The sequence below is a fragment of the Struthio camelus genome, chromosome 1 (assembly GCF_040807025.1).
Source record: "Struthio camelus isolate bStrCam1 chromosome 1, bStrCam1.hap1, whole genome shotgun sequence".
NCBI classification, from domain to species: domain Eukaryota; kingdom Metazoa; phylum Chordata; class Aves; order Struthioniformes; family Struthionidae; genus Struthio; species Struthio camelus.
This window is the reverse complement of record NC_090942.1, coordinates 67,312,659-67,562,930: the sequence shown is the minus strand read 5'-3', so window position 1 is coordinate 67,562,930 and position 250,272 is coordinate 67,312,659. Positions and strand designations below refer to the sequence as shown.

Genomic DNA, 250,272 nt, shown 5'->3' with positions numbered 1-250,272 from the left:
AGACTTTTCTTCCTCAGCATATTTGTTTTGATAGCTGTATCACGAGGGTTACTGCTTGCATGAACAGTCGCACGGCAAAGTTGATATAAGAGACTTCTAACCCTTATTGCTCCTGCCCCTGCCTCTGTAGCGTCCCTTTAGCTGGTCCTGTGCAGCTCTCTGAGAGACAGTGTTGTGAGTAAGGTCACTGAAATGATCTGGGTTAAAAAAAGAAAATTCAAAAATATGTCTTCTGCTTCCAAAGAAATAGCCATGCAATACCTCCCTTGAGAAGCACTATTGTCTCTTGCTCTGGAGCAGGAGCTGTTTTCTAACAAATGAACTCTTGCTTTTTCTGTAAAAATCTGCTAGGTGATAACGGAAAAGATCCTGAAGCTAAAGTTTTTAGGTGACTATCATTGCATTGTATGTGTTCATTTCTGGGTACTTCCTTTGATAAAGCGCACAGTTACACGTAGACAAGTGCAGAGCACTCCTGGTTGTGCCCAAAGGCAGCAGGGGCCTGATTTTGATAGTCTAAACACTAAAATACTGACTGCGTGTAAAATCAGGCCAGTGACACCTCAAGTTGAGCACATAAAATTGCTGCATAGCTTTGAAAAATGTTGAAACCCAGATTTTAGGAAACTGTTAGTAGGAACAGAAGCATGAATTTTGAAGAGGGCCATGTCAGAAGGCCTGACGTCCACATCTTCTAACAGCCTGTGAATGAGAAACATAGAAGAGCAGGTTTGTATACAGGACAAAAAAGAGGGGGGGAAAAAGACCTAAAATAGGTAATAATGACATGAATTCTAGAAAAAAAAAATATTTGGAGTAAGACCAGCTCTCATCTATTTGTGTACATTAAAGGCACAAGTACAACAGCTTTCCGTTCAGTGGAAGGCTTGAGTGATTGCCTGAATGAAAGGAGAAAGCCCTACCTTTGCACAAAAATAAGGCTCAATACTATAGTTGACAGCTCAGCAGAAGCTTAATAGCCCAGTAACAACAGAATTGACCTTTGTAAGAGTGATTCCTTTTTGACAACAGCAGTAAATTAGAAAACACACATTTCACTCACTGCTATTTATAAATTCTCAATTATCATGTTGGCGGTATCTAACGCCAGGAATAAGGTTTGATGGCTAGTAGCAAGAAATAAAAATAGCTTTTAAATTACCGTTATAATAATGCCCTATTGAGAAATTGCTACTTGTGAAAAAACTTCATAGGTGGGGAGAAGAAGCCCCTTGATCTCCTATGAATGACTTACCAGGAGGCTTTGGAAAAGAATAAGCAGAGAGTTATGTCCAGTTAAATGAATTCACAAGGCTGTTAATTATTTCTGTCAGGGAAACTGACTTTTGCTGTTTAATGCCATCATATCAGTTAAGATATTAAAACTGAGGCTATGTAATCGGATTAGGAGTATAATATGGAAAACTACGTGAGTACAGGGCTTCCTTGCAGATTAACTTCCGAACGCAGAGGATGCACTCTGTATTTTGCTCCCCCCTCACAGACATGGGAAAGTGATTGTGGGAGAAAAACGGTTACTGTCTTTACAGGCATGCATCTTCTGCCTGCCTATATAGGACTAAATGACTTTCCTGTAGAGATAGACAACCTCTGTAAACTCAGATGGCTCAATACTGATTGGTACAAGGTAGCTGTTCCTATGTGATACAGCTTGTTAGTGCTCTGCTTGTCCAGGATGGAGTGACAGCTCTCCTCCATGGCAATACTGTCGGGCACCAGGACAGGGAGTTACTTTACAAACCAGGTGGGGTTTGACCCGTCTGATTCAACACAGAGTCTGATTCAAAGTTGGTTGGGAAGCTTGAGTGACCCGGCATCCAGCTCCTTCCTTCGTAATTTGCTGCAGAGAGCTGGCCAAGCTGGAGCAAAGCTCCTCTGGCCTCTGAGGGCTCCATGTGGATGCTGGCCGGTCACCTGCGCAGAGCATGTTACGGGACTGTGGGCCCAGCACTGAGTAGCTAATGCATTTTGAAGAAGTGACTGGCGAGTGCTTTCGTAACCAACTTGTGACTCAACTGCCACCATGCAAAAAGTAAAATTAGAACTTAAATAAATTCACTGCATACAAATTACCAGTAATGTAAATGAAGTCCTACATTATTGAAAAAGGGAATGTCTCTGTGAAGACACTACTGCTTTCAAAGTTTCTTGTTATCTAAGCAAAATGTAAATTAGCTTTTTTAATCTTCGGAGTACTCTGTGCATATTAATTCCGTCCTGAAACATCTCTCCAAAATGGGTACTGTTATCTCTCACCTACAGATAGACAAATTGAGACTGAGAGCCTGGCAAACGTCCTCAACTGTCACTAAAATGAGCCAAGTCTGATTGCGTGTAACCTTCTGTCTCTCCACGTACATCCACAGTGCGCACACTGGAATACCGGAGTGGTTTTAGAAGCAGTCACCAGGTGCCCTCAGGAAGGTATGTTAGTCTACCTGTGGTAAACCATGCTACAAACTCTATATGTCTCTAGTATTTGAGTGAGTTCAGAGCTAGTTCTGTATCTGCAGAGCTTGCTATTAATAGATGCTCACTATAAATAGCTGAGTTTTAGCATTCACTTTCTGATTTTAGTTTCCTTAGTCCTATGTCCTCCTTCTGACTGTGTGCCAGACCTGCCAACTTAAAAGGCAAATTGACTGATTAGCCTGAAATGGAAACATTACCCAAACGTGGGAAAATGTTTCTTCCATCAACAATTTCAGCTCAGTAAAATGCAGATGTTCTTTTCTGGTAGAGAATTTGGATTTCTTTTAAATTGACTGTGTCTCTTTAAAAAAACTCTGTCACACTCGTAAGTATAAATCTATGGCAGAGCCAAAATTAAGATTTTTGGGGTTTCTAAAGTCTCAACACATGCTCAGAGCACCCCTTTCCTATGCAGTTATGCTTGAATATTAAGGCATGGCACATTTCAGTATGGGAAAGGCATTCCTATTTGCAGTGCATAGAGTCTTGGGTATATACTGTAAAGCCAGCTTAAAGTACTGACTTCCAGAATTAGATGGCATTAGATCTATGGAGGTGAGGTCTGTTTGTGACATAGCCAAAAATACATTTTTAAAGTTATAAATACGAATGGAGTGCTATTTTTGAGATTTAGGATGCAAGAGTCTAAGTGGAACAGGAGCAGCATTTGTTTCCTTTTCATAGCCTTTGCTCCAAATAATCACATTTCAGCCCAGAAATATCCAAGCAGACTGTGGAATGTGGACTAGAATGCATGAGAACAAGAAGAGATGTAGCTAACTTAGAGGAGTCTGCAAATGCAGCAACTGCTTTGAAGTCTCTCTGTTTTAAGTCATTATAAATTATTAATAAGCACATTGAAACTCCTGTGCGTGTACCATATGCCTCATTAGAAGAAATGTGAAATACCTGACAGCTTGGTTTTTAGAGTAAGGAAATGAAATAAAGTTAAGCGAGAACTGCTAGCAGATTGTAAGAATAGAGTTACCAGCGATATTGAGACTGGCATATTCTGTTCTAGAGCAGGGACTAATAACTATGGCTTTCTTTTCACAATATGTTTATCAGCCTGTTGCTCTTTAAGTGGTGATTTGTTAAGGAGAGAACCACAAAGTTTTGCTTTGCTGTTTTAGTAAGCATTCATGGAGAGACAACAATTAATATTTAATGTATACAGGACCTGAACAATAGTACATGGCTCTTTAAAGTACCTCTTCTATGAATTTACCATCCCACAGATCACCGCACCACTGAAAGCAAGTGGGGCTAAGGCTGGGCTTTGGGAATAAATGCCCAGCGATGGCGAGGAGCACTTGTTTCATATTCACACGTTTCCATGTGGACAGAGCAGCTGCTGCCAGCTGCAGCCCTTCCTAGGGATCATCGCCTCTGGGCAGAGGCATACTGGAGTAACAGCTCAGAGCAGCCACTGGCTCCTGCCATCTTTTCTCCTGGAGCTGCTACCAGTTTTCCAGGCATGTGACCAGACGTGGGCCCCGCTGAGAAAAGGGTGGTGCTACAGGGTGCAGAAGAGCTGGCAGCGAGGAGCTGCTGGCTGCCCCCCATGGAGCAACTCTCCCACGGACAGCTCCCAGTCGTCCCCAGAAAAGCTCTCCCAGGAGCTCTCTGGCATGTATTTTCCTGGCAGACTCCAAGTAACTTGTGGGCCTAGCAGCTTTGCCTAATATAGTAAGTCACATTTTTCCAACAGTGAATTTAGCTTGATCTGACAAAATGCTAGAGTTGATTTTGAATGTGGGGTACACATTAAAAAGTGATTACTCCTTCCCTGGGAATCAGGCCCCGCTAAAATGTCTCAAATGAGGGGCTTCGACTTTGGTTTTTAACCTGGCTTTCATAGTGGCTGTCAGCTCTTGCAGCAGAAGAAGCTAAGAAACAGGAGGAGAGTATGACATTTTTCTCAAGCACAGCTTGCTTTCTCCTTTTTGCTTACATGACCCTATGGAAGCTTGTTTTCACCTACAGTTAATCTAAATCAAAGCTAAAGCACTGTCAATAATGCTATCTCAATGCCTGACACTAGTGGGACAGTGTGAAACATATTTCATTAACCTGGATAGTGATAATGAAGACTATTCTCAGACTTTTAAAGCAATTGGAGTCTTTGTTAAATGATTGCCATCCTAGAAGACTTAGCTAACAAAAGTGATTAAGTAGTAATTCCTCCTTCTAAGGCAGCATTCCTGCGGTAAAGCTAAGGGGTATGTGTGATAGCTTTATCTCGACATGATGTCAATAAATTCCAAGAATTGCTTGCAACAGACAAAATACCTCGTGCAGAAAAATAGAGGTAAGACCAAATTAGCTTCAGGACAGGATGCAGCAGGAATGCTTATTCCTTTGAACATCATGTTCTTGCAGAGCTGCATGTTAGCATTTTTCTGGTGGTCTTCTGTGTAGTGGAGAAAAAAACCCTGGCTGTAAGGGGAATAAACAGGATTCTTTATTAAGGTAACGGGAAACTGATGAAACCTACTGCGAGGTGGTTGCCAGTGGTCAGTCACCACAGAAAGTCTACTGGCTCCAGGTCATCTGTCCTGCAGCATAGACAGCCCTGTCAGCTCTGGAAGGGACAACCAGCTGAATAGCCCCACAACACATGTGACTTTGGGTAATATACAGGCTTGTACCCACCACAGTTCAAAACAAGCCACTCTGTGGTACTCATCCTTCTCGTACTCCCTCTGGCTGCACACAAGGTCAGCTGAACTGTGCAGGGTACAAATTGCATTGTTTCTCTAGGAAAATAGGGGCCAAAATGGCAACAGGAGGAACTCGAAACAAGACACTGTTCTGTCTTGTAAATACAGTAAGGTGGGATAAAATAGGAAATCTGTATTAGAAACACTATTGCCTCGTTATAAGAAATTGTCAAGGATTTTATTCTGATGGCTTTCTACCTATTATTTGTTGGTCCAGCAGTTAATACCTAGGATTTGTCTAAACACTCTGTGGAATGCTTGTCATGGGGTTTTTCCGATGTTCGACCTGTAATTCATGCTACTGACTCTGCAGCTCCTTCTCACCTGGGAGTGAAACCATTCCCAGGATCCTGAGGGTAGTGCACTTTGGGGGGGAGAGTAAGTAACAAAAGAGCTGGGTGTGTTTTTTGGTGCAAGTCAGCATAATGCTATAAATCCAGTGCCCCCCTGCCCTGTTCTGCCATACACCGTGGGTGCTGCACAGGGGAGAAGCATGAAGGAAGAAGAGGCTTGAGTCCCTCTGATCTCTGTAAACCATTCCCCAGGCTAAGAAGCTGAAATCTGCAGCCTCGGGCTGAAATTCCCATACTGTCCTTGAACGCTGGATTGTGTGTTTGCCTGCTGATTTAACTGAGGTTAAATCTCTCCCTTGCCTTTGCTTGCTTGCTCTGTGTATCTCTGTTGCGCACACTGCAGCTGCTTTGTGCATTGTGCTGTGGCTGCCATCGGAGAGACTTTTCATCTGGAATGTGCATGAGTGCCTGAGATGAGAGAGATTCTTCTCTAATTAGTATTCTACTCTATCTTTTGATGTCTTGTTCTTCATTATACTTCCCTGCTGGCAGAACTGGTTTGTGGGTTACACAATATTCTGTTCACGGAAGAGTCAAAATGTATGATGTACCCTAACTTAGGCAGGACTTGGCTGGCTATTTAGTTAAGTATGGGTTTTGTATATGGCAAGTTGCATTTTAATTTTAGATTTTTGTTTGGAATTTTGTATCTAACAGAGAATGGCATTTTTCTGTTGGACCTCAATGAAGGTACTGTCCAAGTCAGCTCTAAATAAGCTACTCTGAATCTCTTGAAACTTGCATTTGTGCTAAACACCGTCTCAGTTTCATGTATCTTCTTTCTCAGGGTCCTGTAGATTAACTCTCTAAAAAGATATGAAAAGTTACTTCATCCAAATTTACTGTGGGGTACAACACAGTGTGATACTCTGAGAAACCAAAGCTAGAGTCCATGAACTGAATCCAAGAACAGAATTATACTGTAACTGAGCTGAAAATAAAGTTAAGCCCTAGCAGAAATAAAGAAGCTTGACCAAAGGCAGCAACAGAAACAGTCTCACTCAAGCAGTTAGTCAGATTGAAGGCTTCTGAAGGCTGTTTCCATTGGGAGAAGAAATGGTTAATACCAAGAGGTTTATAGGGGGAACAATCTGTTTTACATACAGAGTGAAGTATTTGTTTTCTTACAAAGTAAACAAAGGTGGCCTGTAAAGTCTTGTTCCCCTGAATGCTTTGGGGATCCAGCAGCATGAGATGAGATGAGTGGGTTCAAGTCTGTTACTTGCCAGAGGTGTGCTTTTAATTTTTGTCTTGAGGGTCATACTTTGCTGGCTGTGCTTGACTTTCTTCCACACCTCTGCCTGCTTCCATGGGATTCCTGTTGCTCCTCCAGCACACAGACAGGTATAATTAAATCAGTTCACCACCACTGCATTTCTCACCATCCCCACAGAAAGTTTTTGAGCCAGATGGTGCAGCTATTGCCCACACTTGAATGAGGGCTACTTGTTGTTGCTCTCTGGTTACCTCAGTTATCATAAAACAAAGGGGTAAGTAACTGTTCCCTCACTTTGCTGGGCGTGGGAGATACCATGCAAGACCTTCATTTAAGTAGTGAATGTGTGTGATTTTCTGACCCTCATATTTTAAGCAGAATTGGCAGCACTGTCAATGCTTAAGCTTATTCAATATTTTCTGTTCTCAGATTCTGTTTCCAATTATTACGCTAAATTTTAATCACTTGGGGTGATGTTTTCCAAGGTAGTATCTATCTCAGATTAACTTTTTACTTAGACAAATGTTGTTGCTCTTGCTGACATTGCTGAAAGTCTATCTCTCTGTGGAAATGGAAAACAAGAAAGACTGAAAGCAGTCTATTAAAAAGAAGGAAGGGCATTACGGGAGGGGAGGCCAATTTTTACTGCGTTAAAGCAGGCAGAACGGACCTGTTGCTGGTGTACGGCAGTTCAGAGCCAGCTTGAAGCAGCTGGTCCAGCTCTGCACCGTAACTGCCTGAAAGAAAGCAAGACAATTAGCTACTCCGAGAAGCCTGCACTGCACTGAAGTGTATAAATGCTATGAAATTTGCATAAAGTCATTGACTGCGTGACTTTATTACAGAATGTCACCTCACTGCTTTAAATACATCAGCATGCTTCAGAAGGATTTTCTCAAGGAAATGAGCTTTTGTGTGCCAGTCTCCTGATGCCATAGCAGAGCTGTCACAATTCTCTTTTCTAAGGTGGCATCTATTTTTCAGAATGACATTGTAATAAGTTACCGCTCACTGCAAATCACTGCGTCATAGAAGAGAAAAGTAACATAGTTCATATCACTTGGTTAGAATCTGTAGGATGTGTGCATTTGTCCTTGCTTCCTTATTTTATCTCCAGGAGCAGAACTCCAGGTTTAAAGAGGCAAGTACAAAGTTGAAAAATAAGTGATAAATACGCCTAGCTGAAGATTTGTCGTTCAGCAGCAGCCTTCTATTTGGTTTGATCTCAGTTAAGTTATAGTATATAAGAGAAACAGGGAAAAGCCCTCTATTTGCAAGCTTACTTTTATGCTCATAAATCAACATTTTTGTATTCTATTACTGGCTCTTCCACAGGCATCTTGTGCAACTTTGAGCAAATCACTTCTTCCCCTAATACCTCATTTTCTTCCTCTCTCAAATGAGCCTGATACTTGTCTCCTTGGTAAAGTGCTCTGAGAATTATTAATGAAACATTATCTGACGCTCTTGCCCTTTCCACATTTAAATCAGTAAAATTTAAAATAACTTAGTACTATCAGGTCTTTGAAGGAGAATCAGAATGAGTCCAGATGAAGATTTAAATATGCCCCAGTGATCGGGAAGATTTTTATCTGAACAAGTTAATGATTGTTCCTGCACTGCGACCTAACCTTGGTACATTAGCTATCTGTAGCTAAGTTTACAAGAACCTGTAGCTGTCCTGTTGCAATAAAGTCAGCAGGTACTCATGCGCTTCATAACGTAAGTATATTTGTCTTCATATGCCCAAGGCAGGTCAGGTCAGCTGACTGCAGTCAGGAAATAAATATATGTCTTTTACCTCCAAGTCACAGCCCTTTTATAAGAATGCAGAAGTAAATTCTACTGTTTGAAAGAACACAAATAAAATCCAGGAGGTGATCTGAGTACTTCATTTTAAATGGGAAGTGAAAAGAAAGAGGGGTCTGTAAGATACTGACCTAGTCCTGGAAGAGAACGATATCACCGAGAGACCAAAAGATCGAGATCCTCGGCATGTGGCGGTAGATGGCCTACCCGTAACCATGTTGGCTCACTGCCAGTTCCCACTTGGCTAGCTGCTGACCTCCTTAAAGCAGGAGACCCACTCAGCTGCCTTCCACCTCATGATGCCTTGCTGCTGTGTGCACGGTACGTGCAGTACCACCACAGCCTCTCTGCCTCCATGTCTCCCACGCACCAGACCCAGCTGGTGCCTCACATAGGTGGTCCCTTGGCATCAGGAGGAGGGGTGTTACTCTGTGAGGTCCTGCACCCTAGGGAAGCCTACTGGAGATAATGCGGCAGGAGCCTCACGCCACAGCCAAATTACCACCTGATTTGACATTTTGGGGGAAGGGGATGCCCTCTCACATGATTCAACGTGCGGATGTGGCCACATCCCATGCAGGACTCTGCACACCCTGATGAAAGTTGTAAAGTAACAAGATAGTTGCAAAGTCAGCAGCTTGCCTGAGCGATCCATAAACTCATGCTACTGAAGATGTAGGAGCGTAAGAATGGCGTAGGTCAAATGGTACAGGTCACACTGAAGGTTTCTTTTGCCCACTTCCTGTCTCTGACAGTGACCACAGAAAGATAACGAGAGCAGGGCAAGCACAGAGCGATACTTCTCCAGGACAGTCTTGTTCCAGTAATTTGTGCACTTTGCTAAGGGTTGTTGTGCTGCACCATCACCAAGGGGAGGATATCCCAGAGTGTACTCCAGCTGCACTCCCTCTCTTTTATCATCAGACGGTTCAAGCTTTTGCTGGTGGCAAAGGAGGCAGCATGGTACAGAGGAGGAAACCATCTTTTAAATAAACCCTAAAACCTGCGGCTTCCAAACCCAGGGAAATTCCACTGGTGTCAGAGCACCACTTCACAAGTGGTTTACCACTGACTGCACCGCATTAGGCTTCCTGATACATTCAAAAGTTCTCACCCAGCACAGAGCAGACTGTGGTTACCAGGTCTCATGGTGGCAAAGGTGCAGATGTCCTGCCTCTAAACATCATGTCTCAATTAAGCAGGTAAATAGGTGCTTTCAGAAGCTGTTGCTATGTAAATCACCCTAACCCCAGATCCCACAGCAGCATAGCCATCTGGTTGCCTTCCTCTTTAGAGGAAGGGGCAACAGCTCTGGCCTGAAAGAATCATCTTAGCTTGGATTATTATTGATGCAAGTACTGCAGCTCCATCCCTGGCATCAAAACTCACTTTCAAGTGAGCCCTTTGAAGTGCTAGGACTCAGGTGCCTTTGTGAATGTTCTCGTTGGAAGAGGGGCAACAAGTTACATCCAATTTCTTTTACATCGGCAGATAAACCTTGGAGGCACTGGGGCCTCCTTCCAGGCAAGGCGTTCCAAGAGGTGAGTGATGCTAGGAGGCAGCACACCGCCAGGAGAAACGCACACATTCAACGTGGGGGGAAGCCGCTGCTAAGGACGGGGAAGGTGCAGGGGGGTGAGGCACAGCGGGGCTCCCTCCTCGCCGGGCCGCGCTCTGCCCCGCTGTGAGCTCGGCAGCCGCCGCCGCCGCCTCTTCCTCCTCCTCCTCACCCGGCCCCAGGGGCCGGCGCGGCGGGGAGACGGCGGCGCCGCGAGGTGCCGGTGGGTGGGGGAAGGAAGGGGCGGGCAGGGCCGGGCAGGTGAGGGGCCGGGCGGGAGGCGGCCGGAGCCGCAGCGCGGGCCGGGCACAGAGGCAGCGTCGAGCTGCGCCGCGCCGCCACTGCCCCGGCGCTGCCCTCGGGGCTGCGTCGGCCCCAGGCGCGGGGGGGCGCTGACGGGCGGCGGGGCCCCCAGCGGCTCGGCGCCGACACCCGTCTCGCTCCGCCGCCCCGAGGATGAGCGCAGGCGAGGGCATCCCCTTCAGGCGGGCGGCCATCCGCAGGAAGTCCAGCCCCGGCCTGCCCGGCGCTGCCGCCGCCGTGGCCCATGGAGCGGCGCGTCCCCGCCCCGCGGGCCCCCCGCCGACCCCCGCAGGTAACGGCCGCCGCCCCGCCAGCAGGCGCAGGTTAACGGCCGCCCCCCCCCCTCCCCCCAACCAGCGCCGGCACGCGCAGGTAACGGCCGCCCCGCGGAACCCCGCAGGTAACGGCCGCCGCCCCCGGGGGCGCCGCCAAGAAGTTGCCGCCGCCGTCGTGGGGGAGGCTGGCTGCTCTCTCAGCGCCGGCGGCGGGGGCGCCCCGCTGCCGAGGGAGCCGCGGGAGACGGAGACCGGGCCTGCGGCGGGCAGAGCTGGGGCCGGGGCCCTTCTCCGGGGCCGTTGGTCACGAGCGAAAGGGGCCGGCGGTGACGTTTTTCCTTTTCAAAGTCCGCCAGGGCGCTTACTTCCACACTTCGGCCGGGCTTGCCGGTGCCGTGGAGCCTGGGGCTTGCCCCCGCGCTGGGCCGTGGCGGCTGCTCTTGGTGGGGCAGGCGCGGGGGCAGAGGGCACCTGCCTGGCCGGGGGGCGTCAGGCTGGACGCACTTGGTGTGTACGCCGAGTCGCTGCTCCGATAAACCTGATTATCCGTGTTTATTAAGTAATACTCTGAACGGCTCTTAGACTTGCAGGAAGGCTCTCCCTACTGTGGCAGGCCTGCCCATGCCCTGTGCCTGTCCCTCCCCTCTGCCTCTTTCCTTGCCTCTTTCTGCAACAAACCGTTGCTGGACTTGTTTGACATGTCATGCTTCAGGAGCCAGCTGCCATAAAGTTGAAGCATTGCTATTAAAAGGCGCAGTCAAGTTAGACTGGTTACATGTGTTACCTTGGCCACCCTGAAAAAGAAGCTATCATAAATTCCTGGCTTGCTGTGGTGCCTGGGAGTTTCAGAAAGTTGTTGCCTGTGAACAAGTAAACCCCCATCCCCTTATATACACCTATAAAAATATGTATTCAAAAAAAGACCTATATAAACCCCCATGATTCTGTGGTATGACAGCAGTGAAAAGTATGACGTGCTGTGCTTATGCTCGTCAGCAGCTTGGTTTGGTGGATGGGGAAGGTGAAAATGGTAAAGATAAAGCTTGAAATCTCTGAGGTATTCCTGTTATTGTTGGGAATGACTACCTGCTAAATGAAAGGGAGGGGATGTTTTGCTCTGGGACTGTCTTTTCATGAATTTCCAAGCAAGAGGTGTGCTTAATTTTAAAATGAGTACGCACAGAAAAGAATGCAACTTCATGATACTGTCCACAGTGTGCTTTATTTTAGTGTTAAAATGTAGTGACTTTGGTTCTGTGCATGAATCCACAATTTTTTATTAATGTGGTTTTTTTCCCCAGGGCTTCACTTGCATATATTCATCTGGAAAGAGGAATGTGCAGCTGTTTTTGTAGCATGTAGGCTTAATGGATGTCATCCTTGCCTACCAGAGGAGCAGTTAGAACAGGGACCCTATGTTCGCTGCTGCTACTTTTCTCTCATTAGGCTTCTGCAGCCACTCTCCATTACCCTATACTCCTGGGTAACAGTTTCACGCTCATCCACTATTCTCTGTTGTAGCCTCCTTTTCTTTGTGCAAAAAGCACACGCTAAACCTGCAAGGTGATTAATATTTACGACTTGTGTATGTAATGGATAGCTTTTCTGTGTGAATGTTCGTGCAGCGTTCTGGTGGCTTTTTGTAGTTGAAAGATCATGAGGACCATGACAAGAGCAATGCGCTGCTTATCAGATGTCTCCATGCTGCAGTAGCCAACTTCATAGCTAGCGCTTTCTTGCATTGTGATTGCTAAATATGATTGCAATACGAGAAACTCGCACGCCGAAGATGAAGAAGTGAAGTCAAGAGATGTGTGAAATAAAAGGGAGACTCGAAGATTAGTTTTTAGCTTTTCTCTTGTAGGTACCTAAATTAATTCTTCTCTTTTTTCATTCATAATCCTTCTCTTATAGAAAATGATGTGAAGAGATCTTATGTGTAGAAACAATGTATTTTCTATTAGTAGGGCTTTAGCTCCCTTTCTGCTCCTCCTGTTGGCAGAGGCTGCTATGGCATGTGCTTCTGTATTCCATAATATGAAGATAGCTTTGTAGCCTTGCTCTCTCTCCTGTGTAGTCAGCACTTGCTTCTGTGGCTGATAAAAAGTGATTTATGATTCAAGCTGCCTTGATTCTGCAAGTATAAATTTAATCCCCAGGTGCAAAGTTGGGTTTGCTGTTTCTCCTGTCATGCAAAAAAAAACCAAACCAAACCAAACCAAACCAAACTATTTTTCCAGGTGGTTTGTGTTTCCTTTTTCAGCTAATAAAATGCTCACTTGGTCTTCTGTCTAATGATGGAGTATGCCTTGGACATGTATGAATTTATTTCTGGGGGAAGGGGGACGGCATTAACATAGCCCACACATCTACAGTACTTGTCTCTGCCAAGTGTGGTGAAATATGCTAGTTATCTACATTATTGCCTGAGGACAGAACAGCTCTTATGATTGTCTCAGATCTATATCTGGCAAGCAACTGAAGAAACTAGACATCATATGTGAGTTATTTTTCCTTAAATATACATTAGAAAAAATTCTGGATTTTATATATGACAGGTATATCAGAACTCTTAGACTAGTAAATTATGTGTTACTTGTAAGAAAACTTAATAAGACCTACTGTAATTTCTGTACATTCAGTAGTTCCCTTATAACCTTTGACATTAGCCTGTTGAATTAGGGAATACGACAGATTTTGTCTGTGTTGGCAGACATAACATAAGATTCTGTTCTTAAACGTACTATAGTCCAAATCATCATTTTCATGTGCAAAATTGCAATCAAATTCTGTTAATGTTTAAGCATGAAAGTGTGCTGTGTTTAACTACCTACAGGAACAAGCAGAAATAACTTCCTGTTAGAAGTTGACATTAATTTGAAGGCTTGGACAAAGAGTACTTGAATCTTCAGAGATACTTTGAAATAGCTGGAAAATGTCAGAGCTTGAGACAATTTAGAGAAGAGATTTCAGTGGAGCAGCATGATTAATCTGCTTTCATGAAGGGAATAACTAATGGGCACTTGTTTTTCCTACTGTTGAGTTAGAATTCAGCGTTGATACCAACTCAAGCCCTGTCTGCACATGCAAATCCTTAATTCAAATGCAAATATGCTTTTTAACTCAAAATTACCTTGTCTGCCAAGATGTAGGTGTAGGCTACTTTTTGTTCTGCACCTTTCACAAGCCTTTGCAAAGTGTGAGCGCTGGTGGTGCTGTGATTCTGCACCAGGTTAAGTTATCTAAAAGGCTGTGCCCTCCAACTAGTTAACTTGGTTTAGCTGTGTAGTGAAGGCATTGTTCGGGACACACGGGCACCGTAGCTTGCTTTCATAGCAATCAATAAATAGCTTATTTCTGCTATTAATATGTTCAGCTCCCTCCTTGCTGCACATAGACTAGATTAACCTTTTGTGAAAAATTCAAACCTTGCAGAGTTTCCTTGGCTTTGTTCTTTTAAAAGCAAGTTACACGCTTTCCAAACTGTTTTCCCCTACTTCCTTTTCCCCAAATAAATGTCTTCTGCTCTTTTACTATATATTGGCAGTCTCAGACATCGCAGTGTGGCTCATAGAGAGCTGAGGTAATTTGCATTCAAGACAGCATTCACTGCAGCAAGGTATCTGCAAACACTAACATGGAGAAAAAAAAAATTCCCGTCTGCTTCTGCTGTATCTCTGCCTGTTTAATGAATATGGTTTTGTGGCTTTATGCAAGCAGTAGTTCTTTGGGGTTGCTTCTTGCAGTGGGAGATAAACTAGATTAGACTCTAATAGCACGCCACTGTGGTCTTTGAAAAACATCTTTATTGTCCAGGGTTTTTCTTATTTTTTTAAAACTTTGAACAAGAACTATATCCTGCCTGATAGTTTTGCTTTGTTGGTGGTAATTTTTTTTTCTGGTTTACTTCTGGAAATCAGTAAAGTAATTCACTTCAGGTTATAGCTTTGCTAGCTCCTGGCTTTGTGTCACCAGCTGCTTTTTGCTGACTGGACCATGGTGACTGAATATCTGAATGCTATATAGTGTGTCAGGGTGACACCTATATGACCATTAGGGTTAATCTAGACAGCAGCTGGAACCTCTAGATGCAATAGAGATCACTGCGAAAGAAAACTGGTTACCTTGTTGACTTTCCTAGTGAATGCAGTGTTTTTGAAATGTTTCTGAAGTTGCAGTTCATCTAGGAGAGCTGATACTTGAAAATATTGAGGGAGGAGGGAGCATATAGGAAATTACTTCTAAATATTCATCTCACTTCAGAAATAAGGGAATGTAAGGTATGAACAGTTCCTTTTTGAGGCTCTCACATGGAAATATATTAGCTGTTAAATTTTCCTGTCTGTTATTGTTGGACAATTTACTCTTTCTGTGGGCCAAATTAATCCCATGTGCCTTCTATTGAAGCAAATGTGTTGTGTGAAAAATGCCAGGAAATGAAACTTAGCTTCCTGAATATAATTTTACTATTTCTTTATTCCTTTTCCCCCCACTTCTTCTCCAAATTAGGATCAAAACACTACCCTTGAAGCCAGTAAAAGGGTGGTGGGTGCTACTCTTAGATTATCTAGGAATGCCCCTTGTTTATTTATATCTGGGTTAGCTTGGCTATTTAGCCCTTGTCATATAACATCTGCTTTGCCCAATAATTGTCGTTGGTCTTGGAACATGGGCTTCGTGGAGATCAGGATGGTAATTGCCTTAAAGAAATCAGAATTTGTGTTCATAACTGCTTGTCTTGCTAACGATAATACACAAAGAGTTACAAAGAAAGGTTATAATTGGTCACAGATGTGCTAAAATGGTATAAATATGCTCCTTGCTGGAGAGGCTCCTTTAGAAGGTACTATGAGAAAGCAAAAATGTGGAGGTGCTGGTAACTGCCGTTCCTGAAGTGCTTTTAGGCATAGCTGAATTTGGACTGCGTGTGCAAATTATTATTTTCCTAATTAATTTTTATGCAAAATTACAGGAGTAGGTTGTTTTTGCAGATAAATAGGCTTGAGAGATTTTTGGATTGGAGGGAAAGAACCTGCTCAGGGAATGTGTCGCTTTTGGCAACTAAAACACAAATATTGAAAAAGCAAGCTGTTCATACAAAAAAGCAGTGATTTTTCCCTTGAGCTGTTATTTTGTCCTTTGTCTCATGTCCATCATTTCTGTATTTATTAAAACTGTAGTTCTCAGACTTCACCCACTTCTTAAGTCATGGCGATGGACTACCTCATCTCCCACCGTTTCAGTCAAAATCCTGTTTATAGCTGGGCAATGTTTTTATCTGATGCTATTTGTCAGTGTTTCTTGAGTACAGTATGATCTCTGATAAAATATTTTAACTGCTGTATTTTGAATTGTTAAGTCTTTAAGTAGTGGTATGTATTTGGTGTATAAGGCAAATTATCTTCCCAAGAGGAAAGATTTGTCAAAGGGAAGGCAAAAGCATAAAGCAGATTTTAAAATGAGATGTTTGGGTTTTGTTCTCTGTTAACTCTGCATTGGTTTTGTTCTAGTCTTTGATGTAAGAGAAAAACAGTATTGTCATAGTATTGTCAAATAATTTGATTTGATTAATCAAATTATTGACTGCAAATCTTGCATGTGACATTTCTTTTCTATGAGGAAAAAACAGACATCCTATTCCATTTTTGCATACTGTATGTAATATCTCACAGAATCACAGAACGGCCAAGGTTGGAAGGGACCTCTGGAGACCATCTAGTCCAATGCCCCTGCTCAAGCAAGGTCATCTAGAGCACATTGCCCAGGATTGCATCCAGGCAGGTTCAAACTATCTGCAGGGAAGGAGACGCCACGACCTCTCTGGGCAACCTGTGCCAGTGCTCTGTCACCCTCACAGGAAAGCAGTTTTCCCTCATGTTCAGACGGAGCTTCCCGTGGTTCAGTTTTGCCCGTTGCCTCCCGTCCTATCACAGGGCACCACGGAGAAGAGTCTGGCCCCATCCTCTTGACACCCTCCCTTCAGACACTTATACGCATTGATCAGATCCCCCCTCAGTCTTCTCGTCTGCAGACTGAACAGTCCTAGCTCTCTCAGCCTTTCTTCACAGGACAGATGCTCCAGTCCCTTCGTCGTTTTCATAGCCCTTCGCTGGACTCGCTCCAGGAGCTCCGTGTCTCTCTCGTGTTGGGGAGCTCAGAACTGGACACAGTGCTCCAGGGGAGGCCTCCCCAGGGCTGAGGAGAGGGGGAAGATTACCTCCCTTGATGTACTGGCAACACTCTTCCTAAAGCACCCCAGGATACCATTGGCCCCGTTGCTGGCTCATGGTCAACTTGTTGTCCACCAGCACTCCCAGGTCCTTCTCCGTGGAGTTGCTTTCCAGCAGGTCAGCCCCCAGCCTGGACTGGTGCATGGGGTTATTCCTCCCCAGGTGCAGGACCCTGCCCTTGCCTTTGGTGAACTTCAGGAGGTTCCTCTCCGCCCAGCTCTCCAGCCTGTCCAGGTCCCTCTGAATGGCAGCACAGCCTTCTGGTGTGTCAGCCACTCCGCCCAGTTTAGTATCATCAGCAGACTTGCTGAGGGTGCACTCTGTCCCTTCCTCCAGGTCACTGATGACTATATTGAACAAGACTGGACCCAGGACTGACCCCTGGGGGACACCGCTAGCTGCAGGCCTCCAACTAGACTCTGCAGCACTGACCACAACCCCCTGAGCTCGGCCATCCAGCCAGTTCTCAGTCCACCTCACTGTCCACTCATCTAACCCACACTTCCTGAGCTTATCTATAATGATTTGATGGGGGACAGTATCAAAGCCTTACTGAAGTCCAGGTTGACCACATCCACTGCTCTCTCTTTGTCTACCCAGCCAGTCATCCCATCAGAGAAGGCTAAAGTCTTTCCTGACTATAAGTCGATCCGGGGTGCATAGTTACACTTACATGATCATAATGATCCCTTTCCTCATGTAAAATCTATGAATAAACTTTTGCCTCCAGCTCTTGATGATATAAACCTTTTAATCATCTGTGTGGCTGTGCACATCTCTATGTATTCAACAAACTTAGGTACTTCAGAAAACTGGAGACAAGAATTTTGTTTTGAGAGGGCACCTCCAGAGCTATAGTTTTGTCAATAACCCAAGCAAGTGGAGGGAATTAAAAGAGGAAATTTTAATGGTTTCTTGAACTAGCTGCCTTAGAAGTGGTATTTTTTTAGAAATGACTTTAGCAGAAGAAACTACTTCTCAAATTAAAGTGGAAGGGGGAGGATGAGACTATGCTTAGATGTTGATGAACCAAATAAGTAAACCTTAAAATCGGAGGTGTCTTCTCTGACACAAATATACAACAGTTAAGTCAATATCAGAAGATATGGACAAATCTGTAAAAGCAGAAAAGGGAAAAAAACTAAAATTATACAGTAGTTTGCAAAGTGAAACCTATAAAGAAAGATTTTTTTTTTTTAAATGAGCTTCAAAGCAATTTGGCTGATGTCTTTGCACTGAACACAATAAAATGGAGCATAAAATGGATTAAAATTGGAGGCAAGAGTAGAGCAATGAAATGATGTTAGTTACTAAGTATTAATGCTAAGTGTGTCACAGATGTTAATGTAAAATATGTTAAATAGCCTGGGAAGGAGGAAAAATGGGGCAGAACTCAAAATTTCATCTGAGATGTGAAATCCTGGGATTTATTATTGACTTCTGAGCAGAATAGATATTAATGCATCAGACTTACAGATCTAGCCTTCCTCTCATGAATAATTGCAGGCGCATGCCTCCCTTTCAAATTGATGCCAGTATGCCCAGATATAGATGAGTATTGGGGAGAGAAAATGTTGGCTGTTGCTAAAGTAAAACTGACTGGATCAGAGGCTGGATTTTCTCTGGCCTCTTTGGAGATTTTACTTTTTGTTAGTTGGACATGTGATGTTTTGATGCTAGGCTATTTGATTCTGTTAGTTATAGTTGTGATCAAGTTCGACTTTAAGCTGTTGTAACTAATACCTAGCCTTGTAACTGTAATTATGTTGTGACTATATTCCTGCATACTTCAGACTTGCAGGATTTGAGCTGCCTCTGAGGGCTACTCCTCATGCTGCAATATCAGGCCTGTCTCAGGGTTGCTGGTAGCCTAGATGCAGGCGGTTGTCCTAGGCCTGATACTAGCAGTGAAATCTCCCCTTTTTAATCCGTGCTTTAGCTTTGTTTGCTTTCTCTGGACCAACCAAATTTTTGTTTGAGCTTCTGTGCAATCATTTTGGGGACCTTGCAGCACTTGAAGCAAGAATCAACAAAGAGTTGTCTAAAGAAATCTTTGGTGCACATATCCTCTGTTTCTATGAAGCATGAGAGGTATAGATTTAGACAAGTCTGCAAACCTGTGATTAGTTTTGCACTCCTGCCTGCACCCCAGTGACTACTGGAGGTGGAGGGAGGGAGAAGGTGTAACGCTCTGCCACTTCTCCTGGTCCTGACTGCAGGTCCTGGTTGGTCAGGCCTGTTCCTGCTGGGGGCTATCTGCTTGTTAAGCTCCAGCTAGTATGGTGGGGGAAGGGTGCTTTTTTATTCGTTTACTTAAGTTAATGGTTATATAGGTAGCCTTTATTCCTCCACTAGGCAGAGGTGGTAGTTAACACTTTCAGATTCCTAGGCTTGCTTCTGCCATAAAACAGGTATTTTAAATCTGAAACCAAAGTTATAGAGTGTAAAATAGACTTAAAAAACCTCTATAAATGACCCAAATTGTCACATTGTTAAAGCAGATAATATTATTTTAAGAAAAATTTCCTTTTAAATGCTTTCTCTTGTATCACAATGTCTTGATGGTATCTTCTTGTAATGAGTAATCAGAATGTTTTTCTTCTGTGCCCTACGTTTTTCAGTTCGCTGTCTTGTCTTTGGTGCTTCAGTTTATTAATTGAATATTAAGATACTCATTATCTGTATTAATGTATGTAAATGATTAGGAAATACAACTAGTTGGCTACATTCATCTTCAGAGTCTGAGAATCAAAACAAAGCCACTGATACAGGAAAGTAAATTATTTTGGATTGAATTGAAACCTTTTTGTAATTTTATGAAGTTACCCTTTTAGACTTTACTCAGCTGAGTCTTGCCAAAACATCCCTATCTTCATATAAACATACTTTACATTCCCCTTTTTCAGTCTGACATCCCATCACTAAGAAATTACATTTCTGACTGTAAGGGCATAATCCTTCCTTACCTGAGCCCTTCTCCTGTGGACATGGCGTTCAAGAAAGCTATGTAGGACGGCTGGTACCTGAGAATTGTTTTCAAGATTTGCTGGGGATCCTTTTTATTTGCCCTTTGAATATCTATAACTTTTTAATTCTAAAAAATAAGGCATTTTTCTATTCAAAAAAGAGGTCACAAATTCTCAGGTAAAGATATGATTCTAAGAGAGGCTTTGTGAAACACCAGATTTTGTGGTATATACAATAAAAGGAGAGTTGTTATCATTGTGTGAGGTCATTCAACATTTATGTTTCAGTTTAAACTTCTAAATATAGAACTATATGAATTTTATTAAATGTGGATAAGTTGCATCCATTTAGCAATGAAAATAATTGTCCCTACTAGAAAATAAAGTGGTCATTAATACAGAAGGTTTTTAAGTTGACTTTCATAAGGTTCTCTTGGTAATCTGAGTCAACCATTGCTCTGTAATTACCTTTGCACTCTCTTGAGTAATGAACGATAATGCAGTAAACAGTGTTCTTTATATTTTATTAATCTATATCTGATCCAGTGAACAAATATGCTCACTGTGCTTACAAATGAAGGGCATACTAACGACTGAGCTCCCTGTTAACATGCTGTTTAGAGTTAGGTTGGGTAGCAGAAGCTAGCTACAGTAGAACTCTGTAGTGGTTTTGTGGTCAGGTTGTATGAAGTCATGTAGGCAAGTCAAAACACAACAGTCTGAGTTGAGTGGTTGGCTGTGCAGGTAATCTGTTTCTGAATTTCCTTAAATCCTGTTCCGTGTTAAGTATAGAAGCTACCTTCACAATAACATTGCAAATGTCAAGTCGGGGGAGGGAGGAAGTCATTGCATCTGCTGCACATAGCTAGCAAGAGACCTAGCTAGTATTGGTATGAGCTATTCCTCATAGTCAACTTCAGTGCTGAGAATTGCCCCTTTAAGTGCTTATCTTATGTTAGTTTCTGTATAAGGACGTTACTGCTGGTTTGCAGGAGATATTAAAAGCCTTCTTTCGTGGAAGTGAGAACAATATTCGCGTTGTGCATATTAATAAGGAATTTAAAGGAACTTCAGAACCCAAATGAGCTAGTTACCTTTTCCAAGGATTTTTTATATAGCTTAAATAAACACTTTATCTTGTTCGAATGTCTGTTCATCTTAATTGTGGAGAATTACAACTTCCTGGTTTTAACAATTGATAACTTTTAACAATAACTGTATAATCTCTGCTTTTCGTATGTGGCTAATGCCAAGCTGTGTAGTTAGCTAGTATTATGTGCTTTTCTGTTTTCTGCAAATGTAGATGAGTTGCAACAGAAAAACAGTTTACCTTTTTGAAACTCCAATTCTCAGCTATATGCTGAAATGTGATAAATAACATGTGAATGTTACCATCTTGAATATTTTATCCTCTTCATTGTATCCTAAATATCATTCAGCAATTGTGTTGGACTGAATCCTGACTGAAGTTAATTATTATTTCTTTTAAATGGCTGGCGTAATTTACAGAAAATTGTTACTTTGAGATAGGAAGATTTTTAGGTCCTAAATGAAAAGTAATGTCTTCAGTTTTCTAAATGAGGTAGATATTTAAATCTGTAAGTCATAGCACCTCTACAATGACACCACTTAAGCCCTTTTCCTAAATGCATCTCATGTGTCTCACATTGTCAGATTATTTTTTTGTTCTCGTGCAGTTAAACAGTGATGTTAAAAGACGTTTGCCAAGCTCTTATTCATTGCTTCTGTTGGTTTGGGTAAAGGCGTATGCATTCAGTATTCATATGGAGTAGTATGCAGTTTATGCTGAGAGCAGGACCATGATCCTCTTTATATGAGACATGAGAAAGCCATCTTAGTCTTCTAGAATTTCTTTAATACAAATAATTCAGACTTTCGTTTTGTGAAACTCAGAGCTTTCACTGTTGCTTCGTGGAAGAATATTGAAGTAGTCCTTTCAAAAAGGCAAATGGCTTTAAAGCTGACACTGAGAAAAATCACTAGTGTCAGCGTGATTGGTCTAGTAATGCTGCTGAAGTATCTGCAGGGGAAAGGGATCTGGGGTCCAGCAGTTTAATGGAACTCTTTTCCCAGTTAATATGTCTAGGCATAATATCGTGAATAGCCAAGCATGGTGAAAATGACAGAATCCAAACCCTCGTAGAGAAGTGGATATACACTGCTGCAAATGAAAACTCAGGTTAAGTTGCTCATGTCTAGTAAGTGCCACTTTACAGCCATCACTGCCTGGTTTTCTGATTGTTTTCTTTTACCTGGAGGTGCTTAGGAGATGGACTACAGATTGGTAAAAATATAAGAATTTTCCATGACAAGTGACGTTTCGGAGAGAGTTTGCTGCAGAAGAGAATTCAGCTTCTCTGTGCTGTCCTGTGGTGTAGAGTGCTTTTGCTTGCATCAATACTGACCTAAAAAAAAAAAAACACAAAAAACCAAAAACTGTTTCACTCTTTCCTTCCTTTGGTCCTAAGGAAGGAGATTAGGAACTGAGCAGAAGTGGATGACTTGTGCTCTTTGTAGGCTATCAAAGTACATGTCTTTAATAGTCTTCTACCTTGCACGCTGCTCTATTCACTTCTGCTAGTTAAAAGTACACCTCAGAAGGAAAAAACATGCCTGCCCCTTCTCTGCTTCCCATATGTTCACTTTTAGGCACACTTTCATGGCATAGTATTTGGACTGCCTTTGTGCCCACCTACTACCCTGAATCTATAGCTTGGGATGGAAAGGGAGGAGTCCCATTGCACTTGTCTAAGCACCTTTCTTCCTCAAGAAACCAAGCAAGGTAGGTATTCACTGGCAAATGTTACCCTCAGCATAGAGGAGGGAAAAATGCTTCTTAAATATCAGAAGTGCAAGCATGCCATGGTTGCTCAGATTGACTAGTACCGTATACTTCCTCTTACAGTCAGTGAGATCGCTGAAGTTCATCAGCCATCGCTAAATGTGGGTAAGACTAGCAGAATTGGACATGGGAGTACACAGAACTGAAACATCTGAAGTATTAAGCTGGAAAAGTTTTTTTTTTTTTTTGTAAATGTGGAAAAGCAGCTTGTTTGAAGTTAAAATGTAACATTGTTTACAGTGGCTATGGGTGTAGAAGCAGGATCAGCTTTCTGATAAGGGGATTTTTCCAGGTATGCTGTACAAGGGGTTAGAAAGCAGGAACAATTTAGTGACTAGAAGTAAGGGGAAGCCTGCTAGCTGACTGCATGGTGCTGAAAGAACTCTTTATACTGAGAATTTTTTCTTTTTTATTTTTATTGGTGTGTGGGTTCACATTTGAAGATCTTTCTGAGGGGGAGGCAGGAGAATTCTGGTAACGGGTAAGCATGTTAAACTTTAAATGTAAACTGTTGAACAGGTTTACAGCGGCTGCGAACAAGCCACATCAAATTAAACTAGGTAATCCAGTGCTAGTGAAGAGGAATCTCGTTTTTACCATAAACTTTTGAATGATGCATATTCAAGTGCATATGAGGAAATGATCCATGTTTCTATGGGGATATATACTTGAAAATCTTTGTACTAACTTTTAAGCATCTTAACCCCCGATCTTGTTCCTTTATATGGATGTTAGAACACCAAACGATCTGCTGTTTAAATTATATTTGAGTGTGATCTTTAACTGTAGCATGGTTCCTGTTAGTGTAAAAAGAATAATTATTCCTGTTATGTAAAACAATTTTTTTTTAAGTTAAAATCTTTTAGCAAATGGACCTTGCAGTGCCAGAAAATGTGCAGTGTAGATTTAGGTAGTACTTTAGCATTTTGAGAGAGAACATATATATACACATATATGTATATACATATATATATTACATATATATATATAAAATACACTGTTCCGTAAATGTATGCCATGGATATGACTATATAGGTCGAAAAGAAAGCTTATGTTTTAGTTATTCTTGTGTTAGGTGAAATGAAAGCTCCTGCTTTTATTACAATATATTGCTGAACATCTTCAATGTTATATGAAATAAGGTGGTATGATATGTGTATTTTCCCTCAAAAGACTGGAAGTGACTTCCTGCAGACACGAAACTACTATAGAAAAAAAATTGGTGGATATGTGTGTGTGTGTGTTGTTTTTTTTTTAATTATTCATTCATTTATTTTAAACAGCATTGAGTCAGTGTTTAACCATTTGGGACATAAAAGCAATGAACACGGATGTTACCTAATAACCCTTTCCAGACCAAAAAGAGCACCTTTAAAACTTACAGTAGAAAATAAGGAACTAAAAACTCTGAATAAGAAAATGTAAACATCTCTGGGAAGAATGTTTCCAATGCTAGGTGTTGGCCAGCGCTCGGTGCTCTTATCACTTAGGCTGCTTCCGTGAGCTGCTGTGCTGCCTTGTTGTAGCAAAGGGAGTGATTTCTCAGTGCACTGGCTTTGTCAAAGGCATTGCAGTTCAGGCAGTTCTAAGCAGCTTTTGTTGGTAATCTGAAAAAATGCCCAGTGTTTAAAACAACAGTGGGCCAGTCTAATCCCTGCTGTAATTTGATAGACTAAACTTGACCTAAGCATTTGGATGTGGTTGGATATGGATACAGTTTGGATTTATGCATTTGGGTATGGTTAATACCTTCCAGTATTAACCTTCAAGTATATAGCATGCAATTTTCATACATTAATCATGGCTTATTCTTCTTCATATTAACAAGTAAAGGTCAGGAGCAATGCCTCTTAGCCACATTAACTTGATTTTAGCTTTGGATCATTCAGAGGCTTTCAGTGAATGCTTCTTTGTCTTGTAGTGGTTTCTAAAATTAATGTTAAATATGATCATGTCTGCCATATGTTTACAGAGTAACAGGGAAAAGGGCTACACCAACCGATTGATTTTTAGGATCTGCCTTCATGTATGTTTAAGTAATGTTGCCTACCCGCCCTGCTGGCAATGCAACTTTTCTAAGCGTTAGGCCAAAAATAGCAAACGATGTCACAATTAAATGAATTCTGTTCTAATTCACTCATCAGTTTTTTAGGATAAGCTTTCAAGTATTTTCTGTTGATGATAATGTGAAAGATGGACCAATTTTTCTTTTAGATACCATATTGAATTTGACTAGAAAATGTGTGCGCTTGTCTGTGAAATGTAAACAGAATGAATGTTGAAGTTAATAGATTATACATATCTGATATTGTAAGATAACTTAATAGATTATAGAAAAGATCCTGACAGTGAGATTTTTCATGTCCATTTTGTGGGGTGTGTTTTTTCCATGCACTTTATTAAAAATCTTTGTCATAACTCAGCAGAGAGACTTGCATTTATTTACAACTGCAGAAATCAAATGTAGGAATATTTCTGGAGCCTTTAATGTTGTCTTAAGTTGAAGTTTTCCCGTTTTCAAATGATAATTTTAACAGCACTTTTATCAGAGTATTGCAGTACATAGCATATACTCTTTGGCAGATTTTCTTTAGGCGTCCTGAACAGCAGTATCTGCAGGATCTGTTGCCTTCTCCAGGGTCTCAAGGAAGCAGCACGTGAGGCAGCTGTTCTTGTTGCACTGGAGCGTTGTCCATTGACATTGTCTTTCTGCTCCTTTTTTCTGCTCTCCTTGGCGCTATGTAGAAAGAAAACAAGTTCTTTCTGTTCTCAACAAATGGAGTGAATAATGAAAACACAATACTCTCTGCAGAGTCATCACCTTTTACTTTGTTTATATATTGTATAGCATGATGAGATCCAAATCCATCTGGGTGCAATAGGAAAATGATCAAAGAATTCACTACTAAGAATTTACTTTAGTAGCAAACTACTATAGGCTGCCTTTGTTGCTTTTGATATTGTTGTTCCTACAATGATTATTGTGTAAAAGAAATATGTTGAAGATCTGTACAGCGTATCAAGTCAGTGAGAGATTTTTCTTGATGTTACCTTAGACCTGTTTGCCTGTTCCTTTAACTGATCACTCCCTGTGGTTACTTCTCCTTAGCAAAACCACCCTGTGAAGAGTAAAGCCAACTCTTCTACTGTTCACGCCTTAGTAATTTGGAAAGTGTTTTTTTCCCCCCCCTCTTATCCTATTCCCTAGTTAAGACTTATCAGGGACACTTAGTAATGCACAGACAAAATAACTTTCTGAAAAGATGCATAATGTTTGTTTCCAGATTAGTGGATTTTGGAGAATGTATGCATGTCCTTGCAGATTCGCTTATCTGATGCTAAATAGGAGATGGGCATGTACTTGTTGTATTTATTTCAATTTAGGTGTTCATAAAAACTAAAACTGTGTTTTGTGAATTCTCAGAGCCTAAAATGAAGGTAAATTTATATTCTAATGTTATACTTGTGACAAAAATCTGATTTTGAAATCTGAAGTTGAGTTTTATTCAATTTAAGATCGTCGGTTTCTTTCAAAACTTTAATCATTTTGATTACATGTAGAACTCTACATTGCCACGTTGAAAATTTGAAAATTCCATGTTAGTACATAATACATATGGAGACTTAAAATATGAACAGCTGCATATCGTTCTTTATTGATAAACATCAATATAATATTGTATGAGGTCCAGTAATGTGTGAGCAGATTTTGAAAGATAAATATTTAGCTCAGATCCAGTACATGGGCTTAGGTGGGGATCCTGCACTATTAGACTCAAAACAGGCAGGAAAAGCTGATACAGTAGTTTCCTTGACTTCATATTTGGATTTAAAACACCTTTATTTCCCTCACAGCAGCTTATTGAATTCTTTACTAACTTCTGTAAAAAATTGCTTCCTTATGGAAACTAGAATGCAGAGGCGGTAATGTCTTTTTCTTAATCTTTTCAGTATTTTCACCATAGTGCTTATATACACATGAGAAACAGGAAGATGAAATCTAAAAGTCATACTGTTCATATTCTTTAACTCCATAGAATTACAGGCAGTGGTCCACTCCCATCACTAGGAGACCTGGGAGGGTAGTGCTAAATATTGCCGCTAGGGGCTACTGCCGTATTTGTAGCTAGCTGTGATTTAACAAAGTTGATTTATTTGTTTTTCTTCTGCTAGCCATTATGTTTCTCGACTACAAATTGCATTTTGTGTAGTACTGATTTAGCAGTTTCTAGGGGTGTAACTTTAGAAGCCAGAAAAGCACCTTTGAGGTTATAAGCTTTTCATATCCCTTGAAAAAGGTATACTGATGATAGTACTGGTCATATGAAAAGTGTTTGTGACTGTACTGAGGAACATAAGGACCCACAGTAATGCATTATGGAATATGTCTCTGAGCGCTGTGATCATCCCATCTGTTTGCTATCAAAGGAAACTCTTTTGTACATCTTCCCCATATCTTCTGACCATGAGATGGTGGAGTTCAGGATCCTGCAAGGAGGAAGCAGGGCAATAAGTAGGATCGCAACCCTGGACTTCAGGAGAGCTAACTTTGGCCTCTTCAGGGGCCTACTTAGGGGAATCTCATGGGGTAGGGCCCTAGCAGGAAGGGGGGGTCCAGGAGAAGTGGTTAATATTCAAGCATCATTTCCTCTAGGCTCAAGAGCAGTGCATCCCTCTGAGTAAGAAGTCCAGCAAAGTGGGTAGGAAACCTGCATAGATGAGCAAGGAACTCCTGGCAAAACTCCAACAGAAGAAAGAAGTCTACAGAATGTGGAAAATGGGACAGGCCACTTGGGAGGAATATAGGGACATTGTCAGAGTATGCAGGGATGCGATGAGGAAGGCTAAGGCCCAGCTGAAATTAAATCTGGCAAGGGATGTCAAGGGTAACAAGAAGGGCTTCTTCAAATACATCAGTAGCAAAAGGAAGACTAGGGAAAACATGGGCCTGCTGCTGAATGGAGTGAGTGCCCTGGTGACAAAGGACACAGAGAAGGCAGAGTTGCTGAATGCCTTCTCTGCTTCAGTCTTCACTGCTAAGGCCAGTCCTCAAGAATTCTAGACCCTGGGGACAAGAGAGGAAGGCTGGAGAAAGGAAGACTCTCCCTTGGTGGAGGAGAATTGGGTTAGGAATCATTTGGGCAAACCTGACATCCACAAATCCACGGGCCTTGATGGGCTGCACCCACGAGTGCTGAGGGAGCTGGCGGATGTTATCGCTAGGCCACTCTCCATCCTCTTGGAAAGGTCCTGGAGAACAGGAGAGGTGCCTGAGGACTGGAAGAAAGCCAGTGTCACCCCAGTCTTCAAAAAGGGCAAGAAGGAGGAGCCAGGAAACTCCAGGCCTGTCAGCCTCACCCGCATCCCTAGAAAGGTGATGGAACAGCTCCTCCTGGAGGTCCCCACTAAGCATCTGGAGGACAAGAAGGTGATCAGGAGTAGTCAGCGTGGATTCACCAAAGGGAAATCATGCTTGACCAATCTGATAGCCTTCTCGGATGGGATGACTGGCTGGGTAGATGAGGGGAGAGCAGTGGATGTTGTCTCCCTGGACTTCAGCAAGGCTTTGATACTGTCCCCCATCAAATCATTATAGATAAGCTCAGGAAGTGTGGGTTAGATGAGTGGACAGTGAGGTGGACTGAGAACTGGCTGGATGGCCGAGCTCAGGGGGTTGTGGTCAGTGCTGCAGAGTCTAGTTGGAGGCCTGCAGCTAGCGGTGTCCCCCAGGGGTCAGTCCTGGGTCCAGTCTTGTTCAATATAGTCATCAGTGACCTGGAGGAAGGGACAGAGTGCACCCTCAGCAAGTCTGCTGATGATACTAAACTGGGCGGAGTGGCTGACACACCAGAAGGCTGTGCTGCCATTCAGAGGGACCTGGACAGGCTGGAGAGCTGGGCGGAGAGGAACCTCCTGAAGTTCACCAAAGGCAAGGGCAGGGTCCTGCACCTGGGGAGGAATTAACCCCATGCACCAGTCCAGGCTGGGGACTGACCTGCTGGAAAGGAGAAGGACCTGGGAGTGCTGGTGGACAACAAGTTGACCATGAGCCAGCAACGGGGCCAATGGTATCCTGGGGTGCTTTAGGAAGAGTGTTGCCAGTACGTCAAGGGAGGTAATCTTCCCCCTCTCCTCAGCCCTGGGGAGGCCTCCCCTGGAGCACTGTGTCCAGTTCTGAGCTCCCCAACACGAGAGAGACACGGAGCTCCTGGAGCGAGTCCAGCGAAGGGCTATGAAAACGACGAAGGGACTGGAGCATCTGTCCTGTGAAGAAAGGCTGAGAGAGCTAGGACTGTTCAGTCTGCAGACGAGAAGACTGAGGGGGGATCTGATCAATGCGTATAAGTGTCTGAAGGGAGGGTGTCAAGAGGATGGGGCCAGACTCTTCTCCGTGGTGCCCTGTGATAGGACGGGAGGCAACGGGCAAAACTGAACCACGGGAAGCTCCGTCTGAACATGAGGGAAAACTGCTTTCCTGTGAGGGTGACAGAGCACTGGCACAGGTTGCCCAGAGAGGTCGTGGCGTCTCCTTCCCTGCAGATAGTTTGAACCTGCCTGGATGCAATCCTGGGCAATGTGCTCTAGATGACCTTGCTTGAGCAGGGGCATTGGACTAGATGGTCTCCAGAGGTCCCTTCCAACCTTGGCCGTTCTGTGATTCGGTGATTTTTTTTTTTTTTCCATGTGTTCCCGCCAAATTCCTTGATCAGTGCAGTTTTAGCAGAACAGAAAATTGACTAGCATAGACAAGAGCTATATCTAAGACCAATGTTCATACTTTATACTGTTTTTGAACTTTGAAGCTTTTGAATAAGGATCCACAATGATTAAATTACGTTTATTTTCTTTGCAGTTTAGTTCAACCATGACTCGCTTGCAAATATTCTGTGCCTGGTAGTGCTGTGATTCAATAGAAATGATTGTGTTGAGTACATTGGCCATGTGATATAAAAAGTAAGGAGATTGCTGGTTCATCTGTTCTATATGTATATCTAATCAAACCTGGTCCTTTTTGTGTTCAAAATGAAAGAAGTATGAACAAGATGGAACATGGGTTTGTTTCCTAAAGGCTTCATTTTTCTTTTCAAAAGACCTCCCTTTATAGAGGAATCTGTTTGGGCTGCACTTTTGTTAAAGATCATAGTTGTACTAAGCAGTTGCTTAGTATGAAGTTTTTTGCTCTTATTTCAAGGGATGGGACAACAACAGAAATTTGGAAGTAAGAATGAACTTTCCATGGACCTGGATAAAGATAATTACATGCTTCTAAAAGAACCTTAACCTCTTAATGTTCAGCATTCCTGTACTGTCCTTTTCATGTATGGATTGCAGTTACCAATGCCAGAACAATCAAACCTTTCAAAAACTTAATTTTGCTTCCTATTTCCATGGTAGTAGATAACTTTACACAGAGCTAGTGAGAATGCAACTTTCCTCTCACGTTTCCTGATTTTAAGTAACTTAGAACTTCCGTATATTTGTTGAAAGTTTTAGTGAACCCTGCTCTGAACTGCTGATGATTGGCAGAGTACATTTTTTCACACGATCTCAGCAACTCTCTCTCCTGTCCTTTCGTCTTCCTGGTGAGGAGCATCAAAAGGAATAAAAGACATGAGGCGATATTTTCGACTTAAGAAGCAGATGTTGTATTTGTCAGTGTACTTTCCTCTAAATATTTAAAGAATGAATGGTCCATAGGGCTGTTTTGCCAGCCAAAATATTGGATCCTTTACTATAACATGTCCACTCTTAGTAAAAACATCTAATGACCTGTGATTTTGAATTAGTTGTTACCTATGCCACCATACTAAAGCTTCTTGAAAGTAATATTTCATCTCTCCCAACTGTATCTTGTTGCTTACTTCAAATCATTGACCTGACTGGGAAAGTCAATCCTAATTTTACTAAATTATGACACTGAGTGATCAGCAGTAGCCCTCCATGCAGTGACCATGATTCTCAAGGTGACATGGAGCTCTTTGAGACATGGTATCACACAGTACTGTAAGATGGAGGATGTTTTGGGATTGGCCATTTCAGAAGACTGAAATCTGACATTTGTCTACAGAACAAAGATGCAGCTTGAGGTTGTCAGGCTACTTTTAAATTTCTGGGATTTAAAGTGAACACTATTGGGTACTTTTCAAGTGAAATGCTTTCATGGAAAATTGTAATTTTTTAAGCCTCATTAAAGTAAAAGTCTTAATTTTTCCAGCAGAAAATTATTCATGTTTTAAGCTTTTTTTCCCTTTCTTCAAAACAAAACCTATTATACACATTCAGGATTTTGACCAGATATTAGGTCTGTTTTAAACACTTGAAACTTAATAATATAACTTCTAAGCTTTGAATGTATTTTCAAGCAGCTCTGTATAGCAGATATACAGTTTTGAAAAGATTGAGATTCTTTTGAGTATCTTCAAAAATAGGATCATTTCCATTTTGAATGTTCTCGTTTGTTTGTGTATTTTTCATCTCATAGCAAATCATCAATCTTCAAAGGTTTTGCAAATATTTCTTTTTATAAAATACTTTGACCTGTTTACTGTAGTCTGTATGAAGGGTATTGTTTACCTCCAGAGCTATCTTCCAAGTAAATGGTACTTGAAAAGATCAGTGGAGGCAAGGGTTCTTGCTGAAAGAAAAAACTAACCTTCCCTCTACTCTCAAAAAAACAGAAATAGGTTACTATGTTTCATTTAATTGATACACTCATTTAACTGGACAAGTAGGTGCTGAAGCTGCATGTTGCCGCATAAACCACTCCGAGAGTATGATGCATTAGATTAAAGGTGGTATTTTTATATACATACTTAGGTTGCCTATTTTCACACTACAGACTACAAGTTAGAAAAAAAATAGAACAACCTAGCTGGTTACTCCGTTGAGACTGCTGCTGGTGTTCAGAAGCTTGGGCAGCACCCTGGTGAAGACTTCCTTAAAAAGCAGAGACATTGTATAACATAAATACAAGATGTTCCAGGTGTAGGGCTATGCCAGCATGGTTGGATATGATCCTCTAACGTTTGTGAAACTGAGCAGGAACTGCTGAAAGCTGTGATGTCCTTTATTATGGATCTCCTGCAAAAATGATTTCTCCCTCCTGCCAAACAATGTAAGCATATTTACCGCAATCCTGTATGTGTTTTCAGTGTAGATGCCTTGTTTTAAAGGTAAACTGGCTACATATGTTAGTAGTTTAGCATAGTGGCTTGCATTTCCCTCATCAGTACTAATTTTATATATATGTAAGCGTGTCACCATTTCAGAGGTGTCTTTTTAAGACCCGTGATGGCCCTGAGGCCTGGGTGATAAAAATCTACCATTGCTATTGATGTTTAGTCAGGCTTTCCTATAGAAACAATAGGCAATGCTTAGTAGGCAACCACATTCCTTACTCTGTAAGGAATGAGGTGCACTCTAACAGCGTGTTCTTCTGGTAGCTGCAATAGCACGCTTTCCATTCATCTAGACAGACTTTTAACATTCACTTATGTGAATATTACTAAATAAGTACTTTCTTAACTGCAAGTTAAACATGCAGTGTGCAACAGCAGGGATGCAGGAGAAGCAGTCTGATCTCGTGTTAAATCTTACCATCCTGGTACTTGTCCCTGGATAGGAGCAAATTAGTCTGAGAGCGCTGAGAGCCTAGATCTCCGGAGAATACCAGCTGAGATTCAACATATAAAGTTCCTGTGTTCATTCAGATCTGACAAAGTCTCTTTTGCTCTGTAGGCTGTTAGTCATCTGTTAATCACATGGTTAACTGTCAGTCAGCTTAACTGTTAACTGAAAGTTAGCAAATAGTTGTTCCCTATTTGTATTTGGCAATGCAGTGCACTTCAGAGCAGAGGACTGTTGTACTTTTCTTCCTGAAGAGTAAATGTGTTCTTTAAAATTAGATGGCCACTTTACTGTTAAAGATACCAGAAGGTAGAAAAGAAACTCTGACTTTACTTGGTTTTAGTGCAAATGTGGTTTGGTCAGTTATTTTATAAATGTGCTAGCTTTTTATAGCAGTGGTATTCTGGTGAGCAACAGCTCTTTTTTTTTGGTTTTGAAAGCCTCAAAAGGAAGTGAAAGAGAGCTAGCCCTTCAGAACGTAGCCTGCGCAGCATTCTTGGGTATCAATATTGAGGAGGTGAACAGGAAGTGAGCTTGGCAATGAAATACATACATTTTGACTTTAAGCAGAAGAAATGAATCCATACATTTCTTAACAAATGCTTAAGATGTCTTCCCTGGTAAGTTAATAAATTACTCAAAATAGACAAAAATGCTTCAGAATAATAAGGGAATGGAGGGCCACAATTTTTTCAGAGCTTTCTTTTTAAGGCAGATATTTAATGTGGTAAAAATTTAAGTGAAACAGTAGTCAGGGATTTGTCTACCTGGGAACCTCAATGGGGGAAAAAAGGAAAAAAAAATAATTTAAACTGTGTTCTATCCAGCTGACAGTGTTATTCAGAGTTAAAAACGTTTTGAATTCCCGCCTATAGTTAATTAGGATTGAGTGTCTGTTTCTAAATAAGTCATGCAGAAAGAAAGCAAAAGTATTACTTAGTGTGATTAATTAGAGAGTTGTGGGAACAAATTTGAAAATGTTCACTTCAAATAGAAGCCAGGATTTTCTATACCGCTTTAATGGCTAAATAGTCTGGTTTTCCAAGGTACTGAGTTTATGTGCTCTTCTGAAAACTTGTTCACTAATTTGCAGGTGTAAGTATTGGATTTGCATCTTCTAACTTTAGATATGCAAACCTGCAGATTCTGGGAACTTCATTTGATGGATATCAGTAACTATATTCCTTGGTCTTACGGCTATTTTTGGAAATCCAACAATTACTTATCTTCTAGAAAAGAAGTTTGCCTGTTCCTTTTTGGAGTGTTAAATTGTCAGTAAGAGCAAAATCTAACCTGGGCAAGTGGTGTCTGCAGACTGCTGAGTTTCATGGTCCGGTAAAATTGTGAGATCTGGAATGCAGTAATTAGAGAAGGGAGTCAATACTTGTTAACAAAGCCAGTGCTTGTGATCTGTCTTTAAAGGAAGCAAAGCAACACTGTCCTTCCTGTGGTGCCCTTACTGACCACTCCAGCAGCTTCTGTCTGCGTGCATGGCTCATCCACAGAAGCATTGGCATGCTTCCTTTAAGAATAAATAATCTGTTTTCCAAGAAAGCTGGAAGTAATTCAAGAAAAAATGGAAGATTTTTGTGACTGCATGGGGTACGTCAGGTATTAGTGTGTGTTCACAGCGATGAGAATTTTTACAGACTGCAATGGCTGTCTTTTAAGAATAATTTTTACCTTTTTTTTGATGTAGCTTTTTTTTTTTATTCAATAGATCAGTTTAACACAGGGTTTTATATCTCGTGACTTTAAAGAGGGACACTTAGTCTGTGAACCGCTTGCTGCTGCTGAACGAAAAATGAGGTCTTTGTCAGACAAACATTAGAGTTTCTTCTTTGAATGATTTAACCACCCTCCCCAGTGCTGGAAGACCCCATTATTGCCTTAACTGTATGAGATGTCCCCATAACAGCCAGGCATGTTATTGCACTTTAATTTGCGTTGTATCCACTCCTAACTTGTGCATTTCCCATGAGTTATTTTACTGCTTTTTCCTGGGATGCCAGCTTCTAGGAGGTGATCGGAATAGATGGATGATGGAAGTAACCTCTTCATTACTACAGTTGTCAGAGCAAGTTTGCCAGAATCAAAGCTGGTGAATAGTTTCTATTAGAAAATGAGTCTTTGCATAGTGTTTCTAAATCTGGCTTAAAATGAAGAACATGTCATTGAGGTCTCTGTTATCCTATTTAATTCCACAATTACAAAAGAAAGTACTGAAGATGAATAGCCGTTCCTTTTTTCTAGGAGGAAATCTATTACTTTTTCCTTTTGGAGCAAGGTGATGAAATAAAGGAATTCCCCAAAGTTATCTTTCTATGAAAACTAATAGCTCATTTAAATCAGTTTTATTCAAGGTAGGTGCACTGCCATGAGCAAGAAAAACTAGTTCAAAAAACTAATTCTGCTTCTTCAGTTTATTATGCTTGTTATGCCTATTAACATGACTTGGAAATCCTGAAGGCTGTTCTCAGAAACTCTTGTGACAGTCTATCAGCATGCTGGTAAGCTCATCGTGTACTGCTGGCTACACAGGAAGAAAAATGTTTCTTGCCTCTGTCTCCTGGGCTTACAGTGTTCTTGATTCCTAAATCTATCGTTTGCAAGCCTACATTGACCAATATGCCTTCACTTCTTTCATTCTTGATAAAAGCTTTAGATATTTAAAATACTTTCTTTCTCAGTTCACATTGAAAACAGTGATCTTTTAAAAGCTTACTAATATTTTAATGGAAAAGACTTTTTGGATATAACTGCTATCAGGATTGCTCTAGGTTAATAGTTGCAAGATAATAAAGTGGTAGCCCACCAATGCTAGTGGAGGTCTTTAGATTGTCAACTTAATGCTACAGACATTTAAAACTGCTTTGCTGTGGTGTTTACAAGATGCCTACATAAACTTCCTAGTGGGTTGAGCTGCTGGGAAGTTGAAATCAGTTTTAGATCTGTATTTATCAATTGCTTTCTTTGTAGACGGTTTGTGTTCTAGAGTTTCTCTAGCGCTCTTTCTGTGCTAAGCTTAGTGCAGTGTGATGTTGACCTTTAGATGGAGGCTATTGCCAGTAATGTTTCTATGTTCATAAACACAGGTTTATACATTGAGCCAGACTTGTTCATAGGAGAGGTAGTAATATCTTTTACACTGCTAGCACTGGGGAAAGAAGAGAAGGCAGGAAGTATGCCTGACTCCACTGAGAGAGGCCAAACTGAAATTGCATGTTGCTGCTTAGGCCTGTCATTCCCTCTTTAAATCCTTCTCTCCCTGGTAAAACCTCTTGCAGTATGTGACTTGAAATGAAGCTGAGGCCTTGTTTGGAAAAGTTGAATGCCTAAAGCATGAGTTTTGTATGCCTAAAGAATGAGCTATATTGGATCTGTCTATACTGTGTCTGACAGATGAAAGACGTTGTTTAGATTTAGGTTCCTCTTCTGTGCTGCACTGATGGAACCATCAAGTCTTTCTCTGCAGAATAGATTGTGTAGGCTTTGAAGTAAGGAGAGAAGAAAATGATGCTTTAAACAAGGTGTTTGTGTTCTTGTAAGAGTTCTGGGAACACAGCAGAAAGAACTGATGTTCTGAGTAGGAAATATTCATGCATTTTTCAAGGGAAAATGTTTGCTTAGAAGAAAATATGCTAAAATTATATTGCTAATTCCAGTTCTATATATCTTATGGGACCCAGGCACAGGGAGAGGAGAGAGAGTTCAGTTTTACCATGTTAAAATCCAAAGAACAAAGCTGACTGATATATTTATCATCTTTTCTAGATGAAGTGTTGTCTGTTACCCAAAAAAATCTTCCCATCTTCCTAAGCTACTTCTCATGTGTCTAATGTAACCAGGATAAACCAAACCATCCGTGTTCAGAAAACTGCAAAAATGTTCTTTTGTGCCAATCCTCTACTCCCTTCTTTCATAAGCTTTATCAAGTGGGAATTTGAAAATTCCTAATAAAAAGCACCCCTTATCTATGTATTAATTTTGAGAGATAACTTAGAAATGTTCGATTTTGGTATTGTGGTTATATGACCCCCTGGGTCTGTAATGGCCTCAGGTAAAACTGTAAACACCACAGTTGTCAACTGTAATTTGCAGCCATTTTATGCCTTAAGGAGGAAGGGGAAAAATGCAAGTTTTTTGCAAAGGCAGATTGCAGGTTTTAAGAAACTTGTAAATTATAGATCCTGCACTGGATTTGGGGGTGGTGCTATTTGTAATCTGCTGAGCAAGGTCTTCCGGAGAGGCTTAAGTGTTGCTTTTTGTCATACTCCCACCCTTTCTTTCATTGAACTGCTGAGTGTAGAGTAGAAGGGGTATGAGGGATCCTATAGTGCAAGTTGGATATAGTGGGCATGTGTCCATATGCATGTATTTGTAGGAGACTGACACTCATACAGGCCCATAGTAAGGGTTGTTGAGGTAGAGTGGGTGGAAAGAAAAGATGAAAGAGGACAGAAAAGGTTGTGAGGGGTGATAGGGTAAGCAAAATGGATAAGAAGGTGGAGAGTATGTCGGAGAAAAGAGTGGGGAAATACCTTTACTTTACAGGAGGAGAACAGAAAGAAGAGAAGACATTGCAAAAGTCAAGGAAGAAAAGACACATTTGTGAAAATCTTCTTTGTTTTGAATTGTCTGTTCTTTATAGAACAAATTTTCTCCTTTGAAGTTGTGTGGATGTGAACATATGTCTATTCTATTTTCACTGAATTCAGCAGCTAAATGTTTTTGCACAGCACTACCAGAACCCAAATGACTGTCATGTGGAATTTAAAAATTCTTATATTTCCAGATAAAAATTCTTATATTTCCACACAGTGCTCAACATGCCAAGTTTATCTGGCAGTATGAAGTACTGAAGACTTTTGTTCCTAGACTTGCTTACAGCACAAAGTCTTTTCAGTTTCCATATCTCCCTCAGCTTTCACTAAGCTTTACCCCAAACTGTAGCAGAATGCATTAAAGCAGCTTGATTATTTTTCTGTGCATCTGAGTCACCTGTATAAAGATGGGCCTGGTATCCTATAGGTCACATCCTTTTCTGAAGGATTATATCAACTTACAGTCAGTTTACTAAGGTGAAGAGCTTTAGGCCTAAAATATTAGTGATTCCTCAGTATGAAAAGACATGAAAAATCAGCACTCTTGAATAGACTCTGACTTGACTAGAAAATCTTCTAGATATTTTTTCTTTTGATTTCTTTAACAATCTGGTTCAGGGCTGACCAGACATTGCTTTGTGCAGAGCCCTAGCTCGCTTAAGGTTACTGTTCTCTCCTGGCTTCCTGGGGCTACTGGAGGTCCTTTTACCCAAGTTGCCTGCCACGGTTTGAAAAGTCCCGTCCCTCTCATCTTGTGCCCGTTCCTATGTTACATGAGCCTCCTGTGTATTTTCTTCCTTGCTCTTAGGATCCTGTTTGCCTTGAAATAGCTCATGGTGTGTGGGTTTTTGGTGGTGGTGGTGTTTTTTTTTTTTTTTGCATCAGACTGCACTGTAACAGTGAAATTTGTGGAGCAGAGAGACTACAACACTATATCTGTAATGCAAAACAGTTCTGATGAAACACAGCCTTTATGAAGTGTAGCTTCCCAGTAACCATCTATGTATCTAAGAGAACAACTTAATCCTTTATTAAGCTTAAGTTGTATCTAGAGAGAAAAAAAAAAAAAGTAAATGCTCCTCAATAATACTTTATCTCCCTGTAATAGTCAAAGTGAAACTGGTGAGCCAATGACACTGTGTGCAGCTAGGTTTATTTTTGAAACTTCCTTTTTTTTTTTTTTTTTCTTAAATATATTCCTGATGCATATTCTTGTCTTCATACCTCAGTAAGATACTGTGTTTACTAGATACCTTTAAACTTGATAAAACTTTCTTTGAGCTTTTACTCATCTTGAGACCTGATCTTTAAATATCATCACTGTGTATGTATGTATACCAAAGGACAGGATTGGCTTAGAAACATTTCTTTTGTTGATGAGGCAATTTTGTACTGATTTGTACAATGTGAATGAGAAGACTTTTAAAACTGCTGTTGAATTCAGTTCAATGACTCTACACTTTTCAAAATCCTTGTGACAAACCTCTTTGGTCTCTTGTTCATCTTAAGTTTTCCTCCCTCCTACTAAATGTACTGTGTCCCTAGATGTGATTCTTGAGACTCAAGTAGGCTTTTGGGGTTCCTATTTTGTTGGCCAGTTTGTTCTGTAAGCACAAAAATAAATGTCTGGCTGGCTGCTTTTTCAGCAGGAAGTGTGTGCAATATAAGAGTTTTGTCTGATTCCATTGCTGGAAGTATCAACCACGCTGATCAGTCTGGAAAGGCAGTGAAATCCAATAACCATGGTTTAATTGCTTCTATTGTGGTAATGGTTGAGAGGAATCCTTTAAAATAATGAAAAGTTAGGTAGCAGTAGATTTCTTCTGCCTTCTTCTTTTAGATAAGGTCTTGTGGTTCCAAGTGTCTTCTACCCATTAAATATCTATGTAACACTTATTACAAGCTTTTATAACAATGACCGATGCTAGCCATATGGTCTTCCTGACACATAATTACCTAGTGTGAAATAAGATTTCCCCGCCCCCTTTTAATTCCTAAACATGCAGAGCGCTATGTTCATCCCCAGTGCTTCCCTAAAATTCTCAAGGATGCATTGCAGTGAGCCCTGACCTAGTATCATTAATGGAAGATTTTGCCACTTCTAAAATGGCATGAAATGTCTTAACAAGCCAATTACAGCACCTGTCTGAAAAATCAGTCATTGCTATTAATTTACTGAAAAGGAAACAGAAATGAATAATATCAAAATATCAATATATCGAGGGAAAAATTAATATCTGTCGTCTTTCCAGCAGCACCATGCATTTCCCAGTAAAAATAGATATGTGCTGACATAGTTGTAGCCACATTCTCAGTCTAGAAGTTGTTTCCTTTGGAGTGGAATGTGCAGAAGTGAATTTAGATGGGCATGTGGGAGACTGGCATCCCTATCAGTAGGGATATGAGCAAAAAAAAGCAACATTGTTTGGATTTTTGGAGTAGCTGTTCTGATGTTGAACCTGGGAAATCTCAAGATGACTCTTAACCAAATTCCCAGTATCCTGGAAATTAACTGTCTTCTCCATGGAACTTTTCCTTACAAGGTCAGTACATAACTCTCTAGTGGCATCTCTCTAATATACTTTTAGAACAGCTAACTCTATAAACTTGGCAGAGACAAGCAGCTGTGACCCGAAAGTGATCCTTGGCAGATGATTACTGCTTTCCCCAGCTGGCAAGTTTTCCTGTTGTTTTTCTTTTCCCTTTTGTGTCAGCTCCTTGATGATATTTGTTTGTTCTGTAATGGGGAAGTGGTTTCCTCCATCCCATATTAGAACAAAGTCTAATTTTATTTTGATTTCTGGGTCTCTTTTTTTTTTTTTCTCATGTAGCTACTTATAATACTGTGGATGCTGTCCTGAACTGCTTGCTTGTTTTTCTTCATTTGTATTCCCTGCTTTAAAATATCTGCACAGCCTCAAGTAGTTAGTGAATGTTACCTCTTAGTACCTTCATAGTCAGTGAGATTATTAACTCTGTCTGTGGTTAACTTTGCAGGAGTCTGCCTGGAGAATTAAAAAAAGAGTTGAGACTAAAACATCCATTGTAAAGTCAGTGAATTTGAACTGAAGTTTCTTAAAGTGATTCAATAGCATACTACCCTTCTCCCTCGCCATGCAGTTTTGGTGTGTTAAATTTGCCATTTAGGAGATAACTTAGTAATTCCTTTAGTACTTCCTGTTTCATTAGCGCGTTATCTTGTTTCTTTAAGGATAGCTTTCTGTTTTCTCTAACATCTCTAGCATGTCTAACACAAATGCAGATAGGCCTAAGCTGCTTGTGCTCTTGAATAGGAGGAGGATACAGTGTCCTGGTGAGCTTTCTTCTTAAGGATTGAGGTGTCCTTTGTTCCACTTCAGTTTTTAATGGAGCTCACTTAGAGAAAATGAAGCCACCTTTTTGAATTCATCAAGCTGACTTTTTTTTTATGTGTGGTATGGTCTTGATCTTCTGTGATTTCTTGTTTAGGCTTTAGCTCTTTTGCCCTGTTACTCCTATAAGTTATTTCTCTCTACCCAAAATAAACTATCTAATCATTGATAGTTAGACATAGGTAACAATTCTAGACCAGTGAAGAAAGGTACAAAAGTAGTTTTCGTTTATTTTATTTTATTTTTTTTTTACCTGAGGTATGAACTACTTTGTTCTGTGGGATATTTTAGCAGATACAGGTGTTGTGAGTTTCTGCACTGATGTCACTTGTGGTATCCCAGGGAATTTGCTATTGATGTTAGCTATGGTCCAAGGTTGTGGTGTATTTAATCCATGGAACTTGTTTGCAAACTCATTTTCTGTGAATAACGATAAATTGGTATTGTTAAATTTATTCTTTCCTGCTTCTTCCTGTTTTCTCCTTTTCCCACCCCATGAATGAACAAAGCCAAAGATCCCAAAACTAAAATGTCAGTCTGACCTTTAGCATGTCCATTTACTTGTCTTACAAATAGTTGTTGTGTCATGCCTTCATGCATTAAACATGTAAAACATCCTTGCCCTTCTATAACGTTACTGACCTCTAAAACTCTTCAAATGACCTTTTGGGAAATAAAACCACCACAACAGTTTTGTAAGGTTCTTCTTGACTCTTTCTTGTTTATGTTTTTCTTCCTGTTATATACACAGAGAGTTCAGGGTAGGGAAAGACTTAGAATCCTTGAAACTCAGCAGATGAGGGAAGATAACGTTTAACAGTGTTAGATGACATCTAGCAGTTACAGATAACATTCCTGTGATACTTCAGATTATGCTCAGGGTAAAGCAGTTCACACAGTGTTAGTGGTATTCGAATTTGGAGGAGAAGTCACCTTATCCTGCTATATTTATGTTTTTGAAATGTTGTTTGGGTAGGGAGAAAATGGTCAGCCAGTGATTTCTGGGGATGGTTCTGGCCTCCAAAGCAATTTTATTAATCCTCTGGAGAACAGTGGTCAATTGACAGGCCAGCTAAATTATGGTTACTACCTAGGAGACGGGAGGAGGGGAGGAACCCCATTTTCCTGGGTAGTATTGGGGTTGATGCTGTTTATTGTCATTAATTACCAGGACAATAGAATGGAGTGCACCCGTAGCAAGTTTGTGGATAATACCAATGGGGAGGAGCAGTTGATATAGGTACAGCAGGGATGCTATTCAGAAGGACCTTGTCAGGCTGGAAAAATGGATTGACAGAAACTTCATTAAATTCAACACGAGCAAATCAGCATTTAGCATCTGAGCTGGAACATCTCCATGCAATGGTACAGGCTGGTGGCTAGAAAGCAAAACAGTAGAGGACGTTAGGAGATAATGGACAATGCAAGTCAACAGTGTGCCCTTGTGGTGAAGCAGAACAAGCTGCATATTGGGCTATATTAGCAAAAGTTTAGCCAGCAGATCAAGGGGAGTGATTATTCTCTCTGTTCGGCACAGAGAGATCTGGGTTACTGAGTCCAGTGCTGGCCTCCCTGGTACAGGGAAGACTGACAAACTGGAGGGTCCAGCGGAGGGCCCCCAAGAAGACTGGGGACTGGAGCATATCACATAAGAGCCCGAGAGACCTGGGTTTCTCCAGAAGGGAAGTCTAAGGGAGACTTCTCCTAAGACCAGCAGGAGAAGTCTTACTACTATTTTCTGTTATCTAATGGGAGGGTTTGGAGGAGACAGAGCCAGAAGAGATACACAGTGATAGCACAACAGGCAACAGACATGACTCGCCACAAGAGAAATTTCCACTATGAGGAAGAAAATTTTCACCATGAGAGTGATCAAATGCTGGCAGAGGTGCCCAGAAAGGCTGGGGAGCCTCCATCCTTGGGGGTACTGAGAACTCAATTGGACGAGTCCCTGAGCAGCTTCACCTAAACTGACCCTACTGCATGGGGGCTGGACCACATGACCTCCAGAGGGCGCTTCATACCTAAATTACTCTAGGAAATGAGAGGTTGGGGGTGGGGGGATTGAAACAGATGGAGTCTGACTGGAGTTATTAATCAGCTGATTTGCAACTATTCTGGTAACAGTATAGATGCCTGGATGATTAGGTGGAAATATAAGTGGCCCTAGGCATCCAGGAAGTTTCCCTCTCTTTCCCTTTCCTTACTGTATACATTATGTAGTAACACTTCCAGCAGTCACTGTCTTATAGGAGTAAGAGAGTAAGCATATGCAGTACAATAGGGGCTGGACTGAAATAAAGCTAATCCTGAGATGGTCTTTATCATTCGCGTGCTCTTTTAGGTAAGACAGCAAAATTTGCTCTATTCATCTCCTACCAGCAGGAAAGAAGCAAAAACTCCTATGTCTTGGATTGCAAAGAAATCATAGAAAAGGATGTGGTCATGGACCAAGGTCCCTTTGATCCAACACCTTAGCTGCAAGAACTTTTCTCCTGTGGATGGTTTGTTTTGTTTTTTTTTGTTTTTTTTTCCCCTCCCACATCTTCATTTTAAAGAAAGGCATTCAGTGATTATATTTTAAGAATTATTCCTTGACTTTTTAGTTGATGTGGTCATCCCTCCTGAATGGAACCACAGACTTTTCTTCTTGAAAAGTCATTTTTCGTTTTGCCTCCTAGATGTCCAGGTACACAGTAGAATGCTAGACAAGATGATAGCGAGCTCTTCTATGAGCCAAAATTTGCAAAAGAGGATTCCTCAACAGGGAGCCGCAAATACTCATGTCTGCTAAAATCCTCCTGCTGATTGCCTAGCTATGACTTGCTTGCCCAACTTCAAGCATCTGCTTTAGAAATCTTTTGCAAGTACCGTCATACAGGCAAATAATAGAAGTTCTAGAAGAGCTTAAAAGTAATCATAATTTTTTCCTGTCAACTCTGATCAGTCATAGTAGTTTATAGAAAAGAAAAACAGAAAAGATCTATTCTGACAAGTGCCTAGGACATATTGCGTTACCATAAACATATTCGAGTTCCATACAGAAAAGATTAAAGAAATTCTTGAAGAGGGGTAAAGGTGACCTGTTTTTTGTCCTTTTCTTTTTTTTTCTTTTTTTTTTTTTTTTGCATTAGCATAGAAAGTGGAGCTCTTCTAGGCTGCAGTATTTCTTTGTACATGTAACTGGTTCAAAGTCGTGATGAGATATCCTAACCATAAAGACATGGTAGGAAGCAGCTAAAGAATAAGTAGTAATGTTAGTCGGAGTGAGTCAGAGTCATGGGTGTATGTGGCTTAGGGCTTGGCAAAAGTCAGGGCATCTGTTCAGGCTTTGGAGTGAAGAGAGAGGCACCCAAATGAAGGTGTATGGGTTGGGTTTTTTTGTTGTCATTTTGGGGCTTTTTATGGTATTGATCACCTAGACACTTCTATATTTAAAAACAAATTTTAAAAAAACTTCCCAGTATGTATTTGCTAAATAGTAATGTGGATAGTGTGATGGTTTTGGCAACAAATAAACTGTGACAGAGTAAAGCACTTTTGTGCTTGTTCAGCTCTGCAAGCTATTTTCCAGTTTACTTAGCTCTTGTCACATGAAGAAATTGTCTTGTGTGGTGCCACTGCTGATTAATATACTTCACTATTTTAATTCAGATGAGCATTTATAGGAAGTAAAAGTCTAAGGACAGATGTTGCCAACCTGATGCGATTTGAACATGATTAGTAATACCGTGCAGGGCCTGGCTTGTTTTCAGATTTTGGGGGGGGGGGGGGGGGGGGGGGGGAGAGGAGGGGAAAAAAAGATCGTCCTCTGAAACAAAAAACAGCTTGTGTGTCTACGAGCATGTCAGGGTACCTATACCAGCTGCTCATTTCCTTTAGCTCTCTTACTTACGAATCTGTTAGCCAAATAATAGACTGGGTGAACATCAGTTTTTATATTACCAAAATTTTCTGTTTCACAGAGTTCGTGTTTTCTTCTGATGACTATTCCACTTAAATTGGATGTTGGGGAGATGAGTCTAAAATTCTGCAAAGCCACTGTTTCCAGAATACCTGATGCTTTATCTTTTGGCTGCGGGGTGGTAGTGTGTAAGCAGCAGAAGCTAAAAAAGGGAATACTCATTCTTTCTGTTGTTTTTTCCAGAAAATGTTTATTGAATATAATCAAATATGGCTTTTGTTTTGTTAATCACTGGAAATGGGAGAGTCTGTGGTGTGAACAGGGAAAAATTGTGCTGAACGTTCATAACTTCTTCGTTTGTTTTATGTTAGAGGTCGGTAGTCTTCGTAAAATCTAGTTCCTTGGCACACTGCAGTTTCAATGCTCAGTGAAGATATATGCTATCAAAGGGGGAGGAGAAAATAGCAAAGATGTTTACCATCATGTACTGTACTTCTGTAGGCTTCTTGCATATCCCAAGAGAACTTCTCAGATCTTTCTGCTCCTAAATCTAAACAGTATAATCCCTCAAATCTCCTGAGAGATTGCTGAGGAAGACAGTAAGGCTTCTTGTGGTTTACAGTGTCTTCGTAGTCTAAATAACTAGGACTAGAGTTCCTTTCAACTATTTCTTTAATGTTTTCTGGGTTCTTGGTGAAAACAAAATAATTGCATTTTCCTCTTTAAAAGAAAATATTGAGCAATCTCTTTCTCTGTTCAACAAGCAACGGAGGCATTGCCAGCTGCTTGTTTATACAGATGTGGTAAACGTATAGGATGCATATTGTGTTCAGAGAAATAAACTGGTGGTCAGTTTGGCAGTACCGCCCACTGCTTTTACATTGTGTCGAGTGAAATGAAGTGTTTATGTCCCTTTTTAGCATTACTTTTGACCAATCTCAGATGTAGATGTCTTGGGTTTTACAACTGAGGGTCTTAAATTTTGGTGTGCTACATCCTCTTTGAGTTGAGGAGTGAATGCATTTTGGAGATTAGTTTCTTTTGCATCATTAAAAACGTAGGTGGGGTGCTCTGCCTCGATTTTCTACCTTTCAGGTATGAACGTCACAACTTTATTTAAGTCTCTACTTGTTACAGAATGGACTCTGATTAATAGCTCCATCTGAAACCTCTAGGACTAGAATTAAAGATTTTGCTACATTGTATTTGCATCATAGCATGAGAATGCCTTAAAATTGGATTATTGCTTATTGAAGCAATAAAAATGGTTTACTTGAGGAGACAGAAAAGTCACTGTCTTACAGTGCAGCCTTGATTATTTAAATGTCATAGAAGGCTTAATATAAGTTTAAATAAAGTGTACTGGCAGTGTAATATATGATGTATTGCTACTCTATTCTACTTAATTGTGGTCCAGATGAATGAGTGCTCAGTAGATTGTCAGATACACTCATTCTTCCTGTTATTGATTACAGCAATCGTTCCTAGTGGTTACAGTGCTGAAATCAAATATAGCTCTGCAGAATGAAAAGCAGAATTTTTGTGGTGGTTTCGTTCATATCTCTTCAGATATCACTTCTTTCTATAACTTGAAATTGTAGGAAGCAGTACAGTATAAAAATGTACTGTCTCTGCTCTATAAGGGGCAGGAGGTTGGCAGAACTGACATGTCCAAAATGGTAGTTATAATTCCTACAGAGCTTTCAAATACTAGCCTTAGGGTTTCAAGGAGGGTTTCCAAGAGTCGGGAGTGTTTCTGGGTAAGAAAGTGGACAGCAATAGGCAAAATGGTGTTTAAACTCCATTTTTCTAGGAGTGCCGTGGATCTTAGCCCAACTAGTAGTAAAAAAAGTAATTGGGTGACTTACGTTAGCAGCATCAAAAAGCTTTCTTGGTGAGGAAGCATTAAAAGACAATCTGCAAATTCATCAGCTGAACTGTGTGGTTGCGCTATACTGTTTTTCTTTTTTCTTAGTCTGAGATAAGAATAGTTCGTGTATGCAGATGTCATCTTGCCATGGCCATCTTCCCAGGATGGATTAGGTATACTGATTATGTTTCAGAACTGACTATTAGATTATGCAATCTCCTATGTTCTCTTGCAGTTATTTATTTCTATAACGGTTGCCATGTTGATCATGAAATGACAGTTTTCTGAGAGCTAAATTTTCACACTTAAGAGAGCAATAGTTCAGTAGACACACGCTTAGCTTTTTATTTTCGCTTATGGTGCTTCCTGTTCTCAGAAATCCATTTGAGGAGGAGGTAATGACAGTGGGAATCACTGGAGTCTTCCTAGTTCAGCTTTTCCTCAAGTACACTGTTTTACAGAGACCCTTAGCATGTATGGGGCAATTCACCTTGAGTTCGCAAGTATTTTTCCATTTGGTTTTCTGCTTTGCACTTTGGGTGTATCTTACTGTTGCTAAACTCAAGGGAACGTTCAATGGTTTCTTAAAAAAAAAAAAAAAGTAAAACATTTCTTCATATTTACTGTATTTTGTCACCTTTTTATGATTTCAAACTTTGCCCAGTTGTGATGGATGAGAAACTGTTGTTTTATGTGGAACCTGAGATTTGTTGTAATTATCCTTCTGCTGCCAGGAATTAGGCCTTCTGAAAATACTGTTTTTTTGTTTGTTTTTTGTTTTCCAAGTAGTTCTTTAATACCGCTGTTGCTTTTAAGTTGTGCTCATAAAGAGATTCGCACATTACAATTTCAAGGGAAGAAGATTGTCTGAAAGAGGCAGTTAGTTACACGCAGTGGTTTATATGACATACCTTACTCCTTATTTATTAAGGAATCTATTGAAATAGACTTTTCTTTCTGTATGTAATGTACCTAAAAACAGCTACAGAGTATTTAATAGACTTCTAAAGAAGCTGTATATAATAGATAGTATGACAAATGACTACCTGGCTGCCTAGAACAATTTCTAAGGAAAGCTGCTGGCATCATCTCTGCCTACTTCTATAGGATCTTATAAGGATTTGCTCTTTGAGCGTGTCACAGATACGTCAAGTCATTCAGTCTACTTGAAAATTTTCTAGTACAACTTTAGTAATGTAATAGTTTACAAGGAAAAGAGTCAGAAGGTCTTGGCAGACACTGCTTGCTTGTTTATATGCTGAGTTTTGTATGATTGAAACATAGCAGTAGAGGGTTCGGATGGCTTCTGCTGCAGCTGGGTACGGATATCATACAAATGAAAAGCAAGAATGGAGGAGCACAAAATGCAGATTATACGATTGTCGTTTCTACAAGTTTCTTGGTATTGAAAGACAACTATTGTCTTACTACCACGCAGTTTAATGCTAAGAAAGAGTAGTAAAACTACAAGGGGAAACAACTTCACAACTGTTTTCTCTGAATTCATTCAGATGTTTCACGTTCTTCACAAACTAAAACACAGAACCGCTCATCTATGCTGAGTGACAGTCATTCTACATTGCCCGAGTTGCCTATCATTTTTCTTAAGAAATAGAGGCTCTTAAAGGGCTCTTAAAGATACAACTGGAATTATAATGTGGAATGGAACATGGCTATTGAATTCTGATTATTGGTGGTACTGAGTCCAGTTAATCTTATCCTGTAAGGATTTATTTTCTTTTTAAAGAAACATTTACTTCAATTTATATGTCTACCCTTGCTATCTTCTGTTAATATGTGTTGAAATATTTCTTGCTGCGTATTTCCTGAGATACATCAGTGAGTTGTGAAATTCAGAACTTCCTTTTTTATACGGTGAGTCGATAATGCTCACTCTATGCCCAGTTGAAGGACTACCTCCTGGATGTGTAGAGTTAATTCCCTGAAAACATTGGTATGTAAGGAGTTCTGCTCACAGTAATGGCATTCCGATATGAGGCATGGGTGGCTGTAAGTAGACCTCTTTTTTTTTTGTCTGTGTTTTTTTAAGTAGTTCACTATTTTTGAAATAAGTTAATGACGTGGAAGAGTCTCCTAAAGATTTGAAAATAAAGATAAAAATAGTTTTCTAATCCTGGTCTGTAGCTGATATGCTTATACATCTCTCTTAAAGAATTAGAAGAAAGCAAAAGTCAAATAAGTTCTTTATTACCCTGTGGTCAAACTTGTTTATGCAGGAGTGCATTCTGTAGTCTAGATTTAGTTCTTCTGCTATATCTGCAAGAAAAAAATGTTTCTTACTGTAGTTGAGGAAGCAGAAGTTATTTGTCAGCCCCCAAGGGCTTTGAATATCAAGGCAGTTGCACTGAATTGCTTCTTACCGCTTGGATGACCAGCGGAAGAAGTAGGATGTGGGTGCGTTGATCAAAGACAGCTAGCCCTACAAAGAGAAGTAGAATCTTAAGACCTTCCTCACAGCGCACTGGGGATTAGTGTTCAAATTTGAGCCAATTCTCTCACACTTTCCTAACTTTTCCTTCCTATTTTTCTGTCATATGCAGTCTGAGAATAGACTTAAGACTATGGATGGTGGGAGTGGTGCATATTACTAGAGCACACATCATAAGCTAGCAGTGCATCCTCAAATATTCTGTATTTCTTGAAAGTGAAGCTTAGACAACACTTGTATCTACTAGGAAGCCTATATTCTGGCTGTTTAAAATGTAAGTATAGACGGACTGGATGGAGAGTATAACACTACAGTGTATATGGTGTACATGCTCAACACTTGCACTATATTATATTACCTGAAGGTCATAGAAATGCTGTTAAATATACATCCCTCTTTGTACTACACGGTCTTTTGATTCAGTGAGCTCATCAGTGATAGAGCAAAGAAAATTAACACTCCAAAAATGTTTCCAAAACTATTTTTAGTAACTGAGGTCAGTTTTTTAGTTCTGCTCTGTATACATCCATATCAGTCACTACCTAGTTTCTTTGAATGTATAGGTGGTTTGGGGATTGGAGTCTTTCTTTGCAGGTACTTCTTGATTCATGTTGGTTTTTTATACATATATATGTATGTATATAAAAATAGATATATATATATTTTATTTATTTGTTTGTTTATTTTCCTTATCCTTATGTGCAGTAGATACTTTTGCTATGAAAGGCAAGCTATAAAATATCTAGCTCATACGCAATATTGGAATGGCCCATGTGCTAATATCTGGTTTGGGTTTTTTTTTGTCATTTTCTGGCAAAAGAATAAAATCATTGAAAGCCCTGACTCCCTTTTTGTTGCACTTGCATGTTAATAGTAATACAAATCTGCATGATATCCTTTCAAGTAAGCAAAATGCTGTGCTGTAATAGGCTGTACTGAGCCTATTGCTCATGTTGAAAATAATTTGAAAAAGAGATGAGCTGTGTTTTAATGCTGTATGCCTTTAATGCTGTATATCTGTCACGGTCCTCCTGAAAGCCCCAGCTGTGATCAAGACCCCAAGACTTGCCTAAACAGTCTTTGCCAAAACCTTGATTTTTGCAGCTGTGGAATTGGTTCCTCATCCTTTTGGGAGGAGGTACACTGCAAAGGGAAATTTGAGCCATTGAAATAAATACAAATTAAAAACATGGAAGTATTTTGCGTGAGTCCAGTGTAGCACATAGTTACAGTGTGTATAAACAATACCCTAAAGTGGAGTTTTAAAAACGTTAACTCACTTGCGCAAGCTGGCAGAGGATGTAGGTGGAGTTTTGAACATTCATTCATGGATGTGGCCTTGGCAGCTACCAGTAAATCCTCTGATACTGCTTTTCCTTCTGCACAGCAGTAGAGGTAATCTATGGCCATGGATGGGGCATGCTCCACAACTGCATGATCAAATACCAGAACCTAATTTCTTATACAGCTTCCTTCTAGCTGATCTATTGACCTGTTGAAGGAGCTTGAGGCCAGGGAAGAAGGAAGATGTTTGCAAAATTTATCTGTCAGTTTGTCAGAGAACTGTTGTAGACTGGCTCAGAAAAGTGTTTGTGTTGGATGTAACACAACTGTTTATAAGTCTTAGAAATCTGCAGCAACGTGGTGCCTGCTGAGCTTGGAGAGGAATGTAAATTGAATCAGTATATAATGAGAGTGGGTCTGCAAAATGCATTTTAAGTATTTTTCTGGGTTCTCTGCCACTAATACGTTAGCCACCTGTAATGGCCTAAGCACAAGGATGCTGAGGTAATGTTTAATGCAACTCAAAACCCACCACTTCTGCTGTACCTTAGATTACCTCTGTGAAGTATCAGCTAAAGTTCTTGAATTAAAACAATCTTTTTCTTCCCAAGTTTAAGTTTTAAAGAACAAGAACTTCCTGTAAATGCACTGAGGCAACTAGCACACTTAATATTCTTAACATCTTGACTTATTTTGTAGTGGCATGGTTTCTCTAGGGTTTCTTGCTCTTTTATGATTCTTGTTTTTTATCAAAGGATTATAGAGGGAGACTGCACTTCTTCCAGCATATCTTTCCGTTTGCATCTTTGCCTACAAATTTTGACTGGAGTTCTCAAAGCCAGAGTAGAATAGCAGTCCTCTGGTTGCCTTCCAGACTTCTCAATCTCTTTCGTGAAGCCTAAAGAGAGAGGAAAGCCCCATGGCCACAGTTCCCACCCATGGGCTACTCTGATATCTGTTCTGCTTTCATTGGGATTTCAACTGGTAAATAAATAAACAGTATGGGGCAGAGCCCCTGGGGTTCTTCCCTGCTGCAGACCTTGTTTTCCTCTTGCATTGTTCGGAACAATGTCCAAAGAGCTGTCTGTGATCTCTGTTTGAGCCCTTTGCTGCTGAGCGCTGGCTGGATCAGCTGTCAGACGTTGAATCTTTTGAACCTAGAAGGCTACTTCCTTTCCATGGAAACACTCTGTGCAATTGCAGAAATAATTGAGTGTGTCTGGTGGTTGCTGTGCCCTGTTGTTGGATGCTTCAAGGTACTGAATTGAATTGTCTTACTTTCATAAGCAGAGGTTTCAACTAAAATCCAACTCTGCTTTTGTCATCCCTCTTGCTTTTTTTGAATGTAAATGGGTTAACAAATCTATTACTGTCGCAGTTTACGCTGCTATTGGAATGTAAACCCCTTGATGTTTACTGTCCCTTTCTCTATGTTCATGTACATCTTGCAAAGGCAGCTCCAGGCATCTTACTTCTCGATGCTACCAATATGTGCTGTCTCACACCTTATAGTCTCGTTGTGCAAGGCCTGAACTTTGGTGTCCACTTCAGGGAACCTATGCTGTCACTCATCCTCCTTCACACCTCTACCTTCCACCACTTTTTTGCTGATGTAAAAATAATGTAGTGTTTAAAAATATATATCCTATTAAAGTAACTGTTTCTTTGTGCCCAGTATTTCCAAGAGGTTTTTCTTTGCCATGGAAAGAAGTTGTGATCTAGAGTGTTGAACTGATGAATTTTCTTATAATTAAATTTTACTTAATCCACTTTCCATAATATTTTAAAATAGCATTATCAGTATGGTTGGCCGACTCTGTAGATGTGCTCTGCTGTTGATTTTAAACAGAAAGCACTGTTCCTCCGAACAGGCATTACTAACTTCATGATACTGCTGATATAGCTCAATAGGAGAGGTGCAAGAAATTATTTGGAAACTGAACTAATTCCAGTTTATGAAATAAAAGTTTTAGGGTATTGGGCTGGTGCTGCTCCTAATTTGAAAATGACTCTTTTTGGAGACATAACAGTGGAAGTCTTGTTTTTCTTCTTCTGCAAGGTATTTAATTCCACTTGAAAGTGATTCTGGAGGACGGCCTAAGAAAGAAGAATAACTTTCAGACTTCCTTACCAAATGTTTGTAGGTCTCTAAGACACCTTAGTATGAAATCTGTCCATATTTCTTTGGCAACTATCAATAAAGGACAACAAAAATGGACATCCACGCAGACAGCTGTTGTAGTCATTGGAAGAAAGATTTGCTGCACAGAAGAGAGAGTGTCTGTGTCATTGAACTGGTGAGAAGGAGATAGCTCATCTTCATGTTGTGAATCCTGCTTTTACAAGCAGTCAGACTTTGGAAGGGCTTTTGCTCATAACATTCATATCGTTTAATCAAACAGTGGCCTTAAGAACAACAATAAAACAGTTACTCTGCCCCTTCTCCTACACCCAGTACGCACATGCTCCCAGCCTACAGGAGCATAGTGTGAAAGAAGTAGTAACTCAGTCTTGTTTCTTGTGAAGGAGGCGTCCTCCTTTGAGCCAGTGTTGGCTAGTTGAAAGTCACTGGCTGTAAAAACATGTGGGAAGTGAGAGGAGGGCAGATCTCCAAGATGTAAGTGTCCCTCATGTCCACCTGCTTCATGCTGGCAGAGGTGCTGCTGAGGAAGTTCTTCCTGGTTGCAAATTTAATTCATGGCTCTCCCTCTGCAAAGTACAGTGTCCTTTAATTTGGGAATTGGGAAATTGGATAGGACTGGAAGAGCACATCTATCATACAAATGGATCTTTAAGGATGAATGTGGAGGCCTTAACCCCTCTATGGTGATCATGGAGAACTTAAGTTCTTGGGAGTTTTTATGTTCTAGACAAGTACGAGGAAATATGGTGAGTTTCAGCCCTTGCAGTTGCCTACAGAATATTTTTTATGCTCTTAAAAAATTAGACATCCTGTTTCCCTTGAAGTGAACTTCCTCATTACCAGTCGATGTCAAGTTAAGAGAAATACGCACATATTATACTGAAACTGTCACACACATTATATTGAAACTGTTACTGATAGTCAATTATAGTTTCACCTTGTTTCTGAAGCTCTGAAGAAATATTCATCCCCTTTTGAAACAAGCATCCGAATTTAAGGTATCCTTATGTCTTGTAAAGTCATATGTCATGTTATGGTATCTTTTTTTTGTTGTTTTTTTTTTTTTATGGGGGGTTTTTTGGGGGGGGGAGGAGGGGGGTCCAGTGATACACATGTTAGTGAGAAGTACAGCTTTTACACCTGATTAGAAACTTTAACTAAAAGCATAGGTTCATGTTGAAGAGTTAATGATGCTCTTCCTTTAGACCTTTAGAGAAACAAAGATGATATCATAATAGAACAAATCAATGGTATATTTTATTGCTATATCTCTGACAGTAACATATACTTGATATAACTTTCAGGAATTACTAGGCTGTTCTAGGAAAACTATAAAAACAGATATGAGAAACTGGCAAAAGTTCAAAACCTTGCATATGTGAGGCTTGTTGCTGGTTCTGTTAGATTCTGTCACTACCTTTGTAAATGAAGCTTTTAAATCTTGCACAGAAAATGGAGACTAACTTCCCTTTTTATTTTTCACAGACTAATAATATAGATTATTCTAAACTGATGTGACTGCTTTTGGATGAATAGATTTTAAAGAGTCACCACTAAAAAGATTAATTTAAAAGTCATACTCTGAAGTCCAGTTTGAGAGTATCCATAAACTTGAGTAAAATGCCAAAGTCTTAGCTTATCACGTAGTAGTTGAGACTAGTAAAAGCTGCAGTATATAGTGTCATCATTTAAAAAAAGACAATCCCTTTACACTTACAAGGGAATCAAGTCAGGAGACAAGATGTCAATGTGTTGTTTATTTTTCGTTAATACCTTCCAACTAAAACCACTTTATTACTACATTCCCATCTGGGTCAGATTGGGCCAAAGAATAAGGGGGAAATGGTTAAGTTTTCTTTCCCTTTAGCATCCCTCTTCAAAAGCACTGTTTTACTTCTCCCCTTCAAGTAGTTCTAATAAAACATTTGTGTCTAACATTACATAGGATTCTTTATTATAGTATTGCTCCATGCGACTTATCTATTATTTCTGCCAAAATTTGTAGTGCATCCTGTTCCCATTTTGTGTAATGGGTGCTGCATGTAGTTTATTAAAAAGTATATGCATGTATGTATATATGTAAAAAATGTATGTAAAATCAGACTTGAAAATTAAGGAAATTACGCCGAGTAAGAGGTTGAAATGAATGCTAACTGCCATTGCCCTTTATTCTGCTAGCAGTCTTTCTGTTATGAGCACAACTAGTATATGTAGAAAAACAAGTCTAAGGATTTTTATCAGTGTTTGGAACAGGTTTTCTGGTGCCAAAATGATTTATAATATTTCATTAAAGTGCATCTTTGTATAAAAAGCTAGAATTAACGTAAATCTAGAAAATTCCTCTGTAGGTGGTCTCTTTCATGAAAGAAGACTAAAACTGAACTTGAATCCCTGTAATTTTGAAGTCAGTTTATTTACCAAAAATTATAATTGCTACAGGCAGTTTGTTCCAGAAATGCATAAATATATAAGTTATATATAAAACTCACTTCTTGCCGTGGTCTTTATCTTTAAGAGACAGAAAATGCTATTTGTGTATCTTTCATAATGCTTAAATGCTGAACAGTATTTTTTTAATTATTATTATTATAAACATCTGGCAAGTTGAATAGGAAATGGGCTTCCCTCCTTACATTATTTTACCTTTATTGTTGATGGATGGTTAAGTTCGGTGTGTGTGGTTGTTTAAGAAATTCTCAGTGATGTAAAGATCACTTATTTGGAGAAAGAAAATATTTTGAGGGTTTTTTTTGTTCTTTCCTAGGAATGTGAAACTAAATGAAAAATTGCTCGTACAGCACTTTGTGTATGCACAAACACGCTAGGAGAACATGGAAGGTAGTGCTCCTTGGTGAGCACTGGGATTGAAGTTAGCGGCGTGAGGCAGGATGATCCAAATGCCATAGAGTTGAAGCCAGAAGATCGGGGTTTTTGTCACACCTCTGTCGCTGGTGTGCCCCAGTGCCCCGTGCAAGCTGCGTCCTTTCCCACGTCCGTATCCTCTTTAGCTGGCAAGCTCTCGGTGGCAGGGGCTGTCTCATACAATTTACAGGTGCAGAGTGCCTCAAGCCTTAGGGTGCTGTCAGTGATGATCCAAGGGGCTCCCAGTGCTTAGGGGCCATCATTTTAATACAGATCTCTCTTACCAATGTAAGATAAACTTAACTGCGCTTACTGTGAAACAAAACTAACTGGCTAAAGTAGTGAGGATAAGGGAAGCTGAAAATTCAGGAGGGAAGAAAGTCATTGAACTCCACCCACAAATCACCCATGGGAAAAGATGGGTGTTTTTGTGTAGGTGGGTTCCACTACAGGGTTTTTAATTCTTTTACAGAAACAGATGCTGTCTCGCAGGACCAGCTACAAGGACATTGAAGGTGTCATTAAGGGAGAAAGGAAAATGTTTTCCCTCCCTCAAAAACATACTTCCTCAGACCTGAGTTAGCATGTAGGAACTTGAGCTCCAAATGTGGCTCAACTTTAAATAAAATTACCCACAATTTTTTGATAAACTGTTAGAAAGAACGATACATGGTTGTGAGAGGGAGAGGGAGAGAGGCTGAATGTGTCAATATGAAATACTATGCTGTGTGATTTCCCCCCCCCGCCCCTTCCCCCCCACCCCTCCATTTAGTAGATAGAACCTTAAAGATTTTGAGAATTAGACCTGTGCATTAGTCTCATTAGCATTTAAATCCCGAATATATTCTTTCAAAGCTATTTTGCCAATGAGACCATAAGCAATAGGGGTTGAACACCCCTCCTTCTCATCTCCAGCTGATGCCTGTGGGAATTTCACTTTGTGCTCGGCTGGGCTGGTGTGCTCCAGCAGCGACGGTGCAGCACGACATGGGATCTGGGCTGGTGAGAGCTGTGGGTTCGGGCACAGCATCCAGGTGAAAAAGCGTTTCCCAACACGTCTCCCCCTGGCAGCTGCTGCCTACGGCAGAGAGAAACAGCACTCCTTGCCTGCTGATTCAGCAGTAGTCTCAGCAGATGCAGGAACAGATATGCCTAACAAGCTCTAAGAGCAAAAGCAAAGAATTGCAAGGTTCTTGTTGACTAAAACCCTAGATTAGGAGATTATAGTATTCCAGGGGAGGGCAGTTTGAGGGTACAGGAGCCAGGGAACGGGCAACAAATGTTCTAGGAGTGCTGCAGCGAAGCCCGGGCAGGAGGGATAAGCCTGCCTTCAGAAAATCATTTTGTCAGGGAAAAAAAGCGCTCAGCTAATTTCCTTGCACCCTTTCATTTTGTATGAGTAAATGAAAATTCCTAATATCTTCACCTCCATTTTAGCCGGGTATTTTAAACCTCTTTCTCCCCTCCGTGACACCGGAGCAGGCAACGTCAAGGTTAAACCTGGCTGCGAGCTTTTGTGAAGGTGCTCTGCCTGCTGGCGCTGGCAAAGCACCTGCTAGGCATGCCCAGTGAGTGCTAGGGGCTGCCTGTCCCCGCAGCAAGGATTTGCGAGGCCGAAGCACAAAGAGCGCTTGTTGCCCGGTCCCGAGTAGCGTCCCAGTGCTGCCAGTAGCTGGGGAGGACTGGTTACCATGGAGCCTGCCATCTGTTCGCTCCCCGCGGGAATGTGATTATCCTGGCGGGGTTGGGAGCCAGCGAAAGCCGGGGAGCGGGTGCTGCCTGCAGGCGTCTGCAATGGAGGGTGGTAATGGAAGGCTGGAAGTAGCTGGCTGGAGGAGCACATAAAAGGATTTCGCCCAAACTATTAATGATTTCTAGCCAAGAGGAGCAAACGCGGCTTTTGTAAGGTCAGTACAAAATGCGTGATGCTTGCAGAATGATTTTTAATTGGGGCGGCGTATTCGTGGTTGATTTAAAGACGGTAGTGCTGCGGTGATAATGCTTATTGTTAAGAGTCGGGGGGGAAATTGCATTTTAGAGATTTTGTTTCAGTTCAAGCAGTTTAATTTGGGCGCATTAAAGTAGTAAGTCAGAACAATAACTGGCCAAGCTGACACAAATGGAGCAATTCAAATCTCTTGTCTCTGTGAAATACCGTTCACTGCCAAATCTGTTTGATTTACGTGCCTTTTTATGTTGATTGCTTTTTATCTGAGTGGGTTTTGGATGTGATGCATGTTTGTTTTTCGTACTGGAATGAAAGCTGAGATGAGAGGATAATGTTCAAACACAGCTAGTGATACAATAGGTGTATAAGGTTTTTTTTATGCAGTTTGTTCAGAGAAAGCAATATATGGTAGAGAGAATGCAGTATCGGGTTTTTCACTCTTTTTTCCCCACCGTCTGCCCCTGTTCCCAACTCGCCCACTGATTTTGGAATCATTCTCCGATACAGCTTAATTGTATAGAGACTTTGCACAAGTTTTCAGGATGCTCTGCAAATATTGTGACTGTTTTGATGGCAGGATTTTATTCAAAGGGAAGAAGAAAATTAGGACTATATACTTGCAAGGCTTTTATGTCCTATAAAAGATATTTTTGTTGTGCTATTTGAGGTAGGATTGTTTAAAAAAAAATTCATTACCAATGCAGGATGAATGTTTGTGTGCGGTTCAAGTTACAGCTGACTTAAATGAGGGGCACTAAAATTCATTTCTTAAAGCGCTGTTGTACCCCAAATAGTAAGCTAAAATGTTACTTCTGCAGGTATTTTTAGTCATGTATGGGCTTTCCCTTTCAAATAAAGCTCTTATGCTGCATCTCGCTTGCCAGGACTGCCATTTTTATTTAGTATAGGGGAGGACACTACTAGAGGCTTTTAATTAAAGCTATCTCAGTCCTAATTTCACCAGTCTGCCTTCTGCTTTTATGCCCTTAAAATGTCAGTGCATAGGAGTCTGGGAGGAAAGTTCACAAATGTGGTTAATAGGTCACTATTGCAACATATTTGACTATGATAAATTTTTAATCTACAAGATGCTTTGTAAGTCTTAGTGCCTAACGAAAACATGCATGTGGGTTGAGGTGGTTTTATTCCCTTGAGTGCTTAAACTGTCAGTGGTATATGAGCTTTTCTTATGCCTGTGGGAGCGCTCTGTATATGCCTGAAGTCCTTTCAGATGTTGTGTCACACTCGCACATTGGTGCAACTGGGCCAGTATTCTTAATGGAAGCTTGTATCCTCTTTGTAATTAAATAATTTTTTTTAACCCCTTCCTTCTCCAAAATGTAATTATTCTGTTGGTGTTGAAATGGGTGAATTATGTGGAGCTTGTATTTAATGGACTGCAGTGGACTTGTTCACACATGCAAGCTGCTTGTCTGTAGTCATGCTGTTAAGGTGCGGGAGACAGATTGGCTTTTATCCGTGGAAAACAATCAGATATTCTCCCTTCAGATACCGCCCTGAACCTAACTGAAGGCCATAGCAAGGGAAGGGTGGCTACACCGAGGTGGTTCTGTAGCTGATGTGGGATGTGTTGCTGCTCTCTGACTTGTTCCAGGTAAGGTAGCTGTTGACTACAGAATTCCCAGTCACTGTGGGTGTGAGTGACTGTCTCATTGGCAAGTCTTGACACAAGGCAACAATCATATTGACATATAGGTAATGTCTTGTGTACTCCTCCTTCCAGAGGTGATTTCTGCAGGTTGCATTGTGTTAGGAAGCTTTCTTTTCCACTGTCTCTGCTGAACATGTTTCAAGGATAAATAGGGGACTCCACATTTGGCACTATCCAGCTCTTCTTTTGTCCCCCTGATGAGCACTATTTATATGTCCAAACAGTCTTTGAATAAACAATTTTTACTGCTTTTTTTGAGTGATCTATGTGTGACTGCTAAGCACTTATTTATTATTAAATTTTACTTTGGGTCACTAGGTCAGTCTTGATTTACAGATGCAGGATTTAAAGACTACACACTGCTTAATCCATTGGAACATCTGCCATTCATGTTAGACTTTTCATTACCATATAACAGAGGGGCTGTTAAACGTCTGTTCGAAAGTAATGATTTTTTTAAAGATATTTTTTATCTATGATAGATTATTACAAGTGGCCACAAGCTTTATGCTTAATGCAGACAAATGAGGGTTAGTGTAATCTCCTACATGATCTCATGAAGGAGATTTATTCTAGAATATTATTTCTGGAGGCCGGCAGAGGTGGTGGGTTGTACTGGCTGTTTTTTTTTTTGGAATTATTTTATTTTTTTAAGAAGGTAAGATCAATTTGGGTACCTCATCTCCCAGAAGAGATGCTTTGAATGAACTCCCACCTAAACAGTGTCTAGAAATAAAACCTAGTGTACAGTGGGCTTTTTATGGTCTTGTTTGTGATATCTGTACTTATCAAGCTTGCAGGGAAACTTGTCATTAAATGGTAAAATTCTGAGTTAATGTATAGGAAACTGGCTTCCATATAAATGAACACAATTGTTTTCTTCAGACAGACAAGTCTTTCTGCTTTTCATTTGACACATTACTGTGGAATGCTGTTTGACATGACTTAGATTTATTTATACATTGTGTTCTGGCTGCTAGCTTGCAGAGCTTATAAATGTGCTAAGTTTTAGATACGCTTTTTGCCTGCAGTCTACTAATGTATTTTGAATTAAAAATACCAAATAAAAACAAAAGCAAGCCCAGCTTCTGTACTGTCTCCTTAGAGACGCGTGGCTGTTTTGAGGTTAAAATCTGCAGTTTCCCCTGAGTGGCTAACTGTTTTGGAAAGTCCGGCTGCCTGTTTACAAACTGTTCTGCTTGCAACTCACATGAAAAAATGGAGTCCTCGGGACACTGGATGTGGGAGGATAAACCTGCTGACACAGGCACTGCTACTGTTGGACTGTTCGCAAGGCCTTGGTAATGTGAAATTGCTTGTGTCTTTTATGCTTTGTATAGGTGGGGACAAATGCAGGCATTAACACTTTTTGCCGGCATTAACACTGTTTAAAATGATGCTGGAAATTGCTGTACCAGATTTTAGAAAACGTGAAATTGTTTAATGTATTTTAAAGCAGATCACCGTATTAAACCGGCACAGTGAGATTGTGCATAATTAAATGTGAGAAAGTGGCAATATAAAGATTAATGACAGGTTTTTTTAGTCATTTCCAGAGGAGGTTACGTTCAGTAGAGAAGTACTTTTGCCCTTCATTATTACAATGTCTAGCTGAGGAGTCCGAAGACTCAGAGCTGTTCTGCAAATGAATTCAGAAAACATTCCTCCAAGGAAATCATTGTTCAGACTTCAGTTAGGAGAAGAATAGGGTGGGGGTAAATGACTTAGAGGAACTCGCAACAGAATATCTTAAAGTGGAGTTATTTTTAAGAAGTTTTTCATTTCCTCCAGTTGCTCTTATTGTACACAATAATTAGCTGGTAATTTAAGAGTAGGAGTACTGCTTGGACTGGTAGAGACATGGCAATTGTTTTCTTCATTGTGAATATCTGAGTAATGCAAGAACTTGAGTGTATTTGGGAATGTGGAACTCAGGACTGGAAGGAGCTGTTTGGTCACTGAGTTTCCTTCTCCTCCATCACAGCAAAGACAGTTATGTCTCATTTAGATGTTCAGGGTACTTTTCTTTTGGCACACTGAGAAACACAGATTGTTGCAGGCTATTGGAAACAAACTTTAAACTGTAGTAAGTGACGAAAAGCCAGTGCTACAATGCGCTCCAGAAACTGAGCAAGAGAGGCCGAAGTTGTTGCCTGTGTCACGAGCTTGCTGTTAGCAGGATATTTAAGCAGGCACTGGAGAAGTTAATTCCAATAGCAGGATGATGCTTACCTGAAGTCAGTATCCATGGCCAGTCTCCAATGCCTCAGAGGAGAGGGAACCCAAACCAGACAAATTTTGGATCAGAGGGAAGGAAAGTCCTCAAGTCCTGACAGACGGCTAGTAGAAGCCCTGAGGCGCAGGCTCTTCAGATTTTTGCCAGCACCTGTGCAAAGTGTTCACTGCATGGTCCCGCTACTGTTGGGAAGGAGGGAAGCGTATGTTTGCAGGCCAAGGACGCTACTTAATGTGTTTGTATCAAGTTTGAAAAATGCCTTTATAAACCACCTGCACTGCAAATACTGTTTGTGAGGTGATTGCTTTCCTATTGATCAAGTGCCATATGGTATGAACAACTGAGTTCTTGTCTTTTGGTTGGATCTGGTAAACTTGTAACAAGAGAACTGAAAATACAAATAAATTCAGTAAAGAAATTCACAGTCTCATTAGTGTCATTGTTAAATATTTGAGACACATTTAGGTAAGTTGCTTATGAATATTTCTGTTTGCGATATACAGTTCTCTGTGGGTATTGCTGCTGATTGACTAGTTGGCCGAAGTCTATTGTTAAACTGAAGAGAGTCCGGGAGAGTTACTTCAGTGGTTTGAGGGGCCAGGTCGTATGGTGTCCTCAAAGAGAGACTGAGAACTGAGGTTGTTTAGCCTGGAGAAGAGAAGGCTACAGGGGGTATGTAATCACAATCTTCAATTATCTATTGGGGGCTGTAAAGAAGACAAAGTTGGAGTCTTCTCGGAGTCGCACAGAAGAAGGACAAGAAGCAACAGGAACAAGTTGCAACTGGGAAAATTTCATTTGGACAAAAGGAAATGAATTCTTCCCTCTAAAATTGGTGCAGCATGGGAAGAGGTGCCTGGAGAGGCTAGGAGATCTCCATCCGTGGAGATATTTAACACTTGACAAGATCCAGATCTAACTTTGAAGTTAGGTCTGCTTTGAGTAAGAGGTTCAAGTAGATAACCTTTAGAGGTCCCAAACTAAATTTTTATATGTGTGGTTTTTTTTTTTTTAATCAGTGGGGTTTATCTATCTGACACAATACTGGATTGTAAAAAAATGAGGGGCTTGAGACTGTTTCTGTGAAGTCTTGGTATTTATCTTAATATTTTTGAATAATTAATACTCTAACTCCTCACACAGCAGGAAATATAATTGAAATTAGTTCACAAATGTAAATGTGTCCATTATTGGACATGCATACTTCATGGATGTTTTGCTAGAGGGCAAGTAGTTTTATTAACGAGAGTGGTAAAGTGCAAGACAATTTTTTTCATTCCAGATTTGATTAAAGCTACCATCTTGTGCGTTACCAGTTAATAACCAGGAGGAAAGGACTAGTTCTTTATATTAGGCATCCACTTCCATAAAGGAATTCTTTTGGAACTTTTCTGCAGGACATGTCTGTGTTTTCAGGCAAGAAATTTGTACTTAAACTGTAAATGCTTTTCCAGCTATTGATCTTCTGAGAATCCTTTACTGCAATTTTTTATGCTTGTTGTTGTTGTTTATGCTTTCACTGACATCTGTTGGCTTGTGACTGGCGCTTGAACTGGTGCTTTGATTTTGTGGCGTTCTAGGAGGCAGCCCTCACCTTCACGAAGACTTCATATAGATGCAGCTAACCATGGTGTAAAAGTATTCCACCTTGTCGGTTCCATTTGTACTTGTAATAACACTTTTTTTAAAAAAATCCATATTCAGCTGCCCAAATAAGTAGGAGTCATGGTTGTAGCTCTGAATATCATCTGCTCTACTTGGACTTTATAGATTTGGTGGCTGAGATGGAAAACAAAATGCCTGAGCAGATCTTTTCAACAAAGAAAATCTATCTGAATTAGGGATGGGGCTTCAGAAGACCTGAATTCCAGTCTCTTCTATAGTTAGGGTTTTTGTTTTGCATACTTAAGGTTGTGTGATGTGCTGTTGATCTCCACTGCTGTTTGAGTAGTAAAGCAAATAGGTTCAAGACCTTCTAATATTCCTTCAAAGAACAAGTTGATTCTGTAATGAGGTATTCCTGCAGAGCAAGACTTGAACTTCTAACTTGAATTTTTCCTTCCCAGTGTTTACTCCTCAGTCCCTCCATCTCTTTTGTGCTTCTGTCCCATCCCCTACAGATGAGTTAGTGTTTTTGTCTTTGTCATCTTAAAGAAGTCACTGGTGCTACGGAAGATGAGTGAAAGCACTCTTCTCTATGATTAAACATAGTTGGTGAAGGCCTCCTATCTCATGCTTGCAGCAATTACATTGAGACTGAGACAGATATATTACCTGGAAGAAACATTTTGATGCTGTTCTTACCTGCATTCAACATGGTGAACAATTGTGTAGCTGTTGTTAAGGCAGCTAAAATATCAGAAGGGTTCACAGGTTAGATGAGGTTACCTTTTTCCTCTTTTAAAGATCCTGTGCCACTTTTCTTTACAGCTCTAATAGTCCTCTGGCAGCTATAGGTGCCAAATCAGTTTCCATGAGTATTTTCCATGAGTATTTTTTTTATGTCAGTTCTCTTCAGTAACTCTTACTCATGCTCGAGCCATATTTTGCTGTTATGACTTAGACACCCACTGTAAGGCAGCTGGCAGGTCTTTTTGTCCTTTGGCCTGTCAAGATTTCTGTGTGACTCAGTTTTTAACTGTGGAAGCTGCTACAAACAAGCTCTTACAGATAAAGATAGCTACCAAGTCAATATGAAATAGAAGACTTTGTAGTGGAGCTTTATCTAAGAATTGAAACCCAACAGTTAAATTCTAATAAGGGTGAAGTATTCACATTTAGCAGTGTGAGCATTGTCTGCACTCATTAATGAAGTTGGCAATACTGCACTGCTCTGTTGTTCATTAGCATTTGTTGCTTTTCATAAATCATCTTTTTTGAAAACCTGATCCAGGACACTATAGTTAAAACCCCTTGCACACCAATTTTTCCCCATTTACCTGCTTGTTCTGCAAACTATGGCCTGGCTTCTGGCAAAGCAGGATGATTACTTGAGTTTTGATTTTTGTATGTGTGTCTATAATGCTGCTTTTATCAAGTATAAAATCTAGTCCTTCTAGATAATGGACTTAGATTTTTCCAGACTTGTCTTATTGTTGGTGTTATTTTGGCATGATTGAGAATGTTCCAAAATTTTCCTGTTGGAAAATTCTGAAAAACATAGAATGCTTCTGCCTTGCTATTTAAAACAAGAATAAAACTCCCATTGGTAGCTGAGATTTTTGGGTGTATATGTGTCTTCTATTTAATGACCTCTGCTTGTGTGAATCATCCATGAAGCTAACAGAAATGTGATATTACTGCATTTTAGAGCTCTTTCAGTGCAAATTTTAATGTTGGAACTAAGCAGCCAGGAACCAATACTGAATAACACAAAAAAAATGCACAGGACATAGTCCTTATGAAAAGGAAAAGCTGCTCAATGCAACATTTTTTACCTATGGACTAAAGTACAGTTTATTCATCATGTTTCAGTGTATTAAAATTCTTTTCTTTGTAGGTCACTGAAACTGCTTTAGTCCAGCTTGTCTCAAAATCAAATGGAATTTTAAAAACCTTTTCCGTAAGACAGACAACAGTGAAATTTAACTGCATGCATGTGTTTTCTAGCTGGTACCTCTTCTGATTCTGAGTTTTCAGAGTTCATAAATAGCCGTAAAATAACGGTAGGCAAAAGTTTATTGATCACTTTCGTGTTAAAATAAATGACGAAAAACTATTACTGGCTGGCTGATGAGGGCTGGGGTGTGGATAGCAGTAATTTAAAGGAAATTATCATTTCATTCGTGCTGCTGTGGTCTCTGTGAAGGCTGTTTTTAACCATCAGTGTAACTTTACTGTGTAAAAGTAAACAGTCACAACTCTCTGGTCTTGCACCTTCATTGCACCAGGAACTGAAATATGCTTCTAAAAATTCTGTTATTTGTTAGCACTCTCTGTATTATCCTTCCCTTTCTGAAAGGATTTGACCTGGGGAGTTCCTTTTGATCATTTTTCTCTAGACCCTTGAGTTTAGCAAGGTTAGGTGGACTGGAGAAAAAGCAGTGCTGCCTATTACTGGCAGGGGCTAAAAGACTCTGTAAAGAAGGTCCCAGTGTGCTGACTAGCTTGGAAACACTGGACTGCGTTGGCCCTCCTTATAAAGTGATGGGGAGAGTGGAGAAAGGTTGAAGGGGAAGGGCAACAGCATTGCGCCATCAAGTTTCTCTTCCCCAGAAAGCATACAATCAGAGTTCAGGTAGAATTGGTTTAGAAAATGCTTATGTTGTCACATATTATGTGCTAGAAATATAATTGGGATTCAGGAAGAGATTAAACAAATTCATGGAGAATATGTCAGCAGCTGCTAGACACAGTGATACAAATGTATTTGGTGACTCAGGTGGTCCCTAAATAACTGATGCTGGAAGCTATGGGACTGAGGGAAGGATGATCATGTATTTGCTGCCTTCTACTGTACGTTATCTAAGCATTTGCTTCTGGTTCTTTGCAGAATATTTGATTGGATGGTCATTTTTCTAACCCTGCTCAATAGTTGGTGTGCTCTGGAACTGTACTCTGGAAATGTACTGAGGTGTCCCATTAGTGTTTCTTCTTTCATGCTATTTTTTTTTATTAACTCAAAGCAAGAATAATTTGCACCTTATTTTTAATATCTGTCACTGCACAAACTTGCTTTTTCATTAATATTTGTATATGGAAGCAAAATCATGGTCACTATTTTTTGACCTATTTTACTCTAGAGTCTTTGTGTTGTCTTTGATTTCTAGCATGGTACTGGTAATTTTTAAGTTGTGGGTGCAGTCATTTGCTAAACTGCTAAATTTAAGAAAAATCCTAATTCTTTTTGATGACCAAAAGCTAAATTAACTGGGAAGTGGCAGTCTGTATTCTTCAGCTGTTTTGTGAAGAAGTTACATGAGCAATATTTTTAGTCTGTGAAGGTGAATAAAGATGGGTGGCACAACACTATTAGAGGAGGTCATAGCTTTCCTTTTTTTCCTCTCTGTTTTGTTTTTTCTTTTATCTTCTGATCTTCTATTTCTTCATTTTTTTCCCCACCCTTCTTTAAAATGTGTAGATCCTTTTGTGGTGGCAGCTGGAACCTTGTTCCCAACTGGGAAGGACCAGGGCTGCTCTACTGGCCCAACTCCACTGGGCTTTATTAGTTTAGTCTTATATCCTGGTTGGCAGGAGAGCGCAGTGTCAAGTGGGAGCATCGCTGTTGGTAATACTGTAATATGGCAATACTGCTGCCTGGGAGGAGGCAGCAGCTGTGGAGGAGGCAGGAGGGCAGCCTGAAGAAGCAGCTGTCTTGAGGGGGAAGGAATGCGGGGGAGAAAGCGGTAAAGACAACATGAGATGAGGCAGAGCTGCTGGGTCATGGGGTCTTCTCTGTGGATTTATTTGCTAAATGTGTGTTAGTGCGATAGAATGGACAGCACTATAAATAGTAATTTCCCTTTTGGTAAATCATGACAGCGTGAAGCTTTTCTCTCAATTCTGTGAACACTAGAAAAATATGACTTTAAAAAAAAAAAAAAGAAGGGGAAGCATAAGAAATGTTGAACTGTTAAAACTTTTTTTTAGCAGGGGAAATTGGCAAGTCAGGCCCAGGCTGATAAAGGCAAAGCCTGTGACCACATCCCACATTAAAAATAAAAATCCTTAAACAATTTCTGGTCTTTCATTGTTAGAGAAGATTAGTTAACAAATGAACTACAGGCTCCTGGGTATATTTTTTTAGAGCATTGGAAATAGTTTAAGCTACAAAAAAAGCTTCATAAATTTAGACTAAGTCATTTAGTTCTAATTGCAAGTGCCCCTCTTGTGTAGATGCTAATAGTTTAGATGTTAGTGACTTGGCACTCGTAGGTGTGTGGTATAGTTCTTTGATTTTATAGAACTATGACCACTGATTTATTTGTTTGGAGGGTTTTTTAATTTGCTTATATTGCTATAATGGTTGGACCAAATTACAGACCGAGATTCTACAGTGACGAGTGCTGTACAAACCCAGGACAAGAAGGCAGACTTTTCCCCAGAGATCTTTCATTACATACACTTTGGGTTTTTGCACCGCCAGTGTGGTTTTTTTCTTTAGGGCACTCGACGCAGTCTTTAACAGCTGAGCTGGAAAGAAACAAACGAAAAAAACATGATGCAAAAATACTGCTATTTGCTTTGTAATTATGGCACAGTAATTGTACATCACACCTGCCTGGAGACTGCTTGTCTTAAATCCTTGCATGTAAACCAGGAGAGCTGGGGGAGGGACTGAAGGAAAAGCTCTTGATTTCAGAACTGAGAGGGAAATGTCCTTATAACAAACTTGTTTCTGTTTGGGCTCCAGATCTGGGATCTCTCCTGTGTTTTTCACCTTGATGGGGACAAGTAACCCTTCTTTTTAAGACTCTATTGTAACCCTGCCTTTTATTGTTGTACTAGTACCTGAATTCCCATTCCTAAACCTTTTTTTTCCCCCTCTTGTTATTCTGTCTGGTTGTTGTATCTTGAGTTGTTGTACCACTGCTTCTTCTTTCTTCTCTTACCTGCCAGTGTGGCAAAGCTTGAAGGATGGAGCTTAATGAGACAGCCAATAACTCATTTTCCTATTGGAAAGGATCCTTCTCTCCCCCTTTCTCCCTCTACTGACACTGATCCTGGTCTGAGCTCATGGGTCAGTTCAGCTTGCTAGATTAACAGAATAATCTAAAAGAAAATGGGTATGTTTCTGGCAGGTTAGTGAGCGGAACTGGCTTGCTGCACTGCTAGACAAGACTCAAGACAAGGAGGGAGGAGCAGGGTGTTCCTGCTTTGGCAGCCAGCCAGCAGCTTGGCCAGACTGTCCTGTTGAGCTGCACGCCGCCGCCGATTCTCACGCCTTACTTCTCTTTAGGATATTGGGCAACAAAGCGTGACTGTCATCCTTTATGTACCCGTGCAAGGGTACCCTTGCCAGCGCTTTGCAGCTATCCTGGTCGATCATCATTAACCTCTGCTGTCGTCGGGGTGTGCCTCGTTGCCGTCCCTGGATGTGGTGTCAGAGCCGAGTTGATGTGATGGTCTGGCACTGGGGAAGGGTGATTGTGCTCTGAGCTGCGCAGCCCTCCTGTGCCCACCTGGAACGCACCTGGAACTTGTTGCATTGTACAAAACACTGGCACAACTTGCTAGCCCAGAAGAAAACTGTTGACTTTGCCTGGGGGGGGGCGGGGGAGGGCTCCTGCTGGGCCAGCAGCTTGCATTAGCTTATTATCATGGGCTGGACGTTTTTGTAAGGGAGACTATGACTGTAGCTGGAAGGGGAAAAGGATGGAAGTGAGATCTGATGCATTTTTGTAGTGGAGGCATTAAACTGACATGCAACTGTAACATTAACATCCTTGGTGGTGTCATCTCCTTCCCTTTCTTGGGGGAAAGGGAAACTACTAACTACTCATGTGGTTTTCTTCATTTGTAGTCCTTGGTGGTTGGCTGCTATTTTTTTTCTTCAGCCATTTGCTTTGTTGCCATATTTAGGCTCTGCAGTTTTACTCTCTGTGTTTGGTGATCGAAGGCAGGAAGCCTCCATCATGTCCTCTGTTTCACAGAATCACAGAATGGTTGAGTTTGGAAGGGACCTTTAAAGATCATCTAGTCCAATGCCCCCTGCTCAAGCTGGGTCACCGAGAGCACACTGCACAGGATCGTGTCCAGGTGGCTTTCAAATATCTCCAAAGATGGAGATGCCACAACCTCTCTGGGCAACCTGTGCCAGTGCTCTGTCACCTTCACAGGAAAGAAGTTTTCCCTCATGTTCAGATGGAACTGCCTGTGTTTCAGTTTCTGCCCGTTGCCTCTTGTCTTATCGCTGGGCACCAATGAGAAGAGTCTGGCCCCATCCTCTTGACACCCTCCCTTCAGACACTTATACACATTGATCAGATCCCCCCTCAGTCTTCTCTTCTCCAGACCTAGCTCTCTCAGCCTTTCCTCTTCCTTTACAATCAAAGAAACCACAAAGTACCATCAATAAGACTTGCTTGGGCTCTTACACATAACTGAGGCCTCAGTATTCTCAGCAGCGCTCTAAAACCAAATAGAAGATAAGTCACCGCTTTAATTCAGCCAGAAGATGCAAGCAGGAGGGACGGTAACAGCAAAGCCTCTTTGTTCAGCAGGCCTGGGGCAGTGCGGTGTTCTCCCAAATTTTGATCTAGGCCAGAGTATGCTTCTGCCTATTTGCAGTGCCGAAGGTGTCCTTTGGTGTGTGTCTGTGCACGCCTGGCTGCCTTCCCCAGGGGGATTTGCAGATTTTATTTTGCCTTTTTGTGGAAGTGTCTTGTTCAAAACTACAGTGAAAAATATTTAGTGGTGGTAGTTGTTTTTTTAAGATACGGGTCATATTCAGCCTTCTGCAGAAAATCACTTGTTACTGATTTTAGACTATCCCAAAATCAAGAAAAGGACCGGATGCAAAAGGTCCTACAGAACAGGGGCTAACAGGGGGTTGGAGTGGGACAAGGGTGTGTGGTGTCTCACTAATTAATCCCATTACTCCAAGAACAGTTGGGAGCCAAACTGAACCCCTCTGCACACTAGTATGGGGCTTCTGAGGAAGGCTTGTAACAGCACCTTGAAAGCTATTTGGGCATAGGGACAAAGCATCTTTTCATTTCTGCCCAGGACCAAACTACTGTGTTTTTGAAGTACTGGGGTGTAAAGGAAAAGACAGAGGGGTTAGACAGCAGTGTGAGCCAGCCGCACTTACCTTATAGGAGCCCTGTGAAAGGTGACTTTTAGTTGTTGCTTTTTGCCTGTTTTGGACTAATAGAGCTGCTTAAACGTCTGTCACTGGGGGGAAAAGGGGGCAGGGGGGAATACTTTCAATGCAGAGCAGTGACATGTTGAAGTTCGTAAGTGCTCCTGCTGCGTTCCATCTGCCGGAGTGACATTTGGGGTTACCAAGCCTTTGGATGGCACAAAAATCACTGTTTCACTGTCACTGTGTTGCAGAAACTTCATATCGTGTCCTGATAAAAAACAAACCTATTCAAGCACTCTGTGCTACGCTTTCTTTCAAAGTAGCCTGCAATAAACAGGCCAGTTGAAGACAGACATACTGAATGTCAGTTTGTGATTCACTGTCACATGAGGGTGTGTATGTCAGTATAGAAAATTGTCCAAGTAGCTCTTGAATACTTTGTTCAATTTTTTAGATTTCATAACAGCACTCATAGTCACGTGACCTGCTTCTCAACTCCAGCTTCATCAGGGATAAGAACATGCAAAAGATTCAAGTAAATAATTTGTGTTTCCTTGTCTGCAAAATGGGGAAAATAGAGAGAGGCCTCGTGAAATTTAGTTTGAAGAGTGCTTGGAGGTGGAAAGCAGAGTAAGTGCTGTATATTTATTGTGACACGCTTGTGTAAACTCTTAATTACTGGAATAATGGAGTTATACAATGAACCAATAACTTCAATTTGGGGTGAATTAGTTTCGTAGAATTTAACTAGTCTATTATGCATGTCTCTGGACCAAGAACGTGCTGCTTTTAGTTTGAACAGTCATTTTGTTCATCCTATGTACCAGCAATGGTACATTGCTCAATAGCGTGATATTAATTGCCCATGAATAAGAAGATTTTATTTTAAATACTTACTCTCTATATCTATTTATCTGCTTGTAGAGAAGTTTAATAAAAGTAATTTTATTCTTTAATCAACTTTTCTTTAAAGTTTGCAGGTATGTTGTAATGGCAGGTAAGACAAATAGCTGCCAATTAGGATAGAACTAATATTTGACAATATAGCATTGTTGTGCAGTTTGTTTTGTGTACTGTTTGTGTTTTTACTCAGAGTAAGCAAAGCTGGATATAAAACTCACGTGTGACCAGGGGAATAGGTTAATGGGATGTCCCCCATTGTATCTTTTCTAATCTCCCCCAAATCCCCTTATCTGCTAGCTAATCAAATAGAGATAAAGAATTAATGTTTTTTACCTTTTTTTGAAAAGGAGTTAAATATGTATTTCACAGTTGGGATTTGGGAGCTTCTTTGTACCTGTTTTAATGTTGGTGCTTTTGAAAGTGAAATGAAATTCCCAGTTTCCTTCATGTTTGCAAAATTCCCTGGAATTTCTTACCTTGAGCAGCACAGGAGCCAAGGTTGCTCTCCATGTGCTGTTGCAGGTTATGGCAGTGCCTGAGAAGTAGGAAAACATGGGTATGTAGGGGCCGGCCAGAGCGCTGATTTGTGGCTTGTTCTCTTCCTCTTGCCTGTCATGAATGTCATTGACTGAGGAGAGCAGTGCTCCCATAGCTCAAGTGTCATCCATCCCACACATACCATGTTAACAGTGTTTGCAACAGTTTGTTATGTATGTTTCCCAAAAAGGGAGACTGGGTAGGTTGTTTTCATTTCCTTCCCCCAACCCCATTCTCTACTTCGGTTTGTGTGACCCTTTATCCTCTCTCCACTTGTGATGGTTGGTAGCTAGTATTTACATGACTGCTTATCTGAATTGATTTTTTTTTTAAATTTTGCAGCCATTTCTGCTACATTTCAGTAGCCTACTGCGATGCTCATCGGAAAATTGAAAACTTTATTGCTGATCCCATCTGAATGTAAAATCTGTCATGTGCTTCCTATAACTTGCATCGTCTGCGTGAACTCTGTGTGAGCCTTTAAGTTCCTGTCTTGTTCAGATATGATAGTGGTATACGGTGAGAGTAATAATGTGTCTGCAGCTGTCAACAAAGTAATTGCTGTATGGGTGTGAAGCTGTGCTAGTAGGACTATACTGTTACTCTGATCTGACCCAGCACCATGCTGCTGTGCAGGTATATTGGCTTGCTCGCATGCAGCTCAGGTGTCTGTGCTCTGCCTTGGCTCAGGATCCCATGTGAGATTGCCTGGAAAGCTCCTGGCAGTGTGGGATGGCAGCTGTCCGTCTTCCAGCTCACGATGCTGTCCGCTCCTAAAGGCGGCATATGGTATAGTAAAGGTTAGTGGTGCAGTTTTGGGGTTGAGTCGAGCTTATTTGGTTCTTTAGGATGAAAAAACAGATCATTTCATCTCCCTTCCTCCCCATTTCTTATGTATGGACTTTGGAGAGGGCATGCGGCAAGGAACTCAGTTTATTTTAGGGGGTACTTTTTTTCCCCTCCTCTGTCTGTGTAGAGGGGTGACCAGGACTTAGAAAACTGAAGCTATATTTTTTTTTTTTCTGGATTGTGAGTAGTAGTGCATCAGACTGAACGAAGACTAACAAAATTTCACTGGCAGGTGGACAAAGCAGACTGCTGGGAAAGCAGTTTGTCTGAAAAAAGGGAAACTGAGAAGAAAATTTGTCTTCGCTGCAGAGGCTTCTTAGGAGAGCGAAGGTGTTCTGCTGTGGATCTCCTTGGTCTAGAAGCCCAAGTGAGAGGCAATCTTTGAATTCTTGGAGATGAACTTCAAAATGGAAATGTGACCTGTGTATTGGAGCTCTCTTAGTCTGGCTATAAAATATACTCAATCGAGTCATTTACTCAATTACTGTTACTTTTTGTCTTAATTGCCAGTGTTGATCATCTGGGTGAATGGGGTTTGTATGTGCCTTTAAGAAGAGGGAGGTTACTTGCTAAGAGTATTAAGGATGGGGAATTGCAACCTCCTGTGGTAGCAGTGTAAAAATAAAAACCTAAAGCAAAAACAACAAACACAAATCTGGGTCGTAAATGCTAAAAGTGGGTTCCGTTTAGATTTCAAATCCGTATGTATGGAACTTGCATCTGTTCATCTCAAGAAGAAACATGCACCAAATTTTTAAAATAACAGGAGGATAATAGTTGTTTTTACTGTTTTTGGCAAAAACCCCTTTGTTCAACATCTGTAATAGAAAGGAAATAATTAGCGGCCCTATTCCAGAGAGCTGTCTCCTCAGTGAAAAATTGTAAACAAATATTCATAACAATGGATTGTTTTGCAATTCCTTGTAACCCTTGGTACTTGTCCTTCAAAGCAGTCAGGCAGAGGCATACTTGTGCATAGCCTTGGACGTGAGGTTTACGAGTTCGGTCCTGGGTGGAAGGGGCTGTAGAGAGATGTGGTTTGGAACAGTGGTTGAAGATGACTTCAGCTGCAGTGAATTAAAAGCTGCCTGTTGTGTTCTGATTCATATCATCCAAATTGACAGGGCTGATTCAAATCCTGCTTTCTCCTGTTGACATAAACGTATGTAGCAGCGGGATCTTTGAGTGTTCACACGTGAATAGAAAAAAATCATACTTGCAGTAACTTCTCTTTTCAGTTATGCCTTTCACTTTTTTTAAATCTACCTTTTCACAGTTCAGAATTTGCTCTGATTAATGTCTTTGTATTCTGCCTTTGAGCGCAATATCTAACTTGTGCTATTTTAAAATGAAATTAAAATGTTTCAAATGAATTTAATGTGAATTCTGTGCCAGATAAGCTAGTATTTTCAGGACAATTTCTTAATGTAGTCTTTTTCAGTCACTGCTCTGGTATCCTCCTATCATGTTTCCTTCATTCTAAGAACTTTAAATACACATTTTACAATGAAAAAGATTATTAGAAATGAGCATCATGTAATATAAATGGAGAACTAAGTAGCAACGAGAGAAATGGACTAATCTGTCATTTAACCTTGATACTGCTTTATTTCCAAAGAGCGATGCAATCAGTAGTGACAAAACTTTCAGAGTAGCTAAGGCATTAGACAAAACAATTTACGATATTCACTCCTCCTCCTCCTCCTCCTCCTCCTCCTCCTCCTCTCTCCAGCAGTTTGTAGGTTACGTAAGCTGATTTCTTTGTTTTTCCTCTTTAATAGTGAACAGACTTTACTCCTCTCTCCAAGCTGATTGGTTTGCGTGCTTACATTTTTCCTCTCTAAACAGGCTAGCCTTCAAAGAGGAGGAGATATTATAATTGAAAGACCCAGCATGTAAACTCTCGGCATATATTGCACATCTGGTGAGGAGTCGTTTCTGGCAGTTTATAGATCTTGTAAATAGGATATATGCGAGTCTGTCATGGGGTTATTACCGTTGTGAAATCGATTCCTCGTGCGGTGGGATATATTTAAAAATGTCTTCTGGACCAGGTAAGATCGAATAGGATGCTTCTGTTAAATCTTAATCTCTTTAAGACTTGGGGGTATTTGTGTCCAGAGATGCACAGAGTTAAACTTCATAGTGCAGTGCCTTGAAGCAAATAAACATATGAAAAATTCAGCTGCTTCCTGATGTCATAGAGTAGGAATGTTGTGGTGTCTCTTCGCTCCTGTTCTAAGTAAATTAGCTTGCAGTTTCTTGAACTGCTTGCCTAATAAATCTACCACACAAAGAACTGTGCTAGTTTTGGCTCGGTTTGCTGCTGCTTTCACCAGCTCAAGAGTTTCTAAAGCAAATCAATTTTGTGATATTTTTAAGTGTTTTCTATTTCTGGCTTATTTGCCATGTTCATAGAGCTCGGTTTATAGCTGCAGGGTTTCTGTATTACAGTTCTATAAATCAGCCCTGGCTCTGAGAACTGTATCTCTTACTGTTTTAGGAAATAGATGTATATTACTGACTTCTGCTGAGCTTTTCTTTCATAGTCTTGTAATAATCCATTTAGCTTGAGCTTATACTACCTTTAAGGTACAGAACTGTCTTTCACAATAAAGGAGTGTCTTCTTACTTTTCTTCTATTCGTTGAAAGGTTTGTATTTTTGGCATTGCAAGTGTGTTTCTAACTTAATTTTTAGAAATACTGCTGAAAATACTACTTTACTGATGAGTGACTGTGTTTTTCAGTTTTGAGAGAAGCTCAACTTAAAGTAAGTTAAATTAAAAGGCTTACCTGGCCCTAACAGCTTAATATAAGAAAATAAATATTTTGAATTACATTTTTTCCATAGGGCTGGAGAAAGGTTTGGGTTCAGAAGGCTTGTCTCTTCTTGGGAAGCCCACTGAGACTAAATAGAGTAAAGGGACTTATTGTATGAGTGAGTTTGAGAAATCTGCCAGAGAATCTTGGAGCAGATGCATGCAAGTGTGTGTACCCAGTTCTTCTGTTTTTAGTATTTGTGGGCATCTACTTTCTCCTGAGTAGAAAGAATACTTGTTTTGAAATCGTTCCGTTGTCTTCCTATCCATTTTATGAGCTAGTTTGAAGTTGCTCTTCTTCTAGATTTTGTTAATCAGCCTGTAGAATGGGATGCTCGCCCTTTTTCCAACTCTTTACGTATCGTTTTTCTGTATCCTGAGAAAATCTACATATGGATGTAGGAAACTTTCCTCCATCTATCTTGCTCTTTGAAGCTGTTTTCTAGGATCTATAATGCATCTCTTCTTCCTACAAATGTATAAAGCCCTCATGGATTTTCAGGAAGCTCAGTGTGATGCTGTAACTACTATTTCCACATTACAGCTCATCTTCCCTCTTGCCCTTTGGCTTCCTTTTGGTTATTTCTGTTCACAGAGGCCTGCAGTGCATACTTGCAGAACAGTGGCAGTCTGAACCTAACATGTATTGTGCAGCTGTGAGCTCTGATTTTGAGAGATCAAACATGAAATACAAATGTATTTGTAGGTGCCATAAGGTGGTATAGGTTATACTATTAAGGTGTTTTTCAGGCAGTCAGTTTGCTCAGGCTCCAGTTAGAAGCTGTATGAATGCAGTTAGTGCAATAGTGGACTATCTAGCAAACGGCTGGTTAAAAGGGAAAAAAAACCCTGAGCTTCTGTCTACCTGCAGAGTAGCATGTAGATGTCTCACTGTGACCTTTTCACAGTGGTATCAGGAGACCCTAGTATAGAGACAGTATGCATAGAAAAGATGGCAACGAGTAGTTCCGGTTTGTGCAGGTTTGAAATTGAGTGGGCAGATATCCCTTGACACTCCTAAATAGGAGCTGAAAGAAACTCCGAGTTACTGCTTTCCCTATCACTTGTCGAAGTGCTGGCTGCTTATAGTCAGAAATAGGAAGAATGCCCTTCAGTATTGTCGCCTGGAATTGTGCATCTGAAGGAACAGATATAGGGTACCTATACAAAGATATAAATTCACATGGCAGTTTATTCGTTGTTCAGCCATGCAATTGAGACTATGTCCAGGTACCTGAGCAAAGCAGTTTTTTGAGTATCAAAGGCTCATAACAAATAAGAAAAACATTTGAAGCATGTACTTTTTCTGCAGCTTTACTCATTTTTGAAAACAGGAACTTTACAGATTTTTTTTTTGATTCCCGATAAAAAGCATCCCTGAGAAACAGATTTCAAGCAATGCAGTTTTAAAAGTGTCAATGATACCGTGGCCCAGAAGTCAGCAGAGAGCTAGTTGCTCTCATTCGTACTGTCAGTACGCTTGGCTGTATGACTGCAGCACTCAAGAGTCTTCCATTAGAGTTTAGTCTTTTCAGTGATAGGTGCTATACTGACAGAGGTAGACAGTCTAATAGCTTAGGCCAGTGCTTGTAGACGTAGAGAAGTTGTTGAGTCTTTAAGCAAAATTCAAAGCACTTACGGCATGCTCGTTTTTCACTTCTCCCCTCCTGGTTTATGTTTGTTGTAAAAGAAAGGGTTAAATCCCTTAATATTATGGGCTGGGAGATTTAGTGCCTGTGTGTGCCTTACAGTTTGACGGGCGATACTTGACCTTGAGAAGGACAGGAAGGGTAGGTAGTGAGGAAATATAATCTTTGCCTTAGATTGTCATAAAATATTCAACATATTATAGCTGCTCCTGCTTGCTTGCAAAGAAGCTCTTACAATCAGGACCTGCTCACTTAAAAAAACAAACCCAAAACCCAAACCAAAAACCAAAGAAAATACGCCTCAGTTAGGTTGTACCAGGTGGAGAGGGATCAGAGTACTCCCAAACCTTGCCTCAAACAAATGGTAGGGTTTGTTTTGTTTGTTTTGTTTTGTTTTAGAATAATTTCACAGCTTTTATTTGCTCTCTGTGTTGGAAGACTTTTCTCCCCATTATGAAAGCTGTTAGCTTTTTTATGAATGTTTTGAAATACTTTCTTCTATTGCCAGAAACAGAGGCTTTAAGAACAGCAGTAAATATTGCACAGGAATCAGCAACGTTGTACTGGGCTGTAGTTCCATGAAGAGCTCAAATGATCTAATGGATAACTGCTGCCAGAAGGCTGCCCGGGCCCTCCCTTGGACTATCCCAGACTTTTGATCTCTTCCGCAAGCCGATGCAGCTCACTCACACAGCAGAAAAATACTGTGATAAAAATGGTTTTCTGCTGTGTGCGAGGGTAGCATTGGCCTAGAGACAAATCCAGCAAGCTTTAGAGCTGCTAAGAAGTGAGTGATGGGAACTAAAGGGGTGCTGAGGGGAGGAGGGAATGAAGCTTCCTCTTGGTGGAGGGCTGTCTCACTGTCTTGTGTCACTGCATTTTGATTTTGAGTGGACTTTTTTCTCTGCCAGAGAGCCTTAAACATTTTCATTTTCAAAGTGGAAGGACAGTGTTTGCAAAATGAAAGGTTGAAAATGTTGAAAGTCTCCTTCAGATATTGGACAAGAGTTGAGCTATTATAAAATTATTTTTCTTCATGAAATATTAGTGATGTTAATGTATTTTTACATTGTGACCTTTTAAAAGAATTTCCTATCCATTTACACGCTCAAAGATAGGGAAGCTTTTGAAACGTTCACATGACTGTTCAGCTTCTTGGAACAGTGTGGCAAATATCCATTCAAGTCTAACATCAAGAATTATTTCAGTTCCCCAAATTAGGAGGTTGTATGAAATGACATTTTAAATTCATCATGCAGATTTTTTCTTTTTTTTTTTTTAAGAGTATATTTTAAATAGTTTTTGGGAAAAGAGAGAAGAAGACTTTATAAAACTGTTCCGAATTTGTGTATCTCAGTCAGTTTATAGCATGAAATGTAAAGATCTGTCAATTTGTATAGTCTTCAAGGGTTGAATGTACTGATGTGCAACTCTGTAATTCTGAAGTGAATTCTGTAAATAGCACAAAGAGTAATCTGTGGCAATTTAGGGCTAGGGTATTTTTCCTCCTTTTGACTCCAGGGCAACGTGCATTTGACTTACTGTCATAAGGCTGGTTATAAGCTGATGAGCAGCATGAAATAGTGGTCTCTCTCTTGTTTTTTATAAGCAAGAGAGCCCATAAAAACTGGCGTAGTAACAGTAGGTTTTGAAGCGACTGGATAAGGATGGTCCTTCTTGAGTAATTTCACAGGAAGGCCCGTAATGTACTTAAACCAGGCTTTTTGTGGCCATTTTTTTTTTTTTTTTTTTTTTTCCCTCAACCAGGTCAAAAGCAGGAAGCACTTGAATTCTTGTGAAGGGTCCAGCTTTGGGTTCTTTATACTTCTGTTTTGGTGCAGTAAGCATTCCCAAGGAGCCACTTGTTTTCCTGTGTTTTGTAGATGATGGTGGTTAATTACTTGGCAGAGGGAACGAAGTGCTCGGGGAGCCTGACAACAGGCTGCGCGCCCCCAACTTGGGGAGGAAAAGCGTTGGGAACTGTGCAGCTGGGGTGCTGCACAGCTGCACTGCTCGTACTTATTTAAGGGCCTAGTAACCATGTGCTTCTCTCCACCCTCTCTTTGTTCTTTATCAAATACTTCTAAATTTACTTTTAATCTTTTAAATAGCACAAGCAGTGCATATCCTGTTGTGATGTTGCGCAGCGAAGGCCCTGCGGCCTATTTTTTAATTAGGGCATATTATTTTAAATCTTGGTTCATGTTTTTTAAAGAAGAGGGATTTTTTCCAACTGTTTGCACCAACCCTTCCTGCTAAGGGTTATGTGATAAAATTTACGTGATCTAGTGGCTACTTGCTTCTGAAAAGGCAGTTGTGCTCTCCCTCCTGCCCATACATTTGCACCTTTGTCTGAGCTCTGGTATATCTGACCTACAGTAAAACGAAAGAATGAGTGAAATTGGGAGAGAGCTGCTTTGTCGCTTTTTTTTTTTTTTGGTAGGGTTATGTTTCTGGTGGCTGAACTTCCCCAGCCTGGATAAGTGCTGGCACCAGTGCACAAAAAGAGGTGGGAGCAGGCAGCCGGGAAGATGGAGGGGAGCAGGTGAACTGCCTGTGCCTCTGCCCGTGCCGTGCCGGCTGGCTCTTGGATGGGCTCGGGCTGCTGAGCCGTGCCTGCCCTCGGTGCTGGCCGAGCACGTGTACCTGCTGCAGCAGCTGGACGTGGGAAGCAGTTTCCATCTCTCAGTGATAATTGTATTGGCTTGTGTTGGACACTTCTGTTCAGATCTTTGGCTGTTCTACATGTTGGTTATGTTAAAAATGTATTCGTGTCTTTAAATTTCTTGGATACTTTCAGTATGTGTGTGTGTGTATATATGTGTGTGTGTGTGTGTGTATTTATATATATAAAGCTTGTGTTCAGATCTTCTGAAATAATAGATATGAGTTACCGTTTGAGCCTTCTGTAATTAGATAATTTTTTTCCTTGGGCCTGTGCTATTTCTTTTTTTTTTTCCTCAGGATCCTGTTTCTAAACGTGTTTTCTCTTAGCAATCAGTCTTCTATCAATAGAAGCAGCTGAATTCAAAGTAGCTGTAGTAACTGCCTCAAAGCACATGTATATTTCCAAAATAGCTGTAAGGTGAGATGAGAGAAATCTGAAATTATTGCATAGATAACTGGTCACAATGGAAAATGAAAATGTCAGCGATCAACCTGTTAGAGAAATCTTCTTATGTAGTTGCAGTGCGTAGTGAGCAAAAGGGTAAACTTCATATTTATCAAAGTGTTTTGAAAACCTGTTACTCAGTACTTGTCTAAAATTGAAATACAGTATTGTTTCATAACAGGTTCTAAATTATAGAAGGGGAAGACTTCTTTCGTTCTCTGAATTATCACTGCACTTGCATAGTAGTTATATTTGGATATGTCAACTTGAATAATCACATTTTTTTGGACTGGACGTGAGACAATTATCAGCACCTTTTCCTTGGCGTGACCCTAGTACTGCAGGTGCTCACCTTAATGTGAGATGTTAGACTGTGTTGGTGAGTACAGTGTCATGCTGGTTATCTTGTATATGATATCATGGAAAAGAAATGAATCCTCTTAAGTGAAAGAAACAGCGCTGAGTGCCACAACCTTTGTTCAGGCAAGTGATTCTTCTGCGATCAGTGAGTCTGCTGATATGAATGGGGTGTCTTGTTTCCAAATAGGAGCTCAGGATATTTAGAAAGTGATGATTGGCATCTGTGCAAAATATGCTGAAGTCAGTTGAAAACTTGGTGAGCTCAGTGAAAAATTTTCAGCGCTAAGTAAAATAATAGTGGAGGTGCCATTTCTTACCTTACACAGCTCTACCAAGAAGACTAAAATGAGAAATTACTTTAGGGAAAGCTCTGCAGCACAGGTGCTTCCAGTTAATCTTTTCTCATGGTGCTGGGGTTCATAATCAAAATAGCTATTAATGCGGTAGGAACATAAGAAAGCCACATAAACCCCTTCCTTGGTCAAATGTGCAAGAAGCCGTAAAAAGCTCACAAGGACAGGGAGGAAGGAAACGACCCTCAGAAGCAGTTCTCGCCAAATTTACCACGACTGCTATAGGAGAGCAGCCTGAAATATGTGGTCGGTACTCCTCCATGATGTTGTAAAACACGGTCATGTGAGAAGCAGATCTTGGGGACAAGGTGGCTGTCGTGTTATGGGTCTGGCAAGAAGCTGTGTAGATAGAGCTAAATTACCTGGATCTCTGGCTGGGGTAGAAAAGAGACGTTAAGAGCAAGGTAGCTGACTTTGTTAGGTTTCAGTGCCAACTTTATGGCAAGTTCAGTCTTACTCTGCAGTGAGGAAAGTGTTGCTACTTCCTATACAGTACCTAGACAGGTATTGATATTGTTTATGGTAAACAAGCTATGAAAAGTTTCCACAGGTAAAAGAACACTGTTGCATATTTTCTCTTTAAATCTTGGGCTTGTTAGTAATTGTTCAGAGACCAAAGAGAAAACAAGAGTTTGAGGGAATGTTTTGTAATACAGGAACTAAGTATATGAAAGAATAGTTCTTGATTCCTGTCAACAGAATTTGTTTTACTTGGAGCTCTGTCTTTAACTGTATGTTTTCTGGAGATGTGGCTTGAAAGCTGCTTGTCCCTCTTCTCATAAGAAACCGCCACTCTTCTAAAATAGTTCATTAACCTCTGTCATCAGCAAATCCATTGTCCCAGTGTATATGAGCGTAGGTGACTCAGGAGAGCCTGCATGTGATAGAGTGTATGTTTCTGGCTGACGACTTCAGCCATAAGCTGCTACTTGCAAACCAGAAACTGAGCATTAGCAGCTGATTCAATATCAGTGGCTCCCAGTCAAGGGAAAGGCAGGCGTGCTTCAGCTGAGCTATTGCTGCCTGTTCCCTCTGACTCCCCAGCTCTACTGTGGAGGCGAGATCAGCAATGACACGTGTTTGGAGGTCCTGCTGTCTCCAGCAGTGGCTCAGGCAGTAGCAAGGCCCAGAGGCTTGCTGCCTCCCCTTGCTGTATTGTGTTGCATACAGTGAGGGAAGAAGGTAGCAAACCAAAAACCAAAAGCAGCAGTGGTCACGAGTAAGGTTGTTGTGTGTCATCTCAGTGGCTCGTGGCCTCTGCAACCCAGCTAGTGCTCTTCACCCTGCTGTAAGTCTATCCCTGTGGCCATCAGTATCACCCAACTCTCACCAGGAATGATCCTGGCTGGTTGTCCTCCACCCCTTTGGTCCCCAGCATCATCTTCATCTCCTATATCCTCTAAAAACTGGGTGACTAGATGGCTGTAGCACTGCTAGACTCCGGAGGCGATGACAAAAGTAGTGATTGGGGAGGGGGGGGCTATAGAAGATGGTAACAGCAGGGAAGCTTGTTCCTCGAAGGCCTAAAAAACTGTGGCTTTAATCCAGTTTTAAAAGCTGTTTACTCTTCCCTTTTCTGTTTGATTTTCATATGACTAGTTAGCGTTGATCGCATATGCTACTTGGACTTCTGTTTCTTATCAAATTGACTTTGAATTTAAAAACTCTGCATGTTTAAGATGTTGGTTTTCAACGTACTTTGCATTCTCTTCCCTCTTGTTGCATTTCCATGTTTCTGAATGCAGAATGTGTCCCTTCTGGTGAGGAATGTATTGTAACCAATTTATATTGCATGGAGAAACTGTAATTTCTGCTAAGGAAATCGTTTTTTGATCAGTCTGGCAAAGAGCCATTTGAAGTCTTGTACAGTGCTTTTCTTTTGTTGAAATAGGACCAGTAGTGCGTGTTATGTTATTGTGCTAATCCAAAATTTAGACAAATGTTGGAAGATAAGCCCGTTAATTGCTGACTTACTCATTTTGCCAAGCGTAAGAGCAGACACAGAGTTTTGCCTGCATGGAAAAGGCTGTTAAATGAGAGGCAAAAGAACAAAGATCATAGGGAAATGGACTGAGATGCACTGAGTCTTCTGCTGCATATGAGTTAGCCAGTGTTGGGAGGACATTTGTAGTGAATCTGAAATTCAGAATTCAGTCCTTAACTTTGCATGATGTACAGTATACTGAGGCTGAGATCAGAAGATTAGTGTTAAATCTTACTTTGCTAATATTTCAGTGTTTCCTTTTGAAGTTCAGACTTGATGATCCTGATAGCCTGGTAACCTATTTAAATGTGGTGGCATCAATAGCTGGTAACTTGGCAAATTGTAGCTCTTTCGTAGCAGCTACAGTAAGCACTGTTTCAGTTTAACAGTGAAAATTGCTGTGGGAAAAGATGCACAGTTTCTTCCAGCCAGAGCAACAATAAAGCTTTACAATACAGAGGACCGGCAACGTTGACTGCTGAAGTCTCATGAATAGCCACAAACCAAACCAATGCAACAGGGTCTCTTCAGATGCCAAGCAGACAACGGCGGTGTGCATACTTTGAATTCAGTTCTACCACTAACACTCTGCACAACCCGCCTTAGCTTATTAAAAGTGAAATTGTTTCAAAAGTCAAAGCTGTTTCTCTTTTGTATGTCTTGCTTGCGTAGTTAAACTTGCTAAACTTTGTTTTAGTTCTGCTTTTGTGTTGTTGCTCTGTATATTGTCAGAAGTGGCTGGTGTGCTCAGTGTTAGGCATACCACAGTTTGGGAACCTCTGTTCTGCGTTACTGTGTGAACCAACTTACCTACCCAGGAGTTGGGTTATTTTTTTTTTCTCTTGTTCCCAGGAAGCATTGGGCGGCAAGTAGTTGGCCTTCCATTCCGATTTTAGCTTCAGTAGTGTTCCATCCATTTCACTTCACTATCAAATGTTTTTGTGACCCCATCAAAGTGGGGTCATTGAACAAAGAGTAGTATTAATATACTTTTTGCTGTCTACAATTAGTATGTACCATATCTACTTGAAGATTGGTTTACTGCTTACAATAAATCCTATAAAAGGAAGGATGAGATTTGTTTGGTAATCCTAGGAACGTTACGGTACAGTGATGTTAGAGATAATCGCTTTGTATATGTTGCACCCACATTATTCCCAGTAGGTGGTCTATCTCCTTCTGTTAAACTTTAAAATATATGTTTTTGCTTGTGTCTGGCGAACAGCTTTGCAAGAGAAAACCTACATTTTTGCATTTTGCTTGCACGTGTATCTGAACTAATCTCTTACCAGAACTTGATCTGTATCCCAAGTTTTGCCAAGATTCCACTCTTCAAACATAATTTTAAACCTTTGTATATCTGCCTTTATTTTTTTAGATGGCAGCTTCTTGTCCAGAAACAAAACAAGTTTCTTCTTCAGCAAGGCATCCCTCCTGACTTCAGCAAGAGTTATTTTTTCTCTTTTTACAGCATTGCTTTATCAGCTGTTCACAGTATTTCAGCAGTGGCTCACCACAGTAAACAGTGGCCTGACATTTAATCTTTAGAGCTCATCTGCACAGAGCAGAATAGCGGTATGACATTTTTGTACTATTTTGATGCTCCAGAGCATTCACAACTTTATCGTCACCAAAATGGTAAAGGGGGAAAATATGCCAAAACACAAATGTGTAATTAGCTTGAGAGGATAGACTTTAACAGTGGGGGAAGGTTTTTTTTCATGTGAGAAACTTGGACCTCCATCCAAACTTGCCACTCTCTTCCACCATGCCCCTAATTTCTAAGATAGTTTTGGCTTAGTCCAGAAAGTTATTCTTGAAACATGTTTGATTTTGCATTAGTAGCATGAGCCTCATAGTATCATATGGTTTCCTCACAAAAACAGGACAATCCTGTGAACAGTACTAAATTACTGGAAACTTTGTTGTGAGGGCAGGTTTGGACACAGGTATGGACAAAGTCAATGACCTAATTTACTAGGTCTCTTGCTCAGGCCTCAGCAGATCTGTATTGTAACTGCCTAAGAGTCCCCTGGCTGCTTTCTTGTTTGTGCTGAGGAAACTGCTCGGTTTCATCCTGGCCTTGCTACAGTTCCTGGAGCGTCTAGGGCAGGTGTGGATGGGTTTAATTAATCTCTTTACATGTCAGTGCTGCTTTGTGCTGGTTTGAACCGATCAGGACATTGTATTGCTAGATTACTGTGACTAAACTAATGCTTTAGTTACAGGCTTTGATAGATGGGAAACCAGCTGAACTTCCATGTAGGTTCAGGGGTAAGTAGGAAGGGTGAACTTTGTGCTGATGAGAGTTATATGCAATGGCCTAGCAATGTAACAGTGAGACCACAGTCATTATGGCAGATGTTCTTGGGACTTAACACACTGGGTAGATCTAGTTATGTAGTTTTAAGATAAGTAAAGCTGATTTTAAGATGTAAATTTTGCTTCCTGGAGTCACAAGAGAACAAGCCTTTCCCCTTAGGCTGTGGTTACATCCCGAAATTCTACATTTCTTTCTTTCAGAACATATGATCAAGAGTAGGGTTACCGTAGCAGTAGAAATTAAACACTCTTGGAACAGCATAGATACACTATGTACTATAAGCAGGACTAAAAAAATAAATATGACAGAAAACCTAATGATGAGAACGTCTTCCTCAAGCTCGTGGTGGTGCTGCTGATAGAGGATGTCTCCCATACTTAAAAATCAGTTTTACCTTTTGTGAATATAAATAAGCCACTTTTTAATGTTATTGACATTTCAGTCTGGCTGATTGTCTCAACCTTCATGGCTCCGATTTAATTTTTCCTAATTAAAATGTTCTGAAAAATTAGATAATGCATCTCTTACTTCAAGCATCTGCTAGCTTCAGACATCTCCTAATTTTCTTGCAGATGATAAGCAAAATAAATGCTTATCAAATCTACAGTGTTTATTTTTCTCTTCTGTTAGTTATTTATTATCTGCTCTCTGTTACATTCTTACATGCCCCAGTTTAAATTTTTTAAAACTTTCCCTTCCTTTCTATCCCCTTCAATGCGTGTAATCATCCCCAATTATAAGAGGTGGTATTAATCGTATGCTGGTGAACACAGTAGCTGGCTAATAGTATTTTGTAGCTCACTGCAGTTCTGCGTTAAAGTAAAATCAGTTTTAGAATGCATAAGAAAAGAATTGCAGTAATAACAAATGTTTCTTTTCCTTTAATTAGATGAGAAACAATTACAATGGGAATCTATTTCAGCCCAGTAAAAGCTGCAGGTTTTTGCAGCCTGTCTGGCTTTTTTGCATCTGTAAAAGATTTCAAGTAGTACTTGCTGGGCAACGTTTGAATTTCTAAAAAGTAGACTGCATTACTGATTACTTAAATGGATAGCATTAAGCAACCCTATTGAAATGCATGCCACTGAGCATGGAGTAAGTATTTAGCTTTTTGTAATGTGCTGAAAATGATGAGTATTGGGCTCTTCTCATAATACAGTTGCAAGTTGTAGTGTTACTAGATACAAATCTGTAGTGAAAACTCTTGTATTACTGCCACAGTTTTCTTGTCTACATCATCTGGGAGGTAGTATCTTTCACTGGCTGGAAATCAAGGCTTACATTTCCAGGGATGTTAATATATGCTTTTTATTCAGAGAACTTGACTACTCAGTATTGTATAATGGTATGGTATGACTAGATTGCCTTTGCCTCTTTCCGTGCCAGCTTTACGTCTGATGAAAGCTGAACATAACTTGTTTGTCTTGATGTGCCTCTGTTACACTTCATAACAGGTAGCTTGAGGATGTAGCTTGATTAATGGAATTACCAGTTTGAAATATAGATTAAGTGTCTGTAACATTTCAATCTCCAGCCAATGTGGCTTCCAGATAGGATGAATGATTTGTATAATGGCTTGTACGACAATCATAAATTTGAAAGCCACTCTTCCCCCCTCTTCGATTGAATTGCTATGCGTGTTAAACTCCGAGTACATGTTAGGTCAGAACACCTCTTGGAGCTGCTGTTTTATGTAAGCAGTTGCAAAAGATCCCACTGCGAAGAAACAATTTTTTTTGTTGCTTGTATTACAGTGGAGACACTTACAACGTGGCTTTTGCCCACTGAGTGCAGCTGGCGCTCAGTCCATCTAGTAGAGGGGGAACACAGAAAACAAAATCCATTCTTAAAGCATTAAATATTTGCTTGCAGGTGTTCTTGTCCTTGCCAGCCTGTGAATTAAAGCTGAATTTTTTGTGTGTATTAACGAGGTACCCACGTTTGAATACTTGAGGGACCAGGCTTGTATTTAAATGATTGCTTTAAGCTGATCTGAGTAAGGGCTGCTCCTGAGAGGAGCTGGCTTGCTCCCTCCCAGCTGTACTCCTGATTCTTCCCTTGTGCTGGCGGTAGTGCTGGAGCAGCCGCGAGCTCAGAGGGTTCATTGGACTGATCTGGTTAAAATCTAATCTGGCTGGAAAACTGGATTTTCAGCGGTATCGTTTCTGCTGCTCAGCTCACCGTGTGTTTGAACAAATGCTAGCGTTAGCGTAAGGAAAAGAGCAGCGGGAAGATGAAGCTGGAATAGACAGGGGCAAGGAGGGAGGAGAAGCGGCAGGCGATAGACCTGCCCTGTTCAGCAGCAGCCCCAAATCTGTGTTGGCTTGAAGCAATCATGCATCATAACCTTAAACAGGAGAAAGTGTGTTGATCAAGTTGTGTGTGCAAAATGCATTCCTATGTCAACCTCGACTGTACCTTATTTTCTTAGGGAATCCTTTTAATAGAGAAAAACCTATCATTCTGATAGAGATTTCCAGGCTTGGTCTGAACAGTAGGCAGTAGGGACACCCCTTACTGGGCTGCAGTTGTAGAGTTGGAGATCTTTAAGATGTGTGTTAACTATCAAATCTGCAGTTAAAATAGTTTTCAGAAGGCTCTTATGCAAGACCATGCTTTCATGCCTTTGCAATGGGAGTGAAAATGTGGTCTCAGTGTCGTTTTCTGATCTGTGTTTAAATACCTGCTTGACTTGTGTGACCTACTGATCCCATCAGGAGTTGCTGTTTCTTAAAATTGCTTCTGAATCGGAAATTCTCGAACTGAGATAGAAACTGTTAGAGTAGAGCATGGGGGAGAGGGAAATTCAGCCGGTCAGCGCTTTGAGGGAGACAGGGACAATTTGCTAGGGCAACCCTCCGTGCCATTGCCTTGGCCTGCCCAGGAGCTTTCCATACTCCCATCTTTGCAGGAAAGGTAAGAGATGACGTTTCAGGCTCATTCTTATGGCTGCGGGAAAGGTCTAGGACAGCGTTCCCACTGCTGTGGTACAATCCAGCTTTTTGTGTATGGGGTGACACGCAAGCAAATTAAGCTGAAGAATTTCTGCTTAAGATCCCAAATGTCTGAGAAGCTTCTTTACATGGCCAGCCTCACTAAATTAGTGGCATCACTCTGGGCCCCACCACCTTTACGTTCTTGGAAGCTAGCCTGTTAACGGACTGAGAAGGAAGAGAGGTGGATGGGGTCCTGCAGCCTCGGGGGTCCTCTGTGCACTGTACTCTGGGTGCGAGCACTGTGGGAGGGTGGTGTTGACTGTGGCGTGGAACAGTGCAAGGCTTCGTGTTTGCAGGGCTACTTCAGTGTTTGAAAGAAAAAAACAACTCATAAGAAATAAAGCATAAATACTTGAAAAAATTGTTGGAATCCACAAAACGTTTGAGGTTTTAAACAGTGTTAAGTAATAGCTTTCTCTCTCTCTCTCTCTCTCTCTCTCTCTCTCCCCCCGCTTCTGTTCTAGGAATAAGCTAGGCTGCTGTTAGGAATGGCTTGCTAGAATGGATTTTGCCTTGGGATAGGAAGATGGATTAGATTAGAGTTTCCAAGCTGTGCTGACCAGTTGTTGTTCAGAGGACATTAGGGGATCATCCTATGAAACGGCTGACTAGGTTTTGGATTTGCTTTTTTGAAAACAACGCTCTACTCGAGCTTGCATTTCTACCGATGGAAGCAAACAACCGTAAAATGATGGGAAATAAAAATAACAAATTTAAGTGTTTAAACTCTACCCTAAATTTTTTTTAGTTAAGAATATAAATCATTATGACAACACTGCAATAAATGATAAATGGATGTTCTTTCCTCCCCTTGCTCCTTTCTTCAAAAAAAAAAAAAAGTTACAGGAATTTTTGATTCAGAGATGGATAAATCCTGACATAACTGAGACTTCAGGGTCCTTCATATCATTATTTTCTTTAACTCTTTGATTATGTTCACAGAACCAATCACTTCTACATCCCCAAAGCAGTTGCACACGGATTAGATTTTTGTGACTACTTTCTAATGATAGATGCTTTTAAAGCAGTTTCTTTTTTGGGGGGTATATTTTGCCTTGTTTTTGCATCAAGAGCTTCTTAAGGAAAAAACAGCGTATTGGTCTCTTAATGAGAATAAATTACATTTTACTAGGAAGAAATGTAGTAATATTAGCTTACTTTGTGCTTTTCTCTCTGTTTTTTTAAATACTTTATTATACGAGCTCTTTCCACGAAGATTGAAATATATTTAGCTAATTTTTGAATACTACTTTCCATAATAAAAGAAACATTTTTGAATGTATGATGTTTTGGTAAACACTTGGGATACACAAATAGAATAGCTGAACAAGAACTCTCTTTTTTCTATAGTTTTGTTGAACGAGCGCATTGACAATTCAGATAGGAAAACGTCTAGTAAGGATTGTGATCTTTCTGTGGGAGAGCCTAGGCTAATCACAGTGGAAATATTTCTTTATTTATATCCAGCTCTTCACGATTTAAGCAATATAATAAATTCTAGTGAAGGGGAAAGCATGTTTTAGGGTGAGACGCTGTTCAGGGTGAAGACAAGCATTCTAATTTTCTCTGAAATGTTAGCACTTAACAGGTATATTTATAATCATTCTGCCTTGTATTAAATCCTGTTTCTAACTCTTGGTTTTTTTGTACATATTTGTTTTTCAGGCAGCAGCGTCTGTCCAAAGTTATTAATATCGTCTCAGTCTTGTCCAGCGAGTGCCACAACCAGGCTAATTGAGCAGAATGTACACAGTGAAGCGGCTCAGGGAATAAATGGAAGTGTGCCAGTTAAACCTTCCCCACGTTCAGCTTCAAATCCAAAGCCACAAGGTAAATAGTCTCAAATACATTGGTTAGGTAAGTTGCTTTTCAGCTCATGCTTCAAGGGAATTGCTAAAATGAAAGAGAGCACCTTGAAAGAACTGTGCTTCTCAGAAAATAGTGGGGTAAAAGCTTGATACTGAAATACTAATATTCTATAAATTGCTTTATGAAGCTGTCATTTTTGTTAAATTAATATTTTGCTGACATAGGTTCTCAGGAAGGAAGGTTAGACTCATTAACATGTTAAGAAGTGTACATAGGCCTATGTACTTGCATCTCAAGTGTCTGGTGTTTTGCTCTGCACTTACTGCCAGGCAGTTGGTGTTCAATTCCTCCTCTGCCCAAGCAGTGGCTAGTAGGTAGAGATGGGAGAACAGCTGCCAGCCCCTCTTGTTTGTAATTTAACTCTTGTCAGTGCTTGTTTTTCATAAGGATTACGGTATTTGAGCTGGAAGGTTGTGAGGCTGTAATACTATTTTTGAGTGAAAGATCAAGGGTTTAGCAGGCTGGCTTGGTGGGGGGCTTGTGAGGAGAGTAGGGGCCTTGGGGCTCTAGCTGAGCTCAAGTGGAGCCTTCCTGTAGCAGTGATGTGGGGGAAAAGGGGAACTTCTTATTTGTGCAGTAAAAGCTGTCAAATGTGTCTGAAGAGTAGACTTCTGTCTTTCCTGTCCATTATCTGTTTTGGAAGATAAATAGGTTTCTCACCTACAGGTTGAGATTATGTATCTAAACCTCAAACCATCTTTTTGCATGGCCTTCTCAGTAATGTTGGTGATCCTGCTGAGGTTGGACAGAAGCAAAGGTCAGTGTGTTCTGGAAATCTTGAATTCAAAGAGAACCTGGGCTTGGTGTCTGTCCATCCAAGAAACTGCTGTTAGGAATGACATAAAACAGCAATTTCGTTCATCTCAAAAGAAAAAAGAGTGAATTTTGAAGACTAATATCTTCATCCTGTTCAGTGAATTAGACTGTGAAACATACTGGCAATATGATAGAAACTAGAATCACAGTTGCCTGTAGTGAGTTTAGTGATCTATGTATCCATCCATGGAAAGTTGCATCATGAAGAATTTTTCTTCAGTGCTGAATTCATTTTAGAATTAAGTGGGAAAGAAAATTGTTGGGTGCCGAGAAAGCTTAGTTTATTTAGGGAGTCTAAGAGCAAAATAAAGCTGTATTTTTTGTATTGTTTGTTTTTCTAGAACTTCTGGTAAAACACTGTAGTTTAGTGAACAATACTGGCAGCCATATGTAAACATCGCTCATCTGAGTGGCCCTTCAACATCAGTTCCTGGGGCTCTGAAAAACATTCTCTGAAGCTAAATTAACAAGGGAACAGATGTTGTTCCCAAGAAAAATATTTTAGAAATCTGTTAATGAATAAAGAGAAATGGGCAATCAATAAAAAGATTTAAACCTTTCAAAAGCAGAACTAGCCCACTTACTGTAATTATAGCTGTTAGATAAATTAGCAGTTGGATAACATAGGACCACATTCATTCAAACAGTTATGCAGCTGTTGTTGCTCTTTCCTAGCTATGACTTCTGTGTTTATCTCAAAAGTGCTTGCTCCAAGAAGTGGCATAGCCAGCAATAATGTTGTAGTCTAAGAAATGCAGTGGTGCATATTACAGGCAATAACACCATCGTAAATAGTATTTTGTGCATGCTCTGCTCATGGGCCTGCCTCTGTCTTTCTCCATCTGTTTCTCTTAAATATATGTGTCATATCAAAGTTATAAAGCATTTTCTTTTGGTTTTCTTTATTCGGAAGAAACAAAGCAAAATAGAATGAATGAGATGAGTATTTGGGAGTCCAAATGATCCCGGCAAAATAAATTGCTTCAGTTTATTGGTTTAAATGTGGTTGCTAAACTTTTTTAGCAGTTTTTAGTGTACATGTATAGAACAATTTTTTTTAATCATAGCAGGATTGTATTCTTTCAAATTGTTGCTCTAGTCATGCAAATACTAAACATCCTTTTGTAATGAAAGGAAGTAAGATCACAAACCTGATTTGTAACGCCAGTGTGTTTGGTTGTTGATGAATTAACTACAAAATGACCTTCATCTAACTAACCAAAATGTATGTAGTTGAAATTGAGAGATATGAACTGGAGTAAGTCTATTTTTAGTAAGCTTAGCTTTAAAATACAGTAAAAATGTCCAAAATCTTACACTTGAAGTGAACCAGGGACTCTAAACCTGTTTTGTTCTGTACTTAGTCTCTGAGAAGTAGTTTATATTTTTGGAAACTAATCCCTTAGGGCAGCCAGCCTGACTGAATAAATTTCTGCGCAGCATCCAATATAAAATTCTCTCCCTTCGATTTCATTTTTTTCCTGGCATTTCAAGGAGAAAACAAACTAGCTATCTGATATACTGAAAGTGAAAGAGCAGTTTTTGTTCCCCAATAATTCTTTTCATCAGCAATTTAGCAATTCATATGTCAGAATTCTGTGTCAAGTGTAGTTTGATTCATGGAAGTCTTTGCAGTTTTGGAACAAAGCCTAAAACTGACTGCAAGCCAGCAAGGGAGTTAAGCAGGGCAATCTGGCCTGCAGAGAAAGCAGACAGTCACAGTCTGTACCAGCTGTGAGGGACAGTGTTTTGCCTTTGTGTTAATACAGTGTGTGCTCTAACAAAGTGGGAGTAATCCAGATTGGAGGCACTGGGTGGAAATAGCAAAATTCGCTAATGAGTTGCAAATCAAATACGACGCTCAAGAGATGGAGCAAATTGTTAGGTAATTTGGAATTTGCTCTTACCTACAAATATGTGGGCAGTGATCTGGGCCTGGTGCTAACAGAGTTCATGCAGAGTGACATGAAAAAATTGACTGGTTTTTTTTTTGTTTTTTAAAGTTCTGCTACTCCCTGTTCTTTGAAGAGAGTTAAGTGTTGCATAAGTTTTATGTGATGCCTGATTACTGAATACCAGGCAATTAAATTCGTAGAGTACTGAACAGTGGACTAGGTCTCCTGGTGCACATATAGAACATTGGCCTGGACTGTGTTTGACTTCAATGAGATTCTGGAGTCTGTAGGCTATTTTGGTAGGGAGAGCTCTTTCTGAAGAAGACTTCAAAAGATTTCCATAGCACTATTTTTGTAGGAGCATAAAAATGTTGAAATGTTAAAGCTTCCTGAGAACAGCCAAGTTCCTTGTCAGTGCATCAGTCTTGGCTGTACATCCGTTGCTCATGTAGGTTTTCCTAATGAGTGCTTAGGACTGCTTGTGAATCTCCTGCTGAGGCGAGAGAGGCATCCTTGATTGGGCTGGAGATGACATTCCACTCTGGAAGATGGCTTGGCTTCAGTTTGTGCTGCTGTGAGCTGGCACAGACGCAAAGCTTTCGACACTCGCTCAACTACAACTGATTGCTCGAGTAGCATCAGGCCTATTCTCCCTTTTCTGTTAACTGTAGTTTAGTTGATGACTTTGCAGGTATTCAGTGGCTTGGGCCCAGAGCAGCTGAAAGACTTCTTTAAAGATCTGGGATGCTGGCTGCGCTTCTCCAGTGAAATGAGATTTTTACCGTTAAAGTTGAAATGAACTAAAAGTGAGGGCTACTTTAGCTACTTTTTTTCTCCAGCTGTATGGTACTTTAAGAAACCCGTAGCAATGTCTCTTTTATCAACAAAACTGCTAAAGCCCAGACGTTATCTTCAGAAAGGAGAGGGATGAGAGAACAAAGCACACTTGATAATTATTGGTGTTATCTCTTAATGTATTATTGAAAGACACTTGTTCTGATGTGATGTAAAAACATGGAAATAGTCATTTTTTAAAAAGAGATTACTTTTTCTCCTTTTACTGAGTCCCGGTTACTTGTTACTTTGTACTATTCTTGCTACCGTAAATCTTTTGTATCTAGCCAGCTGTGCTCGTTTGATCTTTCTGAAGGTGCTGGAGCATGCAAGGAGATGATGAAGGATGACTCAGCCAAGGGAGCTTTAGTTGCTGACTGCAGGAACTTTTATATTTTCATTGAATTAAAGTGTAGCAGAATTTTTTACCAGCAGGACTTAAATGGGTGGAGGGGGAAGCAATTCATTGAACTTCTAGAGCGGTGATAAAAGACCTTTGCCTTGGACTCATTAGTGGTTGTTGTACCTATTTTATCCATTTGTAACATTATCTCCCACTTCCTTTTGCTTGTAAAAAGTTGAATGCACAGCCGTAGGCTGCAGATAAAATGCTGATTGCATGTTTTGGCTAGCAATATACAATAACAGTTTTCCAGTTTCCCGAGTATTTTGAAGGATTTTCTTTGGGCAGAATATGCAGTTCATATCTTCTAATATGTTCACAATTCTACAGTATAGAAAGAAGAGCATTTATAGAGTTGAGCAGAGCTTTGTATTAACAGTATGTAACAATGGGCCAGTCTTCCCATTTTTTCTTTAAGAACCTTGCTGTGTGCACATCAAAAATAATCTGATTAAAATGAAAGACTTCAGAAGTACACTGAGGGAAGAATTAATGGAATTTGTTTTCCATAATCCCTATTAACAAGGCTGACCTTACAGGAAGGTTTGCAGGCTGTTTTATCCTGCTGATTCTTTCCTTTTCATTGATCTTGTGACTGTCCTTTTCCCACTGTGTTGTTTCTAAAACGTCCGGTAGCCAGGAGCACCTGATTAGGGGAAACGCTGCCTCTTAAATGCTAATTAAAATAATTTGTGTTAGTGAATTGGTGTAGCTGTTTGCTTTCTGGTTCTCCTCTGAAAACATTGCAGGGATTTTCAACAGACTGGGATTGTCTAATTTAACAGGAGGCGCCCAGTGCTGGTGTTTGCCCTACTGAAATGCTGTTATGTTGCCTTTTTTTTTTCCTTTTTTCTTTCTTTTTTTTTTTTTTTAAACCACTGCAAAAGTGTGACAACGCTGCAGAGTGTCCTAGAATTTGATTTTTGTCCCAGAAGGCTCCAGTATAAATAGCTTCCAGCTAACTATTTTGCTTTATCAGCAGACATTAACTCCCTCAAGTTTAGTAGTTTTAATATCTCCTTGTGCGGATTATTAACTTTTCATGAAATGTACAAAAGAACTCGCAGAGCCATAAGTTGTACAACGTGTGTTGCAAGAGCAAGAAGCGTTTCTACAAACTAGCTTAACGCTTGGGCAGTAAATCCACGCAGTGTCCGCTTTCCTTTCTGTCTCCTCCCCTAGGGAAATTGCAGTGCCCACGCTCAATTATGTGTCCTGCTTTTTCCCAGACCGCTTGTCTCACATTTTTCAGCTGTTTCGTTGCCTTTGTCGGTGCGATAAGCTATTCAGCTCTTTGACAGTTATCTGATGCTCGTTGGCCTAAATCTGCCAGGCCTTCTCGAAACTCACTGAGAAGAGAGAAAATAGGAAAACTGCTCCACAGCACTACAAATGTGAATGACCAAATGCATGCAGCTTCTCAAGAAGGACTTCAGTTAGTACACATACGCAAATAGTTACACAGTTTGCCTTCTGCTTGTTTCAGGCTTGAGTTGTAACCATTTGAAAATGATGGTGTTTTAAGTTATCCTTTCTGCACTGTATCCTTCTACAAACTTCCTTTTTTGCTTAGTCTGTCCCTAATCGGAGCTATGGTAGTAAATATAAATAAAGCTTGAAAGGACTAAAGATGTACGTATGCACAGTAAAAGTCTCTGATTCACCTTAGTTCTCTTCTTTCTCCCTGTGTTTTTTATTTCATTTGTCTTCATTTGTCATCACTTGTCAGTGATGGGATTGAAGTCTTAAGCTTTTTTTGGTAAATTCATATCTTCATAGTGTCCCTCAGGTACTTTTTGAGGACTGCAACTCACCCTGCAGTCCCTTTTACATGTAATTTTATTATTGGAAGCAAAGTTAAATATTACTTCCTGTAACTTAATACAAGGTAGAGATGAAAAGTTATCGTAAAGTCCTCCTTCAAATCTATTATACTCTAGGGTAGTATATTTGCGAGAATTTTTCAACGTGACATTCAAATGTAGGTTAACAGGATTTCAGCTGTTTCTGTGGTGCACGGGTTTTCCAGGTTAAGTCCGTAAACTGTTCTAGAATCAATGTTGCTAGGAATACGGCTTTTCCATGTCCAGGTATTGTAAATCCTATGCTAGTGCTTGTTCTTCTGCCATATGAGCTGCACATGTGGCATACTTCTTAATGCCAACTCCTGTCCTTTTTCGTTAATGATTGTTCCCTAGGGAGTCTTGCATACTTGATTAAGGGCCAGTAGCCGTGGTCCACCCAAAAATAGTGCCTGTGGGGCAGTGACCTGGGTCATGAAGGGGTTGGTTTCAGTGGTAGGGAATTCTGTACTCCTGACAATTTATTCATTCCTTTTATTAAAGAACAAATACAGTCTCTGTTTTTTCACTTCTACATCAAATTTTTTTACTTCTCCCCACAACATTTTTTGGGAGCGTGGCAGAGACTGAGAAGGGTTGTGTACTGGGACTTGAGGACTTTTCCTGTCTCTCCTTTTAATGTGGCAGGGGGTGCGCTGCTCGGGCGGGAGAGTGGAACACGTTTGGGCCCAGGCTGAAACGATGTTACTTCGCAAAAATGCTGTAAAGTAGTTTCTTAAAGGGATAGAAGTTAATTAAAAAATCATCAACACCTGTGACTTTAGTGGCTTTATGTTTCACCTTGTCTTTTGGCTTCTGATCATTGCTGCATTAAACACAGGCTAATCATTGACAATCTACTAAGAAAGGCCTATGGTAGGTAGGGATGGGGAATAAAAATACAAAATATTTTTGGGGCCAGATTTTCAGCAGTATGTATAGACGCAGGTTCAGTGAGTAAAAAAAGCTCAAAACTGAAGCCAAATATCTTTTCCAATGACTGCTGTTTTTGAAGTAGTTGGGAAGGAGGGGAAATGAGAGCACCAGAGTTTTGGGTGAGCCCTTTAAGTCTCCCTTGGGGAAAGGCAGCTGAAAGGTTCTTGAGCTCCACAGCTAGATCCTCTGATTACTTGAATTCTTATTCAGGATAAAACCTGCAGTTACGGAGGCCACAAATGGTGTTTACTATGGTACGCTGCATAAAACTACTTTTCTAGCTCGTTAAAGTAGCACTTGATTTGGCTTATGTCCAAAAATATAATAGGATAGCTGATACCCTGCAGTAAATAGGAGACTATAGGAAATCCTTATATTAATAAAGCAAATTTAAGGTTAAGTAAACCAAAGAACCTCCTATTTTTAATTTCGGTAATAAGTTCTTATGCGAAAAATCTCATATGTGGTCTGGCAGTTAGAAGCAGTTCATGAGTGACTGATTGTTTTTGTTGTTTGCAGTGCCTCCAAAGCCAATACATCTGCAGAATTTATCACCTGTTACATACCAAACCCCTAGGCATAAAGCTTTATCAAATCAGAAACCAAGGATGGAGGAAGATATACCTACCCCTGCTTCTAGTGTCACAAAGGAGAAGTCCAGTAAAGTGTCAGATCTCATCAATCGTTTTGAAGGAGGCAGGTATGTAATATACTATCCTTTCAAAGAAATGGTGAACAGGGAAAGATTTTAATTGTTTTATAATTCTGTTGTATGCAGATTAACAGAAGTTGCACATGTAAGGGGGAATGCTGATATTGTGGCAATGCTCAAACCTACCCCTGCCTGAGCAGGTGATGACAAAATGGCACATTTTGAAATGGAGGAAGCTAATAGTATATTGGCCTGTACAATGTGTGCTTTTCTTATAAGGTGCTAGTCTTAATTTTCCTTGTAAAAACCTGTAGCATTTTTAAAACATCCTGAGAAATGTCAGCCATTTGAAATGAGTGCTGTATTTAGAATGAAACCTTGGAGCTGATTTTAAATTCTTTTGTTATTACAGGCAAAGCTTTTGACTTTTTATAAACAAATGGAAAAAACTGAAACCTGCTTTTCTTTTTCTGTTGACTTAATCTCTTCAGATCATTCACGTGAAGTGGGTGAACTGTATGAGTTATTTGTATTGATATGGCATACGTTCACTTAACTATTTGCTTTCTAGTTCTTGGTGATTTTCGTGAAATATATTGATGCTTTTGAGTTTTGATACTGCATTTTATAAGAAACATTTAGAACCTCGAGAAGCATGAGCCATGGTAAAGTCTGTTTTCACAAACCAGTGCTTCTTTTGTGTCTTTTAATTAGATGTATACGACAGGCATATAGGCTCTGAAAGTGTTGGAGGTTTGCTTTGTATAAAGCGAGTGACCTTCTGGAAAGCCCAGGAGCAGCTCAAGAAACAGTCAAATGACAGTTGAGTGTTACAAGTTTTGGATATGGCTTTCTGCTATTTCCTGAGGGAACTGATATTCGGAAGGAGTGCTACCTACAGGAATGAATATGTGATGTACAACAGAGTATATCCTTCAAAGGAGCCAGTATATCAAAGACCTTCGGTGAAAGAATTTTGCCCTCAAGATGAGGGAAAATTAATCCTTACGCAGAAACAGCCAAGCGTTACGAAAGTAGGTTTTTCTAGTGGAACAGAAATCATTTCAGAGCTTCATCTGCAAGAAACTGCCATCATTTGAGGGACACTTATTTGCACCTCTGTCATGACAGCTGTCAAGAAAGGGGGAAAAAGAAACCAGTGCAGCGCTAGAGGTCTTGTGAATTCTTCTATTTCAGGTCTCCCATCCCGATATCCCTTCATTTCCCTGTCTTCCTCCAAAGCATTATTCCAAATCTTTTTAACTTTTAATAGTATCCCTAGAAAAACAATTTCACCTCTTTCATAGTTCTTCCTAGTGGTTGTGAACTATTAAAAAGTTCTAGAATAAGATATAACACTACGCGTGTGGTTTTTTTTAACTCATCTTTAAAACCGAGCATTTACATTTTGACTGTATTCGTGGAGGTGGAAAATAAGAGAAACATAAAAGAGTTTCCATAGAATTCTGCCGTCAAGCCTTGTAAAGTAATCTTCTGAAGGATCTAAGCTGCTTTTAGGCATCTTCCTATCCTTAAAAAAGCTTCACAAGGCTATTTGAGTACCCTTTGATATCATTATTTTTTCTAAATGGGAACTCCTCAAGCATCAGCAAGTCCTACCATTTCTTCCTGCTAGTTATGGCTGCTGGATTTTGCAGAAACTCTTTCTGTATTATACGAATGAAGGAAGTTATAAATGAAGCAGTGAAAACTTCCTTATTTGCTGCCTTAAAAAAAAAAGGAGGGGGGGGGGGGGCTAGGGGAAGTTGTCCAGCTTTTTAGTCAAAGTTATTCATTACAGTCAGTAATATCTGTCCAGTGATAAATTCTCTTCAAATCTCTGATCTCTGCTATGACAAATTCCATGTCTGCATAAAAATAAGAGACTTTCCTAGTCAGTATGCCCAGTTCTGGAATGTCCTCCTGTGGCTGTGGAAGCTCAGCTCATAACATGTCTTCTGTGAAGGTGATTTTCGCTTGTTATTATTGGTCTTCAAGTAACTGAGTAGGATGTTCGTCAACTGCAAATTGTGGTTGTCAATTATGATAACATTTTCATTAGCCTGTGTCAACCAAAAACACATAAATATGGTAAAAAGTTGAATAAAGCTCTGCACGGCATGCAACAATGGGAAAAGATAAATGCGTTTCAGAGTTAAATTTCTCAGCGTTTGAGAGTTTTTTTAAAAAGTCATAATCTTCACACATCACAATCACACAAAAAATAATTTAGCTTTTCGTTGCATGATAGAAGCAAACAGAAGGTAGTGTAAGATGTTTTTCAAGCTACATGTACTGCAGTTCAGAATATGGTTACAATATTTATGTAAACTGTCCTGTAAATAAGGAGTATACATACAGGTGATAACCATTCTTCATCTTTCAGTAAGATTAATGTTCAGCATTAGGAACAATATGGTGAAGGACAGTAATGGTATCTTTTTGCAGGTTGAATATGGTTTAAAAGACGTACTTCAAACAAAATTGAACTGTATATGTTTTATTTTGGTTGTAATGATTTTTACAGTAATGAAGCCAAAATTTATTTTTACAGAATATGCTAATGTTTATATTATCCTAAAATTCAAGCTCTCAGAATATAACAGAGAAAGAGATAGCAAAAGGTATGAACGAGGGATAAAATGTCTTTAAAGCTGAGATAAAATATGGAGGAACAGAATTTTCAGAAAAGACTCAGCGTCATGGAAGGATAGGGCTGAACAAGGAAATGGGGGTAAGAAAGGGGAAAAGCAAGGTTAAGAATCTAAAGCTCCACCTGCAATGTGTTGAATTAAGAAAGGGGATAAAAAATTGTCTTGGCTATTTCATTCATTTTATGTAATTAGAGTGCAATTAGGGAAAAAGTGGCCTGTTGGTTTAAGCATTGAACTGGGACTTGGGAGACCCAGATTTTTCTCCCCATTTCTGCTAATAATCTTCTGGGAGACTTTGGGCAAGGCGCTTCATTTATCAGTGCCTCAGTTTCCTTATCTTTATATGTTGCTAATGATCCTGCCTACCATTTACAAGAATGAGATTCAAGAGAGATGAGGATGTAATGAACAGATACGGACATTGCTCTAGGTTTCCAGTAAGAGATGCATGTTTGCACGTGTTCAAATGAAATAATGCAGTTTAAGTCTTGATGGCCTTGGGAGAAATCAGCTATGTAGCGTAACTGCCCTACTCTTAATGACAGGGTTCTTCTTTAATGCCATGTTTAACTTCTCTCATCTGTTGTGTGTGTTTGTTTTTTAGCCCCTTGAATCATAGTGAATTGAAGAAAGAGTCCTCCGTTCTCAACATTTCTAAATCTCAAGGAAGATATGGGTCAACACCATCACCTCAGCCAAAACTCCCCTCCCAGCACCCACTACAGAAACAGGGAAATAGTAATACCGACAAAACTCAGGTTGCACAGATACACACGGCCAACGGAGTAGTAGCACAAGACCAGGTGGAACGTGAGGAGAGGAGATTGCCTGATTATAGCTCCACTGTGTCCACCCTGGTTCCAGATAATTCAGTCAGCAGTAGCTTGGTAAATGGGGAAAGAGAAAGCACTACCAGAGAGTCATTGCAGACTACAACTGCTTGTGAAGGACAGATGCTTAATAGCTGCTACAGGACTCCAAGCAGTGATACACTGCTCCCACCTGAAAAAGAAACTCTAGAAATTAATGCTAATGTGAAGGAAGAACCAGATGAGGAAATCACTAAGCAAGATCAACCTGTAGAAACAAAGGTAAAAAGAGAAGTTGTATCTTTCTTGCTGTATTGCTACTCTGGATATTTTCTGTAGGCTTTTGTATAAAAGAATAAGCTTCTTAATGCTGGTCAGAAAGCAAAAAATCTTCTTTTTTTTTTCCTAGAATTTGAAAATCTGTTCTCGTTTGCCCCACTATTAAAAAAGATCCTTTAAAAGAAATCAGCAAATTTGTCTTAAAAAACAAAATGGAGCCAAAAGCTTGACCATCCAGTGGCAATTCCATGACATGCTTCTGAAACTAGCAAGCAAAATATTAGAAATTGGCTTTTGGAAATCTTTTTGACATTGATAATTTTATACTATAAAATGACAGATTCTAGAGCAGGTGCTGTGCCGTTGTGCCACTGCAAGGGATATCGATATGTTTCTAGCGTATTCTCAGAGTTTAAACAACAACAGAAAAACTTGGTCATACCTTATCTTTTCCTTCTCCCTTCACCGAGTTAGGTATCTGAGGGTTTAATAAAAAAAAAAAAAAAGAGAAAAAATCTGAAATGTTTATGTTTAGCAGTATGCTTTTGCTGTGACAAACTACAAGAAACATGCATATAAGATAAAATTCCACGTGTAGTAAACTGCAGCAACAGGGCTGAAGGCAGAACTATCACGTGAATCCTTAACCTTGATGTAGGCAGTTGTCAAGGCAAAGCTGGAAAGGCAGTAGCCATCTGCTAGCTATCAGCTAGACGCAAGTATCAGAGTATACTAAATATATGCCTTGTTAGCAAGAACTATATGATGACGAATTTGAGCTTCCTAGTAAGGAGGGCTTTAAATAATTAAAGGAAATGAGTGGGTGGAAGAAAATCTGTCTTGGAAAAATGAATTGCAGAAAAAATGTGCACATTTCCCCTGTTAAAAGTTTGATCATGTTGTTTGCCTCCTCATACTGAAACATTTATGGCCAGTGAATTTATTAATAGTTCTAGTCCTACTGTGCTATGTATGAGCCATTGCAGAGAGGGCTGGGCTAGGCCATCTGAGCTCTCCTCTTCACATCTGAGGCAAAGGGCGGCTGCGTATAGCTGAGCACTCCTAAAGCTGTTCACTAGTTGTCAGAAGCACTTACGTCACTTAACTGCAAAGCTTCAGGGTGGTTCTGGAGTTTGAAATAGAGGATTCCATCGCTCTGGTCTGCGTTTTTGAGTCTTGTTCTTATACAGCTAACTCTGGGTTTTCACGCCCAAAGCAATGGCATCTCTGCAAGCCCTTGTTTGGATAGCTAGGGATCTCATATGTGCACACATGAGGATAAATTCTGTATATGTGAAAGGTGGGTCACAATGTTCGCACAGTACAGGATTAAAATATCCTAGCTAATGACCAGAAGGTGTTTTTTTTCCTTTTTTTTCTTCTTCTTCTTTTTTCCTTTTTCCTCTTCCTCTTTAACCTTTCACACCTCTTTCATTATGTTTCCGCCTCCTGTTCGGTAATGCCTGTTTCCCCTCTCTGTGTCAATAAAACACGTTGAATGCTCTATGGGCAATGTTAAGCTTGAATCCAGATAACACAGTAAGGTGCTGGCAGCATTTTCAGGAAAAGGGAGAAATGGGAGGCTGTTGTGTTGTAAAAACCAGGAAGGAACTCGGCAAATGCTTGCAGAAAATGCTAATAGGAGCAATCTCATTGAAGTCTGTCTTTGGCCAGCTGGGTGACCAGCTGTTTTCTGGCTTGTATCAATCAAGAGTTAAAGTGTGAGGTCCGATACAACTGCGATTAGATGTATTATTTGCTGGCGCTAGAAAGGTTAAAAAAAGCATGCAGAATGACTCTTAAGAGCATCAGTGGAAGACTGAATGTGTAAAATGAATTGGATCACATCAGCCCTTCCTGAGATACTAGCTCACTTGCCATACCAGAATGTTGCCTTTAGTCTAGTGAGATTAAGAAGCATATATACCTAGGCTGATCTAAGTGCCACTCTTTACAAGTGGCACTGATTTAGATGAGTTTGATGCTACATATAGACTGAAATCAGCCCTGTGGAGCTCTCAGTTGCTGTTGCCCTGCTGGAATAGGAGGAGAGGGTGCCGAGGAGCAAGAAAGGCCTGACAGAGCTTAAGCTATCACTGTGTGCAAGTAGGCATTGGCATGAAGCAAGAGCATTTAGACAGTCTATGGTTTTGCTATGCCCCCATATAGTTGGTAGAAGATCTTAAAACTCGGATGTTGCCCAGTTAAAGTTACAAAGAATTGAACAACAGCACTCTTATGTCTTTTTTAATTAAGCAAGTGTAGGCACGATTGAGGAATAGAAATAGGAGCAGATGCCTGTGAGTCATAGACAAACTTTAAATTATGCATCTGATTATATAATTTGATAGTGATGCAACATATCTTCTTTGTCTCCTGCATGCCATACTTTTTAATTCAGGGAAGAGGAAAAGGTGGTGCTATTGCATCGTAAATATGTGCCTGTACAGCAGAAGTAAATTGAATCCATTGCTGGAAAGCTGGGTGAATCAAACTGGGAGGTAGTGCAAAACCAAAGCATAAATTGCTTTTAGACTTGGAAAAGAAACTTCACTTTGAAATAAGTCTGCTCTTTGTTTTTCTTTTCTCTTTTCTTCCCCTGTCATCACTGTAGATCTGACTCAAGTCAGATTCTTACAGGTTCTGGAAGGATTTAGGCAAAACTTGGTAAATTTGGCAGTGTTGTTCTGAAATGTTTTCCCCAAAAGAGCAAAGAGGAGCATGCTTTGTTTCTTTTATTGACTGTATTAGACCACAAACCACATTAAACCACAAATATCACAAGGAAAAAGACAAAAGTTAAGAAATTTCTGCCATGCTGCAGAAGCACCTTCTGTCATAAGATTTGGTTTCCTAAAATGTGGAGGCTGAATAGTACAAGAACATCCTGATCAATTAACTTCCTGAAGAACATGATGTGAGAAATCTGCCACAAGAGTTAACTGAAGACAAGGAGACAAATCCTTCTGTATTTGTTTGGAGCTTGGTAGGAAAGATGGATAGCAACTGCATGCATTCCACTGATGGACAAGACTGCATTGTGCATCTTTATTAAAGTCGTTACTTGATGTGTTCTTTTAATGGCGGTGCTGGGGGATTCAGTGCTACAGATGCAAAGCTCCCTGACGATTTCGTATTTCTCAGTGTGATGTGGAGATGTTTAAAAATAGGAAGACATTTTCTTGCTAAATTAACTTCTTACCAAGAAATTATTTGCTTTTGCAACACTTGAGAAACAGAGAGGAAGTAAAATCCTGATTCTATGCATTCATGTTCTTCCTCAGCAGTAAATCATGGATAAAAGCGCTATGTCTTCAGCATCGTATATAAATATGTGTAAATCGTCATGAGAAGAATCACCTCTTTAGGGATACCAAAATCTTACTGTTTTGGTTACTGTGCAAGAAACTTGCCAGTCATGAGTTTAATGGACATATAGTTAATATATAGTGCATGTATAGTTAACATATAGTGCATATTAACTACATATAGTCCTTGGACTATACAATCCATGTATTAACTATGTGTTTAATACCTGAGAAGGTGGTGGTAGTACTCAGGATTTTCATTGCAGGTTTTGCAAGATGCAGTGCTTTGCTTGATTTCAGAAACTAGGAGTTGTTCAAGTGATTAATGGAAGTCTTAGGTTTTCATGAAAATTTACATTTCTATTCCTAATGCTTACAGAAGAAAGGTTTGGATCACAAAGCATTTGTGACATGAGCAGCTTAAAAGAAAAACAGCTAAACCCAATCTATTACTTTAGACCAAACTCAGCATTAAAACAAAACAAAACATATACTGAATGCTATTTGTTTGTATTCTACATCTCTTATCCTGTCTGTGTTGCTTGATACGTTACTGCAAAGTCCTTGGAGGAAGGACTGCACCTAAAGGGAAGTGAATCATATATCCATTGCTATTATGGGAATAGCAATGGGAAATGTAGATGTTTTGTTGGTGGGAGATGGCTCTTGTCTGGTTGGAGTAATGAGTTATGACAGAAACTGGTGTAGTGTATTGGAACATAGGTTTATTTAAGGTCTACTTTAAATTACTGTAATTTATGAAAGTTTAGGACTATGGAAAAGAATATGAATCCAGAAGCAAAAGGTTCATATCCTCACCAGCAGTTTTCATACCTCATCTTAACTTCAGAGTTCAGGAACAATTTAAAAATTATTTACTTTAATTTCTTAAGCATGCATAATAATGACATGATTCTAAGGGCGTGCAACTTTGTACTAAGTACAGTGTAATAAAGCCCAAGTGAAATATTTACTTGTAGGCCTCTGATATAGAGATACATGACTGCAGTCCTGCCTGCATAACCTTTGCCAAATGTTTGGATAGAATGGAAAGTATGGTCAAGATTTATTAAATTTTGAAATACTTTAGCTGATAAATGATTGAACCAAAATATCTATTTCAGTTCTTTAGAGACTAGTTTCTTAGCTCACGACTGCGCTCGGTTACTTTCATAGCTTGTCTTCACTGAGCAGTAAATGTGTTTATTGCTCATGTTCTCATGCTTAGCATAAGAATGTTCATGAACGTGAAGAATGTTTTTGTTCATGAAAAGAAATAAGAAGTTATAGCATTTGGAATAGTTAGTCACCTTGTTGAAATGTATATGCTTATAGTTAAAAAAAAAAAAAAGTGCTGAATGTCTAAAATGGCAGTTTTTGACAGTCACTTTCCACAAGACAATTAAAATTGAGAGTTCGGTTCTGCTGCAGCCATGGAATGAGTAGCAGTATTTTATTCAACACTCTTTTTTGTAAAAGAGTAGAGGTACATTTTTCAAATTCCTTAAGTGTTTAAAAAATCACTTAGGCATTTTTTACATGGTGGCATTCTGTTTTGAAGTGGAGCCTAGGCACTTAAGAAATGTTACCTCACACTTCTGATATTTTGATCAGCAGTTGAAATCCTAAACTTTTAATGTCAAAGTACACTTTCTATGTATATCAAAGTAATCATTCCTGATGGTTTTTATGTTTGGAGTCATGCTGTCTTATGGACTGTCACATTAGTTGGAGAAGTTCCCTGAAATCAATGAAAACTTGTGCTTAAAATCCAGGTATATCTTACAGTAAAATTTGTCTCAATATTTTTATTAACTGCAAAGAATGCAATATAAATACTGATTTACTACATAAAGAAATCCTAGGCTATAAATATAAAACTTTCAGAAAAATGTTCCTATTTCTTTAATTTCTATTGTCTTATTGTACTACTTCTGAAGGAGATGTGCATTTATGTGTGTATATATATTGAAAATCTCAGTATAGCTCCATAATAAAGCTTGACTTGTATCTTTAAACAGACTTAATAGTCCCTTTCGCTGTTTTGATTTGATTTATTCATCAGAACAGTAGTTTGTTAGGGAAGCATTGAGGTTTTCAGAAGCTGAATGCTATCCTCATGTTTTTAAATATCTCTTAAAAATTTTCCCTGTGACCTCTAAACGATTTTTCAAGGGCGTTTTGTTGAACAGTTGTAATAACGAATGGCTCCATGTCATTTTCACTGTTACAAAATATTCTTCAGCATTTATTTCTGAATTATGTTGTAAGAGTTGTTTCCCACTACTTCGGAACAGCCAAATGCAGGTGTGCGGGCACCTGAGCCCCTTGCCCTGTTGCACCCACCCCGAGCCTGGGGCTGGCGGCTGCCTGCCTGCCCGTTCCCGGAGGGCCACCTGGGCGGCTCAGGGTGCTCGGTGCCACCAGAGGGCTGCCACGGGCCCTGGGAGCACGCAACTTCCCAGCAAAGGTGCCTTGAGGCGTACTGCAGGCTACCAGGGTGTATACATATATATGTGCCTTCGGTAGCCTCTTTCACCCTCGATGCTCAGAACAGGTGAAGGAGTGACATTGAGGGACCTCTTCTGACTTTGTACTTCTCACTCTACTCTACAGTCTACTGAGACTGTAGAAAGGAAACTGAGGTTCAAGAATAAGGAAGAGGCATGAAGGAGATACTGAGCTGGGGGCTAGAGTATAGTGAGAGAGCAAGAGGGATGTGCCCTGACTCAGGAGAGAGGTTTAAATATTTCTTTCAACTGGTAGTTGTGTGTGATGTTTTTAAGTCTGCCGTGTGTGGTTGTTCCCTCTCTTAATTCGTTCAAATAACGTTCAGATAATTGTAGCTTGGCTTCTATAGAGCATTATTTGAGGGGAAAACGCATGCTTTAGCAACCAAAAAATTTGCAGAGGAACCGGTGGTGCACACAGTTCTGTGCCTGAAGTCTACACGTGAGGTTCCTTGTAAATGACCGCACTGAGGAGCGTGCTGTCGCTGCAGTAGCTAATCCTGCAAATCTCTGCAATGTCTCTTGACAGCACTTAGAATGCTGTTCTGCAGGTTACCGTGGTTGCTATGCTTGTGTCAGCAGATTCGATGAACAGCTTTGAAGTCACTGTTTAAAACCTGTATTTAGAGAGGAGGCTAATGTTGAAGATCAGGACTGAAGCGTGTTCGAATTTGGAATACTTAGTGAATGAACACTGAAAGGAGGAAAGAGCCACTGAGGTCCTTTAAATGGAAGCTCTGTACTTCAGCCTTCTGCAAACAGTCTTTATAAATGTACCTGCAGATGTTTGTCTTATTCTTGTGGAAAATGGTGTGTGGATTATAATGAGAAATAACTCTTTGAAGCGCTCTCTGTTTTTTAAGGAAGGGTATCTGCCGTTTGTCTAGACAATTATCACCTTCCTATAAGCTCAGTGATAAGATTGCCATTTACTCAGGAAGGGCTCAGATGTCTTTAAATGTGAACGTATTTCAGCGCTCGCAGTAAACATGGGAAAAAATCTTGTAATGGAAGTGTCATTTTGTTGAATTTGACATTTGGGAAAATGAGACATTTGCCAAATGTTGTAACCTTTTAGAATGGAGTGCTTTCATTTTCCTGTTTTGAAGTTACTTCTCCCAGTAACTCATATTTTCATATTCTAATATATATTTGATCCAATACTGAAATTCAAATGAACATTTTCAGTTTCAGTTTTAGGAGAAGAACTAAGAAGGTATTTTGTGGAGTGAAAGACTTCAATGTGAAAGTTTCCCTTAAGGACAAATAACTTGTGTAAAGGCCTAATGAAAGAGTAACCTAATTGCAGTCAACAAATTATCATCAATGAGTATATTCATGAATATAAAATGTTTTGTACAGTATTATTTAATAATTCTGTTATGCAAAGAGCAGTCAGTCCAAGTAACTTTCAAAACGGGAGTGGTGGGGGGGAACACCAACAAATTCCATCTGTTACATTGTACTCCACAAATTAGTTCCTGCAGCTCTGAAACGCTGGTGGTCCTTGATTGCCAGGATGTGAGGGAGTTTGGTGCTTTGACAAAGATTCCTATGCAAACTGAAAAATATTTAATATTTTAGGCTGTGAGTTTTGCTCTGCAGTGTTGCTGATTCTTATCCACCTTCTGAATTGTTGAATAAACTGCTGAAAAGCTCATGTTTTAAGAAATAGAGTGAATATTGCTCAATGTGGAACTTGGACATCAGTTATTTTTTGGAATGTAAGGTAATCATGTGCCTCCAATTTTTTTTTTTTTTTAAGTGTTAAATGATGTTCCCTCCAGTGTTATAAGAGCTCTTATTTTTCTCCAGGAGACAGATGAAGAGAAACGTCACAAAATTGCCAATGAACTTCTGCATACAGAAAAAGCCTATGTTAGCCGACTTGACCTCCTAGATCAGGTAAATTTTCCTTGAATTTGTTTTGATTTTCTTACTTTGAGTTCACTTGAACATCTATGCATGTATGTGTGGATATAAATTACATAAAAGGGGTGGTGTGATTTGCACGTTTTGCTGACACTGCCAGCCACTTGTTTGCAGTTGCCACATAAACTTGCTTATTTTTTTATTTTAAGAACACTAAATTCTAAAAAGTGTATTAGCATTTTATGGGTAGTAACAGAGTATCGTTTGTGAGTGTGTGTGTGTGTGTAAATTTTACCATGAGCAGCAGTAGTGCAAACTTTATACACGTGCGGCTACAATTCCCTTCTCTAACGTAGTGGCCCTTCCAGCAAAGGGGATGGATAATGCTATGCTCACTCCTTTCTTGACTTCACAAGGAAGGTATCATATTTTATAATTTTGAAATCATCTGTCCACTAGGGATTTACTAAATCGTTCACATTTGAGCCACCTGCACAGAATTTTTTCATTAGTGTCAAAGAACCTGGAAGGTGCACATTTGAAACGGCATATGCCCTATTTTCTCACTGTCCATTTAGTAGGACTAAATCCTACTAAAGCGAGCAGAAATTACTCTTCCTGCAAGTCAAGGGTTGAATTCTGGTGCTCTGAAGAATCAAACTGCTGTTTCTGAAATGTAAAACAGTCTGTAGTTCTTGAATATCCTTTCAAGACTTCATCACTTTCTCACATAATACCTATCCATTTTACTTAGATACCTAGGATACATTGCCTTCCTCCGTGACAGTTTTCTCAGGCATCACTGTTTATTTTAGAGTTTCTCAGGTCTAAAAGTTTGTACACAGGAGTTGAGAAAGAAATAAAAAGTCTCAGCCAATTGTTACATTAATTGTTGAGACTGCTTGCAGACCTCAGTAATAGTCCTTATGAAAGTGGATTTACCTAGCTGACCCACATTAGTAAGGACATGTGTGTTTTAGAAGGCCAAGTATTGCAAACAGTAGCTTTGCTTTAGAGACATAAAAATAAATAAATTATGATGGAAAATGTTTACTTCATTTATAAGTTTTTTCTAATAGGCTACATGGAAGTCTTTTCCTTGATTCAATCGTAAGTGCATTTGTGTATGCCTGGTTTTCAAATATTACCTGGACAGAGTTCTGAGAAATCAGTCTGAAGCACAGCTGCTCAGTTGCTGATAATGAGAGGAAAGGAGAAGATTGGGAATGGACAGTTATGTTTCTAAACTGGGTTAAAAAGCTGTATAACCTTTCTAGTCTTCAGAGTAATTTGTCAAAATTAGCTAATAATCCTCTTAGAGTCACAGCAAAGGAAACGTATCTTAAAGTATGTGTGAAGGTGGTAGCTTTTTTTTCTTCTAAAAGGAGTTTGCTCTCTCAGCTGGAATTATCAAAGCTCTTGACTTGGGCTTCTTTTCTTTTTTTTTTCCAAACCCTTACCGGAGATGCAGTCTGTTGCCCATTAAAGCATGAGAGAGGGAGATAGAGGGGCTATAGCTCCCCATTAGCACTGTTTTATGACATGCATATTAACAGCTGCACAGGTCTCCAGTCATTTTGTAGTTGCATATATGTATGTATGTATATGTGTGTGTGTGTGTGTGTGTGTGTGTATATTTTTTTAAGAGACTGCAGTAATACTAAAGAGCCCAATCAGATCTGGAACCCTTTTGTCTTTTGAATGGGGACTGATCATAAACTTTACTTTTGAAAGGATAAGGGAGTACCGCATACTTTTGAAAGGATAAGGGAGTACCGCATACAAGCCAAATAGTCAGGCGAATGGTGATCAGATATCATGCTAATTGAGGAGAAAGCAAGAGTGGAAAATGTGACTGGGAGACTGTAAAAACTGAGATCTAGCTGTTAAAACAGATAACATCCCTGGAGTTAAACCAAAATGGCACTGCTTTAGTTTGGCTTGCTTCAGTCTGCTCATCCTGTAGCACTTTTCTGACTCAAAAAAGAAAAAAAAGTTGGGTGTGAGGGGAGGAGAAGGCAGCCTTTTGCTTCAGGTGAGAGAAAAATAATAAAAAAATTGTCATTATCTGCCTTTACTATTGGAGTATTAATTATGCCCCAGTTGAAGTAGAAGGGGAGGATAAGTCTTAATCTGTTGATGAAAGATAGGAGGCTGATAGGCTTTGGGTTCTTTTTCTGTATTGCAGGTATTCTATTCCAGACTCCTAGAAGAAGCTAACAGAGGCTCATTTCCAGCTGAAGTGGTTAACAAAATCTTTTCTAATATTTCATCAATAAATGCCTTCCACAGTAAATTCTTACTTCCAGAACTTGAGAAAAGAATGCAAGAATGGTAAGGGGTGCTTTACTGGTTAATAATACTAATGAAGTAGTGTCTGTAGAAATTCTGTTACAGGGCTCAGGTAGGGAAGATAACTTCATAATTAAGTGCTCCAGTCCCAGGAAGTACTGTGGGTAGAAGAACATCTGCTCTTTTACCATTCATCAGGATCTGATTCAGTAGAGGACTTGGCATCGTATGCTTAAAATAAAGGACATCTATCTCACTGAAGCCAATGAGATTACTCATGATTAAATACTTTGCTGAATTAAGGGCTCCAAGTAGAATTATGTGCTACTTGATGATTTTTTTGGACAGAATACAAAAATTGAGGTAAATAGCATGTATGTGTTAGTTTGTCTCAGTCTTGTAGGACATAACTTTTGTCATTACTGCTTTCGTGTCTGTGATAAAGTGGGATTCTTTTTTTTTTTTCTGTGTTTTAATTTTACCAGTTTGAAACTAAAATCCATGCTTCGGTCATTTTTTTCTTCTAGCTTTTCTTGATAAGACCTCCATTTGGGGCAGGCAAGAAGGATAGTTTAGGTGTAAATATGCTGTGTAATGGTCGTGTATTATTGTAGTGTCTTTGTTCTTCCTTGATGTACGTGATTACAAATATCTTTGAGCTCTGAAAAGTCTGGAGGTATTTAAATTTCTCTTATGGAATTGTCAAAACAAAAAAAAAACCAAAAAAGTCCTAAACCATTGCTGCTTCCCTAGTTCATTTGAGAAAAGAGAACACCTTACAAAAAAAAAAAAAAGGAGAGCATGTTTTTAGGGTAACTTGGTCCGGTCATGTCATCTCTGCAGCTGTTTGGCTCCTGGCCTTCCATGTAATCTAGTGCTTATCCAGATATCATTTCCAGACATACATTCATAGAACACCTTAGATGTCAAAAATCACAATAAAAAATTAAAGAATAATGTATTCTTGTGATATAGATGAACACTCTTAGATGATACAGTATTATTTTAGACCACAAGCTATATGTATACAGATTCTGTAAGATGGAAGTCCCAGTAGTATTTAAAATAGAAGAATGGATATCATATGCAAAAGTAGGGTATCCTCAAATTTTCTGTAATGCACAAAAGTAAATAAAACCTAAGCAGCATGAAATATAGCAAAGCTTAAACTTTTAGCTTGCATTCCTTGCACCATGACAGTGTAAGGTACCTTAATCCTCTTGTATTAATTTATTTTTAAAAATGATGGTAAATATGAACCTAAGCATTAGAATAGAGTGCATATTTATGAGAAGTGGAGTATAACTTATTATAACGATGCTTAAAAAGTTGCTTGGACTGCATTATGTCAGTGCTTTGTATATTTGAACTGAAATTTACAGTATGCACTCACAGAAGACAGGTTGCAATATCTTGTCTATTTGCAGAATGCCAGTTGCGCACTGTAAATGTGTGTAAAATTACACAGTTTTAGAGGCTGAAAAGTGCTTCTTTAGGTGAGATTTGACTACGGGTGCAAAGCTAATAGATTATATCCTAAGGATGTGACCTTTCCCACATTGCTTGGAATAACCCCTCTGCTTTATCCTAGACAGCTTGTTAAATGTCCTTGAAAGAGTGTGCTTTTGGAAGGAGTTGGATGAAAGGATGCAGAGGAGGGGAACAGTTCCTGATTACTGCTGAAGGACAGAACAGGGATAATTTCACCACTCCACCCCCAGTATCTGAAATGTGTCTGGCACAACAGCCTCTGCCAGAGTTCACTTTCCTCACCAGTTCCCGTAATTAGACATAGAAAATACTTGAATGTGTTCTATTGGTAGTTCTGTAGACTTTTTCTGTTATTTTTTAGGTAAAAATTGCTGGATAAAGGTTTCTCTGAGACTCTCCCTGAGTTGTGATTGGTTTTCAACAATAGATTTTGAAACTGGGAAAGCAGCAATTGTCCTCATTTTGCCTTGTTTCATTGTTGTTGAAATAACCTGAAATGGAGTTTTCACATCTAGCATCTTTCATCTGTTGTCTCACTTATAGATGGTGCTCAGTAAGTTCCACCCATAATACCACTGCCACACATGAATTTGATCTGAGCTGTTGGCTTAAGCTGGCATTCTCAATTGCCCCGTGTTCTTTAAATGTTCCGTAAAATCTTTGGTAAATATCTTGATAACTATTGGTAAACGATCAGCCTTTTTTAGAAGAAAAGGCAGTGGGTACCTAAATTTAGCAGGTGAAAATGAAATTCTGACTGGTAATTGCATCCTGAATGAGTTGAGCAACAGCTGGAGCTGAATATCTCTTGTACAATGGGTGGCTTGAAAACAGTAGAAAATACCTCGCTGCAATGTTTTTCCCATGGAAAGCAGAGCATAGCAGATGACCCAAATCAAACAAGATATCCATCTAGCTCAGTCTTTTGTACCCAGGTATGACCAATACCAGGTGCCTGGGGAAGAATATAAGAACAAAGAGTCATAGCATCTTTTTTTTTCTTTTTTTTGAGCAAATTAGGCTGTTTCACTCTGAACACAAAGTTTTAGAATCCATAGTATCCTGTAGCAATTTTGGAGCTGACCTACTCTTTATGATTCCTTTTATTTTGAGTCTACAACTTAACATTTTGTTTGATGCCTGCTGGCTCTTACACTGGAAGAGGGAGCAAACAGTTGTTCTGCAGTCACCTTTGCTGTGCCGTGATTTCATAGACCTTTGCTTCAGCTGTTTTGTTGCTACCATGGCAGACTTAAATGAGATATTACACATCATGATTAGTAGCTCTGCTGTTTTATCCTTGAGGTTTTTGAAGTGCTATGGTGAATACCGTCTTGGTCAGGTAACAAAGAAATATGAAGTGTTTCTGTACACACAGAACAATGTGAGGTCCTATTCCTTGAGCCATATAATGATGCTGTCCTTGTTGCCAGGCAGCAATGCAGCACTAATTTGGTTCTATAGTAGTAGTTCTCTTTCCAGCCTTTCGAGCCAAGAAAACAATAACTGTCCTGGAGTAATGGCAATTAGTAGAATTTCAGGTTTTGGTTCATAGTGCATACTGTTTCCATAAGAAATGGACTAGTTATCTCTAGTCATAAGTCCATCAAGGGAAGAGTATATGATGATCTCGGAAGACTCTGACTTCCCCTGTCCTTCGTATTCTTCCAGAGCTCTTTGTGCTCTATGGACCTTGTTCTGCTTATCTGAAATGGTAATGGATTTCTGTTTTTCCAGCCTCAGAGTGTTTGGACACACAAACTCCTTGCACTAAAGGTAATTGTGAAAATGTAGCATCTCCATAAAGGGTAAAATCGCAGTGTTCTGTGTTAATTAGCTGCCATGGGTATCCAAGCAGCAGGCACAGCAAACTGTTCCTGCTTCCTGGTGTGTGACATTTTTGACATTTCCTTTAACATCTGTCTAGTAATAGTTGTGAAACGATTAAGCAGAAGCATTTATTTTTTATTCCAGTTTCTTTAGATACAAGGCAATGCTGCAGTCTTCTCTACTTCAAGCTTTTCAATTGCAAAAACCTTACAATGATTTAACCATGAAATGTATTTGAAAACTTTAATATCTGTTTTTATTTCTGGTGACCTTTAAAAAAGGATTCACACTTTCTTCGGTTCTGTTGGCATGATTTATATTTTATTTTAAGTTCAAAAATATGCTGCTACTTTGCAATAAAATGGCAACCCAGAGGAATAGTATTCAGTGGATGAAAGTAATGAATTTTTTGTTTTAAACTGCTAGCTTGCCTTTGAAAGTGTTTGTGTGTGTTTCCATGTCCAGGCTGGTTTAGCAAATACCTGAACCTAATTAAGGGTGGTGAACCTTGGTGACTGCAGAGGCACCTTCCCATCCTGCCTGCTCCCCTTGCCTCCTCGCCAGGCACAGCAGGAGCTCACACCTCAGCCAGGTCTCACGTATGCACCACCAGCCCCCCTCGGGCAGCCGGATGGGGACCAGTCTTTTGCAGCCCTGGGCTGAGACCCTCAGGTCTTTGGGCAGTACTCGCTCTTCAAATAACTTTTCCCTTCTGCCCAGCTTTTCTCTCGGAGAAATAGTGTATTGGAGTGGACTGCTGAAGTAATTGCAGTCGCTTGCTTCACTTTTCCTTCAATGATTTAAAAAAAAAAAAAAAGCTGTGTATATAAGGTATATATGGTATATATGCTATATGGTATGTTAAACTACAATTAGGCCACTACCTCAATGCTGATGTTAGACTTCCAAAAATTCAGCAGTACAGAGTTTCAGCATATGTTCTTGAATATGAAACGTGAACCGTGTATTTCACATTGTTGTTCTAAGAGATGCATATTTGCCATTTTTACTTTTCTTCTGTGCATCAGGAGGTACAGCTTCTCCACATGTCCTCACCCCTCCATCAGTTAGCTCATCTTTTCTATTCTGTTTTATGGGAAGATGCTGCCACTAATTGGGAAGGCTGTGGGACAGTCAGCACAAAAGGCTGGAATCCAAGGGATTCTCACTACTTCATAGGTTTTCTCAAATAAATAATAATTGTAAAAGGCTGTAAATACCTGAACTCATATGAGGCATGGAAGGGAAGCTCTTTATACTATGGATTTAGACCTCAGACAAAACCACAGGTTAGATACTTATAGGATAGAGTGAGGACAAAAGAAGATAATGTAGTTTAAGGAACTGTAAATGAAGTAAATGGGGGTGTGTTTTGTAAACAAAGCCTGTCATGTTTTTCGTATATAGGTAACTTTTCTTTCTTTAGTGCTCTACATGATCTGTAAGCATTATAGATCATCAAGAAGGATACAAACAATCTTTCTGTGGTCATTTCGCTCATTTTTAATCACTTCATTAGAACTCTATATGAGGTGATCCCAAATGGAAAGGACTCTCTATTAAACTCTAAAAGCTATTCTCTGACATGTTTTATAACCATGTGTGACTCTTTTTCTTTCCTATTTTTTGCTCTGAGATTCCGCCCTCTTATTTTGCAGGACTACCACCCCCAGAATTGGAGATATTCTGCAAAAGTTAGCTCCTTTCCTCAAGATGTACGGAGAGTACGTGAAGAACTTTGATAATGCGATGGAATTGGTGAAAATGTGGACTGAACGGTCACCTTTATTCAAATTCATTATTCAAGACATTCAGGTAACGGAGAGAGTAATGTAGTGCTCCAAGTGATATGAGCATGTGTAAAAGTGTATATGTTTGTGGGGGGAACAAAAGGATTAAAGAGAAATTAAATACCAAATCTCTTAGAATTAACGGTTGGTTTTTTCCACTTCGTACTGTATTCTATTTCTTCTCCGTCTCCCTTCATATGTGCACAAGCACGCATGCACATCCAGGCTTTCCATTGCAACCTAGAGGATCAAAGTATAAAGGTTGAAACAGAAGATTGAAAAATACTGCATTTTGTCAGAGATACCAAAAGTAAACACTATTTCAGTAAAAAAATTATATATCAGTGCAGAACTGTAGATCCTTGCTCTAAATTAGTAAATATTGTGTTGACTTATGCCAGTGCAGTTATCCAGAACAATAAGCTTTGAAAGTAAGTGTACAATCCTAAATGCTGAGCCAAAAAGATAAAGCTTAACAGCTGTGACAATGCATCATTCTTTTCAAAAGTGCTTTTTATTCCCTCTAGTGCTCCCTGTAGGTTTCTCTGGGAACTGGTTGGTATGTATCTTCTGACTGCAGACTTAGCAGATAGAAAAGGAGTAAGATCTTTCTGCTTAAATTTTACTGCACTATAGGTTATTGTGATTCTAAATGAAGGATGCTGACTATATGTATTTTAATGGAATCTTGTGATTACTTCTAAGAGTGTGGAAGTGAATATGCATCTTAAAATGCTTCTGGGGAGTTTTACATTATGAATAAAAGTGAAAGAAACCGTCCCCTCGTCAGATGGATAGATAAAAAAAAAATATACCTTATAGCCCCTTGAAAAGTGACTTTCTTCTAACACGTGGTCAGGAGCTGTTCCTATTAATTCAGTTGTTAGTTCTCCTGTTTTCTAGCTATTACAAAGCTACGTTCAAATACATTGGAGTTTGGGAGGTTTCTTTTGATGGGACTTCTATTTATGAATTCTACTAGATACCTAGATAATTTTTTTTAACAATTTTTAGGAAAGAATTTCTGATTATTTGGTTTGCTAAAGTAGTTTTCTTTCAGAAGGGCTATAATGCATGTTTTAAACTACGTTATTTATGCTTTATCAATCACAATTTTTATTTTATTGTATCCTGGAAAAATAATATTTGTTACTTACTACATTTAAATGTGTTTATAATTTCTTAGAAAGAAAAAGTGTGTGGAAATTTGACATTGCAACATCACATGCTAGAACCAGTACAACGCATTCCACGCTATGAGATGCTTCTAAAGGACTACCTAAGGAAATTGCCTCAGGATTCCCTTGACTGGAAAGATGCTGAAAGTAACTATTTTCTAGATTTTAAAATAGCCATAATAAGGCATTAGTAAGAGGATACTGTAGATTAAAGCTATCTTCAGGAAATACAAGGTGAAAAAGCAAAGCTATTGTGAAAAGTATGGTAGAATTTCTTCAGTGAAGTTGTAAGATTTAGGAAAAGAACCCTTTGGATAATGGATGAAGTTAGTATAAAAACAGCCTTTGGTATTTTCCTCTTGGAGTACATAAGTTTGCTTTAGTTTTGAAATTGTGTGAGGGTTTGGATTATTTTGTTTGCTTTGGGTAAAATTGGGGTTTTCTTTTTCTTTGGCATTCTGTTTTGTTTTATCCACATATGAAATGTATGCCTCTTTTTTTTTTTTTTTTGAAATGGAGTATAGTGTGATTTTCTTTATAGGGGACTCATCTTTGCTTTAAAAAAAATTAAAAAAAAGTGGAGCTAGGCTCAGTATTGTATTTTTTTAGCTCCTGCAGGGAAAAAAAGCAGCCCATTTTAAAATATTTTCCTCTCTATATTTACACAACAACAATTAACAGTTAATTCCACACGCCATTCAGAATTACTTGCCAGGTAATTTTTGGAAATAATTGGTTGCTGAAAGCCTTTTCTTAAATATTTGTAATATGAGCTGTTTGGACAATAAACATAGTTTGGCGTTTCAGACTACTTTCTGAAAAGAGAGGAGAGAATCATGACTGTCCACATCACAAAAAAGTGGTTCTAAGTATTGAAGCTCACTTTAAAGTAATCTGCAATAATTCCCATGTGACCTTTCCAGATTATTATTTCAGTTTGACCCTGTGCTTTACACTTTACTTTGGTTACTTTTGACTGATGATTTAAGAAATATATTGAGTGTATAGTTTACGTAAAAGTTAAAAATGTCATTTTGTAGAATGATCCATTGGTCTATGTAATACACAAATATGTGAAAATGCAGAGTTTTGTTTTTGATATTTTTTTTCTTTGTCTTCCATCTAGAATCCCTGGAAATTATATCTACTGCAGCAAGTCACTCTAATAGTGCAATAAGAAAAATGGTAAACAATTCTTGTTTCTTTGTTCATTTTTTAATATAGTATTCAAGTATTTAGTAAAGCTAAGAAATTCTGTCAGTTGAATTTTGCCAGGAGTGGGAACTGCAGATCTTCCCTAAAATGGCAAAAATTGTTTTCCTGGGTCCAAACGATTGCTGCTACTTACTGTATTTTTACAGCTCCTGGGAATGATAAAATTTGGCATTGCACCTAAGTCTCTCAAGTGGAAACCAGGCAAACTAAGTTCCTTTCCTGGCTTAAAATAGCTGACAACATATAGCACTCTTGACCTTGTTGCATCTGTTCCTGTAAATGGAAAGATAATGTTCGTAAAAAGTTGTCAATGTTTCTCTACTCTATACAGTTGGTATGATTGGTGTTTCATTAAGTATGTGAGATGTTTTGGACAAGAAATAATGCATGTTGTATGTATATACGCATTTTTAAATATTATCATGGAGATTACATTTGTAGAATTATTCGTTAACATATCAACTATGTATGTATTTTCAAAGCTAACATTCTCCAGACTTACACAAGGTCCAGACGTTTCATTTGCACATGGGTAAAGATCTCTATGTTGTTAAGTTTTCTAACTGTATTTTCACTGAAAAGGAGAATCTAAAGAAATTGTTGGAGATATATGAGATGCTGGGAGAAGAGGAAGACATTGTCAACCCTTCAAACGAGCTGATAAAAGAAGGACAGATCCTTAAACTTGCTGCTCGCAATACATCCGCTCAAGAACGTTATCTTTTCTTAGTAAGTATGGTGGCCTTTATTTGCATGAGTGGCTTTATACTTTTCTAGACTTCAAAGAACTACCGAAGAGAGAGGCGATATCCTCTTCTGGTTGATGTCAATGAGCAGCCTTTCCACTGATAATCCTAGAGCTCAAGCAAACCCTCTGCTGCTTGTAGAAAGACTTCAGAACACCACTTTGAACAGAATACATGGTTTTAAATACGTGGAACCAGTGTCCAGCAACTTGCTTTTAAATGATGGACTGCTGCCTTTAAATGCTGATCTGGAGCGTGAGAACTGGGCCTTTCTCATGAAACTGAAATGTAAAAGCTTAGGATTTTAGTCCTGATAGATTGTGTGTGTTGGGGTCCAAGTGAGCCTCGTGGCCCTGTATACTGGCCTCAGTATTACAGTAAATCATCCTCATTTCAGATGCCCATGTCTTGTCTTAGAACTAACAGACTACAGCAGTGCATTGATTTTTTGTATGTGTTATTTTTGTTTGTTTGTTTTTATTTCCAGCTCCCTTACAAAAGGCTTGATATAGTTCATTGCTTCCCATACTAAAAAACTGCTAGTATCAAGTTTGGGTTTTTGCTTATGAGCCTTCAGCATTGCATGTCTTCTGGTTAATAGAGGCCTGCTGAGTTCTTTACTAATAATGAATTGTGGAGGCAGAATTTGTGATTATTTGTGCTTCAGACAACATAATAAATGGTTGAATAGTCAGACTTTGAATGGAGCTAGATAGCTGATTAAAATGCCATGCACTTTATATGACAGGTGACAAGTTCAAGTGTGGTGTATCTGTGATACAGACTAGACAATAGGCTAGACAGTATTTCTATCACATATGATTTAAATGAAGTTAATTTCTCTTTTTAATAGTTAATTATGAGAAAAAGTGTTAACCTCTATAGAGCTGATTTTATAATTGCTTCTAGGCTGAGGCTGTAGACATTTAAACATTATCTTAAAACTAATTTTAATAAAGAAATATATCTATGTCCTGCTTTTGTAATTTTCCTTTAATTTTGAGGGATTCAATAAAAATAAAACATAAGATAAGTTGTTTTTTGAATAAATATATTGAAGATAATCCCCTTCAAATAATAGTGGTTACAGTTTCTACAAAACTAAGTGCTTTTGGTGCAGGATAAATATCAATGTATACACTGAAAAAAAAGGGTTTTTATTCTGCAGTTCCAAATAGTTTCTGCAGAATTGAGACATGAGAATGTTTTAACAAGAGATTTACAGTGTTATAAAATATCCACTCTAATTATCAACTCTAATATCTAAATATCCACTAAAACCTCCACTCTGCAGTTGATAATAAACATTAGGAAGACTGCTGTATATATAGAATATATATATGCATTGAGACTGACCTTTAATTTTATTTCTAAAACCCAAGAACAAATAAGAAAAATCAGTTCTCCCGCGTTTGAGCTTTGGTTTTCTTGTCTATCAGCTGAGCAGAACAGAACCTGCTTTCTCACCCACCAAGTTTACCTTTGCGATATTGTCCAGCTCAGTAGAAACTGTGGCTGTATCTGTGTTTTTGTTAATGGAAAGCCATATGTTTTTTTTTTTCCCCCCTTCCCCAGTTTAACAACATGTTGCTCTACTGCGTACCTAAATTCAGCTTGGTAGGATCAAAGTTCTCAGTTCGAACCCGAGTTGGCATAGATGGTATGAAGATTATAGAGACTCATAATGAAGAATATCCACACACTTTTCAAGTGTCTGGAAAAGAGCGAACACTGGAGTTGCAGGCCAGGTAAGGGAAGTCTGTTACCTAGTTTTTGGAGGATTAAATACATACACACACAAGATTGGACTAACAGACTTTGAGAAAGATAGAATGGGTTTCATCTTAATATCAATGCTTTGAAAATAGCCTAGGCTGCTATTTTCAAAGGATAAATTATCACTGTTTTTGTATTTATTTATTTATGTGTTAGTGACATAGAATCTCTTGAAATGTAAGATACAGCTACAATGTGTAGCACGTTGCCTTGCAGAAACACCTAAGATGGCTGTGAGTGGAGCTGGCTGGAAAACTGCAAGCCGTGTACCTAGCTGCTGCCAAGGCAATCTGGCCGAAATCAAGTGCTTTTAATCAAGTGCTCTGGGAAGCTAAGTGTGTTAGTTTGGGCAGTGCTGCTGCCTGTAGGACCCGAGCTACCATGGTACAAATGGCTTTGTTCACCTGAGGGCACCTCCACACAAAAAAAGCTCTTCCTCCTACTCCAGCGGGGTTAAGTCCACAGAACGTAGCTGTCTACAGTGGTAGGAGGGCACTGGCTTTCCTCTGTCCCTCAGGCCTCCTTCTAGTCTGCTTTTCTCCCCTGGTGCTGGGTATCACCCTCGCCTTGGAAGGAAGTTCTTCTTTTAGTTCTTGAATCCTTTTCCTGCATTTGCACTCTTCTGAATGGTACTTTTCTGCTGTACTTATTAATCCTGTTATCCTCTTGCCACTGCTGGGTTATCCTCCTGTTGTTCTTTTTGGGTTGTCTAGATTCAACTTTTCCTGTCAAGACCAGCCCACTTCAAATAAAAGTAGGGTGCATTTTTACCTCCACCTGTGCTGCTGGAGCTTCTTAAAGACCCTGTTCTTAGCAGTCAAGATTTCATTGCAGAGAGGCAAGGATTAAATAAGCAGGAGGATGTCTGTTCTGTGGTGAAAGCATGTATTTGGGGATAAACTAGGGCTTGCAAGCTATTTTCCTTTATGGGGAAAAAGTTTACAATATTTAATGAAAGTAACAGCAGTGACTATAGAAACATAACCGCATATAGAAATTTAGCTATGCTATGATTGAATTTGAAATTATATATAACAATAAATATATACTTTGGAACATGGCAGAAAACGCTTTCCATTAAGGTCTGAAAAACACACAAAAAAGTTTATTTTGTAAACTTTCCAGAATTATCAGTACTTTAAAGGGTATTGCATTAGTTCATTTAAGTGTGAGAAGAACATGTTTTCAGATTTTGTTTTATGAACTTTTTTGGAATGCATTAAGTCTATTCAAAATTTTGAAGGCGTAAGTACCAAGCTAAATCGTATTCAATTGGACTAGAATAATCTTGGTTAATGCATGAGTATTTAATGCAACCTATACCTTAATGGTCTTAATTCATGAGCTTGTATTCACTTTGTTGTAATGTTTAGTTTCCCCTTGATGTTTTCTTTACTAGGATACTTCTATTTATTTATTTTTCGGAACATATTTTGAGAGCATTTTCAGCTAATGGTTTTAAATAGCTGGTAGATAAGTCCTTTAAGAGACTGCTGATTTTGTATGACGTTTAACAACTCAGCTATTTTTTACGTAAGTTGGTAGGGAGAAGTATTTCACAAGCTTTTCCTGCCTCTTATACAGATGGGAAGGGGAAACACAGGTATTTAAGATTATAATTTTACTGCAAGTTGCTGTAATATTGCAAAAGAACATTTGAGGAGGCGTTTTTATTGAAATAGTGTGAGAGCTTGCTTTCACATCCTTCCTAGCAATCCGCAGAGAAATAAAATTTTGCATGTCAAATTTTTTCCACATCATTGTAAGTGTCCCTATTTGAATAAAGAGCCAGATATACTGTGGTGCTAGTTTGCATATTCCTGATTTAAAGTTTACAGATAAACTGTATTTGTTACCAGCATTGGCTAGTAGAGTGAAATAGCACTGTTACTTGTGGTATAATCCTGAAGATTTGAATGTTGAAGTCCTAGTGATATATTCTAAAGATAAATCTGTCATACAAGATCAGAATAGAAAATGCTTGCCCTGTCTTCTCTATCTTATCTGTAAATACCTCAACTGTACTTATTGATCCATTGATCCATCCATATCTGCCCAATGCATAAAACGGAAAATCCTGCTTTTTAGTTTATAGTAAATACTAAAGCAGAGTTTTCCTTGTTTTGGTTGGATACTCTTCTTGCCACTATAGGCAAATTTAAACAGCTAAAAACAGCAATAAGGAAATAATTTCTGTTGAGGAAGGGGGAAGTTTTAAGAGATGCATGGGAGAAATGGGTGTCAATATGTGAACTTAGTATATGAAATGAGGGAAGAAGAAAGCACCGGTGCCTAAATTATAGATGTCCTTCTTTCCTTTCTAACCTATGCTCCAAAAATCACTGTCTCAACAGTGTCTCAACAGTGAAAATATTATTACTACTCTTAAGTGCATTTACATTTATCTTTCAACTTGAATTCAGTGCTTAGTGGTTGCACACTTGTGAAACCTGAAGTAATGCTTTTTATTTATTTATTTTTATTTCCAAGTTGGACAGTTAATGTGCACTATTGTTTTACCTTATATACATGAGAATTGCTTCAGAACCTTGGCTTTTGCAACAAGTTGTTGATAGTGAGATAAAAGTTTCCTGAACTAGCTTTGGACTAACGTGTCAAATGTTTCTTTTAGTTCTGAACAAGATAAGGAAGAATGGATAAAGGTAAACTTATCTATATTCTATATTCTTAACTCTATTTTTAAATGCCTTTTCGCTGAAGCAATCCAAAAGTAATACTGATATTTTCTGGCTGTAGCTTCCCTTTGTTAATCACTAAATGGTCAGAATGTAGTCAGTCTATTGTAAACGTAGTATGTTTGAGGAATTTCTCCCTTGTTTCCTTAGGCGCTTCAGAACACTATAGAAGCTTTTCAGCAGAGGAATGAAACCTTCAGAAATGCTATTGCTAAAGAATATGAAGACATGCCTACTGAAGTTTCTGTAAGTTGTTGTTGTACCTTTGTAAGCTTCTTAGTACCCATTTTGTTTTTGTATAACTGGAAAGAGCATATTGCAAAAGTTTGGCAGGAGCTTCGCTTTCAAGCTCATCATTCTCGTAGCAGAGGAATTGCACAGTAGTCATCTTGTTAGTAAGTATTTTTCTTCATAATGTCAAATCTTATAAACAAGCCTCTTTTTCCTGAAATGCATAATAGAGTACCCTTTCAGTGGTGCGTAGTGGTTTCTGACTGGGTTCTTTGTTATTTCTTGCATAGAATTCAAAATGCATCTTGAGTTGCATTTTGCCATTTCCTTTCCAGAGGAAGAGAATAATTATTTTCTCTATTAAAAGTACTGCACAACTGGCTCTTTTTCTTATCCTCTCCCTCCTTCCCCCAGAACGCTGAGCTTGGGAAGAGAGCACCAAGGTGGATACGCGACAACGAAGTAACCATGTGCATGAAGTGCAAAGAGCCCTTCAATGCACTGACAAGGAGAAGGCACCACTGTCGAGCATGTGGACATGTAAGTGCAAAACCCCTGCTGCTGTAGCTGGTGAGCAGGTCCTAGACAGGTCTAAGCACCTAGTTGCCTTCCGGTGGCTGCTTGTTATGCTGCAATTTATTGCTGAGCTTATGGCTGAAAGTAGGAGCTGTGTATAGCAAACCACAATGGGGTCCTCTGTCTGGTTTGGTTGGCAAAACCTATGGTAAATCAGGAAGTAACCTGCAGCAGAGGAAGATGCACATTTGTGCTGAGGGTCCCAAACATCTGGACAGATTACACAGTTTTCAGACTGGCTTTACTGATCATCACAGTTTCAAGACCATGTCAAACTAGCATAAGCCAGTGTTATCCATGACTGCACTGGCTGCTCCGTGATCCCGTTCGGTCACTCCCTCTCTCCTCTTTGCAAGGAGTCCATGAAGCCATGTGGTTCACACCTTTGTCTTGGGTTAACCTGGATCTGGGCTCAGTGTGCAGCTGTGTCAACAAATGTGAAGCATCAGGGAAAGAGCTGGGATGGGGTGAGAGCGTGACTGCTGCTTTCAGCGTGTGATGGTACAAAAATGTATGCCACTTTTAAGTGACCATGAAATAGTGATCTCACTTGCAAGTTTTCAGAAGTTAATGGAAATAGAGAAAACGTGCTTCCTTTTCTTGCCACCAAGCAGCTATGCCTTTCTCCACTAGATGGTAGTGCAGCCCAGCTTTAACTTTTATCCCATGGGTTACCTGGTATGATTTCTTTCTAATGAAATGTGATATATGGTCTGAAGACTTATTTCCTTACTGCATTCACAACTCTGCTTTTGTGCTTTGCACAACACTAGAGACTTTTTCAGAAGTTCTGAATTATTGCTAATTCAGTTGTCATCTGTTTTTTTCAGATTTTCTGTCTTAAAAATTCCTCCATTATTCTTAAGAACTTACCTTTCCCTTTTTTATCTTCTGGCCATTTGAATTCCTGACTACTTCCCTCTATTGAGTTCCATGACATTTTCTTCCATTTTAATTTTAAAAGATTGTTTCATGGGAACTAATTTGGGTCAGTTATAGGTCAGCTTTCCAGAAGCTAATAATTGGAGATACTTAACTCGTATTCTCTAGGGATACTGTTTGAAGGTAGTGATTTAAATTAGTACTACAAATCCCTGGTCCACAACAAAATTTTGTTTAGGTGTTCAAGTGGTTCAAGTCCACTTGTCTACCTCTCTTTCCTGAAATAGCTACGCTTATGTTTTTCATCCAGGGCATCTCTTTCACCTGAAATAATGTTCCTGTGGAAAAAGAATTCTAACGGAAGAACTCTCTGACTTTTTAGCAATTCAGCTTTCTTGCATATTTTGTGAAAAGAAAAATCAGTGATCTGACACTGGCTTAATTATTCTGTGTACTAATCAACAGGTTCTGAAGCTGTAAATTTAGTTTTTATTATCAGGTTAAAAAGTTGGACGTTTCTGAGGAAATTAAAATTTTATCTGTCAATCGTACATTTCTAGGATTATGTAGGAAACACAAAGGGAAGTATACCTTTTGAGGCTAGCATCTAGAGAAACTGGAAAATTTTTTTCCTGCATCATGGCATACGCTATGTTCTAATTCTTTTCCTAACTTTAACCTACAGATATATTTGAAAGCCTAATGTGATTTTCTGTAAGATACAAAATTTCCACCAGTTTAAATAGTAAAAAGCACTTATAATTAAGAAACAGTGGCACAAATTTGAGAAAATCATGATTTTCATTTAAGTCATTATTGACATAATAGTGTCATAAAGCAGTTATCTCTCTTGGTCTGTATATTTAAAGAATATATTATTAATAAATATCCAGAATTAAATTCTTCTTTATAAACTTGCTTACCTTTTTTGTTTCTAAGGTGGTTTGCTGGAAATGTTCTGATTATAAGGCTTCTCTCGAATATGACAGCAATAAATTGAACAAAGTCTGTAAGGACTGCTATCATGTTATAACAGGTTGTACAGACAGTGAAGAAAAGAAGAAAAAAGGCATCTTGGAGGTACGTTACTTTAAAAACACTGAATGTGCATTGTTGCAAATAGTCTTGGCTCATCAATAGATGAAAAATGGTAGGATTTTTCCGTTCTAGAAGTAAATAGGAATGATAAATGGACCAAGGTCAGCCCATGCAATGGATTCTGCTTTTTACCATTCCTCTTTCATAATACTACTTTATTTCTCCAATCTTCTTTTAAAGTGGGAATTATAAGCCTTAGAACTAGTTTGCTTTTCTTCCAATTACATTAGCCAATGTGATTAAAATATTACCGTTCCTTATAAATCCCCTTTTTTTCCTTCTACACTTAAGCCAGCATAGCAACAAAACCCACTGCTACTATGATCAATTATTCTTGCAAACGTGTACTAAAACCTAAAGACTTGGGGACTGGAGAGAGGGCATTGGGAGAGAATTTCACTATGCAGGGTCTAAGCAGGATACTGTTTTGATCAGTGTATACAACTGTACCCCTTTAAGTCATCAAGTCATCAAGCTTTTAACACCTAAAAACTTGAGGGACCAATCTGAGCTGGGACACCCATGTTTCTCTTATGATCGGGGGAAAAATAGGCCTCTCTAAATTGCAATCAACCTTGACTTTTCTTAAATCTCCCTTGTTAGGCCCTTTTAAGATGCCTTAAATCTGTGAACACGTACACCTATGTTTATCTTGGAGGTACGGTAAAGACAGATTGACCCTTGAGGTGAATACTGACAGAAAGAGCCAGAAAAAATAAGATACAGATTGTAATTTCATATACAGTTCATAATCCATCTTGGCTTGACTCCATCAAAAAGTTTAAACAATGACACCAAGAATCACCATATGAAACACTTGCTTCTCTGAAACGCAAGCTTTCCTTCAAACTTGTGATAAAGGCTTAATATATTAGATGCAAAAGAGTAAAGAGTGCAGGATTCAACCAGCATATCTTACAGTCAAAAAGTTGTTTCTTGGCATGGCATCTTTATTAAGGTAGCTGAAGGAGCAAGCAACGGAGCCTCTTAGAAACATCCATCTGCATGACGGATGTCATGACCACAGAGTGGTTGGCTGTCATGTGGCAGCATCCAGTCAGCACCACTGCTTAAAAAAAATTCATGCCAAGGAAATCTTAACACAGAACCATCTTGTGTTCTTTCTGTTCTTCTCGAGATCGCTATTTAATCTGAGTAGCATGTCATTCTATCGTCCAATTTTAAGCAATTCACCTAATATTTTCTCTAGAATTAGTAATTGCGTTCTTATTTTATCCTTAGAAATGTATTTGCATTGCATTCTGTCATAATATTTTGACTGATGAAATAGAGTAGTTGTCATGTTGGATAGATAGTAGCACTTGAATGCCTAACATCAGGTTACCTTAGAAATAAGACATTGTTATAGATGCTAAGCTATGGAAAATGACTGTTCATCTGTGGTGGCAGAATGAGATCTAGAGTGATCTAGAAGCATATGACCTAAAAATACCGGTGTAAGAAGGAGCAGATTGCACATATGTTAAGACCATATATGTACGACTGAATGTATGTAATACATAAATATTCTGCCAAAATCCAGTCCTTCATCTTCTTAATTGCTCTTATGCAGATGTTAACCAAGGTTTCATAAGAGTGCTGTTGCATTTCAGCTTTGCTGTTTTATGCATTTTTCGTCTTTATTTGAGGAATGTTTATTGTCTTTTTCATGCGTTATACTGTCTCCTAGATTGAATCTGCTGAAGTCTCTGGAAACAGTGTAATATGTAGCTTTCTTCAATATATGGAAAAATCAAAGCCCTGGCAGAAAGCATGGTGTGTTATACCTAAACAGGAAGCCCTAGTGCTGTACATGTATGGTGCTCCACAGGTATGTGAAGTGGAAATTGAAAAGATTTTAATAATTACTTTTCATTGACACCTGAGGAAGAGAAGTCAAACAGCTTGGAAATGGAGGAAAAAAACCAGAAGTTTTTACAAACCTATACAGTAAAGCAAAGGTAGCGGGCAGATTGGTTTGTTTGTTCTTTTTTTTAATTGGGCACTATCCCTTCTTTTTAGGATGTTAAAGCTCTGGCTACAATTCCACTTCTGGGCTATACAGTAGATGACACTCCAAGAAGTGCTGACCTCCCACACAGCTTCAAACTGACCCAGTCAAAGTCTGTACATAGCTTTGCTGCAGACAATGAGGAACTGAAACAGAAATGGCTAAAAGTTATCCATTTAGCTGTCAAAGGTGAGACACCAGAATGTCAAAATGAACTGCAAGTGAATTTAGAAGAGCAGCCTGAATCTTCTAAAAAATCTGAATGCTGAAGCTCAAGAGCACATGGTATTTTAAAAGATTTCAATTGAATTCGTGGTTAACCTTCCTTGTGTTAACCTTCCTTTGCTCAATCAAAAAAAAAAAAAAAAAAGAAAAAAAAAGAAAGAAACAAACTTCTAACTACCATACACATCTTAGCACTTTATGTTTGGGAAATGTTTGGGAAAAATTCTGGTCTTTTTAGAGATCTTTTTCTTATATTTATGTTCTGTCAATAAAGGTGATATACAGGTCCATTTGAGAGACTTTTTAAAAAATGTGAATGCTATTAAAAATACCTTCTAACCGTAGCGTACTACTTGTTTGTCGTGATGCAAATTTTTTTTTGAAAATTCCAATTGCTATTTGATTAAAGTTTGCTGTTTTCATGAAGAATGCAAACACTGATGCTTCCTACTTACATGTTAGGACTGGCAACAGGATAAAAGATATACCTCCACATTGCCAAAATAGATCTGTAGTTAAATATACAGGGACAGTTTGGTTTAATGTATGTAGCTTATAGATCTAATTCCAGAGCTGTACATATGTTGTATTCATTTTTTTTTTTTAATTAAAGTATTGCAAATTACTTTTACAGGTATATTGGCTTTTAAAGTTTCAATTGATCAAGAACACAGTCTAATGATTTTCAGTCTAGAATATCTAAAATATGAGAAAATGATATATAATATATGTACAGTATTAAAAATATAGAATTCTTGATTTTTGCTTTGATTTCATGATACTAGGTTCCTCTTAGTGAATAATTTATTTAAAAAGCATGTTTTCTATTTGAAATTAAACAGAGTCCTAAATTAACAAATACTATTCAGTGATTTGTTTTAATAGCTGACAGGTAATGATCTTAATATTTTTATGCATTAAAAAAATAGCAGTAACTTAAGTGGCATGCAATGGACAAGTAAGTTCCAGTTGTATTTAAAAGAGTAGTTGCTTTTCTTCAGTGTCTTATCACTGTTATCTTTTAAGAGTGTAGTAGTCCATTACTAAAAAGCAGTATGTGGTTTGAGAAAATGAACAGATTCTAGTAATCTTCTGGGTTCATATATTTTTGCTTTAATGATTATTGGAACATTTTGAACTTTCAAAAATATTTTAGCTTTTGCAGAAGGCTAGATATTGGAGTACTTAGTTATGACAAAAATTTTCCAAGGATTACTGTTGTAGTATGGAGCCTGTTTTATATGAATCCTGGTATGAAGTCTGAGCCTGCAAATCTCAAGTTGCATTAATAGACCTTATTTGCATTCTACTTCTGGGAATAAGGACTTGTGGGCCTTATGGTATAAGTCCACTGTGAACTTTCATTCCTATTAGGCTTTTTATATGTAGAGGCAAATGACCTCCCCAGTTGAGAATTTTCACTGTAACATCCTTGGATGAAATACAGTAAATACAGAGGTAGTGATTGACTATCAGATAGATCATTGAAATTGTTTCCATCTTTTCTTTTCTGACTCCTCAAAGGAAGGAAAATATTTAACTTCTACAATCAACTCTTCATGAGAATATTCAGCAATCTTACTTCTCAAATATAAATATAACTGATTTTAGAACATCTCAAGCTAAACAGCTTAGGTGAAGTCCAGTTTTGTGAGTAACACTAGGGCAGACTTAGACTGGACCCTTTTTATAACGAGATTTCAAAACAAAGTATTGACTAAACTCCCACTTTACCCTGTGACGCTTGTAAAGTTATTCCTTTTATTGAGCAGTCACCTCCATTTTATTGAGCAGTCACCTCCATTTTTAGTGTTGTACATACATGAGTGTAAAGAGTCTACCATTCTCTCCTACAGATTCCATGCAACTTAATGTTAGCGGGCTGAGTTTTGCTCTCACTCAGCACAAATTCAAAATCTGCCATGGCCTTTAGACTTCAAAGCTTTACACTAGTGTTGGTAATATCAGAGCATGGCCCTGTAGAGTAGGAACTCTACAGCTGACATTGTGCACGTCAGTTCTGAATTCTTCCCTGGGAATTCCATGTGTCTAGATTATTCTGCAGGTATCCCAGTTTGGTATTATTTTAATGTTATCTGATGTGCAAGCTCTTCTGTAATTCTCTGAGTATAAATTACTTCTACAGCAAGTTATATTTACCTTTAGTTATAGATTCGTGCTGCTGGGTGCAAACAAATCTTCATCCGGGTCTCCCCAGCTGTTTTGGCATGTCTTGTGTACGCTTTGGTTAGGGATGGGGTAACATTCAGGTAAGCAAGAATGTTACGTCTATGGCTGTATTATCTTTCCATGGCTATCTCCTGAAAGTGGGTATGTCTTAAATACACTTGTGGGCTCTGCAGGGCCTTCTTACTACATCCTAACATATTATAACTTTGCTTCCCACATTCAAGTTGTTCAGTGTAAGGGGATAAGTTGCCTTAAGGAAGACCTTAAATAAGATGGATTGAGCTACACTCAAAATAATATGATGGAGTGATTGCAATCATGTAGCACATTATGTTTTCTAAGATCCTGCAAACTTCCTTCCGAGCCAAGTAGGAAGACTTATTCCAGCTAAATGATTAAGGAAAACTAAAAAGCAGCAACTTTTGGGCTGCCTTATTGCTGTAGTGGTACTGAGCAGAATCTGAGGCTGCTTGAATGGTTTCAACACCTCCCAAGTGAAGCCCTGTAGGTGGGCATAAACAGTTTGGAATAAAGCTAGCATTAGGAGTTACTTTTTTGGACGTTAGCCTCATGTTTGCTTTGAGCCGTTGAAGTTTATATAGTGGGGTATTTTATCTACCCTAGTGAGACTTATTTCATGTTCTCATAATTGATTGTACGCTCAGAATTGTTTTCCTCTGAGTCAGAATGTAACGACACTCAAATGTACGGTTCTTGTGTATTTTGGTGTACCACCAATTTTAAAGGAAATACAGAAGATGGAGAAGTTGCTTCTAGATTTAACCACTCCTCTAAATGTTTTACTCCGTTCTCCACGGACTAACCCACATACAGGATCCAAAACTTTTAAATTTTAAATTATGACTGCAGAGGGATAAGTTCAAAGCAATAGCTGCTGTGGCTTAATTATCATTACTAAAGTGGTGGATGAAAATCATAGTTCTAACATGGTATATGATGTTGTTCCCATTTCAGCTGTTAAACTGTAAAGAAAGCATTAATTTAACTAGCATAAGGATGGGTGTGTAGGGAATGAACTATAACTGAGCATTCATTCATAATATACGAACGTACGTGAATAGCTCTGCTGTATTATTAAAGCCTCATGATTCCTGCGTTCAAGAAATGCTTGTTTCTCACTTTAAAAAATGATCACTGTCTTTTGTGCAATTTAAAGCTGATCAAACTTAATTTTGTGCGTTTTTGTACATGTTCAAACAGGACAACGGCTTAATTTTACCATGACATTTGTTTGAAACATATTAATATATATTTCAATATGACTTAATATTTTTTTCTTATAGTAGAAAAATAGTATAACATGACATCAGCATGTCTGTACCATTCTTCCACATCTTCTAAAAATTCTTTTCTCATATCATGTACTCCTGCTTGGCTTGAGAAACTGCTGTAAAATCTCTAGCCTCTAGTAGTTTCAAACCACTTTACTTTGAGTAGTTCTGCTTATTCCAAAAGATATTTCATTTTTTGGTGTGCAAAATAAATATTGAGAACAGAAAATACTCTCTTCTGTTTGGAGTAAATATTAAACTACTTTAAAAACATGTAAAACATAGTGGCCCCATTTTATACAGAAACATCTCAACGTGCTTTATATATCTCTTTGAAGATTCTAAATTCCTTTTATAGGACAGGGGATTTTTTCTTTTTGTATTGTTTCTAAAAAAATGCATGAAAGTGATGCACTCATTAAATGTAGGACAAACCACCACCACATGCATAAGCTTTAGAAGAGGTTATAGAATAGATATGGTCTAAAGAGTTCCAAGTGGAGTCAGGAAAAAAAAATATATGCATACATATATACATACACACATATCTATATATGCACATGTATATATATGTTTATATCAGTGGAAAAGATGCAGAAACGTTTGACAGGTTCTTGGAGTGTTGTTGTTTTTCTAGTTGCAACCACATAGCTGGTATGAAAGCTGGTCAGCTTTTCATTTCAAGACCAGGATAAATGAGATGAACAAAGAGAGAATTTCAGAGGCAATAGCCCAGTTTTTTCTTTGAGACTTCAGTTTTGGGAGTTTCTTGTATTAAAGGAAAAACTTTCAAGAAAAACAAACATTCCATGTATAAGTAATTCCAAGCAATAAAAAGGAGTTTTCTCCATAAAAAAAATATTTAAGAGGTCTTGAGCTGGTGTAAATTGGCATAGCCCTGTTAGAGCTACTATAGCTGCATGAATTTGTGATTTAAATTCATGTAGGGTCTGCCTTATATTATGTAAAGACATTTGCAGAAAATCAAGATTTCTCTAAATTAAGAGCAGCTGACTTACCGTGTCTCATCTGGAATCACAGTGCTCAGCTGAACTTTGGACAAGTTTCAGTTGGACATAAGGGATGAAGGAGTGAGTGAGTGTAAACAGCTGGAAATACACCATCTGAAAACAAATGACTGGAGGAGAGAAATAATTTGTTGACTGTCCTTCAAATAAATCTACTAGGGATACGAGGTCAGTCTTCGCCTGTAGTGTACTGTTGTATCTGAAAACTAAAAAATGTATGGAGTTGTTTTTTCCTCCAGTCTGTGCCCTACTGATATGAGGAATTTACCTAGCTGGTTCTGACCCATAGGACTGTAGCGAAGTATATTCTTTGGATAGGACTTTCAGTCTGCTAGTCAAATTGTTCCCTAAATCTTTCTCCTGTAATAGAACATAATGGTAACTTAATGCACACGTATCTATTTTTTAAACTACTATAATATGCAGATGACCTGTTTTGGGCAGTATGGCAGTATTTTACAATCAAAAATACACTGTGATGCATTTAAAATGTAATCTGTATTGACAATGTCGAGTATACTTTTCAGGAGTAAAAAAAATCAAGCAAAGCGGACTTACTTTTCTAGTATGTTTACTATTTCCAACTAATTTAAAAAATAAGCTAAAATTCAGTAAGGCATTCAATCTGCTTTCTGTAAAACCTCTTGATTAAATTTATCCCCAAACTTATGCATGGCAGTTCGCTTTCATCCCTTCCTTTTCCTAGCACAAGTGAATGTAGACTGTGGTTTTTCTCTATTAAAACCTTCAAGCAGATTTCTATGAATAAAACATGTTTTCAGCCAGTGAGTAACACCAACCTACTTCAGTTTATAGTTCATCCTTGTAGATTCATTAACTATTTATGGTGAATATATACAGAAAAGGGGGGAACTGTGTCAAAGCATTTTTGCATGGATGTGCCCTAGTAGTATTAAGAAAGGCAAATTTATTACATACAGGGAATTTGCAATAGAAATTTCGTATTTTCTACTCGTATATTCTCCATTCGGCAGCCCTCAAGGAAGATTAATACTTTAATTGTAGTGGGAGCTGGATCAGATATAGTTTGTGACATCAGAATTGTAGGCTATGCACTGTAATTCCCCTTCATTATGAAAGCATTATTTCTGGTTTTAATTTGAGGAAACATTTTTTGCTTGTAAAAAAAACCTGATATTTTGAAGAGGTGTAAATTTGTTCTGTTTTTTCAATAAACTGAAGAATATTAAAAGCGTGAAATTTAAATGCCATTGTAAGTTGTGCAAATGTAAGTGGTAATTTTTATGGTCAAAAAATATATGAATGTAAAATATTTGCAGATATTGTATATATTTTCTGTAATATATGTATATTTGGTCATAAGGTGGGAGTTGGAGAACTGTAAAAATTAAGCACTTTAATTTCTGTTGAGTACTTAAAACAAACAAACAAAAAATTTGTATCCTGTAAAATAAAAGCATCATTAAATAAGTATTGCTGGCTAACTTTTTTGTCTGTTATTTACTTTCCACACTGATGAACTCTTTAACATGTATTTTTTAATTGTGTAAGTGACTGTAAGGACCTATTTGTCTTGGAACTCTGTTATTGAATTTGCTGAAGTGCTGGCTACTCACAGGTACCACTAAATCAGTGGAGGATATATTCTGAATATACGAAGGCCTATATGAAATGCCATGAGCTATATGTAATGCTGTATACCCTGAAGATTAAGGTTTGGGGCATCTCAAATTGGGAAGACAAAACACAGAGTTACTGTAATCCTTCACAATTTAGAACCAAATTTCTCTAATGGGAATAATAATGTTCTGTCACCTGACCAGGGTGTTACGAAAGTATTTTTGAAACAGATTGGCTTCCACATTGCAAGCACCGTAGAAAAGCCCACGAAGAAATCAATGTTTTTTCAGTGTAGCCCCATATCTTTACTGTTACTCAAGCACTTCTCTGAACAAAAGGATAAAACAACACATTGAGCAGTTGCTCTGTCTAAGCAAGTTCTTGTATACTAAACTAAAGTGGTGCTGTGAGGCAAAAATGATCCAGTATTTAACTGGATCATAACCATAGAGACATTCAACTTTGATTCTTTAAATGTGTTCACTAGCAAAACACACATCCTGTCTGTGGGAGTACCATTTAAACTGCAGCTACTCCTTTTATAAGTATCGTTCAACAGACAGAACCATCTGCAGAACCATCATCCTACGTACACAGTAAACCTGTTTTGTATCTGATTTATTCTTTGTATTCTTCTGCAGGAAGGGACAATGTTACAAAAACGACTTCTGAACAAAATGGAAAAATTAATCTATTATTAATTAATACCTCTCTGGAAGGAGCTGAGTGCAAGAAGTTTTTTGGTTTCTACTTTTTACTCCCTTTGCAAACACAGTAAATGAATTAGTTTTTGAAATACTTACAAACCACAGAAGGTAATGCTTCCTCCTCCATTTACACAAATTTCTACTAATTTTTGTGGGGGTTTTTTCCCCCCTCCTGTGATTAACTCTGTGCCCAAGCCATTTTCCTGAGGTGAAATACATGCAAAGCCTTCTACATGGACATGAAAAAGAACAGAATTTTCCCTAAAATGCGCTTTATTATAAAGAAAACACAGTTCTAAAACTCAGACTCTGCTGGAAGTCCATCATCACCATGCCTACCTAATTCCTTTATATCAGCAGGTTTAATAAGCACAGACATTTCTACTTGGTAGTGAATTGTTCAGAAATTATCAAATAAAAGAATAGGTAAGTAAGCGCTAGGCATAGTATCCTCTAGTCTGGATCTCCCCAAGAGCCTGATTCGCACTGCCTTGTTACCACAGAATTGTTCTTGGCCTTGTGTGAGCTTCCTGACATGAGAGGAATTTCGTGCCTGCCTTTGGTAAATAGAATACTTTGAACTTGTCTTTGCTTTAAAAAAAGAAAAAAAGAAAAAAAATATTGCAGGGAGCTTTGGTGTCTCTAATGAACAACAGGAAGGGTCCTTACGATTGTGACTGTTTCGTCCCGCACACTCTCGCCCTCTGCCTCCTTGGCTCGATGCACCAAGTAACTGAGATGACGGTAAGCCCCATCAGGCCTGGCTGATGTGATAAACCAGGATGCATTTGGTGTCTGCCCCTGTGCCTGTGTTGCTGTTTGCTGTTTCTATCTCAAAAACATAACACTCCGGTGTCATAAGCAGGATACGCATGAATATTTTTATCTACCTCAAACTGTTGCACTTTGTGTTACAGTGTATTTTTCAAATGACCTTCTGTCCTGATTTAAAGTCTTAAAATTATGAAGGAGCCATCATGTGCCCTGGTAAGTCTTCTAATTGGTAGTTACCCTTACTGTTTAGGCTGGGTTGGTTGGTTGGTTTGTTGGTTTGTTTGTTTGCTTTAATGATTGTCTCATCACTATCAAGATCTCATCAAGAGAATTCACCACGAATTTCAATATCAGATCACAGCATATCTGTGTTTGCTCAGTGTAGGAGATCTCCACTATCAAAAGCATCGTTATGTATGGAATAGAGCATTCGCTAAGAAGCTAGTGGTTTGTAGATGGATGTCTGGATCCCAAACTCCTGCCATTAGTCTGCTAGATACCATACTACTAAATGTGAAGATTCTGTAGGGGTCTAGGCTTTGGTTTATGCATTTGTAATATTAAATCAGCCAAGGAACAGAAATCATCTTGGGAGCAGAATCCAGGATTCCCCTCCCTCCTTTCTCTAGCCTCTTCTGGCATTATGTTCCTTTCTGCCCCCTCCTGATTTTGTCTTAGAACTGGGCAGTCTCAGCACACTCCTCTGTGGGGGACATAACGGATACGAACTCTGTCTTAGGCCTGCTGGGTATCAAACTCGTCTCTCTGACTTCATCAGCTAGTTTTCTGAAGTAAGGCTATACGTTTGTGGTTTCTTCTGGGCATATTTTAAAATAGTACACTCAACTCATTCTTCCCAATTCTAGATATAGGTCCCTGCTTGAGGAAAATGGGTTTGGACTCTGATTTCTACCAGATGGAGGAGCCTTCCCACAGTATGAAGTTAAACGACCCAGGGATGGAGGAAGATGAGATTTCAACCACAATTCTGTTTAGAGCTACTGCCTAGCTATGTAGAGCTACCTACTTAGCCTGTTCTGCAGGACTGAAGTGTTTCTCTGCTTGTAAAAGGAACCCAAGGAACCCAAATCTTTTAACTCAAGGCTCTGGGAAATAGGCATTTAGAGAAGGCCTACCTGACCTATGTTGTATTTTGGAATTTTATTTCAGACTAGCACTAGTCCTAATGCTCCTTAGTGGCTGAAGTGCCTCTTGCACTTCAGTTTCACATGAGAAGACTGTAGTCCATGCATTTCATGACATCTTCGTGATGCTAACCAAAGCATGGTACATAAGACAATCAGAGGTTCACTTCAAAAGTGCAATCTCGACCTTAACTAAAATGCTAATGTAGACATATTTGAAGTATCCATTAGTTTTATACACAGTCTGTGATGTTGTAAATCACATTTACTCTTCTGTTGTTTCCAATTTAAACTTAAAATAGTACTGATCATAATGCAAAAAGCAACGTGCACAAGAAAATATGTGTCATAAAAAGAAGTACTACTTTGGTATACTATTTTACCTTAAAATATGCTCAAAAGAGACCACAAGTAGATGACCTTAATTAGAACACTAGATCCAGAAGTAGGATATAAAAGTTCAATTGCTCTTGAAATGATAGTGAGTTCACTGCTTCTTCCTTCCCAGGTGGAGAAAATATATATTTTTTTTGTTTCTAGTTATATTGCCTTGGTTGAATGCTAACTGTGTTTTGTTTTCTAAAAAAAAGAGTTTGCCTTGATAACAGACGGGCATGTTGTTGCCTTTATTCCCCAAACCCTGGTCCTTTAAAGTAAAAGGTCTTCACCTTAAAATTGAGCTGCAGATCATCCTTTAGGCAAGCAGCAATTACTTGGTATTTTCTTTCAAATTTACTGTTACTGATTGGCAGTGCTTTAAGAATACATCTGACTGACTCCATGAGAAAATTTCCCCAGTGCATGCTTCCATACTTAAAATTACTTGTTAAGGTCTATTAGGCAATACGTGACCCATGAGATTGCTTGAGGTAAGTCATAAATCTTCCAGGGCACACGATAGATACAAGGAACGAAAGATACAGCTTGAGCATCTACAACAATGTGGAGAAATATCAAGGGAAATTTTCTAAATTTAAATTTTCTACATTTGGCTGTCTAATCAGGCTGAGAAAGGGTTTATTTGTAATATCTTTCCTTTGACTAATGAAGCCCTGTAACAGGTTCAGGTCGATTGTTGGCGAGTTCAACAAAATGCATAAGGAAAACAGAAATCTGCTGCCTAGAAATTAAGAGGTGATGAACTAACTACTACGCTTCAAACTTTGTACCTCCAACCAGAGCTCAGGCTGATTCAGACAATCTGAGTAATACACCTTCCCTGGAGACAAAGTGAACTGCCCAGCTGAGAGGCACCTAGCTGTTCTGTTGCCACTGGAGGTGCAAAAATCAGACGCTGAAGCAACTATTACTATTCTCTGCTATTCCAAGAAGTCTGGCCACCCCAAATGAGGGGAGAGGGGGAAGCATTGTTGCACAGCAGTACAGGCTGATACAGAGATTATTTTCATTTCCAAGGAAAACTTTTACCTCTTGGCCTTATCAGAATTGCTGATGTCTTACAAAAGCCTTCCAGAAGGCTCCGGCCGTGTTACTGATTGATGAACGCGGAACGCTCTGTTTGCCCTGCAGCTGTTACCGTCTATGCCCTGCCCCTGCATTATCCTGAAATCTGCCCTCAGTTCTGCATACGTGCTTTAGGAGAGGCTGTCTGACATCCCAAATACTCAATGAATTTAGTTGCCTAACTTCCCAGTGGATACTGGGAAGTAGTATCCACTGGGATAGTAGTTTAGTACTACAATTAGTCTAGCAAAGTTGAATCCCTGCCCCAGCACGAATTTGTTTTGCCAGAGATTGCGTCTCAGTACAGGTAACGCATAACCCAGGATTACTATTAGCACTGTGACCTTCTTAACAGCCAGCTGATACATGTAGCAGAGGTCACTCAGGCCCCCCAGAGTATGGGTTTGAAACCTCCGATTTCTGTCTCTTCTGGAATAAGACCAACATTTAAAATCTGGCAGCTTGGATAATCTATGTAGAACATCCAAACTAACGGTCATTCTGTTACGGGATTTGAGGCATGTATTTATCTCAGCTTCTAACGATGTTTACAGATGTCTGATGGATGTGCTATGAGAGAGTGTCGTAGTTACATCTGTGATGATGTTGCTCTAGAGGATACAAAAACACCATTCAGTTTGGCCTCACATAAAAATCAGGCTCTGCCAGACCCATATAATGTCTGTGTTACATGGTTCCAAAAGGTGAGAAGTATTTTGCCAGTACTGTTTGTGCAATATGTAGGATTTGTATGCAGTGCAAATGTTAAGTATGTTACGTACTGGATAAATTGAAGTGTGTCGGTCAAATCTTTCTTTCTTTAGACAAATATGACGACAGCACAGAAATTTCCCTACTGAGGTCGTGGCTTGTGGTCTCATTGTCTAGCATGAATTCATTACACTGCAAGTGACTTTCCTACTGTGATCGGTGCATCAATATAAGAGATTCCAGCTGTCTAAGTAAATGGAATATCAGGATGACATAAAACTACGTAAGTTCATACCATGGAGAAGAAAGACTGGAAATTTTGTTCTCCTGACTTCAGACTTGTTTTCCTTCAAAGGAGAGGTTATAATGAAATTAAAAGATGACAAATTCAAAACTGACACTAACTTGTTTGAACTGTGTGTAATTAGATCATGAAACCTGTTAGCACAGGAAGTCGTTACAGCCAAGAATTTAGCTTGATGGATCAAAAACTATTATAAGGTGTCTAAAGCAATCTAGTTTCAAGTAATGTTGATAAAACGGAAGGAATATTGAATTGTCTACTTCAGAGCTTTTGGCAATATCAAAATTACTTACTACATAGTATTGGGATCATAAGATCTTATTATTGCATTTTTGTATTTTCCCTGGAGCATTGGTGCTGGACATCTTTAGAGGTGAGATTCTGAGACAGATGGATACCAGGTCAGATTCAGTGTGGCAGTTGCTGTTTTCTTGCTGTTGTCAATTGCTTTTAGTAAATAACCAGCCTGACTACTACTATTTTATCACATCGAGTTTCTTGCTCAGTACAGTATGAGTCTGAGATAGAAAGCAGACAGATAAAGCCACATATGATCCTTGCTTGTTAAAACGATTATTACTTTGGCACAGAACTCTAACTGGGATAAGATAATTGCTTCATTTCATAAGCTGATAAAGGATATGATGCTTCATAGCAAAGGTATTTCCAGCTTCCACTTTTTAGCCAGAAATGTACAATGTTAAACTTTGCATCCTGATGTTTCCTAGTCTTGTATTTTCTTTAGTCCTTTCCTCACATTTTCCTTCTCTTCCTTAATTCACACTGGGTTGCCTTTTCTTGATAGTCTTTTTGACATCTCTGCTCAACTCAGTTCAGCAACTGATGTTTTCCATGTATGTTTCTTGAAATGTTATACAGATCAAATTCCAAGAATGGCCATACTGGGATAGACTAAAGGGCAGGCGTACACAGTATTTCTGCTTGATGCTCTCTCAGCCTCCAAACATTGCAGCTCAGAAATTTCCAGAGCTAGATGCAAATTCTACCTAGGTATTTATTTACACGCAATGCATTTCTCTTCATTAAACTTGTTCGGTCTCCATCTCAATTCATGTAAAATTTTACTGTCCACAGCGTCCTTTGGCAAGGACTTCAATAGGTCATCAACCCACCCATGAGGGTCTACTATCTTTGCTCTGTTCTGAGCTGGCTTCTTCTTGCTTCATTAGATGCTCCAATAATTCTTGTATTGAAAGGGAGAATAAACAAATTGATCGTCTTCCTACCACTCCAGGCCACTAGATTATACAGACCTCAAATCCTTCCTCCTCCCTTCTTTCTTTTGTAGAGTGGCAACTCCTAGCTTGCTTAGTTGCTCCTCATTATCAATGCAGTTTCACACCTTTCATCATTCTGGCTGTCCTCCTCTGAACCTTTTCAGTTGTATATCCTTTCTGAGATGTACCACTTTTAGTTTAAATTAATATGTGAAACAGACTGTACTTGCTGACCCATTTCACAGTGCTGTCCACTAGGTTACACGGAAAACGAAAGCAGTAGGAGAAAAGACAGTGGCATAGAGAAATAAGTTTCTCCTCTACCCACTTTAGATGCCAACAGTTTCCATTCCGATGCAACAAGGATGTGTCTCCTTCTTTTTTTCCTTTTTTTTTCCTTCTCCTTCTAGGAGCTCGAGGAAGGAGATAAGATGAGGTTCCGTGATAGACCTCGTCAGGGAACTGCAAACCCTTTAGAAAGTGTTATGGCTGTGTCAGTGTATGCAACACAGGAAATATGCACTATTGTTCTGGCAGCAGGAGAGGCAGATCCTGAATGGCATCCTGGTATTAATGATCTTAATGTCTCTTAGACCCGCCAGTTTCAGCACACTTGAAAACCAATGGGTGAAACCATTGGAAAATCATGGCAGGTCATTGTATCACTATGATAAGAAGTCCTCCTGCTTTCTTCCTCATCAACAAGTTATTTAGGCACTTCTTCATTTATTTTTCCAAGTGTTAACCAGTTGTTTCTCTCTATGCTGCAAACAATCATTTCTGACCGTTTCAGTTCGCTTAACTATCTTTTTGCTTTTGTCAATAAAATATCAGTTCTCTAAGAAGCCGTGTGAAATTTACTGGGTAAGAATGAGAAGCTGTGTTGAAAAGATATGTAGGCAAGAACATATTGCCCTTGTGTATTCTCCCTTTCATCATTCGATAATTTCAAGAAATGAAGAGCAGAAAAGACTTGACTAATTTGGACTGAATAAGAATACAAAGTCTTATGTCAACCAGAACTTTAAAGTTTCAGAAGCAGTTGCATTCAGGAAGGGACAATGCCAGAATTCAGTTCAGAACTATTACATATTCATAATTTATCTTTGAGAAAATGCATTCAAGGGAAAGATATTTAAAGATCAGATAGCTTTTTTGTTATCTTTTATCACAAGTCATTCTCAGGCTTTAGTCTATCTTTTTCTAAGATACAGCTGAATACTAGATCTTCCACAGTTTTCCGCTTCCCAAGCCTCACCAGACACCTCATCCAACCCTACTATTATGCATCTGAGCCGGAAAATTTCAGATGAAGAGGTCAGGTAAAAGACTGGCACCTAAAGCAAAGCCATCAACAAGAAAGCAAATAGAATAAATATAATGGAATGATGATTACTCAGTAAGAAAGATCTTGAAAGAGATAGGATGCTTTACTTCTGTTTCAGTATCTGATTCTTATCTGGAGACATTTTGAACATCCTCCCAGGCCAGAATATTGAGTAAGATGGGTCAGTGCATCTAAGTAGTCAGAGAGAGATCTATGTTTGCAGATAATTGCAAATGGACTCTTTTCTGTACATAGCTGAGCATGTATGTAGCTGTGTCATCTACACGGAGAGGTTTTTAAAATGCTGCTGGCAGGGAGAAGGCTTCTTGGGGTGCATGTAAATGACTGAGGCGAAACACGAAAATACTTGAGGAGGGGCCACAGCAACTGCTAAAACTTTTTAGAAAATATAAAAGGCAAAGGCTGTGTCTGCTTTTCTTACCCCCAGTTTTACCCAGCGGTTTTAAATCTAGGCTCCTGCTGCCCTGTCAACTGTAACTGTCTGTTTGTATGTGTACCAGTATGGGAGAATGTTCTTTTTGCTGCATATTTTGTATGACTGGATCTTCTCTGGCTCTTTTCTCTCCCTTAATGAACCCCCATGATGCTTTCCTCCCTTTTTTTTCCCTCCAAGCAGTTTTATCTTCCCATCCTGTCGGCTTGGTGGGACCAGCCTGTTGACAAGTTAACAATTTGCCGTCTAGCACCCTTGCCGGGCCAAGTGGCGGCGAGGCAGTTACCGGGCAGCGGGCGGGCGTGTTGCCACCTCTGGGTTGTTTCCCCTGGCGCTGGGGCAGTGCTGCTTCCTGAGGGGTTTCAAGCCGCTCGCTGCTACCCGCGCCTCGAAGGAAAGCGGCCTCTCGGCCCTGCCGGCTCCAGAGGGCCGCCAGCACCAGCCACGGGCCGTGGCTCCGGCCTGCCAACCCCTGGCGCAGGGGGCCCGCGTCGCCTCTGAGGCGCCCCTGACTGCAGGAAAGCAGTAACCCTGCCTTCCCTAGCTGGGAGGGGGCCGCGCCCGCTGCCGTTTCCCGAGTCCACGCGTCCGTTTACGGCCCGCGACGAGCCGTTGCCAGCCGCCCAACGGCACTACAGCTCCCGTGGTGCCGCGCGGCGGCGGCGCCCCGCCCCGCCCCGCGGGCGCGCACAGCCTGCTGGGGGCCGGGGCCGTGCGCGGGGGCCGGCGCCAATGGCGGCAGGCGGTGGGGGCGGCTGACGGGAGCCGTTGCCCGTCGCGCCCATTCATTGCCGGCACCTGCGGCCCGCGGCCGGGTTCCGCGCCGCTATGGAGGCGCTGATCCCCGTGATTAACAAGCTGCAGGACGTGTTCAACACGGTGGGGGCCGACATCATCCAGCTGCCGCAGATCGTCGTGGTGGGCACGCAGGTGAGGCGGGGGCGGCCCGGCCCGGCCCGGGCGGGGCGGTGGCAGCGGCGGCGGGAGCGGCCGTCGGTGCCGAGCGGCGGGAGGCGGCAGCCCGGCCGCTGGGGGCAAAGTCGAGGCACCCTCCCCCGCGCCTCGGCTCGGGCGGCTCCGGTGCTGCCTCTATCAAGGGCACGGGGGGACGCGGCGGGGCGGGCCGCCTCCCCGCCGCCTGCGGCCGCGGCGCCTCTTCCCCTTCCGCCGCCCGCCCGCTCCCCGCCTCCCCCGCGCCGCCGGCGGCTGTGGCCGGTGGCGAGTGCGAGGGGCGCAGCAGCGCGCTGGAGAAGCCGCCTCTCGCCGGCGTGCACCCTTTTTTTTTTTTTAACCCCCTCCCGCGAGGTCGCTTGACAGTTCCTTGCGCTGTTGGGACCTGTTTGGCTCGGGCAGCGGTTTGGAGCGAAAGGAGGAAGCGGCACAGAGCAAACCTGGAACAGTTGCGGCGTGCGCATCCCAGCCTGGTAGCGCTGGAGGGTTATAAATTGTTTCGGAGCCTTTCGGAGGGACGCAAGCGCGCTGTAGTTGCTCGACAGAACTCTCCGCGACGAAATGTGCCCAGCCAGAGCTGTCGGAGTTGTAGGCTGAAAATGAAGCATTTTAGCACAGCTAGAACTGCCTGGGAGGGGAGTGCTTTTTCATTTTTAACTTGGAGTTAATGGGTCTCTTTGTTTCTGTGAAATTAACCGTGCTTATGAATATTTGATGTTACTTGACAATAGCCTGGCTACATAAGAGACAGCAGTATCAACTGTTCTGCGGTCAGTTTGAGATGTCATTATGTGGCTTAAAACAGATGCTGCGTGTTTAAGGCTTACACAGTGCTGAAGCACGGACTAGGTTTGCCCATAGCTAATTACACTCTTGAAATGGTTGTAAGGCAACCAGCTGTCAGTCTCTTTTACTGATATAAATCAGGTAGATTCATGGACTTTATATCAATTACTTTATAAAATAGATCTGAAATACTTGCATTGTGTGGGAGAGACTTTGCATTCACAGGTTATGTTAGGTTCTTGCTGTTTTTGTAGCTAAAAGGAGTCCATCACCTTCTGAAGACATTTAATCTCTTACACTAAAAATCATGCAAGCAGGCTGTATTTTTTTTTAATTTCTATAGCAGAAATAGGTGCAAGGCAGAGATATGGCATTTTTCTGTGTAATGTTAATGGAAGTATTATTTTCTGTTTCACTTTATGAAACACATTGAAGTGACACTTTATTTTTTGGATTATTGTTGCTTTATAGCAACTTGATCCTAGTTAACTGCTCATAAATACATAGAGTAGGTGATGCGTGTTACGATTATACTGACATGCATTTGACTTGAACAGTCTACCCTTGGGTAGTAACATCCATTCAATTTCAAATTTGGTAAACTCATGAAAAGACATAGAATAAGGTAAAATAGTGTGATGCCTCTTAGCACACCAAGGCCAAGAGCTTTATAGACTCCAGAAAAAATACAGCAAAATGTCTGTGAAATTATAATTACATTATATAATTGTATTATAATTTCACAGACATATATAAAGCCCTTGGTCCGTGATTTTTTTTTTTGTTTGCAAAACACTATTTTTAGTCAGAGTTATTGGAAGAAATAATTGTTCTCACTGAAATGCTAATTCTTTAGATAGTTATTTTACCCAATTCATTCATTTTAAAAAACACTTTATTTTATTCATTTGAAGTTAGCTTATTGGCTACTAGATTTCTGGATTTGCCTCAAATATGGCCCTATAGCCGATCCTATTACTACTGGTGCTTTGCTTCCGTGATTTGTTTGTTTGTTTGAGAAGACACATTTAAAAAAAAAACCAATATCCTTTGGTCGGTTTCTTGAGGTATTTTTGGTTAAGTGATATGTGACCGCTAAATTTGTTCAGATGATTAATTTCTTTGTAGCCCACTGGCTTTTGCAGTCTCTTGTTTTTTCTTTTTTGTATAATATTAACAACTTTCTGAATTTCGCACCTTCATTTTACTATGTGGAAAAACAAATGTTATTAACATTTCTGTAACCCTCCATTAATTTTTTTTGTCTATTTTGTCTGTTGCTTTTCTAAAATGGCCTTTTTTTATATTTAGCATGGAGAAAAAAAAACCTTTTTTAACAGTTTCACTATTCATTTGTTTTCATTTACCTTCTGTATCTGTTCTGTACCCTTTTACTATTTGTTTTGTACTTATGTCTTTCTTCAGTTCTCATTTATTTCTACTTCTATATGCCAAATTGATTTCTTCTTTTTTAGAGTATGTAGAGTTAGCAAGTACTTAAAATCTTTAAGTTATCTTTGGATGTTTTCTGTTTCTCCATGTGCCTCTTTCCCCCTCTCTCTTGTTTGGAAACTCATTTCCTATCTTCCTTGAAAACTCTGAGCAACTGAGGTGTCCTAATTTTTTGATTTTTGTAGATGGATTTTGATACTAATTACAAAATACTTCTTAGTAGATTTTAAACATTTAGATGGCCTCTTGCTCTTTTTCTAGTCTCATTCTTGTGACTTTGTCATATGAGAATTGCTTCTCATTTTCTACTTAAATACTGTGTAGGTTATTTCTGTATCCTCCTAGAGTGTATTAAGAAAACCGAAGACTCCATTTCCTACTGCGGGAACTCGGAGAATGCCCTTGGAATGCTAACTCTGTGTTGCTATTTTAGGGTTTTTCTGTCATTCTACAGTGGGTTTTCTTTTTATTTATCTTTTCCTGAATCTGTGTTTCAGTTCCCTTTTTACAACTATTTCATTAAAGTGCAAAAGAACGTACAGGCTGGAAATACTATATAAGCAATACAGGTGTGATAAAGCTGTAATACCCAACCTTCTGAAGCTTTTTCTATACATGCTTTGTTTTGTAATCAGTACTTGTAAGGGATAACACGATGGGATTGAATTGCCTCAACCAAGCCACATAACACACTGCAATAAAAGGAAGGGAGGGGAAGAAAATAGGTGTGATTAGTTATGGCCTTAACATTTTCAGGGTTCCCCGGGTATTGTCACAACAATGAAATGCTCACACCACGAAAGTGTGCATGAGTTTGAGACTAAGCTAAAAAAGCTGCAACAAAATCTTTGTGTCTAGAGAAGTTATATAGAAATGAATTAGCTGTATTTTCCGAGGTTGTTAATATTTGGAATCTGTTTTGGGTTTTTAGAAATGGTTAACCTAGGTAAGTACAAACTTTAGGGTTTTGTTTGTAGCAAAAGAGTTCTTCTGGTACTGTCATTCTAAAAACAAGTTATGGGCTTTATTTGCACTTTGTATTGCTGATTCTTGCAGAGACCTTATGATGAAGTTGATTTAGCAATGAATGAAATTCAGGAAGAGATTTTAAATTACCTTTCAGACGTACATCTGCGTACTAGTTCGTTCAGTCTTCAGTTGCTGCTATTTTGGGACTTAAAATGGGGAGGTATGCAAGCATAGTTTACAGTTGTTAACATAGAGTGTTAAAAATGTCTCTGTCTGGAAGAGCTGCCTTATAAGTAAGTATTTGTAGTTGACTCACATATTTGCATTACGTTTATTTCTTTTTCCGTTCTTTGGAGTAAGTATCCTGTTGAATATCTCAACACTAAACCTACTTTTGTTGTCAAGGAGGAAGGTTTCTAGATCTGAGGTAACAGGTAGGCTGAGCATTTGAATATGTATGCCTATGTTTACAGTTAGATAAAACAGTTAGGATGGTAATCTTCACATTAAGAAGCTGAAACAATAGAAGCTAATATATGGTCCTGGCTAATGGGGAAAAAGTTAGTGGATACTGTAACAAGCCATCTGGTTAGGCAGACCAGGGTTGGTGTCTTAAACTTGAGATGCTCCGCAAAGCTCCTGTGAGCTTCATTGTGCAAATGGAAATTTAAGCCGCTTCAGCTCTGACTTACTCACCGGTGTGCCCACACTGGTCGAAAGCCAGTTTTAGGTGAGGGGAGACTTCAGTTTGTACCAGGCAACTAGGAAAGCTGCATGCCAAGGTCACCTCAGGATTGCCCTTCCTCCTTGCTCACTTATCCAGTGGTGTTTCCTGGGATGTCAAGCAGATGTAAAAATACATTTGTGATTACTCCTGCTGTCATGCTTGTATTAGCAGTTTGCCCTTGCCCAGGTAAAGGAATGGATAGCAAAAATGGGGTGAAACTGGAGCATACCTTCAGTGCAGGTGATGCTTGCAGGGGCGAGTGTGTTTTCCTTCCTACCTGTTTAACAAACTTCTTGTTTTTTTATTTTGATACCTGATATTCAGTGTATGTGGTTTTAGGCATAATTGTTTTCCTTTTTGCCATCCCTTCCTCCTGTCAAATCATGCCCAACTGTTCTGCTGTCTGTTTTGAACAAGAGCAGCAAAACGAGGCTGACGTTAATTAGCTGTCTACATTTACCAGGCATAATATAAGCTTTGCTGCAAAAGTCAAAATATGCAGACAGCATTTGGTGTGTTGTTCCTCTGTAGCTCTGATGGGCCCTGTCAGTTTCTGAACAGTATAACTTTTAGGTCTTGAAGGCTTCCGTGACTGGAAAGAGCCTTTTTGCTGTGTCTGTTTACAGACTTAATATGGGTTAAAATAAAGTCATAGGTCTAATAACAGTGTGACCTCCTCATTCTACCTTTAATCCCTACAGATTTTTAATATAAAAGCGACCATTTAAATGAATATCTCTTATTGTTTGCTGTTTGAGCAAACACCTAGCTAGTTTGGAAGTGAAGACACAATTGTAGAATGATCTGAATGAAGTAGTGCCCCCCCCCCCCCCCCCCGCACCCGAGTTCTCTATGCTTGCTGCTGGGGTTCTTCTCTTCTTGTGATGGGAAATTATTTTTCTCTATAAATCTGTATTTTAATTAAAACAGTTGCGTCCTGTAGATCAGTCTTGACCACAGCAGGTAGTACAAGGGAAACGTGTTTTCAGGAGGTTTAAAGGGAAGAATCATTAAAACAAAGAACCCTGGCAAATGTGTTTCAAAATACAGAGTGAAAACTGCAGTGCAGTTCTTAGGGAAGATGTGTTCATATAATAGCCATAAGGTTCACTGGCTTTCCCTTATCAAGGTATCTTTGTTATGTAGAACATTTTGAATTTGAAGATACAGGTTGGTTAAATTTTGCTTCATTTCACTGAAAAAGTAATGAATATAGTAGATACTGCTTTGAAACATGGATCTTCAAATATCACAGTTCCAGGAAATAACTTGGAGGAGTTCAGTGCTGGTTGTTTCTAGTTACATGAGGTATTTGTGTCTCAGGTGAAGTATTGGAGGACACTGAGAATCGATATATTGAGGGGAAAAAAGCCACCTACAAATCTTTTATCTATTTGCTATTATTTGGCATATGATTAAATTCAGAGCTGATGTAAATAAGGGATTCCTAAAGTATTTTGGCTGAACTGTGTAAATTCTGCCTTTCTGCATAAGCTATCTTTTGTGGAGAGAGATGTGTGGATTCAGGTTTCTTCCTAATGATTCAGGAAAGCTCTGTATTTGAGTGGATGAGGAGTAGCCTGCAGGAACAACAGAGCTATAATAAAGACAAGATCCTTCACAGAAGAAGTCTGTTTTGGAACAACCAGTAATGCAATTTGTTGATGGCACTGCTTTCTCATACTGGGATCAGTCTGTTAGCTTCTGAATCTTTCTTCAGCATAATTTCATTCCAAAGAATGTCTTACAATAACTCATCGGGCCTGCTAACAACTTCAGAATTCTCTTCTGGTTAGTAAATACATTTTTAAATTTGTTGGCTGTTTCGATCCAGCCTAGCTTGGGGCTAGTTCTCAAAGGAAACTTCTCCCACAATAGCTATTCCAGCCAAAACTGTTCTGTTGTCATTGCTCTGGAGCTACATCTGTGCTGACCTGAGCTATCTTGCTCCTAGATAGTTACTGCACGCTGAACGCTTCCAGGACAGCTACTGCAGAATGCTTCTGTTCAAAGTACTTATCTGGGTAATATCCTTATGGGTGAGGCCTCAGCAAAGATGCATTAGCTTATGTTTCCCAATAATAGAATTGGAATTTAGTAAGTCATGTACGTAAGTCTTGCTAAGAGCATAGTATAGCCAGCAGGACCTTCATTACTGATCTCTTGTATTAGAGAGTTTGCAGAATGGCTGCTGTTCCGTCTCAGATCTGCAAAGGAGAAGCATTGCTTTTCTTGAGAGAATTCTTCAGGAGTTATTACATCTTATTGTGAACTCTCTCCTACCTCACAGTTGCTTACTGTCATCCTCAAATGTTCATGTTGTGCCACTGGAAAAGTCATCAGGAACCCTGGCATTGTTGCCTTCATCTTGTCATGTGCTGTCCTGCTGCACATTTGTACTATGTTCCAGCTCTTTGCTGTTTTTTCCACTTTGAGCAGATAATGAGAAATGTATCAGTTAGTGCTATCAAAAGCAATGAATGAAGATTGCAGCCATTTCAACCGATATTCTTCTTGTGTTGGAAGTTCCCCGGTAGTTTATTGGACGTTTCCTTATAATGGATTTTGTTCCAGACTTTTTTTGTGTTGGCTCCACAGAATGATTATAAAAACTAAAGATAGACGTGAGAAATGGCAACAGATTCTTATAAAATTACTTGAAATTTGTTGCAGCCAGTACAACTCTGTTATCATTTTAATAACGCATGAAACAAAACAATTGCAGTGATCTGAACAAATGACTATAAAATCTTATGGCTCTTTTGCATCAGTAAGTCTTTAATGGAGTCTTTGTGTATTCTCCCTTGCTGCATGGACTTTGTGAGAGCAGACTCTGGCTCATTCGTTGAATTGGCTGGTGGGATCCTTTGAGAGGCACGGCAGAGACCTGGCATGTCTATAATGACGACCTCCTCTAAGCACAAAAGAGTCCATACAAATAAATACACAGGAAAATGAGTAGACGTGTAAGGAGAGTGATGTGGCTAAGCAGGGAACTCGTGACTGAGCATCAATGCAGTGAGTGTCAGTGCAGAAGACATACAGGACAGGGAAGTGAGGACAGGTTTCAAAGGAAGGATGTAAAAATACTGCCTGCGTATGCAGGGATCGTATTAAGAGAGCAAAGGTTCAGCTAGAATTGAAACCGGCAATGGACATCGAAAGGCAGCAAGAGGAGCTTTACTACTGTATTAGCTGTAAAAGAAGAAAGAACAGAAACAAGGGAAATGTGGGCCTGCTGCTGAACAGGGCACGTGATTTAGTGACAGTGGATATGGACAGGGCTGAGTTGCTCAACACTTTCTTTGCCTTAGTCTTCACCAACAGGTTCTCCTAGGCCTTGCACCTACGGACGGGGCTCAAAGAGGAGGGGAACAATCAGTAGTGGAAGAGGATTGAGTTGCAGTCTCTTTTTGGATCTGGAGAACATAAATGGAGAAGGCATCTTTGCACAGTATTGCGTATAAGTCACTTGTCTTCTAAAACTAGGAATGCTAATGAGGTATTATGGACTTGGAAATTGAATAAGAAAGCCAATTTGGGATGAATATGAAGTAACTAGTTGTTACTAGTACTACTAAAGAATTTTCAATATGGAGTTTTTTCCATTTGGCTTGTAAACAACCCTAAAGTGTTCTTAAAAACAATATCCTCCGTTTTTAACGAGGCTAACAGTCGTAAAGCCATACCCTGCTATCTGCTGCTGCTGAATTTCTGAAAAGTCTGGCTACAGGTCATGAAGCAAATTTTCCTGTAAGAATTAATGTAATGGGTGGGAGCAGTTTTTTGGAGTGGATCACAATTTTGATAGCTCTTGGGTGCTTAATTTGTGAAACTAATCGCTCAATCATTTCCCTCTTTTCTGTCCTTCATCCTTGGTTGTTCTAGATTTCTCTGAAGAAGAAGATAACAATGATGAAAATGTATCTCTTTAGGAGGCAGCAAGAAAGCTGTTAAGGTTCACATCATACATACTGGCGAGATATATTTAAATATTGTATTTCCTAATCCCGGTGTGCTTCCCCCCATAGTATTTCTGGGAAAAATTACTTTGCTATCAAACTCAGGTGCTCATCTGAGAGATTGATTATGGTTAATAGAGCAGAGCAATGGAAGTTTGAAACAGTGGCTGAAGAAGCAACAGATAGCATGCCGTTGCTGTATTTGCCCTTATCTGTGAGCTATCTATATAAAGTTCTTCTAGTCAGCACAGCTTATTGACATTTCAAATTAGGATTAGGTCAAGTTCCAGAGGAAAACCTGACTGACGTGCCATGAAAGATCAGAATTTATTGATACTTTTCTGAACTCATCGTGGAATGACTTTATGCGTTTCAGTCCTTGCTTAAAGCTGTGACAGTAGTTCCAGTGTGATGACAAAACGAGCATGATGCTGCAGTAAGCTTATTGCTAAGAATCCTGTAGCACGTGAAGTCTTTGGTGTTAGTCCCTGCCTACGTATGTTGTATGCAAGAGTGGCTGAACTGAACTTTTATTCTGAACAAACCCCATATAAATATATCCCTCCCTCTCCTCAGTGGCCAGAAAAGATCAGCTTTGTGTTTACTGCTTTTCATATTGTGTTCCATATAATTCTTGGTTATGGGTGTGCGTGTGGTCTAGATTAAGGAGTGCATCATTAAGATGTTGTATTGTATTCCAGGGACAGATTGCTTTAATAAGAAAATATAATGCAATCTGAAATAATTTTCCTGATGTGCAGAGTATTGTAATGTCTAATCTAATGAACGATGGTTGACTTTACAATTGTCATTCATTAAACCACTGCAAAGGATCCAGATAACTCCTCCTACATCTGAAAGTAACTGGGCTGTGGGGAGCTGCATAGGACATAGTGTTTTGGTCCCATAGTTTGGTAGGTACCAATCTTGGCTTCCTGCGTTTCCGCTATTTTAGAAAGACGAAACAATCAGCGGTAATGAGCAGCAACTTGTCCAATGGTTCTTTGGTTTTCAGTCCTGATGAGATTCTTGGTAAGGACTTGATCTTTTTATTGCTATCCCTTCTCTTCTACTTGGATCATGTTCAAGAGGAGGCACTTCATCTCAGCCTTGTCTCTGACCCTTCTAGATTGAATGGTTGTTTTACCAATTTGTAAGAAATCTTGCTCAGAAGCCTTCAAAATATTTTTAATGAAGGAAACCCTGTTTTTCAGTGTAGCTTATGAACTTTTATCACGTTCATTTTTCTGGGTAGGCATTCCATTTGTTTTAAATCATGAAGTTTGTCAAAATGGTCTATTGCTTGTTTGTTTATGTATTTTTCACAGTCTCTGATATGTAGACTTCAAAAGTGTGCTACTGCAGCCCTCTGTAAGGGAGGCTTCCAGAGCTCATTTATACTTTGACCAAATGGTTCTTCAGTTATTACTTGATAAGATTTCAGTGCTCCATCTCCTGTCCTAAGTTGCTTGCATCTAACTCAAAGTCAATTAAAGAAGATCAATTGTAAAATGAAATTAATTACTACTTAGAGCCTTTTGAAGCAAAAATCTGCCTGTGGCTATCTTGATTTCCTCTGCTCTTCTCCTAGTCCCCACTCTTTCTGTACAGTGCATCTCACTGCCACAGAATTTGACTTTGTATGTATGTTTTTCAACATAAATCTATCCGTATTGCTTTGCTGTTCATGTATTGAGACAAGTGACATTTTAGATAAATTGGTATTCTTCTGTGCCGTGAAGCATAGCTTTAGTAAAGTGTTAGAAGAAAAGAAGGCTTTCATCAGCTCAAGCTTTCTAGGGTTTGGGCCTTGTTTTTTAACATTATTTCATGCTTCTGCATACAAGTCCCGTTTTAACAGTTTCCAATGTGCTCATGTAACATGCTCCTGTCTTGTCCTACTGCAGTAGTAGAAATGGGCTGCCTGATTGTGCTGTGTTACTTGATACCTACTGATTTATTTTTCATTTTCAGAAAAGCCATATAAGTTGTCACTACGTGGGTGATAAAATAAGCGTGAATACCTTGAGTTTTGTGTTATGCTAGGTTATGTACTCATTTTATGGTTTATGTGAAATCTCTGATCTCTATGTGACCACTTTGTGGTCCCATGTTAATACTAACCAAACAGTTAAATCCCATAATGTACGCTTTGAAATGTTACTGCAAGATGTTAGAAAATGGCAGAAGACAAAAAAAATCTGCTTCTGAGCATTGAAAAGAGAAATCAGTTTTTCAGTTCTTTCCAGAAGTGTTTCTGGGGAGATAAACACTTAGGGTAGAAAATGCTAAATAGGATATTAATTTTTCTGAAACACGTTAGATTTTTACTTTTTATTTTAGCCTTAAGAAATAGAAAATACATGTGTCTCCATGCCCTTTAAATGTCAAGGTTTGGACAGTTACTGGATTATAGCCAAATTGTGTCCTATGTTGTAGTGGTTATGTGGTGCGATGTCAGTATGTTAGACGCAGTCGGTGTTTGTCAGACGCTCTGTAGGAAACTATATAGCAGGAGGTGGACCAGAGCACTGTTTACAGGAATGATGAAAGAAAGCTGAAACTAAAATATTACAGCATTATGATGTTTAAGAAAATCATGTGGCTGTATTCCAATTTTCAGAGCAGTGGAAAGAGTTCTGTATTGGAAAGTCTTGTGGGGAGGGATCTGCTCCCACGAGGTACTGGAGTTGTCACCCGGAGACCCCTTATTCTGCAGCTGGTGCATGTTTCCCCAGAGGATGGTCGAAAAACAGCTGGAGATGAAAATGGTAAGTGTAATCCAACACTTGGTGTGTTTTGCCTAGTAGGAAAGACTTTTAATCTTGTACATTTAAGATGAGTGAAAAGCCAGTTATCATAATCTTAAAATGCAAGTATGTTTTTTTTCATTTGCTTTGAAAAAACCCCAGCCATTCTCACAGCTGTTCTGTCCATATAGCAGATGTCATGAATTCAAAAGCTTTTGGTTATTTGAAATATCCTTAATATTTTAAACTTTCCTATTTGTTCTTGGTAAACACTTTTGAGAAAAGCAGGCCAGTGAAAACATTTCAGTTATGATAATGATTATCTGGGGAGTTGAGAGCAGGGTTTTCTTGCATGTATTTTTCCTTCCTGTTCTCCCCCCCCCCCCCCCCACACACACACACACTTTTCTGATTAAATAAGACCTTTCCTTGAGAGAATGAGAACGTGACTTTAGAAGGGGGTTAAGAAATAGATAAGCTCTGGACAAAGTGCAAGGCGGAGAGATGAAACCAAGTGCAGAACCCTGTAGTAGGTGCAAAAAGAATCTTTGGAGCATGTTCTGTAGCTTACAGCACTGAGAGATTTGAAGCACACAAAATACAACAGGTTAGATGTTCTGAAGCTCTCTGGTTTGAAGCTTTCGCCTTCTGTAATGTTTCTGTGTTATCCTTGAGCAGAACCAAGTTACCTCATTTGTCCTTTGGGAGTCTAAACACTCGTTTTATGCTAAGTAACGGTCTTGATCTTATGAAAGAGCAGCAGGTGCATATCTACTTCCTGATAATAAGGTCAATCTTTTTGTTTAGACAGTAAAAGTACACAGGCTTTTGATGGCATGATAAACACGAGACTATAATTATTAATTCACACTGTGTTTAAATGGTTCAGAATTTATTTCTAGAAATAGTACGTCAAAGTTCTGGAAGTTCTTTACAGTACTTCATGTAATATTTGTAGCTTTTGGTTACTGAAGAACAGCCATTAGTTGTGCAGTATGAAAGGTTAAAGCTCCGAATATCGTTATTGCTGCAAGCAGAAAACATAATTCCATTTCATAACAATTAAAAGCTTTTAGTATGCAGTGCACAGTCTACAATCCAGGCTGTGCTGCATTGTGAGAGATCATGGGGTAGATGATGCAGGTTGAAAATGACCTCACAAGGTCTCTAGTCCAACCTCCCCCTCAAAGCAGGGTCAGCTCTGAGATCAGACGAGGTTGCTCAGGGCTTTATTCAGTTGAGTCTTAAGGATGGAGAATGCACAGCTTCTGTGGGCTACTTGTTACGACGGAGACACTTGATTTTTTTTTTTTTATGTGGTTTCATGTTATTTGCATTATACTGTGCGTAATTTTTGGTGCTCTTCAGAATGCTTTGATTCTGAGTTTTCAGATAAAATATGTTTTTATTTTAATCTGCAGCTTTACAGATATAAACTTGTAAGTTGAGTGTTGAGTCTTAAGATGGAGGCTTTCCGTCCTTGGTTGCATTTGATCTGTGAATTCAGTTTAACTCTGAAATGGGACAATGATACCTATTGCATAAGGGTGTTGGGCAAAATTAACATTTATAATATTTCTCCACTTAAATTTTTGGAGAAAAAAATCAATATATAAGGTCTACATGTTACAATCTCTTTTATCTTGCTTTAAGAGAAGGATGGGCTTTTTTTTTTTAAGTAAAAACAGACAAGCTTTTATGGCTTTTATCAGTTGTGTTGGAAATTCCTCTCTCCTCTCTCCAAAATTAAGATAAATGAGTCTAAAAGATTTTCACTGACCTGATTCAGCACATAACTGTATGTACAGATTGTGTTGTTTCAGCTGAGATGATGGGATCAAGTGGCTTGGAAAGAAAAGAGGTGGGAACCTCTTACCTTGGCTTTGCTGTCTGAAATTGTAATAGGGCACTGTGCTGTTCCTGTCATGTTTTTGTTAGGAGTTGAGTGCTGGGGTAGGGTTGAATGTGTGTTTGGGATTTCCCAAATGGAAAGGCGATATGCATAGTCTTGCATAAAAGTGTGTTCTCCAGATGAAGGATTTTGTCTATGCAAATTGGATCTTAGACAAAAGAACATGAGTTTCTGCACCCATAGAGCATGCTGCTTTTCAAATGTGCTGGTAATGAAATCTTTGTGTGCCAGATACTTTTATGAATAGAAGTATCTCCTTGTTTTGTGATTCTGTTGACATAACACTTTATTACCTTTATCCATCCTGATGTTTGCTGTAGATGTGCACTAGAATCACCTGAATACATCCATTTAAAAGGAGTACTAGTCTATATTTTTATAAGCTCTAGTTTTAGTTCAGCTTGAGTGTTTGCCTCCAGAAAGCTTCGTTGTTTTTAACATAAGGCACTCTGGATTGCTGTGGTGTTTGTTTAAATGTAGAAAATAGCCATGTCTTTATGACTGTGAAGGAAAAAAATCTTTCCAGTAGTTTCACTCGGACATAATCTGATGCATGTCTGTGAGATCTGCCAAGGACCATTAATTCTTACCAGTTCAGGGGTGTGTGTGTGTTTTTTTCCCTCTTTTTTTGATTCTTGGGAGCACATTGGGAAGGAACATGTGGTTTTTGTAGCCAGATGTTTGAACTAACTTCTGATTTCCTAACATGCAACATTAAAGATCTTCCTCGCTGCTCCTTAGTCACCGATGAGCTATCCACTATGGGATCCCCTTGTTCAGTGGTCACTGAAATAAATCAAAATATTCAGAGAACACCAAAGAGAGACAGAGATTCGTTTTCTATTAAATATGGAAAAGTGCTGTGTTTTCATAACACCATTATTTCAAGCTGATATGTATAATGTTCAGAGATGTGTGTGCTTTGGTATGAAGGAAATGTTCTTGTTATGCCTTTGCTGTTTATTGTTAGCCTCCGGTGATTTGGCACATAGTATGTTTGATGCAGTGGCACCACACTGTGGTGTCCTTTTATCAAATTACAGGAGAAGCAGTGTTTAAGCGAGCTGTACCTGGTCTCATTAATAATTAAAATTGATCTTGTAGCTAAGACTTTATTCTGATAGCCTATCCATTTATTAGGAAATGGAAAAGAGGAGGGAGCATGAATGACCAAATTGTAAATGTTTAGACGTCTCTTCTTAAACTGAGATAGGAAGCTGAACATTGTTTAGATCCTGAACAGATAAAATTGGTATGGAAGACAGGAATGGCTCATGCAGATCTGTTGCTTGCTGTAACATCACCATTTTGTGAGTTTTTTGCTCCATACTTCAGATATAGGTCTGTTACCCCTGGCTCCCAAGCAGTGAGGGCTGCTTTGTTGTACTTAACTTGTACAAGCAGAAGAGAAAAGAGTTTTCACCCAAAAGAGTTTGTCTTCTGGTTAGGATCAAGGATGGAAAAAATGGGACAACATACAGAAGGAACTGGAAGAAGTGAGCATGTATTTATTTTTATTTAGAGGCAGCTAGGAAAGGATGCAGTCATGAAAAAACAGGGTTCAGATGGTAGTCCGCTGAATGTAAGCGCGGTGAAGGTGTGGGAAGTAGGAAAGCTATGAAAACAGGTAAGGGATTTTGTCCCTTTGAGTATTTGGGAAGTTCTTGTTGCCTTGCTGCAAGAAATACTCTATGACGGTGACCTTTTATGACTCTGAACAACTTTTTTTGTCCTCCCATAGTGTATGAAGAACACTTCTGATGCTTAGATACAAGAATAACAAGTGAATTAGCATTGTTCAGTATTTGAGATTTTTAAAGAAGCATTGCAGGAGCAGCATAGGTGACACAAAGTAACAATTTGGTAGAGGTCTTGAGAAAAATATCACAAGCAGGTCCAGTTATTCAGTACGTTAATTAAAGTTTTCAGAGAAAAACCAGAAAAGCAAGGAGATAGTTGCTTTATCTGAGAAGTCTTTTTTTGAAAGACGGGATCTGTTTGTTCTTAACAGCTGTTATTTTAATGATTTCTTTTCATCCTCTCTAAGAATGAGTTTTATAGTGACTGAAATGCCACTTCTGGGCACTTCTCTCTAACATTGGACCTGGAATGTAATCAAATGATTAATTCATCGGAAAGTTTTGCCTGAGAAGCTTCTCAGGCAAAGTAATAGAACTGGGGGAAGACTGATTTTACAAGTGAAACTATTGATGTAAAAATGTTCTAGATGTAAACCAGAAAGTACTAGGTTATTGAAAATGTAGATTAATTACAATATTATTTTCTCCCTGCCTTGAGCATCCTTGCATTCTGAATAATGACGCAAATCCTTTTTCCTTTCCTAAGAACCTCTTTGCATTAAAGGAGAGCTATTGGGAATTTTTCTTATCAAATGTTAAATGACTGTCAGTATTGACTTCCTCAGAAGACTGGGGGAAGAGTTTCCTGCTTTATAAAAATAATCCTGAAGGGTGGAGGGGGGGGAAACATGGAATTTTTTAAGACTTGGAACTAAGCCTAGTACCTACCTGCAGCTTCCTATACTGCACAATCCCAGTAACTTAAGACTAAACCAGTGTGTCTGAGGAGGACATCACCTTTCTAGGTAGGAGCGTATTTAGTCTATGTCTTTTAAACATACCGTTGCAAGTACTTTAGTCTATCTTCTTCCTCCAGGCTTTATGCCAGTCTCCTGCCTCAGTTCGATTTCTGAAAAGAAGAGATGAGTAATACGATTTTGCAGATACTGTTGTTTCTTCCTGATGAATTTGCACTTTGCTTTATTTCTTCTGTACTGTAAACAAACTAAATCTCTTAATAACCTGGCATTAACGAACTCTTTCATTTTGCACCTTTTTGAGACTGGTATGTAATTTTGCCTGTTTATCAACTGATAAAGACAACAGCTGCCTTCTAATAATACTTTCTTCACAGCTGGTGTGCCTGTAGTTGCCTGTGCATTCTCAGAGAACAGTAAGGATCAAGTCATTGGGTTTTTTTCTTAATGGATCCAATCCATATTTCCACTGAGGATAAAGCTTTGTCTTATCGCCTGAGCAGGATATTAACATTAACTGTCCAGATGTATTAGGCTTTTCAGACTGATGAATTGATTCTTGCTATGTTGCTTCCACTTTGTGCCGAATAAGTAAGTACAGCAAAAAAAAAAAAAAAAAAAAAACTTTTTACGAATTTGTTTGGATTCTTGCCCCTCCGTGGTGCCGTACTGCATCACGGAAGAATATGGAGTTCCAAGCTTGTGGACCTTTAATAAAATATTTTCGTTTTTTGTAATGGGATTTGCATAAGCTTTTTTGAGAAAATCAAAAGGTGAGAGTGGTGTTAGTTGATGTTGTCTCTTCTTAAATCTGTCTCAGAACTATTGTGATAGTTTTTCCATGTGTGCAAATTTTTTGTCAGCGTTAGAAAGATTGATACAGAAGCTTAGATTTCTTTTCCAGTGCACTAATGTTACCTCTGGTGATATTAAAAATGCGTTTGGTTTAAAGTCTTGTTCTTGCCATAAATAAACTATGAGAAACATATTTCGCCAAGGAAGTTCAGCTGTGCAGAACCTAAGAGTGCTATTTTATATGCTCAAGTAAAAATATTGTGAGCTGATGGAATGAGATGAACGGCAATGATAGTCATCGAGTAAACTTTGTAGTATAGAATATCCAATTAATATGCTTCATTGTTTATCGGTGGTTAGTTAAGATTTTATTGCTTTGTATATTGTTAGTATGTTACGCGTTCTCATTAATAGCCGAACAGCATGCGCATCTGTCTGCATGCGTTTGTGGTCTTTGTAATACAATCTGGTACTGAAGGGTAATATGCTTTGTTAAATATGATAATGAATTTTAAACATCATTCAATGCTGTTTCTCTTTGACTGCAGACCCTGCTACATGGAAAAATCCAAGACACCTTTCTAAAGGTTGCCTTTATCCACTTGCTTTTTCTCCCTACACATAAAGTGCATGTTTATATACACTAACTACATACATTTCATACCACTTTGTCGTTGATTATACTTTTACACATCAGCTACTGTGTTGACTGATTATTTTGCTGAGTCTTGTGGCCATGTTGATTTTTAGTTTTCTGACTTTGTTGCTTTAGAATGAGATGATTTTTGCTTTTCTTCTGTGCTGTTGCTGCTTCATATAACTTTCAGAATTTTTAATTCCCAAATCCTTTAACAGTCTGTAGTGATAAGTATATTTTGGAAACTCGGTGATAGTGGAAAAAAGTTTTGAATGATGACTTAATTTCAGGTAAACAATGTCACACTTCGTGTAGCCACACTTTTTGTAGACTATTCTTTTAGAGTGAATTGCTGTGTTGGGCAGTGGAGGGGAAAACGATCACAGACTAAAAATTTGAAAGTCACTGTATCAGTAAATGCTTGGAAACCTAGTTGTGGAAGTGTGAATATCTTGCAGCCTGACTCAAACTGTTGTCTGCTCTATGAAGCAGGAATTGACAAAATCTCCTTTGCTGTTTCTGGGTCTGCTCAAGTAGTCCCAAGTACTTCCAGACATCAGTGCTGACTGACAACAGTTAAGATGTTTGGTCCGTGACAGATTTGGGAAGAGACATCTTTTCCTAAGACTTCACTGTTAAGTAGAATACTTACGTATTTTTCTGTTTGCTTGTTTTTGGTTTTACAGGTTTTTCTAACTTTTTCTTTCAGCTGCATTTTGATCTTACTTGCATGAAGAAAGAAAAGATGCTAAAAACTGATCTATTTTTGCAGTTTTTTTTCTAAGCTATTGCTAGTAATTCTTTTATTTTCTGTTGCAAGCTGATATTTAAATGGACTAGGCAGTTTCTGAAGAATGGTAGGATAGCTGATTGGCTCAGTTCACGATTCAGATGGAGGGCACTGTGTAACAGATGGACAAATTAAAGGAGTAATGAGATCCATATGTTTAATGATAAATATGAATGGTAAATATAGCTGTACTGAACTACTAAACATCTAACAGCAGAAAGCAGACTAGTTTTTTTTCTCTTACTGCTTGAGAAAAACATCCTATAGTTTTCAACAAACAGGCTCTTGAGAAAGTGTCATTGAAACATCTGTTTTCTCTTCCTCATGTATCAATCCTTTGTTTTCAGAGATCGATGCTGAAGAGTGGGGTAAATTTCTTCACACCAAAAATAAGGTATGTTTATCCTCATGGTGGAGTAGCAGTGTCATAAATACTTTATCATACGTACGTAATTCCAAATCTCTCTTCTACACAGTGCTAGAAATTGAAGGCAGTCTAGAGAGGAAGGTGGAGGGAACCTGTGGAAGGGTAGCTCTGTGCTAACTTATTTTGACTTGGTGGAAGGAGAACAGACTAGACAAGAATGGAAGAAATTTGAAAGAGGATATTGTCCAAGTTCGTTGCCCTCTCCCTGATGAGAAAGGGTTCAGGCTACATGTTTTGTATGTTAACTTCAAAGCGTTTCAACTTGATTAGAACCGGAATTAAATGTTTGAAATTCTCTGAAGGTGAATGTTTTTCTTTCTACCTTGTCTGACTTTGAGACGATTACAAGCACTAATAAGTGCCATCCCCCTGCAACGGATTAAATAGCAAGATTTACCTTTCTTTAATTTATTGCACTAATGTCATCTGTTAGCGTTAGTTTCAGTGTTATCAGTCATTCTTACTTTTTTTCAGCTTCTATATATGTAGTAAAAGAATTTCTCACTGTCTCTTGGAGAAAAGGACATTATTTTGCCAATTAAGTAAGTATATGCTGTCCTTGATTTTTAATTTTTTTTTCTGTACTTCAGGTCTATACAGATTTTGATGAAATTCGTCAGGAAATAGAAAATGAAACGGAGAGAATTTCAGGAAATAATAAGGTAAATGTTGAACTATCTGACTTGTAGATTCTCTTGTTGCTTAAAACTTTCTTACACAGTGTTGGCAACTAGAAATGAAAAGCATTGAACAATCCTGTTGAAGAATGTAGTGGAGCTGCTTGTCGTATTGAGATTTTTATACTGTTATCTCAAGAACACAGTGAAGCTTAAGCAAGAAGAAAGTGCAGAGATTTGGTGTTGCTCTACTCCAAAATTTCTATAATAATCCTGCAGGAAGTGAACTCTTGAGTTAAACCTGCATTTTTTTCCACATACATGACTTTTTTGTGTAAATTAGAAAATCAAGTATTGTATTCTTGCATGTTAGTGTGACTGCTGAAATGTAAAAGCTTTTGTGCGTTATATTGAGGGGAAGGCAGGGCTGCTTCCAAAGACACATCTGACAGATGTGGTTGGCTTTGTTTCCTGTGAAGCGAGTGTAAGGGCATATGATGGAAGAAGGGTGTGGTTTTTTTTTTTTTTGTTTTAGTATAAAACTTCAGATTTTGGCTTTCTAGAGGGTGCATTTAACTAATCCAATACTGTAATTAATTTTTGTTATTAACATATTCCTAGGGGATCAGTCCTGAACCTATTCACCTTAAGATTTTTTCATCTAATGTTGTAAATCTGACTCTTGTGGATTTACCAGGAATGACAAAGGTAAGATTTGGAATGGTTCTCTTCTGATTTGTTGCAGAGTGATTTGAAACAAGAAGTGTATGTTCACTCTTTGACATTGTTAGATGAACAGCCTTTAAGAAATACAATACATTGTTCCTTAGGATGAATAGCTGGTTATGTAAATTTGAGATGTCACCATCTTCTGATACGAGGTTTGGGTTTGTGGTGCTATTCACTGCTATGAGAGTTAGATTTGTTTAAGGTCTTCCTCTTTCTGCACACAACTGAGGGATGAGAACCATTGAGGAAACAGCATTTGCTTTAATAAAAGAGGTAATACTCAAAGTTTCACAGCAGTATATACAAATGGATAGTCACTAACAAGTTTGAAAATCCTTTTCCCGTTGCTTCTCTTAACAGCGCTTGCTATGCATATTTTGCCTGAGAGATTGTATAAATTGAGGATACAGTAGAAGAAATGTTCAGATTCTGTTTGTTCAGGTTTTATACTGAATAACTTTGTGGCAAGAAGATGACAAGATGACTTCTTCCACCCTATTGCCTGCCCTTATACAAATGCACGTGCGTGTGTACATACGCGCCCTGCTCTGCCCGTTAAACAGGTGACTTTCAGATGCTCAGTCTTTCTGATGACAGTATCAAACCAAATTTGACTTGATTCTCACTTTGCAAGAATGTTTTTAGCTTTGATACCTTTCAAGATCTTCCTTAATTCTATGTCATGCTTATTTGCAAAGCGGGGACAGAAAGACTAGAAACCTTTTATCTTGCGCTGTGGTATAATGCATAAACCTTCAATGAGTGGTCTCTCACCAGGAGAAATGCATGATTTTGAACTGTTCTGCACTATTTTTTGGTAGGTGCCTGTTGGTGATCAGCCTAAGGACATTGAACTTCAAATTAGAGAACTAATCCTTCAATTCATCAGTAACCCAAATTCAATTATTCTGGCAGTCACGGCAGCTAACACAGACATGGCTACTTCAGAAGCACTTAAAATTGCACGGGAGGTGGATCCAGATGGTAAGCGGACAGAAACACTGGAACCTGTAATTCAGGTTGTTGAGATTTTCTTTCCAAAATTAAATCCTAAAATAAAGCTAAAGTTGTCTGGGGGAAAAGTAGTGGGGGAAAAGGAGAGAAGGAAAAAAAAAAAAAAAAAACAAATGTCATTGCATTTCCTAGAAAACACAGTTGTTATATTTTGGTAAAGATTTCCTGCTGCAGTCTGCAACTCAGAAGCTATTGAGAATGCTGTGGTGAATTAATATCTAAGGACTTTCTGGCTTACAAGTGGACCAGATAACTATTTTAATAGTCATGTGAGCCACTTCTTTTTTCAGAGCAGCAAAATGGAGTTACAGAATGCTGGAAGTGGTTTGGTGGGAGGGTGGGTGTGTTTTTTTGGTTTGTTTGTTTGTTTTTAAGATTTTTAGATAGTCTACAGTAGTCTGTTAGGATGACTTCATGCTTTACTTCTATAGTGTTGCTTTTAGTAGAGAAAATATGTAGCCCTGCAACTAGTAATTGACTGTTTAGCTGTTAGCTTAGCTGTTAGTTTAGTGACTTTTAGTAAGAGAAAGTAGAATTAAGGTATTCAGTCAGGATCTGTTGTGGTTATGCTGCATTTGTTTGGCAGAGTTTACTGATTTAATTTAATCCTAAAAGAGGATTATCATTTTATATTTACCTAATGACTTTGAAACAGATCCTAAGCTACTGGATATCTGCTTCTTGCCTGTGAACAGTATTATCAGTGCCATTTACTAATAAATAGCACTGTATGATTTGAAAGAATATCGACTTGTATACTCTGAACATAGTTATACTGAAATTAGGCTAAAATGTGGTGTTAGTATGCTATGCCCTCAAATTCTTCTCTGTATGGAGTGTAACTTCTTTTTTTTTGCCTGTTTTCAAACTCGCAGTCTCTGGCTAAGCCTTTAGGGGCTCCAGAGCCCTGTAGCCTCGAGGGAGAGCTTCTCTTGGCAGACTCTTTGGTCAGATTGTTCTGGTTCAAGGCAGCAGACCTCCTCCTGTGACTTTTGGATCATTTCCCAAAGTTCTGAACCGTAAAGGTCTAGAGTCACGTGTTATATTTTGAAGGAAAGGTTCTTGCCTCCTTCCCCCGACCTAAGAGCCTGGGAACTATTAAGGTCCCAGACAAATCTTGTGCATGTTAATTTACCTGTTTAGACCCCTAGTATTCACCTGTTTAATGAATTTTTGAGTCTCCTTTTCCTCTGCAGTGTCTGATACAAAACTTTTATTTTCATTTGGAAAACATCATGTATTCAGGAAAAATCACACCTCATTAGCAAAATGAATCCCTTGCTGCTGCTACAGTGGATGGATTTCAAGCTGTTCAGTCTCTTGGAACTGTTTTCAGCTTTGTGCATCAAATACATAACTGAAATGGTCTGATTGACTCCTCTGGCAGCTTCTTTTGTACTGATGATATTTCAAATATACTTCCAAACACGTTGCTGTTCGCTCAGTCCTACGTATATCCTATGGATATGTTCAATCTGTTCACACTTAAGGGTCCCCTGCTTGCCTTACTTAGTCTTCTCCATGAGTACTTTGCAACTCCTGTAACCTCATGTAATGTGCTGACATGGTTGTTGCAATCAGTAATGACTGTAATTTTGAACTGAATGGTAGCTAAACTTTTTTTATTGAACCAAATCTGTGTGGAGGACAGTACCTGCCACATGTCTTATACTTTTGTTAATCAGTGGCTCCATATAATACCACATATTCTTGCACTGTTCTTTGCTGATTTACACTGTTGCACTTGGTGCAGTTATCCGAGGAACTTTTTGAAAGATGAGCTTTAGCTATGCTGATCAGGGCAAAACATCGCCGTGTGTGAGTTTTCCTTTTGTTCTGATAGGTCGAAGAACCCTTGCTGTTATCACAAAGCTGGATCTCATGGATGCTGGCACTGATGCTATGGATGTGCTCATGGGAAGAGTGATTCCAGTAAAACTTGGTATCATTGGAGTAGTGAATAGGTTTGTCTGGGCATGTTAATCCTATTTTTAAGACTGTATATTAGTATGAAATAAGGTTTTGGGCTCTTCTAACCAGGGATATGGATTTAAGAATAAAGTGGCTTGATATTGAAATAAACTTCTGAAATAAGCAAGCAAGAAACTTGCTGCTCGCTTTGGAAAAGCTTGATTATTCTTCTTCCAGTCAGCTAACTGCTGATTTAGAAAGGAATAGGGACAGTTGAGAGGTAAAAACTGTAGTGTCATTTTATCTTTCCATTATCATTTTTTGGTTTGGATGCTTCCGGTCAGCTGTTCACATTAGCCCTGATCCAGTAGAGACCTGGTACATGAGCGCTAATCTAGCGCTAACTGCCTATGACTCCAGTGCTGTTCATTTGTTTCTTGCATCACATGGGTCAAATCTCATGCAGTTTTGATGAAGTGTTTGCTTAGTCTTTGGATGGCGGCTGCCCATACTGCTTTGTTGGGTATAGTCCATGGAACAACAAGCAATACCCTTCTTCGTTGTCTAATAGAGAAGAGTTATGTGTGTAAAGCAAAAACCAGCTGTTCACGTATCTTGTCAGGAAAAACAGAAATGTAGATTATTTTTACTTTGCATCTATTAACTAGTGTATAACTCTATTTTTTAACATCAGGAGTCAGTTGGATATTAACAATAAGAAGAGCGTAGCTGATTCTATCCGTGATGAGTATGGTTTTCTTCAAAAGAAGTATCCTTCCCTAGCCAATCGAAATGGAACCAAGTATCTTGCTAGAACACTGAACAGGTATTATATGTTTTGTAAAACAAAATAAAGTATCTTTAAAAAGCATGCATTTAAGATATAAATTCACGTGTTAGAAACATGTGTGAACACTTATTTTTTACCTTCCCTTTTTCTTTTGGTGCTGTGTAGTGAAACATAAGGAAAGCACTGTTTAGTTCCAAATTTAATTTCTGAGTCTATGGTAATTTTCCTGAGTAAACGTTTTCCTTTTGTGATTATTTTGTGTTTCATCTCTGTTTCGATGGAGATGTTAAAGCTGAAGGTTTTCCTTCCATCTCACAAAGGACTGTTTTCTCTCTATTTTTAGACTTCTTATGCATCATATCAGAGATTGCTTGCCAGAACTGAAAACTAGAATAAATGTTTTAGCTGCTCAGTATCAGTCTCTACTAAACAGCTATGGGGAACCTGTTGAGGACAAAAGTGCCACTTTATTACAGCTTATTACCAAATTTGCCACAGAATATTGCAACACTATTGAAGGAACAGCAAAATACATTGAGACCTCAGAGCTGTAAGTACCAAATGGTTTTCTAGAATGTCGTCTGTGCAGTTACGTGCACCCGGTGGCTCTTGCTGGCTTACACTACAGCAGAGAATAAGGTGTTCCAAAAGTCCCGCTTTACTGAAGAATATCTGAATCAAGTGACTGTAAAAGTGTTTGCAGTGAGGGTTTGTTTCTTGTTTCCTATTCAGTTGCTATTCGTATTCTTTCAGATGTGGTGGAGCCAGAATCTGTTATATTTTTCATGAGACCTTTGGACGAACCTTGGAATCTGTTGACCCACTAGGTGGCCTTAACACTATTGATATTCTGACTGCCATTAGAAATGCTACTGTGAGTCTTACTCTGTATGTCTAAGTGTTGCTCCTGTATGTTGGATGTGAAATGAGGTTTCAACAGATTTGTGCTGCTTCAGGCCTGTTATACTATGAGTTAATGACTTCAGCTGAATGAATAACAAATAGGCAGAAACCTGCTTTTCAGTGTTTTAAGCGAGGGGAAAAAAAGCAAACTCCAAATTTGCAGCCATTTGCATCCATCAGATGTGGAATGATTTTAAGGTGAACACTTATACCTAATTACTAGTATTATAGGCTGAAATGAAGCTCAGGCCCAGCTCTGACACCCTGTTCTGGAGCTATTATACATTAGAGAAAATATTAAAGAAAAACTGTCTCTGCATTTATTTTGCATTAAATGCTTCTGTTAGTTACAAAGATTTGGTCTCCTATGGATAGGCTAGGACACATTCAGATATTTTCATTCTATATAACAGATGCACCTCTTCAAAGGTTCGGTGTTTCAATGACAGATGGGACTACTTGTGAATCTGAGAACTGGTATATTTAAGTTTATATTTAAGTTAACAGCAAATTTTCTTTTAAAATTTGTAGTATATGGAGTGTTCATTTGTTGGAGTCTGGCCTTGGACATCAAACATGCAAGTCTGCTTTTTGTACCACGTTCCACTGGGTACAGACAGACAAACAGGTTCTGCATGGTAGCTACTGTATTATGATTATATTTAACAGAAAAACAGATACCTTGCAGTAAGAAATGAAGGCCCAGTGCTGCCAGATGATGATAACTTTTCTCCATGTGAAGTTAGGAAGAGAATGTCTTTGTCTTTATAATAAAATCTACAAATCTAAAAAATTTAAATTTTAAGCTTGGATTGACATTAGTCCCTAGAAATTTTAAAGATTCTACAAGCGCACTGTTAATCGTTACTTAACATAATTTAAGAGTAATAACCTCTGAGTTTTAGTCTATAAAGCTTTGTGTTTTTAAATATTCCTGTAACATGTTTTAATCTTAACTCAGAACAGGTCTTGTCTATTTTTCTTTTGTCTGCAAACACTATGAGCTGATTTACTGTGGACTCCATCAGCTACTGTTTCTTAAATATGTATGTTGTTTTAATACAGGCTATGACAGCCTTTTCCCTCCTTTTGGACTAGGGTCCCCGTCCTGCCTTGTTTGTTCCTGAAGTTTCATTCGAATTGCTGGTAAAAAGGCAAATCAAACGTTTAGAAGAGCCTAGCTTGCGCTGTGTGGAGTTGGTTCATGAAGAAATGCAGAGGATTATCCAGCATTGTAGCAATTACAGTACGCAGGTAAAAAAAAAAAAAAAAAAAAAAGGATGCTCAAGAATGATGCAGGGATTTTTTAATATTTATTTTTTAATAGTAAGTTTGAATTTACTGAAAGCTGAACTAAAGAAATCTGACTGCTGCTTGTCAGGTTCTACTTGGTAATTTCACTTAACTTTCCTCATAACTTCTGGAAGTCTCATTAGTAAATGTTTGCTTTGTTTTAGGAATTATTGAGGTTTCCTAAATTACACGATGCCATAGTTGAAGTAGTAACCTGTCTTCTACGCAGAAGACTTCCGGTCACAAATGAAATGGTAATTTTCCATTTGCTGTAATTTTGCTGGAAAAGGTTTATGTGTTTTCTGTAGTCTTCCTTGATGCTTCTGTTTGCTGTGTAATGTGAGGAACCCAAAATATTAAAGGAATCTTAATGCATATTCTTTAAATAGCTAGCTATTTAAAGTTCTACTGTAGATATTAGAAGCTTCAAATACTGTATTAGAAGATAGGTACTTAAAAAAAAAAAAAAAAAAAAACACACCACACAAAGGAGTTGGGAAGAACCATCTTCAGCTTGTTATTCCTTATGCTTCAAATTCTAAAGAAGGTTTTACTAACAACTTGGATTTAAAACTTGCTAGTCTCCTGCTATATAGGTATATTTCCCTCCCCCTGTACTTGAAGCTATGCGTTTCCTATAGAGTTAGGGATGCAATGAAGAAAATTAAATTACAGTCCTCACTCTGTGTGTTTCAGAGATACTACCTTATGTAAAATGTTGATTTCACTTGTAATGCCTTTCAGCTGATGGGAACAAAAAATTCAGCTTGCTAGCTTTGTACAAAAATGTTTTAATGTAAAAGACTGGTGTCTGCTTTGGGCTGCTAATTGGGGAGAGAGCAGAGTGTTTGAGTCATTGAGTCTGTACATGTCTGTGTCTCTGATGTGAAAAGTAAGCAAAAATTGATCTGTATGCTCGCCATTCCAGATGTCTTCACTGATGAAGGCATCTCTCATTAGTTCAAATGTGGCCAGTGGCTTGTGACTAAGGTTGATTATATACCTTGCTTCATGTGGAAGACCCATCAAATTGCTGAATTTTGTTCATTCTTTGCTGGAGGATGGTTAGTTTGATAAAGCTAAAAAGTTAAATTGATATAACAGCCAAGAGAACTGAAATTTTGAATGCATCACAATGAATGAATTGCTGTCTTGCCTCCAGAGGTCTCCTGGATCAGACATTTAATGTCTTTGAGGCAGTAAGAACAGAGACTTTTGCTGTGGATATTTATATTATGCTTTCTAGCTTTGTCAGTTTATTGTTTTTCGCTAGCATTAAGTTTACTCACTGAATTTTTGAACTGTGAATGGCATTGCATTGCAGGTTCATAATTTGGTTGCCATTGAGTTAGCCTATATCAATACGAAACATCCAGACTTTGCTGATGCCTGTGGGTTAATGAATAACAACATAGAGGTAAGAAAATACTTCCTCTTAAAAGTGAACTCCATATGCATAGCTGAAATGCAGATAAGTGGAAAGGTTTTCCATGATTATGGATCAAATCTTTGTTATGTCTGTCTTGTCTGTTGATTAATTCAAGTGAGAGCCTAAATAATTGGTAAAAGAATAAATGTGTCACTCTTTAAAGCGTAGTTCTACATTCAGAAATATAAAAATGTGATACACTGCAAATACGGTATATACTCTTAGCAGTCTATTTGTTAGATTAAAACTCGCCTATTATGTTCAGGGGTAGTGGTAGATAGTTCACTGAAAACAATTCTGCTTGTATTTCTCTCTGGAAAATAAGATGGGTGCATAAGTGAGAACTGGCTATTAAATGAAGTTTTTGGAGGAGAAACTGTAGATAGTCGTGAAATACTGTTTGATGTTTAATTTACTGCATGTTGTCTCTGGCAGAATGTATTAATGACTATAGTGTTCTTCTCCTTCACAAAATGATAATATGATTTGTTTTTCCTCTGTTTAGCTTGTAATGTCTGCTTCTGCCTGGTACTGTTGTTAAAGCTCTGTATTGCCATGCCTCAGTCTCCCCAAATCCATTTTCTCTATCCTCTCCCATTAGCCTTTTACAATTTTAATAGTCTATTTTTCAAGCCCAGCTTTGAATAGTTAATCGCTATTGCTGTCATCATCCTATGGAGGCAGTTGTTCCGGAACTGCACTGCTCAGTTTTTCCTCTCAACCTGATTTTTGTTGCAGTACTTAATCTGGCTAAGAGCTTGGTAATACTCTCGTGTTCCTTTGCTCATCCAATGTGTTTTTTCATAGTAGCATTCTTTTTTTTTAAATGTGTACGTTCTTATTACTGCTCTTTAGCTCTATCCTCTTACTTTCTTCATATAAAAATTTTGTATAGCCTGGTTACGTGATTGAATTTGCCTTGGTAGGCCGTTTGGGAACGACGTCTACCGAAGTTGTTATGAGTGCAAAAATTAGGGCTTTGTGAAGTTGAACATATGAAATTCCTGTATTATCATGTATTAACTAAATTAGTTCTTTCCCAACATCTTCCTGAACAGGACACTGGAATGCTTGAAGAAGCAAAGCATGTAGAACATTTTATTCTTATTCAGTGAGCAATCAGTTTTTAATTTCAAGAAAAAAATCCCATCTTTGTTTATCCTGATTGCTTCAAATTCTTGTTTGTTACACAGTGAATGCTGCCTCCTCCTTCTGCCTTTTGGGCTAATCGTAGTTAACCTGGCAGCATATGGAATCAAATCCTGACCGATTACTTCATAAATGTAACGCTATATGAGAGCTGTAGGGAATCTACCCTCAGCCAAGCTGTGTAGCTTTTATCTTGTCCCTTAAATGCTCTAGTTTGATTCTGGAGAGGGTTACAAAAAGTTTTGCAGAAGGTTTTATATTGCAAACTTAATTTTAACCGGATAATCCTTCAGCGTAGGTTTATCCAAGTAATTGAGTTTTTCATAGCATCGTAGTAGGGCTACGTGATGCTGGATGAGATGAGATTATTAGTTTTGGCTCTAAAATGCAAATCATCCATAAAATATGAATCTTGCATGTGTGCTGATGGAGAATAATATATAACTGAGGTCTTATTGGCTTGTTTTTAAAGGAACAAAGGCGTAACAGGTTAGCCCGGGAGTTACCTTCAGCTGTGCCACGAGACAAGGTGAGTGCATGCTAATTTCTATTTATTTATTCATTTTAAGTTTAATGCGTGGGGTGGTTTGTTTTTTTTGTTTTGTTTTGTTCTTTTTGATCTTGTCTAAATATTGGGAGCTATGCTGCCCTAGTAACTGTCTTGGGAGCTTCCAGGCATTGACTCTTTTCTTTCAATTTCATAAGATAGAAATGGAATGTTATTTTTCTTCCTCTAAAGATGCAGGTTCTGGCAGGTTTTAAATCAAGAATTTTTGAAGACCTCCCTATAAAGTTATTTTAATATTATACTAATTACTTAAATATCATCTCAGGTGAGACTTGAAATGCTTGCAGGTGTTAAAGATGGAGTTAGAACTTAAGTTACTCTCAAGACTGCAGTTTAGTGCAGTCTTGGTTTCTTTGGGAGAAGATCGTGGCGCTGAAATTTTTAAATCAAGTTGTGCATTTTGTCTCTTGAGCTTGGTTTGATTTACAAGGTTTCGGGGATTAGTTCAGTGACTAGTAAATACATGGGCGCGGAAGAATTAACTGTAATAAAATGTTTCCTCATTGTGAAAAAGAACAGTCTGACAATCTGTTGGAATTTTAGAGTTAGGTATTTGATATTCTCTGATGTATTTAGAATCTAAATGTACAGACTATAGTTTTAAGCTCATCACAGGTTGTAACAGGAGTTATTACAGCTGATAAAATCAGTTTATTGAGTTTGAGCTTAAAAAGTGAGACCAAGTGCCAGAATGGATCTAATATTATTGCCTTTAATTGGTAGAAGCCAGTTGATGGATGAACTGGGAACGTACGGTAGCTATCCAGAGATTTTCTGTGCTATCTTATCCTTTTTTTTTTTTTTTTTTTTTTTTACTGACTTTTGTGGGAAGAAAAGTTTAAATCATCAGCATAGGAGCTGAAATGAAACTGAAAGCCAGATAAGCCAAAAGTCTTTTAACTAACTTTGAAATGCTTTTTTTTTTTTTTTCCTGCTCATATTGCTGTGTTGCTTGCAAATCTAAAATCTTTTTTTAACGGTAGGCAAAAGTGCATGTAATTGCTAGGTAGATTTGGTGGTCTTCAGTTGATTTTTTTTTTTTTTTTCCCCCCCCTCCCCCACCCCCCTTGCATTTTTACCTTCTTTAGTCTACTAAAGCTCCAGGTGCATTGACACCTGCCTCCCAGGAGACTGTTACTGCTGCTTCTGCAGAGGCTGATGGCAAGGTCTGTTTTGATTTTTTTTCTCCTCTGAGCACGGAATGCACGTTTATGTTGTGGTGCACCTTAGATACTCTAGTTTGTATTTAGTGCTGTGTCAGTGACACAGCATGTTCTGTGTCCTTTGGATTATATGCCATGTAAGGTATAGACTACCTGGCATTATTCTTCTTAAGATATACAGTGGCAGGTAAAGATCTATGTACCCTTTGGTGGCAAAGTCACTGCTTTGTGTTTGAACTCTTGGTTGCAATATGTTATTGTGCAAGCATGCAGAGGCATAATTTGCTTCAAATTGTAGTAAATAGGTTATCTGGTAAAACAGTATTGTAATCACAAAATTTCAGCATGGTTGTTAAACTGCGTATTTTTAATGTGTTGACAGTTAAAGAAGGAGAACAGAAGATAAACTAAAAATGTGAGTTTCCTGCTTCCTGCAGGGAATCTTTACAGGCTTTGTTCAAACTGAACCTCCCTTCTTTTGTCTTGCATAATCCCTGCAATCCTTGGTTTACTTATATTTGTGTAATGTGTCCTGCAGTGGCTTTTTACACTTCAGGTGTACTGTCTCATGTTAAAATCACAGCTTATCAGTGTAAAGGCTTTTTTTTCTTCCTTTTTGCTAATTGCTTTTATTAGAAGACAGAAAAGATGGGTAATTACAAATTAGTGTAGTAGAAATATCGAGAGGACTCGGACTTTCTGCCTCATTGCATATGCACATTCAGCTTCTAGTACAAAGCTGCCATTTCTGTCTTGAACAAAGTGGTTAAAGTCAAAATCTAGTCACTAGTAGAATTTCGATTATTATTTTGATCAATGTTTTGGAGGTACTGATATGCTGCAAACATCTAAGAAGAAACCAAGAACATGTGACCTGGTCTTGACTTCCTCACTACTGTGAGAGGACACTGTTGTGACAGCAGAAGTTGCAGGAAACTGCTGAATTTGGTTTAATTCATGTCCTACAAAACTTGTCTTTTATTAGATGGTACATACGCAATGCTCTGGGTTTCTCGTGAAAGAACATAGCTTTGTTTCTGAAACGGCTTTGGAAATGCAGCAGACTCCACAGTAGCGTTGAATGAGGGGCACAGGACAGTTTTAAAGATTTCTGCCATTTTGCATAGCAGTCTTGCAATCAGAAAATGTGACGGAGCTTTCCTCATCAGTCTCTACTGGTTAAGAGACAACCACTGATTTGTCGCCGTATATTTTGTACGGTGTCCTTGAACAATTGTGCAATTTTTAATGAAGTTTTTGATGTGCACAGTTCAGCTGAGTTTCCTCCTTATATGCAACCAATGGTATTCTGTTTGCCATGTTTTATTTCTCACTCTTTTTAGATCCAAGATCAGTTTATAGTGATCGTTTAATTGCAAGCACAACAGATAAGTTTGGCTTCCTTCCCCTTTTCCTGAAACAAGATGTAAGTGGTAGTAATTCAGAGCCTTTAATAACCAGCAGTGCGTTTACACTTTTTTTTTCCAACAGCAATAGGTTTTAAAGTACAGTAATAAATAGAATGGGTACTAGGTTTATTGAGAAGTAGAAAAGTAAAAAATACTGAGGTTCCACATCAAAATAAACAGTCCCTTTATACTAATATGGCGTATGTTGGATACCACTTACTAATGTTTCTTTTGTCCTGTGATTCTTAACGTGGAAGAGTCGGGTGTTATGTCCTCTTCTCAGGAGAACAGTTGAGTCCTTCTTTCCTTGCAATGGAAAATTGCACTTTTCAGAAACTCTATTTTAATTCTTCACTTCCAGAGGATGGAGATTTTTGTTTTCTTTTGATTCGATACAAAAAAGCCTTCTTTAATTTGGGGGTTGGCAGCACAAATGTGTCCATAGCTTTGGTACCTGGAAACATAAATGTGCATAATTTTTAGCTGTTATTTAAACAGAAACCAAAGTTTCTTATAAGCAAGTACCAAAGAATTTAAGTAAATTCAAGTTTTCCAAGAGCTGTGGTGCTCTTTTAAAGTATGCTGCAGAACAATCCTGATTGTATAGGTTGCACTGCTCTAAGAACATACGGTAAAAGTAGTAAAAGCCAAATGATTTAGAACGCCATTCTGTATTTCAGAAGTGATCTAGACCCTTAAAAAACCAGGGAGCTTGTCTATATGAGGAATTTCATACCATTATTAGGAAGAATGTGAGTTTAAAAAGCTTTCATTTTACTGGTACTTTCTCTCTGCTCTTGTTTATGTATACAGATTCCTTTTACTGGATTAGCTTATATCGTTTTGGAAACAGGATAAGCAGAGGCCAAAAAGAAGAATGGCGCTCTAATGGAATTATAGCGTTTGAACTCCACGAGTATTATATGATTTTGATGAGATTTGTTCTGTGAAATATGAAGTTTGTTCTTGAGAATTAGAACAAAAAAAAGTCTGTAAGTTTATACTGTTTAATGGATGATTGAAGGTGTCTCTTTAAGCTGTTTTCCAAAGGGAGAACAAAGGTAGGGAACGCGAAGAATAGAATGAAGAGAGGGAATGTATGTATGAAAATCTGTGGGTTTTTTTTTTTTTGTTAGTTGAGTCTTGCTTACCTATAGCTCAGGAATGGTAGATTTGATCAGAGACTTCTTCGCCGTGCCTCAGTTCTAACTCTCCAATGTCTCTTCATTGTGCTGTTTGTGCAGGCTGCCCCTGGTGTGGGAGATGCGTCTCAAGAGCCTGGAACAGGTAACTGGAGAGGAATGCTGAAACCCTCAAAAGCAGAAGAGATATCAGCAGAGGAAAAATCCAAATCAGCTGCAGCCCTACCTGCTAGTCCTCAAAAAGGACATGCTGTAAACCTATTAGATGTGGTGAGTCATGAAAGACAGATACCTCCTGTTTGGCGTTTAGGCTGAGGGAAAAAAAAATTTGCAATTCCAGATCTTGTGACTTTGCTACTAATATTTGATATCTCTGTAAATAATTAGCATTATAAGGACAAAGAGTCCCTCTCTTCTTCTTCCTTCCTGCTACCCAGTCCTTCCTTTTTTTCCCCTCTAGTTTTAGCCTATGACATGCTACCTGGCTTCCTTTCACAAATGCCTATGCAAGTGAACTCCTTGTCTAGATTGCTCTTTTTACACTAGAAAATCTCAGCTTATGCCTCAACTCAGATGCCTGCTTGTTTTGCTGAAGTTGGCCTTTTTGATGTTAAAGGAAAAGAATAATTAAAAACAAAAGCCTATTAATTAACAAGAATTTTTTTAAACTCTTTGGAGACCTTATTTCCTTTAAAAACAATTGTGACAGTGCTCTCCGACCTCCTAATTTCTAAGCTCTGGATTTTGATATGTTCTTGTCTCTAATTTGATTTCTGAAGACTAGACATTTGCTGCAATAGAGGTTACATCAGTTGAATGATTAGGCTAAAAGAGCAATAGACTACTTTAGTCTCTACAGTTTGTTTCATTTACCTATGTAAATGAGCAGGAACTGCTAAACTGAAGTTTTTATTCTTTACATAGCCTGTACCTGTTGCGCGCAAGCTTTCTGCCCGTGAACAACGAGATTGTGAAGTGATTGAACGACTTATTAAATCTTACTTCCTTATAGTCAGGAAGAACATTCAGGACAGGTAATATAAAACTTCCTAGACCATATAAATGCTGTGGTAAGCATATTTTTCCTCCAATACCTTGAATGCTGTGTGATATTGAAGTAAGAGCTTAGGACGTGCCTGCTTTTCAGAAGGATACCATAATTCAGATGATTTGGGCCAAATGACTGCACCTAGAGCTTATTCCAGTTTAGCACTCGAAGAGCCGCCCTGTTCTTTCAAATGGGGGGTTGAACAGGGACTCCTATAGCTATGTTTCCACTCCTTAGCTATAAGGATGGGAATAGCAATATAAAAGTGGCGTTTCTGCTGTATGCAACTATGGAAAATGCCTTCAACCTTCTACTTTAAAAATTGTCATATTTTTTTTGCCATGAGGACTGGTGCAAAACTTTGGTTGCCTTAGGTTATGTTTGTCCCCAAAGACTTACATAAAAAAGTAAGGAAAATTTGGGGGAATAGGGAAATCTGAAAACCAGAGCTTAGAGCAGATTAGCTAGTATATACTGTGGTCATAGTTTACTGGGTAGAATAAAACTTCTATCTAATGTGCTTCACAATAAAATTTCTATTATTTCGTGGCAGGGAATTTCTTTATTGCTTTGTTTACCTGAATTTTACTGCAGTGTTAGCATTTTATTTTTTGAATTACATGCGTATGTTTCCTGCAAAGAGCATCAAGGAGCTGTTTAGAGTACACAAGGAGGTAACACTACTAGTGCTATCTCAAGCATTGTAATTTTGATGTGTAAGATCATCTTCAACTTAATTCAGAAATAATTTGGGAAATACATTTTGAAGATGGTACTGTGCGTGCCCTTTCATACTTGCAGATATAACTTGGACTCTTACTTGAATGGTTCTTCTGTCCTTATCTGTCCCCACACTGCTTTGATTCTGAGTTTTAGGTTGCTTTCACTCTTAGCCAGGAGGCTTCCAAAGTATTCTAGACTTTATTCTGAGTTCTTCTTTCAACAGAACTTGCAATGTATTGGCTTAGAAAGAGGACAACAATTAAAATTACTTGAATGCTAATAGACCAATACTGTTTTACCGTGACTTCTCGGAAGTCTTCGCGTAATCCTCCATTAAAGAACCAGAAGCAGCAGAATGTAGTGGAGAATTCCCAACCCAAAGTTCAGATATGTTGATGGGTCTGAGTTGACTGTGGGTCTGACTGTTTTTAGACTTGCATGCACCTTGTCAAATTAATGCTGCAGTGATAACTGCAGCACTCTGAAAGAAGTGCGTTCTTTTGAGCAAAAACTCTAGATCTGCCCAGGATACTGATTCTGATCTAGAATTAGGGCTGTGTGGGCCCTAATGTGAGAAGAGTGATGTGGTCCCTGCTTAATGATTTAGTTCTGATTATGTCAGCTCAGTCCGCTCTAGTGGCAAAATACTACTGTTGAGAATTAAGTCAACAAGGTGGTTTTTAACTAATGCATTTTATTTTGCAGTTGGGAAAGGTTGTCAGTATTTCCATGGTCAGTTACTGCCACTCTGATGAAATAACCGGAGGGGCAGTAATTTGATTGTTGATGCTTCCTGTGTTTACATCCTTCAGGCTTTGGTACTGCGATAGTATAGTACTTTGATTTTGTCAGTACTCATGTTTTCTCCACACTTTTTCAGAAGAGGAGAGCTACACGTCTCAGATCTCCTAAGAAAATCAGGTTCAGATTGATTCAGAACTTGGAATTTTTTTCAGAAACTGTAGTGGTACAGAAATCGGAACTAAACCAGTTCTTTGGGGTGTTTTAGCCTGGCATAAAAAAATGATCTGCAGAGTCTGTGCTCTTTTTCTGATGGATTGTTCTTGATCCTCATTGATTCCTGCCTGCTTTCATTGTAGACTTTAAATGTGCAAAGTAGAGAAATATATTTGCAGTTTTAAGTTGCCCTCATCTTACACTCTCTGTTGTTAGAGGTAACGTGGCCGAGGGTTTGGTCAGTGATCCTGTTTTCAGTGCTGTTAAGTAAGACTGGATAAATCAGTTTTCTTTGCCTCTCTCCCTCCTCACCTACCTGTGAAAAGAGATTCTAGGCTGAAATATTTAGCTTTTTTTGTCATGCTTAGCACAGTGGAGATGCAGGTTCTGGCCTGTAGTAAAAAAGTGATTTATTCTTGGTGCGTTTTGTACACTGTATATATTCGCTTCCTTTACAATGTAGCCATCCCACCTGCAAGAAATTCAACAGTAAATCGCTTGATTTACTTGAGCTAGAAAGTTGCAAATCATAGTAGTGGTAGATTCCTGGTAGTCTGAATTTGGTTCCATGTAGCTGCATGGTCACACAGTACATTTTTCAGTCTGGAGCAGCCCTGCTTTTTAGCTGTTTTTAAGGGAACAATCTTTGTGCTTGCAGTGTGCCAAAGGCAGTGATGCATTTTCTGGTGAACCACGTGAAAGACACTCTCCAGAGCGAGCTGGTAGGGCAGCTATATAAATCTCTGTTGTTGGATGACCTTCTGACTGAATCTGAGGACATGGCACAGCGCAGAAAAGAGGCAGCTGACATGCTAAAGGTATTAAAAAATCAAGAGCTCATACGAACAGTTAATTACATTGCTAAAATCCAACATTTATATCATGGTTTCAGACTTGCATTCCTTTGTTCTTTGCGCTGTGTGTGTGTGTGTGGTTGGTGGTGGTGGTTTTTCCTCTTTTTAAGAGGATGCTCGTATATTATTCCTCTATACTGGAGGAATTAGAAACAATATGTGAGCAGAAAGTATTAGGCAGGTTGAGCACTGTGCATTTGTGTCAGGAAGAGGAGGGTTAACTATATTCTGGGAGTAAAGCAGAAGCTCTAATCTGGTATTCTTTTCACTAACACATTCGGTTTTAATCATTAGCTCTTATTTAACTTTCCTTTAAGTGTTCTGCAGTTCTCTTTTGGGGGAGTCAGATGTTTTAACTGCAGTTCAAGAGCCAGCTGGCCTATAGCTGGTGTTTCTGGTCAGTACCATATTCCGAATATTGGCAATTTTGGGACTGAGTTATGTTGACTGCTGTGAACATCTGTATAGTTACGTGGTGTGTCAGAACCTGATGCAGTTGCAGGAGAAATATGCTTTTTATATTGGACTGCAAAGAAAAGACTGCCTCTGAAAGGGCAGTTCAGCTCACTGAAGAAGTAGCAGCAAGAGGTGCTGCTTGCATGCAGTGTGGTTGGACAGTGTGTGTTTGAGGTTAGATAGATCCCCTAATATACCACTTGTCCAAAACCACCTGTAGCAAGTTTAATCTTTGTTCTTACACGACCAGCATATTTGAGTTTAAAAGACTCTTTCCTTCACTGTAAACTTTATCAGCGCCAAACTTATTGCTCTGATTTCTCCAGACTGGAATAATGCCTCAAATAATGCTCGTTCGTGTTAGTTGTTTCTCTGACCTTAAAAACAACAGATTTTAAATTTGCAAGGGTTAGTCGGCTAGACTCTGCAGTGAATGCATCAGAATGCAAACAGTGATACAAAATAGGGGCATCTTCTCTTTTTTGGAGAAAGAAAGTTTGAAGTATTAAAACTGTGTGATGAAAAGCTCTGCCCTTCCTGAATATAGTTATGGATACAGAACATTAAGACAAACGTACAGGTCATTGGAAACACCGAGTATGTAAAAATTGCTGAAAATGAGTTGAGCTTTTTGCTTCTAACCAGAGGTTCAGTTTTCAATTGATTTCTAATTCCTTTCTCTCTAGAGAAATGATTTGCTGACACGTATGCTAGTTTTACCACCACCTTTCACTTTGTAGTATTTTAATTTGCATAGTCTTCTGCAGAGGAAAGATTTCGGAGTTGTTTATCAGTGTTGTTGCAAGTTGTAACCATTCACTTCACAATGAAAAAGATTAGCTTTGCTTTAAATTTTAACGTCGCATTTCCTGGAGTGCTGTTCTTATGTCTTGAGAAATCTCTTTGGAAAGGTCAAATAACCTTTTCTGTCTTTCTGTGCACAGGCCCTGCAGCGAGCCAGTCAGATCATTGCAGAGATTCGTGAGACACATCTTTGGTGAAGACTGTACCGGTCACCCTATTTATATGGATTGGAGGATACCTTGACTTGAAAATTGCTAGGCATGGTATACGGAGTAGAATCTTTATTTATGAACTCTTATCTGTGTACTGCAACTGTGTAAATCTGCTCATGTAAAGACAGTTGGTTTGATTTGCAAACAGAAAAATATGCTGTATTTTGCAAAGTAAGTCATATTTAATCCATATAATAAATGGCTCTAAATGTTCCTTACCAGCTTTCTGGTGCAAATTAAAGCAGACCAAGTCTACTGTCTCATTGACAGTCGCATTTCAACTTGGGGAGAAACCATTGAAGTTCCAGTGCCTGACTTGCTAAACAGGTTGCCTGTGGTTAAGATGGACAGTGTAGTCTTGTGGCATAGTTTTAAGCTGCTTTTACAATAGAAGTTTCAATACTGTGAAGAGGAGAGAGCACCATGTATTTTCTTTCCTGAATATATTGCATGCACTGTGGCAGACGGAGATCTCAATTTTCTAGCACAGTAGAGATGTCTATCGTATTACTATGTATTTGTGTCCCCGTATTTTTCAGAATGTTAAAACTGTGGACAAAACTTTGAACTTCATTTAATGAGGTTTCAGTTAGGATAAAATAGCCTGGAGTTTGCAGAGAAGTAACAGCCTGCCAAAAAGTGGGTGCAAAGTTGTTAATGTGCACTGGAGCTTGTGTATAAATGTCGGGGAAGATAATCAGGTACAAGAACACCTTCCCCTCCCTCTCTTCCGGGACCAAGCCCCTGGACAATCCACTAGTAAACTTGTTCTGGCAGAATTGGAAAATAAAAATGAATTTCAAAACTGTTATGGGATAGTAAGTGTTTCTTTTAAAAACAGATTAAGTTGGCCTGGCAGAAGGGGATCCCCATAACTTTTTTCAGATTTTGAAATGTATGAAAGAAAGTCCATGAGACTGTAATCTTACCAGTGATTACAGTTACTTTTGAGGAAATTTCACAGTGCTGTAAGTAGCGTTTTTTTTTTTCTTCTTTGAGGACAATCTATTTTGTTTAGAATTAGGAAGTGTTAGGTTGGAAATTAAGTTGATGAATTCATTTTTTTCTTATGATTTTAATTCATACAGGTAAATATTGATCACCCCAACCTTTAAAGGATAAACATTTAAATTTTTTATGAATAAAAGTGTATTCAGATTCCAGCACACTTGCATGTACTTTTCAAACACATTAATTTTTTTGTGTGAAGAAAACATGTTTGTTACGGTGTTGCTGTTTTATCTTTAACACAACTTGCATGAAAAGTAAGACACTGCTGTTAACATCCATGGCTTGCTCTTAGTAAATCAGGCCAGTATAGTGAGGTTTTTATTCCCACATTCAATTCCTTCCCCATTTCATCAATTAACAGAAATGGAATTCCTTTTCTAAGCTGCTAAAGACTGAAAATTTAAAAACTGTTAAGGCCCCAGTTTCCAAGAATGTCTGATAAAAATTTGTTTTTGTCATGGTAATCTTCAATTTGGCACCAGTATATGCACAGGGAGTTAAGTTTCACAGGTGCAATTTTTGGCTGGTTTATGCGTTATTTCAAATAATGCATGCAGAACAGAAATATAGTCTGTATTTTTTTTTAAAGAATCTAAAAACTCATGGGATATGAATCGTATATAATCATTATAAAGGAAATAATTTTAAGTTCTCACATCTTGTCCAGGGCTATTTCCTTCTCAGATTCAGGAAATGTGACTGTAGCAAAGTCAGAACTGCATGTTTTCAAATCAATTTTGAACAACAGTGAAAGTTTTAGTATTTTGTCAAAAACATTAAATTTCTACTTGGAATCCACCTAACATTTGCCTTGCACTTTTGACATCTAAGATGTTTTCGACAAGGCAGAACCTTCAGTAAGCAAACTGCTCCCTAAGCTTTTAACTCCCAAAATTCAATCAACGGTCTATTGTCAAGGAACGTGCTGACTTGTGAAGTTACAAAATGCTTCTTCATACAGCAAAGGCGTTCTATTTATCTAAGAAACTTTTGCAAGTGATAACCAGCTGTGTAATGTCATGTGAAATTTCCGAAGTGTTGTTTCTTGAAATGTTTTTTGCTTCACCAAAATTTTAAATTTGATAATGTGTAAGTGCTATGAAATGAATTTGTTGTCCTCAATGCAAGTCTTTAAAAATCCATGCTGTAACAACCCTTTAATTAAATAAACATATAAAACACAAAATTAATTATCCCAGAAATGAAGTTTTGAGCTGACTTGTAGTTCAGGTAGCAGGAATATATGCTTTTACAAGTTTATAGACTGATTAACCATATTTTTACAGCCTTGCGTTTGTTTGCACTTGCCCTTTCTGCGATTCTACGCTGTTAGTTCTTGTATGACAGTGTAAGTAATAGTGCAGACAGGCCCCTGGTGCCTATTAATGGTTTTTAAACAATGTGTTGTCTGGAATTGGACTGAAACACCTAAAATGCTACTGTTGCTGCCATCCTTAGAAGAAATGATGGGGAAACTATGGAAAAAAACAAATGGAGGACAGTAATTGAGTAATTCCCAGTAGATCAGCTTGTTCCCTTACAAATCTCTTCTAGTCTACCTTCATTAACTTAAACCTGGTATTTTTGTCATCAATAAGCAACTTCCAGCTAACTTGAAGAAATAACTTGCTATCCAGTGAAATACACAACCTTGGAGGAGAATAAGCACAGTAGCCAAAAAGTTTAGATCAGTAAATGTTTGATGGTACCTGCAGTATGTGTGGTACTATTGTAAATAAAACATAACATTGTGTGCTTGAACATAGCTTGTCAATAAATTACTTGGGTTTTTTTAGCGGTGAGTTTCAAATTTCACTCTTGCAATGGAATAGATGGGCTTTGGGGAGTGTCTGTGCTTCAAGAGTGTATTCTCAAACAGATTTCTAAAGGAGACGTAACAAAACGTAGGCAAAACTAGCCTTTACCTTATGTATTGTGGAAGACTGGCTTTGAGAGGATATATTGCAAGTTCAAGTTCCTGCTTTATTGAATACAGCAGGGGAAACAACTTACCTGTCTGCTGTGACCCTGTTGCTAACTTTAAATTAACTTCTCCTCAGTAATTTTTTTCCTCACTGTTAACATCCTAGCTATGAGAGCAGACTGCAAGCTAGTGTTTTCAGTAGACAATAAAGTTCTCAAATGCATATGCTTTTGTAACGTGTAGCCTGTCAAACTCTCTGCTCTAAGGGGACAGAGTGAGATCATTAGTACTCCAAAGCTTAACAGCAAAAGAGAGTAGGCCACCTGAATATGGTTTTATGCCCGAGCAGCTACACTTAAACTAGTGAAGGTGTTTTTAATGCTTGGATAGCTTCCTTTTATACTTGCTGCATGCTCATTTACCTTTTACCTCTTCAGTGTGAGTTTTATGAAGTGAAGCACTGCTTGAAAGCAGCCACTACTACTGCTAACCACCACAACAATGGTGTTCATATTCAAGTCCTTGAGTTTGCACTTTCCCCAGATACTGTACAAATTTTTTTAAAACCTCTGGCCCCAAATAATTGTTTTTTGCACTTCTAAACTGCACAGTTGTAGCCACATTAAATACTGAAATAGTAATATTAATTTCTGCTTGTTTATGTTTTAATGGATTGTCTTTCATTGATCACTTGACCATACCTGTTTTTGGGGGTACCTGAGGACTAAAACTAGTCTAAGAAAGAATACTAGATGTTTAGTCATCCTTGATTCTGGGCAAACTGGTCTACCACCCAAACATGCCACCCTGTAGCGACAGGTAATAGACTGTCCAGGGAAAGTAGTGGCTGTGTTCAGCTTTTTCCTTAGAAAGAGTAATGAAAAGGCTTGGACTGCTGAGCAGTGGTCAGAAGGAAGGACAGAATAAATTTATTGGAGTTGAATCGTATTAAAAAGCCTTGTATACAAACAATTCCCTTTTTTTTTTATTTTGTGTGTATTTGTAAAAAAAAAAAAAAAAAAGATAAAATAAAATCCTTTTAATACTCTATTGAAATGGGTACTAATGCTTTAACAAAACACGTTTCTTGTGGATGTTTTGTTGGTATATGTTAGCATGCGTCATTTGGAGATGAAAAAGGTAGGAGAAATCAGACATGAGAAATAATAAGACTTCTACTCATAGGTGTGTACTTCCTGCAAAAAAGAAAGTACCTGTCAAATCTGATTTGTTGTATTTCTTTAGTGGTTAATATGTTTGTGTGGTGGTACATTTTGTTCCTCCTACTTGGCATGTTTCTGTATTGTTCTAATGCTGCTACCGTTTAAGGTGCTAGGTGACTAAAATATTTGAAGTGGATGAACTTCTGGGAAAACAGCTTTCTTGAATTAGTTTAACTTCCACCCTTCTCCCATCAAGATTGTGATTTTTCTCTGTATGCTTCCTCTAGGCTAACTCTGATGCAGCAGCTTCAGGCACGTAACAAGTAACAATAACAAGTAACGCAAACTGGTTTTAAGAACTGACAAGATACGTAAGGCCCTTTTTTTTTTTTTTAAAAAGGTAAGAATTACTGAAGTACTTATATGAAAAAAAATAAAAATAGGGAACAAGATTGAGATATCTCTCTCTATTTCTGTCAAACAGATAAGTGATTCTTACCTGACTGAAATTAATACTATGAGCTCCATGTAGTGAGCTACTGCACATACTGTCATATAACAGTTTAATAATCTGAAGAAACTGATACATAAGCTGCTATAGCTTATTACCACTGAAATCCTCAAGGACAGTGCAGATAAAGCCAACATCAAGTTATCCTAAGTAAAAAGACAAGAACCAATAAACGCCCAAAGAAATGCCCTCAAAATTTAGAATAGCTGGATTCTTGAGAGGTGTTAATTATTTGTTTTTTTTTTTTTCATAGTTAGGGAGTTTTTAAACCAGCTGAAATGCGATGACTACTTCTAACATCATGAGATTAGGGTTTCTCCCTCTGCAGTTGCTGTGGAATAGTATTGTCTTTGAGTTTCACATTCTCCTCAGCTGATGAAGAGCAAGGATTACCTTAATCTTTCAAAATAGCACTGTAGCCAAGGTCCAAAGCAGTTCCCTCATAAATCAGACAGAGTGTTTCATACCTGTTTGCACAGGGACAGAGAGGGACCCACAAAAAAAAAAACACATTCTGAGCCAGCCCTGCCACTGCTACATTGATTGTACTATTACTGTAGCAGCCCTCTAACAAGCCCTGCCTGTTAAGAGTAATTTGTACTCCCAAAACAAGTTTTGGTAACCACAGGGAGGGGAACTTTTTGTTGTTCAGGTGACCTGGCCGTAAGTACCTTGGCACCCTGTATTGTGTAAGCAACTCAACCCCAGCTTAAGCTTTATCATGGGAAGGGAGAAGTTTGAATCTGACAGTGTGCTACATATACACTGCCTGCTCACTTGGTTTCAGGGGTGTAAGCAGCTCCACAGGTTAGTAATGAAGGGTGTTTCAGAGCAATAAAATAAAGCAACACTGTCTTTAAACATGGACGTTATTATTCTACCAGCTCTTGTAGTACCACCCCTTTCTCTGTTTCACGTTCTTTATGAGAAAAATCAGGACAATATGATTAAATGCTGGACGGGCCATAAGCACTAGGAACATTTTTCTCTCGTCTTGCCAGAAGATACGGCTTTTACATGTTGTCCTATCTGAAGGGGCTGACTCTGTAGTTGCAAGAACACTGTAGCTCTTCTCATGTGGTTTCTGGTCCAGATACCCTTCAATTGCTTTTACACCCATAACATACATGAAAGCTTTTTTGATTTTTGATGCCTAGCAGTAAGATGTGCTTCAAATCTTCAGGTGTAACAAACACATTAGCTTGCAACTTACTGTAGAGCCCACACAGCCAATGCCAGGATACACCTTTCCAAAAGGATTCCAGATAGTACAGATGCATCCCTATAACTCACAGGACTGAATAAGCAGAACAAATGCCCCCCTCCCCACTGTAAATCACAGTAAACACACAGAAGGCATGAAAGTCACAAGGCTGAGGAAAGCTTTGGAAGTCTCAGCAGCCTTGATGTGAACTTACTTACACTCACATTTTTCTCTTACATTTCAAAAAGTGGTTTTGTCCTGTACTACTCTACTAAGGCTGGAAAGCCTTTATGCACCATGTTGCATACATACATAACCAATAAGAAACTCAGATATCAGGGCTTAACCCATCTACTCATATATTGTGAATCTTTCACAGCTTGCTTTAAGCCCAACCTGTTCAGATGATGTTGATTGTAGGGTGTATGCTCTTACCTACTTAAGCAGGTTTCTCTGTTAGGATGAAGTCAAAGTGGACAGCAGCATATATCCTCTGTAAGAAACAGAGGTTTCCAGTATGCTTTTGCTCAGCTTGCTGTGGATTATTAGCGTCAGGTCACTTCTCTTCTTCTCTCAACACAGGAATTTTTTAAGGAGGGGAAGAAAGTCTCCATCTTTGACTTTGAAATTAAGCTTTTTTGTTTTCTAGTGCATATCTTATGGACGGTGCTTTGAGTAACACAGCGTCTACAGTCTCTTCAGTGGCATAACTTCTATGCGAGATTAAAAGATCCAAGAGCTGCACAGGACAACATTCCAGTTCTGCATTTTAGCTGTGCCTGTTCCCCTGGCAATCCCAGCTGCTCCTTTTTTGGTGTTTTAGGTAGTTCTGTATCTTACTATTTCCTGGTGGACAGAACAAAACTGTCACTCGAGACTGGCTACTCTTCATAAGTAACAGCTGACGTTCACAGCCACTGGATTAACTTTAAATGTTGTCAATTAAAAACAAATTGTTGCAAATAATAACAATTCTAATGGAGTTCAAAAATCCAAACGCAGATGCAACTTTTGTGCAGCTTTTCATGATGTTTGCAGTGTGAGGGCCACATGAATGAAGCGTGCTCCACCCTGAAGGAATCTAAGGTGCAGCAGCCGGAAAAAGCTGCTAAGAATTTGTAATTATTACTTTTCTGATTCCGTGTTTAACAAGTCTGATTGAGAACTTACTATCACAATTAAAACATGAAATCATACACCTTCAGGATCTTAGCTGCCTTTATTTGAACCCCTTCAGTCTATTTTCGTTCTTGCATTTTGAGAAGAACTGCACTATGGTACTAGGCAGTTTGTGAGCTGTACAGTAATACACTGTATAGAAACAAATGCAAGTACGTCTTCGTGCAAGAAGCTGAGGCGTTTCAGCTTCTTTCAGAGCTGAAATAATACCTCATTTTAAGGAGATATCCTGTTGTCACAACTGCAGCCATTTTATAATGTAGTAATTTTTCTTTCCAATCCTAAGTAATGATACTCCATTCTTGAGAATATGCTGTCCAAGAACAAGAACAGTCTCAGGATTAGTTTCTCGAATCCCATTTATTGAAACTCCACCATCTGTAATTTTCTGGTACCTAAAAGAAAACCAACACACCACATACACAACATTAACTGCAAGAGGAAACTAATTATTGCTGCATGCAAAAAGTGACTGGAATGAACCTTAGCCTCTGCCACTCCCATTCTTTCGGAGGAGTACATAAGGAAGCTTACGCTGTTACTATTACCTAGTAGATTTTACAACAAAAGCGAAAGAGACCCCCATATCCTACACTTCCACTTCAAAATGGAACGAGGCCTACTGCCCCCTCTTTTTTAACACTGGTATGCAGATGGGTAACAAGTTACTAATTGATTTGGGCGTTCTGGTTTTTTGTTTAACTTCTGAAAGCACACCGCTACAGCGTGCCTAAGTGAAGTGTGAGTAAAAAGCACAAATGATAACATACCCACTAGGTCCATTTGGAATGGCATTTGCCTTGCGACACAAGTCGAGCACATTCATTCCAGGTTCCAGCATCAGTTCAGCAAAATGAGCTTGTCTAAAAAGTTCCTGTAACTCTTGGTCAGACATAGCTTCTAATGCCTCCACACTGCTGTAATAAAGGGCTTTAGTACACCTGTGAAAACAAAAAGTAGTATGATCATTCAAAATACAGTTCTGGTCTCATATTCGCGCAAAATGCAGTTCAACGAATCCGATGAAATAAAGGATTTTCCTCCCCAACTTCTTTGGAGGGTCCACGCAGTGCCAATGGTACTTAAGAATTAACACAAATCCCAGTGAACATTTTATTATATGCAAATTTTACTCATTAATATATTTTCCTTTAAACCTATGGAATTATTACATTTTTCCTCTTGTAACAGCCGAGTACCAACTAACTCCATGAAAACACTCTCAGAAAAGCTGTGGATAAATACCACTGAACAAACTTGAAAGAGAAGTGCTCAACAAATCAAACCTCAACAAATCACCTCTTAGCAGATTCCAGCCCCTCTCTACCGTGAACAAGCTTAGTTACTTCTGCAGCAAGTCGTTTCTGAGGGCCCCATTTTTCCGGTTCCTTAGCATGCATTTCCATGATGTGGTCAATCTCCTCAAGAGGAAGGAAGGTGAAGAGTTTCAGGTATCTACAAGCAGGGAAGAAATTATTTTGTCTATACAGCGGTCATACCTGTCTATACAGCCGTATACCTTAGATTTAATTACCTGTCATTCCAACTTCATTAACTACGCTAAAATAATTCTTAATCACTTCATGAAATTTGTACTACAGATATTCTATCCTTTCAGACAAGTCTTTGCTCCTACCCGTGTACTTCAGCTTAACATGGTAACTTGTGTTTTGTTTAATATTCCCTCGAGCATAACGTCTTGAAAATAACGTAGAAGAGCCAAATGCTTTCATGAAGCCACTTACATTGCAATCGAGAGCTACTGAGGATTTTGTCTTTATATGTGTTGCAACATGTCCTAAAAACTAACCACAGTCCTGCTACAGCTGGACATCCTTCAAGTTTTGCTGCACTTCAGTCTCATGATATTTGTTTTGCAGATCAGTCCACTTGCTATTATAATAGCAAGCAGCAGATAAGAATGTGAAAAAAGTCTTTGCTTCCATGTTCTGAGATTAGGAAGATGTACATATCACTTTAATAAAGCCCTCAAACATCAAGTATAGTCAAAATGGTGCAAATCATCCCCATCTGCAATTTTCGAAAAGGTCCACTAAAATTTCCACGAGGTGCTTGAAAAGGATGTACATAGCCCTAAGGTTTTGCTATGTTAGTACTTTTGGACATTTACATAACAAGCACTCCCATCATCTAAAATTGTTTATTAATACTTGTGTGAGTTATGTTATTATCTGAGTAAAGAAAAAAATTAGAAATAGGTGGTATGTTTGTCTAGAAGAGAGTTGGGCAAAATTTCTAAAGAAGTTGTTTTCATATGCAAATATTAGTTAGTTACACTACTAAACTGTAGCCCAGGGTACTGATTAATACTACCTTTGAAGAGGTGTAAGTAGTTACTGATTTGACCAGCTATGTGGATTTTGTCAGTTCCGTTTCGCTCCTTTGCCTTAGTTGTTTCAACAATTTCAACAATAACTTAAAACTGACCCCTGAAAACTCTCTACCTCAAAAACATATTTACGCTGTCTGCCATGAGCTTAAAATGGTATCATTTTTTCCCTTTGGAACTGGGCTACTACTATAATGTACTTGTCTCCCTGGTATGTTTTTATCTAGACACTGTAAAGTATGACCACCTTAGCTTTTTCCAACCAAAACACTCTTAAATTGTTTACGGATATATTCACTATTTCATGAGACTGTTCGGGTGTAATAGTGTAGTATTTAATGTGAAACAGTTCTAGATGCTGAACTGTGTGTGTTTATTTACTACTAGTTAAGAAACTTCTTGCGATTAGAACGTGATGTTTCTGGATACCTCATACTATGTAAAAACTTTTAGTAGTTAGTATCTATTAAAACTGCAGTTGCTTTTTACTTAGATATTTAATTCAATACCATGATGTTATTGTAATGAAACTGACATACATCATAAAAGATGAATTTCAGTCACTCTACTGGCAGACTGGAATGTATTATGCTTTACTCATACTTCAATACTAATTTATGATGCACATGCTAGCATGGAAACAGGTTCTATCCTGTATATTTATGAATCAGTCATGCTTGTTTATTTAACAAGAATGCTAAATATAGTTAACGTTTACTTCTGCATGGTGCTGTTGGAAATGATACTAGTTACATGACCTCACCCTGCACATACTTGCATGGAACAGTTACGAGCAGGTTTTATAAACAATGACAAAAGGCAAGATGAAAAGCAACTACTTACTTTTCAACTATGTTATCCTGTTGTCTGACAAAAAACTGATATAGCTCAAATGGAGAAGTCTTATCCCTGTTCAGCCAAACTGCATTACCAGCAGTCTTTCCCAGTTTATCTCCAGTGGTACTGGTAATAAGAGGTACCGTAATTCCAAACACATCTTCTCCTGTCACCCTGAGAAAAAAAAAAATCACACATAAAAAAAAAAAGAAAGAAAAAAATCAGATCTTGGTAAGCTTAAATAAAACTTAAGCATTCTGTAAGATTCTTCTATTCTTTATGCAAAGCAGTAAAATAATATACCAGCAAGAAAAATAAGAGAAGCCAAAGCACAGTCCCAAGAAGGGTGCTTTAGGAAAAAATCTTCAACTTAAAAGTTTAAGTTCTTTTTCTGTGTAAGGAAGAGGCATGAATATTTTAAATAATTAGTTTCAAAGCACTAGCAAAGCGTCCCGTATCTTTTTTTTTTTTTTTGTGCTCTGAGCACTAACTGAAGCTGCTTGTTTGGTTGGGACACTTGTAACGTTTTTCTTCCATGTTGATTCTCTAATATCTTGCAAGAGCCAAGTGAAATAAAAGCATTCCCATGTACTCTCTCCTCTGCTTGTTTCCTTCTGTGAACTCTGTAAGACTCGTACCAAATTTGGGCAAAAGCTCATCATCAACGGGTTCTGTTTTCGCTCTGAGAGAGGAAACACAAGTATCTTTACAAATACGCCACAACTGCCTCTACTTAGATGTGATTACACTAGATCGTTTTTACCAATAGAAAATACGGTGTTTGGTCAAAAAAATAAATTGTTGACTCCTAATGGAGAAAAGCATGGCCAAGATGCATGCGTAAAGTTCACAGGCAAAACAACAAACTATTCTTTTTCTTCTCAAGTCCCGCAATTTAAGCTAATATTAACTCTCCGAAGGAGAGCTTCCACTCTTGGCACGTGAAGGCCTGTCAACACAAGGTCCCGCAGAGTTAGGAACTCTGATGTCCGGGCCCCGTTTCGTTTTCAGAGCGCGGTCAGCACGCTCTGTCCCTGGGACAGGCGCAGGAAGCCCTGAGCCCCCTCCGGTGACGCGTCTCCACCTGAACCCAGCAGCCAGCCGCGGCGCGACTCCGCAGCACGTCGACGACACCCGCCACGTGCCCGAGAGCTGCCCGTACCCGTTACGGCAACGCCAGCAGCTACGCTGGCCACCGCTCCGTTCGCCCCCGGCCTGTCTCCGCAGGGCCAGGGATGGGTACGCTCCCTGGTGCGGCAGGGCCTCGCTCTGCAGGAGTGCTGTGGGGTGAGTATACACTTAATTCGACTTAATTCGACTTAATTCGACTTAATTCGACTTAATTCGACTTAATTCGACTTAATTCGACTTAATTCGACTTAATTCGACTTAATTCGACTTAATTCGACTTAATTCGACTTAATTCGACTTAATTCGACTTAATTCGACTTAATTCGACGCGGGTTAGCTGCGGGGCGTCCCTCCCAGGGGGGCCAGCCCGCCGGACACGGCCGCCGTGCGGCAGGACAACCGCTCCCCGTCGCCAGCCCGCCGGGGCGGCCCGGCAGCCTCCCCCTCCCGCGGGCCCGCCCGCCCTCCCCGCCGGCCGGCCGTACTTGGTGACGAGCTCGTAGCCGGACATGATGTTGCCCATCTGGTCGGCGCCGCCGAGCTGGACGCGGCAGCCGTGGTGGCGGTGGAGGTGGAGGAAGTCGTAGGCCTGCAGCGCCGGGTAGAGGAACTCGGCCAGGCTCATGCCCTCGGCGCTGCGCAGCCGCGCCTGGCAGCCCTGCCGGCTCAGCAGCGTGCCCATGCGGAGCCGCCCGCCGGCGCCGCAGGCGAAGTCGAGCAGCGGCTGCCGGCCCAGCCACCGGGCGTTGTCGAGCAGCTCGGCGCGGCCCAGCGGCGCGCCGCCCGCCCAGAAGAGCTGCCGGTGGTTGTCGAAGAGGCGTTGGAGGCCGGCGCGCAGGCCCCGCGCGTGCGCCCGCACCCGCTCGGCCGGCAGCGGCTCGCGCGCCTTGGCGCGGCCGCTCGGGTCGCCCAGCCGCGCCGTGGCCCCGCCCACCACGGCGATGACGTGGTGGCCGGCGCGCTGGAAGTGCAGCAGCGCCATGACGGCCAGCAGGTGGCCCACGTGCAGCGAGTCGGCCGTGGGGTCGAAGCCGCAGTAGGCCGTCAGCGGCGGCCGGCCCGGCGCCAGCAGGCCCGGCAGCTGCTCCTCCGCGCTCTGCGCCGGGAACACGTCCTGGAAGAGGCCGCGCTCGCACTGCGCCGCCAGCAGCCCCTTGGCGCTCCTGGCCCGCTGCGGCTGCTGGTGGACCCGGCGCAAGCCGCGCCACAGCCCCGCCGCCCGGCCGCAGCGCCAGCGCAGCGTGGGCGCCGCCATCTTGGCTGAGCCGCCCCGCGCGCGGGGGGCGCTGGGATAGCGGCGGGCGGGGCCGGGGGCGTCGCGGGGAGCCGTTACGTGGCGGCGGAGCCGTTACGGGCCCGCGGGGCGGGGCGAGACGAAGGGGCGGGGACACGCTCCGCGTAGCGGCCGCGGGTGTCTGTGGCGGGGGGAGACAGGCATGGTGCCGCCCGGCCTGGGCCGGCCCGGTGGCCTCGGGAACTGGTCTGGCCGCCGCGGCCGGAGCGGGAGGCAGTCGGCCCCGGGGCGGGGGGGGGGGGGGAAGCCTCGACGGAGCCCGGCTCGGGGCCGCCCTCCTCTCTTCAGCCCTCCGCTCCTTCAGTGGATTTCGTTTGCTTTGAAACGCGAGGGCTGAAGTTCCGATAAGCAGCTTTGCCGAGTAGAGCTTGTGTCGTTAGGAAATGAGACTGTAAAGAACCTTGTGCTGTAGAAGAGTTTCGTGTGTGTGTGCGCGCCTCTGTGTGGCGGGGTTTTAGGGGTTTTGGTGTGTGTGTGTGTGTGTGTGTTGGGGTTTTTTGTTTGCTTTTATTGATACAGTAAAGTCAGCGGAGCGCTGGGTGAAGATGCCGTGGGTATGACTGCCAATTTAAAAGAAAGTCTGGGAAGACTTCTGTCGCAGGTTCACGTACTGGATGATTCTTATTAGACCTTTCAGGAAATGAAAACAAACGCAAGTTGAAATATGACATGTTGGCTCCTCTTTCCTTTTTTTCTGACTTGTCAACCCAAAATACTAGGCTTTCGAAATACTTTCAGCCACCAAAACTTGCACTGGAAGTCGGACCGCCACCTTTCAGTAGTTCGTGTGGCAGAACTGATATGAAATAGTTAAATTTGAAATTAGTAAAAGTGCAGTTCCACAACTCTTAGCAATTTACCAGTCTGAGCCTGCTTAAAAAAAATGCTATCTTTAGCACGAATTAATAGGAAATTGGACGCAGTATCTTTCAATGTGTTCTACTTGCCTTTTAAGTTCCTTGTTCTTCCTTGTTTTGCTGTTTGTTGAAACAGACACTTCTGCCTGCCAGTATGATGTTACAAAGAAAGAGGTTTGCCTGGGTCACATGTTACATCAAGGAAGTGCTAAACAAAAAAAAAACAGTGTTCCTCTTTTTCTGGCATTTTCTAGACCTGCTCACTCTTCCTTTTGAGTGACTTCCGAGTTCAGTTGAAGCAAAATGTGCCTAATTTGGTGAGCCTAGTAAAAGATACTGGAAACATTCTGGAAATGCCATATGCTTGGTATAGTTTGATAAGAAAGCAACGCAAAGCACAGTAGTAGGGAGAAGTTAGTAGTCAAAAATGGTGTGAACAGCATAATAAAGTATGGAAAAATATCATTAGTACTTTCGGAGAACTTATGTAATTGTTATAGCAAGCCCTTCCAGTCTTGGACAGTCCTGCTTTATATATTGATTACATAGATCAGTATTAGCAGGTTACGTATTTGAAAAGAAGATAGGAGGTATTTAGATTGTTCAGTTGCTCCTGAGTTGACAGAACCTGGAGATATTCTATTAAAGGTTGGTACAGTACTAATTAAAGATCCTGACACAAATCTTCTGATCCATTATTTCACTATGGGGGGAGAGTATTTACCTGTATATAGTAGTGATGGCCTGGTCAAATTCCTTCCACAAAACTGACCTCTGCACAGCACGCAGATATTGACAGGGTGTGGAGTAAAGGTAGTGTCAAGGGGAAAAAAATAGCAGATATGACTCACTGGTTTCATTTTATATGCCCTTTAAAAGCATCATTTGTCATTTAAAAACCATTATCATTTGAAGACTTCTTGCTAACAGACCTGCGGGTAAGCGCATACAGATTTATTCTATGGTTTCACATTGGGGATACACACGATGGAAAAAAAAAATCAGGTTTGGGTGAAAAATAATGCAAAAAGAGAAGTAGTCCATTTAACATCAGTGAGTTAATGAATGTAGTAAACTGATGAAGTACCTGTGAAATATTTAATGGTTGTGCTAATGGTATTTTATGGGAAAAGGTGCCATGAAGAACTTAGTTCTATGTCTTCAAATTGATACTTACATACTTCACAGGTTTGCAAAGTGTTTTTGTTTTGATGAAGATTTATTGTGCTGGCAAAGAGAAACTGGTCTGGCAATATAACATACCAGATTTTCCTTTACATTTTGTTTGCATTGATATGGGGTGAAGGGCTTACAGTATTTTTAAAATGTGAATAAATACAGCTAAATTATATGTTTATATATATATGCATTCTCTTCACTACAGTGTTTTGCTTGAAAAGCAATTTGAAAGCAAGAATTTTAAAAATTAAAAATTCTCACAAGAGGAGACCTGCCGGAGTCTAGGACATGGAGGATGGTTTGTATCTCTCTACTGAGTTAAATGTCTCTATGTAGTAAACTTGAGACTGGCGTATCTCTAGCTTCAGGAAATAACATAAAAACAAGACATTAACTGAAGTTTGACCATTTAATTGTAGATACAGTGACAAGCAAGAGGTTAATCACAGTACAGATCTTTTATTTCAGTGTTTATTTGAGGGTTTATTACTTTATTGTTTTTAAAGTGGTATTGCATTATGACTGTTTACTGTTTCTAAGCAGTGTTGCTTAGAAGTAAGTTGCGCTCCTTAGCGAACACCAGCACTAACTTCTCCACCACACTTCAGTGTATTTTCTGGCAGTTAATCTGTATGTGCGCTATATAAACACATACATGTGTGTCTATTTCTGTTTTTCCTTTACCCGGATAGTCTGCCCTCACTCCCCATTATACCTAAATTACAGTAATCGACAGAGTCTTTTCCGTAGCATGGTCCTATTTGAATATGCCTACTAATTATGACCTCTTTATTTGGACCTGTTCAGATCCATCCATACGCTTAGAAAAGAAAAGAGATTTGTATATGTTTCTAGCTCTTCATATGGAAAACTCACCAGACTGTGCTGCCCCATCTGTCAAGGTATGTGATATCATTGCTAGGAAAAGTTTTTGCCGTTTAAAGAGAATTATCCTTTAAAGTATCTAATGGCATCCACCTCCCTCGACCCACTGGCAAGGCGCTGCCTACGCAGCCCGGGATACCACTGGCCGCCTTTGCTTCAAGGGCACGTTGCTGGCTCATGGTCAACTTGTTGTCCACCAGGACCCCCAGGCCTTCTCTGCAAAGCTGCTTGTCAAGTAGAAATCCTGTCTCCTTTCCTCACAGAATGAGAGTAGTAGGCTTTGCAGTTTGGGCTTGAAATTTGCCATGGGCACTTTCGTGGTGGCTGAATCCGTCTCAAGTGCTCCAAGGGCCATTGTGCTTTTTTGAAAGAAGCAACTTAAACTTCCATTTTATCATTTATTTATGTTCTTGTTTCCATGGTTAAAATACATCCTGCCTTAATTTTAGCTGTGATTTTGAAAACCTTGTTTTCCTCACTTCTCTTAAAAATTCTTAAGCTCCATACATTATTTTGCTTTTGAAGAAAGCCTTTCATACTCCAGATTATCTGAGAATGTTTTATAAAGCTATAGATTAAATACTTCACGGTGATCTGAAGTTAGCAGATAAGAGTACCTGTGATGATTACACTTTTAAAAACTTTAATAATTACTTCTTAAATATTATTGGATTTATGAACAGTTGACCTGATATAAAACCTAATAATAACAAACAGCTTTAAATATGAGATGACAGAATCGTACAAATGGGCTGAACGAAAAAAAAAATCTGACTGTTGTCCTTCATGGAAGCAGGATTAAATCTAACTAGGCCATCCTTGACTAATCTACTTTTCAAAATATTTGAAATATTTCATGCTTCAGCCTTTCTCCTAGATCTTCGTTTTTAAACCTCCTATTGTTTCTTCTCCAGATTCTCCAGTTTGCTTGTATTCTTCTTAAAGTAGTATGAAAACCTGAAATGATGCTCCTTCAAATGGAGTAACTGCAGCCTTTAGCATGCATAATTCCCGCAGTACAAATCCTACGCATAGCAAAAGGCCAATAGCACCATTGTGGTGTTAAACTGTAATTCTCAATAGTCTACTGATTTTTTTTTTTTTTATCGCTAGCCCATGTTTCTGTTTTGTATTTTTGCTCATTTAGTTTCCTTTTCCAAAGTAGGATCTTGTTTTGCTTGTTTTGGGTTTCATCTTGTCGGTGTGCCACCTATGCAGTATTTTTGTTTGCTCTCCTTTCCTGTTATGTAATGTAACTGTGCTTTGTTTGATTTTCTTTCTGCAGTTTTATATATAACCGTTTTTTTTTTTTTTTTTGCCTTTTGTATCCCTTGCTAGTGGAAACATCAATGTTATTTCAGTAAAGTAGCCTTTCTAAATTAATTGTCACATGTTATACTATTCCTTTATGCTTATCTTCAAGATTGCCTTTAGTTCCTTTCTTTTGCCTGATTTTGGTTCTGATTTTTGGACTAATAAAGATCAGTTGTTACAACCAAAAGAGTCTCATGATGCTACTGACTTTTCCGTTACATCTGGAGAGATTATTTCTGTAGTCTGTTCCAGTAAATCAGACTCTCTTACTCCTTGGGTTATTTTCCCAAGCAACTTCCTACCAATTCCTTAAATTTTCTGAAATATGCCTTTCTTACGTCATTATCGCTATTCTGTTCTTATAAGATCTTTTCTTATGTATGATATCATAATTATTTTTACTGGAATTACTTTCCATTTTTAGGTTCCTAGTGATTTCTTCTGCGTTAGTCAGAATCAAGTCTAAAATATCTGTTTCTACTTGCCAAAATGAAAATTGGCTACAGTATATTTCCAGAGCTTCAGATGTATCCTGAGTGTATTGTTTTTCTAATGCCTATCTGCAATAGTTAGTCTAGTGTTATCGTATGGTCCTTGGACACATCTGGTAGTTGCTTAAAGGAGAAAAAAAGAGACAAGTACTTCATCCTTGGACTTTCTGGTCAGATGGTCTGTAATATATCTCTCTGCTGAGATCACCAGTGTTACTTTCTTCCCACTTTCTTTGCTTAATACTATTATTTCAAGAAAGCTGCAGAAATATGAATTTTCATATTTTTTTGAAAGTTTATCTCAAAGCTGTTGTTCTTTTCTGTAAAATGGAAGGAGGTATTTAATAACCGTACTGAGATCCGTCAGGGACAGGCAGAGTGGACCTGTATTTAGTAACTGCTAATCAAAATATTTCACTTAACTTTAGAACAGCTGAACTGATAGATGATCATCTAAAATAGATTATTCCAAGTACTAAAATAGATTATTCCAAGTAGTACTTTGACAGAGAGGACAAAAATTGTTTGCTAAGGAGGAACTGAATAATCTAATCTAATTTTGAAGTTGGCCTTGCTTTGAGTAGGGAATTGGATTAGGTAACCACCAGATTTCCATTTCAACATAAATTACTCTATGATTCTTACTTGTTACAGTGCAATCCATCCACCAGTTTTGTAGGAAAGCTATATCCAATTATACTATAATTTACTGTTTGTGCTACTGTGCCAGCATTGGGTATCCTAACACTAGGCAATGCATGGATGTACAGAAGACAGAAATGAAATCAACCAGAAAGATCAAGCTATAGATTTGTAAAACACTTTCAGAAGAACTTATGTAAGACGAGGAAGTCACACTTCTTTGAGGAAAGTACTCCAAGAATGTTATATCTGGATGATTATTATCAACATTATATTAGCTGTGGTGGATAAAATAAGACAGTGGCATTAATGATTACTGTGCAAGCTTTATGAAAAGGTACAAAACAGATTTTATTTCTGTCTTCTGTACATTCATGCATTGCCTGGTGTTAGGTTTGACGTGTCACTGCAAAAGGAAGAGCAATGGATTTCTAGAGAACTAATGTACACAAAAATATAAAGCAATACTAAATTTACACTAAATTTGCATGAAGAGAAATTGAGATCTAAAGATTCTGGAACTAAAGGACAATCATCTGTAATATCATGTAGCAAAACCTATAATGTATTTTTGCACCTATGTAAAACATACATGCTTGTCAAATAAAAACTGCTGTCAGAAAATAAACCGTTTTTATTTTCTTTTCAGTTCAATAAAACTGGGATTGTGGTATGTGAGTCAGACAGTGTACACAAAGTGATAGCTATGAGTTGCTCCAGAGCTGGCTTTCATGCTGTACAACAAATGATTCTGGATCCTCCTTTTTCTTTAAATAACTGCGCTGTATATCTCTCCAGGAAACCGTGCACAACTTGTACCACACTCCTGATTCAAGGTGTATATAAGACACTTTTAATCTATTTATGCTAACTGCAGTTCTGTTTGAATAAGAAGCTCATAAATTACCCTGCTAAGTATCACGTGTAGGAAAACATTGTGGCATGTGGCTCAGTCCAGGAAATCCTTCCTTACACAAATAATCCTTTTTTCTGCATATAGTCTCTTAGAAATAAGTGAGTCCACTTGCCTGGGCAAGGATTGGCAAGGTATGGGAGGTCGTTTATGAAAATGTAATGATGGAGCAGTTGTTAAAATAATTCTGTATTCACTGCAGATCCCAATGCAATGTGAGTAGATCTCTGCGGATAACAACACTGGGTTTTGGACTCTAATGAGTCTGCAGAATTGCAATACAACAGAAAATTGGTCCACTATTTTAATGCAAAAAAAATGCGTGAACTGAATGTCCCGCCCAAGTATATTGTACTCTAAGTCACTTTCAGCGTTTGTCTCTAGGTTCAATTTCTTCAGTCTATTACTGGCCAATGGCTCCGGAAAGAAAGGGAGATGATTCCGAAGTTGAGAAAGATATTCAGCAAGCTGACCGTATGTTTCTTAGGAGCCATATAAGTAGCAGTGTGCTCTTACCCGTGACAACCTTTGAAATGGTGGAAAAGATTGCAAAAAAAATACGAAGCCAGGTGCCCCCCAACAGGAGTATTGAGAAACCCAGCATACCCAAAAAATTTGGAAAATGTTGCTCGTGGTTTAACATGAGTGACTGCGAAGATGCATGTCGTGAACGAATGGAAAATGCTTTACGTTGCTATAATTTTTTACTGGAAGCTCCTCAACTTACAGAAGAAGAAGAAGAAAAGAAAAGTCATACTGGAAATACGCATCGACATGCATTGCAGCTTTGTTATTTTCTAGCAGCAAGATCTGGTAAGTTATACTGAGAGTATATAAAGAATGGCAACAAAATATGAGGATGTATATTTGTTTTTTATTATTGCCATTGATTCATTTAGCTCGAACAAAGAGCACATACTTCACAATAGACATGGATATCAAAGGAATTGGTGTGCTTTCCTAACGTAAGTGCTAAAATATTTTTAATTAGTATATTTATTACGTTGTTGAATGTTATCGTTCATAATGTTTTTTGCAATGCTGGACTTAGCCCTAAAGCAAAAGTTGGAAACACAAATCTTTGAGGGTAGTAATTGAAAAATACTTTTTGAAGTACACTGATATGTTTCAAGCTCAAAATGTTACTTAAAGACAACAAAATTATATATATATATATATATTTATATATATATATAAAATATATTTTTGTATTTTACATATATAGTGTTTGTATATATTATATGTACAAAATAAAACAGCACGAAGTGACAGATCTGTTTACATTGTGATGTTTATGAAACTGAAACAACTGAAGGAAATGGAAGTGCATAGCTTTATATTTATTTGTGGGGACATGGACAGCATTAAACCGCCTTTTCGTTTTCTGCCTTAATGGTTTACGTTTATAAATTGATATGAATTCTATGTAAGTAAAATATTATCTGTAAGTAAAATATTATCTATATACAATTTTAATCACTTAATACGTTGGAGAGCGAAGGGAGCAACATTATATATGTAATTTAAACATTATCAGTATATAAGTGATGTAGATAGTGTGTTTATAGTGAATCCCATCAACAGAAGATCTTGATGTTTGCATAACTTTCTACAGTCTGTTATCAGGAATTTGTATCAAGTTAATACTCTGCAATTACTAAGCACTCTACAATTACTAATTACTAAAGTAATTACTAATTTCCTTGTGCTACTGTTTAAGTTGTGTTCTTAAGAAATCTGACTTTTGCTGTACTTGACGGTAGTTTTGGCTCTTTGTGATAGCCTGTACAGGTATCTGTCTATAATTCAGTAGTGATATGCATAGAGAGATGTTCTTTCAACGTATAAGCAGTCTACTTACGCGTTCTGTTTCTACAGCATTAAAACACTACATGTTAATCTGTAAAATATGTTTTTTAAGTATTAAAAAGTAAGGTTTTAAGTGAAACGAAAATTTTTCTCTCTTCTAAAGATGACCCAAACCGAGGTGTGGGGTGTGTACTGTACAGTCAGAATGGATATTTTGTAAGTAGATCAACTTCTCCGATGCTTGCAAGATTTCTATTCAGTGCCCCCAGAGGTGTGGTTGACCTAATGTAGACATCTGCAGTGTAGATGCCTACCTCTGAGCTATTGATCCTGGCTCCCTTTTATAGTCAGTGATGCTGTAATATGCTGACAGTAATGGTAATATTTTGTTATTTAACTTTACAAAAACACTCAGTGAGGCTCACTAAAGAAGGAGGATCCTAAGTTTCTTGCCAAGCTAGTGAGACAAAGAGTTAATGACGACAATGATGGAGAGCAATGACCTCACTGGATGCAAAAGGAAAAGTAACTTTTGACTATATTAAAAAGGATAGCAATGGTAAGATGCTCTTTGGCAACTGGTAAAGTTGATTCAAAAGTCTGGAAAGTATGTCAAAATATGCACAAAATTCTGGGCATGATGTTGTTTTCAGAGCTCTCTGATGTGAGAATATAAGTAATGGCTGTTTTTGATTAAAAATGTGATATAAATATTTATAAAGACGTCTTAGACACAGAAGTTGCATGTATTTGGAAATATATGGGCTGCATGTATTGGTTTTGAAGTGGTATTAGTATGTGGCTAAAATGTTACTATGTTTAGAAGGATCTGTTAGATTTTGATTCTTTATTTTATTTGTTTTTTGACAGTTTGGGGCAGGCTATAATGGATACCCCATTGGCATATTATATGGAAACTTGCCCTGGCAAGGGAGAAAACAGCGGAAGGCTGGATTTGCAAAACGGGAGTTTGTTGTCCATGCTGAAACAAATGCTCTCCTGTACAGGTTATTATTACAAATGCAATAATAGAATGACTTCACAGACATTCTTTATGGCAATTGATGTTAGTAGAGTGCGACTATCTCAGTGACTAATTGTGGAGCTGTTTCATCTACATTTTTGACCTTTTCATCTGTTTTTACTGATTAATCCATTTTCAGAAACTTAACATTTTACACCTCTGAGCTTACAGTCAATATTTTAATATATGCATTTCCTCCCCTCCACCCCCTGAAAAGACATGATAACACCTTACATTTCCACACTTCCAAAAAAATTCCCTGATCTCATTGTAGCGTGATGCTCTAAACAATTTTTGAAAGACCTCTTTAGCTGGTCCTTAGGCTAGCAGGATTGGCATCAACTCACCTGGATCACTTCGGATTATAGCTGGCAAGAGCTGGAGAATCATCAGTCTGTGAAACTGGGTGGCTCGTAACGGTAGAAATTTTGCATACATGTAAATAGAGAGGACTACCAGTACCGGAGTGAGAAGGCTATACTTCCACCACTTAGGTACAGGCAAATGTTATGGCTAGGCACTTAGCTTTACAAAAGGCAGACAGATGATGTATTAGTGGGCGTCACTGGCACCTAACCAAAAGGCAGACGGATGATGTATTAGTGGGAGTCACTGGTGCCTAACCAACAGCAAAAGAGCCATGCTCGGCTTGGATCAAGGCCAGCTGGTGAGATTCAGTAACGCTGGTGGTGTACAGCTGAGCGGCAATGGCAAGTCCAGGGTTAAAAACTTCTTCCGTATGTAGAAGGTGTGTGTGTGTGTGTGTATATAAAGACATATATTAGATATATATATTAGATATATAGAGTGTATGTGTGTGTATAAAGCGTATAGGTGTATATATGTATAGGTATATAGAGAGAGACATATTATGACAGGGCGTGCATCAAATTTGGAACAGCCTGTGCAACAAGTTTGAGACAGTCTGGGGCAAATGCGTAAAGAAGGTCTCTGCTTTCCCTTTTACCTCATGGCATCCAAGCAGAGCTTTCAACCCAGCACCAGTACTGCAACCTCAAAACTAAAAACTATAGGACTTTCCTGTTCTCCAAAACCAGGTTTCAGATGGTGTTTTGACTCTAAGGTACTGTTTTTCCCTCTTCAATCCATTTCGCTCCCTGACTAGGTTTAAAATAATTGCTGTGGAAAGACTACAAAATTTAGAATCTAAATTCTTTGTCTGAGCTATGTCCTTGATGTTAAACTGACCTATTTTACACATTATTATAATAGTTATTGCTGCCATGAAAATGCTCACATTATTTGTAATTTAGTTGTTCCATTACCTTTAAAAATATGTTATGAACATAGATGTGACTTGCAAGAGAGGGGTTAGTACTGAGACTGATTCCTGGACCACCAAAAGTTGTAGCTCTCCAATGTAGTTTGGACTGATGCTGGAGCAGACTCATGCTGAGATTAGGCTTATCTTCTGTTTGCCTTAGCGTGTATAGTGGTATTTGTAAGCAGTGTGGTACTTGTGGAAAAGAAGGAGCACTTGAGTTAAGCAAATACTGTTCTAAGTAACGCAGTGAAAGGCTTAAGCAAAAGGGATCATATATTTAAGAGGAAAATCAGGATGAAGTAAGAGATCTGAAAAAGGAAGGAGGAGATAGAGAACAGTCTAATTAGGAATAATAGCCTTCAATGAAAATGCTAAATTTATTTTAAAGAAATGTAAATACTATGTTTAGTTTTAGCTTTGCAGAAAGTGAATTGTGCAAATATACGTTTTTTTCAGATCAAAACCCAAAATAGAAGAGACTGATATTCTTTACTGTACCAAACCTCCCTGTCCTGTCTGTCACAGCCTTATAAAGGAGGTGGGAATAAGGAAAATTTGTTATGTACAAGAATCATCAACAGAGGATGAAAAAGTATGTTTACATAATATTATTTGTTTATTATCATAATGTAATTACATGTTCATTAGGGGTTTAGTTTATTTATAGTTGACTTAGAGGCAAAAACATCTGTTCTCGCCCTCCTATGTAGGAGAAGTACCATATCTGACAATCGCCTGTAGCCTGTAAGATGGTTTATTCTTCATACTCAGATACTGCTAACATTTTATGGCTTGCTGTGTTCCTTGAAAATGTTTACCTTCAGATACTCCTAGAGTAAGGAAAGGAACAAGTTGCATATTTTAGGATCTTGCACTGGGAAAGTCCAGCCTCATGTTTAGCTATACATGTATGGTAGAGCCTTGGAGTACTGCCTGATTTTGGATCTAAATGCTTATTCTGGCCATGTCTCAACTCTGATGATGGTGAGACCTGGATATATGCTGCCTCCCTTGTGCCTTGGTTACTACATGGAGGAAACCTGGGCATGGGTGCTGAGGGAAGCTGTGTGGCACGCTCCACTGAGTCTCCTGTCTGAAGAAGTGCCTCTGTCCTGCATTGTACACACTTAACTTTTAAAACCTGGGACCCAGGTAAACCAAACTGTCTTCTTCCTAAATCCCACATTTTCAAACATTCACTGCACACAGATCAGTCGGATGATTTCAGCTGTGACTTTTTAGCCTAGAAAAGAGAAGGCTCAGGTAGGTCTCATGTATAAATACTTGATGGGGGAAGTAGAGAAGATGGAGCCAGACTCTTCTCAGTGGCGCCCAGTGAAAGGATGAGAAGCAGTAGGCGCAAATTGAAGTAGAGGAAATTCCACTTGAGCGTAAGAAAAAGCTTTTTTACTGTGAGGGTGATCGAACACTGGAACAGTTTGCCCAGAGAGGTAGTAGAGGCTTCAACCTTGGAAGTATTCAGAACCCGACTGAACATGGTTCTGAACGATCCGCTCTAGCTGAACTTGCCTTGAGTAGGGGGGTAAGACTAGAGACCTCCAGTTGTCCCTTCCCACCTCAGTGATTTTGTGAGTACCTGGTTTATTTGTTTGATTTTAAGTTTTTTTTTTCTTTCAGAATCGCTCAGATGATTTAAAGAAAGACTTTGACTGCTTTGAGGTAGGTTTGGGTATTAAAGATTAGATTCAGGGTTATATTACTAGGAAGTATTTTTGGACGTCCATTTAATAGACTTGTAGAATAGTTTGCCTTGATACATGTCATCCTTTTAGTTTGCTTTGTTTCATGGAGTAGGATTTTTTTGAAAATGTTTTCACTAGCTGGAGAATTCACTAAATACATCAAGCGTTCAGGAGCCATTTGATGAATGTGTATATGTTCACCTGAATATACACATCAGAGCTATTTGGTTATTATTTTGAAAGCCATCAGTAGGTTTGCTGTGGAATAAAGGCATGGAATAAAGGCATGGACTAGAAATAATTCACCAGCTAAAAGATGTAGAAAAGTATTACTTCTGAGGTACAGCAATCTGAGTTGGAAAAAGGAAGGGAAATGGGACACACAAGACTACAGATGAATTGGATAAATGCTTACAGGAAAGTAGCTTATGTAATTGACTGTTATCTTGCTCTGTAGAATAAGAGCTTTAGAACTGGAATAGACAAGAATGGTTTCAAGGACCCTTGCTTGTCTAATGGTCCAAGAAGTCCTCACGATAAACAGATGAACAAGCTGTAAGACATAATAGCAAAACTGAGCAAAACAGTTATAGAAAGTATTAAATAAATGTTCACTTATGCTTTAAATTTATTTCTCTTTTTTTCCTTTCTTTTTCCTTCCTCTGTAACAGTGGAATATTGAAAGTATGACAGGTATGGTTGCGATGTATTTCCTTGTGCTTTTATACTGTTAAGTTTGGTTCCTATTGGTATTACTGTTTAGATTTAAAAACAAGAATGTTTCAGAATAGAAACTTTCTCACTTAGATGCTTTTTGCTTGGCTTAAACAAAAATAAGTTAAAACATGGTTAAAATTTTGAAATTTTAATGGCTTAAAAGTTGAAGCCCCATTGCCTTTTTTGAGGGCGGATAGGGATTTGAAATCAAATCAAGAATTGTAATCAGACCGTAATTAGAAGATAGAAACTCCAGAAATAATTGCCAACGACATCTTGCTGGAGTCTCAAGGTACAGTGAACAAATGGGTTGGGGAAAACAGCGTAGGTGAGAGAGACTATTTTAAGATTTAGGAGACTGGTGTATATTTGCACTAGAAAGAAAACAAACTGATGAGGAGAGTGAAAACAGGGATGGTGAAGGTCAGAATACCTAAAGGGTTTGGTTAATGAGGACCACAGAATGGCAGAAATGAGTAAGTAGAAACTCACTATCAAAGACAAAAAGAGGTGGTTCCAACTGTGAAAATGGAGAGGAGAAAGAGCAGGTATTGGCCGCTCTAGGCATGAAGAAAGCAATATGGATTTGGAGGTTAAAGAACTGGAATTCAAATTTAAAAAAAAGATCACTATTGGAGAGCCATTTTTATTTTTACATGATATTCAGTTAATTATTTTTAATTGGGCAATTACGATCGAGTTTAATACAGTTCCTTTCTGAATAAGGTATCAGGGCCTGGACCTTAATGTTCTGATGGTCAAGTATTGTCCTTAACCAGTCTTGGCTTCTGAGAGACCCAACTTACAGTGGACAGTCTGCTACTGTTGGTAATGACAACAGGAGACCTGATACACTGTTATACAGCATTAATGAACATGTCTCGTATGTAATATTCCCAATCACACTTTTTTTTTTGTCTTCCAGACTCCAGTGAGCAAAACAATGATTTGAAAGACAAAAAAACAGAAGGAAGAACTAATGAAGGCAAAATGGAATTAATTTAGTAAACTTTTCTCTAACTATCATGGCTTTTGGTTTTCCTAGTTCATTTCCTTAAAGATGATTGAATAAATATAATTGTCCTGAAAGCAATGAGCTTGATATTGCACAGTATGGATAGCTGGTATACAAACTTCTGACATGTCTTTCTGGCAGCCTAACTTTCTTCTATTTAATTTTACAAACAGTTTCAACCTTGGTCCTTATTCCCTTAGTATAAGAATAGTAACAAAGCTATTGTTATAATGATTTTTTAAAACATATGTAGCTTTGTTATGACTTCATGATCTGTTAGGTCTAAAACACACAAATATACTAAATAGTAGCAACAGATTATATCAGGCCAGATCAAGTTGGGTCAGGAGTAGCAACAAAACTAACCTGATGGGATAAGCATATAGCTTTTGGGAGTGCTGTTTCGGGGAAAAAATAATTGTATCAATTTTTTCAGTCTTACCTAATGTTATACGCGTATTAAGAGAAAATATTCTGGGATAGATGAAAGATATAATTTTTGAAGAGGCGTATGACCTGGGAGAGTAGAGCTGACTGTTCCAGATACTAGATATCACTTAGTGAATTCAGTAGAAGTCAATAGAAATCATTCTCTATGCCAGCAGAAATGAGTGGATGGCATAAAAATTGGCAAAAACAAGATATCTTTGCACAGTGTCAGGCAAAAACTCCTAGCAAAGTCATTAAAGTTTGCATCATAGGACTGGCAGGCATAAATGGATGTGATGATGAGTAAAGTGCAAAGATAAGACTCTATACAGAAGAACTGGCCCATCAAGTTCTGATACACTTTTAAGAAACAGTTCTTTAGTTCAGCATACATAAAAATTATATCTTCTTTTCCATTTTTCAACAAGGACTATATGGCTAGATTGTTATCCTTTCTATCGCATTACCGTCAATCACTTACCAATTTTATGACATTACCTGCATTTTCTTCCAGACTGTTCTGAGTAACTTTTCTTTCTGCTGTTTTCCTCTAGGTCTTCTTGCTACTCTCCTGGAGAAAGAAGAGTTGTGCATGTTCTTAGCATTACATATGGAAAATTTACCAAGTGAATTGGATAAATCTGTGAGTCGACTCAGGTGTATTTATTGTTATCAAGTCCAAGAAAGCCATTTTGTCAAATAGGAGCTGAGCTTAAAAATCACTGACTTCATATCATGGCAAAACAATCTTGACTTGGGGAATTTTTACTTAATATAATTTATTGATAATTAGTAAAAACTTCTAATTACTGATTTGAGTATTGAGAAAAAAGAAAACATAAGCAGTTAAACAAACACTTAAATAAACACCTTTCTTCTCCCTTTCCCAGGCTCAACTTAAGCCAAACACCTTTTTCCCCCCTTTCTAGTCTCAATTCCCCCTGTTTAGACAACGAGTTACATTCAATTCCTCCCATTCCTTCAGTGAGGCCATAGGTGCTGCAGGAGGTTGGGTTTGGGAGCATAAAGGTTTCTGTCTGCTGCTCCTATCTGCTTTCTTACTGGTTTCCTTCGCTCCTCTCTTCTTCCTGCCATCACTGCCCTGGCATGGGTCCCACTCATCGGCAGTCTCTACAGGTGCCCCTGGCCCAGCGCAGGTGCCCCACAGCTGTGGTCCCTCGGGGTGTCCTTGCCCTGGCATGGATCCCCCACAGCTGCAGTCCCTTTTGTGTGTCCCTGCCCTGGCATACGTCCCCTGTGGCCACAGTCCCTCAGGGGTGTCCTTGCGCTGGTGTGGGTCCCCTGTGGCCACAGTTCCTTGAGGGTATCCATGTCCCAGCGTGGGTCACCCGCAGTCTCTCAGAAGCATACCCCTTTGGCACGGAGCTCCTCCTTCCAAGAGTGCGTCTCCAGCTCTTGTCTCCTCAGCAGCCTCTCCCTCCGCATGTCTCCTCAAGTATCTCCCCATGTGCCTCCTTATATATCTCTTCACATCTCCCCCTGCTGCTCCTTCCTAAATATGTTTGAGCAGAGGTGCCATGTGCTCCTCTGACTGAATGGAGTTTTGGGGTGCGATGGGTTGCTCATGCTGGTGTCAGAGCTGGCTGGACCCATGGCTGCGACTGGCATGGGGCAGTTCCTGATCTCCCTCACACAGGCGCCTGCTCCCAAAACCCTGCTGTTTATGTCCAACACAGTGTTCATGCATGAGCTAACAGGGGGCTCGTGGGTGAGCTGCCTGGGTGCTTGCGCATGAATTTATTGGTCATTCATGCAGGAGCATCCAATTTACCTGGATTTTGGCTTGTTAACATTTTAATCTTTGTATATATATGAATTAAAGCTGTTTTACGTTTCCAAACTAGATAAAAGTCTGGTTCCTACCATGAGAATCCTTTGAATAGTGTTGCTGTTCATCTGAAACCATATCTTGTCTCCTTGTCTCTATATTCTTTTCTCCCAGCTTGGTAATCTGTAATAGACCGACTATCAGGATATTCATTTCCCTATTATTTTCATTATTTTACAGACTTGCTTTCCAGAGGTCTACCTCTTAGCTCTTTCTGGACTCCAGTCAAAGTATTTGCACTGTTGATCAAAATACAGCAATTGAATTATGCGCTGTAGACATATCTAGAGTTCTGACTGAAAATCCGTAGGAATCAGCATGATTCGACTGCTTGATCCTTATCCCTTTCCCCAGAAATGCCATACATTTTCTGTGGGATCATTTGATTGCTGATTTCTGCTCCCAAAAATTAGTATCACTTCACATACATATAACCTAGATGGACTGTTCTTCACTGAGTGATTGTACGTTTTTGTACGTATACATGCAGCATTGCAAAACTGGAATTGTCATCTGTGAAGCAAGCAAGCCAAAAAGGATTATTGCAGTGGACTGCTCTGCAGAGGACCTCCATGCTGTGCCCAAAGTACTGTTAAGGTTTCCTAATGCTCTGAGAGGTTGTGAAGTGTATTTATCTCGAATGCCTTGCAACTATTGTGCAAAATTGCTGGTTCAAGGTCAGTATCAGAACTGAAATATCTCCTAGACTACCTAACATTGCACATGTGGAATACTCACAGGCTGGTAAACTGTTCATGTCATACACTCCTCCTCCGCTGTAATTTCTTCCACTCTACATTTTAACTCAGTTGTTTCTGTGTGAATCGTTCATATCATGAAGAATATTCATCATCAGAAGCTGATTTAGCTAAATATTTTATACAATAGATGTCTTTGATTATTAGAGAATATTAAGATGCAATCCGTAATGTTGTCATACAAATCATTGGTATTTGTTACCACATGACAATAAATAGTGTAAATCATCAGATTCAAAGGAGAGCCACCAGAGTTTTTAGACATGCTTGTTAAAAGGAATGGTCCTAAAAGATGTGGGAATCTTGCAAAAAAAAAAAAAAAAAGTGTAGCTTATTTACTTGAAAAATAGAAGACAAGTACAGGCATTCCAATTTAAGTTATTTATCATACCAGAAATATATTAATATTCAGGATAACAAGGAAAGTAAGGCAGACTTTTTGAAGACAAGTTCACTTAGAGTACTTAATAAATGATAGCACACTGACAACATATTCATTTTCCTTCTTTCATTGGATACCTAATTAATAGACATATTTTTCCATGACAATAACTTCCTGTATCTTTTTAAAACAATCTCCTTGTTTTGGACATCTTTAGCATTTGAGGAACATTCATAAATTGGTAAATGTAAGCAGAGACAAGAGTTTTAGTCACCAGAAAACAAGCAAGACAAGAATTCCTGAATGATACATAAAATTTCCCTTTGGACTCTGAAAATAATGGGGTAATAAATAAAAGTATTATATTGGTGAAACACTGGAGAACAAGACTGACATGGGAAAAGTTTCAGCTTGCTTAAATAATTTTTGTGTCATTTTACATTTATTATTGGAGAAAATGTGATCACTAGTGTATTTCCCATTTAGTATTAATCTTCCATATGTTTTTTCTTTATTCAGCACAAGTCTCACAAGTGTACTACTGGCCTAATTTTGAATATAACCTGACAGACAAGACCTTGAAGGATGATCTGGTAAAGCATACTAATGCCATCTTTTCGGAAAGCTGTGTCATTGCAGCAGTCTTTGTACCAGCAATAAATAATCAAAGAAAGCAGCGAATACTTGTTTCAAATAAAAGAGCATCTTCTGATGGTGATTGCATTGCGATTCAATCTATATTTGATAAGAAATATGACGCGAATATAAAACAGCTTCTTAAATTAGAACACCTGACAGACAACCAACTGGAAAAGTATAAGGAAAATCTTACTACCGCAAAGGATTGTTTTAAAACTCTGGCAGGTACCAAAGATGAAAAAATAACAATATTAGAAAAGGAGGAACCTAAAGATGAAATGAATACTCCCAAATATACCCATGCGTTACAGCTCTGTGATTTATTGGCATCCAGAAGTGGTAAGTAAATTAATATTACTAAATTTATCTCAGTAACTTGCACAGTGTAGAAAAATCCTACATAACCGTTAAATGTATTCCTGAAGATGTAATGTATTAAAAACACCTTTAATTGATTACCTTGAATTCTATTAGCTAATTCATGAAACTCTGCATGTTTAGCCAATTTTAGTAGCACAATGGTATTTCCCATTTTATAAAATTAATTCATGTTGCATTGTTATATTTTACAAACCATATTCACGTCATCTGAAGAAGACAGTTAGTGTAAACTGTGCAAAAATAACCCTAAGAAAAAATGGAGTGTATTATTGGTACCAAATCAAGATTTCTTTGCTGAAGGGGGAGTTGGCCCAGTGAGATCTCCAGGGATGATTAAGATCCAAAGAAATGCGGTGCAGAAGTCTTTAGTGAACAAGAGTTTGGGCTCATACTTTCATTATAGCTAGCCAAATGGAGGAAAAGCACACACGTTCCTCCTGTCTTTCCCACTGGTGGGAGATTTCTAACTGCTTCGGCTAATTGCAAGAGTCTTTAGTTTCTGTGGGAGCCAGTTTCTCCCACATCTGCCTGAACAGAGCCCACCAATATGAAAAGAGTTTGATTTTTTTTTTCTCTCCCAAGTTAATTTTTGAGAATATCGAAAGAGTTTATTTTTACTTTGACCAATAGCATCTATGGAAATAAGTTTATTAAAGATCAGTATTTCTCCACTTTTCTAGTTTTTTTTTTCCCTTTCCCACAGAAGACAATTTGGGAAGGGGGTTGTTACCTTGAGGGGAGGGTGGCAGAAGAGATCCTGTGAAATAGATGTCATTGTATGTGCCTGTGCCTTGAGGTAGGCCTAACTGAACTTACTGTTCAGGAGAAGAAAGTATTTTTAGACCGTTTCTGAGCTGCGAGAATATAAAACATTGTAGTCTCAGCAGCAGGGAAGGTTAAAGGTGTTGGCACTTCCACTCAAACCACTGGATAGAGATGGACTACAGAAGACAGAGAGCTATGAGGACTGGAGGTAAGTGCATTGATACCGCACATCTGGTTAGCCTTTCTTGTTAGCAGATTACCTGAGTCAATATTTTTTGAAAGGCAGCCTGATAAGAAACACATCCTTTTGTGCTGAAAAATGTGTTTTGCAACTCTTTGGACCGGTAGGCATGAGTAAGATCTTTGAACTAGCAAGTTTGTTTTAATATCAGTGTGTTATATGAATTGTGATTATTTGATTGTTTCTCCCTAGACAATAATAATGGAGTGGGGACTTTGATCTTCAGTGGAGACAAAATTGTAAGTACAGGTTTATGTGGTCTGTGAACGACTCATGATTTTTCAAATATGAAGACAAACGGCTCAGAATCTCAATCTGTATTCATCTTTACTCTTCTTATAAAAATATCTAGTCATAATTTATTATTATATTAAAAAAATACTTGTGGAATTGTTATGAAATAAGTTAACAGGCACAGAAATGTTTTAAAAAACCCATATCTGCCATAAGAAGATAAGGCAATTTAAGTGTACAAGGCTTGCGTTTATGTACGTAAAGAAGCAAGTTAATTTTCCTCATTTAAGTAATTGTTCATATGGACTCTCTTAAAATATATGTTAGTGGAGTTGCAGTAGTATAAAACAACTTTTTGTGAAAGCAAAATTACTCCCCTAGAAGCTTCTTCATCTGAAAACCCCAGATAAATATATATTCCTTAAATCTGTCCAGGAAAATTAGGATGATGAATTTTTTAATACCTACTCAGCAGTTGGAAGAAGCAAAGTCCAATGTTTGATAAACTTTAAAGTAATGAGCTGACTTTCCTGCATGGCATTGCAAGCATTATCGTATCAAAATGCCCAGCTTATTTTTCTTATTTTTGTTTTGCATAATTCCAAAATATGGAACACAATACACTAACTCATGTAAGAAAATACAGCTAACATTTTTCAATTTTTTTCAGTGACTTTGTATTCAGCAGCCTCCTTTGCATATTTTTTTCCTGTTAATCAACTTTTCCTGTGATGATTGCAGTGATTGTTTATGGGCACTTTATCTGATGTTCATAGGAAAATGTATGTCTGGAAATAAAGACAATTTACCCTGTGGGGGAAAAAAGACTTAACGAGTGTCTGAAACTTCTGTTCAGGGTCCACAATCAATCCTCTGGAAGTGGAAATCTGCATAATTAAAGCCATATATCAGTCAAACTTTAGAATCTTATAAGGACTCACACTGAAGTTATTAACAGCTTTTAGGAGCTGGATTAGGCTGTCAATAAATAAAGGTCCCAGCAAACCATTTTGTTTTTTTCTGTGTGTTGTCTCAGGTTGCCCTGGGCTACAGTGGATATCCAAAAGGGGCAATGAATAGTTTATTTGGCAAGAAGGCAGATGCTGATTTTGACAAGCATGCAGTTGTATGTGCAGAAGCTAATGCAATTATTATGAGGTGGGAACTCTTTAAATATTTTAAAAGAGTTAAAAAAGCTTGCTGTTGGATGCTTCAATAATGAAGAAATAACTTTCTAACTAAACGACCATGGGGATTTCCAGAGTGTAGATGGGAGAAGTAATGTTAGATAGCATAGAAAGGTGTTCCTTAGTCTTACAAGACCCTGAGTACAATTGTTTTTTACAGAGATCTGGGTCAATGTGTTCTAATATACTCAGCAAACTTACGTGACAGAGCCTCAGAGGTTCCTGCTAGTCCCCATCCTCTGACCCATGTAAGCCCAGTTCCCGTGTGCAGTCATGGGTAAGGGGCTTCACAGGTTCTGGAGACAGGAGTAGCACATAGCAGAGCGATTGCTCCTATGTATGGGCACTGAAATTACTTAGCCATTGGAAATGCAGGGCATCACAGCTGGGTAGAGTCAACTTAGATATGCCTTTTCTGACACACATAGACTGAGTCTGAAGAAGTTTCCTGCCAGTGGAAAATTTTCTCGAAAACTGACAGTGCTGTTACAAGTATCTGTGCTGGTGTCCCTGACTGATGTTCCCTCTCCTGACAGCTGCTCAGTGGGCAGAATGTTGATCTAGTGCTCTGCTGTCACCTACTTCCATATTCAGGTGGTTTGGCAGTGAAATTATTCCTGGATACACATTTGGTAATCCCAAGTATTTATCTTTATAGTGCTATCAGAATACAAACAGGAAGTAGATCTATTTCCCAAGCCTATAACCTGGTAGTACATACTGCAGGTGTTTGTCAGAGGCTGGAGATCCCTTACTCAGTTCCCTTGACCAGTGGTAGAAGAGGAAAAAAAGAGAGGAACCCACTCTAGACTCCAAGAGAAATACCCCCCCACCACTCATTTGTAACTGTGGCAGTACTGTATTTTCCAGTTCTGAGAGAGATCTGAGTAACACTGAACTTATCACTACAAGTAAACCCTGCAGTGACTGTATGAAGCTGATCCGAGCAAAGAAGATAGCAAAAATCATTTGGCCTTTGCGAGACAGAAAGGTAGGTGATATCAATGGCACAGTTAAAAGCCATGCATCATGGGTTCAGAGCCTGCTGTCCAGATGACATCTTCCTAAACTCTTGCACCTTGCCTTCCTATGGGTGGAGCTGCACACTATTCACCCTTTCAGGCTGCGCCGTGTTCTGTGTTATCGCCTTTGAGCTTGTTTGCACTGAGGAGGTGGGTTAAGTGCCAAGGAAATGAGCTTTCTCACATGGGTATAATATAGTATAGACAGCTGCTCCCACACAGAAGGGGAAGGGGACAATGATGAAGGGTAGTGCTCCTTATGCTATCCTTCATCTAGGTCAGCAAGCAGGGTAGGTCCTGCCTACTGAGGCATATAGTCTTTACATAGAGCTTTGTTTCACCCCTCTCCAATACGGGGTACAATTTCTAGGAAACAAATGGGGCCCACCTTTTCCTCCTACCTTCCAGATCAGTCTCTGCTCTCCTGTCCAGCTACAGAGAGAAGAGGTTGGCTGTGGCAGTTCCTCCCTCTTTTTGAAGCCAAATACTCTTTCTAAATAGCTTGTGCTCTGCCAAAGGCATGCATATGGCTCCCTATAAATGCAGGGTCTACATGCTTGTCTATCTTACAGTCTAAACATCCTAGAAGGGGCAGCCCTTTCCTCGGAGACAGTTGCAAAAATTTCATGAAAATCTTAAAATCTTAAAATCTTTGTAATTCTGTCTTAAAAGTAGTGCATAGAGGTGACACAATGCAATGTGGAGAACAATAAGAGAACAATACTTTACAAAATGAGAACAATTTACATTATTCACTATGAGAAGAATACTAACAAGAAGAGAGTATTTAGTTGCTATATACTTGAAAACAGAAAAAATGGTCATTATCCTGTAAAGGACTAAATGGCCAAAGTTGCTATTCTGGAGCACGTTTAAGTGTTAGTAAAAGCGACAACTGTGGAAAGTTTTACATGCTGTAGTTCCATGTAAATGTCTGGTTAAAGACAGAGGATCCTGTTACATTGGTAGAATTCGCTAACTTCAGATAATCTTGGCTCTCTGTGAACCCTCTCTCTGGGTTCACATTGCCTCTGCCTGAATTAACTTCCTGAAGTCAGTCTAGTTTGCAACAATGTTAAAAACATAGGACTATTCATTGGCAATTACAAGCAGTTCCCGATTCATCACTGAATCTAAATTGAGAAAAAGTTTTATTTTTGGCCAATGAAGACATTTTTTAATACTTTTCTGAGTATGTCAAGACCAAAACAGGATTAAATGTAAAAAGCCTAACGTGACACATACATCGTCACCACAGAAGAAGACTTTAAGGTGTGGTGGTCCAAGAATGGTGATGCTAAACAACCACTGCAAGGTAGGTAATGTCACAATTTGTGCTCTTCTGAGTTCTCCGTTTCCTAAAGCTGTGAAACTCTCATTAACAGCACAGAAAACAAGATAGTCCGTGAGCCAGACAACATGAGAACTTCTTCTCAATGTGGCATTCAGCATTAAAAACACGCACATGAATTGCATTCGAGGGCTTTCTTTTACAGGAAGGAAATGGTGTTCTCTCTCAATAGGCAAATAGAATTACTGTAGGAAATTTATGTTTGGATTTGTTTATATCACTGGCCACAAAGTGTTTCATAGCTTTGATGCTACATTAGCACTGTTGTATTTAAAATAGATAGAGTATGTTACGTTTATCGCTGGCGTTCATAGACTCTTGAGAAAAATTATCTCAGTGGATATCTGCATGCAAATCTCTGTAGAACTGAGACCATATAGCTGGTTCCTGTGCATACTTTATTGATATGAGTATTCCTACAGTTAGTGAAGTAGAATTATTTTTTCCCTTACCAAAATGTAACTCACTAGAACAAAATATTTTTCTGAGCAGGATTTTCTAGGGGCATTTTAATGTGGAATTAATGTACATCCTAGATGAGTAAATTAAGAAAAATGTTTTCCAGATAATATAAAAACCTGAAGTATGAAATCAGAAAATTATTTTTAAAAGTCTTCCAAACAATTTAATATAGTAGAGTATGTTATACATTTATCACTCACTGTATTGTTTTCTTTTCTTATCAGCAATCCTGAGGATTGACGGAAGAACCTTCAGGTAGGTGTCCAAATAAGAGCAAATATCAGAGGGGCAAGTCATATTAATTTTTAGCTACAGTTTTGAGTGGTCCTGACATATGACTACCTCAGAGCAGGAGTGGAAGAGACTGAACTGTGTGGGCTAAACAGAGCCCACCTCCCATTGACCTTGAAGGAGAAAAGATAAACTGATTGCTTCAAATTACTGCTTTGAAATCTCTGAGATGCTTCTCCTTATTATCCTCCCTCTCTTCACAACGAACTTGTTAATTCAGTTGCAGAACTCGTCTTATCAGTTGCTCCTTATTCACTCTCCTGTATTTTTGAATTAATTTCAGAGGAGCAGTTTGCGGCTGCTGCAGATTATGAACCAGCATAAAGCTCTACGTCATCATCAAGAGCATTAGGATCCAGAAAGATATATCCTGTGGTGTTGGGATAATCACCTCATTTTGTTTCTTATTCATGGGCCTCTGGTATCTCTTTATATGTCCTCTGGTGGGCACATACCTGTTTTTAATTGGTCTTTGTGTCATGCTGATCATGTTTTGGACATAAATTTGATTTGCCGGTCCTTAAAACATCAGACAAATTCATGTGGAATATGCTTTCATATTTTTCCAGGAAAAATCATTTGGCTCCAAAAGTCTGGAGTCTGGAGATCATAGTGTTGACACCTATTTTTTCCTTGTTTTTTGATTTCTCAACTGCAGCTTCAGTACTGAGATTTTCTAGGATGGCTTCAAACCCAGAATCATCTACATAAACCTTCTCAATTGTTTTATATCATTGTGAGAAAGCTATTATTTGTGGCTTGGTAGCTTTCAGCAATTATTACTTCACATATGCTCTTTTGAATGAGGAGATTGCAATGTTTTGCCTGGGACTAAATTAAAAAGGTTGTATCACTTAAAAAAAAAATAAATTTCTTAGCTCTTGTCAACGTACGTCATCTGACTGTGTACCCTTTGGAAATGCTCTTAGCTCCAAAATCCCCAAGCTTTCTCCCTCTACCCATTCATGTCCTCAAGTACCACTAAGCTCTCCTGGTTCTGAGGTAGGCACAAGGGTGCCTCAGGCCCAGCTGAGAGCATCTAACACACAGTGACTCACTGCTATTGATACTGTATCGTCAGTATTAGGTGTTACCAGCTATACACAGTGGTGAGTCAGGACCAGTAGTGGCATGAAAATGATCGCGTAAACTTGTGGGGAGTACATCTGTCCACTGTGCCATAACCTAGCGACTATTCTGGGTAAGAGCAGGCCATCACCAACCAAATGGTAAGGTCCATGCTATGCTTGTGCCCGGTGCTCATGTTGGAGTGGATGATGTTATGACTGCCCCTATGACAGGCCATGTTTTTGCCCCCTCACACAAAGTAAATGCGAGATTTGGACAAACCTCCTCCTTTCTTCATCTCACCCTTTCCATCAGTTATCTGATATGAAAGCATGCATGGGATTTCTGTTCACTGTAGAGGCTGAGGAGGCAACAGCAGAAAGAACATTTTGATAGAGGGTAGCATGGAGAGATTCCTGTGTGTGTGTATGCAGCGAGGGCTTACAGGGTGGCGGTCATCTCCGAGGACATGCCACTCATTATACAGTGTGGATATGGCTAGGCCGTGCTACAGGCATCCTAAAAGAGGACCTCAACAGAACTAAAGATTGTATGTAGAAATAACATGATAGTATCGAAGCTAAATCTCTCCAGACTCCACAAACACTCAGGAAAAGGCTTCATTTTAAAACAAGGTGAAGAAAGTCTGGGAGAGAAAGTTTTACATTTCCTGTTTTAACAGAAGCACCTTCCCAGCATCATGCTCATGAAAGTGGCAGAAACGCAATCCAGATTGTAACCACATCCTGGTCTAGTGTTTTAAGCATATGCCCACCATTCATGGCAAGGATGAAATAGGAACTTGTGTAGGCAGAAGCTTCCAAAGAATGCGGGACGGCTAAAGAGACTTTTCTTTCAGTCAACATTATGTAAGACTGCAGCTAACCCACTGCAGAGTACTACAACTTTCCTAGCAGTGACTAAGTTTTTAAGTGTAAGACACGGACCTTTTAATGTGTGTGTGTGTGTGTGTGTGTGTGTGTGTGTGTATATGTGTGTATATATATATATGTATGTATGTATGTAAATGTGTGTGTATATATATATATAAAAATATAATATATAATAAAAATAAAGTATCATAGTATATTAATAGTCATTTAAATTTAAATAATTATACATTGTGTGTATGCACATAGCATTTTTCCCCCAAAGCTTGCAGGTTGGCATTATATGCTAACAAAATATTTGCTTGTGGTATTAGAGATAAAATTTTGGTGACTGTTTCATTCCCCTCTACTGTAACTGTCAAATTATTTGTTCTAAGAACCGTTCAAATAACAGAGCAAGGCAAAGCCTAGGGTGATATCCCTTGACTCTATCATGGCTTACCACTAATGTAGCCAGGGAAAGTAAAAAGTGTTTAGGACTGAATCCTATTAGAAGACAAGCTTAGCCTAAGTAGAAGAAATGTGGATATGCTCAGATAGAGATGATTAAGGTGCTTAGCCATTTTGTTATAAATCACTGCGTGTGATCCTCTTCCTATAAATCATAAAGCCATTTATCTTAGCCTCATAAGCAAACGCAGCGTTTTTGCATGTATCTTGCAAGCACCCGTTCCAAAAGTGCAGAACTGACAGCCAGGGTGTTGCCTGCCTTGTGATAAATAACATAGCCACAAAAGGATAACTATTTTCACAGCAATACGCTTAGATAAATAGCACAGGTTAAAATGAGAACTAATCAGAGCCAGTAATGATTTGCTTATGTACTCTGGTATGTATTGGTGAACCAAATCACTAGTGGCTCTTCTTAATTCTTACATAATGTTGGGAATGCTGGTTCAAATATAATATAAGAAATGTAGATCATATGCATGAGATATAGCAGAAGAATTAAGTGAGAGAGGATGTTTGTTGGAGAAGCTCTTCTGCTGTGTTGATTATCTGTTATCATAGCCTGTCATTTATATTAAAAAGCAGATAGGTATTCTTCAACTTGGCAGCTGAGTTTTATACTTAGAATATTATTTTTTCCAATAGATTTGTTTAATTGGGAATCCTTTATCCCAGCTATCTGATTCTGGATTCTGGATGGTGCTGACACTGAAGGAAAGAAGGAAATGGTCTTGCTTTCAGACGAGTGCTATGAATACGTAAGTGATAGCTGATGCTACCTCTGCTTGCCAATGTGTGTATATAAGTACATTGATGATTTGCAGGAATTTATTTAGAAAATCCAGGGAACTACTACGTGAAATAAAAGTAACGACAACAGGCTGGTATGAAAGGGCGCTGTGGAGACTGGTGGACTTATTGACTATCGTGGACACTGCACAGTAATCAATAATATCTGTCGCTGACAGTCATATGCACTCCCGACTTATGTTTTTCTCTTCTTTCTTCACTGGATACATGCATCCTTTGCCTTTTCTCAGTCTCAGGTAGACATGGACATAGTCAAATTCAGCCATTGTACTATTGTGGGACCTAATTCTTGAAAGAAGGTACAGTTTGCCATGAAACACAATTGTCTCTGTTTCAGCTGGATTTGAAATCACTCAGTGGCCTTGGAAATTATTACAGTAATTTCCTAGTAGGATGACCTAATTCGAGTAATTTTGGAGCTTTGTTATGCATCAATGGCAAAACTGTCTTTTTAGGCTACATCTCTCGTGTGCCACCAACAAGAATGCCAGGCTAACTGAGGGCTACATAAATGACAGATCACCATGGGAGATACCTAAGTTTCCACTTATCACCTGATTCGTGGTCTTCTTGCAAAGAGTCTTATTCCATTGAAAAGTGTCATTATTAATAATTATTAAATAATAATAACAGTTATATTAAATATATATATAATATTTAAAAATCTAGTTTGAATTATGCCAGAATTTATTAGGTTATTACTCAGTACAAGGAATTCCTAATCTCCAGTACTCCTCACAAATGAAATTAACTGTGCACAGAAATTAACTGTCTTCAAAGGAGATAAAATTGTCTCATCCAAACACATGAAAAGACTATTATGAGGTTTTGGCTGTTACTTCACTCTGTGTGAGTTTGACTAACCCTGTTAATGACATGGAGCCTTACCAATAACTACACTTCACAGTCTCAGGAAAATTTGTAATTTTATGTGTAGCATCCTGTATCAATTAAGAGGAGTACTAACAAGGAGTAAATTTAACCTTATACTTAGTTCTTCATAGGTCTGAGGGCTAATCTAGCATCCAGCCTCTCTCTTTAAAGCTTTACTGAGGTTTAGAGGAATACTCTGGTGGAGAAAGCTTTCTAGAGTGATTCCATTCTGCTTCTCTTGTCCTGCAGTTGGCTCAATAGATGTGGTAGAATTGTAGTCTAGGAGGCTATCAGGAAATTCCTGTATTTTAATGTTGGAAAATTGGTTGATTGATAACAACCAGTAGCCAAGTAAAGGACAGAGCAGTCAAAGTAGGAGCTCAGGTGTTTATGACAAAAAGAATTTTTACTTTGTGGCAAAAGAGACAATACTTTTTGGTGGCTGAAACTCTGGAATTGGTACAGCATCCTCAATCTCATAGTAATTTACAGTGCACAGCCTAGATCCGTAATAATTATCTTTAGACGCATATGTACCGATGTAACACAAAAGTCATGATGCACGAAGTTCCTCTGTTGATGTCCAGCACGGATGCTGTAACGCAAAACAGCGGTCATAGGGCACTTCCTGCAGATGCCTCAAAATCAAGACACCTACTAAAACAAAGTGAACTTATATGCAAGCTAGCCACTAGGTGGCAATACAAGAGCTTGATAGACTAAATTTTGTTTGCAACCTTCTATTAGCTTTACAGTATTATCTAAGAAAACATAAGTACAGTGTTACTGCAGAATTTGACTCTGTTTGCTGATATGTAATATGTGCTCCACATCTGTATAATTAACTTCATGCAGAAGCCAAGAAAGACTGAGTTGATTTTTAGGCCTGCTATGTACCTATATATATAGGTTCCTATATATATATATAATTGATACGTGTATTTAAGAGGCTCAGTAGTCAATGAGAGATGTTGAGCTAGGAACTCAGCTGCTGTTAAAAGTAAAATATCTCTGAAAAAGGGATGCACTGTGGACATATAGCCGTCCTGCTGTGAGTAAAGATAGTTGGAGTCCTCTCTTGTCCTTAACTTCTGGCCTTCCTGAGGTCCAAAGGGTCCTGGACACCCTGTATTTGTGGGTTTCTCGGAAAACTGATTGCCTCACTCCCTTAAATTCTGCTTCTGTCATTCAGGTTTTTAGTTCACTTTTCAGCATGACTGAGTCTTGTTTCCCTGCATTGTAAGTACATTAAATAGTGTTTTAAAAATGGTGGCAGATGGAAGCAGTTCATTTTCATCCTTTCTTGCAGTTAAAAGTGTTTGTGTCATTTCTGGGCTTGGGAAAATAGTATTTCTATCTTCTACACTGACTTTCAAGGACTGGTTTTCCTTCCATTGTAATGGAAAAAGTGTTTTCATGCATTTTTTTATTTCAGCATTGCGCCTTTCAGTAGAAGTCAAAGCTAAAGTTTTGCAGAAGTTTTTTTTTTTTCCTTATTCAAATGCAACAGACTAAAAAAAAGCCCCTTATACCACAAAGAATGGAATGTGATCTTGACCTCTGTCTCGTATCACTATATTAACCATACTATTTATTTGGACATGGGGAAATTGTTACGGATGAGCATTTTGTTATTTTGTACAATAGAGATAACAGCCTGTTGCTGTCTTCCCTTGATGTAGTATGAAATTTTTCTGTGAGGCCATCTGGGCATCTCATCAGTGCACTTCATGGGAAATCCTATTGTCAAACAGGTGATATGTTGTGAGGTCAATGTATAAATCTTTCAAATACATGCAGGTTTGTGCATTAGTAAATAAATGGCACTATAAAGGAAGGGGACACAACTAGGAGCCTTTAAAAAGTAAATAACTTTTGAGACGTGAATTTCTATCTGAAGCATTTGAGACAAAATTCGGTGCGAGAAGTAGGTGTTCAAGCTCTCCAATGTGCTGTGGGCACCGTTGCTGTGGCTGTCATGTACTTCAGATAACATATAAGTACTGCTACAAGCCCATTTTCCGCCTGCCTCATTTCAAACACGTTACTGTATGAGAGGCATGGACGCAGAAGTTCCCTTGTCCTCTCAAAATTCAAGTTTTGCAGTTCCTAAAGCTTGAAGGAAATAGCTCTCTGTTCTGTCCTCTCCGTAATACTGACCACTGAGTTTAACAAGTAACTTTGTACTGCACTCTGGGACTTGTATTTGTTGGGGGAACATACTTTTGAAAGGCACCTGGGCTGTGATATCTCTCTAACCCATCTGTAAACTTGGAGCTGCCTGCTGAGACTGTTGCGAAACTTTTGTCTTCAAAGCTGGTAACAGTAACAGCAGCTTTCTTCTGGGAGAACGCATATGATCCCTCAAGCCGCTTCTGCTTCTGGAGGTTATCTGTGCACATGTATCAGCTTTCTTGTTTACATGTTGTGTAGCCTGCAGCCACACAAACCTCAGGCCATGCTCCTGGCAAGTTCCATAAAATAAGCTTTAAAAGGCTGGCTGCTGTTCAGAAAAATTAAAGTGAGCTTTGAGAGGTGAAGTTTGAGGAACTGGGTGGCAGATGTTCTTCCCTTGGAGCTTTCTCCTAGTACCTTTGCCAGGTCTAGGGTGAGGTGTTAGATATACACCTGCCCTGAGCCATTCCTCAGACATCACATGCAGTTGATTTTATGGGCAGAAGGCTAACTGTCACGGTCAAAAGATTCTTCAGATAATATTTCTGTCTGCCTAAATTTTTCTGTAGTGTCAAATGAAGAAGAAGATCTCCCTTTTATTAGGCCGTGTTTCTTGGCTGTGACCCTGACAGTGGTGACAGTGTAGATTGCCCAGCAGCGTTCCCCCTGGAAAGGGAGAATGGAAAAAAAGAAGGAAAAGCTGACAGAAAAAAAAAAAAAAACCCTGACAGTCTGGAAGTGTAGTGCTAAAGAGAGAGGCTCCACGCTACATGCCTTTCTTCCGGAAAGAGAAACGCCCTTCTTGGAAATGCCCTGTATTCTGTATGGTAAATTCTCCTCTGTGGATGCACATTTTTAGTATATTTCTTCTTGTAGCAATCACTTTTTTTCCTTCCTGAATTTTGGTGCTCATTAAGGTAGAATTTACTGAAGGATATGAGAAAGGCAGAGAGCAGGAAAGGTTCTAAAGCATTCAGATGCATCCATGGAAAGCTGGTTCCTTGTTATTACAGAAATATTTTTGCTAATCTTACCAGGAGGCTGAACGACCCACAGGATCTTCCTGGAATCACTTCCAAATCTGCCTGGACTGTATCAAGGTTTTTCACTGGGGTGTGGGATGGCTTGCAGCAGTGGTGATGAAGTACTTTCCGTGCTCTGTTCAGAGCAGCAAATTTAATTCTGCCTCTGTTCTGCCAGTCTTCTGTCTATCTGTTCTGCATTTGTTAGGCTAGGAATCAGCTTTCTTGAAGTCAGTGGATATGTTTTAATCGACCTTAAATAGAAACATTCAAATGAATCCAGCTAAAATTTGATTTGTGTTTCTCTGATACTAGAAGATGTCATGGTGCTTTGACTTGTCACATTAAAACACTCAGTGAGAAGGGAGAGTATAATTTTTTTAAGATACAGTATAGATAATAAAATATTCCTTACTCCCCCAACCCCTTTTCCCTTTCTGTTTTTCGCACCTCAAAATGTGTTTTTCAAACTCTAAGCAGTTATGTCCAGTAAACTTTAACGAGCATTATTATCTCTCTGTATTTCCGATGAGACCCCCTAAAACATTTTGCAGTGCTTGGTGTTTCCATATAGCATGATGATGCTCTGTCTTTTCTTACTATGCAGTTTGTTTTTCTTGTGTGCATCTGGACAGGAATACTGCACATCTGTTTCTTGTGTTAAACTTTTATATTTCTGATTTAAGGTAATCAATATATATTTAAATCAAAGAGCAGGGATCTGATGAACATTTCAACAAGTGATGAGATATGTTGTTCCCTCATATAGACAACAGTGGCAGCTTTCATTCCAGGCTGGTGGCAGGTAATTCTACTTACGCTGCATCAAGCATATAAATAGGTGTCTTTGACATCCACAGAGGACTGATATGATGAGTTTGTGGTCTGAAAGCTCCGCTCCTGGAAGGAGCTTTGCTTCTTTCTTCCGAAGAATCCCAAGCTAATGCAGTTTGTTCAAGCTGTTCATTCCCTGTGCCTCTCTATTGCTACATGAAAAGGGACAAATTATATAGTAGGGTTCTACCTAAAATCTTTTAGGCCTATGGCAGTTCCCTGAACAGATCATAGACTTCTCCAGATAAGAAGCAGATAGCAAAAGCTGCAAATACAGTAAAAGATAGGAAAAATGTTCATTTTCACAATGGAGGTATGTTACCAACTTGAACCCCTTAAGGATCTACATTAAGCTCTGTGCTGTTTGAAATATTTCATCTGGCTTGTCAGATATCACAGAGACGTCAGAATGAGGGCTCTCACCTTAAAATCAGGAAGAGGAGAAACCTTAAAATTACTGTGTCTGCTAAGTGTGCAAAAAATATTTGTGTCGAAAGCAGGATTCACTAAAAGGAAAACAGTTTTTCCATCTGTTACCAGAACTGCCTTATTAGAAGGTCCAGTTAGGAACATGGAATCTAAAGATAATCTGTGCCCAAATGCATTTGTAATTTAAGTACAAAATGAATCAATAGTTGCTACAAACAGGCTGGGAATATGAAGAGACTGGGAAATGAGGGACAGCCGTACTCTAAATTGCAGCGTGGCAGAAGATGTATTTAGGCTAATGGATATTAGTATATCTTTGCAGTACCAGATAAAGGTTAGCTTTATCGTAACTGGTGTTATTAATGCTGTAAAGACATTTCATCACTCTTGAGTGATACTGGTAAAAATCAGTGGTCCGGAGTTATGAGGTGTTTAAGGATGCAGTGAGTTTTGTTGGCTGTGAGTTGCAGCGAGTTTCTAAGCCAAACATCTGTCAGCCTGGAAGTCCTCTTTTAGCTGTTGTTTTGCCATATTGGCCAGACCAATTTAGCAGAGACTGAGAAGCAGCCAGAAATACCACTACTCACCGGTGATTCAGTCCCAGTACTAATATCTCTCCAGTCGATGCTAGAAGTAAGCTACTGCATGCCTTGGCTGCTGAGGAGTGTTCGGTCAGCCTAACGCTTGCTCTCATTATCAGCCAAACTTATGGCCATGTTCCCACATGTTCCCAGAGCTGTAACGTTGTGCTTTTTGGCCCGTTACTCACATTCCCTTTCCAATCCTATATGATATAGCAACTGCAAGCTGGGAGACATCCACGGAAATCAAAGTTGCTTGGTCATGATTTGTGTAACGAAAATTTAAAGATTTCCTTAAACTGTTGAAAAATAGCTCATGGCAATGGACAATCCTCTTTCGGTCTGTGGGACTCCAGTGACGTGAAAGCCAGGCAAACAACGGCCTTTTACTTCTCCTTCTGCAATTGCTGAATTTTCTTTGCAAGTGAGTAGAGATACAATTCCTCAGTATCACGTACATCTTAGAATTACTGCCTACTACAGGGAACTGTTAGCTGTTTACATTGCTTAGCTTTAATGTTAAATGGGACAAGCTGTTTCAGAACCCAAGATAACTCCTGACTGCCAAACAGAAGGGAAGAAGTCTAGGTGCAGCTGTGTAAACACTTGGATTTTTGTGTGAACCTCAAATAACTCTACTCGAGGAGCTCATTATTCAACACTTTACCATGAGCACACTAACAAACATGCTTTCTATAAACAGGAATTTCATTAACAGTGGTAGGTAAAGGAGCCTCTTGCCTATCTTGCTTTGATATTGTGGTCACGCACTATCAGCAGGTCATCTTTAACATTTATTAGCAATAACCACAATTACTATATAGCCTTTTAGGTTATATCTGTGAAAGTTAAAAAAAAAAAAGTGTGTGTGTGTGTGTGTGTATCTATGTATGTGTGTATAAATATATATTTAGCTCTGTAGCTCTTTTAGAATACACTGCAGTTTCTGGCCCTGGCATGAAGAAAAAACGAACAAGAAAGGAAAGCTCAGGGAGATTTACTCCACTGCGGGAGACTTTCTCAGCTGACTAAAGCCAATGCAGCTGGCTATCTGCCTTCTGTCTTCCAAAGAAATTGGATTATGGCCTGCTGACAGTTGTTAGGCCAGATGCAGTTGAGCAAAGAAGAAGAGCACAGGTAACTTCAGAAAGTAACCGTTAACAAAACAAAACAAAACAAAAGTGTGGGGCCCACATTTGGCACGGCCAGCTTTTGTTGGTTGATAGAAGAGTCCCTCAAGCACTACTACTAACCTCTGTAATTCAGAACAACACTTAGTTAGCTCTAAAAAATGCTGAGGAATTTATCATGGACGGACAAATGTTTTAAGCCTCACTTCTCTCTTACAGATGACATTTTGTTTCTTTTGGTTCTTTGCAGTTCTCCATCCCGGCTCTTAAGTAGGAGATGGACATCATGCTCACAACAGCCTTGGCAGAGCCCTCTGGTCTTGCCTTCCTTTCCCAACTCCAAGAACTCAGAGATGTTAAGTGCTGTGTTCCCTCAATAAAGTGTTTTTTCAGCTTAAATTGAGGGCTACTACTGGGAACCAAAAAGATCAAAACTGAGGAATGGGAAGAGTGCAGATGAGATAAGTGAGGTGGGGGGAAAACATCAGTTGAGAAAAAGATCCTTCAGAGAAACTTTCATTACTGAAGAGATTTAACAAAAGTCATCTTGTCTGACTAGGAGCTCTTTGGCCTTTTGTCACAGCTGTCCGTCTTTTGTGTGCTTACTGTCCTACAGTAAAAAATACTGAGAAAGAAAGGGAAACCTTTCTGTTCTCTGATATCTCTTGACTAGCTGCCTAGTTAAGGTAAGGTTTATGTCTCAGACTAAATAAAGATGACCCCCTGCTTTGCTCTTGAAATCAAATTGTACTGTTGGTTTGAATGATGGATAGCAAAGCAGAATCAAAGAATGCATTGATAAATGATCAGAATAAAAAGGATTCAAACACAGCCACTCAAAAGTAGATGTAAATCTTCTCATTAAATGTAATCATAATTATTGAACTATAAATCAATTGTGAAAGCTTCAGTGAGACACCAGCTTAAGATATTATGCAGCAGCTACTGGGACAAAATATGTACTTAGAAATGTAGACAGTCATTAGCTAATAATTGTTCCTGATTTCCCTGTGCTACATGATAGAAAAGAGTTTTCTCATAGTGACATTTCTGCTTCGTTTATTTTCTTTGAAGCGGGTAAGTTACCGTATTTTGCAGGCTGCATTTTTTCGTGGCAGTGCACTTTAACATAGTTGAAAGCCTTTCTGCTTTCATTTGTATTGCAGTTGCTCTTTCCAGATTACAAAGAGATTTCCATGTCAATACCTTCTCTTCAGATTATTTATTAGTTTTGTTTACTAATTGATACACAGTAGCATAATCCTTGTATCTTTAACTGCTTACCTAAAGAATCATTGCTGCAATGTGCAAATGTTCTGAAAAAAACAATGATGACCTGCCAGTGAAAACACAGTTACAAATCAAACACATAAATAGCTTTAGTCAATGGCATTTATTAGCATGACATGAGATTACCTTTGATTTTGACTCTGCAGTCATTTATCTTCAGTATTGCGGGGTGGAAATAGGCTTAAGGATCAGAGGGTTTTCCTAGTGAAATGAAGACTTTGTTTATTCTAGCTAGCATAGGTAACAATAATATATGAAAAGCAAGAGCTGTATAGATCTGGAGAGATCCTACTCTGCTTGCTGGTGCTCAGGTGTTGACTGTAGCCCAAGTATGTCTAGCTGATTCAGCTGAAAGTCCCTCAGGGCTTGTTGTAGGCACCCACAGCTGGGGGCAGCTGTGCTCTGCCGTGGTGGGATGTGGCTACCCTAATCCTCTCCAGTCACGGTCTGTCATGTGCGACCTGCTAACAGTGTCGTGGGCTGCGATCTGTCCTTCCAGCCAGTCTATCTTTTCATCTCCATTTGTCCTGCTGTCCAGCTGTGCAGCTAAGGGGTGAGGGTGTGTGTATGCGTGTGCACGTGTGTGTGTGCACACTAGCTGTGGCTGTGGTCCTTCCTGTGGGTTAAAGGAGGGTGGGAAGGATGAAGATACGGTGCAAACTAGCCATCTCGCTCTCCTGCCTAGTGTCTTAGAGAAGGATGGGGGCTTTAGGGGTCAGAAATAGCATTGTTAATTTTGTCTTACCTTTGGAAAGTGATGTGGAAAAAGAAGCAGGTGCTGTGAGGAAGCAGGATGGTGCCTCCTGCCCTTGTCCTCCCTTCTGTAGGAGGTCTCCAGCCCCTCTCGGTGACACTGTAGTCACACCGATAAGTGGTCCTTGCCACCCAGTGTGTGGCAATTGCTGATGAGGTGGAAGCAGGAGCTCAGGAACCTCCTGAGCAGCAGCTGGTTCAGCCAGAGGATGCCTGAGGTCTGCCGGGGAACCAGCACGCTTGTCCCTACCCCTCACATGTGCCGGTGCTTGGCTGCCTCGCTGGAGGAGCGCTGCAGGAGGTATCTGCGGAGGCAGAGAGTGGACTGAGGGAAGAAAGAAGCAACACAGCATCAAATAGGGAAAATGCAGTGAGCCCTCGCTGAGTTCATGCTTCTCCCTGTGCCCCCAAGGCTGCGGTCTCTCACCTCCCCTATCCCTCCTGCAAGTGACCCCGGGCCCCAAACACCTCTTCCCCTGCTGACGGATAACCCAAAATCTGTTTTATGTTAGTAAATACTGCTCTTCCCTCCCCCTACACACATATATGCAGATTTTCACTCTCAGGGTGCTTGGTGCCCTTCTCTTGCAGAGCGTCAGCCTCCTGCCAGAGGGTGTCTCACTGCACCCAGGCAAGTCTTCCACCTCTGAGAAATGCCAACCACTTCTCTGCAGGCTGCTGGCTTAACAGCAGGCAGCAGCACCTCATGGTTTGGGTGCTTCCAGGGCAAATGAAACTCTGGCTTAAGATTAATGTTAAACACAAGCAGCTTGCGTCCATGAAAAGTGGCCTGGAAAGCAACACACAGCAGCGCGGCAGCAAGCTCGTCCCCGATGCTGGCCCTGGCTCCTGCCCTCCCCTTCCTCAGAGGTCCCTGCCACATCTTTTCCCTCTCAGTTCTGCCGGCCTATCCTTAAAAAGACTGCAGAAATAGAGAACCAAATATATTTTTGATGTTTTTCCTTTTTTCCCTCCTAGTAGTGGATTTGTATCAGGGATTAATTTAGTTTCAGCACATCTGATTTCCGCTGTGTTTATAATGGGTTTCCTTTGTGCTGAGCAGCATGACTTTTGTCTGGTTGTTTAATATTACTTCATCTGTTGCTCTGTGATAGATGATTAATCTTTACCAATCGTGTTATTAAGCAGTTCCTACAAAGTCTTAATTCATAAGCCTGTAATTCCCATTCTCCCTAGATAGGAAGCCTGGGCAGATGTTACATTTCAGTTCTAATTACACACGTTAGGATGAATTACTTGCTGTTACTCAAAATAAATTGGTCTTTCTTATGAGTTCAGCATATAAATGGATGGCTACAGTTTTACCAAGCTGAAACAATTGTGCCTAATCCATATTAATTGTATGTTTTCTAATAGAATCAAATCAGCAACTTTCTATAGTTTTTCGGTTCAGTATGACCATTGTGAGAAAATTTTGCCCTTTGAAGACTTGAGCTAAAAATTCAAGTGGTATGTGAATGCCATTGGCAGAGGTGGAGGAAAGGTGCTCCTTTCTTGTTTGCTGTCTCTGATTTCCATATCCCTTCAAAGGGAGCAGCCAACGGGTAATTCACTGCGCTGTTGCTTCAGTTCATCTTACGCTTCTGAACGTGCTGCGTTCCCAGCGTATGGGCTTGTATTTATCATCAGAAGACTGCAGTCTGGTGACTTAGCTGTTCTGTGGAGTTGTCTACTATATGGGGGAGGTAGAGGGAGGAGGAGGGCACGCGTGCTATCTTCAGTCTTTTAAAAATCCCCTGGGTGTTCCTGAGATTGGTCTGGTGATAAATATTGGTCTTCTGCCACCTTGGAATGCATGGGCAGGGTTCCTCGGGAATAAATCAGGCAGCTTCTCTTAGTGCAGACGTAGGAATTTTAGTGCAGACATAGGAATTTTTGTTAAATGAGAGGACTGAACACATTCCTGATGTCAGACCTTAACTTCCAGGGGTCTGGTTAGTTTGGTTAATCTGCAGCCAGTACACATATTTTGCTGAGTGGATTTTGTTATCAGCTGTAGCTACATGCAGCTCTAAGGCTGCATTTAGCATTCACAGTTTTGCTGTTCAGAAGATTGCCTTTTTTATGAGATCACGTCTGTGTTTGCTCCATTTTGGTTTTAATTATTGGTGGTAAATCTACTTAAGGAGTGAAATATATTCTCTGGAACTCTGGAACTCTGGAAGAGCTTTCTCAGGAGAAAAATAATTAGAAAGGTTAATGCAATCCACTCTGTAGAAAATTTTAAGCTCATTTGCTTTGAGAAGTGAAGCAGATGCTTTGTTCAAAAAACTGTATTAAATTAGCCCTAGAGGGGTCCCATTACTATTTCTCAAGTATAGGAAAAATGGCAAATTAAATACACATCCATTTTAAATATTGAAGACAAGGTCTATTTTCTAATGTGTACAACGCCACATGCAAACTAGATTTGCTTTACTGTGTACTTTGTTTTACATAAACCCTAGGAGAGTAAAATTGGAATAGTGACTTTTCTGGACTAAAGCTATAGAAACTGTAGATCTCCTTGGATAGGCTGTGTAGAAATGTGATTTTAATGTGATGACGGAATTAACACTGAAAGCCCCGATATGCATGTCGGTTTTCTGCAATAAACTGAGACCAAAGACGGGATCGATTTGCTACTGAGGTTAAAAAAAAAAAAAAAAAGGTTCAATGGGCTGCACCTCTCTGAGAAGGGCTTGCTCATTTGGAGAGAGATTTTTTCCAGACAGTTTCTATGTTCATATAGAATTGTAAAAGGGCCTCATTCAACCATCTGGGGCTTTCCAACTACCTGTGCTGCTCAGCAAGAAGCTGAAGGGTGCTGGGAGTGTGACCCAGAAGTAATTACTTTGTTGTTTGATACTGTGAGGGCAACACATCAGCTTCCAGCGAGTTTGTTCTTGTACAGCGACAGTAACAGTCACCCGACACAAATCACACCCGTGACTCTCACTCAGTGCCTGCTAGTGCTTATATGGCTAGAAGTTGGGCTGCAGTTCTGGCATGCAGACTTTCCCTGGGGACTTTATAACCCAGATGTTTCAATCAGAACAGACCGAGGCTAGTCCTTAGTTGAAAAACTAACGAAGAAAGCACTTTTCAATTAAATATTCCAAAGCTAGAGGAACCTGTGTTCGTGCTGCCTATAAAAGCAGCCTTAGTCTACCATTAGAATTAGAAACATTGACTTCATAGATATTATTTCCTCTTGTAGTCCAGAGACAAAAGAAATAGTAAAGCACAAGAAAAGATCGTTCAGGTAGTGACGTCAGCACGACCCTAATCTGTCGTGACCCCCAATGTCAGTGCTGGCGTGGGACGAACTGCCACAGTGAGAGATGCACAAAAGTGATTCAAACGGGAAATTTAGAGTTCTGAGATTTTCCTTCCTTTCCAGCTGTCATTGCAATTGCAATAGGTTTGTTATCTCTGCAAATAATTCTTCAGTGACAAAAGCATAGCCATCCCTCTGTTGGGATTAAGGCAGTTATTTGCATAGAACGGAGCTAACTTTGGGACTGAAACAAGAAAAGCTGTTTCTCAAAAAAACGCATGAGAGGAACTAATGCTGCTCAGTGTGTTTCTTGATAGATATTTGAGCCAAGATCCTACATGTTTTTTCAGTGTGATGGGACAACAGTTCAAACCTTCAGCATTTTTTTTCCATTGTTCTGTACTCTCAGATTTACTACTTCCCCTTTGGATAAACCCAAAGATATATGGTAGTGCAGGAAAAACTACTTGGCATAAATACAGAAATGCAGTTCAATCTGAGGCACAGTGAGAACAACTGCAGAGGCAGATTTCTTAACTGAGTGCGTAGCTTTCATGTTATCACTTCACTTCTTCCCATATCTCCCCTGTACATAACTCATCGGTCTGGGTGACCTTGATGAGCAATATTCTTTAAGTACAACTAATGACTTCTCCTCAGGTATGCTGGAAAAGGTCTTCACTTCTGGCTCTTCTCTTACATCTATGAGTAGCTAATAAGGCAACTGCCTATTAGCCTTTTCCTGGCATCCCTCATCTCCCGCTTCTGTTTTTTTGTACAGTGCTCCTGGCATCTGAAATGTGATTTATTCATCTGTTGTCTCTATCCAGCTGAAGAGATTACAACTCTTGTACTGAACAGTGATGCCCTTGCCAGTATCCCTCTGGATGATTACTCCCTTCCATGGTTTGAGCCCAGGCTAACTTGCCTCAGTTTAAGAAAGAGGACTCTCACACCCTCCCCCCCGCCCCCAGCTCTTCTGTATGGGAAATGGGAATCTTCCTTTCCAGTCTCAGTGTGGACCCTGCCATGGTCCCCTGCTGTGGGGCCTTCTGCCCAGCTCACACTGGTTGTTGTTAATTTCTTTCCTTTCACTGGCATATTGGGATAACAGGGTTTTACTCTCCTCAGAATCAAAATGTATACACAGTTAACCAAAATACTCCCAAATTCTGCATAACTGAAATAAAAATGTGACCTGAGCTATTCCTTTGTTATCTTCTTGCTTACCAAGAAGCCCTGGGGAAGGGAGTTTTGCCCTAAAGGGTTGTTCTCTATCTGAAGCTCATCGAAAGGCTTCAGAAGCCAGGTTCTTACTTTCTTGTTCACGGGGGCACCTGGCTTGTTTTTAGGGGCTCGATCTACATTGCCAAAAGCAATGCATCCAGCTCAGCCTGTTCAGATACAATTGGCCACAAAAATAATGAACGATGGAGCCAACAGCTGGCTTGAGCCAGACTATCAAATTTGGAATCATTTGGAACATTTTCCAGACACCTGCAATAAGAGAAAACCAACCAACTAAAACCTCTAGGAAAAAGAGGAAATTATGAGAGTTCAGCCCGCTGAAGTGCTTTTGACCAGGGGACCTCAGTAAGCATTGTGGGACCATGAGTTACTCTTCAGCTGGGGAGGTGCTAAGGCGACCAGGGCTGCTAGACCACTGTCTCCTGCCTCTTTGAGCTCCCCACACCACTGCTGGATTGCCATAAACCTAAACTAAAAGGCACCTTCACTGGCCCACTTGCTTCACCTGACTCACTTAATTTTTTGCTTCATATTAGTTTATTTGACAAATACAACCCTTACAAAATTGCTGTGAAGCACTAAAATGACTCCTTTAAAAGTCTTTTTGCTGGTATGAGAGAGGGAAGTTTTAGTTAAACTGTTTTTTCATTTCCTCAGCAGTAATGTTGCAAGTTAAACAAAGTGGCAGGGTCAAAAGCGTCTTTTTCTAGCTTAGTTCATTTTTCTCCTCATTTGTATGTGTTTGTTTTGTAGGAAACAGCAGAATGTTCCAACAACAACAGCTTTCGCCCAACTAACTTTTTCTTACTCCCCACAAAGTCTCAGGTATTCAACACCATCGAAAGGGACTGTAAAGCTATCACAGAGGAGTTTCAACTTTAAAAGGTGTTGTACAACTAAAAGAAACAAGAGTAATTATTCAATTAAAAGTATGTTTACCCAATTAGGCTGAACGCATTTTTTCTTTTTGGATTTTTTTAATGCTAGTTTTCACAATTGGAATAGGCGTACTTTCACATGAAACTGCAAACAATATTTAACTTCTTAATATTAGAGCAGTAAACAATGGTTTTATTGTCATAATTCCTCTTGTTTTACTTGGATACCTTCTTATCAGAATCAGAAGCCCTATGAGATCCCAAAGCAATACTTACACTTTGTTTGTGTGATAGCCTGACAGTTTTTGTTTCCTAAATTTGTTTCAAGTTAAATCTCCACCCTAAATGCCTTTAATGGTAGTCTTGACATAGCAGAATCAAGCTGACATTGATGTCAACATGCTCTTGGGTCCAGATGATATTCAATAAAATTGCCTTATGGAGCTATATGTCCTGGAATCCAAAATTCCAGGAAAAGAGATAACTATGTTGGTAGTTAGGAAAGCACACATAAGTCCACCCTACCGAAGAAACTGTGGCTAGTTCAAGGAAGGGTGGGGTCTGTGGGACTTTGTTGACCAAAGGATATCGTGAGAAGAAAGCTGTTACCTTCAGAAGCCTGGTAGCACAGGAATGCAAGTTAATTGTTGCTGGCAGGGTTATGTTACAGCTTCATGCGAAAGGCTCACTGGAAGAGGACCAGGACTACCAGTGTCCCAGCTACCATGGCTCTGGAGGCATTCTGCCCTTTTTGTTACCTTGGGCCTAAACATTTGTAGTGGCATCAGTGAAAGAGAGATTGGCTTCTCCTGTTATGCTACACAGTGGAACGGGACGCTGGTGTGAGCTTGGTGGGTTTGAGGCTACTCAGGTAGAGGAGAATCTTCACTGTGGCTCTCCTATGCCTGCAGTGTGTTACTTCTGAAAGTACTGGGGACTTCTGTGCACCACCTCTGGCCCTTTTTGCTTTTTTGTGCTCCACTTCATTTGCTTTTGGTAATACAAAAAAGAAAAAGCTAGAATTAGGAAAGTATTTTATTCAGCCCAAAATATAACTTCTTTTCACCCCCAAATTAGGTTTTTATTTCTTGTAAATCTCAATTGAAACCTTTTTCGGGATTTCTGCAAGTGTGTTTTTTTACCTACTGAGATTTGGGCTTTATGAGAAATCTTTATGAAAAATCTTTTTCCTTTCCAGGGCAAACAAGAAAGCACAAAAAACAGGGCTAAAAACTCTTTGCTCACTCCCCATCTGCTTCGCTGTAGCAATGTCATTGCTGTGGTTGCCGCAACAAGAAAGGTGGAAAGAGAAAAAAGGTCCCAGCAGGGAAGCAGTATGCTTTAATCAGTGCCCCTAATAAAATATATTACCCCTTCTCATAAACCCTATGCCCGCTAGGTGTGGCCAAGGATGCAGAGCCAGGTGAGTCAGTGCAAGCTGTGCGGTGGCCCTTGCCAGGCGGGAGCCGCCGCGGCAGGAAACGAGCGCCCTGCCTGCCTTTGCTGCTCTGCGCGAGCGGACTGAGCAGGCTGGGCTCAGTGACGCTAAAGGGCAGTGCCAAGCCTGGGCTGGGCTGATGTAGGGGGAGACAACGCTCTCCTCTTGCAATGGTGGTGGTGGGGGTTCCTTTAAGGTGCGCAAACTCAAAGGGAGAAGCTAATTTCTCATGTGTAGATAAATAAAGCCAGGCAGAGCCGGTTCGTGGAAATTAAACTGTAAAATCAGAGTAATCCATTTTAAATCGAAGTTGAGGATGGGTGCGGCTTTTCCGTCTAGAGTTCAGCTGGCTAGTAGTAAATGAAATAGCTCTAATAGCCTTCTGTTCATATGAGTAATCAGATATTGCTCATCGAGTGTAGATATGCTGTAGTTTGCAGTACTAAATCCTGGCTATAGACAAATGACTCAGTGGAGTGAAAATGTATTAGGCAATTCCCCTCTCAGCACATACAGCACAGTACAAACGTGTAAATGTAGCTGCACCCCAAGCTTTCAGCTCCCCTATGCTCAGGCAGCCACAGTGAGGAGAGCGCCTTCTGAGCAGCAGCACCTAGAGACCGGCATCCCATGTTCCCATTCCACATCTGGAATGACCATAATCTGCACAGCTGGAGCATGCTCCCTTTGTGCGCTTTTTCTATTTTCTTCCTCTAAGGCTTGTTCAAGAAGAGTGAGTGCAGTGGTACTAGTTACTGTTACTGAGGGCACGAGAACCACAGCTTTTCTCCTGACTGACAGGTATATGTGAGGGAAAAGAGCACAAACTTGATATCCAACCCTTTCTTTCAACAAAAAATCCAAAGGTTGTTTCCTTTTTCTCCACAGAAGCTGTCCTAATGATTTCTGGCAGTAGCTAGTAAGATCCCTTCTTGACAAGTTCAGCTTTTGACTTGGACCTCCATTCTGCGCAAAACTCATTTTGGGGGCAAAGGTGCTTAATTAGCTCCTTCCCTAAATCTCATCGGCTCTTGTGGGATGACTGGCCTGAGTAGGAACTAGCAGTGCTTGGCTTGTTCATGGCTGAGGTGCTGTACCTTCTTGGGGGGTTGTGACCCACCAGTCAAACCCTACAGTGGAGGAAGGCTCAGAGGAGATAGGCAAAGGTGATGTGCCCACGAAACTCAGGGAATAATGATGTGGGGTGTGACTGACCACAGCTGTTACAAAGAGAGCTGACTTTATCTCAACACAAAGGGGACTGGCCTGGAGAGTGGCCTTTTGTTTGGATAAGTGGCTATGTCAGCTGAGTGGATCAACTGGTTCTGTAAATGTTTCTACCTCAGTTCATCAAAAGAGTGTGAATGTCTCCCTGAGTTAGCCAGACCAGCGGGGGGGGGGGGGGGGGGGGGGTGGTGGGTGGGAGGGGATGGGGGGGAGTGTATATGTAGCTCAGCCCAGCATGGAGTATAAAAACTGAACAACTAACACAAGAATTTCAAAGAGAGCAATGGGCTTGAGCTAGTTTCAACCCATGTTTTCCCTCCCAGTGACTGTGGATGCCTAGCATTGTGATGGTGAATGTATTATTGAGATCTGTAATGGGGATCACATTGCTATTGTGATTGAACAGTATATTGCAATTGCTATATTCTGGTAAGTGTACCTTACACTTGTGATTTCACTATATTGCCGTATCACTCTGCTAAATCAAAAATCCTGTGTAGCATCAGGTATCTTCACATAAGCATATCTGATATAAAACATTACACCCTCTATGCATGGAGTGTCTAAAAGGACCCGGTCAGAGAGGGCTGGACTCTGACAGGGGTCTGATGCTGCGACACACAACCATGCAAATCCTCAGCAATGCCTAGTGAATAAGAGACTCTTGCTTTGGCCAAGGCCAAGAATGAAGATCTCACTTACTGGGTAATATTCCAATGGCTTATGCTCGTGGGCTGCATGCAATGCGTGCTACTGCAGCTCTTGGTAAGTTACTGTAATCAAGAGCTACGGTGTGTATCTTTATGGCTTAGTGGTTAGTGGTTGTCCTCCTGACTCAGTGGGCAATCTAAGAAGAAGCTTTGTGAAATCAAGACAAAGTAAATAACAAGGCTTCTGTTTTTTCTTATCTCCCTAGGGAGGAAGTACAGGTCTGGAACCTGAGTCACATAGCTTCAAGCACAAAGACACCTGAAATGTTATGGTTCCTCTGATCCTCTAAATGAGAAGGGATGGGAGAAGCTCTTTCCAAACACTAACATATAAGATTATGACCCACTTTCCTGGCTTGCTATGTGAAAAGATTATGATGTCCTGATTAGATAGGCATGCGTACGAACATTAAGATAACCTCTTTCTGGAGGGCTTGGCTTCTGACTAGCTAGCCCTGTGCTTGATGAGAGCTGGCTCACTCTGCTGGCCTTTGAAAGTCCAGACCTGCAGGTGCGGCACTGGGAACTGGTCAGCGATAAGACTGGCTGCAGACCTGTGATGGGGCTCAGGGACCTCACTGAAAGGTGCATATAATTCAGTTACAAAAAATAATCCAGAAAAAAAGATAGCTAAGGTTACTGTTACTGTGGTCTGGATTTCTCTGAAAAGCTGCAGCAAGAGTCTTCCCCCTCCAGTGATTGGGATGCCAGCCAGGAAGTACGTGTCAAAGCTATAGCCAAGGATGCTGACATGCCAAACTCTGCTGGGGCGCCTGCAGGCCAGGCCTCAGCCTGCCCTTGGCCATGTGTGCCTGCCCTGGCCTTGGAAAGCTAGACTGGCTGAAAACAGCCACAGCAAAGAAGGTGGAAAACCGGGGAGGAGGCATCAAATAAATGCCAGAAATGAAGCAGGAGAAGGTCTAGGGAACGCCTAGTCATGGGGGAGGAAACAGTAGCCATTTACGTTTGTTTAAATTATTGTGAAACTGCACTGCGAGCCAGCAATGACATCCAGATGAAAACATAAGATTTCCCCGAACTGTATGATGCTGTCAGGGCTCCTTGCCTTTACATTATTGTCCATACCAAATTCCATCCTGAACGAGCGCTGGGCTTTTAAGCGCTCTGAATGCTCGTGTGTGTCCACTGATCTCGCTGAGGAAGTGTTGCAAATAGTTGCAATTTGCAACTATTGAAAACTAGTTAGCAACCAGATCAGCTTGTAGAGGTATTCTTTCTAAAGGGACTGAAACTACAATTAGCTGGTGGATCCTTACATAATACCTTGAGGCAACCTCTGTTTGGTTTCTTCCTTTTTTTTTTCCCCCCTTTCACTTCAAAGTCAATTAAGTCTCATCTTAAATCACAAAATGTCTCTTTGCTTAATGCTAGTCTTCTTTCTTTGAGCTTATTTGAAAAACCTGCTCGTTTCAGATTGGGAGCCTATTCCCCTGTTATTGCTCTGGCTTAAGTTCAATGGGAGATGCATTTTTCCATCGGGTGACAGGTGGAAAGAAAGCCATCATAAGATCACCTAGTAAATCCTTAGCAAGCAGCTCATCAAGCACCGTCAGTTTCCATCCTTATTTATTGCTAAAATGCACTTTCTTATATCTTGCTAGAGACTAGGATCAGTTTGACTGCTCTGTAAATTCCTTGTCTGCCTTTTACCCTTTCTAATGATAAGTATTATGTTTATCTTTCTCTGGTCCTTTTGAACCTCACCACTTGTGTTGGAGATAATCACTTATCTTTAGAGATTGTTTCAGTTTAAGCATTCCAGGATAGATTTTACTAGACCCTGACAACTGCAATATATGTAATTCACCAAATTAGTGATTAACTTGTTTTTGGTCTATTCTGGCCTATGTTCCAATCTCCTTGTTGTTAATCTTAGCAAGATTTTGCATGTAGCTCAGGGGTCCTAGCCTCTTAGAGCACTGTCTGGTCTACTCAAAAAATTGAAAATGAGCTTAGGCATTTGACTTGGCCAATTTTAAAATCGTACTGAGGCTTGACAAGAGTGCGGTTAGGCTACTGAGACTTAGTACCATTCAAGCTTCGTAGATGGCTGTGTACCTGGACATCCTACATGGCTTGCTGTCTCACCTCAGGTTTTTTTCATTAACCTCTTTTCAGTTCAGATCTGGAAAAGAAAGGACTATAAAGTGATATGAAACTGTGAGGATTGCTTCTATTAGCACAAACACCAAGGCGAAATGAAATTTCCATGTGAAATGAAACATATTTTCCTGGGAAGAAATCTGAGCAGATCTCAGCTTCTTGAAAGTATTTTTTTGCAGCGCTATAGAAATACAGAGCTGAAATACAAAGTATCTTGCACTCTCTGAAAAGCTGATCATTTCAATTACGCTATCTTCTTTCATTCTAGCCACGCAAGAAATAGAATTGTTCTCAGGCTTAGAATACAGTTTTTAGTATTGTTCTTAAAGGAGCTAGATCGGCTTGTATTTGGTAAAGACCATAGAGCCTTATCTGTTCTGAGCGTGAGCTGTGAAGAGTTTTCAGCCGAGATCTCCATACGGTTCTTTAAAGCAGCTGGACGCTGTCTTCCTTAGCATACAGATCCTGATTTTGTGCTCCCTAGGGATGGCGGCCTGACAGCGGTGCAGACGGGGTTCTCACAGTTGTGGGTGGGGAAATCTGACACTGATACTTCAGCGACAGCCTGACTTCCTACCCTGGCATTTCGATATTAAAGCAGCCTACAAAGAAAGGGTTGCTCTGGGTTGCAACCTCCTCCCTCCGCCCCGCCGCCACACACACACATCTTGTGGGGGAAGTGCTCTTAGGTGTCTGCAGAGCTTGAGGGTTGTTCTGACATGCTGACACACCTCAGCTACATCCCGGGTAAAATTTTTTTCTCTGGAAATGTTCAAATCTGGCCTAGATAAGCATTAACTTCTTTAACATTTCACACATTAAAGATGCAATTTTCTTGTGTGGTTATTCTGATTCTGGCAGAAATATGTTTCAAAAGGCTATATTTTAAGTATTATTTTTATTATTGTCAGGCCAGTAGTCTAAAACAAAGAGTTTGTTTCTAACAAGAAATTCCTAGCCCAAACCAAGCTAGAAAAACCAGCTGTTCGAGTTTGCCTGAATTGTTTACTGTTCTAACTCTCACTCTTCTTTGCAGGTTTCGAGCAACCTGAGTTTGCACAAACACATGTGTGTGCATTTTTTTTTTAGGTGCCAGTTCAATTTGCAGAGTTGGTAGTTAGATAAGTCATTACTTCTCTTGCCTGTGCAAACTGGATTTAAAAGTGATTGCGTAAATATGTCACGTTCTCACGTTTCCACTGTTAAGTTTCAGCCTAGGACCTCACTTTATAGCCATAAAATATGCTGCATAAATGCTTTAATGGCAACACTCAAAATGTAGCAAAAGCTTCTATCTAAATTTGGCACCTAAACATCTCCTTCCAGGATTATGGGGATGGTAGCCAATGTATGTTCTCTTAAGCATTTATCTATACATCTGGCCCTCTCTTGGCATGGGATGGGCCTGTGCCATGTGAGACGTTGAAGCTGCAACTTCAGCATAACGCTGAAATGCAATATATTAAAGCCTCTAGCCAAATGAAACTTGTAGTTGGTATGTCACATGCAAATGAGAGAATGGTTCAGGCAGGTTCGGCGTTCTACCTGAACTGCTTAGCCAGCCTTAATTGTCCTGTCTGGTTTTTAATATTGCTGAGAAAGATTAAACTCTTCCTCTCCTTTTCCATTCATGGCATATGCTGGAAACATGAAAGGAGAGACTGAAAAATGTAATTTTACATCTGGTCTTTCCTACCTTCCGAATACTTGACTTTTTCCCCCCAATACTGAGGACATTCTTTTTATCACCTATGTACATAAACATGTATAAGCACACACATGTATGTATACATGAGACAGGCAGACACTGTAATTTCAAAGTGTCTGAATAGATTTCACACCTCTCTAGAAACAACCCTGGTGAGGTAAAAGCTTTCTTGGCAAAAGAGTGCCCTTGAGCTAACATAGTGAATGAGGAAGCTCCTACGATAGATGTGTGTGGGAGTTGCTAAATATATTTCATCTACAGTTGTCTGTCAGAGGCAATAAATCTTAAAAAGTAGTAGGTAGTTATTTGACCTTGAAGGTGGAGTGAAGCCCAGCCAACCAACAAAACTCCCGAACCAGCTATGCTTATAAGCACTCAGAATGCTTATGAACACAGTGCTGCTTGGTCTGTTGATGCTTTTAAATATCATATTTGTTTAATAACTGTTGAAAATAACTTATGAGGAATGAGCAAAAGAAAGCACCTTACCTGAAGCAGGTGTTTTCAGCTTATGTCACAATATATTATATAAACAGCATTTCTAAAAAATAAACTGAACTAGCGCACTGTGCTTCTGCCCGCTGAAGCTTTTGAAAGGTGGCACAGCACGTCTAAGCTTCACCCTCTTGGAAATGTCTTCAAGTATTCAGTGGCCAAAGTCAGTCAGAGAGCTATAAACCACCAAATCCATCCAAACTGCAAAAAAAAAAAAAAAAAAAAAAGTCAAGTGGAGGCGGGGGGTTCATCTGAATCCTTGTGCCCCATCTGGTCTCTTGAAAGTATTTCTCCAGGTCATTGGTCTCATGGCTGAGATGGAATTGTGTAATTTTCCTAGTCTTAGTCTGGGGTTGTATCTGGACTTCTGGACTGTCTGCATCAACTCTGCTTATCCAGCAAAGTTCACGCATATTGAATTGGATTGCTTATCTATGTTTTGAAAACTCAGTACAGATTTTTTTAAGAGTTAGAGCAAACTATTTATTTTAAAAAATATTAAAACAATGCATGCTTCTCTGCCCACTCTGTAGCTGTAACTAACACAGACCTTCCCCTTCTCAGGCCTGTTTTTCTAATTCGTTCAGCAAGAACGGGAAGCTGATATATGGCCTCGCAGCTACATATGCTTTACACTCAGGAGTCTTCTGCGGTATCCATTGCTGCTACAGGACATCAATAAAGAATAAATCCCTTCCAAACTGATAAATCTACTGAAATCAGAGATGACTTAAAAAAAAAAAACAACCTAAACTAGCAGATTTTCAGGTTTCCATATGGTCATATAAGAATGCACTTTTTAATGAAAAGATTTGATTGATACTACTATTACTGCCTACAGCTCCACAGGGATAAGTGGCTATTGTCAGGACAGGAAATTGTTTTATTTCTAATGTACTGCTCTGAAACACCGAGCTGCTATGGATATTCTGATTGCCAAAACGAACAATTTGGTAAAATCTATGACCTTTTTTTGCTTGATGTAGAATATAGCCCTAAACACTCATTTCAGGGGTGTGAGGGTTCCTAGCAGACACCAAGTAAATTCCACTTCATGCAGCAATACCGCTTTCAGTATGCTTTTTCGAAGTATTAAAAAGCAGTTACAGCAACAACAAACTACCACATCACATCAGTACGTTGCTGAGGAATTGATACGATTGTCACTGGAGGTGACGTGACATGGATATTTGAGATGGTTTTGGCTAGGTCAGTTGACCCACTGATCTTCTAGTTGATGCCAGGGAAGACTGGTTGTTTTGAATGGCACCAAATTCATAGCAAGTTTTCCTGATGCCAAGAGCTTTTCATTGATTTGACAGGTGAGCTACTGTAAATCAGTTATCTTTGGATATGGGACTCCAGTGCTCTTCAAGCACAGGTAAAGCCTGTTGGCCTTTTTCTACAGGGCGTTCTGAAGCATAACATAACATTTGGAGAATGAGATTTCAGCACAGTGTTCAGGTTGCAATTTCCTCTGTACTTTTGTGTGTGCTGAGACAATACTAAAGTGTACTTCTGTCCCCAAAAGGTGCTTGATGATTTTTTTAAGTGCCTATGTGCTTCAGAAATAAAAATTCTAATTTTTAAACAAGATTTACAATGGGAACTAGGCTTCTAAAGACCTCAAACATCTTGAAAGGGAGACTCCAGGATAAAATTTTTCTAAGAGATGTGGTCTTTGATAATTCCTAAAACACTTACTTCCATTTGCTGGATTACCCTATATTCCGACTCTGTCTTTGGGCACTGCAAGGCTGCAAAAATCTCAATTAGTGCTAATTAGTTCATATATTTTCACAGAACCAGAACTGAGATTAATCACTACCATGTAATCTCTGAGACATGGGGCTTTTGGCAGATATTCCTTAAATGTTACAGAAACTAAGAAAGAAATTAGGAGTTATCTTGTGAACAAACTACCTCTAAGTTCATTATTGCACTTAGCATAGCAGCTTACTGTGGTATTCAGCCTTAGAGGTGAAAAAAAGAAAATTATTTTTGTATAAAGTTCTTATATATGATTTCTCAGAATGTGGCTGTTCCCTTCTGAGCTGTGATGTGTCCCTTCCTTTTGCTTAGTTCAGCATTTTCTAAATGATAGCTGCAATATAAACTTTAGCCAACTATTAACTACTACCCATAGGCCCAGATCTCTTTCCATCCCCTTTCCTAGGTAGGAATTATACTTCTAAATATTTTTAAAAATGTAGTCTCTGTTCCCAGGGGTACTTCTTAACCTAGAAGTCAGAAGTCAGTTATACCTAGGTTCCCAGGTGAACTAGCATTTCTAACTTATAGCTGTTGGAAAAAAGACGAGTGAAACAGGTCTCCAAGTTATCATATCAGTTATGAGAGATGTTCCAAAATTTTAAATATGGCAGACTTCTACAGCACGTTATTATCACTCTGCTGTTTCCTCCATCATTTTAATATCTTTCTTTAAGAAAATATAACAACAGGAAGAATGAAGGCTTTGACTAATGGTAAAGCTGTAGTGTATTTGCCTACTAAACACCATAATTTGCATCTACTGTAACCCTAGTGAGAAAGGCAAGGGTCACATTATACTATTATTTGCACTGAGGGCTCCAAGATTTGAATCTGTCTGGAAGCCGTCTGTTGATTATAGCTGGTGAGAATGGCTAATGAGTGAGGTTAGGTTTCCTCCTTATCTGAGACCTTGTTCACAATTGACAGTGTTGTTCATTCATCAGCTATGCAAGACTGACTAATTCATTTAACAGATCTGGCTACTTTTTGATGTGAGTCTTACGTACAAGCCCCTGATTAGTGAGCTGATTAAAGGAATTTTCACAGCTGGTGCAGTGTGACTGATGGCGGCTACTACAGCTGTAATATGAGAGTTACACTGAAAAGAGAAGACAAAAGGATGAAAGTGTGGTAAGGGAAGCTGTCAGCATTGTGAAAAATCAAGGCTCAAGCAAAACCACAATAGATTCTGAAAATAGATGTGGGGGAGCTCTTATGTAGCACTGATTTTAAGAATTGCTTCAGAAAAGTCTGTAAGTTAGTTTTGTTCTCAATATGTAATTTCTCTTTCATGTAAGTGTTGGGTTGCACAAAATTCCATAGAGGCAGAAATGCTGATTTGATTTGAGCAACAACAGGAAAGGATAGAAGCACTCAAAAAATGTGAACAGCAATCCAAAGCGTCGTGAAGCTAAGCTCTCTGCTAGGCAACAGAAAAGAGATTTTCTTTATGCTATTAAAAGATCAAAACATCTTGTTCTCGTTTCTTTGGCCAAACTGAGTTAATGCTAAAGTTAGCTGGAAAAAATATTACTCTGATTTGGTTTTTGCACCTGGGCAGGGCTGCATGGAATTTGAATCCCTAACTATGAGGATGCATTTAACTGAAAAATATTCCTAGTTTTAAGCTACAGTTAGCTCAAAGACTTTCTCTTTCTACCTCCGAGAACCAAAACTGGTTTCTCATTTTTTCATTTTGTATCAAGAAGCTTTTAAAATCTTGCAGTGGTTACATGGTAATAAAAGAGAGCAAACACTGTAAGCACCAGTGAAATATTAACTACTGCCAGCAACTATCCTGGTGACACTGGAGATGTCACCATTTCCACCTTGCACAGAATAGAAACAACTTGGCTATACTGCAAGTACAGCCAAACTGTCCTGTTTATTTTCACTATGCCACATTGGAGCAGAGAGATTCCAACCATAAAAGTACAGACATGTTGGTTGGAAGGAACTTCTGATAGTCATTTAGTCTGTCCTCCCCCTTGATGCAGGACCGTCGCCAGCACTTGATAAGGTCAGGCCTGGGTTTTCTAGCCAAATCTTCTAAACCTCCAGGATGAAGAGTCCCTGACCTGTCTGAGTTACTTATTCTAGTGCAACACAATCCTTCTTGTAGGAAAGTTTTTCCTAATGCCCACCTTGAACCTCCCAAACCGTAGCTTGATGCTACTGCCCCTTGTTTTACCACCTTCACTGCTGAGATGAGTTTGGTCATCTCTGGAGCTCCCTTTTGGGTACTTATAAATTGCTTTTGCATCATCCTTTTGTCTCTTCTTCACCAGGCCAAACAAGCCCACGTCCTTCAACCTCTTCTTACAGCTTACACGTTTTAGGTTTGTCATCATCTTGGTAGCGCTCTGCTGGATCCTCTCCAGTTTCTTGGCATGCCCCTTCTTGAACAGGGAGGGCTGAAGACAGCGTTTGAGGTGCAGGGTCTGTGCCAAGCAGAGGGGGCTAACAGCTTCCCTTGGCCTGCTGGCCACACTTCTAACGTAGCTCATAGTGCAGGTTCCCTTATTCACAATGAAAGTGCACAGCTCATTCGAACTTAACTTGGTGTCTGCTGTAGTCCCCAGGTCCTTTTCAACCAGGTGGCTATTCTGCTGGTCAGTCCCCGACTGCACTGATGCCCCGGAGTTATTCCACCCCGATGCAGAGCTTTGCACTTGCTGAATATTAGGAGATCTTTGTCAGCCCAGTACTTGCCTCTGTGTGTCAAGATGATGGTGTCCATAATGTAGACCTGAACATAACTTAGTCCCATTTCTGTTCCTATTCTGAGGAAAGCCAAAATATTCCTAGAACACCTGTTTTTACAAAACTTATAGTCTGTATCTCTTGAATAATATTCCTATCCGAATATGAAGCTCTTCTTAAGCTTGTTCAGAGTTACTGGTAATACTCCTGGATGGCAAATCATGGAATTGATTTCACTAGTAAGTTCATTAGCAAGTCCTGACCACATCCTCAGCTAGTGAAGGCCTGAGCAGTAGCAATGTGGCTGTGAGGGTAGCAAGTCCGTGTTTTGCACAGACCAGCAAGAATCCATATCTAAAGAAATGAAAAGATTGTTTAGGATAGCGTCAGGCTGGTTTGGTGCATGTGGAAGAGCTCACCACCTGTAATGATGTTTTTTGGTACATGATAACAGAGAGAGAGACACTTTACCCAGATATGCCCGTCTGCAGGATACTAATGGCAGAACAGGAAGTCAAAGCTCCTGAGCTCTTAAAACTATTTGCGTTAAGGACAAGCATTTAAAACTACAGGCCAGTGAGCACAAAGGATTTTTGAACAATCTAAACTTTGCTATTTCATTGCTAAAAAAAAATATAGAGCTTCAGTTCTAGAAAGTTTCTAATAGGACTTGAAGATCTAGGATGTGTTTACTTTTTTAAAACATGTAGTTTTACTACATTGATGTTAAGAGTTACAAGCTCAGCTCTCCCAAAGCCCTTAAAGTGGAAAGCTATTTAGGGGGACAGTGTTTTAAAATGTGACGGTGTCTCATATAAGGAGCCTTTTAAAAAATTATCAGTCGGGTGCCAAGTGCTGTGTATCGTGCAATACAGGTGCGAGAATGTTGTTGTATCTCATTACTTGATGAATTATAAGGGTCAGTGGAGGGCTGTTTTACAGGTTTGTAAAAGTCATAATGTTAAGAAGCAAGGGGAGAAGAAAATAGCATGCGATGAAGTATTGGAATGGTCTGCTAAATTCAACTGTTGGGTGAAAGCTGATGAGAGCTAAATGAGCCACATTCAGGAGAGAATATGAGCATCCAAGGCTTTTTAATATCACTTTATCCAGAAATACTGGAGCTAGGATATTCTCACAAACACCACCTTAGACATTGTGATACAGTTTCTGAGAAACAGGTTTGGGGAAATACGAGACCCCTACGACTAGAACAATATTACTGAAGATACTTAGTGCCAAAGCCCTTCAGGGAGTGATAAATAGACCTAGGACACCTGCCATGGTGCTTTTTTGTCCCTTCAAAAATGATATTGCATGTGAAGAAGGACTGGTTAGACTTCATCTCCTGGTACATCTATTTCAGGTGAAGTGGCAGGCTGGGAAGTAATCTTGAGAGCCTCCGAAACCTCCGACCACCTATAATGAGCTATCCCTTGTTTTAGAAGTATCACTTACAGGGCCCAAATTCTTAAATTCCCCCTCATCATATTGGAGGCTTCAGTTCTTTGTACGTAGGGGTACCGCAAAACACAGGTGTGTGTGTGGGGGGTTTCCTTAACCCTGTTCACTGGGCAGAGCTGTACTGCAGCCTGCTTTCTGTTCCTGTATGCAAACTTCGTATTAACGTTATTGCTGTTGTAATAAAGATGGTCCTGGACAGGTGTTTATCACTGTTTTGCTAAGAAAACTTTCAAGCCACACTTGCAACCTTCTTTGTTTTGGGTGCCTCCCTTCCCTCCACCCTGCCCTGGCTCTTTTATTTCTGGGAAAGGGCCTTGAATTGTATAGAGTTAAACAACATGTTGCCGTAACTTAATTGCAAGATTTTACGGGAGAGGCACCTGACTTTGATTGGGAGTGAAGGTAGGGCTGCTGGATTATTTCCGGTCTGTACTTTGTCAGCGAGATATCACCTTCAGAGATTATCCACTAAGCTAGAGTAAAAATGGCTAGCTCTTTATAGCATGTGTGCAGTTTTCAGCTGCCAGTTGTACAAAGATGTTCCCAAAAAGCTTTCAGAGATTTCTCTTGACAGGGGGAAGTAACCGTGTTTTGTTTATTTTAGGAGGTGAATCATTGTTATGGCCCAGGAAAGAGAGAAAACACTGGGGAGATCTTCACAGAAACCTTTCTGTTCTTCTTCAATTTCTCCCTCCTCTCCAATAAGAGATATTGTTAAATGGCTCAGATGTAAAAATTAAACTGTCTCCCACCAGTGAAGATACCCCTGCTTAGTGGGCAGCTGCTCCGGTCAGTATAAACTATGGGTTATTTGCTGCCACTTTTGTGGCACTTAGCTGGCAGCATTCAGTTAGGTTGTGCTGGGGCTTTGCTTGCAGCCAGTGTAAATACCCTGGGGACTTGCCTGGGGGTGAAAGAATGAAATAGCCCTGCCAGAGACTGTTAGCAGTCAGGAGGATGCCTTCTTGCCCAAGCCCTTGGGCAGTGAGCAATCACACCTTTAATAAGAATTTTGTTAAAAAAATTTCTCTGCTTTGAGGTGCTACTCTCATTTTTAATTTTGTTGAGCAAAATTTGTTGAGAACAAATCCTAGCCAAGCCTCTACAACCAGACTACACAAGTGGAAACTGCGTCAGAGGAAAACATTCACCTTCTTGGTATAAAAGTATGGGAGATCAGGAACTGTTGGCCAGTGCCACATATTATTTACCTTTATTTTCTCTCCTGGCAGGGATTCAAGTAAATGCTATTTTCTGACTGTAATGGAGAACCTGAGAGCGGATATGCATTTTCCAAGAATTTTGCCAACTACAGCTACCATGACTATTATATCTAGGCTGCTAAGTGCATTTTTCCCAAGGAGTGCTTGCTCCTGGCCTGCAGGACAAGCAGAAAGCCGCAGTTCACACCTGTGCTCCTCAGAGCTCTGCTAGACTGCAAAGCTGTGCAGGTCCTGAATTGTTCAAGCAATCCTTACCAAAGTGTCCACCCCACAGGCCATGCATCTGCTCGCTCACTGGCCACGATGTGCTCTCCCACAGGTCAAACAGCTGTTGGCCCAAAGACCCCATGCGGGTCTCCGCTGTGGTGTTGAGGCTGCTTGGCAGCCTACCCACATGCTGTTACAGTGGAGGCCAGAAGGGAACGAGCCCAGCATGCAGCATCTCGCTAGCCTTCTTCCTGAGACCACCGGTTTTGCATTTGCAGCAGAGTCAGAGGAAAAAAATAAAAAGGGGGCCGATCCACAACCGTATGCACATGAGTGGAGCCTTGCATGGCTCAGAGCCAAGCTTGAGATGCTCCCCCTGAGCTGGGTGCCTTTCTGGGCCTGCTGGGGAAGGGGACGGGGCTGGTAAAGCTCTGCGCTGCTGGTCTACCACCTACTGGCAAATAGCTTCCCCAAAGGTACTGTGTGGCAGTGCTATAGGAGCCACACAGGTGACATCTAGCTCTTCGCTGTGTGCTGGCTGTAGCCTAGACCTTGCCCTCTGCTGCATGAGCCATGCCTGCCTGGAAAGCCTGAGTGCACTGACGCTGGGAGCATGGCCCCTGTGGGGAAGACCCATTTCCTTGGGGGTGGTTGTGGCCTAGGACATATGGGAAAGGTGCTGTGAGGATGCCAGTACCTGCTATGGCACAGGCATGGGTCTTTCACCCCGTCCAGCAGGCTGCCCTAAGGGAGTGTAAGTGGCAATAGAGCAGTGATACGCATGTGCTGTTTTGTCGCTGAAGTCACACGATGAAACTTGAATGTTAACCGA

At 39.5% G+C, this 250,272-nt stretch overlaps 4 protein-coding genes across 24 annotated transcripts; 3 read left to right on the top strand and 1 right to left on the bottom strand.

The window, feature by feature from the left end:
- Positions 1-10,449: 10,449 nt before the first annotated feature.
- FGD4 (FYVE, RhoGEF and PH domain containing 4) lies at positions 10,450-128,401 on the top strand. 13 transcript variants are annotated; one of them, XM_068946355.1, is made up of 18 exons: positions 58,361-58,466; positions 59,629-59,824; positions 89,057-89,221; positions 96,505-96,685; positions 99,896-100,382; positions 108,013-108,102; positions 110,258-110,403; positions 115,341-115,497; positions 116,659-116,797; positions 117,777-117,835; positions 118,448-118,594; positions 120,187-120,359; positions 123,020-123,050; positions 123,234-123,329; positions 123,729-123,854; positions 125,712-125,852; positions 127,561-127,701; positions 127,893-128,401. In XM_068946355.1, the coding sequence occupies exons 1-18, from the start codon at positions 58,431-58,433 to the stop codon at positions 128,148-128,150; spliced, it is 2,769 nt and encodes a 922-aa protein (XP_068802456.1). In that variant the 5' UTR covers positions 58,361-58,430; the 3' UTR covers positions 128,151-128,401. The 13 variants fall into 13 exon arrangements, with proteins under 13 accessions (XP_068802464.1, XP_068802489.1, XP_068802475.1 ...); XM_068946363.1 differs by lacking the exons at positions 58,361-58,466; positions 59,629-59,824 and adding an exon at positions 10,450-10,747; XM_068946388.1 differs by lacking the exons at positions 58,361-58,466; positions 59,629-59,824 and adding an exon at positions 23,094-23,270.
- A 14,615-nt stretch (positions 128,402-143,016) lies between these two features.
- DNM1L (dynamin 1 like) lies at positions 143,017-183,034 on the top strand. 4 transcript variants are annotated; one of them, XM_068946033.1, is made up of 20 exons: positions 143,042-143,272; positions 153,813-153,960; positions 159,752-159,790; positions 160,978-161,024; positions 161,648-161,719; positions 162,296-162,382; positions 163,225-163,387; positions 165,261-165,381; positions 166,023-166,154; positions 166,462-166,668; positions 166,872-166,992; positions 168,120-168,275; positions 168,479-168,568; positions 169,639-169,731; positions 171,365-171,421; positions 172,549-172,626; positions 175,277-175,444; positions 176,099-176,208; positions 178,561-178,720; positions 180,157-183,034. In XM_068946033.1, exons 1-20 carry the CDS (start codon positions 143,171-143,173, stop codon positions 180,211-180,213), a joined length of 2,208 nt encoding a protein of 735 aa, XP_068802134.1. In that variant the 5' UTR covers positions 143,042-143,170; the 3' UTR covers positions 180,214-183,034. The 4 variants fall into 4 exon arrangements, with proteins under 4 accessions (XP_068802143.1, XP_068802159.1, XP_068802152.1 ...); XM_068946042.1 differs by lacking the exon at positions 159,752-159,790 and having other exon boundaries at positions 143,017-143,272; XM_068946051.1 differs by lacking the exon at positions 172,549-172,626 and having other exon boundaries at positions 143,039-143,272.
- Positions 183,035-184,065: 1,031 nt separating this feature from the next.
- Positions 184,066-192,802, bottom strand: YARS2 (tyrosyl-tRNA synthetase 2). Of its 2 annotated transcripts, XM_068946078.1 has the most exons (6): positions 192,024-192,802; positions 190,414-190,581; positions 188,520-188,675; positions 187,991-188,161; positions 187,431-187,615; positions 184,066-186,887 (listed from the first exon to the last, which is right to left on the bottom strand). In XM_068946078.1, exons 1-5 carry the CDS (start codon positions 192,791-192,793, stop codon positions 187,456-187,458), a joined length of 1,425 nt encoding a protein of 474 aa, XP_068802179.1. In that variant the 5' UTR covers positions 192,794-192,802; the 3' UTR covers positions 184,066-186,887; positions 187,431-187,455. The 2 variants fall into 2 exon arrangements, with proteins under 2 accessions (XP_068802179.1, XP_068802170.1); XM_068946069.1 differs by lacking the exon at positions 184,066-186,887 and having other exon boundaries at positions 187,242-187,615.
- A 283-nt stretch (positions 192,803-193,085) lies between these two features.
- LOC138067479 (uncharacterized) lies at positions 193,086-217,530 on the top strand. 5 transcript variants are annotated; one of them, XM_068945995.1, is made up of 19 exons: positions 193,086-194,627; positions 195,074-195,166; positions 195,676-195,770; positions 198,850-199,036; positions 199,498-199,926; positions 201,086-201,138; positions 201,793-201,929; positions 203,688-203,823; positions 204,870-204,911; positions 205,606-205,627; positions 206,577-206,636; positions 207,650-207,738; positions 209,435-209,621; positions 210,604-211,062; positions 212,303-212,349; positions 213,381-213,502; positions 214,402-214,522; positions 216,591-216,621; positions 216,941-217,530. In XM_068945995.1, exons 2-18 carry the CDS (start codon positions 195,157-195,159, stop codon positions 216,597-216,599), a joined length of 2,205 nt encoding a protein of 734 aa, XP_068802096.1. In that variant the 5' UTR covers positions 193,086-194,627; positions 195,074-195,156; the 3' UTR covers positions 216,600-216,621; positions 216,941-217,530. The 5 variants fall into 5 exon arrangements, with proteins under 5 accessions (XP_068802096.1, XP_068802106.1, XP_068802087.1 ...); XM_068946005.1 differs by lacking the exon at positions 198,850-199,036; XM_068945986.1 differs by lacking the exons at positions 193,086-194,627; positions 195,074-195,166 and having other exon boundaries at positions 195,174-195,770.
- The last annotated feature ends 32,742 nt before the right edge of the window (positions 217,531-250,272 follow it).

Coding starts and splice junctions, on each gene's coding strand:
- FGD4 (XM_068946355.1), top strand. CDS start 58,431: ATGTGGGATGTGTTGCTGCTCTCTGACTTGTTCCAG. Junction 96,686..99,895: donor AATCGTTTTGAAGGAGGCAG/GTATGTAATATA, acceptor TTTGTTTTTTAG/CCCCTTGAATCATAGTGAAT. Junction 110,404..115,340: donor GAGAAAAGAATGCAAGAATG/GTAAGGGGTGCT, acceptor CTTATTTTGCAG/GACTACCACCCCCAGAATTG.
- LOC138067479 (XM_068945986.1), top strand. CDS start 195,636: ATGCCTACTAATTATGACCTCTTTATTTGGACCTGTTCAGATCCATCC. Junction 207,739..209,434: donor CAAGTGAATTGGATAAATCT/GTGAGTCGACTC, acceptor GTATACATGCAG/CATTGCAAAACTGGAATTGT. Junction 213,503..214,401: donor GCTAATGCAATTATTATGAG/GTGGGAACTCTT, acceptor TGTATTTTCCAG/TTCTGAGAGAGATCTGAGTA.
- DNM1L (XM_068946033.1), top strand. CDS start 143,171: ATGGAGGCGCTGATCCCCGTGATTAACAAGCTGCAGGACGTGTTCAAC. Junction 161,025..161,647: donor TTCTTCACACCAAAAATAAG/GTATGTTTATCC, acceptor TCTGTACTTCAG/GTCTATACAGATTTTGATGA. Junction 171,422..172,548: donor CAGCTGTGCCACGAGACAAG/GTGAGTGCATGC, acceptor TACCTTCTTTAG/TCTACTAAAGCTCCAGGTGC.
- YARS2 (XM_068946078.1), bottom strand. CDS start 192,793: ATGGCGGCGCCCACGCTGCGCTGGCGCTGCGGCCGGGCGGCGGGGCTG. Junction 190,582..192,023: donor GGCTACGAGCTCGTCACCAA/GTACGGCCGGCC, acceptor TTTTTTTCTCAG/GGTGACAGGAGAAGATGTGT. Junction 188,676..190,413: donor CAGGATAACATAGTTGAAAA/GTAAGTAGTTGC, acceptor CCCTGCTTGTAG/ATACCTGAAACTCTTCACCT.